This window comes from Alnus glutinosa, chromosome 2 (genome assembly GCF_958979055.1).
Source record: "Alnus glutinosa chromosome 2, dhAlnGlut1.1, whole genome shotgun sequence".
Taxonomy (NCBI): Eukaryota; Viridiplantae; Streptophyta; class Magnoliopsida; order Fagales; family Betulaceae; genus Alnus; species Alnus glutinosa.
This window is the reverse complement of record NC_084887.1, coordinates 26,538,475-26,826,832: the sequence shown is the minus strand read 5'-3', so window position 1 is coordinate 26,826,832 and position 288,358 is coordinate 26,538,475. Positions and strand designations below refer to the sequence as shown.

Below are 288,358 nucleotides of genomic sequence, written 5' to 3'. Positions count from 1 at the left end.
ATTTTGATCTTTTGTTCCAAAATAGGAACTGCAACTAAATCTCAACAACATTTTTCTATCATTCTGCAATGTGTTTTCAAGAATTTTGAAGTCCTAACCCAATGAAGGGGATAATTTTTTTTAAAAAAAGGCAGTAGGAAGAAGATGAACGAATGGTTATGAATTCGCTAGAATTCTTAGTTTGGTAACAAAGATAACAACCGAAAATTATATGCAAGAACACAACAAATAACAATTTTTTTTTTTTTTTTTTTTTTTAAAAAAAACAAATAATCTTATAATCTTAGAATACGTATGATCTTCACAATCTACAATCAGAGAAAACTAACAATCTACAAACAGAGAGAGAGAGTACCTTTTGATAGATCAGATGCTAAGATAGTAAGATGGCAATGGGAAGCAAACAATTTTTCATTGTGCAGAGTGATTTTGTAACTGCTAAGATAGAGTTTTAAACGAAAATTGCTCCTACCAGGGACGGAGGGAGGGGGGGCTGGCAGGGGCCATGGCCCCCCCCCAAATTTCCTAAAAAAAAAAATTTTAAGGTGAGAAAAAAAAAATAATCTAAAAAAATTAAAAAATTTAAGGTAAAAAAAAAATTTAGCTTACTTGGCCCCTACCCAAAAATTTTTTTTGGCCATTGGCCCCTGCCCATAAGAACTTCTGGCTCCGTCCCTGGCTCCTACTGATTCCTTTGCCTTTGCCTTCAAACGTTATTAAAAATAACCGCTTCAGTTTTTGAAACAGCCGTGAATTTTTTATTGGCAAAATAAATGTTTTAGTTGAACTCACCGTTTAACTTGAAATTGACATTTGGCTGCATTTTAATACGCCACTTGTCACAATATTATGCATTGTTCCTACTGATTCTTCTATTATATATATGATCTCAATTCAAATTGCCAGTAATTGATGGATTCAAAATTGCCATGGTAGTTTTTTTTCACTCTAGGCCGTTAGATGTATTAAATGGCCCAAAATAAGCCACATCAGTAATCCATGTCATCTACCCATTCTCCTAAATGTTTCCTCCTTATTCTCCTTTTTCTTTTTTCTTTTTTCTTCCCCATTCTCTTGACCCACACTCCATTATCTTGAGTTCCAGCCTCACCTCCACAAAGGAGATGGGGTCGACACTATCGACGATGGAAAAAGTTGCTTGATGCCATGGAGATAAGGTTTTAAAGCATTCTCAACAGCTTTTCAACCATTTTTCCTAAATATAGGAAACAAAACTACTTTTTACTTCCCTATCAAAAGACATCCTACAGCAATTTCCCTTCATTTTTTCCTATATCATTAATTTTTTTTTTTTTTTACTTTTACTTTAAATAAAAGTAGGAAAAAGATGATAAAGTAAGATAGAGATAATATATTTTGTGAGTAAACAATTGAATGAGAAGTGAATAGTGCTTCCCAATGCATTGGGAAGAACTATTCACTTCCTAGGAAATCGAAAATTTTAGGAAAGCTGCTGTGGAGGGGTTTTTGTAACTTTCTTGAAATTTTTCCTAAAATTTAGGGAACAAACCCCCTTTACGGAAGCTGCTGTGAATGCTTTTAGGCTGAAAATTTTGGGATGAGATCCTCCCCATCATCACCTGTACCTTTGCCGGCAATTTCCTCAGCCTTTTGGGACCGCGATTTTCTCGAGACTATGGAGCCCCCAGTTCCAGATCGGGACTCACCTAGAGCGGTGTGGTTGGGGGATATGAAGTGGCCAGATCTGGACTCGCCTAGATGTTCTTCTCTCCTCCAACTCAACCTCTTTCCATGGTTGCTTCCAGGGTTGGCAATTCGGGTTCACGGGTCGGGTTCGGGTCAACCCGACTGACCCGATTATATAAATGTGTCAACCCGACCCCGACCCGATTATTAATCGGGTTGTGACACGTGACCCGAACACGACCCGACAAACCCGACTAAAAAACGTGCCACCCGTTTACCGACCCGACCCGACCCGACATCAATTTCACTGTTTTCACATGTTTCAACCTTCAATTTTTTTTTTTAATCGGGTTATAATCGTATTGGCGGGTCAACCCACGTAATCGGGTTATAATCGTGTTGTCGGGTAATCGTGTTATCGGGTCATTATCGTGTTGACGGGTCAACCCGCCAAACATGATTATAATCGAGTCAACCCGATTATGACCCGAACCCGATTATAACAAACCCAAACCCGGTTTTTCGTGTCGTGTTCGTGTCGGGTTCGCGGGTCGTGTCAAAAATTGCCAACCCTAGTTGCTTCATCCTCTGCTCAACCAACCACAAACCCGTAGGTCTCTATTTTTTTTGTTCATTTTTATTTTGGTTATAGTTCATGGGTTGTTTGTCTGATTTGTGGGTTGTTATGAGTTTGCTTTTCTTCCGGAAAATGGAATGAAACTAGAAGATTTAAATTGTGGTTTCTCAGGGTTGTTCTTTAAAGATTTATGGGTTGTTATGGGTTTGCTTGTCTCATGGTTTGTAATCCTCTTGGTTTCTCTATTTGGTTGCTACCATATATATCTTAATTTCTCACGGAATTCTTTTTTTTATTCCATTGTTAACATATCATTTAAATTGTATTTTGTTAGGGCTGGCAAAAAATTGACTCCAAAAGTTTGCTGGTGCTAATTTTAGAATACTTACCAGAATAAAATATACACTGAAAGGGCTTCCATCTCTGAAGAAAATTGACTCCAAAATGACTTCTTACATGCTTAATTTTCTGCTTAAGATGAAAAGGCTTCAATCTTTGAAGAAAAGAAGCTAGCTTCAATGTCCAACAATGACAATGATGAATGTATGACAAGGTCGAATTTTGTAGCGTTATATATTCTTCTTTTTCTTTTTTCTTTTTTTTTTTTCCCTCCTTTTATATAGATTGTATACTTACTTCAAAGTCATCTCTTTGTAGTAAAGACATGTCAGTTACAGAGGCTTTGCACCTACAAATTGAAATTCAAAAGCAGCTCCATGAACAATTCAAGGTGCAGACATGTAGACCTGTGCCCAAGAAATTCAAGGGAGAATGCGTTTCTACAAAGTAGAAATTGCAAGAGTTTGCTGGTTTAGTGTTGTTGATGCCCTTTCAGATAATTGATTGTTTGTTTGGTTTAGTTTTGTTGTTGGTTTCTTCATTGTGAGTTGTATTTTGTTTAGCTAGAGGTAGCAAATTGTATTCTTTTTGGTGTTATTTTGGCTTGTTTGCCGATTTGTAGCCTTTTGGCATAAAATTCTCTAGTTTGGTTAATAAAATCCATTCATCCAAAAAATAGATCCCATGCATAAATATAACAAAATCAATTGTGATTAGTCTTTAATTCTCCTTTCGTTCTCAATCAAGAAATCTGTGTATATAATGCTATATGCATCCTCTGTATTTTTCAAGCTTTGCAATACAAACTTTGTTTCCTAAATTTTCATTTTGTTACGGAGCATTATGTTATTTGTACCCATTCATTCATTCAACAGGTATATGGTTTACCAATTGAGCAATACAAATTTATTCTTAATTCCTTCAACAACATGAACCAACCGAATCTACCAAAGCACCCAATCCTTACTTCTTAGCTGCTGAAAGAGAGCCAATAATTCCTTATATAGATAAGTTGAAGACATTTTAGTATATATAGAGGCCTCAAAGTTTATAAGCACATCTAAAACGACAAAATAATAATAAGAAAAGCCAAGAAAAAGGAGAAAGATACTAAAATTACACAAAATGATATTTCAAACTTGACAATATTAGGTCCTCCTCCAAACAACGCCAACCCACCAAAAATCATAATCAATGCCACAATTCAAACTCGCACCAACATAGCGGGCTTTAGAAATGTTTCCAAGTGACGATAAAAAAATCAATGTCCTAAACATATTTTCAAAATTAAAGTTAATTTTCAAATCAATAAGAAAGTGCTAAAAAATTTCTTCTTGTTCATAAGTTTGTTACTTACCAAAAAAATTCCTGAGATTCGTATATATATTTGTTGTATCAGCAAGAGGCGTTGTTGTAAAATTGAACCCATTAGTTACCTAAAAAAAAATATAACATTTAACTTGTAAACCCAATATGAGAAGTATTATTTGATTTAAGTATGAACACATGTATAGTATTATTATTCAAAAAAAGGATGCACAAATAGAGAATAAATAGGATTAAATTAATCTTAATGGATTAGATTCATAATTAATGACAATCCTACTAAAGAAAGGACTAGGATTTCTAATTTTAAAATTACTGGTCAGCATTGAGAAAATCCCAAAGGCTCATGTCAAAAGAAAAGTCAGCCAAGAAACTCAGATCATCCTCATCAAAAGTGTTCCAAACTTTTGCTTCTGGTGCTATTTTCTCCGCCGAAAGATCTCTGTCGGGCTCTTTATCTAACCCACTTACGGAGCATGTGGCTCTTCCTTCACCTTCCTTGTCATCTAACAAGCTTTCCCACCACTTAATCCTACTTTCCGACGCTGGAGATATGTTGCTCACATTGTCCTCTGGTTTAAAGCTTTCTGCAGTTGTAGGTTTCCCACTTAACCAAGTCAATTTTTTGGAGAAAGTCCAAGGTCGAGGTTTTATCACATTCACTTTCACAATGCCTTGTCCTTTTTCTTTCGTGTCTTTAATGCTAGAAACTCCCTTCTTGACTAGGTGTGTATTCCAAAAGTTCTTCACATCATTAGCAGTTCTTCCTGGAAGCCTACCAGCAATTAGTGACCATCTACACAAACAAAGAATAAATGTCACTAAAATGTTCAGTAAGTATTCAATTAACTATTAAACCTGTTTACAAAAGAAGACCACATTAGCATGCAAAAAAAATAAGGGGAAAAAAAAAAGAGAGCTATAGAGAAAGTAGAAGGGTCAGACTTCGTTAATTTGTTCTCGTTAACAAAATTATAAGAAATGTAATTAGAAAGAGCTTTAAGGATCGAAAGTTTGGGATTCTTTCCATTCTCATTAATTCACATTGAATAGAAGTTCTTCCTGCCAAACTCTAAAAGACTGTTTAAATTTAAACTGTTTCTCGAGCTTGCCCTCGAGCCTATATCTAGGTATTGTGCATACTCACAAGTCACAAGCCACGTTACTTGCTATATAGTCAAACGAGTTAATTTGAGCTCTATATGAAGGTCTACCCTCTCTCTCTCTCTCTCTCTCTCTCTCTCTCTATATATATATATATATGTAATTATTGTTTTAATATTAGTCAAAGCACAATTACAATTTATCCTACATATCCATTTCTAAATGACTAAAATAATTTTCTCGTTTTTGGATCTTTAAAACTAATAACACTACAATATATAGTAGATATATTTGATTGCTTAAAAACTATACATATGGTGTAGTGACAATGTACTTTGTGATTAGGTAAAAAAAAACTCTACTGTATACAGACTAAGCTACGTAACTCCAGCTGGATTTTTGTTTGATAAGTGTTTAGTTAAAATATATATATTAAGTCGAAAAAAAGGTAGGTTTTAAAAAAAATTCAAGACACACCTAAAATAGTCCCTAAGCACACATAAGCATCCCACCCCAAAAGGATTAGGGAATACACCAAATAATTAAGGAACCTCCTACATCCTCTAGGAAACCAATTAATACAAACAACTGGAGCTGAATGGATTTAATCAAAGAGAAATTCTACATATATATATACTCCCAAGTCGACACTCTTACGTGCACACTCACCGGCGTAGCAGTGAAAATTACCATTGGATTATGGATCCAATGGTGACTTTTCACCATCACGTCAATGAATATGTACTTAGAAGTATAAGCTTGGGAGAACATATGGCATTTCTCTTAGTCAAATGGGCCTCAAGGAATTGAAACAACTCCGGAAAAGAAAAAACATACATCCGGTATACATGCCTATAGCTACTCTGGAAGCTAACAATACCTAGATGATCCATGACCCTTTCTTCAAATTAGAAAGTACCCTCTAGCTAAGAGTTAGAGGGTACAATTCCCAATAATTAGCAGCGTTTGCGACCAACCATTTTGGACAAGATTTTCATGCTTTAGGGAGGAAGGCACGTCATAGCTAGCCTTATGGTGGTTAGGTTGCCCCTTTGTAGTTACCAAACCCTATACAGATAGGAGAATGAAGGATCTTTAGAGGGTTTGGTGTATTTCATAATTAATTTGTACTTGTTTAAAATTCGTTTGCTTCTAAGTAGTGTGTATTTTCGTGGAGGTGTGTGTTCGGTTGTTGCTAGAGAGTCTTTAGTTCGATTTATTATTGGTTTGATGGTGATTCTTGAGTTAGAAAGTTTGAGTTTTTGGATGACATCCATTATTTCATTTTCCTTACTGTTTAAGAATAGATCTTCTACTATTTAAGGTGATAACATGAATATCTTTATTTTTTGGAGTTGTTTAAGCGAAGCTTTATGTTCTTGGAATTAAGAAAAGTTAGATTTTTGGTAAAAAGATTTGGACTTTGGTGTTTTGTTTCTATTTAGTGCTTAGAGTAGTGGTAAAAAGTCTGCTTGGGCCTTGGAATGAGCTTGGTAGGATAAAGGTAGGACCTTTTGGAGTTTTAAAATTTCAATTCAAAGAAAGTTCAAATGGTCCAAGAACCGATTGAAAAGTCAAAACATTTGAATGGCCCCTATACTGATCGAATGGTAAGGGTGGTAGATATAATGTCTAAAAGTTAAATTTTAGGTTTTTAGTTGTGTTTTAGTCTACTCGTGCGAGTAATAGTAGGTAGAACCTTTTGCAAGAAACGGAGTTGGAAAGTTTGAGGACATGTAACAAGAGAATCCTTAAGAACAAGGTGAGTAAAACTCATGTGGAAACCTTTTTATCAATCTTTGTAGCATGAATACTTTATTATCAAACATGCATACTTTATACGTACTTACATGAAATGGTACTTTGTATAAATGGTGTGAAATCTTTTTTGTGTAAATGGAGTATTTGGAAAAAAAGAATGATTCATTGAGTGAGTTTTGCAAGTTCATGTGTGCAAAAGAAAATGATTGATAGCGTCATGACATTGCTATCATCGAAAATATCAAAATAACTTTAAAACTTAGACATAAAAAAAGAAAAAGAAAAATACATGACCGAAGACAAAAATAAAAAATAGAAATTAAATAACCCTCAAAACTTAATTGCACTCCTTAAGACGCATATCATGAGCATACTAGCTAGAGCTAGCCATGCATTAGAATACTAAGAATCTATTTGAATTTGCGATTTTAAAATTTACGATTTGAAAGTGCACGTTAGGAGATCGGACAGCTAAACAAAAATGCTTTCTCGGGTTCAAGGGTGTTCAAATGGACAAATGAAATGTCTGTACAGTTGGAGTTCCAGGAACATCCTGCTAGCAAGGGTGTTCGGATGGTATTGCAGATAGCGCAGATCTGGAATAGGCGCGTCTGGACAGAACAAATTTGAGTTTGGACAAGATAGTGGGTTAGGGTTACAAAACCCTAGCTTGCTGCGTCCATACACTCACTTATTGTGTCCAAAAGTCAACAAATTTCTATTTAAATGACTACTTTCCCTCATACACACAAAATTTTAGAAAATCGCTTAGAGAGTTTGTGAGATCTCGAGTCTAAGGGCTTTGTGCGATACTGCACAAGTCGCTTGAGAATGTACCCCAAGAAGATCATTGTGTTGATATCTTAAAGGTTTGAAGAAGCCAAACATGGTGCTGTGATTACAGATTTTGAAGAGACAACAAGTCTACAGTGGGAACTGGTAAGAATTCGGCTATTTGATTATACGACTATAGAAAAGTTTGAGTAGAGACGCGAGGAGCACGTCGTCTTACAAAAGTATATGGTAAAACTACCGGGAAGTAAGGTTTACGTATCTGTTAATTAGTAGATTTATAGTTCTTCAATGTATTAGTGGAATTTTTAGTTTGGTCGTTTAATTATTTGGTTGCGTGGTGAGTCTACATTTGGTGGACCGTTACAATCCCTAATATTGTACGTTGTACCGGACTTTTCGACACGCATAGCATGAACAAACTGGAGCTAGCTAGCGTTAGATTAGAATACTAAGATAAACGCATATACACAGAATATGTATGTTTTCATGCTTTGCTCGTATAAGAACAAGCTTGAGCACAAACCTTCTTTAATTTACTCAATCATTTGGCCACCAGTTCTCGATCGATCGGGAAAACGAAAAAAGAAAGAAGCATTGAGTTATTCATTTGATGGTTTTATATATTTTGCATCAGCTGCATGCATGTCTAACTACTGACCATCCTGTATTAATATTATGGTCAGTTGGTGCAATTGCGTTAACTGGACTTGCCTGTTGCCTAAGAGTTTACGGAGCCTGACAATTAGATCAACTTCATCTGCGGCAAAGGCTCCTCTCTTGATATTTGGCTTTAGGTAGTTCAACCACCTCATTCTACAGCTTTTCCGGCATCTATTTAACCCTGCAAATTGCATTATTGAAAAAACAGAACTTCCATTTTATTTCCTTGGATTAATGTTTAAGAGAGGAAAAAAAAACATCAAATAAAAGAATGGCAATTGCTCTCTCTCTCTCTCCCTGATCTCCACCCTGCATGTACTACCTGCTCTGAGAGGAATTTGATGCCAGTTTCCTTCTCCATAGTTCTCAACGCACTGCCTCAGAAGGATATCTTCCTCTTTAGTCCATGCTCCTTTCCGCACACCGAAAGAGCGTTCCATGGAGGGGCGCCTATGGAGGAGTGGTCCTTCACTAAAAGTGACTGAAAGTGCTAAAAAGTTCGTTTGGCTTTCACTTGTGTAGGCAAGAGTCCAAGACAATAATACCTTTACTTAGGTTGTACTAAGTATGCAAGAGTCGAAGACATCCTACATATAGCTAGACCATTTCCCAACTCCTGGATCTTATCTAAAAAAAGAAAACTCCTGGATGTCACAAAATCGACGTGTTTCAAACTTCACCACAAATTGTCAATTCCGTGGCGGAGATAGCCAACCAATTATTAAGCCCACGCACGTGACGCACCCCCCAAAAAGAAAAAGTAGGGGAAAAAATTTACGGCCCCCAAAACTTGGGAAAAATATATATTATTCCTAATAAGAGGAAAAAATAATAATGAACACCAATTTTTTTTTTTTTTTTTTTTTTAAAAAAAAAATTCCAGTTAAGAGGAAAAAAAATCTTATATTTGGGTCTTCATATGTTTCAAACAGTTAAAAGATACAGATTTAATGTCACGTGTCAGTGTTCAATTTTTTAAAATTTAAATTTAATTATAATTTAGTGTGCGAATTTTAAGACAAATAAAGTTGAAAAAAATATTTAAATTATTTGACTTTTTGAGATTAAATTTGATTTGTTTTTAAAAAACTCAAACACTGTAAAATATATAATCAAAATTCTTCTTGTTTCCAAACATAATTTGGTGCATATTAAGCCTAATTAATTTTAGAAAACTTCCTAAACCAGTGACTTCAAATAAGGTAATAGATTTTAATTTTAGAAGTCAAACCAAAAAAAAATCTATGAAAACAATTCTCTTTAGTTGTAGGCAACTGATCAACTCTTTTTATTATTTATTGTTATTATTATTTTTTAGCCTCTATTAGTGCTACAGCTACATGATAATATATATGATATAATCCATTTTCTTCAATGAATTTGTAATCTTTGAAATTTTTATTTTTTATTCCAATTTCAAGTTAGGGAAAAATATTGAAAAAGAAAAAGAAAAAGAACGATTCTTCTTAATTTTCAATATTGTCTGTTCATTTTTATTTTGTGATATTAATTATAATTTTCACTTGATATATACAATGTATAAGGACATATATGAATGTTACCTCTGGCTCCACTACCGATTGTGAAGGGTCTAAATACGTTTTACCATCACTGTTCTTAAAATCTGGATCAATATTCACTCTAATTAAACTATTACAAATATTTCAAGTCGTCAGATTTAGATAAAAGTTTAAAGAAAAATAATACACATATATTCACTTTACATCTTTATACAACTAAGTTTTAGATTCATCATTGAATTTATGAGGTGCAATATGAGTCTTATAAATTTAATGACAAATTTAAAAGTAAGATGTATAAAAAATTTATTTATATCATTTTTCAAACATACCGGCCATCATTGAGCTATTCAAGATGGATAGGGACCGAGCAATTGCCATGCTTTAAAATAGTCCTGCTTATTTTCTTCGCCCACCTTAAGGGTGTGTTTGGGATTGCGATTTCGTAGACAATAAGTGCGATTTTAAACCAAATCGCAGAACATAGATCGTTTGGGAACTGCGTTTTTAAAAATTGCGATTTGAAAACGCAGAAAATCTGCCTTTTCAAATCGCAGATAAGATGGTGCTTTTTTGAAAACGCAGAATTTTAAAAGGTAAATTCGCGATTTTAAAGGCTAAACTGTGATTTTGCCAAACGCTTAACTGCGTTTTTAAAAATCACTTTTTTCAAATCGCACATTTTAAAATCGTTATTTTAAATCGCACTTTTTGAAATCGCAAACCCAAACGGACCCTAAAAAGATAAAAGAAATAATTCATTTTCTTTTATTTATTTATTTATTTATTTATTTATTTTATTCTCTTCTTTTTCAAAATTATCATTAATTAGTTTTGTGAGATTTATGTTTGGGATCTTGTTGAATCTTGTCCACTCGATGCACGGAATCCCAATCCCTTCAGTTTTCAGCGTGGGCTACTATTGCAATTAAAAAAAACAAACAGTTTTTATATTTATCCTTCTAAATAAGAGTTCATAAATGTAAACAATGTCATGAAACCGCATAAATGTCAATGCCAATAATGTCATAAAGCCACATAGCATGTTATATATATGGCCTTGATTAAAAAAGGTAGAAAGGGGTGATACGGCGCCAAGTGATGCTACAAATGCAATTTCAATGTGTGCCCTGTTGGTTTTAGTTCAAATTTGGTCTGTAAAAGTTATTTATAAATCAGAATGTGTTATCTCCTAAATTTTTATAGGTATTCATCTAACGTAAAGCCATCTTTTGTTGTCTAGGTTATTTTTTAGCAACTATAGTTTGTTATACTCTAAGTCTGACTTTTAATGCATAAGTAGAGAAAACTCTATTTCCTGCCTCTGACTTAGTTTATTATGAGTTTTTGTAACCCTGAACATTAGACCGTTTGGTCTCCTTTATATATATTGGAATGGATCTTTTAATCACAAAAAAAAAAAAAAAAAAATGCAATTTCGGTATAATTTTCTAAATTTGACTCAGATATGGACTACCAAGAAATGGAAAAATTAAAAATCGGTGTATGTAATTTATTTGCTTTGTAATTAGTTTCTTGTGGTATCAAAATAAATTTGAAGGTTTTTATAGTCAAGTTATGTCCGCTGAATTAAGAAGTTTCGATAGTGTGGCACATTAGATCCAATAAAATTATAACACGTGTCTTATTTAAGTCAATGCCACAATAATAAATTCTGTTAAGTCAATAGGCAGAATTTGAATATTGAGAATAAATTATTATTTTGACGTACTTCAAAGATTTTTGAGTTTATTTTGACATCATCACATGATAAAGCTAGTTGCAAATAAAATAAATTACATAAATTTATTTTGCATTTTCCTTTTTTTTTAAAAATAAAAAATAAAAATTAATATCAATAATAAACATTGTAATAGTCATCGGTGGTCAAATACTGAAAAGCACAAAATGCACCGATCGATGTCGAATTGTCATTGTCAATGGTGTTTTCTTCAAAAGTTACAATTAACGAATGATGGACATATAGCTTAACATATTTTACAAGGACGAAGTAACAGCGACGGTTTTAGAATCTGACAATGGCCGTGACTCTCGACCATCTCATAAATGGTTGCGGTTTGGCGGACCACTTTCAAATTTTCAATGGCCTTGGCCCTTGAGTATTAAGAAAGTTATAATAAACAATTTCCACACTCAAGATTAAAAATTTACAATCAACACATCATTTTTAGAGAAAAATAAAAAGGATATTGGTATAATATTTAGAATAACTCATCAATATTATTATATATTTTGAACTTATATTTAGGAGTATATATACGGATACGGTTACAGTTATTTGTAATATCTGTATTTATAGTCGTAAAATTCAAATATCTCTTTTAGATAATTACTGCATTCGTGTAATTTTTTTTACTACATGCATATGCGCGGTTATTAAGTCCGGTATTATCCACTATCCGCAAATAGGTAATGAGCTTTTTTTGAACGCTTCTAAAAATAATTTTGTCCGATTTTTAGTCTTATGAACTTATTTTGAAAATATAATGAAACACCAAAAATATACAGAACCGAGAAAAAAAAAATGACGAATACGACCTCAAAATATTAATAGTAATAAATGCTCACAAGAAACACCCTTATGGTTTTTTATCGATAATTCAATAAGCATAAAAATCAAGCCAACAAACATAAAATACATAAATAAAAAATAAATTACAAATCCAATATAAAAATAAATAAATAAATAACATTACAAATTCATAACACAAAAAACATGAGTTGTTTAAATATAACACATTCCAATGTATATTGATGGCGTTGTGTTGTGTTTAATATATAAACTAATATATATATATATATATATATATATATATATATATATATATATAAAATGTATATATTATATATAAAGAGTATGCGGATACGATAAATAACAGCATTCACATATCCTAAAATAGATATCTGCATCCGCACATGCGGATAGTAGAAAAACTAACCGTATTTTGCATCTGCATATGCAGATAATAAATAACGAATGCGGATGGTTAATATCCACCTAAATACACACTCATAGGCCCTACCTATATAAAGAGAATTCTCATGGAATAAAATCCTATATAATATTTAGTTATAATTTGTCAAGTCTTGATAATGAATGGCCCAAAAGTTGCCACTTCATCAATCTAGGTTAAAAATTAAAAGCATCTTTCAAACTGCGAACCTCATACATGCATGCATGCATCTACCATCACCATCCCACTTTCTCCAAAATTCTCCTTCCTTCTCTTGCTTTCTCCATAATGGACCTGTTGGGGGGATACGAGAACACCTCTTCAATTCTTTGTCATCAATAGGCCTATACAACGGTTACGATTAGCGGTTATTAAAATTTATAGTTGATAATTTGATAACCGCTTTTTATATGTAAATTTTTGAACTTTTTGGGTCGATCGGTATTTGAACTAATTTTGAGCTTATTTTTTAAAATAATAATAATAATAACATTAACGCATATTATGTAAGGGCTTTTGCCGCTTCAACTTTATTAAGCCAACACAAAATTTATATACGTGTATTGCTTCAACATGCACGGAGCAAGTTGTGAATGGAGCGAATACTTACACCCTTGATTTTTAAATTGTGCTCGAAACACTTAAGTTAATCTTCCGCAACCCCCCTTGTCCGTAGTTCATAATTTTTCAGGTCTTATAATATCAATCACTTTATTTATTAGTCCAAAGGTATAATGGATTTGCAACCAATTATTTAACTCTTAAAACCGCTAACTACCCCACTCAAGGCAGTTAGCGGTTATTTATAACCGCCTTCAAAAGTGGTTAAGCAGTTGGTGATTATAAACGATTAACGATTAGGGGTTAGTTATATTTACACAGGCCTGGTCATCACCCTGCCATTTGCCGTCGAGGTGGGCTTAATTGGAGGAGTCGATCTCGATTGAAGAGATGTGGCTAAAAAGGATGTTGGCCATGGGGAATTCGTCCTCAAGCCTAGTCAACGATAGATGGAGTTAGGATTCACTACAAAAAACAGTGTAAATCGCCGCGTGTCTACAGTAACCGTTACTGTAGACACGCGGCCATTTGGCAGCGTGTGTGTAAGGCCATGTGGCAAGATGGGGCGTAGAAACAATTGGCCGCGTGTATAAATTACACGTGTCAAACAGAATGCCACGTCTATAAAAATACACGTGGCTAACTTATGTATTCCAGAAAATTATTTTTAGAATTCCTTTTTTTTTTTTTTAAAAAAAAAAAAAAACAATCAAATAGTATGTACATGATAATATTACTATGTACCCTATACCAAATTAGAGTTTATAAACTAATTAGTTTTGTACAGTACTTGTAGTTAAATATTTTTGAATTTATTTATATAAAAAATTCTTATTATATACCCCAACAATAAATTTGTGCTATATTTAGTATGTATTGTACTTATAGTTATGTTTTAGGGTTTACATGCAGGTTGAGTTTCTTGAATATGGTTTATGCGTTAGGACTTAATTTATTGTATGTGTAGTACATACTCTCAGGGTTAGGGTTCATAGAACATCCATTTGAATGTGTTCGCCTTGTGGTCCCGATCATTATAGCATACCTTACACAAGTATAAAATTGCATGCCTCTATCATTTGATCTAGTTCAATGTTCAAAACTTGGTCGAACTATCATTTGATCCTAGAGTTAGGGTTTATCACTATATATATAGTATATATATTTAGGGTTAGGGTTAGGGTTAGGGTTTATGGCTTATACATATAGTACATACACTTAATATTAGGGTTAAGGTTAGGGTTTATGGCTTACATATAGTACATACACTTAATATTAGGGTTAAGGTTAGGGTTTATGGCTTACATATATATGGTACATACACTTAAGATTATGGGTTTTAGGGTTCAATTTTATGGTCAGGGTTTAGTATAGTATATATATATATATATATATATATATATATATATATATACTTAGGGTTAGGATTTAGTTTTAATTTATAGTTTACGGTTTAGTTTTATGGCTTAGGGTTTAGCAATTTCTACAGTTCATACACTTAGGGTTTAACAATTTGTACAGTACATACACTTAGGGTTGCATGTGTTTGTGTTTGTATTTGTATTTGTATTTGTATTTGTATTTCAAATCTATCTTGTCATATTATGTATATACATATATATAATATATGCATGCATGCATGTAAACGGCGTGCCGAAACTATATACCTTTATAGTTACTTGTATATACCATAACATTGGTGTTTATGGCTATATATATATATATATATATAGTATACTTATATAGCTATATACAGTATAGCTATATATAGTATATATATACACTTAGGGTTAGGGTTTATAGATATATATAATAACGTTGTATATACACTCAGTGTTAAGGTTTATGTTTATATAGAGTACTAAATGCATAAATAACCCAAATTTGTGCTATATATATATGCATAATTATATGGCGAGGAACAAAAAAATAATATGCAACATAACAAAGTACATACACTTAAGGTTAGGGTTTATGACTATATATAGTATATAAACATAGGGTTAGGGATTATGGGCTACGTGCAATATGTTTATAGTATATTTACGTTTTACGTGTTGAGTACTTTACATATATATGGTATACTTATAAGTAAACCCTAACTCTAATTAGGATTTACGTTAATGGACTACTAATCTAATAAAACCCTAACCCTATATATATATAGGACCTATATATATATATGAAACTTAACAGAGACTTAGGGTTTAAGAATTAGTTTTAGGGTTATCGTTTAGGGTTTAGTTTTATGGGTTAGAGTCTACGTAAACGTTAACACTATATATATTACATACACTTAGGGTCGGATTAGGGTTTGTGTTTACAAATACAAATATATATATATATATATATATATATATATATATATATATATATATATATATATATATATATATATATATATATATATATATATATATAATTTTCGTTTTTTTTTTTTTTAAAAAAAAAAAATTAAAAAAACCGATAGAGACGTGTATTATTATACACGTCTCTAATTGGCCAGGTGACCTGCGCGGGACAATTCCCGCGCGCCACCTGGCCTCGTTTTCAATTAATTAAAAAAAAAAAAAAAAAAAAACAGGGTAGCTTCCAGAGGAAGCTACCCCATGCGATCCACAAATTAGTTTCTCTCCCTCACCTCTCTCTCTCTCACTCGGCTCTCTCTCTCTCTCTCTCTCCTTCTCCGTCCACCAACCACCGACCACTGCCCTCCAGTGTCTTCTCCGGCCAGCTCCCTCTCCGGTGCATGCTCTCTCTCTCTCTCTCTCTCTCTCTCTCTCTCTCTCTCTCTCTATCTCTCTCTCTCTCTCTAACCGAACCAGGTCCTATCTCTCTCTAGCTCTCTCTCTTTCTAGCTCTCTCTCTCTCTCTCTTTCTCTCTGTCTCTCTCTCTATCTCTCTGTCTCTCTCTAGCTCTCTCTCTCTCTAACCGAACCAGGTCCTATCTCTCTCTACATCTCCCTCTCTCTCTCTGTCTCTCTCTCTCTATCTATCTGTCTCTCTCTAGCTCTCTCTCTCTCTAGCTCTCTCTCTCTCTGTCTCTCTCTAGCTCTCTCTCTAGGTCTCTCTCTCTCTCTCTAACCGAACCAGATCCTATCTCTCTCTACATCTCCCTCTCTCTCTCTCTCTCTAACCGAACCACAGTAGGTCCGGACCTCTCTCTCTCTACACCCATCTCACTGACTCTCTCTCTCTCTCTCTCTGCCTTGTACGTGAATATTATTTTGGGACTAATATGTTTTAATGCAGGTACATTTTGGCTAAGGAGCATACAAATCACTCAAAAAAAAAATATTTGTGAGTAATTTTACCATTAATTTTTTTCTTTAATTTTGGCTATAATAAACTTGGTGCATTTAAATTAATTTGTTTCAAATCTGTTTCTAATTTTTTTAATAGTTTCATATAATAATTGTGGATTTAGCAATTAATAATGGTCTATGCAATGCTGTTAATTTTGTTGGGTTTGAATATCTATTGTTGTGTAATTTTATGTATTTTGATGTGGTTGGTCGTTATGCATGAAAAATATTCGTACAGTTGTGGTATTTTTTTTTTTTTTTTTTGTAATATGTTTTACTGTACTACGAATTGGTGTGTGGATTATTATTTGTGGTAATTATTTTATTAACTTCATCATAAAATCAATGATCCAAACCAATAAAATATAAATAACTATGCGGTACTATTTCAACAATTTTTGGGTTTTTTAAGAACAAAGAAAAAAAGTTGGACGGAGTTCATTCTCAGGTAATTTTTTTACAAAAAAAAAAAAAAAAACATTTCAAAGTAAACTCGCTATCATTTTATAAGAAAATGATCGTATCCAACGATTATTAGATAGATACAGAAAATTAAATTTGGCCACCGTTTACCATTTATAATAATTCTTTTTATTATTCAATTTATAACAAACGTGTAAACAATAAACCCTAAACCCTAAATCAAAACCAATATAAAAATCCCTATGATCAAATCTCAAAACCAAACCCCTAAGCTTTATACTCTAAAAAACAAGCAAAAACCATAAACCCTAAACCCTAGCCCAAAATACCGTTCACCCTAAAAACCCTAAACCCTACAAAAGAGTGAAATTTTTTTGTTACTTTTTTATTTTAGTTAAACCCTAAACCCTAACCTTAAAACCCTAACCCTAAAAACTAAACCCTAAAAACCTAAATCCTAACCTTAAAACCCTAAACCCTAAACTCTAACCTTAAAACCCTAACCCTAAAAACTAAACCATAAAAACGTAAACCCTAAAAACCTAAACCCTAACCTTAAAACCCTAAAACCTAAACCATAAACCCTAACCTTAAAACCCTAACCCTAAAAACCTAAACCCTAACCTTTTTAACCCTAACCCTAAAAACTACACCTTCAAAACCTAAACCCTAATCCTAAAAACTAAACCCTAACAACCTAAACCCTAAACCCTAAACCCTAAAACCTAAACCCTAACCTTAAAACCCTAACCCTAAAAACTAAACCTTCAAAACCTAAACCCTAACTTTTTAAACCCTAACCCTAAAAACTAAACCCTAACCTTTTTAACCCTAACCCTAAAAAAAGAAACCTTAAAACTCTAAACCATAAATAAAGAAAGACGAATATTAAAAAAGAAAAAATTAATAAAGGGAGAGATCTCTTTTTTTTTTTAATTACTTTTTATGGTGAGGTAAACCCAAACCCAAACCCTACAAACTAAACCCTAAACACCTAAAACCCTAAACCCTACAAATATATTTACCTAAACCCTAAACCCTAACCCTAAAAACTAAACCCTAAAAACCTAAACCCTAACCTTAAAAACTAAACCCTAAACCCTAAACCCTAAACCTAAACCCTAACCTTAAAAACTAAACCCTTAAAACCGAAACCCTAAAAACTAAACCCTTAAAACCTAAACCCTAACCTTTTTAACCCTAACCCTAAAAACTAAACCCTAACAACCTAAGCCCTAACCTTTAAACCCATACCCTAAAAACTAGAACCCTAAAAACCTAAACCCTAACCTTAAAAACTAAACCCTTAAAACCCTAAACCCTAAAACTAAACCCTTAAAACCTAAACCCTAACATTTTTAACCCTAACCCTAAAAACTAAACCCTAACAACCTAAACCCTAACCTTTAAACCCATACCCTGAAAACTAGAACCCTAAAAACCTAAACCCTAACCTTAAAAACTAAACCCTTAAAACCCTAACCCTAAAAACTAAACCCTTAAAACCTAAACTCTAACCTTTTTAACCCTAACCCTAAAAACTAAACCCTAACAACCTAAGCCCTAACCTTTAAACCCAAACCCTAAAAACTAAACCCTAAAAACCTAAAACCATAAACCCTAAAAATAAAAATAACAAAACCATAAACCCTAAAAAAAGAAAGAAGAATATTAAAAAATATAAAAGGAAAAGGTTCGAGATCTCTCTATTTTTTTTTTTTTTTTTTTACTATTTTATTTTAGTTAAACCCTAAACCCTAAAACCCTACACCCTAAAAAACCCTAAACCCTACAAATATATTTACCTAAACCCTAAACCCTAACCCTAAAAACTAAACCCTTAAAACCTAAACCCTAACCTTAAAAACTAAACCCTAAACCCTAAACCCTAAACCCTAAACCCTAAACCTAAACCCTAACCTTAAAAACTAAACCCTTAAAACCGAAACCCTAAAAACTAAACCCTAAACACCTAAACCCTAACCTTAAAAACTAAACCCTTAAAACCCTAACCCTAAAAACTAAACCCTTAAAACCTAAACTCTAACCTTTTTAACCCTAACCCTAAAAACTAAACCCTAACAACCTAAGCCCTAACCTTTAAACCCAAACCCTAAAAACTAAACCCTAAAAACCTAAAACCATAAACCCTAAAAATAAAAATAACAAAACCCTAAACCCTAAAAAAAGAAAGAAGAATATTAAAAAATATAAAAGAAAAAGGTTCGAGATCTCTCTATTTTTTTTTTTTTTTTTACTATTTTATTTTAGTTAAACCCTAAACCCTAAAACCCTACACCCTAAAAAACCCTAAACCCTACAAATATATTTACCTAAACCCTAAACCCTAACCCTAAAAACTAAACCCTTAAAACCTAAACCCTAACCTTAAAAACTAAACCCTAAACCCTAAACCCTAACCTTAAAAACTAAACCCTAAACCCTAAACCCTAAACCTAAACCCTAACCTTAAAAACTAAACCCTTAAAACCGAAACCCTAAAAACTAAACCCTAAACACCTAAACCCTAACCTTAAAAACTAAACCCTTAAAACCTTAACCCTAAAAACTAAACCCTTAAAACCTAAACTCTAACCTTTTTAACCCTAACCCTAAAAACTAAACCCTAACAACCTAAGCCCTAACCTTTAAACCCAAACCCTAAAAACTAAACCCTAAAAACCTAAAACCATAAACCCTAAAAATAAAAATAACAAAACCCTAAACCCTAAAAAAAGAAAGAAGAATATTAAAAAATATAAAAGAAAAAGGTTCGAGATCTCTCTATTTTTTTTTTTTTACTATTTTATTTTAGTAAAATAGGGACCGCACACGGGGGGGACCGGCCGAGGGCACGTCTCAGGATTGGGCTGCTCATAAAATTGCGGAGTTGGAGGGCATAGTGCAGGCCGAGAGAGAGCGGGCTGACAGCATGGAGCAGCGCATACGACAGTTTGATGCTATGGAGCAGCGCATGCGACATTTTGATGCTATGGAGCAGCGCATGCGACATTTTGAGGCCTTCATGTCCTCTACAGGATTATCGTTCGTATGCCCTGGTGCTCAGCAGTCTTCACCCGCACACGTAGGTAGTACGTCATCTGTTAGTAGTGCGCCTGCAGGTATGGTTCATATTATGTATACATTTAGGTTTATTTTTAATTTGTTCTCATTATTTGTTTAAATTTGCATATAATATTATGTAGGTTAATTATTTTTATTACTTGCAGGTAATGCGACAACGGTTGGTTCGTTGTCGCCTTCTGGACAATTGCTGAGCCAACAATCCCCTCTCGGGACTCCATCGCCCGTTACACCATCTCTTGCGGGACAATCGACAGTTGGCGAGGTCACGCCTGGGACTGCACCTCGTGATCCGCAGCGACGTCCTCCAGATTTGTAGATATTTTGTATATATATTTTTTTTGTTAGTCACGAATAACTTTATTAAATCAAGATTTAAAAATTTGTTGATATTGTTGTGTAAGTAGTTATTGTTAGTAATGAATATGTTTATTAGTACATGGTATTCGAATTTTTAAATATTGTTGTTTTGATTAATTAGTGCAATTTGATTTTGTGATATTTTTGGATGAAATAAATTTGGAGAATTTTAGTAAAAAAAAATATATATATAAAATAATATATAAAAAGAATATATAAATTATATATATATATATATATATATATATATATATATATATATATATATATATATATATATATAATATTTATATAAAATATATATAAATATATAATATTTTTTTTATAATATTTATACTGCGGCCAGTTGGCCGCGTGTACAATAATACACGCGGCCAACTGTTGGCCGCGTGTACATTAATACACGCGGCCAACTGTGCAGTTAGTGCCACATTGATCCGCCACGTATATTTACGTTGCCACTTGCACGTGGCAAACAGTTCGCCACGTGTATAGTGACTGTACACGTGGCGAACTGCAAGTGGCAAAAAACCATATTTTTTGTAGTGATTTTTGGTTAACTGTGGACAAGATTAAAAGATAAAATTGAAAAAATGAAATAAATAAATGTTTCAAACGAAACTGCAATTATATATTTCATATAACGTCAAATGATCTATAGGCAGATTCATTAAATTCACCACAGCACGAATTCGTTTAAAATTAACCAGGGCTTATAAAATTATTATTCTTCATAATTTCCGATAACTACAATTATATATTTTATACAGTTAAAATATATCTAAAAAAAATAAATATAAACATTTATGAGCACATAATTTAAAAGAACAATTTAAATATAAAAATTTCATAAATAATTTTATTATTAATGGTAAATTAGAAAATAAATCAATGTAAAGATTTGATCGCATACCTGAAACTTTCCATGAAAGAAAAAAATCTATTCACAGTTGCTAAAAACTATTTGCAATAATGCGGCACTTGTCATTTTTGTCATCACCTTGCAAATGGATGAGGCATAATCTCTTAAAATATGGAATTTTCAAGAAAAAAAAAAAACTATTAGCAAGCTTGCATACTTAAAATATTTTCACTCATTTTAGAATATTAATGAGCTATAATATGAAAGTCTCTTATATAATTTTCTTATTCTTGAAAGAAATTTGGAAAGTAAAATTAATACACATAAAAAAATAATGTTTTTTTTTTTTTGCAAAGAAATATCAGTTTGAGTGAAATTAAACAAGATATATATATAGTTTGCATATTTCCTATTTTTTGGATAAAGAACCAAACATACAAACAAGATACCAAGCCTCATACACCCAAATATGAATTTTCATCAAGTGGATAAACACAACAAAAGTAGCCTCCTAATAGTGCTTGTTAGCCGAATAAACACCAACATGGTTTGTTACACAAACCATTCGTTACACATTACAAAACTTATACAATTATCCAAATAAGAACCATACCATTTAGGGCGGCTCGATAAATTTTGAGGTTTAAGTCGATAAGTTTAAGTGAGGTTTTTTTTCTTATATTTAAATATTAATTACATTAAATTTATTTTAATATTTATAGGAAAAAATATAATTAATCCCTAAAGTTTGACCATTTTTTTAATTAATTTTGCTTCTAATGTTTAAAACTTTGTAATGTGCCCAATGAAATTTCTAAATTTATTAATCTGACCAATCTGTTAGTGATTTTCGTTTACTCTAACAAGAATGACCTCACGTGCTCCGTACATAATTTCTTCTATGCAAGCTTCTCCATTTTACCCTCAGTTAGACATTGCCAATTACCGAATTGAGGCCATCGAGATGGAAAGGGGGGCGAATTACACATGCATGGGGCGGAACTTCAGTGATTTGTGTATGAACGACGACTCACCAGCTTTTAGCGACTGTAACAGCGAAAGATTCGGTGAGTTTCAGACCGCTTCTTCGGAGAGCCAGCAACTCCTCATCTCCTGCGCGGCGGATAACTCGGACGAGCTGATCCGCCAACTCGTCTCGAACCTAGAGTTCTGTTCGATTGAGGAGCAAAAGTAAGCGGCCATGGAGATCAGACTCCTCGCCAAGAAAAGCCAGAAAATAGGCTTAAAATTGCCAAAGCGGGTGCGGTGAAGCCGTTGATTTTGTTGGTCTCTTCTGCTGATCCTCAGATCCAAGAAAACGGCGTCACAACGATTTTGAATCTCTCACTGTGCGACGAGGAACAAGGAGCACATAGCTGCGTCGGGAGCGATTAAGCCTCTAGTTCGAGCCCTCAAGAGAGGAACATGGACGGCCAAAGAAAACGCAATGAGTGAATGAGAACAAGATCAGGCCGGGTCGTCCGGCGCGAAATATTTGAAGGTCAATTCAGTAACTGGCCACGTCTAACCGAGAGTAAAATAGTAAAATGGAAAAGTTCATATGAAAAAAATTAACCTTTTCTGTCGGTGTAATCGAAAATCGCTAACGAATTGGCCACGTTAACAAATTTGAAAATTTTGTTAATGCACATTGTAAAGTTTTAAACATTGGAAGTAAAATAAAAAAAGTGATCAAACTTTTGAAGAATTAATTGTATTTTTCTCATATTTTTATTTAACATGTCAATTAGAGCACTTTTCTTCTATTTGTAAAATGTATTCTAAAACTTTTTTTTAATAACTTATTAGACATAGAATGACTTATCACTTGATTCAAAGACATAAAATAATAAGATTTAAAGAAAAATAAAGAGAAAAATAAAAATAAGTTATATAAAGATTGATGCATAATAGAACATAATGCGAAAAAAAAATTGTTGGACATTTGAAGACTCACTGAGGGTGTGTAATTCTATTTATTATGCACAACACAAACAATGAGAATTTATGCACTTTGAACACTTTTCATATTTTTTCTAAATATTCAATTCAAATAAACGTTGGAGACAAAATTATGCAACTTGGACTAATTTCATAAATGTAAAAATGGGGCTTTTAAAAATAGTAAATAAGTAAGACTTTTCAAGAATTTATAAATGTTTTTTCTTAACGTGAATAATAAGACTTTCAATTTATTATTACTTTTACAATGATTGAGAACCTTAGTTAGAAACTATTTATTAAATTGTTAACATATTAGAGTCTTAAAATTTGTCTTTTAGATAATTTTTATTGTATAATTATTAAGTGAATGCCTTAATTAAAGAGTATTTTATTAATTTTTTTTATCATATTAGAGCTTTAAAATATTTTTTTTTGAGCCATTATTTGTAAAAAGAAATAAAATAAATTTACTGTATAATTATTAATTAGTGGCCTTATTCATTTAGGTCATCTAATGGGGAGACACTTTTGAAAGGGCCTTTCATTGATGTAATCTAGATGCAGATGATAACAATAAAGCTGAACAAAGACTAGACAAAACAAGCATCGTACGAAGTGGGTCTTAATTAAAGAGTATTTTGTTAAATTTTTTATCAAATTAGAACCTTAAAATGTACTTTTAAGTCTTAAAAAAAAAATTATAAATTTACTATATAATTATTAATTGAAAGCCTCATTCAATTAGAAGCCTTACGCCTTTTTCAAAAAAAAAAAAAAAAAAAAAAAAAAAAAAAAAAAAAAAAAAAAAAAAAAAAAATTAGAAGCCTTACGCAACCACGTAAATCACCTAAGGCGGTCCATTGCCCTATCTTTTTGTATCCCCGGCCGTTTCTTGTAGTTAGATATATTACAATTCTTTTTTGTATTATTTTGTGCGTCTTATTCAAACATCCAGTGGTCACCTTGGACGTAATGAAATTTAGACTTAAACAAAAATGGCAGTTGATTCGTACAGATAGCAGTTTCTATGGCCCACAAGGCGACAGCTTTTTGATATTGATAATTCTAAAAGAGGAAATTCCTACCGACAGAATATGTGGCCTAAAGGATCTTTAGGAATCAGGACCACTTAACTCTTACGTCAGATTTCAATACGTAAGAAGATTTTCATGTTTAGGGCATCCCAACAATTTTTATTTTTTTATAGTCTTTAATTTTTTTTTTATTTTTACAGAAAAAAAACATTAAAATAAATACAAAAAATACACAAAGCAAATATTTTATCGGTTTTTTAAGTACTAAAAATGTTACAGTTCTACCTAATGTATAGAGAACTAAAAAAGCTTCCTTATCCATTATTTTAATACAAAATATTTTTATTTTATTTTTCATCTAACTTCTTTTTGCCTTATATCAAAAATTGTATTGAAATTTGATGAATAATGTAAGGATATCTAAAAATTTATATTTGTAAACAAATAATATTTGAAAATGACATAACACAAATAATTGGCTTGTAAAAGATTAAATAAGATTAAATAAGACTAATCTGATACTCAATAAGAAGAACGGTACAGTGCCTCCCTAGTCACTAGGACACTACGTTAAAGCATTTACAGCAGGTTTTTTTCTTTTAATTAAAAATTTAAAAAATAAGATTATTTTTTACTTCGTTTACAAAATACACTTTATAATATCTTCTTATATTTTTTTTATATCAATTAAATATTATTTCTTTACAAATATAAGTTTCTACATATCCTTACATTATTTACAAAATTTCAACGCAATTCTTAATATAAGGCAAAAGGATAATAGATAAGAAATGAAATAAAAATACTTTTTTTTTTTTATTTTTAAAATAACACATTGAAAAGCTCTTCTGGTTTTTACACATTAACTAGAACTTTAGTATTTTCAATGTTTAAAATATCGATAAAATATCTGTGCGTGATTTTTTATAATTTTTTTAATATTTTTTCTCTGTAAAAAAGAAAAAAGGCTATAAAAAAAATTGTTGGGATGCTCTAAACATTGAAACCTTCCAACGTAAGAGTTAAGTGGTCCTAATTCCTAAAGATCCTTCTAGGCCACGTCTTCTATTGGTTGGAATTTTCTCTTTAGAATTATCAATATCAAAAAGCTGTCGCCTTGTGGGCCATAGAAATTGCTAGGTTGCATGATTTTTTTTTTAATTTTTTTTTTATTTGCCAATGTTAAGCATTTTTAATAGCCTCACTAAATTTTATTAATTAAAATAGTTAAAAATTATTTTTCTCTATTCTGGTGAGCCGCTTTTTAAAAAATACCCCAACAACCTCACCGTTTTAACTACATCTACTTCTTTTTTGGTACAGTCTCCCCCAAGGGTGATTTCTGCAGATTCGGCTGTTTCAACTCTTATTGATTCCGATTTACGGCGGTGGAATACTAGCCTTATTAATGCTGTTTTTAGTTTGGAAGAGGCTAAGGTTATTGCTACTATTCCTTGGAGTCCTACTCTTCCATCGGATCGAATTGTGTGGCGAGGTACAAAGAATGAAGTTTTTTCAGTGCGAAGTGCATATCACTTGGGAATGGAAATTAATGATCGCAATTTGGGTGGTACATCACAGGAGGCGGGCGGACTGCAAGTCTGGTCTGTTATTTGGAATTTGAGAGTTCCAAACCCTGTAAAGCTTTTCATGTGGTGTGCGTGTAATGGTTTACTTCCCACTAAGAGCAATTTATTTAGGTGTAAAATTGTGGATTCTAATCTTTGCCCTTGTTGTAGTAGTGAATCTGAAATAGGTTTTCATGTCCTCTGAAAATGTCTAGTTGCTCAAGATGTCTGGGGTGGGAGTTTAGTGTCATTTCAGAAGTGTTCTTTCATGGGAGATAATTTTATGCAGCTTTTGGAGTACTGTATAGAGCGCTTCTCATCTGAAGATTTAGATCTTATGGCAGTGATCTCTAGAAGAATTTGGTTACGAAGAAATCTTTTTATCTTTGATAATATTTTCACTCTCCCTCAAACTATTTTCAAGGAATCAACGGAATCTCTTGATGATTTTCGCAGGTACAATAAAAAAGAGGAGGCTTTTTTGCATGCACTACTTAGAGACAGTTCTTGTCCCTAGATCCTTTTTTGAGGATTTGTTGTTTTTTATCAATGAAGAAGTTCCAACATTGTTCAAAGAATAATAAATAAAAAAAAACTATTACTATTACCATTCAATTTAAATAATATTTTTTCAGATTTCTTTATTATTTTTCTATTTAATCTTTTTTGAATATTTGTCTTTTCTTTAAATACTTGTTCTATTCTAACGGTCAACACAGAAATTGCAATTAAAAAAACTAGCACTAAAAATGATTAATGATACCTCATAACTCAGTAAAAGTCTAAAAGATTTGATTAAAAAAAAAAATAGTTTCCTTTTTCACCATCTCGAATCAATCTGCAAGATTTAGGACCAGAAAATCTATGAAGTATTTTTTTGAATTTTGAGACCGTGGATTTGAGTCGTATCTCTGCAAAATGGACAAAAATGGGAGGAACAAAAAAATAAAAAAATAAAAAAAGTGACAATTGAGAGAAGAAAAGAAAAAAAGTTTACTGTAATCATGTGAGATAAAAAGAAAAAAAACAAAATTGGTAAGAGTTAGTGAGTGAATAATAGTGAGACTGCTGAGAGTAATTTTTTAGTGTTTTCATTAAATTGACTCACCCAAATAACTATTTTAATGAGGCTACTAAAAATGCTTTAATATATAGCATAGGACCGTGATACATAATTTGAGGAGCAAATTTTGAAGAGAAAATTTTAAAAAATATAGCATTTGAGTTTATTTATTTATTTTACATGTTGTGCCTTGCAGATTTCTGTGACCAGGTTGTGATTGAGTTTTGGAGCTCTGTCTTGATCGCTCTTAGTTTTCTGGGTGTCTCTGATTTTTCGATGGGGTGGTTTACTCAGCTTTGGATGAAGAGAATTGAGAAACAAAAAGAAGCTTGAGGAGGAAACTCGAAAGCAGAAGTCTAAGATTAGGCGTACAATGCTTGTTTTGTCTGTCGTTATTCATCTCTATTGATATCATCTGCATCTCGATTAGATCAATGAGAGGGGCCATTCAAAATTGACCTTATATATATGTCTCAGGATGTGTATGCATGCATGGTCCTACCAATATTTCTTGAATTGCGTAAGAATCAGGTCGTACAAAAAACATTTTCAATGCTCTAAACAGGAAAATCTTCTTACGCACGTATAGATATCTTCCGACGTAAGAGTTAAGTGGTCCTAAACATTCTTCTTGGCCACATCTTCTGTCGGTTGGAATTTTCTCTTTAGAATTGCCAATATCAAAAAGTTGTCGCCTTGTAGACCATAGAAACTGCTAGTCAGTATGATTTTTTTTTTTTTTTTTTTTTTTTTTTTTTTTTTTCATGACTGTCAATGCTCTAATACGTGGTATGGGATTGTGACATATTATTTTTTAAAAAAATATTTGAAAAATATAAGATTTGGGTTATTTATTTATTTATTTTACATGTTGTGCCTCATGGTGGCTGGGTTGTGATTGAGTTTTGGAGCTCTATCTTGATCGCTCTTAGTTTCTGAGTGTCTCTGATTTTTCGATGGGGTGGCTGGGTTGTGATTTTACTCAACCTTGGATGATGAAAATTGAGAAACAAAGAGAAGCTTGAGGAGGAAATTCGAAAGCAGAAGTCTAAGATTAGCCGTACAATGCTTGTCTTGTCTATTCTTTGCCCAACTATAAAGTTGGACACGTGGGCAAAGACACATACAGAATAAAGTAGTGAGTAGTTAATTTTAAAATTAGTAAAAAGTGATGATGTGATATAAAATAAAATAAAAAATTTGTATAGAAAAGTGAAAAAAAAATGTATTGTAATAAATTTTTTTATTTGAATAGTAATAAAAAATTATTCATGTGATATAAAAAGTGAAAAAAATGATAATGTTTTGATATTGATTGGTATTAAAAAAAAGAAAAAAGAAAAAAGAAAAAAGAAAAAAAAGTACATGAACAGTAACCCGCATTACTGTGTTCTGCTCCGGTGTTTTACAAACAAGGCCGTTATCATCTGCATCTCAATTAGATCAATGAGAGGGCCCATTCAAAAGTACCGTCTCCCCCTTAGATAATGGTATTGTAAAGGCCAGTGGGCGGCTCGAGCTCTAGGTGATTTAGGCGGTTGCTTAAAACCTTCAATTGGATAAGACTCTCAATTAATAATTATACAAGAAGTTTAAATTTTTTTAAAAAATAAATAAATAAATAAAGGCTCAAAAAAGCATTTTAAGGCTCTAATATAGTAAAATTTTAATAAAATTCTTTAATTAATTCTCTCACTTAATAATTGTACAATGAATGTTATTTCCAAAATATATTAAGACTCTAATATGGTGAATATTTCATAAATAATTTCTAACTAAAGCCCTCAATTATGGTAAAAATAATTATAAATTGAAAGTCTCATTATTCACATTCAAAAAAAATATTTATAAATTTTTGAAAAGTCTTACTTATTTACTATTTTTAAAAGCCTCATTTTTACATTCATGAAACTAATCCAACTATATAATTTTTTCTCCAACGTTTAGTTGAATTGAATGTTTAGAAAAATATGAAAAGTTTTCTAAGTGCATAAATTGTCATTGTTTGCGTTATGTATAATAGATAGAATTACACCATCGGTGAATCTTCAATGTCCAACAATTTTTTCTGCATTATGCTCTATTACACATCAATCTTTATATAACTTATTTCCTTTTTTTACTCTTTACTTTTCTTTAAATCTTATTATTGCATGTCTTTGGATAAAGTGATAAGTCATTCTATATTTAATAAGTTATTAAAAAAAAGTTTTAAAATACATTTTTACAAATAGAAGAAAGTGTTCTAATTGACTGTTAAATATATATATATATATATATATATATATATATATATATATATTAAAATAAATTTATTTTAATTAATATTTAAATATAAGAAAAGAGCATCACTTAAACTTATCGACTTAAACCTTAAATTTTATCGAGATGACCCTAGGTAGGGCTGTAATCAAACCGAGCTGAGCTTTAAAATTTCAAGACTTGCTCGTTTATGAGTCGAGCTCGAACTCGAGCCGAGCTATGAACTCGTTTATGAGCCAAGCTCGGCTCGTTTAAAAACTCAGGCTAATTCAAGCTCGAACTCATTGAGAATATCATTCGAGCCGAGTTGGATTACTCGACAAGCTCAGCTCAATTAAAGCTCAAGCTAAGCTATTATATAACTAGAGAGTATAAAATATAGTATATGTATAATGTGAGCAAGTAATAAGTCTAATGTACTCTATAACTAAGTAACTATAATATAAATATAATATATAACTATTGTTAACCATGTGTGATAATAACTTAATATATATTGTTATATGTTGACTATTAATAATTTAATATGTTAGTTTAACATATTAAATACTATTATCAAAGTATTATAATTAATATGTTATACTATAATTACTTAACTAGTTAATATGTTATCTAATACATACACATATAACTAACTATTAAGGAACATATATAACATATATTACTTAATATTAATATACATGCTTAAATTTATATAACTCATTTTTGGTAATATATTAATATATTTTTGTGTGTGTGTGTGTGTGTATGTATACACTCATACGTACATACATACACGAACGAGCTAACGAGCCGGGCGAATGATCTGGTCGAGCTTTAAACGAGTTGAGTTCACGAGTCCCTATCAAGTTTTGTTAAGCGAGTTGGGTATCAAATTTTGTTAAGCGAGTTGGGTATATATCACTTATTAATCGAATGAGTCTCAACAGTAACGAGTGGGTTTCTACAGTATCAAGCTCGAGTTCAGATCAAGATAAACCAAGCAGGTATCAAGTAGGTTGTCGAACGGACTGGTTTATTTATAGCTTTGCAAGTAGAGATCTATAAAAGGAGAAAGATACAAGGAGAAGCATACATGAAAAAATATATGGACAAGGAAATAAAATGAAAAAGTTAGCTAGCTCTATATTTTGAGGATGATTAATGATTTTTAAGAAGATTCTTTCCTTATTAAGTGAAGAAAAAGACATCACAAAAAACTGTGAAAGAGAAGGTTGTATTTATGATTTAATTGAAAAATGTATAATATAATGACACCAGGAAAAAAAAGAAAAAGAAAAATGGGGTACAATAATTATAGAAATCACAAAATATTCCTAGCATATTTACAATAGCTAATACGGTAGCAAATATTACCATAATATGTGGATAATATTTCTATAATATATTGAGAATATTATGAAAATATTCCATCACAAATATGGCAATATGGTAATGTATAAGAATATTGGGTTAATTATAAAAAGGCCCCTCAAACTATCAGCCATTTTTAAAGTAGCACCATAAATTACCAAGTACATCACTCAAGTCCTACGAACTACCAAAGAGTATCAAAAATACTATTTTTGTTGAAATATTCCTATAATACTCTTGCTATGTGTCATATTTTCAATTAAAAAAAATAATAAAATTTAAAAATAAAATAAAAGTTTAAAATATTAGAAAAAAGAAAAAGAAAATGAAATATATGAAGGAGTGGCTTAGGGCAAAATGCCCCCCACCCCCAAATTTTGGCCAAAGGGTGGCCAAACAGGGGTTGGTTCAGCCACTCCACAAGGCCAAAGAGAGAGGAAAAAAAAAAAAGAAGAAGAAAGAAAGGGTGAGGGTTTGGTCATTTGAGGTGGTTCAGCGACATTACAAGGCCAGAGAGAGAGAGAGAGAGAGAGAGAGAGAGAAAAAGAAAAATTAAGAAAAAAAAAAGAATAAGAAAAAGCAAGAAATAAAGAAAGGATGAGGGTTTGGTCCTTGGGGGTGGTTCGGCCACCTTACAAGTCCAAAGAGAGAGAGAGAGAGAGGGAAAAAAGGGTTTCGCCCTTGGGCCATGTGGGTGGTAGGTGGCCGAAGATAAAAAATAAAATAAAATAAACAAATGAAAGGCTTGAAAGAAAATAAGTTAAGGCTTTGATATTTACCACTAATCATCTTCTTTCAAGTAAATAACTTGCACAATGCTACAAACTAGATTTAGATACTTAATGTTTGCCAACCTAAGGACATGATATCTACTCCTTAAGCTATTGATATTGATTTCCATAAACAAGTTATGTATGGTGTCTTCTCTAATTCTTTTTTTTCTCAAAGTATTTAGCATAGTATCTAGTAAGTTAATGCACTTCAAGAAAGCATAAAATAATGGAAACAAATACACGAAACCTTGAACATGATATCTATTTTGGTTTTTCATGTTGATTAATCCCAATAACCCATAATTAGTTCCTTTGTCACTTATTGTAGGCTCAAGACTCGGTCGTCTAAATTTACCTAGATGACAATCCCTATATAACACATGTATATGATGATCAAGATAACATATAAGCCATGTGAAGAAACATAACATAACATAACACATGTACATTTGCTTTACCTTCTTAAGACTAGGCCTTGAAACCTTATGTGATTTTATGACTCTTTGATTTGGTTTGTAATATTATGTTATGTTGATGACTGGTCTTTGACCGTAAAATTGTGAGAATTATCTATGTTATGATGTTTTAGTTGCTCTGGTTGATTTTGAGATTGTGGGTTTTTAAATTAGTAAGTTATTTCTATACGTAAGTGAAAAGTCTTAGGGGTAATTACCTTTTCCCCCCATGAACTACCAAAAAATGCGCGATGTCCCCATGAACTACCAACTCGACCAAAATAGAGCATTCAACTACCAAAGATAACCATTTTTTCCCCTTCTGTCAGTCACACGCCGTTTTACCTTCATTTTCTTCCTCTTTTCCTCCTATGAACTACCACCATCTTCCTCTTTTCCCCCCATGAACTACCATCATCTTCCAACATGCCCCCATATAAAACGGCACATGACCCGTTGACCGTTTGTTTTAACCCCTTTGACTGACGGAAGGGGGGAAAATGGTTGTCTTTGGTAGTTGAATGCTCTATTTTGGTCGAGTTGGTAGTTCATGGGGGCATTGCGCATTTTTTGGTAGTTCATGGGGGAAAAAGGTAATTACCCCAAAGTCTTATATTGCAGGCTTTCTTATGAGAGAGTGAGATCCCTGAATCTTGTTCTGTAGGAAATATGGCTGGAGACAAACCATTAAATTAATTAATTTCACTAGGGCATTTCAAAATACATAAATAGTCATGCTATGCGGGAAGAAAATAATAACAACTATCAGTGTTAGTTTTACTCACTTATATCGTAGGGTACTTCCATAAAATCCACTTGAGGCTTCACAACTTTAAAATATGAAAAAAAAACCAACCATTAGTTATAAATTCGAGCTAAAACAAGCCCTAAACTTTAATATGCTCAAAATAGGCTCACTGCTCAACCGTCGAACGTTCAAACATAAGAGGTTGGACGTTCGGTATTGACATCGAACGTTAACCCAAAGCAGGGTCGAACATTTGGTGCTTGGCAAAGACCTATTTCCGAACCAAAACGTTAGAAAACATATTCTAGGCAAGTCCTCAGGTTTTAACATGATCTATAACAAAGTCATAAGCCAAAATAATGAGCCCATGTAGAAAAAGATACATTCAACATCATTAATATGTTAATCCATCATTAAGCTAGTGTTACAGCCAACAACACCATTAAAAGGCTTAAACAATTAAACCTAAGAACTTATGCTATGAAAACAAACCAACAACATAAAACAACAAATCAAACAAGTTGGGATAGGAAAGTTATTTTCTTAAAAGCAGAAAGGGCCAAGAATACTACTTCTCCACCAAGGTACTCTCTCACATTACTTCTAGAAGAAAACTTATTGGAAGGGTGTGTAAATAAGCTAAAGTGGCAGAGGGGAGTGGTATTTACTGACCCAAACGTTTGAGAATAAGGATGAGCTGCTTTTACACAATTTTGCCACTTGTCAACCGTTTGGTCTACTTTTGTTGAATGTTTGGTGTGTACTGTTTATTCAATGGTCTTAGGGTTTTGAGCGAACATTCGGCTGTTTGATCGAATGTTTGGTGTATTCTGTGACACACGATCTGATCGTCTGGGATGTGCTACGGGACAACGGTCAAGTGTTTAGGCATCCAACACCGAACTTTCGACACTAGGGTTTGACTCGAACGTTCGACTATCCCACTTCAAATGTTCAACTGAAACTAAAGTCAAGATTTTTCTTTTCAAAAGAACTCTAACAATCCTTATTTAACCCATTTGCCGATCTAAAGTTCAGTTAACCCTAATTAATAATCGGGGTATTACATTCTTCTTTCTTTATAAAAAATTCAGAATCTAAGAGTGATAACCCAAGAAGGAATAGTAACATTTCATCAATATCTGTAGTCTCATAAGATCCGTACTCGTTAAATTATTGGGCAACCTCAATATGAAGTCCATTGCTTTTTCCTCAACGTCCGTAGTCTCATTAGAACTTGGTTGATCGAGCCCAATTCTCAGTTGACCAAGCACTGTAACTACTAGAGAAAGTTTATAAATAGAGTCGAGTTTCGGCTTGTTTCTCACACCAAAATCTCCTCTCTTTAGAATGTGTCCAATTTAAGTTTTTTGAGTGAGTGAGTGGGGCATATAACTAATTGTCCGATGTAATCTAATCTAATATGTTGTCCATGATCAATTGCTCAATATAATTTATGGTTCATGACAAAATTGCTCGGTATAATTCGGGATACATGACTGCATGCTAGTCAATTGCCCGATCTAGACTTGGGGTACATGGCCGCAAACTTGACCAATTACCCCACTTTAATATTCTTCAGGGTACATGGTCACATACTGATCAATTTCGCAATCGTTATGTGATTTGGAGTGCATGATCATTGATTATATATTGATAAATTGTCCAGTCATCATGTGTTTCGGGGTGCATCATCATATCCCGATCAATTGTCTTTATATATATATATATATATATATATATATATTACAACGTAACGGTTGTGCGCGTACGTATATATTTTTCAAATTACCGTAATCGGAAGACGACGTAGCGGTTGTGCGCGTACTACTATAAAACTGCTTTTTCCCTCCAAAATCTTCTCCATTCTTCTATTACCCATTTCCCAAATACCTAAAAGGCTAAAAACTCTCTCTCTCTCTCTCTCTCTCTCTCTCTCTCTCTCTCTCTCTCTCTCTCTCTCTCTCTCTCTCTCTGGAGCAATCATAAGGTTGGTTTGATCAAATTAAATAGAATCTTTCCCTTTCTCTCTCAGCTAAACCAATTTTGGTTCCAATTCGAAGAACAGAATTTTAGTCTGAATTGCATTTCTCTGTGAATTCGCAGATGGACGAGTACTTGCAGTACATGAAGACTCTGCGCTCTCAGATGAACGGTGCCTCCCTCTCTCTCTCTCTTAAAATCAGAAAAGTAATTAAATGAGTTCGAGAGTGTACAGCGATTTGTAACAATGACTGGAATGAATATTGAAAGATGTGGAGGATCAAGCGGCGAAGATTTCTGTCGAAGAGCAAATGCAGTTAACCACTATTCAAACCATGGAAAAAGATCTCAATTCTGGTCAGCGTGCTTAATTATCTTCTTCACATTGTTTTCCTACATGTATGTATGAATGCATGTTTATTTGTATACAGTTTCATTGTATGTGAATATGTTCTGTACTGATTTTTCTGAAAAATTCTAATGCATATTAAGCCAAACATTTTGTAGTATGTTGTCTGGTTAAAAGAATGAATAGTTTGTAAGGAATCTTAATAGATCTTGAAAAGTAAACATAAATTTGCCGGTGATATAGGGTTTTATATAACTTCCTTTGGCTTGTTTAATCTAGGGTATACGGAGAGATTTAATTTCTTAGGAACTATTAAAGGCCTTCTTGATTCTGTACTCTCTGTGTGCTATTTGCTTTTCCTTTTTGTTTTATTTATCAATGATTAAGGTTTTCAAGCATGATTATTTACAAAGTAGTTTGGAATGAGTACTATTTTTGGTTTTTTATAATTTTGCAGTTATTTTTGGATGCCTATTACTGTTATATTGTATTTATTGCTGTTGTTATTGCTATTATTATCATCATCAATATTATTGTTGTTATTCTGCAGTCCTCATTTCAGCATTCGAGTTAGATAAATTTATTGAATTCTGGAATGAAAAACATATGACATGCATCTCTTTCTTAAAGCTGTCTAATTTTTATCCTTGTTTGCTAACATTCTAAGCTTTTTATCATTATTTTTCAGCAAAATCTGAAACAAAGCAGCTCCAAGAAGATACTGACCTAATGATGAAGGCAAAGGGTCAAATATGTAAGATATTATCTCCATATATGGCCTATATGCCACATATACGGTGTTTATTATATTTATTATAAATATAATATACGGTATTTTGGTTATGGTAATTTCTATTAATTTAGATTACCGTAATGGAATCGTTTAATTGATTTAAAAATCAATTAATAATATTGTTTCCTTGATGGGAGGAACAATACGGTATTTACCATATTTGAGAGTCCCTGACCTAACCTATAAATAAACAGTCTGTGTACACCATCAGTACGGCAATTCAATCATAGGCATAGGTTAGAAGATTCCTCAAATAACTTTTCTTGTTCTTCAGAAGGATCGTGGAAATGCTTGAGCAAATATGGCTAAAGATAAGCCTAGATCCTTGTCATTTTATTTATTTTCGCTGCGCATGTTAGTATGATATAATATGTTTACATATTCTAACAAAATATGCTCCCAGATTTTGGAAAAACAGAGAAAGATTGCCTCTCTGGAGTCTGATTCATCCACACTTACGCAGGTGCCCCCGTCCCCTTTGTCTGCGTGCGCACACGTCTATGTTCAAGCCTCTAGTCGTAAATCCATGTGTTGCTCAAGATATCTCTGAAACATATACAAAGAAGTAATTAATATTTGAAAGAAGAGAGCCTCTTATTTTGTTATGACGTACTTTTCTCCATTCCTGGAAAAAGTGATGCTTAGCATTCTAGGGATGCTGTCCCTTTTTTCTGTCCACTAACTTGCTTAATATCTGTGCCATGCTTTTAAATGGAGAGCTAATACGTGTAGCAACATAGGCACCTGCTCACTAGCCACTCTTCCTTCAATGTACCAACTGTACAATAAGATGTACATAGATTGGTAGTCAGATATATGAAAGATGACAGAGTGATCTTATGTCATAATTATACTTCCTTTTTTACCTGGTATGGTTATGCGATTGTAATATTCTACTTCTTAATGTCATTATTTCTGTACTCACTACAAAAAAAAAAAATTATTTTTCGCCACTTGCAGTTCGCCATGTGTACAATCACTATACACATGACGAACTGTTGACCGCGTGCAAGTGACCACGTAAATACACGCGATAAATCTGGTTGAGACTAACTGCACAATTAGCCGCGTGTATTAAAATACATGTGGCCAACAGTTGGCCACGCGTATTAAAATACACGCGGCCAACTGTTGGCCGCGTGTATTATTATACACGTGGCAATATGTTTTTTTAAAAAAATTAAAAAATAATTTTTTATTTAATTTAAATCTGTATTTAATTATTTTTTAAAAAATTGATTGTATTTTTAATTTAATTCTTTATTTTTAGAGGAAAAAAATATAATAACTGAAAAAAAAAAAAGAAAAAGAAAGAAAGAAGAAAGATGAGGAAAACACACGTACGAACAAGTTCAGTAGAGAGAGAGAGAGATACAGAGAGAGAGAGAGCGAGAGACAGAGAGATACATAGAGAGAGAGAGATACAGAGAGAGAGAGAGAGAGAGAGAGACAGAGAGAGAGAGTGCGAGAGACAGAGAGAGAGAGGGAGAGCGAGAGACAGAGAGAGAGCGATACAAGAGAGAGAGAGAGAGAGAGAGAGAGAACACACCGTGAGAGAGAGAGAGAGAGCGAGAGATAGAGAGAGAGAGAGTGCGAGAGAGCGATACAGAGGAGAGAGAGAGAGAGAGAGAGAGAGAGAGGGAGAGCAAGAGACAGAGAGAGAGAGAGAGAACACACCGTGAGAGAGAGAGAGAGAGAGAGCGATACAGAGGAGAGAGAGAGCGATACAGAGAAAGAGAGAACATGTATATTTAACGTTTTTTTTTTTTTTTTTTTTCATTTGAAACTCATGTTCAGTGGCGCGCGGGAATTGACTGCTACGTACCTTCGCAAATTCTGGCCGCGTGGCCTCTATTATACGTGTATATATATATATATTATATTTGATAAAAACAATTAGCCACGTGTATTTAAAACAAGTGGCTACTTAGACGCGTGTAGAAAATACTCGCGGCCAACTGGCCGCGTGTAAAAAATACACGCGGCCAATTGGCCGCGTGTATAAATTACACGTGTCCAGTTGGCCGCGTGTAATTAATTACACGCGGCCAACTGTGATGCGCCCCCTTCTAGCCACGTGTACTGTATACACGTGGCTAATTGGACGCGTGTCTACAATAATAGGTATTGTAGACACGCGGCCAATTGTAGAGTTTTTTGTAGTGATTGGCTTCTTCTGTACATAGTTAGATTCTTCGTAGTACAAAGTTGTAGAGATTTTGGAATCTGTTTGTCTTATTATATGAAAAAGATTATGAATGGTGACGGTGAACAGGAAGATCTTACAGTTACAGGAGTTGCTGAAGAATTATCAATTAGCTGTTAATTGTATAATCAGAGCACAAAGGTTCATTTGAGTACCGTAGAACTTAACAATTGCACAAAAAGACAAAAAAGAAAGAAGGAAAAGAAGAGAGATACTTTAGTTTTGTACAAGAAGGACAACCCGCCACTCAAGGCATTCTAAATCCCAAATTTCCTGTTAAGTACGTGAATAATAAACATGTTTCATCGAAGGTTACTTTTATTACATTTCAGTGGACTACCTCGAGAGGGGTAAATAGGGGTGTTAAACAGGAGAAACTGATTTGAGAATCATGATCGTTAACAACTCAATAACCTTATTCTAGTCTTTGAAACGTAGAAATGGTTTGCATATAAGGGGTACCACATACAGTTTTTTATTTTTTTGACATATAAAGATGTATGTCACATGATTGATTAGTAACTGGACAAACAGTTTGGTACCGATGTGCTATTTTCTTGGTTTTAAGCTTGATTCATTAATAAACTGACATTGGAGCTTATTCGACAAGAAAGAGCCAACTTTTCGGCCAAAGTTATGGAGAAGAGGTAATTCAAAGCACAACCTGCAACAATTGAAGTGCATGAAATATTGTTTAACGATTATCAATGCAATTTGTACACAATAACAGCACTTACTACACCAAGGTTGCAGAGGATATGAATGCCAAATTACGGCAACAACAGGTTTGATTCTGATAGTACTCTTCTTGTAAGTTTTAATGTTCTATGTTCAACACTCCAACCTTCAATTCATGGTCGATCTTCTTAATTTTTTGTTAGGATTGGGTCAGGTCTCAAAAACTTAGCAGAGAACTGGAAGAGCGTGATTTAGTACTTTCCTCTACATCAGACTTTTTTCACTTCTTTTTCCCCCTTAATCTTTTATATCATACTTATGAGCCCAATTGGACTCAGCAGAGGGTAATAAAGAGCTGCAGTGTGTTTTTTGGAGCTCTTTCTAAATTGCTTTAGTAGCATATTGTACAGTGCCTCACTTTTTGATTTTTGGGAAAACTTAAATCGAAGAACAGGCTGAGGAATTATTTTCCAACATTGAAATAGTACACTGAACAGACATACTCTAGGTGATAACCGGGCTGACTCTGATGTGTACGTGTCTCTGTGCATGTGTAGTTGTATCCACAAGCCCACAAAATATTGTGATTGTGTATTTGCTGAATGCCTGTACTTGATTTCCCTGGTATCTTGTCCTAAACTCTTCCTTTTACTAGTCCTCTCTTGAATGCACTTTTGTGGAATATGGATATTGATTTTTGCTTAGATCTAGCATATCTCTCTCTCTCTCTCTCTCTCTCTCTCTCTCTCTATTGATTTGCTATATCGTTTTAGTTTAGACTTTAGGTTTTACATCATGTATTCTCAACTACATATATTTGAACTTGTTAGAATTTTAATTAAATTCACCATTTCTTATTAATTTGAGCTATTGGGACGGCTGATAATTTGACATGGTATCAGAGCAATGGTTTTGATTTTGAACTTTGTTTTTGTAGTAACTCTCAATTTCAATTAAATATTTCATGTGTTAAACCTCATTTATTGATTGAGTGTTTGGGCTCATACGTGATTAGAATATTAATTAAACAATTAAATTTACTTTTTCCTAAAGTCTAAACTTTTAAGACAACTGGTGATTTTAAAAAATTAAACTATGGTAAAATTATTGTAGAGGTCCATGGGGTTTAATCTTTTTTCAAATTGCTTCCTAGGGTTTAACATTTATCAAATTACTCCTCAAGGTAAGCTTCGTTGTAAAATCACTCTTTTTGTACACATGAAATAGGGTTTTTAACATAAAACAGTGACATGTAGGCTTGTGATCACGTCAAAGTTAGTAATTTATCAGCACGTGTACATATCGTTGAGTCAATAATAATTAGTTTCACCATACCATAAAATTGGCCTTTGAGGGTGGTTTGGCCATTTTCAAATGCCAGTTTCAAGGGTGGCTCAACAACCCTAAAGGCCATTAAAGTGTTAGGTTACCCCAAAACTAGCTTAAGGGGATGTCCTAACCACCCCCAAAGGTTTGAAAATGGTAGTTTAACCACCCCAAAGGCTTGAAGGGGTGGTTTAATTGACTGCCTCAAAAGAGGTGGTTGGACCACCCCTAAATACCAGTTTTGAGGAAGCTTGACCACCCGATATAGGCTTTGTCCAAATCGGCTCTAAAGACTTGAGGGGATAGTTTGGCCACACCCAAAGGCCAGACGGAGTTGTCTGGCCACCTCCAACCACCTTACTTTTCTTAACAAAGAACTTTTCTTTTTTCTTTTTTTTGTTTTGTCTTTTGTTTTTTTTATGTGACATTTTTTAAATGATGTAGCAAAGTCAATTGGTTTGTCCACCTCTTGGGGGTAGTTCAAACACCCCAAAGGCTAGAGAGCCACCCACCCACCAACCAACCTTTTTTTTTTTTTTTTTTTTTGTGAACCACCTCCAAAAGCTTAGAGGGGTAGTTCAACCACACTCAAAGGCTAGATGGGTGGTTTAGCCACCCCTAACCATGTCGGGTTTTTTGTTTTTTGGTCTTTTCTTTTTTTCCTTTCTGATGTGACATTTTTTTAAAAATATTATAGAGAAGTTAACTATTTCTGACTCAATAACGGGTATACATGTCAATAAATTACTTGCTTTGACGTGGCCACAAGCTTACTTGTCACACTTCTCTGTTAAAAACCCTAATAGCTTCATACGTACGTGGTGAGTGATTTGATAACGGCGTTTACCTTAAAGGAATGATTTAACAAATATTAAACCCTTGGGAGCAATTTGAAAAAGGTTAAATCCCATAGACCTCTAAAATAATTTTCCCTTAAACTACATGAAGTGTTGTTTGTTAATGATACTATTTTTTAGGATTTTTTGCTTTCTTCAATTATCTTTCTTGGATTTTCTTTCAGGAAAGAGTTTTTAAGTTCTATCAGATAACAAATCATAGTATAAACTACTAATTGGACTTTATACAGGTCAATGGAAGAATTGATGAGCAAACAGGTCAAACTGAAGGTATGGATCTTGGAATTTTTACTGTAGTTTAGGCTGTTGTGAACTTCTTACCTAAGCCCCGCCTTTATTTTATTTTGGCCTTTGAAGTTCTCCTCAAAGTAAAATGGTCATCGGGGATTGTATTCAGTTAGTTAAAATTGATCTCTTTAATTGGAACTCTTCTACAACATTAGTTGGTAATTATTTTTTATATATTGCACCTACATCAATGAAAATGCAAACCATTGATTTTTTCCTGAACTTAGGGAAGAGTAGAAGGAGCATCATTAACTTTTTCTTTTTCTTTTATATTTGATTGGTAAGTTACTCACACATCAATGGGTTATGGTAATTTAACCATTCAGTCTTGGAAGAAGTATCAAATATGAAAAACTCACACAGACCCCAAACAATACCTAGAGGGGGAGTGAATAGCTGTTTGTAATAATCACCACCAAATAAAAATTCCACAACCACAATCACTAAAATCAAATAAAGCATAAAATGAATTTGATATAGGAATTTTGCTGAAGAAGTGTAAACCTTTTGAAGAGCTCTTCAAAAGTACAACAACCCGAGGGGCAACCAACCCCAAAAAAAATATCCACTATAGAATAACTAATTACAATTGGTCTTATACTTACAAAACATTTGCAGTAAAGAACCTGACTTGTACCTAATAAACGACCCGTTTGTCTTCTACCGCAGTAGCTCCATAACTCTAGCCTTTCTTTTATAAAATTTCCTTTACAACCCTGAACTTTGATGGCTAAAAGCTTTTGTGTGGTTTAATGAGAATCAAGGAGAGGTTTGTGTTTCAATATAGGCTTAGGAAGGTTTAGTATCTTTCCATGAATATTAAACAAGTGCCTCCACACCTTATGAAAATCGTGGCTCAATGGTCTTATATAGAAGGGAAGAAAATTGATGTTTAATGAGTAAGTCAATTCAGGAATTAAACAAGCTACAGCTGTCTCGATCGAACGGGAATTAGTCTCGATTGGTCGAGCATTCGGGTTTCACAAAGATCGCATAAGGGCGATCGAACGATGGTCAAGGTTGCAATTGAGGGTCTCAGTTATGACTTATATGATCATCTTGATTGAATGAGGTTCAATCAAGACTACAATTAAGGCATTATGTGAAACACCATGGCTTAGCGTCGATCGAACAAGCTTTGATCGTGATTGCAATTGAGGCTTTCTATGAGACTTGTGAAACATCGAGATTCAGCTGCGTTCGAACGTGGTTCGATCGTCCTTGCAATTGGGGCATTCTAGAACTTGAATTTTGATTTCTTCATCACCTAAATCGAACCCTCTTCGAACATGATTGCGATTGAGGTATTCTGGAACTTGAACTTTAAAATGACTTCATGACCTCATTTGATCCCCCTTCGATCGTGCTTGGGATCAAGATGTTCTAATTGTCAAATTGAAACTTAAAAAACTATCTCGATCAAATGCAATATGATCGAGGTTGCGATCAAAGCTCTCGAATCTTCAATTTTAACAAAGTCTTGAACCACACTTTAAAACTGACTTAAACCCTAAACCTAAATCTTTAAACACGTTTTGACACTAAATTTGCCAATACTAAAACCTAACAAAATCAGTAGCAAAAAATGTTTGGCATTTAAATTTTTACCTCAAATAAATCTTTAGGTTACTGAAGTAGGGTTAAAGGATGCTAGATAATATGTTAATAGATCAGGAGAAGCATTTAAATTTAGAAAGGTGTGTGAAATAGGTTATGAAACAGCTGAAATATGATTTGGTACAACCTGGGAAGCTACCCTTTGTTCAAGATATTAAACTTGATCCACGGTGCAAAGAAAATCTGTCTATAGGTTGCAGTCATACGTTTTGAAATTAAGTTTCTGAAGGATATTTTTTTACCTAGAATATGACATCCTTATCTTCCTCTTATGTTGGGCTTCTCTTGCAGGGAAGGCTACTATTGACAGCGACCTCATTATGGACAATCTGGTACAACACTCCTTCCTCTGATCATAATATTTATGGGGATGCGGGTTATAACTTTATCTTTGGAGTAATAGGAGAATGGAGCAAAGAAGAACCTGATGCTGAAATTAGACTCTGCTAAAGCCAACCTCGATGAGATATCACGAATGAAATCCAAACTTGTTATGGAGAACAGCAAGGTTACCTGTTTATGTACTATAGTCTACCGTATTTTTAGATCTATTCTGGTTTTTTAATTTGGTGCAGCATATACTGACTGTATAACTTCACTAAGTATAGTAACTTCTATCGCACATGTAAATTTTTCATTAATTTCTGCTATAAGGGAATTAGCTATCTGTAAATCACATTATTGATTCAAGGTAATTTGAATTTTCTCGAATTTATTGTCTTTCTCACATGTGGGTTAACTGCTTGCCTAAAAGTAACTTTTTATATCTAACAATTCATCATTTCAAACATAGTTTTGTTTAAAAGAAAATTGATTCTCTATGTGGCAGACTTTAGATATATTCAATTAATCCTGGTGTGGCATTCAGGAGGTTTGAAGCCACTAACATAATTTGATTTGTATTTGTGATGAGTATCTTACGTGGTATTTCAATTTGAGTCGAAGTGGATTGGGATCACTTTTGGTAGTTCAACTATCTTCTGCTTTGAATATCTGAAGAGAAGGTAGAAGAGATTGCTTCTTTATGATTATTCAAAAAGTTGTGGCCATTTCTGATTCCCTAGTTTTAGTTTTAGTTATTTTCTTCAAATAGATTTTTTCAGAGCATGAGCATTTTATTTATTTTTTTTTCTAGTTGAATAAAAGATGTATAATTGCTGCAAATATATAGGATGTTTCTGTTTTTTATAGTGGAAGAAAAGATATATAATGTCTGCAAGATTTCCAGTCATATTTTAGCATTGTGCAGTCCCACCCCACAAAAAAAAAAAAAAAAAACACAAGAGAGAGAATAGCAGGAAGAATATTCCAAAGGGAAGCTGATATTTCCTATAGTAATCTTATTGACTAAAAGTCGATCATTTTGAATATTTGCACATGCATTCTTTTATGTTTCAGACGAAGCAGTTTCTTGAGCAAGTTAAGTGCAAGGCAAATGATTTTAAGGTCAGTTGTTTTCTCAGCAGCACAAACAGGGGTGCAACTGTGTGTGTCAGACTGCTTTTAGTTACATGGTAGTGCCGAAATATCTATATCCTCTTTTGTCCCAAGAGTGCAGAAATGTTTGTAGAATGTAACTATATGTTGCCTAAATGTCGGATCTCAGAAGATGCCACCATCTTGTTTCTGCACCAGCTTATAAGTTGTTTTGTGTTTTGGAGTAATTTGGAATGTTCAACACAAGGTTCTTTGAAACTTGATGAGCATTTGAACCTTTTAAGTAAAGTCAATTGAATGGTGGCACTTAATCCATCCTATATTCATATTTTCTTATACAAACACAAGTTCACAACTATGCCTTTCTCTTAATGTGTGGGTGACTACAGCCAGAGCTAAGAGAAATGGATATAAAGACCCTGGAAGAGGAACACAATGGCCTTTTATCAGATAAAGCTGGAGAAACTGAGTACTTGCAGTCTCTGCTAGACCAAATTGAAAAACTGAAGGTAAATAGAGTGATTAGCTTTGCCTTTTTCTTTTGCTGAAATTACGCAGTTCCTTAGAAACTATTTGATCATTTGGCAAAATGGCCCATAAAAGTTGCCAAAGCTGTGTCCAAAGATGGAAGGATTTTATGCTTGAACATGGGTAAAGATAAGACTCATCTAGCACATTATGCATTCTTGCATTTTCTGTGTACTTGGTTGCGCCTTTTTTTTTTTTTTTTACTTGAAAGTGTGTGCGCTTTCTTGGAAATGTCAAGGCTCTGAAGATTAATGATAATTTAAAAGAAGGGAATGTCAAGCTTGACTGTCAGATTAGTCACCATTACTTGGGTTTTTTTTTTGGATGAGTCATTTTTTGTGCAATTCATTGACTCAATTTGCATTTTCCATAAATAATTGTCCCCGTCATTCATGAAAGCCTCTGGTTGTTCCAGGGAATTTCTCTTCCTGTTAAATGTGCTTGCGGAGAAGAGTACAAGGTCTGTGTGGACCTATGTGTGCGACAGAACATGCAATAAGTGCTTGAACCTTGGAGAACTTGGAAGGCTTAGGAACGAAAGCAATAGTGGACTAGAATATGTGACTTTCTATACAGGTAATCCTACAAACAAAGAAGAATTGAATTGTTTTAAGACTAATATTGCAACATGAATTATTAAAGTTATTGAAGATTGAGTTTAAATAATCTTACCAATAAAACCAAAGTTTTAGTAATTTGAGTAGTTTCTTTGTGAAACTAAACAAGGGAATGCCTTTCTTTTAAGGTGTACGCATTGCTGGCCAATACAATTCAATAATTTCAACACATAAAAATGCTTTCATATTGTAAGGTGGTAAGTTTTTCCATACTGCTGGGAAGCGAAAAATGGGTTGTAATAAATATTTGATTCATCATTATGAAAAATTTCTTAACTATTTGATAAAACGCGGAAACATTGGTTCACATGCACACCAGCCACCGATCCATTCACCATAAGTAGACATTAGCTATCCTAAATTTATGACCCCAGATTATGAAAGAATATTATATGTGATACATCTTGCATTCAGTGCCCAAAATGGCCAACAAGCTGTACACACTAACCAAATCTAGGATGCATATAAATGTTGTAGATAGTATTTGATTTGCTGGTGACTTTGTCGTTACATCTACGAATCAAATTAAAGATCATGTCATATGCACAAGATGAATTTTTTGAAAAGCTTACATGTATATTCTTACAGAAGTTCAAACTTTTTTACACAATATTTAGATATATATTCCACTTGTATGTATATGTATTCACATTCTCACCTTTGAGTTATCTATATATATAAAAGACCCTAAAAAACAGTAGTAGTAATGATGATAGTGAAAACAAGATAAACAAAGGGAAAATTTATTCACTTGATCCCTAGAGCTTCTAGAGCTGCCGAGATATCATGGACTCCACATCACTCCTCTACAAAGCTGATGTGAGGGCTATCTTGTGGAACTACATCTTCTCTTTTAAAACTGTGTTCACTGCGAAGAAGCTTCTCACTGCCATATTCTACGGAGCCTTTTAGAATAAGGGTCTTGTGGAGGCCAGCAAGTAGTTGCTCGAAATCTGTATCCCCTCTTCCGCCCACAAACAGAACCACTTTGGAAAAATCAATTCCCCGTCTAACTGAATGGTACCTGCTTGACACAGACAAGCATGATGCGAAGTTCTCTTTTGATTTTTATTTTGGTACTGCAAAATTTTTGTTAAATGGATTTATCTATATTTTATGAGTAATGTTAGAAACCATATTTTTATTCTACTACTATTTCATAATGCTAACAAAAAAATAAATAAATTTCTAAAAGTTGGTTGAGACTGTACGTTACATCAACGTTGTGAGACAGTTGTTGGATAAAAATGTTATATATAGAATTACTCATATTTTTCACAAGGTCATTACTATGTATACACACTATATTTATAAGCGTTTTACATTATATAGTACAGTAACAGGGAGCTGACCTTAGTGCTTGTATTCTTGATGCAAACAATGGCACCACATTTATCCTCCATGCTGTGCGTATGCAGACAAGATTGCATCGGAAGCCTCTCATTCACAGCCTCTGGAAGAGGTCATCTGTCCTTCGAGTCTGCCATTTAAATACATTGGAATCATAGTTAGGAATTTTATGAGATAAGAAAACACTTAATTTGAGGTAATACCTTCCATTTATAAGGAAGTTTCCTACCATCAGATTTTTTCTCACCTTGGCTCCTGGTCTCACACTATAAGAGTATAGCACCTAGAGCTGCATGCATCCACATACTCCACGATGTCATCCTCAGCCTCACCTTCTATCCTGGCAAGCCTTGTCACCATCGAATTCACATTCTCACCAGGCCATCTATACTCCACGTGGGTTTCATTGTCCACATCAGCCACCATGTCTCTCCACGGGTAATACGTCTCACTTCCGCTTTTACACACCAATGCATCAAATTTTCTATGTTCACTTGGTAGCCTTTCAATGCCTCTATGGTCTCTTGTTAAGTCAAACTGGTTAACAATACAAATATACCTTTGTTCATCAGGTATGAATGTTTTAGGATGGTATTTACTACTATACTGGAGAGTAGGGAATATTCAAAAAGATAGCAGATGAGCACAAAAGTGCATGAATGATATTAAATGTGTTTAACCCACACGATTAAGTACTGATTGTATTACTTAACATACGTCTCCCATCATTTTTGATACATCCAAGATATTCTGATTCCTCTCTACATCATTTTCCATATTTTAATTCAGATCATGTATAACGAGCTATACCAACCACAATATGTTGCCGTAATAAAACAACTTAAAAAACATCATAAGATACGAATCTCAGACACACCCAGTGGGCCAGTTCCACCCGCATAACATCCTAGCTATCAAAGGTAGTTCCATGATTAATTGATTTGAGGTTGTTCATGTACAATGGCAGTAATTAAGATGATAAATCAGCAAAACTAGATGATAGTGGGTGAAATTTTAAAGCAAAAACAAGGGAGCCAGAAGTACCTATCGTGCAGCGCGAACAAAACCCCATCTGAGGAACGATAAACATCAATCTCAATGCAGTCTACATGAGAACGAAGTGCGATACGATATATTAGAAAACAGAGTATCTTGATGAAAGTATAATGTGCGGAAGAAGAGAGAAATATGGGAGAATTGGAAAACTGATTCTCATTAACTAAAAATGAATAGAATACAATGCTTGAGTATATTTATACATGTAAATGTAAGGAAAACTATCTAACTGATTACAAAACTGATCGACTAACTGAATTACAACTAATCAACACGTGAGCTGAATACCTGCCAGCTCATGTAACTAAGTATCCAGTTCATACAACACGTGGTATAAAACTATACAACACGTGTAATAAGATTAAACTCTGAAACCCCCCTTCAAGATGAAGCAAATATATTTAACAGGTTCATCTTGGACAAAATGTCTGAAAACAAAGTAAAACAAAGAGTTTTAGTAAACACATCCGCTAGCTGATTTTTGGAAGTAACATGCAAGGTATGAAGCAACCCTTTCTGAATTTGGTCTCGAACAAGATGACAATCAATTTCTATGTGCTTTGTCCTCTCATAAAAAACTGGATTTGCTGCTATATGTAAGGCAGCCTGACTGTCACAGTAGAGTAATGCAGGCTGAGAGTGAGTAACATGGAAATTTGGCAACAGGGAAGATAGCCACATCAGTTCATAGCATGTAGAAGCCATTGACCGATATTCAGCTTCAGCTGAGGAACGAGAAATGGTTTGTTGCTTCTTGGACTTCCATGAAATCAATGAATCTCCAAGAAATACACAAAAACCAGTGACCGATCTTCGAGTATCCGGACATGCAGCCCAATCCGAATCACAGAAAGCTTTCAAATGCAGCTCAGATTTAGAAGAATAAAACAATCCCTGTCCAGGATTAAGTTTGAGGTATCTAAGCACTCGGTGAGCAGCATCCATATGGGGTTGTCTAGGTTGATCCATGAATTGACTTAAGGTCTGTACAGAATAAGCCAAGTCAGGCCGAGTGATAGCGAGATACAAGAGACGTCCAACAAGTCTACGGTAGCTAGTAGGATCAGCCAGCAAAGGACCATCAAAACGAGAAAACTTTGCATTTGGTTCCATGGGATATTTGACTGGTTTAGCTGCTAATAAACCAGAATCCTCTAATATCTCCAATGCATATTTTCGTTGACAGAGTGAAATACCCTGAGGAGTCCTTGCAATTTCAAGACCAAGAAAATATTTGAGAGTTCCAAGATCCTTAAGCTTAAATTGAGCATTAAGAAGCTGGGTGAGTTCTGAGATAGCATTGGAATCATTGCTTGCCAACACAATGTCATCCACATACACCAATAGAACAATATATGAAGAACCAACTGTCCTTGTAAACAGAGAATAGTCTGATTTTGACTGAAGGAAACCGTGAGTGAGCAAGGCATTAGAAAATTTGGAGAACCATTGTCTAGATGCCTGCTTTAAACCATATAATGATTTCTTCAAATGACAGACTTGAGACCCCCCTTTGCTAGAATATCCGGGTGGCAAAGACATGTAGACTTCTTCATCCAAGTCCCCATGTAAAAAAGCATTATTAATGTCAAGCTGATGTAGAAACCAGCCCTTAACAGCAGCAATTGCTAGAAGACATCGAACGGTTGTAAGTTTGGCCACAGGGGAGAATGTCTCATAATAGTCAATCCCTTCGGATTGTGTGTATCCCTTAGCTACTAGACGTGCTTTATACCGTTCTATAGTCCCATCGGACTTGTGTTTGATTTTAAACACCCATTTGCAACCAATGGCATGTTTGTGTGGAGGTAAAGTGGTAAGTTCCCAAGTGTTATTCTGTTCAAGTGCTGAAATTTCAGCTTGCATGGCATCTCTCCAGAGAGGATCTTTAATGGCTTGGTGATAAAATTTGGGCTCAACATGAGATGATACATGTAAATTGAAATGCTTATGATTGGATGAGAGTTTATCATAGGATAAAGAAGAAGATAAAGGATAAAGAATACCTGCCGAATTATCTATCATTGGGATAGAATTGGATGGGAGAGAGGAGGTAGCCAACTGACAATGATACTCATTCAAATAACTTGGTTTGTTTCGAATTCGTGAAGATCTGCGAAGAGTAGCATTAGGGGAAACACTAGGAGACACGCTAGGAGAAGGAATGTCATGAGAAACATTAGGAGAAGTTATCTCATGAGACACATTAGGAGAGACACTAGGAGGATTCTGTGTTGAGGAAATAATATGAGGAATGTCATTAGAAATAGGAATGACAGAATGAGGCAAAACGATATTATCATTGGATATTGAAGATTGTATAGGAGTATGAGAAAAAGGAAAAGTGGTTTCATGAAATATGACATCTCGGGATACAAAAATAGATTTAGTTTGTAAATCATATAGTTTGTAACCTTTGATGCCATATGGATATCCAATGAAAATACATGCACGAGCTCTAGGATCAAATTTAGAGCGATGTCTAGTCATAGTAGAAGCATAGCACAAACATCCGAAGACACGAATATGAGTATAAGAAGGAGAAACAGAATATAATAGTTCATATGGAGTTTTATTGGAAAGAAGGGGAGTGGGAATGCGATTAATGAGATAGGCAGCTGTAAGAATGCATTCACCCCAGAATTTTAATGAAAGATGAGCTTGAAAACGAAGTGCTCTAGCAACATTCAATAAATGTTGATGTTTTCGTTCGACTATGGCATTCTGTTGTGGGGATTCTACACAACTTAATTGATGAATTATCCCTTTGGATGAAAAGAAATCAACCATATTGAACTCAGTCCCATTATCAGAACGAATACATTTGATTTTAGTATTGAATTGAGTAGAAATCAAGTCAACAAAAGCTTGAATAATAGGTCTGGTTTGAGACTTACTTTGCATCAAATACACCCATGTAAAACGTGTATAATCATCAACAAGAGTAAGAAAGTAAGAAGAATTATTAGTAGATTGAACAGAAAAAGGTCCCCATATATCACAATGAAGAAGATCAAAAAACTGCCTAGAAACAGAAGTGCTAACATGAAAAGGTAATCGATGTTGCTTAGCTAAAGGACAAATTGAGCAACACTTATTTGAAACAAGAGTACAATCAGGAAACAAAATTTTAAGTCTAACATCAGATAGATGACCTAAACGAAAGTGCCAAAGACTATCAGTAACAACTGAAAAAGCTTGAGAATCTTTATTGGAAAAAGAAGCAGAAGATTGCATATTATGCATTAGAAAAAAGAGGCCACCTTGTTCTCTACCCATGCCAATCGTCCTCCAACTTGATAGATGCTGGATAAAACCAAAACCAGCCAAAAAAATTAGACAGCAATGCAAAACTTTAATAAGTTTGCTTGCTGAAATCAAGTTAAAGGAAAACGAAGGAACACAAAAAACATCTGTAAGAATTAGATTTTCTGATATCTTGACAGTACCAATATGTGTGACAGAGGCATATTTGCCATTTGGTAATCGAACAAATTTAGAAACAATTGAGGTAATGGATGTTAGACAAGATAAAGAACAAACCATGTGATCGGTTGCTCCAGTGTCTATAATCCATGGGTTTTTTGGAGAAATTTTTGAAGCAACATCAAAAGATGTGGAAGAACAAAAAACCAAATGTTTAATGTCTAAAGAAAAGGAAGTAGATGAAAAAGAGTGATTACCTGCCATGTCAAAGAGGTGATCTTGAGTGATAACATTGTTAACAGATCCCGAAACTTCAGCTGGAGGTTGCTGCTTCAGCATAGAAACCAATTGTTCATACTGCTCATTAGTGATAGGTAGTTGAGGAACATCAGAATCTGACACCTGATTAGCAGATGAAGTGGATTTTCCTCTAGTGAACTTGAAACCAGGAGGATATCCATGAATTTTGTAACACTTGTCGACTGTGTGACGTAAAATGCCACAATGAGTGCATTTAGGTCTCTCCTTGCGAGTGAATCCTTGAGTGGATATCTTAGAACCTTGAGATTGATTCTGAGATGCAGTGGTCATCATAGCAGCAGTATTGTGATTCAGAGAACCAACAGGTGAGATGATCTGTCGTTGACGCTCCTCTTGAATAATAAGAGAAAACACTTTATTTATCGGAGGCAGAGGATCAATCAAAAGTATCTGGCCTCGAATGTGAGAGAATGTTTCATTTAATCCCATAAGGAACTGAAAGATACATTCTTCATCACGGTAATCAACGAGTTTCTTCATAGTTCCACATGAGCAAGATGGAAGAGGTCGGTAATTGTTAATCTCATCCCATAAACCTTTGAGATTAGTGGAATAACAACTCACCGAGAGATTCTCTTGAGTCAAAGCAGAGATTGCCTACTGTATTTGAAAAATCCTTGGTCCATTGCGCTGAGAAAAGCGATCTTTGAGATCGTTCCACATCTCCTCAGCTGTATCAATGTAAATGATACTAGCTGCGATTTCTTTCGAAACCGAGTTGATGATCCAAGAAAGCAGCATGTTGTTGCATCGAGACCATGCAAAACTATCATCAGAAGAAACTGTGGATTTAGGCAGCGTGCCGTCAATGAAACAGAGCTTGTTCTTTGCAATCAACGCCATTTTCATTGATCTGCTCCATGAATTGTAGTTATCTCCAACAAGTTGTTGAGAGACAAGAGTGGAGCTCGGGCTATCACCATTATGTAAGTAAAATGGATTAGAAGCATCTACAACTGAATTCGTAGATGAGGAATCCATGAATTACAAGAAATGAAGGTTTGATGAAGAAGAATTAAAAGAGAAGAAAAAAAAAATCTAGATCAGCTCTGATACCATATTAGAAAACAGAGTATCTTGATGAAAGTATAATGTGCGGAAGAAGAGAGAAATATGGGAGAATTGGAAAACTGATTCTCATTAACTAAAAATGAATAGAATACAATGCTTAAGTATATTTATACATGTAAATGTAAGGAAAACTATCTAACTGATTACAAAACTGATCGACTAACTGAATTACAACTAATCAACACGTGAGCTGAATACCTACCAGCTCATGTAACTAAGTATCCAGTTCATACAACACGTGGTATAAAACTATACAACACGTGTAATAAGATTAAACTCTGAAACGATACGCAGCCATCTGTGAAGAAGAAAAAGTAGGACAACATTAGTAGTGGGACTTAAAGGTGAGTTTGGTAACATGGGGGAAGGCCTTAGTTGAGTCACCTCCGTGAGCACATACAAGCGGAGGATCATTCAGCCAACCGCAATTTCTATGTTGCATCTGCGTGTGCAGACGTTGCAAAATGCAAATCACTCTGCGCGTCCCACTATATTAGGTGCTCAAAATTAAAATCAAAAGGAACAAGAATATTCATGCCCCCATTTTTTTTTAGATGAATCAAAAACTTTATACAAGCTCAAAACCATCTACACAGGCCAGTGAAAACTGGCTCAAGGTCACCTCAAACAGGGAAACACCAGGACAACAACTGCAACATCGGCAGAAACAAAACCAAACAACAATTACAACAGCTTATGTAAGTTCCACCGAATAGCAAGCATGAAATGCTTTTCAAGACTTTTAAAAGAACCCTTAGCAAGAATCCGAGTAGGCACTTCCCATTTGATTTGCTTTACAATAGCTTCTTCAGTTTTCGGATTATTAATATGCAGCAAAGCATTCCTCTGTTGCCATAAGTGATAAACACAAGCTCCTAATTAAACAGAGTTTGCCAAGGTTGGCCTGCAATCCCTTTCCTAGCCTGTTGGGTTAGAGATACTCCAAGTAACGACACTTTCCAAGTCAGTAGGAAAATCAGAAAAAGGAGCAATCAACCATAAGCCTTCTCCAAATCCTCCAATTGAAACTACATTGAAAGAAAAGATGTTCCTGGCTCTCATGACAACCATAACAGAACACACAAAGAGAGCTTCCTGCATACCCCCATCTGCACATTCGATGCTTAGTAACTAAGGCATCCTTAAAAACCAGCCATAGAATAAAAGAGTGCCGAGATGCCCCCGTTTATTTCGACAAATAGATCACCAACCTCAAACAGTCATATTTTCACTTTACTAACAAAAGTCAAGGCAATAGCAAAAGATGATCAAACCGTCAATCACCACTGTAGCAATATGCAAATACATGTGATCAGCAAGCTCAGCAAAAAGAGTCATGCTGATCAATGATTATTTCTCAACAGACGCATTTAAAGGGACAACTTCAAGAGGGCCTTTTGTTTTTTGCTTGCTTGCTTGCTGACATATAGAAATGTGTACCACAAGCATACAGGGTTCTTTCTCCCATTAAGTATATATTAAAAGGAATGAATGAGGGATTTATCAGTCTGTCTCTCATCTCTCTCTTATCTCTCTCGTTCACAAATGAACAAACAAACTATCCATCTTCCATTCTTAGAGCCCGTTCTGCCTTCTGTTCTTATTCTTATTGTGTCTCCTCATATCTTAGTTTTCTGCAAGATTTGGCATCTCAGTTTTGTTTTCAGCCTTTGGGTTATGTGCGAATTTTGATCCAAGCTTTGATCTTTTTATAAAAGGTTAAATGCTCCACAGATTTGGACAAGAATCAAATAGCTGCCTTGGTTTTAAAAAGTGTCAAGGATGGTATCTGTCTTTAATAAAATTATATTTTAGGCCATCAAATTACCATATGTTTACAACTAGCCCCACAAACTGCCAACACTCCGACTCCGGCCCCCCAAACTGCCAAAACCTTTGAAAATGACCCATTTGGCGAAATAGCCCCATATTATCACTGCCATGTGTCATTTTTCAATTAAAAATATTTAAAAAAAAAAAAAAAAAAACTAAAAACTAAAAAAATAAAATAAAAAAGGTAAACTAAAAAAACTTTAATTTTTTATTTATTTATCTTTTTAAAAATAAGGGAAATGGGGTGGCCGCGTGCCACCCCCTGCTCCCTAAAGCCACCCTGAAATCCATTTGGGGTGGCCCGAAAGCCACCCCAGGGCCACTGGGAGTGGCTCGCAAGCCACCCCTCTCCCCATGGGAGTGGTTGCCGATGAACACCCTCCTTTCTATTTTTTTTTATTTTTTTTTTAAAAAAATAATTAATTTTTAATTTTTAATTTTTTAATTAATTTTTAATTTTTAATTTTTTTATGATTTTTAATTGAAAAATGACACGTGGCAATGGTAATATGGAGATATTTCGCCAAATTGGGGATTTTTCAAAGGTTTTGGTAGTTTGGGGGGCCGGAGTCGGAGTGTTGGCAATTTGTGGGGCTAGTTGCAAAATGGATGATAATTTGGGGGGCTAAAATGTAATTTTTCCAAAAATTAAGTTGATACATCTGTTTGGATTCCGTCCATTTTTTTAACAACAGTCCACATCACCCCGCTTACAATGCTGACTCTTGTCTCAAATCCTACATGGCAGTGTATCACAGGTGATACTCATGCTTTTACTGCCATGTAGACGAAAATATTGTTAAAAAATTACATTTTTTCTTTAAAAAAAATATGAAAAAAAAAAAAAATTTAGAGGTAAATATTGGGGGTGGTTGGCCACCCCCATTTTGGCCAAGGGGTAGCTTGAGTTAGCCCCTATAGCCAGACAAAGGGTGGCCGAACCACCTCCAAGGCCAAAATGGGTGTGGCTGGCCACCCCATGCATGGCCAAACGGGGGTGGTCAAAACCACCCGCAAATATAGGGGTGGCCTAGCTACCTAGAACCGGTGGGTCTGGGGGTGCCTCGGTCACCCCCAAGGGTATATATATATATATATATATATATATATATATATATATATATATATATATATATATATATATATATATATATATATATATATATATTGCTTTGGCCTTTTTGAACCACCCCCAATATTTTTCTCTTAATTTTTTATTTTTTTTAATAAATGAAGTAATTTTTTAATAATTTTTTCGTCTAAGTGACAGTAAAAGTATGAGCATCACCTGTGATACACCGCCACATAAGATTTGAGACAGGTGTCAATATGTTAAGCGGGGTGACGTGGACTGCCATTAAAAAAATGGACGTACGGAATCCAAACGAAAATATCAACTGGGTTTTCTTATTAAAGATAGGTACCATTTGTGACTTTTTTTTGAAACCGAGACAACTATTTAATTCCGGTCCAAACCACAAATACATGTGAAGTATTTAACCCTTATAAATTTGGTGTGGGTTTTGGATCTTGTTATACGAGTTGTCTTTTTCAAGTTTTTTTAATTCTAGTTTGAGAAAGCCTACGGCTTTGTTATACAAATTTCCATCCAAATCGCCAGCAATTGATGCCCTTGATGCCTATGAGTGAGTGAGTGAGAGTGGACAACTCTATGTATCCCAGATAAAAATAAAAAATAAAAAAAATAAAAATATCCACCAATGGCTTGCTCAAGCTCTGACAGACCCAGTAAACAGTTCTTCATGTTTTACCAATATTAATTGTTTTTTTTTTCTTCCTCAAGTTCCTCGATCGAGTGACCCTTTTGCTTGTTTTTGCAGCCAAAGTTCAGGACCTGTACGTGTATGAAATGGGATGAGTTGGCATTCAGTTAGATCTAGCTCTAGAAGGGTAAGTTTATAAATAGAAGGAGTCAGAAGGTAGTGAGGTATGAAGAAGAATAACCAACAGTCCTAACTCGTATCTCTCTCATTTTGTTAATCACGTCTCTTTGTAGACTAGGAATGTGTTCATGCATGTCTTCATTTCGAGGTTATACATTTTCATTTTTTTTTTCTGAAAAAAATGTGAGAAAAACAGTGCCCACTTTCACTTTCACTTTCTCTTTTTCTTTTTAAAAATCAAATTTAGTCTATAAATTTTTAATTTTAACAATTACGTCCTTCAATGTCTTCTAATTTTAAATAGGTCCTTCCAAATTAGTGTCACCACTCTTTTAAGAAAAAAGTTGGTTTCATTGTTTTAATTAGGATGGATATATATATATATATATATATATATATATATATCGATCATTTAAAATAATTGTTTCACATGACATATGACGTGCCAAATGAAAGGAGTTAATTAATTGAAAAGTAAACTAAATTAAAATAATATAAAAAAGGGATGATTCCACAAGCATCGGCACGGAATCATAGACCTATTGAATAATATTAGGAAATAGATAAATAGCGAATCCCCTCTAGATATAATAGATATCTAGAATTAAAAATAATAATAACAATAGTAAAAAAATCTTATTCCGTCATTCTGAATCTAGTTCTAGGAAATGAAGAAAAGATGCTTCACTGTTTGATTGATTTTTACTGCATGGGGAAAGAGATCATGGCCGTCGGTCCCGCCAGGTGGCGACAATAGAGTGTCGGTGTCAAAGATTTCACTAGGGCGTGTCGCTCACAGGAGGGGTTCGGATTACTCGGCTTTCCTTAATCGATCTGGAGACGTGGTGGCTTGGGGTGGGCGTGTGGAGGTTGAATCCATGCAGCTGAAAAGTGTGCCCGTCTTGTGTCAATATGTACTACGTGTAACAGCAAACCAGAACCCTAGAAATTACAACTTTTTTTTTTTTTTTTTTTTTTTTAAAGTGTTTATTTATGCACCAAGTAATGCTATACGAATTCAAGGCCTTTTAAAATTGAAATAGTTTTTAAAATTATTATTGGATCAAAATTTAATACTGATTTATCACAAATATAATGGTAATTTTAAAAATCACATCAATTTTAAAATGATTCAAGGATAACACGAATTTTTGTAGCATTACTCGTTACTTTATGATGTGGCAGCGCCAGTCAATCATTTAACTTTTTAGTTATTTATTCTTTTTAAAATGTGATCTAAAGATTGATTAGCAGTACATCAGAATGATAAGATCGTAGTGAATTAAAAATTTGATTTCTAACATGTGATTATGTAAAAAGGTCTAATTATTATTAGTTGACATATTAAGTGTTGCTATATTAATTTGTAAAAAAATTATAATAAAAACTACAATTTACCTAACAACACTCATAAAGATTTGATGGGTAGGAGCCTTTCCTTCTCTTTTTTGCATGCTCTAGGGACTATGATGATTAAGCCATCTTTACAAATTGAATGTTCATCAATAATATGGGGACGGATATATGTGTGTGTGTGGATTTATCTTTATAAACTGAGTTATTCACCAATAACACATGGCATTGACATTTGGACCGAGTCTAATCACTGAGTTATTCACCAATAACACATGGCATTGGACATTTTGACCGAGTCTAATCACTGAGTTATTCGCAAAGAATGGGGAAGGCCTTAGTTGAGTCACCTCCGTGAGCACATACAAGCGGAGGATCATTCAGCCAACCGCACTTTCTTTGTTGCATCTGTGTGTGCAGAAGTTGCAAAATGCAAATCATTCGTTCATTCATTCTCGGTAATCAAAATTCTATTTAAGGAAAGAGTAACAAAGATGGAAATCTTGAAGGGTTTGAGTTGATGAAGGAACTGAGAGACCTGGTGGAAGCCCCTGAGTCGGAAGTGGAAGAAAATGGGAGGCACGGCAACGATGAAGGCTAGGCTTATGATAATCGTACGAAAGAGTCTTTGCGAGGAAAATCTAAATCTGATGCGATGGAGGAATCCACCACCGTGCCCACCGAATTGCCTCTGTAGGAATCGCTCCCCTTGTTGTCTCCTTCCCGGTCTCATTGGGATCGCCATTTTTGTGCTCCCTCTTTCTCCCTCCCTCCCTCCCCCGTCTCTCTCATACATACATACTTTCCATTTTATTTTTTTTCTCTGGGATACATAAAATACGATATTACACCAATTATTACCAAGGAAAAAAAATACAAAATCGTTTGTTTTTTGTGAGGGTTGGCAATTCGGGTTGGTGGTTTAGGTTTGGGTCAATTCGTTTGACTCTATTAGCCTGTTAAAGATCAATTTAAACAAGATTTATTTAATTAAACAAGTCAAACTCTTTAATCCTAACACAATCTACTTCACCAGTTTAATAAACAGGTCGATCTGTTTAGACTTAAAAGCAGCCTATTTAACCCGTTTGACTTAATCCTATATGACTCGTTTAACCTGTTTCGATCCAAACACGGCACACTTGACTTGTTTAACTCGTTTCAATATATATTAATTGAATAAAAATATATGTATGTATAATTTCATAAATGGGTCAATTCATTTGAACCATATGGAGGAGTGTCTCACCATATTAGGTCCTCAAAAATTAAAATTAAAAGGAACAAGAATATTCATGCCCCCATTTATTTCGACAAATAGATCACCAACCTCAAAGAGTCATATTTTCACTTTACTAACAAAAGTCAAGGCAACAGCAAAAGATGATCAAACTGTCGATCACCATTGTAGCAATATGCAAATACATGTGATCAGCAAGCTCACCAAAAAGAGTCATGCTGATCAATGATTGATTCTCAATAGGCGCATTTAAAGGGACAACTTCAAGAGGGTTGTTATGTGCATCTCAGACATAACCTAACGGGTACGTCTGAGAGAGAAGGCAATGGTTGCTAGAAGCTGCTAGGGTTGGAGAAGAGAAACAAAGGCTTGTAGATAGATGTTCCTGTAAAAGACGTGGCATCCTCTCATGCACTCAAGGAGGAAGTGAAATACAGCTGGTGAGCATTTCACTAGGAGGTGGATTACAGCTGGCGTGCATTGGAGGCTTGGATTACAGTTGGTGAAGCTAACCGGTGCGTTTTGGGGAAGGGGATATCACGCACGTTGCTGTTATACAAGAACGTGCGTGGGCCGGAAATTCATCCTGAATTTTAGGGCTAAATTTGTTACTTGTCTTTTTCATTTGGGCTTTAAGTAGTTTTACTGAGCCTTGTAATAATCCGTTGAAAGTTTTAGCCTGTTTGTTCTTTGTGACTTGGGAGATCCTGGGCTTCTCAAATTGGTCAGACCTATGTTCCTTTGATCCATTCAATATAGCTACGGTAGTTGTTCTATCCATTCCTATTCATACATCATTTCCTGATTACCATTATAAACAATCAACCATTCATATAACTACCTTTTCGTTACAGTAGAAATTACAGTAAAAGATATTAAGTTCTTTATAATTGGTATCAGATTCAGACAATCCTACAAATGGCAGACGTCACAAGGATGGCGTAGATGCAACGTGATCTTGATGCTATGCAGAAGCAGGTGGGCAATTTGGCTGAGATCAAGAAGCAAATGGAGACCTTGACAGCAACTATGAATGCCCTGTTGCATGAGAAATCAGTGAGGTTAGAGCATGAAGATAGAAGGCAATATCAAGATTACCATGAAGGGAACAGTTCGGGATGTGGGAGACCTTACCAACGTCGGTTCAACAGGATGGACTTTCCAAATTTTGATGGGCAAAATCCTGCTGCTCTACAAAGCTACTCAGTATTTTGATTTTAATCAAATCCAAGGTATGGACAGAATTCCCATTGCTTCTTTTCATATGGAGGGTGAAGGCTAATAAATACATGGGATACTTTTGATAAAGCTTGTTTAGTAACATTTGGACCGACTACCTATGATGACCCAATGGAGTCCCTAACCCGATTGAGACAAACCCATTCTGTGGCTGCTTATAAGGCCCAGTTTGAAGCCTTGTCCAATAGATTAAGGGGCTTAACTGAACCCTACAAACTTAGTTGTTTTTTGAGTGGTCTTAAGGATGATATAAGGTTGCCAGTTCGAATGTTGGCTCTTACAAGTCTTGGGCAAGCTTTTGGCTTAGGTAATATACAAGAAGAGTATGTGTTGAGTTCTAGAAGGGGGTTCAAGCAATCAGGTTCTTCTAGTTTTTCAGTATATGGAAAACAGACAACCTATGGTCAGTCTAGTAATTTTGGTGACCAGAATTTGGGTCCTAAGAGGGATGATAATTCAAACCCTTTTGTAAAAAAAGTTTCCCCTACTATGTCGATTCATAGGATATCTCCTGCCCAGATGAGGGAAAGGAGGGCTAAAGGTCTTTGTTACTCTTGCGATGAGAAGTGGCATTCTTCTCATATTTGCAAAACTCCTAAGCTGTATCTAATGACAAGAGTGGAAATTCAACATAGCGAGCCAGCTGAGGAAGTTTTCTTTGATTCTATGGATGAGATTAAGATGGTTAAGGAACAAAATTCTGTGGAGTGTGTAGAAACTCCAGAAATTTCTATTCATGCTATTTCAGGTTCTCCTAGCCCTAATACCATGTGGATTGTGAGAATTATTCAGCAGCAAATGGTATTTATTTTAGTGGATTCAAGAAGTACACACAACTTTTTGGATCCAGTTATTGTTTCTAAGGCATGTTTGCCTTAGTTGACATCTAAGGTAATTGGTGTGAAGGTTGCTAATGGTCAGCCCATGTCTAGTGAAGGCACATGTCCTGCAGTGTCTATACGGGTGCAAGGGAATACTTTTTGCACAGAATTTTACATTCTCACTTTGGGTGGTTGTGATTTAGTACACGGGACTTAATGGCTTTGAACCTTAGGTCCTATTATTTGGGACTTCTTGAAGTTAACTATGCTCTTTAGTCGGGAGGGAGAGCAGATTTTGTGGCAAGGCTTGACTCCCACTGAGATTTCAATAGCGGAAAGTTCTAAGTTTCTGCAGTCTTCTAATAAAGAGGTGCTGTTACAGTTGATGGGCGGCGAGGATCCTGCACCTACAGAAACTATTAATCCCTTGTTTGAGAAGTTGTTGACTAAATTGCAGGCTATTTTTTAAGAACCTAAAGGGCTACCTCTTATGAGGACCCATGACCACAGAATTTTGTTGAAGGAAAACACGAAGCCAGTGTGTGTTCGGCCCTATAGATACCTTTATTATCAAAAAACAGAAATTGAAAAAATTGCCTGGGACTTCTTAAAATCAGGGGTCATTCGAGCCAATCAAAGCCCATTTTCTTCACCCATTTTACTGGTTAGGAAGGCTGATAGGAGTTGGAGAATGTGTATGGATTATAGGGCTTTGAACCACGAAACTATAAAGTATAAATTTCCAATTCCAGTCATTGATGAGCTGCTGGATGAACTTTTTGGTGCTAGAATATTTTCGAAGTTGGATCTCAGATCGAGATACCTCAAATTATAGTAAAGGAGAAGGACATTCCTAAAACAGCATTTAGGACCCATGAGGGTCACTATGAATTTCTGGTTATGCCTTTTGGGCTAACCAATGCACCTTCTACGTTTCAAGGCTTAATGAATGAAGTTTTCAAGCCTTTCCTCAGAAAATTTGTCTTAGTTTTCTTTGATGACATTTTGGTGTATAGCAAGTCAGCTGAGGAACATGAGGGTCATTTGCGACAAGTGCTAAGTGTGTTGTACACTCATCAATGTATGCTAAGAAGTCCAAGTGCAGATTTGGGGTAGGGGTGATTGATTACTTGGGCCATTTTATTTCAGAATAGGGGGCGAGCACTAACCCTTCTAAAATTACAGCAATGTCTAATTGGCTAACACCTTCAACAATTAAGTCTCTACGAGGTTTTTTGGGACTTATCAGATATTATATAAAATTTATCCGAGGCTATGGGGTTATTGCTGCTTCTCTAACTACCTTACTCAAAAAAAATTCTTTTAAGTGGAGTGAAGATGCTACTAAGGCCTTCCAAGCACTTAAGCATGCAGTCACACACCCACTAGTTTTGAGGCTGCCAGATTTTACTAAGCCTTTTACGATTGAATGTGATGCTAGTGGGCTCGAAATAGGAGTAGTTTTGATGCAAGAAGGACAACCGATTGCTTTTATGAGTCAGGCTCTAAAAGGTAAAGCTCTTTCTTTTCTACATATGAGAAAGAGTTATTATCCTTAGTTTTAGCAGTTCAGAAGTGGAGACCATATCTCCTAGGTCAGTCTTTTATTATTAAAACTGACCAGCAATCTTTAAAGTTTCTATTAGAGCAGAAAGTGGATACAGTTACTCAGCAAAGGTGGATGTCTAAGCTGTTGGGCTATGACTTTGTTCTTGAGTATAAGAAAGGAAAGGAAAATAAGGTCATAGATGCCTTATCTTGAGTGTTTGAAGATCCGGGGTTGCAGGAATCTACTTGTTCTTTAATCTCCTTTCTTACACCTACTTGGTTACAGGAGTTGAAGCTCAGTTACTCTACAGACCCAGAGACCCAAAATCTGTTACAACAGTTGAAAGAAGGCTCTAATGCTCCTAAGGGTTTTACTTTACAGTAGGACTTAATATTGAAGAAGGGTAGAATTTATATAGTTAAGTCCTCCCCCTTTAAGGAGAAAATTCTGCATAACATTCATTCAAATCCCCAAGCTAGTCATTCGGGGTATCATAAAACAATTCAAAAAGCTAAAGTTGATTTCTATTGGCCTGGAATGAGGAAGGATATCCAAAAGTTGATCAGGAAATGTTCAGTATGTCAAGGTTCTAAGGTTGAGAATGTCCATCCTGTAGGGTTATTACAACCTTTACCCATTCCAAGTCAGAGTTGGTCTGATATTTCTATGGATTTTATAGATGGATTACCTCTCTCCCATGGTCACAGTGTGATCCTAGTTATTGTGGATTGCCTGACTAAGTATGGTCATTTCTTCTCCCTGTCCCATCCTTACACAGCAGTGACAGTGGCCAACTTATTCTTTATTCAAGCCTTTAAACTACATGGTCTACTCCAACTATAGTTTCTGATAGAGATGCTGTTTTTACTAGTTCCTTTTGGAAGGAACTGTTTCGGTTGCAAGGGACTAATTTGGCCTTTAGTTCAGCTTACCGTCCTCAGTCAGATGGTCAGACCGAAGCTTTAAATAAGTGTTTAGAAGGGTATCTCCAATGTTATGTTGGAATGAAGCCTACGGCTTGGACTCAATGGTTACCTAAGGTAGAATGGTGGTATAACACTAACCACCATTCTTCTACGGGGTTCACTCCATTTGAAGCTTTATATGGGTATCCTCCCCCTAGGCTGTTATCCTTTGTTTCAGGTACTACAGCCAATGCAGCAGTTGGCAGTCAATTAAAGAGCAGGCAACAAATTATTCAGCTATTGAAGGAAAATTTGCAGAAAGCACAAAGTAGGATGAAACTTTATGCTGACAAACTCAGAACAGAGAGGAGTTTTGAGATAGGGGACTGGGTTTACCTACGCCTTTAACCTTACCGTCAGAAATCAATGGCCCTGCGCAGAAATCTGAAGCTTCCACCAGGTTCTTTGGTCCCTATCAGATCATTCAGAAAAATAGGATCAGTAGCACACAAGCTTGATCTACCCCCAGAATCGAAAATACATCTTGTATTTCATGTTTCATGCTTAAAGAAGAAATTGGGGCAACAGGTCTTACCTTTCCCTACTCTGCCACCATTTGATTGGCATGGGGAGTTGCGACCCGAACCTGAGGCCATCTTGGAGCGTCAGATGTGGAAGATTGGCTGCCGGCCCGCAACTGAGGTGCTGGTCCAATGATGTGGCGCACTAAGAGAAGATAACACTTGGGAACTTTTGTACAAATTGCAAGACACCTACCCACACCTTGTAGGCAAGGTGTTTTAAAGAAGGGGCATTTGTTATGTGCATCTCAGACATAACCGAACGGTTATGTTTGAGAGAGGAGGCAACAACTGCTAGAAGTTGCTAGGGTTGGAGAAGAGAAACGAAGGCTTGTAGATAGATGTTTTTGGAAAACACGTGGCATCCTCTCGTGCACTCAACGAGGAAGTGAAATACAGCTGGTGAGCATTTCACTAGGAGGTGGATTACAGCTGACGTGGATTGGATGCTTGGATTACAGTTGGTGAAGCTAACCGGTGCGTTTTGGGGAAGGGGATATCACGCACGTTGCTATTATACAGGAACGTGCATGGGCCGAAAATTCAGCCTGAATTTTAGGGCTGGATTTGTTACTTGTCTTTTTGTTTGGGCTTTAAGTAGTTTTACTAAGCCATGTAATAATCCATTGAAAGTTTTAGCCTGTTTGTTCTTTGTGACTTGGAAGACCCTGGGCTTCTCGAATTGCTCAGACCTATGTTCCTTTGATCCATTCAATATAGCTACGGCAGTTGTTCTACCCATTCCTATTCATACATCATTTCCTAATTACCATTCTAAACAATCAACCATTCATATAACTACCTTTGCATTACAACATAAATTACAGTAAAAGATATTAAGTTCTTTACAAGGGCCTTTTGTTATTTGCTTGCTTGTTGACATATAGAAATGTGTACCACAAGAATACAAGGTTCTTTCTCCCATTAAGTATTAAAAGGAATGAATGAGGGATTTATCAGTCTGTCTCTCATCTCTCTTATCTGTCTTATTCACAAATGAACAAACAAAATATCCATCTTCCATTCTTATAGCCTGTTCTGCCTTCTGTTCTTATTGTTATTGTGTCTCCTTTCAAATCTTAGTTTTCTGCAAGATTTGGCATCTCAGTTTTGTTTTCAACCTCTGGGTTATGTGCGAATTTCGATCCAAGCTTTGATCTTTTTATAAAAGGTTAAATACTCCACAGATTTGGACTAGAATCAAATAGCCGGCTTCATTTTAAAAAGTGTCACAAATGGTACCTGTCTTTAATAAAAAATTAAGTTGATACTTTTGTCTGGATTCCATCCATTTTTTTAACGACAGTCCATGTCACCTCGCTTAAAATGCTGACACTTATCTTGAATCTTACATAGCGGTGTATCACAGGTGATACTAATGCTTTTACTGTCATGTAAACAAAAAAATTATTAAAAAATTATATTTTTTCTTAAAAAAAAATTAAGAGGTAAATACCGGGTGGCTCGAATCACCCCCTATAGGCTATTGCCAAACAATGGGTGGCCAAACCACCCCCAAGGCCAAAATGGGTGTGGCCAGCCACCCCATGGCCGAACGGGGGTGGCCGAAACCACCCGCAAATGCCTTGAGGGTGGCCTAGCTACCTAAGACCAATGGGTATGGGGGTGCTTCGGCCACCCCCAAGAGCCAATCCTCACAATATATATATATATATATATATATATATATATATATATATATATATATATATATTTCGCTTTGGCCTTTTGGGGGTGGTTTCGATCACCCCCATTTTGGCTATGGAGTGGTTGGCCACCCCCAATATTTTTCTCCTAATTTTTTTTTAATAAAAGAAGTAATTTTTTAATAATTTTTTTGTCTAAGTAATAGTAAAAGCATGGACATCACCTATGATACACCGTCACAAAGGATTTGAGACAAGTGTCAGTATTTTAAGCAGGGTGACGTAGACTGCCATTAAAAAAATGGACGTACAGAATCCAGACAGAAATTTCAACTAGGTTTTCTTATTAAAGATAGGTACCATCCATGACATTTTTTGAAACCGAGATAACTATTTAATTCCGGTCCAAACCACAAGTACCTGTGAAGCATTTAACCTTTTTCAATTTGGTGTGGGTTTTGGATCTTGTTATACGAGTTTGTCTTTTTCAAGTTTTATTAATTCTAGTTTGAGAAAGCCTACGGCTTCGTTATACAAATTTCTATCCAAATCACCAGTAATTGATGCCCTTGATGCCTATGAGTGAGTGAGAGTGGACAACTCTACCTAGACAAAAAATTTTAAATAAATAATTAATTATTTAGACAAAGGTCGAGAGGGGGTTTCCTTGCTGGCTCTGCCCCTGGATTTGGTGACTGTTGTGGCGCCATGTTACGTACTAGATGGGACAAAGGATGAGAACAAAAGAGCTAGCTCGATCACAAGCAGTCATGTGTATTTGTTATTTATTTGGTTATTATGTATCTTTGTTATTTAGTTATTATTTATCTATTTGAGCGTTAAGTAGGTAATAAAGGGATAGTATGTAATCCCTAAGCAGTTGTGTATTATCTTTATTAATAATTATTAATAATAGGATATTTATAGGATACATCTCTATGATCGAGAGTAGTTTATATTTATCACATTTCTTTGTAACTCTATATAAATCTATTGGGTTGACGAATAAATTAGCAAAAATTATTATTATTAAGCTCTTAAGTTGATTTAGGAGGTATTAAGGTTCTTCAAACTACCTTTATTTATCTATTACATGGTTAGGCACGTAACACGCCGCCCTTTCCTCTTTTTTATTGTGTGGGGGCTAACATCAACAACACCAACTACATACTTGCTAGTAACAATAATAATTTTTTACATGAATATAAAATGCTTATAACCATTATCGAACAAAAGTGTGATTCAAAAACTAAAATGTGAATATATATATATATATATATATATATATATATATAAAACACATAACCATTAATGAATTTTATCCTGATTTAGCAAAATTATCATTTCACTAGTATCAAGAAAAAATACACTAATCTTGAGCTTCTTTCTTTATAAAAGCTCAAACTAATTTTTACATACAATATAAAAGTTTATTGACATGGGCTTTAATTATAGGAAACGACATTCTTATAGCAATTAGCGGCTTATGAGACGTTGCATTCTATGCAAACGCGTCATTGGGGGAAAACAAGGTATGTTCCTATGAAACTAAATATGAGCAAGGCATATGACATGGTTGAATGGAGTTTTTCGGATGCGGTGATGAGGAGGATGGGGTTTGCACCAAAATGGAGGGAGTTAATCATGCAGTGTCTCAAATCAGTCCAGTTCTCCATACTCCTCAATGGGCAACAAACTAACCAATTCCAGCCTGCTAGAGGGATCCGTCAAGGAGATCAATTATCTTTCATCGTACCTGTTTATTATATGTGTTTAAGCCCTTAGCACAATGCTGTACAAATCCAAATAATCGGGTTGGCTCACAAGGCATCTGTCATCTCTTAAGGGACCTCATGTTTACATCATCTATTTTTTGCGGATGACAGCTTATTGTTTTGCAGGGCTACTTCAAGGGATTGGGAACGTTTGTCCCAACTTCTGGAGCAATATGCGAAGGCCTCTGAACAACAGCTGAATAAAGAAAAAACATCTATTTTCTTTAGCCGTAACACAAGTCAAGAGGCTTGTGATTGTGTTCTTTAGTTATCAGGTGTTCCCAGCACTCAGAGATATGACAAATATTTTGGGCTACCTGCTCTAGTAGGCAAATCTAGGATGAGTGAATTCAAGAGCATTAAGGACAGGATTTGAAAAGGACTACATGACTGGAAGAACAAATTTATGTCCCATGCTGGGTAAGGAGATTCTTCTTAAGGTGGTGATTCAGGCTATCCCGACTTACATAATGAGCGCCTTCCTTCTTCTTGTGGGGCTGAGTACGGAAATTAATTCTTTGATGGAACGATTTTTTTTGGGGGGGGGAGGGGGGGGGGGGTTTCTCAAAACCAAGGGAGGTATAGGTTTTCGTGATTTGAGGTGCTTTAACCGAGTGATGTTAGCTAAGCAGGGATAGCGGCTAATTCATAATCCCACTAGTTTGGCAAGGCAGATTTTAAAAGCAAAATATTATCCTAGGCGCTCTTTTTAGGAAGCTACAATAGGACGACGTCCTTCATTTGCATGGCGTAACATTTTATCCTCTCAAGAGCTTTTGAATGAGGGTCTGTTATGGTAGATTGGAAATGGGAACTCAGTGAAGATTTGGGGGGACAAGTAGTTACCTTCTCCAATGACGTATGCAGTCCAATCACCTCGGACGATGCTTCCTATGGATGCTACAGTGAGTGCTGTTATTGATCCTGATTCGAGGTGGTGGAATGTTCCTCTCATCTATTCCATGTTTAGTAAGGAGGAAGCCGATTGCATAACTGTTATTCATCTTAGTAGATATGGTCAACCGGATTTGCAAATATGGAGGGGGACATCAACAGGTGAGTTCAAGGTTCGAAGCGCTTATCATTTGGAGAAAGATAGTAAAGAGGTTGATCAGGGGGAAAGTTCTCACAATTCAAATTCCTATTCATTGTGGAAAACTATATGGGGAATGCATGTTCCAAATCCGGTCAAAATGTTTTTGTGGAGATCTTGTCACAATATTCTTCCCACAAAAGATAATCTGCAGAAGAAAGGTATTGTCTTAGATTCATCATGTATTTTTTGTAATTATGCACAGGAGACTGCTCAGCATGTCCTTTGGGACTGTCCCTCGGCTTCGGATGTGCGGGGAGATTGTGACTGTAAAATTCAGTAGAGTGTTGTGTCTAGGAATTCCTTTGTTGAGGTGATCGAACATCTGATTGAGAGCTGCACAAATGAGGAATTTGATAGGCATGCAGAAGTGGCACGCATAATTTGGTTTAGGCAAAACTCAGCTGTTCATGGTGGAGAGTTCAATCACCCTAACGAAATTATAATTTCAGCTACCAAATTCATAGAAGGTTATCGAGCAGCTATGGAAATCAAACGAGTTGTGGGGGCTCCAGTTGACAATTTGCTGGGCCCGCCTGACGTGGTCCGATGGAAACCACCTCCTCCTGGTACTCTTAAAACAAACTGGGATGCTGCTTTGAATTCAACATCTAGAAAGATGGGATGGGATTTATAGTACGAGATTCAAATGGAAGGGTCCATTCTACTAGTAGATTTTTTCTTGACACATGTATGGATCCAGTTGTGGCTGAATCTATTGCTGCTCTACGTGTTGTAAAGTATTGTCGCAACAGGGGTTTCTCAAATATTATTTTGGAAGGTGATTCGTTACAGGTGGTTCAATCCTTTTCTAAAACAGGATTTAATTGGACTCGGCATGGACAAATTGTGGAAGACATTAGAGAGATCATGTGGAGTTTTCAGGATTAGCGGATTGTTCACACCAAACGGGGCGGTGGCGAGGGGGTGGGGGGGTAACTTTGTTGCCCATATTCTTGCTCAAATGGATGTTCAATATGGTTCCACTAAAATATGGCTTGATTGTATTCCGGATTGTATCCAGGGGAGTCGGGGACTGTTTCTTCAAAGTCTAGGACTTTGTTTTTGTAGAGCGTTTTTTGCTATGTTAGTTTTTTGAATGAAATCAGATTTATTATTCAAAAAAAGATGCACAAATAGAGAATAAATAGGATTAAATCCTAATGGATTAGATTCATAATTAATGACAATCCTACTAAAGAAAGGACTAGGATTTCTAATTTTAAAATTACTAGTCAACATTGAGAAAATCCCAAAGGCTCATGTCAAAAGAGAAGTCAGCCAAGAAACTCGGATCATCCTCATCAAAAGTGTTCCAAACTTTTGCTTCTGGTTCTATTTTCTCGGCCGAAAGATCTCTGTCGGGCTCTTTATCTAACCCATTTACGGAGCATGTGGCTCTTTCATCATCTTCCTTGTCATCTAACAAGCTTTCCCACCACTTAATCCTACTTTCCGACGCTGGAGATATGTTGCTCACATTGTCCTCTGGTTTAAAGCTTTCTGTAGTTTTAGGTTTCCCACTTAACCAAGTCAATTTTTTGGAGAAAGTCCAAGGTCGAGGTTTTATCACATTCACTTTCACAATGCCTTGTCCTTTTTCTTTTGTGTCTTTGATGCTAGAAACTCCCTTCTTGCCTAGGTGTGTATTCCAAAAGTTCTTCACATCATTAGCAGTTCTTCCTGGAAGCCTACCAGCAATTAGTGACCATCTACACAAACAAAGAATATAAATGTCACCAAAATGTTCAATAAGTATATATTCAATTAACCCTTAAACCTGTCTACAAAAGAAGACCACATGCATTAGCATGCATAAAAAATAAGGGGAAAAAAAGAAAGAGAGCTAGAGAAAGTAGAAGGGTCAGACTTCGTTTGTTCTCATTAACAAAATTATATGTAATGTAATTAATTAGAATGAGCTTGAAGGAAAGTTTGGGATCCTTTCCATTCTCATTCACATTGAATAGAAGTTCTTCCTACCAAACTCTAATGCTCCGTTTGTTTCGGCGTAAAATGTTTTTTAGAAAATGATTTCGGCATTTTTCAGTGTTTAGAGAAGGCGAAAATAAATGATTTCCGTTTGACAAAAAATGCTTAGTAAATTTTGGAAAATGATTTATGCTTTTTAAAAGCGTAAATCATTTTCCTCAGATGACAGACGCATTCAACTCTTTTAAATGACGTAGTTGACCTTCATGCTCAAGCAGTTGACTATCGCCGGAAATTTGCTAGTGCTGGAATCCTACTATGTCCTGTCACTGTTGCCGGATTCTGGCCACCTTCGCCGGAATCCGACTAGCCCAGATACAAGCAAAACTAGCCAGAACGGTCGAATTTCGGCCAGCTAGCCAGAACGGCCAGATTTCAGCCAGTTGGTCGGGATCAGGCCATTACCTGGCCAGGACGACCAGATCCAGGTTAGCTGGTCGGGATTTGACCAGAACGACTGAATTCCTGCCAGATGGCCAGGATCCAGCCATTCCCTGGCCAGAATGGCTGAATCCCAACCATTTTGGCTAGATTCCTACAATTTTGGTCAGATTCCGACCATTTTGGCCCGAATTCGGCACAAATTGCTAGATTCCGGCCAACTTTGATTATGTCAAAATTGTCGAATTCCAGCATTTATTGTCAGAATCCGACAAAAGTAGCCGCAATCCGGTGAAACTGGCCGAAATCTTGCCGGTCAGTAACAGAATCTTGTCACCGGTGATTTTTCGCCGTTGATAATTTTTTCGTACGCACCAAACACTGAAAAATGTTTTCGATGGAAAATATTTTCCTGAAAAATAATTTTGTTAAAAATATTTTACGACGAAAATCATTTTACGTCAAAACAAACGGAACATAAAAGACTGTTTAAATTTAAACTGTTTCTCAGGCTTGCCCTCGAGCCTCTATCTAGGTATTGTGCATATATACTCACAAGTCACAAGTCACAAGCCACAAGCCACAAGCCACAAGCCACATTACTTAGCTATATAGTCAAACGAGTTTGAGCTCTATCTAAAGGTCTACTCAAACTATAATTTTTTTTTTTTATCTATTTATTATTTTTATATTAGTCAAAGCACAATTACAATTTATCCTACATATCCATTTCTAAATTACTAAAATAATTTTCTCGTCTTTGGATCTTTAAAACTAATAACACTAAAATAGTATATAAATTTGATTGCTTAAAAAACTATACATATGCATGGTGTAGTGACAGTGTACTTTGTGATTAGGTTAAAAAATAAAAAAAAAAAAAAAAAAAAAATTTAAAAAAAATAAAAAAAATAAAAAAAAAAAAAAAAACTAGCTCTACTGTAAGCAGACTGAGCTACATAACTCCAGCTGGATTTTTGTTTGATAAGTGTTTAGTTAAAAAGAAAGAAAAAAATAAGTCAGAAAAAAAGTAGGTTAAACAAAAAATTCAAGATACACCTAGAACAATCCCTAAGCACACCTAAACATCCCACCCCAAAAGGATTAGGGAATAAAACAAATAAGGAACCTCAGCTCCCACATCCTCTAGCTAGGAAACCAATAAATACAAACAACTGGAGCTGAATAGATTTAATCAAAGATAAATTCTACATGTACTCCCAAGTTGATACTCTTATGTGCATACTTGCTGGTGTAGCAATGAAAATTACCATTAGATTATGAATCCAATAGTGACTTTTTACTATTGACGAACGTCAATGAATATATACTTAAAAGTGTAGATTTGTGGAGTATGTATAGTATTTCTCTTGGTCAAATGGGCCTTAAGGGAACAACTCTGAAAAAGAAAAAACATACATTTGGTATACATGCCTATAGCTACTCTGGAAGCTAACAACACCTAGCTAGACGATCCATGCCCCTCTCTTCAAATAGAAAGTACCCTCTAGCTAAGAGTTAGAGGGTACAATATATTCCCAATAATTAACAGCATTTGCGACCAACCATTTTGGACAAAATTTTCATGCTTTAGGAAGGAAGGCACCTCGATCAAAGCTAGCCTTATGGTGGTTAGGTTAATTGCCCCTTTGCAGTTACCAAACCCTATAGAGATAGGAGAATGAAGGATCTTTAGAGGGTTTGGTACGGTGTGTTTCATAATTTGTACTTGTTTAAAATTTGTTTGCTTCTAAGTAGGGTGTATTTTCGTGGAGGTGTGTGTTCGGTTGTTGCTAGAGAGTCTTTAGTTTGATTTATTATTGGTTTGATGATGATTCTTGAGTTAGAAATTAAGTTTGAGTTTTTCGATGACATCCATTATTTCATTTTCCTTACCGTTTAAGAATAGATCTTCTACTATTTAAGGTGATAACATGAATATCTTTATTTTTTGGAGTAGTTTAAGAGAAGCTTTATGTTTTTGGAATTAAGAAAAGTTAGATTTTTGGTTACAAGATTTGGACTCTGGTGTTTTGTTTCTATTTGGTGCTTAGAGTAGTGGTAAAAAGTCTATTTGGGCCTTGGAACAAGCTTGGTAGGGTAATTAAAGGTAGAACCTTTTGGAGTTTTACGATTTCAATTCAGAGAACGTTCAAATGACCAAGAACCGAGCGATTAGTCAAAACATTTGAATGGCCCCTATACTGATCGAATGGTAAGTGTGGTAGATATAATGTCTAAAAGTTTATATTTTAGGATTTTAGTTGCGTTTTAGTTTAATCGTGCGACTAATAGTAGAACCTTTTGCAAGAAACAGAGTTAGAAAGTTTGAGGCCATGTAATAAGGGAATCTCTCCGAACAATGTGAGTAAAACTCATGTGAAAACCTTTTTATCAATCTTTGTAGCATGAATACTTTATTATCAAACATGCATACCTTATACTTACATGAAGTATAAATGGTGTGAAATCTATTTTGAGTAAATATATGCGGTATTTGGAAAAAAGAATGATTCGTCGAGTGAGTTTTGCAAGTTCATGCATGCAAAAGAAAATGATTGATGGCATCGTATGACATTGCTATCATCAGAAATATCAAAATAGCTACAAAACTTAGACATTAAAAAAAAATTAAAAAAAAAAAAAAAAAAAAAAAAAAAAAAAAAAAACAAAGAAGAAGAAGAAAAGAAAAGAAAAGAAGAAAAAGAAAAATACATGATCGAAGACCACAAAAAAAAACCTTCAAAACTTAATTGCAGTCCTAATTAAGACGCATATCATGAACATATTAGCTAGAGCTAGCCATGCATTAGAATACTAAAGATTCGTTTGGGTTTGCGATTTTAAAATGTACGATTTGAAAGTGTACGTTAAGAGATCGGACAGCTAAGCAAACAGGCTCTCTCGGGTTCAAGGGTGTCCAAATAGACAAATTAATGATATGTCCAGACAGTTGGAGTTCCAGGAACATCTTGTTAGCAAGGGTGTTCGGACGGTACTACCGATAGTGCAGATCTGGAATAGGTGCGTCCGGACGGAACAGATTTAAGTATGGACAAGATAGTCGGTTAGGGTTACGAAACCCTTGCTGCGTCCATGCACTCACTTATTGTATCCGAAAGTCAACAAATTTCCATTTAAATAACTACTTTCCCTCATACACAAAATTTTAGAAAATCTCCTAGAGAGTTTGTGAGAGATCAAGTCAAAGAGCTTTGTGTGATACTGCACAAGTCGCTTGAGAATGTACTCCAAGAAGATCTTTGTGTTGATATCTTAAAGTTTTAAAGAAGCCAACACGGTGCTGTGATTACACATTTTGAAGAGACAACAAGAAGTCTACAGTGGGAATTGGTAAGAATTCGGGACTATAAAAGAGTTTGAGTAGAGACATGTGAGGAGCGCGTCGTCTTACAACAGTAGTATATGGTAAAACTACCAGGAAGTAAGGTTTACGTATATGTTAATTAGTAGATATATAGTTCTTCAATATATTAGTGTAATTTTTAGTTTGGTTGTTTAATTATTTGGTTGCGTGTTGAGTCTACATTTGGTGGACGTACCGTTACAATATATCCCTATTGTTGTACCGGACTTTTCGACACGCATAGCATGAACAAACTGGAGCTAGCTAGCGTTGGATTAGAATACTAAGACAATCGCATATACACAGAATACTAAGAACAAGCTTGAGCACAAACCTAGCTTCTTTTCTCAAATCATTTGGCCACGCTCGGAACTGCCTTGGTTAAGATTAGTACTCTCTCTCTCTCTCTGATCTCATCCAGATATATAAAGATCGATATCAGTTCTCGATCGATCGGGAAAAGGAAAAAAGAAATTAGAAGCATCGAGTTATTCATTTGATGGTTTTATATATTTGCATCAGCTGCATGCATGTCTAACTACTGACCATCCATCCTGTATTAATATTATGATCAGTTGGAGTATTAATTGTGTTAACTGGACTTGCCTGTTGCCTAAGAGTTTATGGAGCCTGATAATTAGATCAACTTCATCTGCGGCGAAGCCTCCTCTCTTGATATTTGGCTTTAGGTAGTTCAACCACCTCATTCTACAGCTTTTCCGGCATCTATTTAACCCTGCAAATTGCATTATTGAAAACAGAACTTCCATTTTATTTCCTCGGATTAATGTTTAAGAGAGGAAAAAAAAAACATCAAATAAAAGAATGTTAAACAATTGCTCTCTCTCTCTCTCTCTCTCTCTCTCTCTCTCTCTCTCTCTCTCTCTCCCTGATCTCCATCCTGTACTACCTGCTCTGAGAGGAATTTGATGCCAGTTTCCTTCTCCATAGTTCTCAACGCACCGCCTCAGAAGGATATCTTCCTCTTCAGTCCATGCACCTTTTCGCACACTGAAAGAGCGCTCCATGGAGGGCCTATCGAAGAGTACTGGTCCTTCACTAAAAATGACTGAAAGTGCCAAAAAGCACGTTTGGCTTTCACTTACGTAGGCAAGAGTCCGAGACACTACCTTTATTTAGGTAGTACGCAAAAGGTAGGAGTCCAAGACTTCCAATATATAGACCATTTCCAATATCCACAAAATCCACGTGTTTCAAACCACACCACAAATTGTCCAAGGCTGAAGGCTTCCTATACATAGACCAACCAAGCCCACGCACCCCCCAAAAGAAAAAGTAGGGGAAATAATTTACGGCCCCCAAAAGTTGGGAAAAATATATATTATCCCTAATGAACACCCATTTTTTTAAAAAAAATAAAAAAAAAAAAAAAAAAAAAATCCTGTTAAGAGGAAAAATAATATGTTATTTGGGTCTTCCTATGTTTCAAAAAGTTAAAAGATACAGATTTAGATATCGGGCCTATTTCTCGCCTTTGGGCGTTAGATTTGTTACTAGTGCCCTGTTTGTAATGTTTTCTTCACTGGTTTGTACCCCTTTTGGGGAGTTGTTCTATCAGTTTGAATGGAAGAAGACAGCACTGTGTTCAAAAAAAAAAAAAAAAAAAAAATATGATATAATCCATTTTCTTCAATAAATTTATTGTCTTTGAAATTTTTATTTTCTTTTCCAATTTCAAGTTAGGAAAAAATATTGAAAAAGAAAAAGAAAGAAATATTCTCTTTAAACCTTTTTGGACCTTTTTCTTTTTGAGTGTAAATGTATTATAATCTATAAACCCAAGTAGATGATCACTACGGGATTCAATTCAAATTAAGTCTCTAATCTAACATACAAAATCAACACGTTAACTCAACTCTGATGATTTCTATTATTTTCTTCACATAGCTCAAGTATAATGTTTAAGAAAAAAGAAGAAGATAAAGTTATCTTTTAAACTCAACCTGAGAATTAAATGCTCTAAAGACATACCACAATTTAATAATTAAATTTAAAAATAAAGCCTTTGTGAAAAAAGAACACCGTACAAACTTCCTTGCGTAAAAAACACGGATTCAATTCAAAGTACATAATTTTTATTTTTTTGCTTTTCACATGGTCAAAGAATACTAGAATAGGTGACAATTTTACCAACGTGAAGGAAAACTTTGTCCAATGAATATTACTATATTCTAATATGTAAAATCAATTAGATGAAGAGATGGAAAAAATATTGAAAAAGAAAAAGAAAGAAATATTCTCTTGAAGTATGTCAAAAATATTTTACTCTCCACAGTTAAATTATGTCAACTACATTAAGAAGTTTCGATAGTATGACACATTATAGTCAATAAAATTATAACATGTGTCTTATTTAAGTCAATATCACTCTAAAAAAATCTATTAAATCAATAAATATAATTTAAATGTAGTAAGCAAATTTTTTTTTTTTTACATACCTCAGAAAATTTTGAGCTTATTTTGACACCACATGATGAAAGTAGTTGCAAATCAAATAAATTAGATAAACCTATTTTGCATTTTCTCCTTTTAAAAAAGAATAATGCTCCGTTTGTTTCGGCGTAAAATGATTTCGGCATTTTCCGGTGTTTGGTAGGGGCGAAAATAATAGTCAACTGGAAAATGATTTCTATTTGACCAAAAATGTTTAGTAAATTTAGGAAAATGATTTACGCTTTTTAAAAGCGTAAATCATTTTCTGAAGACCCCAGACGCATTCGACCCCTATTAAACGACATAGTCGACCTTCACTTCAAGCAGTCGACCATCAACAAAATCTTGCCGGTACCGAAATCCAACAGCATTCGGGCAATGTCGCCGGAATCCGACGACAGAATCCGACAATCGTCGCCGGAATCCGGTCAGCCCAGATTCCGGTCGACTGGCCGGATCTGCCAGAACATCCCGGCTGGCAGGATAGATCAAGCCAGAACAGCCGGCCGGTAGCATCTGGCTAGAAAATTCCGGCCAGAACGGCCGAATTCTGGCGATTCCGGCCAGTATGCCGGAATCCGACCAACCCAGATTCCGACGAAACTGTTCGGATTCCGGCATTTATCTTGGATTCTGGCTATAGTAGCCGGAATGGCGGAATTCGGTAAAAGTAGCTGAAATCCTGTCGGTCAGTGACGGAATCTTGTCTTCAGTAATTTTTATATTATTTTTCATTAATATTTATATGTTTTGAATAAAAATTGATTTTTATAGGTTAATATGATTGAACAAAAATATTTGTGATTTTCCGCACGCGCCAAACACCGAAAAATGCTTTCGGCAAAAAATATTTTTCAAAAAAATGACTTCTCTAAAATCATTTTACGACGAAAACTATTTTACGTCGAAACAAACGGAACATTAATATTGATTATAGTTTCCGTCGGAAGAAATGGAGCATTAATATTCGATTATGAACAATGTAATAATCATCGGTGGTCAAATGCTTGAAAGTACAAAATTTATCGACGTCAATGGTATTTTCTTCAAAAGTTGCAATTAATTAATGATGGATACCTTACATATTTTCTCACAATGGCCATGACTCTCGACCATCTCATAAAAGGTTGCGGTGTGCTGGACCACTTTCAATAGCCTTTGCCCTTGAGTATTAAGAAAGTTATAATAAAAAATTTCTACACTCGCACGAGGATTACAAATTTTCAATCAATACTATCATATATTTTGAACCTATATAAAAAAAATTAAAAATAAATAAATAAAATTGAAGCTATATTTAAGGGTGTACATGCGAATACGATTGCAGTTATTTGTAATATCCGTACCCACAATCGCAAAATTTGGATATCTCTTTTAGATAACTGCATCCGCGTAATTTCTGCCCGGTTATTAAGTGTGGTTATTATCCATTATCCGCAAATAGGTAATGAGCTTATTTTAAACGCTTTTAAAAATAATTTTGACTGATTTTTAATCTTTTGAACTTATTTTGAAAACATAATGTAAGACCGAAAATATGTAGGAAAAAAAAAAAAAAAAAACGCATGATGGATAAGGGATACGACCTCAAAATATTAATAGTAATAAATGCTTACAAGAAACACCCTTATATGTTTTTTTATCCATGATTTAATAAGCATAAAAATCAAGCCAACAAACATATAAAAAAAAAATTACAAATCCAACATAAAAAAATAAAAATAAAAATATTACAAATTTATAACACACAAAAAACATAAACTACCTAAATATAACACATTCCACTGGATGTTGATAGCATTGTATTGTGTTTAATATATTAACTATAATATATATAAAATGTATACATTAATTATATATAAAGGGTATGCGAAAGTGGTAAATAACCACATCCGCATATCTTAAAAATCTATCCAAATATACACCCCTACCTTTTATTTTAGAAAAAAATAAAAAATAAAAAAATTCGTTGATCAATAATCTTCCGCTTCAATATTGTACTTACTGAGCAAGATCTACGGTCTTGATTAATAAAGTCTTTCGAATTTTCTCAAAAAAAAAAAAAATAATAAAAAAAGGCCCAAAAGTTGTCCCTTTATCAATCCAGGTTAAAAATTAAAAGCATCTTTCAAACTACCAACCTCATACATGCATCGACCATCGATCACCACCCACTGCCACCAAAAATTCTCCTTCTTTCTCCATAATGGAGCTGTAGGAGGACAAGAAAACACCTCTTTAATTCTTTGTCATCACTAGGCCTATATAAGCGGTACGATTAATAGTTATTGGCTCTAACCATTAATCGCAACTGCCTAAGATAATTATTGAATTTTAATAACCGTAACCACTCTGTTTAGGCGGTTAGTGATGATTTTATAACCAGCAGTTAAATATTATTAAAATCTATAACCGATAGTTTGATAACCACTTTTTATATGTGAACTTTTGGACTTTTTGTATCAGTTTTTGAACTAATTTTGATCCTATTTTAAAAATAATAATTAATAAGAACAACAACAACAACACTTATTATGTAAGGGCTTTTGCCGCTTCAACTTAATTAAGCCAACACAAAATTTATATACGTGTATTGCTTCAACATGCGCACGAAGAAAGTTGTGAATGGTGCAAATACTTACACCTTGATTTTTAAATTGTGTTAGAAACACTTAAGTTAAGCTTCCCCAACTCTCCTTCCACGTAGTTCATTATTTTTCAAGTCCAGAGGCGTAGCTAGGTAGAGCCTCAGAGTTCATGGCCTCCTGAAGCCCCAAGCTTTTTTCAAAAAAAAAAAAAAAAATTTACCCATAATTTTTTTTTCTTTTATCTTTTTAGTTTTGGCCCTCCCAATTTTTTTTTTTCAATTTAACCCCCTCAAAGTCTAAAAGCTGGCTCCGCCCAATCAAATCGTATATCATTCACTTTATTTATAGTTGAATAATTGGTTACAAATCAATTGTACCTTTAGACCAATAAATGACTTTTTTCTGTAATCCTCAAAATATAGTTTATATATATTTTAATGTGTATATATAATTATAAAATGGTAAGCAGTTAGGGGTTATTAACCGCTAACTATCCCGTCCTAGGTGGTTAGCGGTAATTTATAATCGCATTTAAAATCAGTTATAAGGTTAACGGTTACGAAGCGATTATAACTGCCCCCATTTGTATAGGCCTAATCATCACCCTGCCATTTGCCGTTGAGGTGAACTCGGAGGAGTCGGTCTCGATTGAAGAGATGTGGCTAAAAAGGATGTTGGCCATGGGGATTTCATCCTCAAGCCGAGTCGACGATGGAGTTAGGATTTTTGGTTAACTGTTGACAAGATTAAAATATAAAATTGAAAGAACGAAATAAATAGACATTTCAAATAAAAGTGCAATTATATATTTCATATAACATCAAATGATCTATTGGCAGATTCATTAAATTCACCTTGGCGCGAATTCGTTTAAAATTAACTAGGCTCATAAAATTATTATTCTTCATAACTCCCGATAATTATAATTATGTATATTATACGGTTAGAATATATATAAAAAGTAAATATATACATTTCTGAACACATAATTTAAAAGAACAATCTACATATAAAAATTTCATAGATAATTTTATTACTTAATAGTAAATTAGAAAATAAACCAATGTAAATATTTAATGTAAAATAAGGCGGCACTTGTCATTTTTGTCATCATCTTGCAAATGGATGAGGCCTAATCTCTTAAAATATGGAATTTTCAAGAGAAAAAAAAAATAAACTATTAGCTAGCTTGCATACTTAAAACATATTTTCACTCACTTTAGAATATTAATGAGCTATATATATAATATGAAAAGTCTCTCATATATAATTTAATTTCTTATTCTTGAAAGAAATTTGGAAAGTAAAATACAGATAAGTAAATTATGTTTTTCTTTTCTTTTCTTTTTTTGCAAAGAGAATATCAGTTTGAGTGAAATTAAACAAGATATATATATAGTTAGCATATTTCCTTCTCTTTTTTTTGGATAAAGAACGAAACATACAAACAAGATAACAAGCCACGGACACCCAAATATTAATTTTTATCAAGTGGATAAACACAACAAAAGTAGCCTCCTAATAGTGATTGTTAGCCGAATAAAAACCAACATGGTTCGTTACACAAACCATTCGTTACGCATTACAAAACTTATACCATTATCTATATAAGAACCATGCCATTCAAGGCAGCTCCATAAATTTTGAAGCCAAAGTCAGTAAGTTTAAGTGAGCTCTTTTTTTATATTTAAATATTAATTAAATTTATTTTATTTTAATATTTTCAGGGAAAATAAAATAAACCCCCAGAAGTTTGATCACTTTTTCAATTTTGCCTCCAGTGTTTAAAACTCTGCAATGTGTCCCATTAAAGTTTTCAAATCTGTCAATGTGGCTAATCCGTTAGTGATTTTCGTCTACTTTAACGGAAAGAGTTTCACGTGTTTCACATGATTTTTTCCATGCGAGCTTCTTCATTTTACCCTCAGTTAGACCCAGTCAATTACTAAATTGACGCCATGGAGACGGGAAGGGGGGCGGGGGGCGAATTACACATATTTGGTGCGGAACTTCAATGATCTGAGTATCAACGGCGACTCCTCAGCTTTTAGGGACTGTAACAGCGACAGATCCAGTGAGTTTCAGACAGCTTCTTCGGAGAGCCGGCGACTCCTCATCTCCTATGTGGCGGATAACTCAGACAAGCTGATCCGCTAACCCTTCTCGAACCTAGAGTCCTATTCAATTGAGGAGCAAAAGCAAGCGGCCATGGAGATCAGACTCCTTGCCAAGCTAGAAAATAGGTTCAAAATTGCCAAAGTCAGTGTGGTGAAGTTGTTGATTTCGTTGGTCTCTTCCGCTGATCCTCATCTCCAAGAAAACGGCATCACGGCGATTTTGAATCTCTCACTGTGCGAAGAGAACAAGGAGCACATAGCTGCATCGGGAGCGATTAAGCCTTTGGTTCAAGCCCTCAAGACAAGGACATGGATGGTCAAAGAAAGAGCAGCGTGTGCTCTGCTCCAGCTCTCGCAATTAGAGGAGAACAAGATCGTAATCGGACAGTCGGGAGCGATTCCACTTCTGGTGAGCCTTCTATAGACCGAAGGTTTCGGCAAAAAAAAAAAGAAAAAGAGAAAAAGAGAAGGAGAACAAGATCAAGGTCATCCAACATAAAAAATTTGAAGGTCAGTTTGGTAATTGATCGTGTCTAACTAAGGGTAAAATGGAGAAGCTCGCATGAAAGAAATCACGTGCGAAGCATGTAAGCCCTTTACCATCAGAACAAATGGAAATCACTAATGGATTGGCCACATTGACAAATTTAGAAACTTCGTTGGAGCACATTGCAAAGTTTTAAACATTGGAAGCAAAATTGAAAAAGTAGTCAAACTTTTGGGGGGGGGGTTAATTGTATTTTTGCCATATTTATATAATATACTTTTACTTAACATGTCAATTAGAACATTTTCTTCTATTTGTAAAAGTGTATTTTAATTTTTTTTTTTTAATAACTTATTAGATATAGAATAACGTATCACTTGATTCAAAGACATGAAATAATAATATTTAAAGAAAACTAATTAGAAAAATGGAAATAAGTTATATAAAGATTGATGTGTAATAGAACATAATGCGGAAAAAAAAAAAAAAAAAAAAAAAAAAAAATTGTTGGACATTGAAGACGTCGAGAGTGTAATTCTATTTATTATGCATAATGCAAACAATGACAATTTATGCACTTTGAAGACTTCATATTTTTCTAAACATTCAATTCAAATAAACATTGAAGAAAAATTATGCACGTTGGACTAATTTCATGAATGTAAAAATGAGGCTTTTAAAAATAGTAAATAGGGATAATTGCACCGTTGGTCCCTGTAGTATGCCATAATTATTTTTTACTCCCTATGGTTTAAAAAGTGCATGGGAGGTCCCTGTGATATGCAGTAATTACAAATCGATCCCTACAGTCAAATTCGGTTAAAAATTTTAACAAATTCCGTCAAATGCCACGTCAGCGCCATATATCGCCATCTTATTGGCAACACGTGGCGCTGACATGTCCATTTTAATAAAATAATATAAATTTATTAAAAAATAAATAAAAATACTTATTTTTTTAAAAAAATAAATAAAAATACTTATTTTTTTAAAAAAATTCAAATTCAAAAAAAAAAAAAAAAAAGGAAAAAGGTGGCAAAGGGGTGGAGCCTGCCAGTTTTCTTTTTTTTTTTTCTTCTTTTTTTTTTTTGTTTTAAAAAAATAAATAAATTTATTTACTTATTAATAAATTTATATTTTTTATGAAGATGGACACGTGGCGACACATGGCGCTGACGTGTAGGGCTAACAGATTCCATCAAAATGGTGGACGGAAAATCGACCCAGAGAGTAAAACGTAATTATTGCATATCACAGGGACCTCCTATGCACTTTTTAAACCATAGGGAGTGAAAAATAATTATGACATACCACAGGGACCAACGGTGGAATTATCCCTTATAAATAAGCGGGATTTTTTAAGAATTTATGAATATTTTTTTCTGAATGTGAATAATGAGACTTTCAAATTGTAATTACTTTTACCATGATTGAGAGCCTAAGTTAGAAGCTATTTATTAAATTTGTACCATATTAAAGTCTTAAAATTTGTTCTAGAAATAACTTTTATTGTACAATTATTAAGTAGGGGCATTAATTAAAGACTATTTATTAAAATTTTATCATATTAGAGCCTTAAATGTTTTTTTGTGCCTTAATTTTTATTTTTATTTTCAAAAAATATATAAATTTGTTATATAATTATTAATTGGGATCTTATTCAATTGAATTGAAGGCCTTAAATGACCGTCTAAATCACCTAGAGTTTGAGCTGCCCACGCTTCTATTACAATGCCATTATCTAAGGGAGAGACACCTTTGAATGGGCCCTCTCATTGATCTGATCGAGATGCATATGATAACAAATTCAATAAAGATGAACAAAGGCCAGACAAAACAAGCATTGTACGGCTAATCCTAGACTTCTACTTTCGAATTTCCTCCTCAAGCGTCTTTTCGTTTCTCATCATCCAAACAAACAATTGAGATCAGAGACACGCAGAAAAGTAAGAGCGATCAAGACAGAGCTCCAAAACTCAATCACAATCCTGTTAGCATAATATAAATCAAATGCTAATTTAAATAAGCAGTAGAATAATTATAATTATTTTTAGTTATTGTTTTGTTCAAGCGAGATGAATAAACTTTTCTGCAACAACATGAATTCTAGAAAACTTAAAATTAGAGAAAAGATCTTTTGACCTATGTCTGTCAGTGCTAATAGATAGATACATATGGCTCTTTCTATAAGTAGGACAGGGACTCCTCATGTTCATTAGTTAGCTGATTTTCCTCATTACATTAGGGAATTAAATCATAAATAATAAATATAAAAACCGTTTTTCTCATGAAATATAATGTGGAATAATCATATTTAATACAAATATTAAATAATTATCGTTACAGTAATTATTTAACCGTTACCATTACAACAAATTAAATGTGTCATAGGGACACATATATAATTTCTTACAAACCCGGCCACCAGAAATCTGCCTGGCACAACATGTATAATAAATAAATAAATACATTAAAAAAAAAAAAAAAAAAAAAACCTAAATGCTATACTTTTAAAAATTCTCTCCAAAATTTGCTCCCTAAATGAGATTGTGACACAAATTTCAAAGTAATAAATTAAATAGGATTGTGATACATCATTTGAGAATCAGATTTTAGAGAAATTTTTTAGAAAGTGTAGCATTTTTCAAAAAAAAAAAAACACCCTTCAAGCATTCATCGGCTTTGAGACCTCTACTAAGAGCATTCCAGAAATATTATGAGTTTTAGCTAATAAAAAAACTTTGTTTTTTACTTTACCTATTACTTTTTCAATACAAAGTCTAACTAATTTTTTAATTTTCTTTGGCCTGGTTTGGGAAGGGCCTATTCCGTAAACTAAACGATGTCTTATTGTATAATTATTAAGTGTAGGCCTTAATTAAAGAATATGTTGTTAAATTTTTATAATATTGGAACTTTAAAATACTTTTTTGAACTTTAATTTTTTTTTTTTTAAAAAAATAATTTTATTATGTAATTATTGATTAAGACCTTATTTAATTAGTGGCATTCATTACACGAGCGTGTAAGCTCGAGCCGTCTTTGACACTATCTCTTTGACAGACAAGAATCCTTTCCATTTGAAATGGAAAAGATTCTCTCTATTTAGTTAATTAGTGAGGACATAGTTATTTTTTTATATTAACTATACACTACTTTCACACTAAATGAAGAGTAACCAAATTCATCTCTTTGTCCCACCATTTCTTGTAGTTAGACATATTACAATTAATCTTTTTTGTATTGTTGTGGGTCTTATTCAAACATCCAGGGTTCACCTTGGACTTATGACATTTTGACTTAAATAAAAAATGGCAGTCGATTCGTACAGGTGCGTCCAATAAATTCTAGGTAGGTAACCAAATAATAACTTTTGTTCTGTCATTGTGTTCTGTCATTTTCAATCGAATTACTCTTTTACAAGCCAGTTATTTCTGCTCTCCATTGCGACAAATTAATCATTTGTGTTCCGTCATTGTCAATCGAATTAATTTACGAGCAAATCAGACCGCAACGACCTTTCTTCCCAAAATAAATAAATAAATGCATTTTTAGTCTTTCTAGTTTAAATTTTTGATAAATAGTTCTTTTGGTTATAATAAATAATTTAATCACTTTTCAGGGTAAGAAAAAAAAATTGATTTTACCGTATTTATTTTTCTCATAAAATCATACTTAATTGGTACAACTTTCAAATACTCTAAATATTCATAAATCATTACTATATTAATTCTTGAAATTTAAGACCCAATTTGAGGTTGAGTTCACCTCCAAATAAGGCAAATCTAGTAAGGTAGGCGGATTAATGCTACATATTATTTTTGTATTTTTTTTTTTGTTCTCCTAAAATTAATGTGGCTTTTAAAATTACCATTAAATTTGTGATAGACCACTATTTAATTTTGATCCAATAGTAATTTTAAGGGATTTAAATTTCCTACAACCCACACATAAAAAGGACATGTGTCCTTTAAACATGTGAGAAACACATTATTTTTTATTAATGTTATTAAAAAAGTATGTAAGAAGCACGTGCTATTTAAATAACATGTGTTTCTCACATGCCAATGAGACATGTCAATTTTATATGTGAGTTGTAAGAAATTTCTGTCATTCCAACAATATTTATCAATACCAAAAAAATTCTGCCATCAACCTTACTCAATAAGAAGAACGGTACAGTTTCTCCCTAGTCGTAAGAAAATTCACAGTAGTTTCTTTTTTTTTTTTTAAAAAAAAAAAAAAATTTAAAAAATAAGACTACTTTTTACTTCTCTATTCAAATACGCTCCATAATAACTTCCTATATCTTTCCTTATATCAATTAAATATTATTTCTTTACATATATTATTTTCTAGATATCCTCACATTTTTCACAAAATTTCAACACAATCCTTAATATGAGACAAAAAGATGAGAGATGAGTCTTATCAATGTGTCTTACACAATCCAAGACACATTGATAAGACTCATCCATATGGGGTAAGTCTTATCAATATGTTTTGAATTGTGTACACATATGCATAGTCCTACCGATATATCTTAAATTGCATAAGAATCAAAGTAGTACAAAAATCATTTTCATGCACTAAACAGGAAAATCTTCTTACGTATAGAAATCTTCTGACGTAAGAGTTAAGTGGTCCTAAAGATCCTTCTTGGCCACATCTTCTGTCGGTTTGGAATTTTCTCGAATTATCAATGTCAAAAAGCTGTCGCCTTGTGGGCCATAGAAACTGCTAGTTTGCATGATTTTTTTTTTGTTTTTTTGCTGGTTTTTTGTTTGCATGACGGCCAATGCTCTAATATGTGGTATAGGATGGTGACAGATTATTTAAGGAGTAAATTTTAAAAAGAAAAGTTTAAAAGGTATAGGATGGTGACAGATTATTTAAGGAGTAAATTTTAAAAAGAAAAGTTTAAAAGGTTTAGCATTTGGGTTATTTATTTATTTATTTTACATGTTGTGCCTTGCCGACTTCTGGTGGCCAGGTTGTGATTGAGTTTTGGAGCTCTGTCTTGATCGCTCTTAGTTTTCTGGGTGTCTGTGATTTTTCGATGGGGTGGTTTAAGGTTTTCTCAACTTTGGATGATGAGAATTGAGAAACAAAAAGAAGCTTGAGGAGGAAATTCGAAAGCAGAAGTCTGAGATTAGCCGTACAATGCTTGTTTCGCCTAGTCTTTGTTCATCTCTATTTTTATCATCTGCATCTCCATTAGATCAATGAGAGGGCCCATTCAAAAGTACTGTCACCCCCTTAGACAGTGGTATTGTAATGGCACGTGGGCCGCTCGAGTTTTAGGTGATTTTGGTTGAATTGAATAAGGCTCTCAATTAATAATTATACAACAAGTTTATATATTTTTAAGAAAAAAAAAAATTAAGGCTCTAAAAAGCATTTTAAGGCTTTAATATGGTAAAAATTTAATAAAATATTCTTTAATTAATGCTACCACTTAATAATTGTACAATAAGGTTATTTCCAAAACATATTAAGACTTTAATATGGTGAATATTTAATAAATAGTTTCTAACGGTCATCAATTATGGTAAAAGTAATTACAAATTGAAAGTCTCATTATTCACATTCAGAAAAGAAAACATCCATATATTATTGAAAAGTTACACTTATTTACTATTTTTAAAAGCTCTATTTTTACATTCATGAAATTAGTCCAACATGAATAATTTTTTCTCCAATGTTTATTTGAATTGAATGTTTAGAAAAGTATGAAAAAGTCTTCAAAGTGAATAAATTGTCATTGTTTGCGTTATGCATAATAGAAAGAATTACACTCTTAGTGAGTCTTCAATGTCGAACAATTTTTTATGCATTATGCTCTATTACACGTCAATCTCTATATAACTTTTTTTTTTCTTTCTCTCTTTATTTTTCTTTAAATTTTATTATTTCATGTCTTTGAATAAAGTGATAAGTCATTCTATATCTAATAAATTATTAAAAAAAATTAAAATACATTTTTACAAATAGAAGAAAGTGCTCTAATTGACATGTTATATATATATATAAATTTATTTTAATTAATATTTAAATATAAGAAAAGATCATCACTTAAACTTATCGACTTAGGCCTATAAATTTATCGAGACGACCCTGGATATGGTTGTAATCAAGCCGAGCTGAACTTTAAGATTTCAAGACTCGCTCGTTTATGAGTCGAGCTCGAACTCGAGCCGAGCTATGAAATGTTTGTTCAAGCTTGGCTCTTTTAAAAACTTAGGCGAAATAAAGCTCAAACTCGTTGAAAATGTCATTCGAGCTAAGTCGGATTACTCGATAAGCTCGAACTAGGCTATTATATAACTAAAGAGTATAAAATATAGTATATGTATAATGTGAGCAAGTAGTAAGTCTAATATACTCTATATAACTAAGTAACTATAATATAAGTATAATATATAACTATTCTTAACCATGTGTGATGTGATATATGTGTATCCCAATGGTTTAGTAGGTGGCTTTAAGCCCTTTATATTTAGAGAACTCAAGTTCTAAACCCCATATGAGCCATTTTGCTTTTAATACTTGGTGGGTTACTGTATTGGGCTTTTGCATTAGCCCACTTAATGACCCAGTTTCCTTTTCCTTTTTATTTTTTTAGACTGAATCGGGTTGGGTCACTTTCCTTTCCTCATTAGGCTGGCCCATTCGAGCAGCCCATTTAGTGACCCATCCCTTTTCTTTTTTGAAAAGGTTGGATTGGGCTGATATTCTTTAATACCACATGTAGGCCTTTTGAGACCGTGTTAATATTCTTTAATTTATGTCTCTGTGAATCTCTATGTTAAAGACATAAGAGGTTTCACCCAAATCCTTCATTTCAAAGTTTTGTGAGGGAAACTTTATGTAGCAAACCTAAATCACTACTTGCAAAATAATTTTTACATATATGACTAGAAATGTTACTTTACTCTCACTGACCTTAAGGTATATATACTAATCTTGTAAAGATTTTGTATACCACCGACGGGAGACCTGTCTCAACCTATAAATAAATTTCTTTAATTTGCAAGCATTCTTACTGTTATCCATAAAACCTTTTGGCTGTCTCATATAAACCTCTTATTTAAGATCCATATTCATCAAAGTTATTTTCACATCTATTTGATGTAGCTCTATGTCAAAATGAGCTGCTAATATCATGATTATATTAAATGAATCATTCTTAGACATTGAAGAGAATGTTTCATGATAATATATCAATGCCTTCCTTATGAGTAAAACTATTGGCTTTAGCCATGAATTTATCTCTTCCTTCATGGCATTGAACCACAATGTGGAGTTATCTCCACTCATGACTTATGAAAACAATTTTGAATCATCTTTATGTACAATGTCAAAATCAAACTCTTGGAGGTATACAATATAATCACTAGAGATTGTTGGTCTACTTATCCTAGAGGATCTTTTTAATCCTACTCCCTCCGCATTTGGAGGAGGTTGGGTAGGTTCATTCTGAACATGTTCCTCATGAGTTGATTGTTCTGTATTTGATTGTGGTTCAAGGTAGTCAGTTTGGATTTCCTTGAGCATAATCAAATGTCATTTAGATATGGGAGCTTTAGTCAACTCTTGTGCTTCCTCTAATTCAATCTTTTGAAGATAAGCACTCCCACTATGTTTAGAATCCTCTAAAATTTTTCATTTATCAGCTCAACAATTATAGTACTATGAGAATGACAATATAACATAAAACCCCTTGGAGTTTACTGCATAGCCTATAAAAGATCCATTGGTTATCCTTGAATCTAATTTCCTTATGCGAGAATGGTAAATCATCACTTTAGCAGGACAACCCCAAATGTGTAAATGATTTAAACTTGGTTTCTATAAAAAAGTATCTTAAGGACGACCTTAGATGAAATCATGTTATATATGGGGGTGGTTCAACCAACCCACAAGGCCAAAGAGAGAGAGAGAGAGGAAAAAAAAAAAAAAAGAATGATTGAGGGTTTGGTCCTTGGGGGTGGTTCGACCACCCCACAAGGCCAGAGTGAGAGAGAAATAGAGAGAGGAAAAAAAAAGATGAGGGTTTGGCCCCTTGGGGGTGGCCGAACCACCCCCAAGGGCCATGAGGGTGGTTTGGCCACCCCACAAGGCCAAAGAAAAAAAAAAAAAAAAAAAAAAAAAAAAAAAAAAAAAAAGGTTAAGGCTTGAAAGAAAATAAGTTAAGACTTCGATATTCACCACTAATCATCTTCTTTCAAGCAAACAACTTGCACAATACTACAAACTATATTTAGATACTTAATGTTTGTCAACCAAAGGTTATGGTATTTACTCCTTAAGCTATTGATTTCCATAAACAACAAGTTAGGTATGGGTGTACTCTTAACTTTTTTCATCCTCAAAGTATTTAGCATGGTATCTTTTAATGCTCCGTTTGTTTCGGCAAGAAATGGTTTATGGAAAATGATTTCTTTTCAGTATTTGGTAGGGATGAAAATAATAGTCAGCCTGAAAATAATTTCCGTTTGACAAAAAATGCTTCGCAAATTTTGGAAAATGATTTATGCTTTTTCCTTAGACGGCAGACGACGACCTTTACGTTCAAGCAATTGACTATTGCTGGATTTCGACACCGGTCGGAATCCAGTCAGTGTTGGAATCTGAAAATTTATGCCGGAATCTGGCAACGTCTAGCAACCGTCACCAGATTCTAGCGGTACTATGCCAGATTCCGGCCTGAATGGCCGAATCTTGCCTGATCCGGCCGTTCTGGCCAGGAACCTGCTAGATCCGGCAGTTTTGTGTCAGATTCCGGCCTTCTTCGCCGAAATCCAACACAAATAGCCAGATTCCGACCACTTTTGCCTGAATCCGTATGCGCTAATATAAAATATTTTTATACAATTTTACATTAATCTTTTATATGTTGTGAATAAAAATTATTTTTTAATAAATTAATATGATTGAATGAAAATATAAAAATTTTTGTAATTTTTCGGACGCGCCAAACATCGAAAAATGTTTTCGGCGAAAAATATTTTCCTAAAAAATGACTTCCCTGAAAATATTTAACAACGAAAACCATTTTACACCGAAACAAATGGAGCATAAGTTGCACTTGAAGAAAACATAAAATAATGGAAACAAACACACAAAACCTTGAACATGGTATCTATTATGGTTTTTCATATTGATTAATCCTAATAACCCATAATTGGTTCCTTCGTCAATTATTGTAGGCTCAAGACTCAGTCGTCTAAATTTACATAGATGATAATCTCCATATAACACATGTATATGATGATCAAGATAACACATAAGCCATATGAAGAATGAAATAAAACCTGAAAGTAATCAATTAAGCATCACAAAAATAATTTGTAACAAAGCAAATCGAAATCCTTGAGAAAACATGACTAGGGCTTCAATCGAACCCTAACTAAAATATTTAGTTACACATAATTCTAATGAAAAATATCATCATCACAAAACAATAGATAAAAAAAAGAAAAGACAACTCCTCTATGATGATAATACTCAGATAACAAGAGCTCCCATGTGTGAAGACGGCCACCTTAGAAGAAAATCTAGTAGAAAAAAACATGTATTTATAGAGCCCTCAACAAAATCCTAGCAATTGAACGTGTGCCTCTTTTTATTTTCTAATTTTTTCCTATACTTATTTAGGCATTCAAATTTCTTTCCCAGCCATGCAAATTCCCAAAAAATCGAAATTTAATATCTCCTTCAAGTTTGTCACGTTGACATCACACCCAACCTAACCTTTGTCTACTAAAATTGCCATAACTTTCTCTAGAAAAATTATTTTTATGAGCCGTAAAATTTTCTAGAAAATAGACATCTGGATCTTTCCAAGAATATATCATTCATCCTTGTTGATTTCTAAATCAATACAGTTTAATCCACAAAGATGACTGATTTGTAAGGGCAATTCTGAGAATTTAGTGAGGCTCATTTTCACCCTTTGCTAGTGACAACATGACTTAGCAAAATGCTCAATTTATCTTTAACAGTCAAAAAATGATGAGTTTTGTTGCACTTCTCTTGAAAAACTTGAAAGCATGTAAAACACTACAAAAAATCAAATTATAACAAGGCTAAAGGATCAATGTATGCAAATTAGGGGCTTAAATGTGTAAAATTCTACGCTTATCAAAGTTCAAGACTTAGTAACTAATAATATATATGGTACACATGTTATCATATAGTGAACTTAGTTATTTATAAATCACATGCAGTAATGTTAGATAAGATTATCACTTTAAAGATCATATGACATGACGATGCAAAATCAATATAATACATGATAATTAATAGAAATGTGTCATAGGTTAACACCATATGGTCTATGTTAGTTTTTGATTGGCTGCATTCTGTTGACAAAATCACTATTATGTAATGTTGCTGCTTTCACAGGGATGCCGTATATTTCAGAGTCTTCAGATATTCAGAGTTTATTTCTCTGATGTAGAAAGATCCGTATTATGACAAGTTGCAAGTGTCACAAGCTTCATGGAGGCTATTTAAGTGTTCAAGGAAGATTATGTGCAGATTCCAACTCAGAGAAGTCGGATCCCAAGCAACCGTCCGGACGATGTGGTGTTCCCATCCAGACACTCATCAGTTAGCAACATCCGTCCGGACGCCCATCAGTGTCTAGAAACTTCGAATTGTCAAGTAGGCATCCGTCCGGACGTAATGGCAAATCGTTCGGCCGCTATTAAAAGTTTGAGAAGAATCCAGTGTTCAAGTGCATCCGTCCGGACGACGTGGCAATACCGTCCGGATGCCATTAAGTGTTCGACAAGAAATAGGGTTTTTGCCTCAAACACAATTATGGGAAGACAGCTGCAAACCGTCTGGACGATGTGGTGTTACCATCCGAACGCTATCCTTGGTAAGGCAAGTTATGTAGCAGAAGTGCAATCATTCGGACGCCCTGCAGTGTCTTACAGATAAACATTGAAGACGTCCAGACGTCAGAGCAACACCGTTTGGACGCTAGGTCAATCAATATTCAACAAGGAGTCTGTTTTCAGAAGTCGACACTGTTTGGGAAGTCTCTGCAAGCCGTTCGGACGACACGGCAACACGTCCAGACGATATGCAGTAGTTCAGAATATTCCAAAGTTCCGTTTGAACGCGAAAAAGATTTTAGCGAAGACCGTCCGGACGCTCAGTCAAGCCGTCTGGACGTGAATCTGATAAGGATAGAATTGCGTTGTTTCTGAAGGATACGCATAAATCCGTCCAGACGTGGCTAACTTCCGTTTAGACACTCGCCAGCCAGAGTCCGAATCTCAGCAGTTTTTTAGGTCTCTTGAAGCCTATAAATAGGGGGCTCTAGGCTAGTGTTTTGTATAGAATTCGGTGGTGAATTCCATAGTGCTTTGAGAGGGTGTTCAGGGAGAATCGAAGATCCGCTAGCTCTCAAGCCGTTGCCGGTGTGTGCTCAGTTATTCGTGTGAAGTCTATTTTAGGGGTCGGTCCTAGGGTAAATGAATCCATCAAAAACCCCTTCAGTTGGAAGATTTGGTTGAGAGGCGTTCGCGTTGGGTTACACGTTAGAGTTAAAGGTATGACTACTACATAAGGGTATATGAGTACGAGTGTTTTGTAACTAGCTTTGTTTTTGGATAGTGGATTTCCTGGGTTTGGCTGCCCCGAAGTGGTTTTTTCTCTTCATAGAGTTTCCACTTTATAACAAATATCTTGTCTCATTTAAATTCCGCATTTAAAATATTTGTTTGCACACAAACACACACACTTGGTTAAATTATAAGTCAATATTTTATTTTTAGTCTACCCGATATATTAACTCCTTCCCTGCAAGGTTGATGCTGTCTCGAGGGACCTGTATCACAATAACAATGCCCCAAATGTTGCAGCCTTTCATTCATTACTAGCAGTCCGATCGTGTCCAACCTCAGATGGCCTGATGAGTACCAAATATTGTATATTTGGACCCCTTGGTTTACATTAGTTAGACCTTTAGCCTTGTTATTTTCTGATGCTTTGGTTAGTTTTTGTGTTTTTATATTTTGTAGGTCAATAAGTGAGGAATAGCAAATTCATCTGGAATTGCTTGGAAAATTCGGAAGTTCTGAAGAACTCGATCGATCGAACTTAAATTCGATCGATCGAATTTTGCCCGAAGTCGATCGATAGAACTTTCCCAAAACTTACTTTTGCAGAAGCACGCCAGAACACCCAATCAGGAGCGTCTCCATGACAAAAAACAGTTCTCCCTCTGATTTTCGCAGTAGAACACGCTGGTTTCGTGACCTTGGTTGTCTCTCGCAAGAGAGTTACCTAGAGGGGGTTAGAGGAGTCATTTTACATGGGTTTTTAGCCCTAATTTCCTTCTATAAAGCCATAGCCATGCCTCCTTGTTGGGAGAGTTCAGAGAACAGTAGATAGGTTTAATTTCGTGCATTTTGTAGTTTATCTCAGTAGCTTTTGTCCTTAGATACTTTCTCTTTATAAAGCTTTTCTTTTTTCTCCATGTTTGTTCTTCATTTTCTTGTGGTATTCTTAGTCATGGAAGGCTAGTAACCTCAACTAAAGTTGAGGATGAAACCTTTCCATTGATGACACTCACATTCTTGTTATACTACTTGCACATTTAATGATATATCATATTTGTTGTTCAAGTTCCATTCATTTAAATGTTTTATCTTTTTGCAATGAATGTGGTTGGTGGTAGATATAGGACATTTAATGTGTTTCAACCGATGGATACATTGTTTTATCGGTTTGAATGATGATATCCATTGTGATTTGTTCACTAAATGGATACATTGGATGATTTGATTTCAAATGGGTACTCTTTGTGATTTATCTTTGAGTTGGATTCATTTAATGGTTCTAAGGATTTTGGTTGAGAAACTTGAACGACATCCAAAGTTTAATGTTCTTTGGGTGTTCAAGTGGAAACTAAGAGTGTGAGTTGTTGAATTTGGTTTGGTAGATTCCTTAACCTTAGTTCCTTTTAATTTGCATATTTCATTTCATCTCTTTTATTTAATCTTTTGTTCTTGAATCAAGCCTCAAACCTTTGGAACTAGGTTAAAATGAGGTTGATTAAACAAGACACCAATATTTGACCATTTCTCTGTGGATTCGACCTCGCACTTGCACACACTATATTGCAAACGATTCGTACGCTTGCGAGTACTCATTAAAACTCACAACATGGCCCACGCTGCTAATGACGTCTATATGTAGTGACCACTAATCAAACATGATTGTGCCGATCACAAACAAATATTGGATCCAAGGTCAAACAATAAAAATAAATATTTGACCATAGGGTTAACTTGTATAGTAAACGCATGGTCGTTATCCCGCACAAATTGGAGTACCATGTCATACAATGCACTTTCATTTAGTCTTTTACATGCATGCATTTACATATCGTCATTTTCATCATCTTATTTATTCATCACTCATTTTCATAGAATATAGTTCACAGTAATAAAAATGTACTTCATGTGAGTTGTAAATATGCAAATTTAATATGTGATACCCCAACTAATTAATTAGGGATAAGTAAGCCTTAATTAAAGTAATGGTAATGTTAGGATTCGTTAAAAAAATAATTTTTGATTTTTCTCCCAGTCGAACGTTCGAATAGGGAAGTTGAACGTTTGCTCTGCATAGTACACTAAACTTTCAATAGTACGTCACAAAAGTTCAATCTTATGATGTATAGCATTGTTCGAGCGATCAAACCTTGTTTCAAAAAGTACACCAACCGTTCGATGAAACCTTAAGACCGTTGGTTAAATAGTACACTAAACTTTGCCTTTTCAGCCTATTTCCACCCCCTTTCCAATCAATCTTGCCCTAGAGTGTGTGAGAGGGAGCGCTTTGGTGGAGAAAAGTGTTCATTAGTCCTCTTGCTTTTAAGGATGTAACTTCCTTAACCCAACTCGTTTCTTTAGATGTTGTTCTACCTTTTAGTTTTTATTTTCATGCCCTAACTTAATGGTTTCTATTTCTAACTAGTTTTTGGTTTTAATGCAAGATTAGTGTTTTAACAATTTAACGATGATGGATACATTTTTTTTTGTTGCATAGGCTCATTATTGAGGTTTGGGACTTTGTTAAAGATCATGTTAAGACATTAGGACTTGCCAACAAATAGTTTTGTGGCTTTTTGGTTCATAAATGAGTTTTTGCCCAGCACCGAACGTTTGATCCTTCACTGCACGAATGTTCGATGTCGAGACCAAACGTTTCTTTTGTTCGAACGTTCGACAGTCAGATGGTGAGCTTATTTTGAACTTATTAAGGTTTAGGGCTTGTTTAGCTCTGGTTTAGAACTAATGGTAAGTCTTTTATCAAATTTCAAGGTTCAAGAATCCCAACAGGATTTTGTGGAGGAGCCTTATGAAACAAGTGAGTAAAACTCACATGGATACATGTTATTATTATTCCCGCATAGCATGATTATTTTGTGTATCAAACATGCGTGCTTACAACTCACATAAATATATTTTTTATACTGTGAGCTATCTTTTGTGAAAATGAGTGATGAATAACAAGATAATGAAAATGATGAATTTATAAAAGCATGCATATAAAAGACAGTAAATATTAAATTGTATCGTATAACATGGTACACCGATACATGCGAAATAACGGCTATGGGCTTACTATTGTACATGTTAACCCTATTGTCAAGAGATTTACTCTTATGTTTGACCTTCGATCCAATGGTTCTTTATGATCAACGCACCATGTACAGATAGGGTCACCATTATGGCTTTGCTAGTAGCGTGGGCCACCCGAGGTCGGAATTAGTCGGGCTGGTAGTGTTAGACGGTATCTAGAGCATTGGTATTGTCTACAGTTCCCCCAAGATAGCATCAACTTTGCTGGGGAGGGGTTAATAGTTATGGGTAGACTATATGGGGTTGAACTTTGACATGATTCTCTTATTAGAACATATATTATATCTATATTACATTTGTGGTCATTTTGTCAAACAAGGAGCTATAAATTTACATTGTTGCATGTTATTTATATCTTAAACATATGAGTTCACCTTATGATAACATGTGTACCATGCACATTTATGCTCACTAAGTTGTGGACTTATGTTTGTATCTTTTCTACCTGTAAAACCTATGTTGTTTTATAGATAGTCTAGTAGATGACAGATCGCGAGGATGATGGTTCTTTTGGAGGATATAGTCAGGATCATTTTTTAGGAGCTAGATCCTGTGTGGTTGAAGGGCATGTAGGGTGATGATGGAGATACTTGTCGTGACATGGTGGAGATCTTACATTTGCTTTACCTTCTTAAGACTAGGCCTTGAAACCTTATGTGATTTTATGACTCTTAGATTTGGTTTGTAATATTATGTTATGTTGATGACTGGTCTTTAACCGTAAAATTGGGAGAATTATCTATGTTATGATGTTTTAGTTGCTTGGTTGATTTTGAGATTGTGGGTTTTTTAAATTAATAAGTTATCTTTGTATGTAAGAGAAAAATCTTATGTTGCAGGCTCTCTTACGAGAGAGTGAGATCCCTGAATCTTTTTCTGTAGGGAATATGGCTGGAGACGAACCACGAAATTAATTAATTTCGCTAGGGCGTTTCATAATACATAAAATAGTCATGCTATGCGGGAAGAAAATAATAACAACTATCAATGTTAGTTTTACTCACTTATGTCGTAGGGTTCCTCCATAAAATCCACTGGATCCACAACTTTGAAATATGAGAAAAAACCAACCCTTAGTTATAAAACCGAGCTAAAACAAACCCTAAACCTTAAAATGCTCAAAATAGGTTCACTGCTCAATCGTCGAACGTTCGCACAGAAGAGGTTGGACGTTCGGTATCAACATCGAACGTTCACCCAGAGCAGGGTCGAACGTTCGGTGCTTGGCAAAGACCTATTTTCGAACCAAAACGTCAGAAAACATATTCTAGGCAAGTCCTCAAGTCTTAACATAATCCATAACAAAGTCACAAACCACAATAATGAGTCCATGTAGAAAAAGATACATTCAACATCATTAATGCGTTAATCCATTGTTAAGCTAGCGTTAAGGCCAACAAAACCATTTAAAGGCTTGAACCTAAGAGCTTATGCTACGAAAATAAACCAACAACATAAAACAACAAATCAAACGAGTTGGGGTAGGAAAGTTACTTCCTTATAAGCACAAAGGACCAAGAACACCACTTCTCCACCAAGGTACTCTCTCACATTACTTCTAGAAGAAAAATAATTGGAAAGGGGTGTAAATAAGCTAAAGTGGCGAAGGGGAGTGGTATTTATAGACCCAAACATTTGAGGATAAGGATGAGCTACTTTTACACAATTTTGCCACTTGTCAAACGTTTGGTCTACTTTTGTTGAACGTTCGATGTACTATTTACCAACGGTCTTAGGGTTTTGAGCGAACATTCGGCTTTTTAATCGAATGTTTGGTGTATTTTGTGACACATGGTTTGATCGTCTGGTCTGTACTACAGGACATATGGTCGAACATTCGGCACTAGGGTTTGACTTGAACGTTCGACTTTCCCACTTCGAATGTTCAACTGAAACTAAAGTCAATATTTTTCTTTTCAAACGAATTCTAACAATCCTTATTACACCCATTAGCTACAAAGCTCACTTAACCCTAATTAATAATCGATGAATTATATTCCTCTTTCTTTATAAAAATTTCAGAATCTAAGAGTGGTAACCCAAGAAGGAATAGTAACATTTCATCAATATCTGTAGTCTCATAAGATCCGTACTCGTTAAATTATTGACCAACCTCAATATGAAGTCCATTGCTTTTTCCTCAATGTCTGTAGTCTCATTAGAGCTTGGTCAATCGAGCCCAATTATCAGTTGACCAAGCACTATAGCTTGTATAGAAAATCTATAAATAGAGTCGAGTTCCGGCTTGTTTCTCACACCAAAATCTCCTCTCTCTAGAATGTGTCCGATTTAAGTTTTTTGAGTGAGTGAGTGAGACATATAACTAATTGTCCGATGTAATCTAATCTAATATGTTGCACATAATCAATTGCTCAATTTAATCTATGGTACATGACAAATTGCCCGGTATAATTTGAAATGCATGACTGCATGCTAGTCAATTGCCCGATCTAGACTAGGGGTACATGGCCGCGAGCTTGACCAATTACCCCACTTTAATATTCTTCAGGGTACATGATCACATACTGATCAATTTCCCAATTGTTATGTGTTTGGAGTTCATGGTCATTGATCATATACTAATCAATTGTCTAGTCATCATGTGTTTTAGGGTGCATCATCATATCCCGATCAAGTGCCTAATTTTCGTGAGTCGTGGTATGGGTGTCCAGTGGTCCCAATTTGTGAGCTTCTAATTGTAGCATGATAATTACGCTCATGAGTTGCTAGCGATTGTACCATGATCTACTTTTTTACCGTAGTTCACATCCCTTTGCAACATTATGAGCGTTCGACGGTCTTTTGGCCTTTCAGTAGCATCAGGTTTCTAAATTTTTTCTAAATTTTAACTAAATAATCTACTTTTACTATTTTATCTATCACTTTTAAAAAGTTTTTTACATCAAACTCTCTAAATACTTATCTATTTTAACTAGATATTATTTTTTATTAGTTTTGAGAGCAACCACTTTAACTACCTATCATGAATATCAAAATTGCTCTAGAACAACATACTTTTTTTTTTTTTTTTTTGAAGAACAACATACTTAATAAAAGAGAAAAACAACCAAAACATAACAACATATTCACAAATCACCCCAGATTAAAAAAATACACCTTGGGTTTTCACAAAGCCTAGACAAATTTAGTGAAAACACAAGATGTGTTTCTCCATATCAAAAAAAGAAAAGAAAAGAAAAGCGTATTTCAGATTTTTCCTTTACTCTTAGAAAATCAACGAGAATAATGGGGGTTTTTCAAGCATTCCACGGTAACGTCATACCCAATTTGCAGAAGTGAAAAGAGACACGGAATCAAAACTTACAAATCATAAAAGAGTAAATTAACATCTGATTTTGAATTCTTACATATCATAAAAGGACAACAATTGCCCAAAAAAATACCAATCCCTTCACAAATGACAAACCCACCAAAAATATGCCCAAAACCTCCAAATTATCACCGACCCACCTTTAAGTTCCACAAATTAGCCCAAATCCCACCAGACCCACCAATTTTTTCCTAGTAAAATCCCCAATTTCCTTTCCACCAAGTCCCGATTCTTCCCAAAAATGAACACCCCTCAAACAAAACCACCCAAAACCACGAAACGCCCAATCGAAACTACTTCTTCACCGATTTTTTCTGCTGCTTTTAATTTTTCTTTCCTTCTTTTTTAGCAACCACCAATAGCAAGCGTAGCAGAAGAGCTCTTTCTCTCCACAACAATTTTGGAACCACAGAAAAACATGACGAGGTTAACAAGATCTACGAGTTGAATTGGCGAGTCACCACTCAGCAACAAAGTTGTTTCTAGGGTTTGGACTGAGAGCTAGAGGAACAGAGAGAGTAACTTTACCTTGTGATCTGACTCGGAGGTGAACGCGGAGGAGAGGAGGAGGAAGAGGAAGGTGAGGAGGGGGAGGGATCGGATGGTGGTTGGAGACCGCCGACGAACGTCCGGATCTATACAGTCCAGATCTAGATTTTCACAAGGTCCTGCCATACTTTCTTTGAGCAAATGGGGAGGAAGTGAAGTTGGAAGGCGCTAGAGAGAAATGGAAGTGAAGACGGAAGGCGAAGAAAAGTGCGAGAAGCGGAATAAAATGATATCTTTTATTGAATGGCGTAAGAATTGTAGATTTGTAGGGGTTAAATTTAGAGAGGTTTTCTGACATGAGGTAGTTTAGAGAAAATTTCAAATCGGAGAGCTTATACAGATGCTCTAACATTTCTTTTAGACTTTTAGTAACCCATATATTTGAGGGTGATCTTGGTGGGCCTCTTTTTCGGCTTGCCCGTAGTTGCAACCCCATGATTTAAGCTCTTCTTATTTTTTTGTCAAGGTGGGAGTCCTTTAACATTGGCCCTCAACAATATGCTAAATTTATAATTATGCGTTTAATTATATATTTGAGAAGGTCCTTTTTTTTTTTTTTTTGGTAATTTAATCTTTTTGGGAAAAATGTAAAACCAATCCCGGTAGTTTACATAATTACAAATAGCTCATTGTGGTTTCAAAATGGACTCAGAGAGGTATGTCGAAACAATAATTTATTCCCTATAGTCAAATGCCATCCACTGACTTAATAGATTTCGTTACTGTGACACTGACTCAAATAGGACACATGTTGTAATTTTATTGGCTTTAACATGTCACACTATCAGAATCTGTTAATTCAGTGGACGGAATTTAACTATAGGGAGTAAATTATATTTTTGGCATACGTCAGGAGCCTTTGAATTCATTTTAATACTACATGGAGCTAATTGGTGAAGACATGTTTGAGATTGCATTAAGAAGCTTAAAAAGTACTTTAATATATAGAAAGTTGTGCAAAACAAAAATGAGTCTGTTTAGTAAAAATGTCAAAACGCACTTTTAGGAAAAGCTTGAAAGTGAAGATTTTTCTCAAAAGTTCTTTTTAACTATAAACGTTTTATTTTTAAACACAATTTCAAACAGACCCTAAATCAGGTAAATTACATGGATGGAATTTACATTTTTCCATTAATCTTATACAATTTTTAGAGATTTAGAAGGACATTCATTCTGATTTGTCCGCTGGGTCGACATTTTATTTCAAATTACCGTAATCGGAAGACAACGTAGCGGTTGTGCGTGTACTACTATAAAACTGCTTTTTCCCTCCAAAATCTTCTCCATTCTTCTATTACCCATTTCCCAAATACCTAAAAGGCTAAAAACTCTCTCTCTCTCTCTCTCTCTCTCTCTGTGTGTGGAGCAATCATATAAGGTTGGTTTGATCAAATTAAATAGAATCTTTCCCTTTCTCTCTCAGTTAAACCAATTTTGGTTCCAATTCGAAGAACGGAATTTTAGTCTGAATTGCATTTCTCTGTGAATTCGCAGATGGAAGAGTACTTGCAGTACATGAAGACTCTGCGCTCTCAGATGAACGGTACCTCTCTCTCTCTCTCTCTCTCTCTCTTAAAATCAGGAAAGTAATTAAAAGAGTTCGAGAGTGCACAGCGATTTGTAACAATGACTGAAATGAATATTAACAGATGTGGAGGATCAAGCCGCGAAGATTTCTGTCGAAGAGCAAGTGCAGTTAACCGCTATTCAAACCATGGAAAACGATCTCAATTCTGGTTAGCCTGCTTAATTATCTTCTTCACTTTGTTTTCCTACGTGCATGTACGAATGCATGTTTATTTGTATATATTACAGTGTCAATGTATGTGAATATGTTTCATACTGATTTTTCTGAAAAATTCTGATGCATATTTAGCCAAACATTTTATAGTATGTCGTCTGGTTAAAAGAATGAACAGTTTGTAAGGAATCTTAATAGATCTTGAAAAGTACACATAAATTTGCCGGTGGCCTATATGGCTTCCTTTGGCTTGTTTAATCTAGGGTATACGGAGAGATTTAATTTCTTAGGACCTATTAAAGGCCTTCTTGATTCTGTACTCTCTGTGTGCTATTTGCTTTTCCTTTTTGTTTTATTTATCAATGATTAAGGTTTTCAAGCCATGATTATTTACAGAGTAGTTTGGAATGAGTACTATTTTTCGTTTTTATAATTTTGCAGTTATTTTTGGATGCCTATTACTGTTAATATTGTATTTATTGTTGTTGTTCTTGCTATTATTATCATCATCAATATTATTGTTGTTATTCTGCAGTCCTTATTTCAGCATTCGAGTTAGATAAATTTATTGAATTCTGGAATGAAAAACATATGAAATGCATCTCTTTGTTAAAGCTGTCTAATTATTATCCTTGTTTGCTAACATTCTAAGCTTTTTATCATTATTTTGCAGCAAAATCTGAAACAAAGAAACTCCAAGAAGATACTGACCTAATGATGAAGGCAAAGGGTCAAATATGCTCCCAGATTTTGGAAAAACAGAGAAAGATTGCCTCTCTGGAGTCTGATTCATCCACACTTACGCAGGTGCCCCCGTCCCCTTTGTCTGTGTGCGCGCACGTCTATGTTCAAGCCTCTAGTCGTAAATCCATGTGTTGCTCAAGATAGCTCAGAAACATATACAAAGAAGTAATTAATATTTGAAAGAAGAGAGCCTCTTATCTTGTTATGACGTACTTTTCTCCATTCCTAGAAAAAGTGATGCTTAGCATTCTAGGGATGCTGTCCATTTTTTGTGTCCACTAACTTGCTTAATATCTGTGCCATGCTTTTACATGGAGAGCTAATGCGTGTAGCAACATAGGCACCTGCTCACTAGCCACCCTTCCTTCAATGTACCAACTATACAATAAGATGTTCATAGATTGGTAGTCAGATGAAAAATGACAGAGTGATCTTATGTCATAATTATACTTCCTTTCTTATCTGGTATGGTTATGCGATTGTAATATTCTACATCTTAATGTCACTATTTCTGTACTGGCTTCTTCTGTACATAGTTAGATTCTTTGTCGTACAAAGTTGTAGAGATTTTGGAATCTGTTTGTCTTATTACATGAAAAAGATTATGAATGGTGACGGTGAAGAGGAAGATCTTACAGTTACAGGAGTTACTGAAGAGTTATCAATTAGCAGTTAATTGTATAATCAGAGCACAAAGGTTCATTTGAGTACCGTAGAACTTAACAATTGCACAAAAAGACAAAAAAGAAAGAAAGAAAAGAAGAGAGATCCTTTAATTTTGTACAAGAAGGACAACCCGCCACTCAAGGCATTCTAAATCCTAAATTAACTGTTAAGTATGTGAAAAATAAACATGTTTCATAGAAGGTTACTTTTATTACATTTCAGTGGACTACCTCGAGAGGGGTAGATAGGGGTGTTAAACAGGTGAAACTGATTTGATAATCATGATTGTTAACAACTCAATAACCTTATACTAGTCTTTGAAAGGTAGAAATGGTTTGCATATAAGGGGTACCGCATACAGTTTTTTATTTTTTTGAAAAATAAGGATGTATGTCACATGATTGATTAGTCACTGGACAAACAGTTTGGTACCTATGTGCTATTTTCTTGGTTTTAAGCTTGATTCATTAATAAACAGACGTTGGAGCTTATTCAACAAGAAAGAGCCAACTTTTCTGCCAAAGTTATGGAGAAGAGGTAATTCAAAGCACAACCTGCAACAATTGAAGTGCATGAAATATTGTTTAACGATTATCAATGCAATTTGTACACAATAACAGCACTTACTACTCCAAGGTTGCAGAGGATATGAATGCCAAATTACAGCAACAACAGGTTTGATTCTGATAGTACTCTTCTTGTAAGTTTTAATGTTCTATGTTCAACACTCCAACCTTCAATTGATGGTCTCCTTAATTTTTTGTTAGGATTGGGTCAGGTCTCAAAAACTTAGCAGAGAACTGGAAGAGCATGATTTGGTACTTTCCTCTACATCAGACTTTTTTCACTTCTTTTTCCCCCTTTTGCTTTTATATCATACTTGTGATAGCTTTCAGCTGGCCTTTATGAGCCCAATTGGACTCAGCAGAGGGTAATAAAGAGCTGAAGTGTGTTTGTTAGAGCTCTTTCTAAATTGCTTTAGTAGCATATTGTACAGTCTGCCTCACTTTTTGATTTTTGGGAAAGCTTAAATCAAAAAACAGGCTGAGGAATTATTTTCCACCATTGAAATAGTACTACTGAACAGGCATCCTTTAGGTGATAACCGGCTGAATCTGATGTGTGTCTCTGTGCATGTGTAGTTGTATCCACAAGCCCACAAAATATTGTGATTGTGTATTTGCTGAATGCCTGTACTTGATTTCCCTGGTATCTTCCTAAACTGTTCCTTTTACTAGTCCTCTCTTGAATGCACTTTTGTGGAATATGGATATTGATTTTTGCTTAGATCTAGCATCTCTCTCGCTCTCTCTCTCTCTCTCTCTCTATTGATTTGCTATATCGTTTTAGTTTAGGCTTTAGGTTTTACATCATGTATTCTCAACTACATATATTTGAACTTATTAGAATTTTAATTAAATTCACCATTTCTTATCAATTTAAGCTATTGGGACAACTGGTAATTTGACATGGTATCGGAGCAATGGTTTTGATTTTGAACTTTGTTTTTGTAGTAACTCCCAATTTCAATTAAATATTTTATGTGTTAAACTTCATTTATTGATTGGGAGTTTGGGCTCATACGTTATTAGAATATTAATTAAACAATTAAATTTACTTTTTCCTAAAGTCTAAACCTTTAAGACAACTGGTGATTTTAAAAAATTAAACTATGGGAAAATTATTGTAGAGGTCCATGGGGTTTAATCTTTTTTCAAATTGCTTCCTAGGGTTTAACATTTATCAAATCACTCCTTAAGGTAAGCTTTGTTGTAAAATCACTCTTTTTGTACACATGTCATTAGGGTTTCTAACAGAGAACAGTGACTGTAGGCTTGTGACCACGTCAAAGTTAGTAATTTATCGTCACGTGACTCACGTGTACATATCGTTGAGTCAATAATAATTAGTTTCACCATACCATAAAAAAATATCATGCTAAAAAAAAAAGGAAAAAAAAAATGAGGTTAGGAGTGGTTGAACAATCTCTTCAAGCTAGTGGTTGAGCTAACCCCCACCTCAAACCTTTGGGGGTGGTCAAGCACCCCCAAAATTGACCTTTGGGGGTGGTTTGGCCATCCTCAAATGCAAGTTTCAGGGGTGGTTCAACAACCCTAAAGGCCATAAAAGTGTTCGGTTACCCCAAAACTAGCTTAAGGGGTGTCCTAACCACCCCCAAAGGTTTGAAAAGGGTAGTTTAGACACCCCAAAGGCTTGAAGGGGTGGTTTGACTACCTCAAAGGTCAGAGGGGGTGGTTGGACCTCCCCTAAATGCCAGTTTTGGGGTAGCTCGACCACCCAATACGGGTTTTGTCCGAATTAGCTTCAAAGACTTGAGGGGGTAGTTTGGCCACCCCCAAAGGCTAGATGGGGTTGTCTGACCACCCCCAACCACCTTTTTTTTCTTAACAAAGAACTTTTTTTTCCACCTCTTTTTTTTTTTTTTTGAACCACCTCCAAAAGCTTGAAGGGGTAGTTAAACCACACTCAAAGGCTAGATGGGTGGTTTAGCCACCCCCAACCATGTCGTTTTTATTTTTTGGTCTTTTCTTTTCTTTCTTTCTTTTTTTTTTTTCCTTTCTAATGTGACATTTTCTTAAAATATTATAGAGAAGTTAACTAGTACTGACTCAACAATGTGTACACATGTCAATAAATTACTTGCTTTGACGTGGCCACAAGCTTACTTGTCATACTTCTCTGTTAAAAACCCTAATAGCATCATACGTAGTGAGTGATTTGATAATGGCGTTTACCTTAAAGGAATGATTTAACGAATATTAAACCCTTAGGAGCAATTTGAAAAAGGTTAAATCCCATAGACCTCTAAAATAATTTTCCCTTAAACTACATGAAGTGTTTGTTAATGATACTATTTTTTAGGATTTTTTGCTTTCTTCAATTATCTTTCTTGGATTTTCTTTCACAAAAGAGTTTTTAAAGTTCTATCAGATAACAAACCATATTATAGACTACTAATTGGACTTTATACAGGTCAATGTTAGAATTGATGAGCAAACAGGTCAAACTGAAGGTATGGATCTTGGAATTTTTAATTTAATTTAGGTAGTTGTGAACTTCTCACCTAAGCCCCGCCTTTATTTTGTTTTGGCCTTTGAAGTTCTCCTCAATGTAAAATGGTCATCGGGGATTGTAATCAGTTAGCTAAAATTGATCTCTTTAATTGGAACTCTTCTACAACATTAGTTGGTGATAATTGTTTATATATTGCACCTACATCAATGAAAATGCAAACCTTTGATTTTTTCCTGAACTTAGGGAAGAGTAGAAGGAGCATCATTAACTTTTTTCTTTTTCTTTTATATTTGATTGGTAAGTTTTTTTTGAAAAGTAAAGTACATTCAAACGGCGCAAAGGGGCGCAACCCATATTACACAGGACGTATACAAGAAGCCCATAATTCAAAGAAAAAAGAGAGCACCTATCTATAAATTTAAAATAAGAACACTCATGCATAAACTGAAATTTTCCTCTCCACATAAACATCGTTTGTAGCATCATTCTCTTCAAGTTCATCAAATCACTCTCACAATCTTCAAAACAGCGTGCATTTCGTTCCCTCCAAATACACCACATCAAACACAATGGAGTCATGCGCCAAATCGGAATCAAAGTCTGATTACCCTTTTGCTCCCTCCAACTCCCCAACATATCTTTCACCAACCGCGGCATTACCCACACCATCCCAAACATTTGCAGAATTGTCCTCCACAATTCGGTAGCCACCATACAATGTAGAAACAAATGGTCAATGGACTCTCCAGAAATCTTACACATAAAGCACCACTCCGTCACAATAATGTTTCTCTTTCGTAAATTATCCAACGTTAGAATTTTTCCTAATGTTGTCGTCCACACAAAGAAAGCCACTCTCCGGGGGACCTTAACTTTCCAAATACTTTTCCACAGAAAGGAAGACTGAATAGGACTAGATAAAACCTTATAGTAAGACTTTACCTCAAACGAATTCTTTCGCGCTGGAGTCCAACACATTTTATCCTCTCCCTCACTTCTAACTTTAAGAGTGTACAACATCTCAAAAAATCTACTAACCGCTTCGACCTCCCAATCATGAACTGGGCGAGAAAACAAAATATTTCACAGCATTGTGCCATTTTGTCTTTGCATATTCTCCTCCACCCACGCATCCTTGCCTCTAGCAATTAGAAACAATTCTGGAAAAAGAGTATTCAAAGGAATCTCCCCACACCACACATCATGCCAAAACAGCACTTTCGAACCATTCCCGATCTCATATCTCACATGAGCTGCAAAAGCATCCCATCCCCTCCTAATACTCTTCCAAACTCCAAACCCAAAAGATCCCCCAACCTCGTTAGAGCACCAACCACCCCTCATACTTCCATATTTGAAGTCCACCACCATTCTCCAAAGAGCATCCCTCTCCACAGCATATCTCCATAACCATTTACCCATCAAGGCTTTATTGAACATAACCATATTTCTCACTCCTAGCCCCCTTGAAAACTTAGAAGAACAAATCGTATGTCAATTAACCAAATGAAATTTAAATTCATTTCCAATACCGCCCCAAAGGAAATCTCTCTGAAGTTTTTCCAAACGATTTGCCACTCCCACAGGAATAGGGAAAAGAAAAAGAAAATACGTAGGTAAACTTGAAAGAGTGCTATTGATCAACGTTAACCTCCCACCTTTAGATAAACACAACCTCTTCCACCCCGCTAGTCTAGCTTCCATCTTCTCAATAATGCTATTCCACATATGAGCGTCTTTATACTTAGCACCCAAAGGAAGACCCAAATACTTTATCGGAAGGGAAGCCACACCACACCCAAGAATACTAGCCAATTCCTCCACATCCCCTACCTCACCTACCGGAACCATCTCAGATTTAGACAAATTAATTCTCAAGCCCGAAGCTACTTCAAAACAAAGCAGCAAACACCTCAAATCTCGAATTTGGTCAGCAATAGGATCACAGAAGATCAAAGTATCATCTGCAAATAATAAATGGGAAACTATCGTAGCATCTTGCGTACTCAATCCCACTGAGAACCCCGATAGGCGCCCACTATCCACCGTCGCAAATATCATCCGACTGAACGCCTCCATCACCAACACAAACAGAAGCGGAGACAAAGGATCCCCTTGTCGAAGACCCCGAGAACTACGGAAAAACCCTGAAGGCGACCCATTGATATTTATGGAAAAACAAACAGTAGAAATACAATGAGCAATCCAACCACGCCATCTCTCCCCAAAACCACATCTCTTCATAACATAAAGCAGAAACTCCCAACTTACATGATCATACGCCTTCTCCAAATCCAGCTTACAAATAATGCCCGGATTTCCAAATCGAATCCTGCTATCCACGCATTCATTGGCCACCAAAACAGAATCCAATATTTGCCTCCCCTTGATAAAAGATGTCTGAGAATGGGAAACAACCTTCTCCAATACTGCCTTCAACCTATTTGCCAGAACCTTTGAGATGATTTTGTACATTCCCCCTATTAAACTAATCGGTCGAAAATCCTTGATATCCACCGCTCCAGCCTTCTTTGGAATTAGCGACACAAAAGTAGCGTTAAGGCTCTTCTCGAACTTTCCACTAGTTTGAAACTCCTTTAACACCGCAATAATATCAGTCTTCAATATCTCCCAACACTTATGAAAAAATGCCATAGTGAAACCATCAGGCCCAAGAGCCTTATCTCCTTTGAAATTTTGTATAACCGCCCAAATTTCATCTTCCCCAAACTCCCGTTCCATCCATATTCTATCATCTTCATCAATGGAAAGAAAAGATAAATCATCTGCCCTTGGTCTCCACTGATATTGCTCACTATATAGCTTTTTATAGAACTCCACAATGTGATCTTGGATAACTGTCCTATCATCAATCAATTGTCCATCCACCACTAGAGCCTCAATCGTATTATATCTTCTATGTGAGTTAGCCAACCGGTGGAAAAATTTGGTATTACTGTCACCCTCTTTTAACCACAATGCCCTAGATTTCTGTCTCCAACTCACTTCTTCAAGAAAAACATGCCGCTCTAAATTTCTAGAAAACTCTTCTCTCTTTGACTTTTCTTCTTCGGATAACGTCCTCTCCTCTGCAATCACATCCAGCTCACACAGACCCTTCTCCATGTTCTTTTTGTTAACCCCTACATTCCCAAACGCCTCCTCATTCCAATGTTTAAGATCAGTTTTCAATGCTTTTAACTTTCTGGCGAACACAAAGCTAGGCGTACCTTCAAACATATACGATCCCCACCAACTCTTCACCTGCTCCTCAAATCCTTCCGCTTGCAACCACATATTCTCAAATTTAAATGACCCCCTACCTCGTCTCCCGACTCCACAATCCAACAGCAGTGGATAATGATCCGAAAGAATCCGAGGCAGGCGTCTTTGAGATACCTCTGGAAAATATTCCTCCCATTCTGTGGATAGCAAAAATCGATCAATTCTGGACCAAGAGCGGGAATTTGACCAAGTGGATCTCCCCCCAACCATAGGAATATCGATGAGACCCTGCTCAAAAATAAACTAAGAAAACTCAAACATAGCCTGGGATGATCTCTCTTCTCCCCCTCTTTCGCTCGGGTATCGAACAATGTTAAAATCCCCCCCCCCATACACCAAGGCATCTCCCAAATATTCCTCAAACCTGCCAATTCATCCCAAAGCCCTCTTCTATAACCATCATCATTTGGACCATAAACACCCGCAAATCCCCATTCAAAATTTACTGATACACTACGAAATGCACAAGCTACCACATACCTCCCCACATACTCTTCAATCTTCTCGACTACTCTTCTATCCCACATTAACAAAATACCTCCCGAAGCCCCTCTAGAACCCACATACACCCAATCCACGTAAACACATCAATAGGTTATGGTAATTTAACCATTCAGTCTTGGAAGAAGTGTCAAATATGAAAAACTCACAGAGACTCCAAACAATACCTAGAGGGGGAGTGAATAGGTGTTTGCAATAATCACAACCAAATAAAAATTCCACAACCACAATCACAATCACTAAAATCAAATAAAGCATAAAATAAATTTGATATAGGAATTTTGCTGACGAAGTGTAAACCTTTTGAAGAGCTCTTTAAAAGTACTACAACCCAAGGGGCAGCCAACCCCAAAAAAATTATCCACTATAGAAGAACAAATTACAATCGGTCTTATACTTACAAAACATTTGCAGTAAAGAACCTGACTTGTACCTAATAAACGACCCGTTTGTCTTCTACCGTAGTAGCTCCATAACTCTAGCCTTTCTTTTATAAAATTTCCTTTACAACCCCGAACTTTGGTGGCTAAAAGCTTTTGTGTGGTTTAATGAGAATCAAGGAGAGGTTTGTGTTTCAATATAGGCTTAGGAAGGTTTGGTATCTTTCCATGAATATTAAACAAGTGCCTCCACACCTTATGAAAATCGTGGCTCAATGGTCTTATATAGGTGCGAGGAAAACTGATGTTTAATGAGTAAGTCGGTTCAGGAATTAAACAAGCTACAGCTGTCTCGATCAAATGGGAATTAGTCTCGATTGATCGAGGATTTGGGTTTCACAAAGATCGCATAAGGGCGATTGAACGACGGTCGAGGTTGCAATCGAGGGTCTCAATTAAGACTGCAATTGAGGCATTCTGTGAAACACCATGGCTTAGCATTGATCGAACGAGCTTTGATCGTGATTGCGATTGAGGCTCAATGAGACTTGTGAAACACCGAGATTCAGCTGCGTTCGAACGAGGTTCGATCGTCCTTGCAATTGGGGCATTCTGGAACTTGAATTTTGATACCTTCATCACCTAGATCGAACCCCCTTCAATCATGATTGCGATTGAGGTATTCTGGAACTTGAACTTTAAAATGTCTTCACCCCTTCAATCGTGCTTGCGATCAAGACGTTCTAATTGTCAAATTGAAACTTAAAAAACTATCTCAATCGAATGCAATACGATCGAGGTTGCGATTGACAGCTTCGAATCTTCAATTTTAACCAAGTCTTACAACACATGTTTTGACACTGAATTTGCCAACACTAAAACCTAACAAAATCAGTAGCAAAAAATGTTTGGCATTTAAATTTTTACCTCAAATAAATCTTTAGATTACTGAAGTAGGGTTAAAGGATGCTAGATAATATGTTAATAGATCAGGAGAAGCATTTAATTTAGAAAGGTGTGTGAGATGGGTTATGAAACAGCTGAAATATGATTTGGTACAAGCTGGGAAGCTACCCTTTGTTCAAGATTTTAAACTTGATCCACGGTGCAAAGAAAATCTGTCTATAGGTTGCAGTCATACGTTTTGAAATTAAGTTTCTGAAGGATATTTTTTTACTTAGAATGTGACATCCTTATCTTCCTCTTATATTGGGCTTCTCTTGCAGGGAAGGCTACCATTGACAGCGACCTCATTATGGACAATCTGGTACAACACTCCTTCCTCTGATCATAATATTTATGGGGATGCAGGTTATAACTTTATCTTTGGAGTAATAGGAAAATGGAGCAAAGAAGAACCTGATGGTGAAATTAGACTCTGCTAAAGCCAACCTCGATGAGATATCACGAATGAAATCCAAACTTGTTATGGAGAACAGCAAGGTTACCTGTTTATATACTATAGTCTACCGTATTTAGATCTATTCTGATTTTTTAATTTGGTGCAGCATATACTGACTGTATAACTTCACTAAGTATAGTAACTTCTATCGCACATGTAATATTTCATTAATTTCTGCTATTAGGGAATGAGCTATCTGTAAATCACATTATTGATTCAAGGTGAATTGAATTTTCTCAAATTTATTGTCTTTCTCACATGTGGGTTAACTGCTTACCTAAAAGTAACTTTTTATATCTAACAATTCATCATTTAAAACATAGTTTTGTTTAAAAGAAAATTGATTCTCTATGTGGCAGACTTTAGATATATTCAATTAATCCTGGTGTGGCATTCAGGAGGTTTGAAGCCACTAAGTTAATTTGATTTGTATTTGTGATGAGTATCTTACGCGGTATTTCAATTTGAGTTGAAGTGGATTGGGATCACTTTTGGTAGTTCAACTATCTTCTGCTTTGAATATCTGAAGAGAAAGTAGAAGAGAATGCTTCTTTATGATTATTCAAAAAGTTGTGGCTATTTCTGATTCCCTAGTTTTAGTTTCAGTTATTTTCTTCAAATAGATTTTTTCAGAGCATGAGCTTTTTATTTATTTTTTTTCTAGTTGAATAGAAGATGCATAATAGCTGCAAATATATAGGATGTTTCTGTTTTTTATAGTGGAAGAAAAGATGTATAATGTCTGCAAGATTTCCAGTCATATTTTACCCCCCCCGCCCCCCACCCAAAAAAAAAAAAAAAACACGAGAGAGAGAATAGCAGGAAGAATATTCAAAGGGAAGCTGATATTTCCTATAGTAATCTTATTGACTAAAAGTCGATCATTTTGAATATTTGCACATGCATTCTTTTATGTTTCAGACGAAGCAGTTTCTTGAGCAAGTTAAGTGCAAGGCAAATGATTTTAAGGTCAGTTTTCTTCTCAGCATCACAAACAGGGGTGCAATTGTGTGTGTCAGACTGCTTTTAGTTACATGGTAGTGCTGAAATATCTATATCCCAGGAGTGCAGAAATGTTTGTAGAATGTAACTATTTGTTGCCTAAATGCCAGATCTCAGAAGATGCCACCACCGTTTTGTTTCTGCACCAGCTTATTAGTTGTTTTGTGTTTTGGAGTAATTTGGAATGTTCAACACAAGGTTCTTTGAAACTTGATGAGCATTTGAACCTTTTAAGTAAAGTCAATTGAATGGTGGCACTTAATCCATCCTATATTCATATTTTCTTATACAAACACAAGTTCACAACCATGCCTTTCTCTTAATATGTGGGTGACTACAGCCAGAGCTAAGAGGAATGGATATAAAGACCCTGGAAGAGGAACACAATGCCCTTTTATCAGATAAAGCTGGAGAAACTGAGTACTTGCAGTCTCTGCTAGACCAAATTGAAAAACTGAAGGTAAATAGAGTGATTAGCTTTGCCTTTTTCTTTTGCTGAAATTACGCAGTTCCTTAGAAACTATTTGATCATTTGGCAACATGGCCTATAAATGTTGCCAAAGCTGTGTCCAAAGATGGAAGGATTTTATGCTTGATCATGGGTAAAGATAAGACTCAGCTAGCACATTATGCATTCTTGCATTTTCTGTGTACTTGGTTGCGCCTTTTTTTTTTTTACTTAAAAGTATGTGCGCTTTCTTGGAAATGTCAAGGCTCTGAAGATTAATGATAATTTAAAAGAATGGAATGTCAAGCTTGACTGTCAGATTAGTCACCATTACTTGGGTTTTTTTTTGGATGAGTCATTTTTTGTGCAATTCATTGACTCAATTTGCATTTTCCATAAATAATTGTCCCTGTCATTCATGAAAGCCTCTGGTTGTTCCAGGGAATTTCTCTTCCTGTTAAATGTGCTTGCGGAGAAGAATACAAGGTCTGTGTGGACCTATGTGCGCGACAAAACATGCAATAAGTGCTTGAACCTCGGAGAACTTGGAAGGCTTAGGAACGAAAGCAATAGTGGACTAGAATATGTGACTTTCTATACAGGTAATCCTACAAACAAAGAAGAATTGAATTCTTTTAAGACTAATATTGCAACATGAATGTGATGAAACTATTAGAGTTGTTGAAGATTGAGTTTAAATAATCTTACCAATAAAAACAAAGTTTTAGTAATTTGAGTAGTTTCTTTGGGAAACTAAACAAGGGAATGCCTTTCTTATAAGGTGTACACATTGCTGGCCAATACAATTCAATAGTTTCAACACATAAAAATGCTTTCATATTGTAAGGTGGTAAGTTTTTCCATACAGCTGGGAAGCGAAAAATGGGTTGCAATAAATATACGATTCATCATTTTGAAAATTTCTTAACTCTTTGATAAAACGTGGAAACATTGGTTCACATGCACACCAGCCACTGATCCATTCACCATAAGTAGACATTAGCTATGCTAAATTTATGACCCCAGATTATGAAGAAGATTATATGTGCTACATCTTGCATTCAGGGCCCAAAATGGCCAACAAGCTGTACACACTAAAGCAAATCTAGAATGCATATAAATGTTGTGGATAGTATTTGATTTATGGTGACTTTGTCATTACATCTATGAATCGAATTAAAGATCATGTCATATGCACAAGATGAATTTTTTGAAAAGCTTACATGTATATTCTTACAGAAGTTGAAACTTTTTTACACAATATTTAGATATATATTCCCCTTGTATATGTATTCACATTCTCACCTTTGAGTTATCTATATAAAAGACCCTAAAAAATAATAGTAGTAATGATAATAGTGAAAACAAGATAAACAAAGGGAAAATTTATTCACTTGATCCCTAGAGCTTCTAGAGCTGCCGAGATATCATGGACTCCACAACACTCCTCTACAAAGCTGATGTGAGGGCTATCTTGTGGAACTATATCTTCTCTTTTAAAACTGTGTTCACTGCAAAGAAGCTTCTCACTTCCATATTCCACGGAGCCTTTTAGAATAAGGGTCTTGTGGAGGCCAGCAAGAAGGTGCTCGTAATCTGTATCCCCTCTTTCGCCCACAAACAGAACCACTTTGGAAAGATCAATTCCCCATCTAACTGAAAGGTACCTGCTTGACACACAAGCATGATGGGAAGTTCTCTTCTGATTTTTATTTTGGTACTGCAAACTTTTTGTTACGTGGATTTATCTATATTTGATGAGTAATGCTAGAAACCACATTTTTATTCCATTGTTATCCCACAATGCTGACCAAAAAAAAAATTCTAAGGGTTGGTTGAGATTGTCATGTCAACGTTGTGAGATAGTTGTGGGATAAAAATGTGGTATATTGAATTACTCATATTTTTGATGAGGCCATTACGATGTATACACGTATTTATAAGCGTTTTACATTATGTAGTACAGTAATGGGGAGCTGACCTTAGTGCTTGTATTCTTGATGCAAACAATGGCACCACATTTAACCTCGATGCTGTGCGTATGTAGACAAGATTGCATCGGAAGCCTCTCATTCGCAGCCTCTGGCGGAGGTCATCTGTCCTTCGAGTCTGCCATTTAAATACATAGGAATCATAGTTAGGAATTTTATGAGATAAAAAAAACACTTAATTTGAGGTAATACCTTCCATTTATAAGGAAGTTTCCTATACCATCAGAATTTTTCTCACCTTGGCTCCTGGTCTCACACTATAAGAGTAGCACCTAGAGCTGCATGCATCCACATACTCCACGATGTCATCCTCAGCCTCACCTTCTATCCTGGCAAGCCTTGTCACCATCGACTTCACATTCTCACCAGGCCATCTATACTCCACGTGGGTTTCATAGTCCACATCAGCCACCATGTCTCTCCACGGGTAATACATCTCACTTCCGCTTTTACACACCAATGCATCAAAATCTTCTATGTTCACTTGGCAGCCTTTCAATGCCTCTATGGTCTCTTGTAAAGTCAAACCGGTTAACAATACAAAGCCTATCCGACCCAAGCCTAGACCTGAGCGTGCAGCTTGCATGACATTCCTGATAATTGCCTGAAAGGTTTCAGTGCAATCTCCGGTGCTGTTATAACAATCAACGGCTATTACAAACAGCCACTGCCTTCTACCAGGGCAGTAACTGACACCAGGTTTACCATTGGAGGAAGCCATTCTGGTTATGGCTTCGATGAGTTGCTTTTGTCTGGTTGCTGCATCTGGCTCTCCATTGATCTTTAAGTCTCCATCTATGGAGAATCTCAAAGAAACATCTTCCACATCCTTTAGAGAGTCACTCATCGGTTCTTCGGGAATTGGCATGATCTGGAGACGAGTGGTGGGGTGGCGATTCCGACAGTGCTCAACGTGGGAGAGGTAGTTTCGACAGTGTTCTGGCCATGAAAAACGGTGGATATTCTTTAGGCCATTCTTTCGGCATTCATGCCAAAGATTTTTGTCTGCAACAAGCTTTAGCAGTGCATCTGCTACGGCTTTCTGGTCATGTGGGTCAACAAGGAGTCCATTGTTTAGTGCCTGGTAGAACAGAGACCTCCATTAGTTAGGTGAAATATACCATTCCATTATCAATATTATCGCAAAGAATCTTTAGTTTTTATTTTAACGCAGTTCCTGATGGTAGAATTGAGTATGAGGTGTCTGATTAATTAAGTAATAAATGAGGTCTTCTTAAAAAGTAGGATTTTATAAACGGCATTAAAAATATGGGATGGAAGGAGTATATGGTTTCGAGCTTTTGGGTGGAATATTGAAGGGTTTTAGGAAGCAAGTTTTTGAATAAGAAACACAGAGTATGTAGTTCCAGTAGGTTGGAGATGGGAATATGGTAGTTCATTACCTTCAGAATATCGACAGGCCCTCCGTTTTTGGTGGCAACGAAAGGTAAACCATAAGCAGTTGCCTGCAACATTTTGTATAGAAATAAACCATAAGCAATGTATATGTAAATAATATATGTTGCCGTTGATTAATGTCATTGAAATTAACTAATTAAGCCCACTAGAGCTTTGAGTTAATTAGCTGAGGCATACCTCAATGAGTGTGAGACCGAAAGGTTCCACGAGAGCTGGGTTGATGAAAACTCCCTTCAAGAGACAAAGCCGCCAAGTCTTACTGTTAGCAAATTTTAATGTTGCAAGGAGAAAAGGAGGTTAAGATGTGGCCTACTTTAAGACAATAGAGTTTGTCGAAGGTCCTTTTACCCATAAACATATATCAAAAGGAATAAGAGCCGACCATTCATCACAGCCAAGGTTTAAGACCATTCATGCATGCATATTATAGCAAAAATCCTTGGTCAGGACCATGCATCCCAGGTGATGATTAAATCTATCAATTCATAAAACAATGTACCTTTGTTTTTGCAGCCAGACGGTAAATGTCAGGAACTTCTGATTGCTTGTGATGTTTGGGATAGGCCACCTGTCCATACAAATCGTACTTGTCAATGAGCTTGAGCACTGTTGTGAGAACAACCGAGCTGCTATTAGGCATTTCTTCAATGTCATCTCTGTTGCCAAGTATTAGTATCTGCAATAGTAACACCCAATCACAAACAAATTAATTAGCTCAGCATTATGTTAATTGTGTACGTTGAGGAAATTGACTGAAATGCAAAATTACCAAGTTAGCTAGCTCCCGGAGATGTTGGCATTCCCCAAAAGCCTTCAGCAATGTGGTGACGTTTTTCTTGGGGTCAGGACGGGACAGTGCAAGTATCATGGGCTTGTGAGGGTTCGTGAAAAATCGCATTATCTGCATTGCAAAATCCAGTTAAACGACATGCATTGCATGACACGCCCACATCAAAATAAGTAAGAATAAGAGAAGAATTTCAACCTCAGACCATATCGGAGGCAGTTGCCTTTTGTTTTGAAACTTCTCTGAGCCAATCAATGACTTGAGATCGCCATCACCTTCCACAGTATCTTGTGCTGTGACATAGCTGAAGTCCATGCCCGGTGGTATAACCTAATGACGCATAGTAATTAGCAATAGCATGCATTAATTTGTGGGTTTTATGTTGCAACACATGCACCCTTTATTTAGCTTATGATAGGACTATAAATGACCAGATCGAAAATCAGAGTCATTCTTTCAGTTTGAAGGCAAATGTGCATACCACCATCCTTGGCATGTGTCGCCCGTAACAACTAACTCCACGCCGTCTCCTAACCCTAAGCTTCCTCTCCAGCTTCAGATCGAATCCGTCGTACAAACCCCACTGCTCTTCAATCTCTTGCCTTGTGCTAGTCACCACCATTTCAGCCGCATCCAGACTAAGTTCTTCGGCTTCGATCCTCCTCATTATTTTGTAGGTTGCATTTATGTCCTCCCTAGAAAGCCTCCCTTGCTTAAGCAGTTGCTCAAACTTGTTCCGGCCCAATGAGTGGCCTGTTAGCACCATCGGCACGTTCAAGGCCCCGGACAAATGTGCCGCCACCTCTCCGGCATCAGCGTAGTGGCCGTGAATCACATAAGGCCAAGTTGGCTGCCCCTCATTGGCTTGTTCACCCAGAGCTCTTGCCATGTTGACTATATGGTTTAGAGCCCCATCAACAAATTCAGGTATATGAGGCCAAAGTGACTCTTTTGGTATGTACCTGTGAAGGATTGTTTGTATTTATTAAACTCATTTTTCCTTTTCCAATAGGAATAGATCAATCTTATTTTAGGAGTAATGCTATTGTCATACAACTAAAATGACGTAACAGTAAAAATTAGCATCTAGGTCAACAAGAATTTGTAAAAAAAATAAAATAAAATAAAAAACTGATTTTCATTGTCACGCCATTCTAATCATATAGCGTAAGTTTAAGACTGGGAATGTAATTACTTATCGCGTGGCCCACAAGGCAGGCGGATAATGTAGGCTCCACAGCTACCACTTGCATCCGATGGGCATGACAGCATCTCAATGGGCTCACCATAGCTCCAGTCTACTTCTGGTGAGGCGATTTGTCTGGTTAGGAGATCAACACGATGGACACCTTTTGTGTTGGCCAGAGCTCGAGCAAGTTCGACAACATATTTCACCTGGACATGCATGTAAAAACATAGAGCAATATTAATTAAGATTGATTTGGTAGTTAGCAGCCAGCCGTACGTGGTTGGTTCAGTCAAGGCCTTTAGTGGGCCGAGAATTAGGCCCATAATTAAGCACAAGTAGGGGCTGTCTTGAAATAACCACCTGACCACCGGTATCAGAATCTCTTCCAAGTTCCATATTTTCTCCTCGCACCAACCCATGAATACTACAAGAACAAATATTATACTATGAAAACCGAAAGTTAATTCATGTCCATCAAAATTATACAAGTGTATCTGCCAATTTTTCGTGCTTTTTTCTTTTTCTTTTTTTTATTGATCATGGAAATAAGTTTGCACCAAACTGACCACGTGTACAAAGTACAACCCTTTATTTAGAATTCACAAAGCGATGACAATGCAAAAAAATACCTGATCAGGACAATATAAAGTCGCCTAGACTTATCATCATCTGACCAAATATGCATTTCTGAGTTGATCCTGGAGATCTCCTTTACGGGTTCTGAGAGGTTGGCATCGCCTTTCTCCTTCTCACCTTCTGAGAGCTCGGAAAGGTCATCGGCGGCATCATTACGGCCTTGTTCACGTTCTATACGCCGTTTAGCTAGTTTCTTTGCATCATCCCATGCTATCTGCAGATGTAAAATTATTGTATTAACTTCTGCTCCAAATTCAAGATTAATTATTTCTACCCCCAAAGTAGGGGCCGGGGGAAAAACAGAAGAAAAGGAAGGGAACGAATTAAGTTTGTCAAATTGCTTTATAAAGCCTGACTTGTGCCAAGTGCTCAGCATGGAAATTAAGATATTTTGTCTAGTTTGAAAATCTAGACAAAATGCCCAATTGCAATCCCATTGAAAGCCGTTCGAACAGGATTTGGACAGAATTATTCATTCTCAAACCTGTTCGAATGGCATTCAATTGCGACTATAGCAGACTGCTTTAACCTAGCCGACGTAACCTAAAAACTTCAATTTTATCAACTTTTATAAGAAAATTTGAAACACAAATCTTCTATAATAGACATCTTTGATATTGGCTGTCCCAAAGTATATAGTTTTATTTTTGAAGAGTTGTTCGAAAGGTTAATTTTCACTTGGTTACTAAAATGTCTGAGTTGATTTCTTTCATTCATACTTTGATTTTGTTATTGATAGATGTGCATATATGGTGCATGTTTGCTTTTAATTAAACTTGTTAATTAAGTTTATGAATCAGATTAATAACTTGGGGTCTAAATCTTAATTTTCAGTACTCTCTCACCTGCTTCTTTCTGCGAGCGAGATGCCAAATGCGCCAGCACATATTCTCGAGCCTGTTACTGCGTTCACGGGTATTCCTTGTTGCTATAACCTGTAACAGTCCTTCACCGTCAATCACAAGTTATCATTTTTCTACTTTTCTCGTAGCACAATATTGAAATATAAGAAAACACCCTTAATTAGATTATACATAAATAAAATGATAAATAAATAGGACGTTAAAGATTTTTCGTATTTTCACTTTTTTTTTTTTTTTTTTCAAAAGTTCAGCGGCCGGCCACTATGGTTCTTGAATCTGATCAAGAACTTTTTCTCCAACTTCTTTTACGCCATTCTGGAAATCACAAGTAGGGCATGTAAACTTTAGACCATCTATATGCTTCTTGCGTGGTTTCCGTGACAATATTACACTACAAAAAAGAAAACTTTAATGTCGATCACTTGAATAGTGTCATTTATGGTAAAAAAAAAAGAGACACTATTTAATTAGGGCGGTTTGAATAGGATAGAGAATCTAAGATAGTGTTGTTTATTGTTCAAATGGTACTAATTAGAACCGCTTGAGCTCAAACGACATTACAATATTGTTATTGTCGTTTGAATAGAAAGCGACACTATTCAATCAGTGTCGTTTAAACAATAAAACGACATTAACAGTGTAATGTCATTTACTATATAAGTAACTATAAAATGTCCAAACATTTTGGATTGTGAAATATATTAATGTTATTATAATGTGACTCAGAAAAAAAAAAAATCTAATAACTATAAAAATTGATATATTTAATCTTGTCACATCAATATGATAAGATATTTATGAAATATTAGTTATTGTTTTGGATTTACTGTAATTGGGCTTTTGGCAAGACAACCATAAAAATTGAGAAAAGAAAAATAGGCTAATATATATGAGCGTGTGGTCCCCAACTAATGTTCCAATTGCTTGTGGGGCCAACTAGAAGAACCAATGTTGGTGCAACAATTGCCACGCAAATTAACTTGTGATATATATACATGCATATATACTCACCTCATTTTCTTTCCTTTTGGAGCTACGTTCATTAAATTGTGTGATTACTATGATACTTACAATGGATGAGTATTTAAAAAGAGGACAGGAACCGATAAAAATAAAATAAATTAATTAATTAATTAATTAATATGATTGTAATAATATTCTTTGTATCTCAAGGCAAGAAGCTAGAAATGAAAAAATAAATAAATAAATAAAATTAAAGTTGCTTCGAGACTCATTTGAATTTGACATCAAGTAGGGGAAGAAAGAGTGTTAAAAATGCTTTACAGACAATTAGAACGCATAACCTGATCAGTTACGATGCATGAATATAGTTATAAAAAAAAAAAAAAACAAGATACGTAGAAAATGTAGGACTAGGTATTAGTAGAACAAATCCATGGCTTGCTAGAAACTAGAAAGTACGTAGCTAGGTTTACTCAGTGATTAAATTAGGAAATTAAAAATGCATTAATCCTAGCCTTTAATTCACAGTACTCTTCAGCAAAAGCTAAGGCTACGAACCTTGATCCAAGTCCTGTGGAGCTCGGACTCATCAAAGCTATTAACAACTTCATGCACGAAGTACTTTGTCGGACTGAATAACTTTTCCTCCTTTTCTTTCTCTTCAGACTTTGGAATAATACTCTGTTTCCCATCAAGCCTTTTCCTTGTGTTACTTCCCACGTCCAAAATCGCCTCCAAGTACCCATTAATCCATTCGTTTCTTGCCATCTCTTTGAGGAATTTGGAAGAGAAAGAGAGAGCAGTAAAAAGCTTCTGGGTGTGTCAGGGGGAAGAGAGAGATGAATGAATTTGCATCGGTTTAAGCTCCTAAAAGCATTGAGAAATGAGTGGAAAACTTTGAAGTTTGATGGGTTTTTTTTCTTTCCAAAATCCGTTTGTGAGTGAAGGAGGGAGAGAAGGTTTCGACTCGGGGACCTGGCACTTTGAAAACGAGTTGTACAAAGGGATCCAGGCCCTTAAAAAGACGTCGATCGAGTTTTCAAAAGAATAATAAATCAATCAATTCGATGATAATATGGATTGGGTGGCTTTGATTCTCTCTCGTTCTTTTACGAAGCATATTACCTAAACATCCTTATTCTTTTATTTATTATTCTTCACTGACACGTACCCAATATTTTTCTTTTTCTTTTTTTTGAGTCGTACCCAATATTTATTTTAATCCTACACGGACAATCCATTTTTAATATACAAACATTTCTCTTGTAACTTTTGTATTTTCCCATCCCAACTTTTTTATGATTATTGTTAGGTTAGTTTTCGGTAATGGGTGAATGGTGCATTTTTCAATGTTTTTCACGCTCTTTAAAAAAATACTGCAAAACAACTAAAATTAAGAGACCCTTTCGAAAGTTTCGCTTCAATACCTAAATTAGCTTTCAAAGAAAAGTATGTTCAATACATAAAATAATCAGTCTATCGTTTATACCTGAGGTACGAGCCTATTTATAGGTAAAGAGGTAGAGGTTAACCTAAATTAGGTTTCCTGCTCATTCTTAACTAGCTAGGAGTGCCGTCAGAGTTTTATTTGGACTTTAAATATTCCTTAGTAGAAGTAGGATATGGTCTGGATTTTCAGAGTGATCCTGGATCTTCGACTGGCTAGGAGTGCCATCAGAGTTTTATTTGAACTTTAATTCCTTAGTAGAAGTAGCATATGGTCCGAATTTTCAGAGTGATCCTGGATCTTCAGGGATTCCCAGGTCTTTAGGGATTAGATTTGAAGAGGGAGTCATATCCTAAATTGTGACTCTTACCTCAATTTAACTTGGAATAGGGTTCTAATCCGGATTTTATATGATGAGGTTGATACCTGAGTTTTTGGGACATGCTTGTCCCGGGCCTTAGCTTACTGATACCTGAGTTTTCGGGACAAGCATGTCCTGAGCCTTGGCTGAATCTGAGTTTCCGGGACATGCTTGTCCCGAACCTTGGCTGATTGAGACTTAAGTTTTCAGGACATGCTTGTCCCAAGCCTTGGCTGAATGAGTTGACCTATGGTCCCAAGATGTCTGCATTAATCTTGGGACTCAATTATGATGTATCTCCTGTTGCGTATTCTCGAGAATACCTTTTACAGGAATAACTACTTTGTGTCTATCTATCTTCCAAGGATAGGACTACTCGAGAATCTTCATGTCTCAGCTTTACGGCCACCAATTCTCTTTAGGCCGGTACTGACCTGAAGGCCCAAGACTCTTTAGATCGATGGTCTGAGTCGGATTATTCCCAACAATTATAATCTTTGATTCTTGGTCTATAGCATAATAATATTATGATTTTATTAGAAGAAAGAAAATGGTTATTTTAGCAATTATCAAGAATATTACTTATTGTTTTACATATTATTTGCACAATCCTGTGATTGATTGCATGATCAAAGAAAAAAAAGATCGAAAAAGAAATTGTTTGCGTGATGCTCGTAGAAACACTCTCATTAAGTACATATTGTCTTCATTCTCAAAACAGACAAACCTTTCCAATGTCAATATATAGGTCTGATTCCTTTACAGTCCTTGTCTCGATGTTCTTGTTGCATGCAATCACAGCTGTCGCCCCTCAAATGTGTCAAAGTTTACGTTTATTAAGAGCATTCTCGCAACAAAATAGTAACCAAAAAAAAAAAAAAAATAGTCCCATCTAATTATAATTTTTATTAAAAAAATACTAGTTATTACAATACGAAGCAAATTTGCAAATTAAGCACTATAGTTCAATATAATGGAGAAAAAAAAATTGATATAAAAATTAATTTTATTCTCGATCTCACATCTTTCGAAATAGTCAAAATTGATAAAGAAATAATATTGTAAATGTAATAGTAAGAGTGGATAGATAAAAGAGAGAGTAAGATGTAAGTATTTTAGATATTGGGTAGTTAAAATAAAATTTATATATATAAAAATTAAAGCTAAATTGTTAAAAAAAAAAAAAAAAAAAAAAAAAAAAAAAAAAAATTGCTAAGCAGGATGTGTGGATGTTTTAAAAGGACATCCAAATAATTGCACTTTCGTTTTCAACATGGTCTTTATTCATTAATTCATCACGACACGTCTCACTTGTGGAAAAAGAATGTAAGTCCAAGTATCTTAATTAATTGGAAAATCAAGGCCTTAAAACAACTTTAGGATGGCTAGCTGGGAAATAATACAAAGGGATCGAGAAAAAATCAATCAGTTTAATTTTCTCTTTCGTCGTCCACTAAAATTCTATAGGGTTTAATTATGGAAGATATGACAAAAAGCTTTCTTTTTATCTTTTAGTTTCTTCCTTGTAGCAGAAGGAAGGTATCTTTTTATATAATTAAAATGAGACTTTTATTATGAGAAAGCAAGTATATATATTAGAGATGAAGAAAATCGTAAAAAATTAATACAATAAATATATATAGGTCCCCCAGACGTGGCACTAGCTAGAAACCATGCATATTTTGGCTTGCTGGCAGTGGCTCCTCATTACAAATAATGATTCCTCAGTGAAGTTCCTTTCAAAGAATTCACCTTCACCAATTAATTATGCAATATTGCCCTGACTGAAAAAAAGAAAAAAGAAAAAAAAAAAAGAAAAAGAAAATCAAAGTGATTGCATGCTCTCTGGGTGCCATACACATGGTTGAACATGGGACTTTTTGAAGCACTTTTTTGGCTGCATCAGATACTTTAAGGACAAAAGCATATATATATATATAACGAGAACAATCCACTTAATTGGGTGACTGGGACAACAATGTGAACACTTACCAGACAGGCTTGTATTGTAAGAGAAACAAGTAAAGAATCTTATTAATTAAGAAAGAAAATAGGCAAATCTAGCTAATTCGATCTATATAATTATTACCAAAAAGAAAAGGAAATTATTAAATGAAAATCAAAGGCTATGGAAGAAGATGTATATATTTAGTGTATGGACAAGGGGGAGTTGGGAAGGTCACATCAGATCGATGCATAGAGCACAAATTAGAGATCAAGTGGGCAGCATATGTATGCATAAGACTGAGAGAAGCCTGTGGATATTTCAAGGAATATCCCAATTGGTTACGACTCTAGCTAAAACATTTGTGACCATTCGACTACTCCAGATCTTTTCCGATATATATATATCCCTCTTTTTCTTTTTTATCTTCCTTCCTCACCGCCAAACTTCCCATGAAATATATGCCACTCGCACTTTCTGCAATTATTATAGCCACTTAATTAATTAATTGGGTTTCAATTTCATCATATATATATATATTACTTATTTTAGTCATTTTCAATATGCTCGATCGACTTGTGCCCCACCATTGATGCCGCTATCTGGGCCACTCAAATGATGTAAAGTGTAAACTCCGTCCCATTTCAATGGTTACCTGTTAAAAAAAAAAAATCAGTTTTTGGAAATATATTTTCTTCATAGTGCTACAGTTACCCCTTGGGATTTCAATTTTTAATTGTTGGAGATTTGTGAGGACTGCTCAATCAATATTAAAAATAATTAAAGCAAATATATAAATAATTACTGGCATTAATATATAGTCATCATTATCTCTAAGTTCGTAGATCATGGTCACACCAGGCCGGCCAGGAATGAAAGTTAAATTCAAGGTCACAAGAATATCATTAATTAGGAGTTAAAACAATGTTGCTCTAGATCACAAGGATATTTCTAGGAATTAATAAAAGGACCATTATTAATTTGATGCGTACACTTGCAACACTTGCAAAAGGACTAATTTGATGTATCTCCAATACACATAAAGGGATGACACTTTTAGCGAATATAATTAAAGAAAAATTAAAGGAAAAAAAAATAATAATAAAGTAAGATGCCACCAAATAAATGTATATAAGTAATGCTATGAACTATTTTTTTTTTTATTTTAAAATTAATACGACTTTTAAAATTATCATTGGATCACAATCATAAATTCAATTATAATTTTAAAAGACACATTAACTTTGAAGAATAAAAGTATAATCTTTAGCATAACTTTTATATATATACATGCATGTGTGAAAAAAGTTATCGGGTCTTTGCTGCTGCATGTATATATGATGGAGAATGCTATCTTCACGCTGAAGATTACTTGCAATCACCCATTAATAACCGATAATCTTTGGTGTTGATCATCAAGCATGCATTATTCACGAAAAGTAATATTATGGACCATTTTTTAATCATTTTAAAGTTGATATGCCTTTTAAAATTATCATTTGATTAAAATTTAATAGTGATCCATTCCAAGTCCAATAATAATTTTAAGAGCCACATCAATTAGAAAGGAAAAAATAAAATAAAATAAAGTCTCTAATTACTTATCGGCTAATCTTCCTCGGCTTGTTCAAATAATGAAGCCCTAATATTCCTTAATTAATTAATTAGCTCATAATCAGTATATATATATATATATGAATCTCTAATCGATAAACATAATAAATATATGTAACACGTCGATATATATGCATGCACGGTTGGCAGGTTGCCCACAAAATGCAGAATTCTCATCAATCAGTGCTTTTAGGCCACTATAAGGTATAAGAATCTAAGTTCATGGGTCATGACCAGGCCTGTTATTCCTCTCAGATCTCCTTAAAATATATCCTTAAAATATAGGTTGGATCTGCACCTTTTTTCTTTTCTTTTGCATGTCTTAAAGCCCATATATTTTTAAAATATGTCTTAAAATATAGGCCAATGATTCTTAAACAACTTTTATACAATTTTTGCACAATTCTAACTAATTTTTTTTTTTTTTTTTATATTCAACCATTAGATTTGTTTTTTACATGTGAGCCCCAAATATTCAATGGTTATTTTTTTAAAAAAAAATTGTTAAAGTTGTGTAAGAATTGTGCAAGAGTTATACAATAAATATTACTATATATATATTTATTTCTCATTTCTGTCATTTTGTGTACAAACAACATACCAAGTGTACGAATGAGCTTATTTGGCAAAGATATGTACAGAACAGAGTAGTGGGTTGTTAATTTTGAAATTAGTAAAAAATGATGATGTAATATAAAATAAAAATAATTTGTATAAAAAAAATAAAAAAGTTTTGTATTGTAGTGAATTTTTTTATTTGAATAGTAATAAAAAATTATTGATGTGATATAAAAAGTGAAAAAAAAAATAAGAATATTTTGATGTTGATTAGTAGTGAAAAATATAATAAAAAAAAGTACGAATAAATAGTAATAACATTATATATTGTTGCTTAACAAACAAGCCCATTTCAAGCACCTGCACAACATATATGATGGGAGTGGCACTGTTCCTTAATTGCCTTCACTTTATTCAGGAAATTTCAACCCTTAATCAGCCTATACTATGGATGTGACACAACTGGTCAGTCAGACCCCTCATGTAGAGGAATGGCATTAATTATTATTGGGAGCATGTTACAATCACTGGAGAACATATTCCTTTATTGATCAGTTTTTTTTTTTTTTTTTAGAGAGAAATTGACAGCACTGACAAAATATAGAGGTAACAGTCCCATCGATCACATCATTGAGCACCACATGTCTGAAGTGCTTTGAAGCTATGAGGGTGTTTGGCAAGCAAAAATAAATAAATAAATAAAAAACACGGAGCATGTTTGGTAAACAATTCTCACTCTTCCTTTATTTTTTTCACTTTCTCTAAATAAAAGTAAAATAAAAAATATTCTCTCTTTTTGTCAATTTTTATATCATATCAATAATTTTTTATTATTATTCAAATAAAAAAATTCATTACAAGACAAAATTTTTTCATTTTTCTATAAACTACTTTCAAACTTTTTTATGCTTTATTTCACATCAATCACTTTTTACTATTATTCAAACAAATATTCCACAATTACAACTATTTGCCAAACAAGCTCGATCATTTTCATCTTTTATTTTCACCTTTTTAAAAAATAATCGATTTTAAAATATTTCAACTTTTTTTTTTATTTTAATAGTTTTTTTTATTATTCTAATTAAAAAAATTCACTACAATACAAATTTTTTTTTTTTTTTCATTTTTTTATACAAATTCTTTCTACTTTATATCACATAAATCACTTCTTACTACTATTAAAAAAAAATTTAACTTAATACTCTTTATCAACACAACCATTATTTTTGTTTGGGAACAAAATTAAACAAAAAAAAAAAAATGCTTTTAGAAACAGAAAACTACCAAAAATGACTTTTTTATTTTTATATTGCCCTTTGATATCAAAATAGTTAACATGATTTATTTAAAAAAAAAAAAAAAACAATTGAAACGGTTAACTTCATAATTAACTTTAAGTCGAATTATGTAGCTGATGTCCAATATTTTGTATTTTTGGTGTCTTCAAATATTTTTTGCAATATATGGTGCATTCACATGTTGGATCAAGATGATTGGTGCTTTCAAATACTGTCCCTTAAAAATATCCTTCAATATGGGCGCCTTCAAATAAATTTAATAATGTTGGTGCCTCCATAAATTTTCATTATATAACATCAATCAGAGCAAAAATAAAAAATTTTAAAAAAAAAAAAAAAAAAAAAAAAAAAAAAAAAATTGCCTAATGGACCTTTTTAAAGTACGATGTAGAAAACAAGCATATCTACTATCAACCCCTATTTGACACATGGCATTTAACTCTCGTTCCAACGAAGCTTTCCAATTCCTAATTATTTCCTAAATCTTAACTTATATAGACTTTCAACCCTAATTTCGTCTAACGCTTATGAGCCCCATTGCTTAATCTAATTAGGGTAATATTGCATTTAAGATACTAAATTGATATAACTTTTGCTATAAGTATCAAAATTGCATATATGACCTAAATTCGGAAATCTCTTTTCAGCATGTACATCGTGGCCACCTAATTACGTACGCTTAATGAGCGCTTTTTTTTTTTTTGGACACAAATCCACATTTTTTCTCCTCCAAACACTATTGTGTAAGTTAACTGTTTTGCTATTTTAATTTAGGAAATATTTGTTTCATTTCAATTTACCTTCAATCTTAAGCTCCAACTTATTATCATACGGCTTTTTTTATAAGACTTTATGAAGCTATTTAATAACCAAAATACATGATTTTGTAAGATGAGAGTTTTATAACCTAAAAATTACTTAAGTTTATGTTTACAAAATATGTTTCTCTTTTTGTATAAAATACTTATAAAAAAAAAAAATATATTGAAAACTTCATAATGACCCTTTAATAATGTTCTTCATGGAAATGACCAAGGATCTTATGCCAAAAGTCCAAAGTTGTATAATGACGTGAAAAGTGATTTTAAAAAAAGAGTAGTGAGTATGGATTTTAGATTAGGTCATAATCTTTTATAACCAAAAAGTCTTATAGTATGGTTCTTTTGTGTGATAAAATATTTTTAAACATTAACACTTAAAGTGATGTTAAAACTATTTTAAGAAAATATGTTATTTCTCATATGTGGCATCAAGAAAGACTTTGATTTAAATCTGAAAAAATAAAAAATAAAAATAATTATAATTATTTCCTTGGCATGTTTGAGGGGTGTTTGATCCAAAAACTTATTAAGTAAATAGTTTTATATGTGTTTTGGGCCAATGGGCCAAGTAGGCTAAATGAAGAGCATTAGTTTAGACCCATTTAGTGAGTTATGGGCTTTAGTACTTAACCTAGTTAAGAGGATGTCTAAATGGGCAACTCTTGACCCAAGCTCCCAAAAAAACAATTTTGAAATTCTTTTCAAATAAAAAGATTTATAAATTTTTTAAGTGAAATTTCAAAACTAACCCCACTTGGGTTCCTTTATTCAAACACAAAAATATTAATTAAATAAGTGAGATTAAAATGAAATATAGTTGTGAAAATAATAACTTAATTTTGGACCTAGTCAAAAAAAAAAAAAAAAAAAGAAAGAAAGAAAGAAGAAGAAGAATAAGAAAGGAAAATAAAATATTTTTTAATAAGAGGAAAGGTTAGGAAGGTTGTGTAAAGAATTGCGGACTCCTAATTAGGGTTTTTGAGTATCTAGTCCTGGACTAACCTAGATGAACCTTATTGTTCAGGTCTTAACATATCATCGCCTACCTTTACCATAATAGCGAGATAAGTGGTACTTCTTACCCATTCCAAATGTATTTCAATTCTAAGGATTATCACTTTCGTATTATACATGTTATGATAGATTACTTTGAAAGTTTAATTACCCTGTAAAGTAATGTTTCATTATTATCTTAAATATTTTAATGACATGTACCTGTTATAGCATTTATCACAATTTGTCAGTGCTTTATGTTTCATTTTTAAATGTCATCATATGATTTAAAAGCTCATGGCATTAGAATGACTTAAAGGCTCATGGCATCAGAATGATTTATAACTAAATTGTCACTCAAAAATGGATACAAATGTTCAGCATCCAAATGATGATTTCAAATGAATAAAGTTTTTATTTTAGTAATTTTTTCCAAATGAATAAAAGTTTTCAATTATGGATAATTTATAAATAAGAAAGGTTTTCATTTAAGGAAACTTTTTCAATGAATAAAGTTTTACGTAAAGAATTGGTACCCTTTTCACATGCTAATTTATATGATTATTGAAAGTTTAAAGAAGTAAAGAATAAGCATGTATAAGGTAGAATTGCATTTTATAAATGAAGGTTTTAAGACGTTTGGTCTAAGGAAAAGTTAATAGTATGATACCAGACTAGGATGGAGTACACCACACTGAAGCTACGGTTACATGAAGGGGTGACCATCATTAAGTTGCCATGTTGAGTGCACCAAGAAGTTAATCAGCTGGCTAGGGCATATCCGCGGGCACGGTGTTGCCTGGTCCTCGAAGGTTGGATTGCACAATCTCATGTATACGGTGCGTAATTGTATGCAAGGTCATACAGGTAAAACTACAAAGGATATGATGTTTAAATTATTAAGAAGTTTACATCTTATTTCAATGTTACATGTTTTTCTTATGACGACTACTTTTTACTTATGTTGCTATTTGTCTCCCTTCAACCAACCATTTTAATTCGGTTGAGAAATATTACTTACTGAGCCTTTCATTCACCCCTTACTTTCTCCCACTTTTCAGGTTGAGGCAGATGTGTAGATGGCCGGAATGCTTAGGCTTTTAGGGATCATCATATCATTCATTATGTTATTTTTATTGCATTTATATTATGTCAAACTATGTTTTATGTTAGTAAGTGCATAAAAAAAAAATATGATCACTTAATTTATTAAGTCGTGTTATTATGTACCCTTTATATCAAGAATTTATGCTTTTGGTTAAGGCATTTCATTTAATTTGCAGATACTTTCGTCATATGAGCCTAGATATTTGAGAAATGTAAATGACAAATAAAAGCAACTTTGGCACTTCAAGCGGGCCAATTTTGGCCACCTCTAGCTCACAGCTTTATACGCAAATACTTTGATATATCTCATTACAATACTACAAGCTTAAATACAATACTGAATGCTAAAAAAATAACTACCTACCTCCTACAACATAGGATAACTTATACGGTTGAGACCCACAAACACTTAACTTCCCCTAAGACAACTACCCACCAGCAATAATTACCCATAAACAAGCAACCTTAATTATGTAACTTATAACTACTAAAAACGTTAATTCTAAAACTACCAACTAAATACATTAATCATCATTAGGCCCATTACACGTGGGTCATGTGAAGGACAGTTCATTTATTCAGCAATGGGTAAGTAGAGTAAGTGTATCGCATATATGGTGTTAGCACGTGGTCTGGTGGTTACCATATATTTATGCCTTGGGGACCATATATGATTGATGTAATGGGTTATGGGTTGACCGTTATCATCACACTTTGTATTTTTTTTTTTTTTTTTGTAAGTACAATCAGAAACAACGAAAAAACAAAATCAAGGAACGAAGAAAGAAACAGAAGATTTCTTTCCTAAACATGGCGGAAAAGAAATCGGGAAACAGGATGGAGAGAGAATGCAGCTAGACGAGAATCTAGTTGCGGCCCAGGATGCCACATGATGGGCACAGAAGTTTGCAATTCGGTTGATATGACTAGCTGACCAGCTAGTCGAGGATGGGATGGTTGAGAAGAAATCCGAAATAACTGAAGAGATTCGCCAATCCTGTGTGATAGAAGGATTGTTAATGGCAAGAGTTACCATAAGAGAATCACCTTCAAAGATAACTGTTGGGAGCTTGAGGGACAGGGACAGTTGAGCTGCAAGAAGAGCCGCAGAGGCCTCACCATAAATAGCAGTACAAGGGGGGCTAACTTGAACCAAACAATGAATAATCGAGCCTTTTGAATCTCGACAAACGGCCGATTGAGTTGAAAAAGTATCCCTAATGGCAGTATCAAAATTAATCTTGAAAGAAGATGCCAATGGTCGTTTCCACCCAGGAAAAGGTGTGACCTGTAATTTCCAAGCCCCATAATGTTCATTGGAGAGACGATTGATCTTGACAGACAGAGCCATGGCATTGGGAATTAAATTCTCATGATGAGCTTTGTTCCTAGCAAACCAAATTTGGTCACAGGCAACAGCTGCAAAGATTTGGAAAAAGTGAGAATCAGATGCCGGAATACCAATTTTATGAGGATGAAGAATAAAATATAACCACTCAGCCATAGAAGAGATACGCAGAGCTAGAATATCCAATGGCCATAAAGAATTTCGCCAGACCACCCTAGCAATGGGGCAAGACAAAAACAGGTGAACCAGAGAATCTGTGGAAGAAGAACATAGGGAGCATGTTGAATCAGAGCTAGACTGAGTCCAAATAGCCGAAAAAATACGTTCCTTTGTGGGAAGAATATTCCAAACCATTTTCCAGAGAAAGAGGCGAAGCCTGTGATTTATTTTTAACTTCCAAAGAAGTTTCCAATTGACTTGAGATAAAGGGGAAACAACCGAAGTCCTTTGAGATGTATAGAATCGATGGGCTGACTTAGTAGAGAACACACCCGTCAAAGAAGGAGACCAAAGAATTGAATCATTATCAAACCGTATCCTGATCTTCAGAATCTCAGAAATAGAAGCCTGATAAAAAAGGAATTCCAACAAAGGCAAATTCCAAGTCCCTGTAGAAGAAGAAACTAAATCCAATATTGCAAGAGGAAAATTTGCTTGTAAACACTCAACCCGAGGGGTAGGCCGGAAATTAGGCAACGTGGGAATCCACGGGGCAAACCAAATAGCAAGTGAACTTAACGGATGAGGAATATAGCAAGCTCCAGATTTCAGAAAAGGAGCAATGGTTTTGATACCATTCCAAATAAAAGACCCCTGTGGAAGAGGGCTAGAAAGCAAATCCCCATATTTGAAATATTTATTCTTGAATAAAGAAACTCAAAGACAATCACTAATCAAAAGTAACTTCCAACCCAACTTGGAAATAAGAGAATTATTAACATCCTTCATAAGATGAAAGCCCAAGCCACCCTGATCTTTAGGTAAACAAATAGAATTCCAGGATTTGAGAGATAAATTATGGGATTTGTCTTTTGGAAAACCCCACCAGAAATTTTTAAAAGCCATGTCCAGACGATGACATAACTCATCTGGAATCAAAAAGGAGCTCATAGCATAGGAAGGGATAGAAGAAGCCACAACCTTAATGAGAACAGATTTCCCAGCTTGGGAGAGAGTCTTCGAACGCCAGCCCTCAATTTTCCCCTTAACTTTATCAAGGATATCGGAAAAAGCAGATTTCTTAGATCGACCAATAAGCATAGGAAGACCCAGATGCTAAGCTGAAACTGGTGTGATTGCAAAAAGAAGAAATCCCTGAATACCTGAGATAGTAGAAGCTGTAGTATTCTTACTAAAGAGAATATTAGACTTAGAAATATTGATATATTGTCCTGACCAAAGGCTATATTTATCCAAACAAACTTTAATCCTGGAAGCTTCAGAAGATGTTGCTGAGGTAAAAATAACCAAGTCATCAGCAAAGAGCAGATGATTAATGGCCAAATTGTCCCGAGAAACACTGAAACCCTTCAAACGGTGATGAAGTAAACGAGATAAAGCCTCAGTACCAATGATGAAAAGAAAAGGAGACAGAGGATCACCTTGACGCAAACCTCGAGAAGGTCTGAAATGGCCAAAAGGACTACCATTTAATAACACCAAGAAAGAAGTTGTTGTAATACAGAGACGAATCCAGTTGATCCATTTGTCATTGAAACCCAAAGTATGAAGAATAGAAAGAATGAAACTCCATTCCATTCGGTCAAATGCCTTTTCCATATCAATATTAACCACCATAAGACCACCATTACCCCTCTTTGATTTGAGAGTATGAAGCATTTCATGTGCCAAAATAGAATTATCCTGGATATGTCGCCCGGGAACAAAGGCTGTCTGAAAATGTGAAATAAATTTAGATAAAAGAGGCTTTAACCTATTAGCAAGCAATTTTGAAATGATCTTGTAGATAATATTGCATAAACTAATAGGCCGATAATGATGGACAGAGGATGCACCCAAACGTTTTGGAATCAAAGCTATAAACGTATGATTTTGTTCCCTCAACAAATGGTTATTTTGGAAAAAATTCCCAATAGCCAGAAGAACAGTGTTTTTGATATAATCCCAATATTTGACATAAAACAGAGCAGTAAAACCATCAGGACCAGGGGCTTTGGTACGCCCTAAACTCTTTAATGAAGCAAATATCTCAGATTCCGTAGGCAAAGAACCTAGGAGAAAATTATCCTCATCCGAGATAATCGGATCAAATAGACTCAATAACTCCTCATTGGGTGAAGGATGTGAGGAAGTAAAAAGTAATTTAAATTAGTAATAAAACAATCCCCTATAGCTGAACGGTCCGAAAGCCAACCTCCCTGAGGAGATTGCAAAAGACTAATAGAATTCCGTCTCCGCCGAATCAAAGTACTAGTATGAAAAAACCTGGTATTAAGATCTGTGGTAGTGAGCCATAATTCTCTAGATTTTTGCTTCCAGAGAGATTCCTCCTGTTGAAGATAAATATCTAGCAGATTCTGGAGATGAAGTTCCAAAGCAAGATTAGAATCAATAGGAGGGGCCTGTTGAGCAGTATCAAGGAGAGCAAGAGTATTATCCACCTTAGTTTTAATATCACCAAAATAAAGCTTATTCTATTGCTTAATAGCAGATTTGGTGAGTTTCAACTTTTTTGCCGAACAATAAGAGGGAGATCCTATAATAAGAGAAGACCAAGCCTCCTCAACCACAATACCACAAGTCAGATCACGAGTCCAAAATTCTTCAAACCTAAAAGGCCTAGGTAACGAAGGGAGAGGAATAGACGTGTCCAATAGCAAGGGGTTATGATCCGAATTATGGGCAGGCAGATGGGTAATAGAATAGTTTGGGAAAAAATGTATCCATTGATTATTAGCAATACTCCTATCCAGACGTTTCTTTATTAAATCAAAACCTTGTCGGTGATTAGACCAAGTAAAAGGATTGCCCGAGAAACCCAAATCCACCATACCAAAAGAATCCATAAATTCATTTATGGGATTAAATGAGAAATAGTCAAAAGGACGTCCACCCAATTTATCATCAGAAGATGAAATAGTATTAAAATCACCCATACAAATCCAAGGAACAGAATAAGTATTACCAAAATCTGCCAAAGCCATCCAAAAATCTAAGTCAGTTTTCTTATACGGGGGGCCATAGACAAAAGAGAACAAGCATTTCACAGTGGGATCAACAGAATAGTAACAAACAGAGATAATATTACTAGAAACACACACACTGACAAAGTTAATGTCATTCTTCCAAGCCAAAAGAAGACCGCCTTTAGAACCGGAAGGCGGAGCCTAGAGCATATTTACAAAACCCAGTTGATTCAAAATAGGGCTAGCTAAGTGAGAAGCTGTTTTTGTTTCTGTCAAAAAAATAACATCAGGATTATGCTTCCTGATAATAGCCCTTAGACTCCGAACTGTAGAGGACTGAGCTAAACCCCTACAGTTCCAAGAGATTGTAATCATGGTGCTGGAGGGGGCCTGGCAGAGCCAGCCGCCTCAAAAGATGCTAAAGATGATACAGCCACATGAGCATCAACATGGGAGACTTCATCCACAAGAACCAGCTGGGTAACACTGCGAGTTTTCCTAGCTGCCTTGTGAAACTGTTTTCCTGCTGAAGAGGACAGGAGCTCCAGAGAAGCAGCCAACAGGGGATCCTTCGAACCAGGAGAAGAAGCTGCAAGAGAGAGTTCCTGAGTAGTCCTTGGAATGACCGGAGCTGGTGGAGAATTCCGCAGTGAAGACAGGGACTGAGCAGCAAGTAACATACGGTCTCGAATACCAAGAGCAGAAGACTGCTTCTTGGAAGGAGGGGAAAATAAATCCGAGACCTCCGAGACAGCAACCCGCTTCTGACCCAGCATGGGACGCAACTCCGAAAGAGGAGTTGGATAGACCTCAGCCACCGGAGCTCTGCCCCTAACCACCGAGACTTGTGTTTTTGGCATATAAGGATGATGGCGAGCAGACTGACGAGGAAAGGGGGATGTCTTTGTAGGAGGTGGCTTGGTGGGGGAATAAACTGGAGGAGAATTGTATGAGGGAGGGCTGGAATGGACTTGAAATGGAGGAGGCGGTAAAGTGACAATTGGTTGAGTGTAGAGATGGGAAATATCTAGAAGAGAAGTTTGAGGATAAACAGGCATATAAGGGGGCACAGGGAATGGTAAAGAAAGAGGAAGAGATCTTACTTGGTGCTGAGAAGAGACTGAGACAGGCAGCGGGGAGCCAAATAGCATAAGATCCGTGGTGGCTGGAGGCAGACCAGAGTAGAAGTGAAGAGCTGAAGGGCCAAACACAGTTAAACCCGAAGAAGATTGGCTCAACACGCCTGTAATTTGCTGGGCAAGGTGAATATGCCCAGTGTTATGCTGATCATGTGGTCCATACACAGTAGGCCCAGAAGAGACGGGGCCCAAATCAAAGAGAGGATCAGACTGGCCCACAACCATCGGGTCAGAAGAGACCAAAGGGGGAGATATTTTTTCTTTCCCTTTGGACGACTGATAAGGTTGGGCGTACGACAACGTGGCAGCTCCCTATCCATAGAAGTAAGAAGAACGTGCAGAGGGATGAAGCCTGGTTACTGGAGGCAGAGGAACATCTGTCCCACGCCTCAATGGAACTGAAGACGAAGGGATGGTGGGAGGAGCAGCTGAGGCAGAAGCAGCACCATGTAAGTAAAGAACAGAACCCGAAGCCCCAGCTAGGGGTGGGCAAATTATCCGATTACCGACTACCGAAAATTCGCCGACCGCTACTGAACCGACTTTGACCGCCTACCGCCTACCGAAAAAAAAAAATCGAAAATCGAAATTAAATTTATTTCCGAATACATTATCGGTCGGTAATCGAAAAAAAAATAAAATTCCGTCGGTTACCGACCGACCGACAGTTCATATAAATGATATAATTGAACTAAATTTTTTTTCACTGCTGTTCTCTTTTAGTCTAAAACCCAGACGCCCAGTGCCCATTTCCCACGAGGCCACGACGTCATTTTTCTATATACTAAAACCCACTACCCAGTACCCACCACGACGTCGTTTTTCAAACTCTCACTAGTATATATTCATATTTTTGTGCAAAACCCTAGAATCTCATTTCTCAAGTCTCAAGTTCTCAACCCATCCCTTCTGCTGCCTCAAAAAAAAAAACCCTAGAATCACTCCCAGCCTCCTGTCTGCCCACGCCCACGCCTAGCCGCCACTCACGAGTCACGACTTACGCCCACCTGCTGCCCGCCTGCCCTGCTCATCTGGCCACGACCAACGCCCAGCCCGCCAGCCGCCCGTCTTTCTCTCTCTCTCGCCTCAGATGATGCAGTGGCCGATGAGGATCTAGAGCGTCTCTCTCACTCTCGTCTTCAACTGAATCGAGCCATTGGTTAAACCATTCCCACTCCTTTTTTCTTTGATTTATTCATTTTCGGCGGATTTGGGTTATTGAGTTTGTTCACTTTGTTGGAATTTTATGCTGTAAATCTGTAATCTTGTAACCTTGTTGAATGAATGGTGAATCTGTAATCTGTAATCTTTGTTCACTTTGTTGGAATTTTAGGCTGTAAATATGTAATCTTACCGATTTATCCGACTGCCCTTCACCGATTTTTTCGATTATTTCGAATTATTCGAAAATGTCGAAAAATTTCCTTCTCGGAATAAAGTCGGGTAATTCCCCGACTTTACCCGACTATTTCGGTCGGAAGTCGGTGAAGGGGTTTCCGACACCGACTTACCCGATACCCACCCCTAGCCCCAGCAGAAGATGGCAGAGGCAGAATGGAACATCCACTAGAAACCGAAGCAGGGGAAGTCGAAACCAATTTCCGAGACTTTGGGTACACATAACCACGAAGAGAAGTAGTGTAACGTTCAGGATCAACCAAATGAGGAGGAGCAGCACAATAAGTTTTACGGTGACCAATACAACCACATAACACGCAATAGTCACCCAATCTCTCATACAGAAGTTTAATCCAAAGTGCAGAAAGGCCACTGTGGGGAAGATAAAAACCCGGAACCAGAGGCAAAGAAACATCAATAACCAGGCGAAATCGAAGATGATGATGATTGATGATACCCGATCTATCACCATCTTCAACAGTCAGAACCTCAAGACCAAACAGTTTGCCAATCTTAATGGCGTTCACAGCCAGCATATTTTCAAGAGGAAGACCATGCACTTGCACCCAAAAAGCACAAGAAGAGAGATCAACCTCTTCAAAGGCAAGCTCAGGGGGCCATGGTTTAACAACAAGCAGAGCACCCTTAATATTATAAGGACCGTTATCCATTATTTCTTTAATCAAACGATGCTTAAAAGCTTTGAAAAGAAAACGATCTCCAGGATGTAAATCCACCTCAAAAGGCAAAGCAAAACGCCAAGAGACATTAAGAATATCACGAACCCAAACAAGAGAGGGGGGATTTGGAGAAACCAACCTGCCCAGTAAACGGAAAGAGTTATCAAAAGGGAGAGGCGCCGATTCCAAAGGACAAGGATCATCACAGTTGAGTGCTTGAGTTTCCTGAATAAGCGCCTGGAGATTGATCAATGGTTGGTCCATGTTGCGGGAAAAGAGCAATAAGTAGAAAAAGCCAAAGTGGGAGATAAGAGAAAGAGAGGAAAAAAGAAATGAAGCTAATAGAAACAAAGAAGGACAGATTCTGTGAAATTGACAGGTGAAAGTGGGATGGGAAACTGTGTAAGAACAGGTGTAAGAGCCAGATAGAGCAAAAAGGATGAGGAAACCTTTCCCTCGTTAGAGAGAAGGCAGAGTCTCTCTCTTTAGAGACATTTCGGTTCCTTACATCAGAAAAATCACACTTTGTATTTAAGTTCAGGCAAGACAGTTAGGAGATCTCATGCTGCCGTGTACTGAAGGAGGAGTTACTCTCAAAGTGCCCAAATTGTTACTTTTATTATTATTTCTTTACAAATCTCACCACGCCCATAATATCATCATGGTTTTGTTAAACGCAGTGGTAAGCACTGCCCCGACACCTGGGATTAATAGGGTTTGTGTTTAATGGGTCGACAAACTAAAATGTCTTGAGTACTCTTGACTAACCCAATATCCTCTAAGAAAAAGAAAAATTGTCCTTTTTAATAGTAGCCCGGAATCTCACTCTCTAGATTTCACATGCATTAGGTTCGAACATATTCACCGTCGGGTGGTCCTTGTCTGACCTGTCCGGCCAAAAGCTCTATAGAACCAATCCGTCAAGTCCAGTCTCAATATCGGGCCGCAGGAAATACTTGCAAATTTATGTGAAATCCGAACAACTTAATAATAGGAGATCCGGTCCGCTTTGGCTTTAGGGATAATTAATCTTACCCGACAGTTTTCAAGATAGTTTTAAGATTCAATCACCGTGATCCACACAAGTGAAGTGACAAGTCCCGATCAAAGCAAAACAAACACGCTCTATGTATATATATATCACTGTCAGGTTTAGCTTTGGTAGTAATCAAATTAGGAGAATTTGGGTTGTCTTTGAACGTCATCCAAGCATGGTGATAGGTGACAAGAGATGAGTCGACGGTGACAAGCACGTGAACGGCCTGCCTGAGCATGCGCAAAATATTATATGCTTTGGAGCTTAATTAGTTTTGAAATCAAGTGGTTAATCATTGAGCTTTAACTTTTGTATGTGCTCGTCTTGATCAAGGCCTAATTAACGAGGTCACCAAACCAACGTCACGGCTGATGCTTTCATTGGTCTTATCAAGTTGCATATTCTTAATTTGTTAAGCTAAAATAATTAATTAGTCTTAATCATGGTAAGAATTGTTGGGTCTAGGCTAATTTGTTTTGAACATTAATATATAACTTAAACCTATCAACATGCAACGAAAAAAAATTCTTAATCTTAAAGTTTTATATACCAAGTTGATCTTAATTAAAGTTGGGTTAACAATGGGTGGATCATACCAATGAATTGACGTTGACAACAAGAATTTTTTTTTTCCATCACCCTATCATGAATAGAGTTTATCTCCAAATTAGTAAGAACAAATTTATTCAATTCAGTTTATCAAATTGACATTAATATTTAAACATGTGATGCTCTATTAAAAAATAGAGCATAATAATCAAGACTTTTTAGAATATGCTTTTCACTTTCTGATGTGATGTTACATAAATGTAAAAGAGATTATTTTCAATTATTTGTTAATTTTTTTTGTTTTTTTTTTTTAAAGACATATTTTAATTTAATATACTGGGGTAGATGAAACTTCAATTTAGTTAGGATGAAAACTCTAATTCATTTTTAGTTCAATATGAGAGAAAAAAACGAATAAAAAAGCAAGGAGAGGAAAGAACAATAATAATTATATCCACTTGAATTTTTTAGGTGTACTTTTAAAAATAAACAAATTTTTCTTTTAAATTAGGTCGAAAAAAAAACTTTTAATTTTATTTATTAAATTAACATTTATTATTAAAACATGTAATTTTTAATAGAGCATATAATTTTTATATGTACTTTTAAGTTTAATAGACCGAAGTTGATGAATTTTCTCAATCTTCGATTTAGCGGAGGAAAACTTTATTCTTGAAAATTTCTCTTTAAGAAATAACAGAAAAACTAAAGTCCGGCGGTGATTGTAATTAAGATAGGCGGCTTTCTTTCTATGTGGTCCTTTCTAAATCTGGAAGTAATCTGAAAAAAATACGAAATAAATCCGAGTAATAAAAATATACAAGTTAGAGGGAAAAACAGGAACAAATAGAGGAGAGCGAAAAAGAAGAAGAAAAGAAAAGAAAAAAATAGAAATATTTTTTATACAGCTTATATATAAGATTAACATATATCCCTTCGTATGTGAGAAATACATACTGTTTTAATAACAAATACTTCTCACATGCTTTTTTAACAGTGGCGGATTTAGCCTTGTATATATGGGCGGGAGGAAAAATTAAAAAAATCAAAAAATTTATGGGTAAAATTTTTAATTTTTTTTTGAGAAAAATTTTGAGGTTAGAGGGGCGTGAGCGTAAGTCCACCCCTACTTTTTAATAGTATTAATAAAGAAAATATAGCATATGTTTAAAAGATACATATATAAAACATGCATATCACTCTTATACGTGTACGGAATTTTAAATGGACAAGTTTATACGAAATTTTTGGTTCAAAAGAAAATAAGCAATACAAACACAATGGTCTTATTTGGTAAGGGAAGGGGAATTTGTAGCGGGAGTTGGAAGTAATAAATATGATATAAAAAAAAAAAGAATTTGTATAAAAAAATAAAAAATTTTGTATCATTATGAATTATTTATTTATTTAAATAATAAAAAAATTATTAATATAATATAAAATTAAAATATTTTGAAGTTAGTTATTTTTGAAATAAATGGGGAGAAAATAGTATTGCCAAACAAGCCCAATATGCCAGCCAAACGCAAGGCGCATACAGCTTTCAAAAAAAAAAAAAAAAAAAAACGCAAGGCGCATACGCACACGCAGTCTTATTCATTTCCTTCACGAAAGCCTAATTTTGAGAGATTTCGTTTTTTGGTTGTGCCGCCACTATTCTATGCGCCTCCCTCCATCATCCGCTTCTGGGTCTTGGGGTCCTAGGGTTTTCAGAGCTCCTTCTCTCGTTTTCTAGGGTTTTCCGAGCTGGTTTCTCTCGCTTTCCTCAGGCGAATCTCTATGCGCCGCTGGTTCAGCGGCTTTGTTGATTAGCGTCGCTTCTCCCTCTCTCTATAGATATCTTTCTCTCTGAAATCTTCCCGATTGTAATTATCTCCAGGGGAGGGGCTAGGGTTTGATTGGTTCATTTCCGAATAGTACGGTCGTTCGAGTGGGGAAATCACCTGTTTGGCTGATTTGAGGGGGTCTGGGGGATTTGAATGGCATTGGGGCACTTGATGGCGTCTCGGTACTCGCAATCTTTAGTAGTGCACCTGGACGAGGTCGCTTCGAGCCACGAGGACGGGGATTTGTCCTCGCAGAGGAGGAAGTCGGAGACTGCTAGTAGTAGCCACGGAAATGCCACGGCTTCCACCACGACCAGCTTGGCGTACTTGCCCCAAAACAAGGTGCTGGGCGCCTTCGAGGGTTGCGCGCCCACTGGCCCCTCGGACAATGGTTTGGTCTCGAAATGGCGGCCTAAGGACCGCGTAAGCTCAGTCTCTCTTGCAGCTCCGGTTTTTTTTTTTAATCGTTGATGTGGTTGCGGTTGCTGTTATTTGCTCTAACCACAACCGGTTGCAGATTTGACCAAATGCCGAGTTATCCGGTTATTAACCGGATAACCGGTTTTTTGTTGATTTTTTTTTTTTTTAAAAAAAAAAATCCAATATTTGGTATTCAGCTACATCATTTTCTGTTCTTCCATTTTTTTATTTAAATCACTAACTAGATTTATCTCTCTAATTAGTGTACCAAAACAGCTAAAGTTAGCTGGGTAACCGTAAGTCTGTAAGCCTGCATTCCAGTTTCCATAACATGAAATTACCAATCATGAATCATCTAATGGGAAATTGGCAAAACAAAAAAATGTAAAACATTAAAATGGCATCCTGCCATCCTCACCAAAAAAAAAAAAAGCATTACAAATCCAAAACAAAAAACAAAAAAAAGTCTAAACATAAAACTGTTTCAAATTCAAAAGTAAATGAATGGCTGTTGATGGCAATGGATCTACGGCACACCATGAAGCATAGAAGCTAAATCAACACCCCTACAAGAACAAATTATAAAATCAAATAAATGTAAAATATAATGACAATTGTATTGTAATTAAAATATGATGAGAATTCAAAAAATTACGTAACCTTCATTACTTAAAAACTTGAGATGATACTTACAAAAAAAAAAACTTGAGATGATTCATTCCTTGAATTTGAAGGTTGAGTTTGAGGTTCATCTATAATAAATGAAAGCTTGAGTTAAATGAATAAATAAGTAATGAAAAGTAGGTTTCATCTAATTTATAAACATTTACCTTGCTCATCGTAGCTTTCCATAAAATCTTCCAAATCTTGAATGTCAATTGGGTTGTCCTTGATCCAATTTTGTGTGCAAATCATGGCCTCAATGGTAAGCGGATACAATGAACTACTAAAGGAATTCAATACACATCCCCCAATGCTAAAGGCGGATTCAGAGGCTACAATAGAAATTGGGACGGCCAATACATCACGGGCTATCTCTGCAGGATAGGGTATTTGGGTGTATTCACTTTCCACCAAATTAAAATATCAAACTCACTTGTTGCTGCTTCATACACATCCAACAAATACCTATCAACCTCCGATCTACACTCCAAACCATTTTCATTCACAGGGTGTTTAGAGAACCTTATATTAAATTCATCCTTCTTACTTTTTGAGGGATCATCCAACACAGAATCAACATTCAAGGAAGAATTAGCATTTGAAATTCCTGTAGCCCCATCAACTTGATGTTGAAAGTGGCAGAAAATGATCTCATTATTCATTTCAATAACGACAATATGATCAAAATTAAAACCTTTATCTGGGGAATCTTTTGTTAGGAAATATGGGCTAGGTTAGGTTTTAATTCTATTAACTGATAGAAGCTGCATTACTCAAATTCATTTCAAAAGTATTCGTTGATAGGTTGTGTAGCAATTAGGTAATTGGTTCTGTGGTCTGGAAGTTGAAGTTGGACTGTCTAATTTTTACTTGTTTTAGTTTTTATGTTCATTATTGGTCAAAGCATCGGTGTGATCTGTCCAATTCCAACGGATTGGGATTGTATCATGGGATGTATGCGACCATTTTGAGCATGAAACTCAGGAAAGAGCTTGCTGGTTGCCTAGATGTCCAGTGTCTGTCTTGTTCACACTTGACTTAAACTAAGTTAGTTGTTATATTTGTTACAATGTAATAAGCTACTAAAATTGATATCCATAATGCATCTTTAAAATGTGGAAAGTATAGTTTTAGTCGGTTGGTTGTGGTCTATAAGCAATAGGCAATATATGACGTGTTCAACATTGACTTCCTAGATTTGTGAGGATCAAAGTTTCGAATTTACTCAACTGAGTCCCGCAGTGGCACCAAAAACTAATGTGTTCATAATTCAGTTCAAGTCATCCAGCTTCATAATTCACTTGATAGACTACATGCAATTAGAGTTTATTCCTAGACTATCGGACCCATGTTGATCCATGAGTTGTGCTTTAGAGGATAAAAATATTTGCATGAACTGCACCAACATGACGGGAGAACTGGTTTGATGGTTGCTAGACTTAAATTCAACTTCAATAAAAAACTTTTTGCATGGTTGGGAAGTTTGTGATCTATGGATTTTAAATTTGTTCTCGGTCTATTGTTCCCATTAGTACAAATACTGACTTTTGACAGAATAGAGGATTTCCAAATTTGTTTTGCTAGGACAGTCATCTGTCTGATGCACCAAGGATGCATTAAATGATTAGGAGTTAGCAATAATTATAATTTTCTGATAATCATTAGAAAGGTTTTGGTTAAATACAAATCTTAGTCATATGAAGCATCTGTGCTTTCTAATGTCTGGGTGCCCAACCTTTTAAAGTATGCAATTGTACGTAACTGCATGCTTTCAGTATCCGGATTGTTGGAGTAAGATATATATATATATGTATTATTTCAAAATTTATCACACATTCTTACTGCTATGAATGACAACCCAACACTCACACTTACTAAGCATAAAAAACGCACTTAAAATTTAATCTAGGCCGTCTAATGATTTTACTATCAATCCTAACCGTTCCTTTTTGCATATTGGGATACAGCTGTAATGCATGACCTTCAATTGACATTATAGTGTGTTTTAAATTTAAATGAGCGCACTCTTATAGATATAATCAAATGACTTATATTAAATAGTGAATCGGTGATTAAAATTAATGATCAAGATCACATGCAACACCGATTTAGCTACAGACGAGCATATTATATAAAATTTCAAAAAGTTTTCTTTCTCAATTTTGAATGGCACATGTAGCATGCAATTAAGTGACAATTGCATACTTTAAAAGGTTGGGCACCGAGACATTAGAAAGTGCAGATGCTTCATATGACTAAGCTCTGTATTTAACCAAAACCTTTCTAATGATTATCAGAAAATCATAATCATTAGAAACTTATTAAGGCATTGGAAGGCTGATATTATTTGCTTGCAAGAAACTAAACTGGATTTTGTTTCCAATAGTTTAGTGAGAAGTCTGTGGGATTGTCACTTTGTTGATTGGTGCTACTTAGCTTCTCGCGAGGCCTCTGGTGGTATTTTAATTATGTGGGATAGAAGGATTGTAGAGAAGATTGATGTGTATGTGGGTGAGTTCGTTGTTGCCTGTTCTTTCAGAAGCGTTGCTGATAACTCCCCTTGGGCTTTTGCTGGGGTCTACGGTCCTAACTTTGACTCTCTTAAAAGTTCTCTCTGGGATGAGTTGGCTGGCCTTTCTTCTTGGTGGGAGCTGCCTTGGTGCATCGGGGGTGACTTCAATGACACGCTTTCCTGCTGAAAGATCTAGAGACGTCCGTCTTAATGCGGCTATGATGGAGTTTTCGGATTTTATTTTTGAGCAGGATCTTATGGATCTTCCTCTTGCAGGAGGGCCATTTACGTGGTCTAATAATCAGGAGATTCCCTCTTGGTCTCGTCTCGATAGATTTCTTGTTTCTCCAGATTGGGAAATCAAGTTTCCAGGTTCTCTTCAGAAAAGGCTTCCAAGACTGTGTTCTGATCATTTTCTTATTCTTCTTGATTGTGGTGGAGTTCATTGGGGTCCCAGACTGTTCAAGTTCGAGAATATGTGGTTAAAGGCTGAAGGGTTTGTGGATAGGGTGCGTCTTTGGTGGGAGTCTTATCGCTTTCAAGGCTCGCCCAGCTTCATCTTCTCTCAAAAGCTTAAGGCTCTGAAGATTGATCTCAAAAGATGGAACGATCAGGAGTTTGGTAATGTGGAGTTCCGCAAGAAAATGCATATGGAAGTATTGTGTGCTCTTGATAGTTTGGAGGAACAACGGGGTTTAACTCCCGAGGAAATGTGGGGTCATCAGAGATCTGGAGAATTCTATTTTACAGGAGGAGATTAGCTAGGGACAGAAGTCTAGGGCTCTTTGGCTTAAAGAGGGTGATAAATGCACTAAATTCTTTCATCGAGTAGCCAATTCGAATAGGAGATCCAATTCCATTGAGTCACTCTCTGTCAATGGCTCTATCTCTTCTGACCAGCAGGTTATTAGGGATCATGTTGCTCAATTTTATAAATCTCTTTTTGCAGAACCTTTCAGTTGGAGGCCTAGGATGGATAACCTTGTTTTTGACAATTTGGATGCGGGTGAAGCCGCTTCCTTAGAACTTCGTTTTGAGGAAAGGGAGGTCTTAGAGGTGGTTAAAGGTTTGAATCGTGGTAAGGCTCCAGGCCCTGATGGGTTCACTCTTGCGTTCTTCCAAGATTGTTGGGATATGATCAAGTCTGATCTCATGGGGGTTTTCCAGGACTTTCACTCTCATAGCAAGTTTGTCAAAAGCATTAATGCCACTTTTTTAGCCTTAATTCCGAAGAAGTTTGGGGCTGTGGATCTTAAAGATTTTCGGCCTATTAGCCTTGTAAGTGGTGTTTACAAGATCATTGCTAAAGTTCTTGCTAATAGACTCAGAAGGGTTGTGGAGAAGATTATCTCGAATCCCCAAAATGCTTTTGTGAAAGGAAGGCAAATTCTTGGTTCTGTCCTTATAGCTAATGAGTGTCTGGATAGTCGCATCAAATCAGGTGAACCAGGGTTACTTTGTAAATTGGATATTGAGAAGGCTTATGATCATGTCAACTGGGATTTCTTATTGTATATGTTGAGAAGATGTGGCTTCGGGGAGAGGTGGTGTTCTTGGATAGTGCATTGTATTTCATCGGTGCGTTTCTCGGTTTTGGTGAATGGCACCCCTTCTGGTTTTTTTAGCAGCCCTCGTGGTCTTAGACAGGGTGATCCTCTGTCGCCTCTCTTGTTTGTCATTGTGATGGAGGCCTTTAGTAAGTTGTTCTATATTACTGCGCAAAGGGGCTTTCTCTCTGGCTTCTCTGTGGGCTCTAGTAGCAATGGAGTGATTGACATTTCTCATCTGTTATTCGTAGACGATACTCTAGTTTTTTGCGGGGCCAGTCCTGATCATCTTCTCTATCTCCGTATGTTAGTCCTTTGAAGCTGTTTCAGGTTTGAAGATTAATTTGGATAAGTCAGTTTTGGTTCTTGTGGGTCTTGTGGATAATATGGATGATCTTGCTGACATTTTGGGCTGTGGAGTCTCTTCTCTTCCTTTGAAGTACCTTGGTCTTCCGTTGGGGGCCCCTTTTAAGGCCAAGTCTAGCTGGGATGAGGTAGTTGGTAAGATTGAGAGGCGGCTGGCTAGCTGGAAGCGGTTGTATTTGTCGAAGGGTGGCAGAGTAACCCTTATAAAAAACACTCTCTCTAATCTTCCTACGTACTTTCTTTGTCTACTCCCTATTCCTTCCAGTGTTGCTAATCGTATAGAGAAGCTGCATCGAGATTTCTTGTGGGGTGGCATAGGTGAAGAATTTAAATTTCATCTGGTTAATTGGTCTAAGGTCTATTCTCCTATTTCAAGTGGTGGTTTGGGTATTAGGAATTTGAGGATTTTCAACAAGGCTCTATTAGGGAAGTGGCTGTGGCGCTATGCTCATGAGAGAGAGGCTTGGTGGAAATCTGTTGTGGATGCAAAGTACGGTTCTACTTGGGGATGGTTGGTGTTCTTTAGACCCCCCTGGGTCTCATGGGGTGGGGCTTTGGAAGAATATTAGGAAGGGGTGGAGTTTGCTTTGCAACCATACCAGACTTATTCTGGGAAATGGATTTAGGATCCGTTTTTAGGATGATGTGTGGTGTGGTGAGGTGCCTCTTAAGGAAGCTTTCCCAGTTTTGTATGACATTGCGTGTGACAAGGATGCTCATGTTGCAGACCATTTGGTTGTGGTGAGCGGGTCCTATCAGTGGGATGTTAGCTTCTTCCAAGCGGCCCACGACTGGGAGGTGGATGTTTTGGCCTCTTTTTTCTCTTTGCTGTACTTAACCAGAGTGAATTGTGATGGGGAAGATCAGCTCTAGTGGTCTCCTTCTCACAAAGGGAAATTTGATGTTAGATCTTTCTATAAGGCTCTTGCTTGCAAAGAGGCTATTCATTCTTCCTGGACAAGTATTTGGCGGACCAAAGCTCCCTTGAAAGTGGCTTTCTTTGCTTGGACGGCAGCGCAAGGGAAGTTCCTCACCTTGGACAATATCAGAAAGAAGCGTGTCATTGTGATTGATAGATGTTGCATGTTCAAAATGAATGGGGAGTCGGTGGATCACCTTCTTCTCCATTGCGAGGTTGCACGCGCTCTATGGAACGCCATCTTTAGCCGCTTCAATCTGTCTTGGGTTATGCCTCTTCGGGTGGTAGAGTTATTCGCTTGTTGGTGGACGGGTGGTCGCTCTCGGAGTGAAGCCGTGTGGAAGATGGTCCCTTGTTGCCTTTTGTGGTGCTTGTGGAGGGAACGCAATGATAGGCAGTTTGAGGACAAAGAAAGAACCATTGAGGATCTCATTTCCTTTTTCTTTCATTCTTTGTACTCCTGGTCAGCTGCGTTCCTCGTACCTTTAGCGTTTAGTTTTAATGATTTCCTTGTATTGTTTTCTACTTCCTCTTAGATGCCTTTCTTGTATACTTCTTGTGTACTTGATTGCGCTTTGCACTTTTTAATGATGTTTCTCTTACTTATCAAAAAAAAAAAGAAAATCATAATTATTGCTAACTCCTAAACATTTAATGCATCCTTGGTGCCCGAATGAATTTAAAATCCATAGATCACAAACTTCCCAACCATGCAATTTTTTTTATTGAAGTTGAATTTAAGTCTATCAGCCGTGCAGTTCATGCAAATATTTTTATCCTCTAAAGCACAACTCATGGATCAACATGGGTCCGATAGTCTAGGAATAAACTCTAAGTGCATGTAGTCTATCAAGTGAATTATGAAGCTGGATGACTTGAACTGAATTATGAACACATTAGTTTTTGGTGCCATTGTGGGACTCAATTGAGTAAATTCGAAACTCTGGTCCTCACAAATCTAGGAAGTCAATGTTGAACACGTCATTTATTGCCTATTGCTTATGGACCACACAACCAACTGACTAAAACTATACTTTCCACATTTTAAAGATACATTACGGATATCAATTTTAGTAGCTTATTACATTGTAACAAATATAACGACCAACTTAGTTTAAGTCAAGTGTGCACAAGATAGCCACTTTGACATCTAGGCAACCAGCAAGCTCTTTCCTGAGTTTCATGCTTGAAATGGTCACATACATCCCATGATAAGGACTTGATTCAATCCCAATCTGTTGGAATTGGACAGATCACACCGATGCTTTGACCAATAATGAATGTAAAAACTAAAACAAGCAATGTGATGAACATTATAAACTAAAAACTTATCATTATGGCACTGCCTTTTTTTTTTCAATGAACAATACGAGAAATTAAGGCAATATATTTTCTCTCATTCTTCTCTTGCTTAGAATATTTTGGAAGATTTCTCTTTTGACACCTTAGTTTCATATAACCAAAGTGGAGTTTCTTCTCTCTCTCTCTCTCTCTTTTTATTTTTCAATTGCATCCTTGTTTTAGTCTATTCTGGTAAATGGATGTTGAAACAATTTTGTCTTCTATATGCATGTCTGTGTTGGATTAATTCCCAATTTTATGCAGAGGAAGACGGGATGTGTCGCTCTAGTTTTATGTTTAAATATTGGTGTGGATCCTCCTGATGTAATCAAGATATCTCCTTGTGCCATAATGGAGTGCTGGATAGGTGCATACTTCCAAATACTTCCTGCTATTTGCTATTAAATATTCATGTAATTAGTGAGCACTTCTTATCATATTGGAAAATGTTTTTCTTTCATTGTACTTTTTTTTATGGGATGTGCTGAAGAGGTAAATAGTTTTTCCAAGATGGTTGAAACAGTCTTTGCAATTTTTTTTAATTTTTAATTTTTTTTTATTATAATTATTTATTTGTTTACTTTTTTTTTTTGTTTCCTTAAAGCAACTAATTTCAAAGTTTGTTTAAACAGAATTAATTGTCAATGTGTTTGTCAAAGTAACTAATTGTAAAGCTGACATTAAAAATGCTTCACAGCTACCATCAAACCCGCGACCACTTCAAACCCAAGCCATGATTGCTACAAAACCTCCTGAGACCAATTATCACCCATCTCCAATCAACTTACAACACCCAAAAAAATCAAGATATTTGCAGGAAATGTGGTTCCCCGCAAAAAGCCTGATCCAGTAAAAATTTTATCCCTCTCAGACTCTGTCATTAGAGTAAGGCGACTTGTTCCCATCATCTTTTTTAATCTCCCATGTAGCAAATCAGGCCATTTTGCTGTTGTCTGGTTCTATATTTGCTGTAAAGGATTCAACTTCCTACATTATCTTGGAATGGGTTTTCCAAGAAGATGGTCGGCGGAATCCAAGGACTTTGAATTGCTGGTGGTGGGTGGCGAAACAGGGGTATGTGTTCGTGAGAGTTGTAAAGGTAGCATGAGGTCTATTCTCTTAGATAGGGACGAGTTAGCTTGGTTGGTGAGCATCTATGAGGATCTGGTGGTCATGGAAGATTCACGGGTGTTTTGGAATCAGTCTCAACTTGGGTTCCTCGGATTATTGCTCAACATTGCTTTAACAGACATGGTGGTTTTTTGGTGGTTGAGGAATTTATCGGTGATAGAAGAAGTGGGTCGGTGCTTATTCTAGAAGGTAGAACTGGTAAAGGCTAAGAGATTTTTGGCTCAGAGCTATGGTTGGCTCTTGAGCACTTCAAAGCGGGTTTCAGAGACGTAGTGATAGAAACAGGGGTCTAGGCGGGGAGGGATAGGAGGAGAAACTATGCAGAGGTTCTGGCGAAGATGATGCCACCGCTGGATGATTCTTTTGGTTTTGTTTCCAGGCTAGTAGCTAGGGTGCCTAGGTGGGTGAGAGAGAGCTTGGTGGGAGATTACCCGAACAAAGATGGATCAATTCCGGTATTAAATAAACAAAGGATTCCAGTTTCGGAGAAGATTTCCCATGTTTCGTCGTATGCAGCTAAGGCTCCGACGAAGCATACACAACCTTCAGCGAAGCCTATTGCTTTGTTCTACGGTCCTGTTGCTTCTGCAAAGCATACTGTGAAGGGGCGTGGGGCGTCTGACTCTAGCACCCATTTTGGTGTTAACCTCAAATTGGCAAGTCTTAGAGAGATGTTGGTGAAGCTTAAAGAAGTAGTCGTCGTCTGTTTGGAGAGGCTGGACTATGCTGAGTCAGTTGTGGTTGGTTTACTGGGAAGTGGGCCTAAGACAAAGGTAATGGATTCTAGACAAGTCCAGTGTTCAGGGTCGGGTCCCAAGTGTGTGCTGAAGAATCCTTTGGGCCCTTAGTTCAAGAGTGGAGTTTTATCCACATCCAAGGATTGGGGTGGTAAAGGGTTTGGTGAGCCTTTGAGGCCCATGGGTTGGTTCGAACCCAAGGCTAAGGTAGTTTTCAAACGGAAGTCTAAGATGGGCTTGGGCACGGATCAGGCTCTTTTTAAGTTCGACCCAAAAGGCAAGAACCATAACCATCATTCTCCTCATGCCTCTTCGAGTTCGACTCGTCCGTGGGTGAGATTGGATGCAGGTCAGGCTGGTGACCTAGGTGCGACGTCGTCTACTGGTGGAGTATACGCCATGCTGCGAACGCCGGTGTTCTTGGGTGATCCTATCGAGGTGGGAACTTTGGTGGAGTTCTCGGATAGTACTTCCCAGGTGGGTTTGTTGACTAGTGACTTTCCCGGTGAGTTTTCGAGGGTCGGCATTTCGTCAGAGAGGGCACATTTGGAGCAGATTCAGCCAGTGAGTCCGGCTGTGGACGCCGATCATGAAGTCCTACCTTGGATTTTGATGGAGGTTGAGGATATGCATCACTCAATGGTCAAAATTAGAGAGCAGGTGTAGTGGCCTCTTAGCCCCTGTTCAGAGAGTGTTGGAGGTGGGTCTTTTGCTTTGAGGGGGAAGTTAGTATTGGATTCGGATGTATTTGGGTTGGGGCTGCCGTTAAACTAGTCAACATGCTTCTTTTTTGCATGCAAGAGTTGATGTTGGGGCTTCCAACAGCTGATCTCCTGAGTGTTCTGATTTGGTTGTGTTCCAGGAGGGTGACTAGCTTATTAAAGGAGTAGGCAGTGGGGGGGAATTGTGTGTCACGGCTGAGAGGGAAGGAGAAGCTGGAATTGGTAGGATGCCTCCTCTCAATGCTTATTCTCCAATCTCGAGGGGTCTATCGGGGTACTCTGATTGGGTCATTCAGTGTGCAAATGAGATTTATCCCATTGTAGGGATTTCATACATGGGTCATAAGTTGCAATTGTTGGCCCTCTTAACTTTTCTTGAAGAGAACATCGTAATGAAGAGGTGGGAGCCCTGTCGAGTGGTGGCACCAAGGGAAAAAGGGAGGTCAAGAATTTGGAGAGTTCTATTAATTACAATGCTAGAGGTTCATGCTCAAGCCGTGGTAAAAGGAAGGCGAGGGGTCATCTAGTTGTGTCATGAAGCCAAGGATTCTATCCTGGAATGTGAGGGGGCCGAACAAGAGGAGCAAACGCCTAAGGACTAGTAACTTGCATAGAGATTGGAAGGTAGATATTATCTGCTTCTAAGAAACCAAGGTTCATGGTATGTCAAATAGTTTTGTGCGCAGCTTATGGGGTTGCAATCATGTGGATTGGTGCTGTTTAGACTCCAGTGGGGCCTCAGGGGGCATCTTGATCATCTGGGATAAAAGGGTAGTGGAGAAGGTAGATGTGTGTTGGGGGGAGTTCACTCTCGCAGTCTCCTTCAGGAATGTAGCGGATTGGTTCGTCTGGGCCTTTGCAGGTGTTTACGGTCCGAATTCTAGTATCAATATGAGATTGCTTTGGGATGAGTTGGCGAGGATTCTCGGTTGGTGGAACGTATAGGGGGTGATTTCAATGTAACTCGGTTCCCTAGTGAAAGATTTGGAGAGGGTAGTATGTCTGCTATGTGAGACTTTTTTGATTTTATCTTTGATCAGGGTCTCATGGATTTTCCTTTCGTGGGGGGCTCTTTTACTTGGTCGCTCACTCTTAATCCTTTCGTATGGCCTAGGATTGATCATTTTCTAGTCTCCTCAGATTGGGAAGCTCGGTTTCCTGTGGTTTCTCAGAAGAGACTTCCCCATCTCTATTCAGACCACTTTCTGATCCTTCTTGATTGTGGTGACATTTCTAGGGGGAGCAGGCCTTTCAAATTTGAGAACATGTGGCTTAAAGCAGATGGTTTTGTGGGGATGGTGAAATGGTGGGATTCTTTTTCGTTTTAAGGTACTCCTAGTTATGTCTTAGCTTGCAAACTCAAGGCCCTGAAACAGGATTTGAAGAAATGGAATGAAGAGGTTTTTGGTAATGTAGAGAGGAACAAGAGGAAGCTTTTTGAAGAACTTCAGGCTTTTGATGCTATTGAAGGTTGTGGGGCTTTAGTTGAGGAGGAGTTACTAAAGAAGACAGAGATTGTCAGTGAGATAGAGAGGTGTTCTCTTTTGGAGGAGGTGAGTTGGAGGCAGAAATTGAGGGTGATGTGGTTAAAGGAAGGGGATAAGTGTACTAAATTCTTTCATTCCATAGCCAACTCAAATAGAAGGTACAAATCAATGAACTCCTTATTGATTGGAGATACTCCTTCTAATCAGACAGAAATAGGCGAGCACGTGGTAAAGTTCTATCAAAAGCTCTTTTCTAAGCCGTGTAGGTGGAGGCCTATGGTGGATGGTATTTCCTTTGATTCTATTTTGGTGTTTGAAGCCAGTTGGTTGGAGAGAGCTTTCCAGGAGGAAGAGGTTAGGAAGGTAGTGTCAGCTATAAATGGTGAAAAGGCGCCTGGTCCTGATGGTTTCTCTATGGCTTTCTTCCAAGCGTGCTGGGATGTCTTGAGCTTGGACATTATGAAGGTATTTTATAACTTTCATGCTAGATGTTTGTTTGAGAAGAGCCTGAATGTTTTGTTCATTTTGCTTATTCCAAAGATTCCTGGTGCTAATTCCCTCAAAGACTTTCGGCCTATTAGTCTTGTGGGAGGAATTTACAAGATTATTGCTAAAGTTCCCTAGCAAACAGATTGAAGTCGGTTTTGGAGAAGGTCATATCCAAATCTCAGAGTGCTTTCATCGAAGGGAGGCAGATCATCGATTCGATCCTTATTGCAAATGAATACCTTGATAGTAGATTAAGATCAGGGGAGCCAGGTGTCATATGTAAAATGGATTTTGGAGAAAGCATACGATCATGTAAATTTGGATTTTCTTTTGTTTATGCTGAGGTGTGGCTTTGGGGGAAAATGGTGTTCGTGGATAACTCATTGTATTTCTTCTGTGCGATTTTCAGTGTTAGTCAATTGCTCTCCTAATGGTTTTTTCAGTAGTTTCCGATGATTGAGACAAGGGGATCCTCTGTTATCCCTATTGTTTGTGTTTGTGATGGAGGCTTTGAGCTGTATGATTTTTGCTGCGGTCAGTGGGGGTTTGCTGGAAGGTTTCAAAGTAGGTAATTCTACTTTTTCGCATCTTCTGTTTGCCGATGATACTCTGATTTTTTGTAGTGCTCATTCTTCTCAGTTGCGTTGTTTGCAGATTCTATTCCTTCTGTTTGAAGCTGTTTTGGGTTTGAAGGTTAATTTGGCACAGTCAAATTTAATTCATGTGGGGAATGTAGATCAAGTGGGAAGGTTAGCAAGCATACTAGGGTGTGGGGTTGCTTCCTTGTCGGTGAAGTATCTTGGTTTCCTTTGGGGGCTTCCTATAAGTCCACTCATATTTGGGACGGGGTTATCGAGAAGATAGAGCATCGACTGGTTAGTTGGAAAATGTTATACCTCTCCAAGGGTGGTAGAGTTACCCTTATTAAGAGTACCCTTGCCAATTTACCTACATATTATTTGTCTCTGTTCTCTATCCCGGGGAGTGTTGCTGCTCGCATTGAGAAGTTACAACGGGATTTTCTATGGGGTGGGATTGGTGAAGAGTTCAAATATCACTTGGTGAGTTAGTTGAAGGTTTGTACCCCAATTTCAGAAGGGGGCTTGGTATTAGAAACTTGTTGATGTTCAATCGCGCTTTGCTAGGTAGATGGTTATATGGCGGTTTGGAATTGAGAGAGATGCTTGGTGTAGAGTTGCGGTGGACTCCAAGTTTGGCAGTTTGTGGGGTGGGTGGTGCTCCCTTGAGCCTGCAGGTGCCTTTGGAGTGGGATTGTGGAAGAACATCAGGAAAGGATGGGAAACTTTCTCTGGTGTTGCTAGATTTGAGGTGGGGGATGGGTTTAGGACAAAATTTTGGCACGATCTGTGGTGCGGGGATACGGTTCTGAAGGAAGTTTTTCTTGATCTCTTGGTATTGCTTGGGTGAAGAATGCTTCAGTTGCGGATAATATGGAGGTTTTGGGCGGTTCTACTTAGTGGAACGTGAGCTTTGTTAAAGAGGCGCATGATTGGGAAGTAAGTATGTTTGCTTCCTTCTTCCATGTGTTGCACTTAGCCGTTGTGAGTAGAGATTGTGCAGATAGGCTCTGGTGGGTCTGTTCCAAGAAAGGATTGTTCAAGGTCAAGTCCTTCAGCTCCTTGGCTTGCTATGAAGGTAGACGCTTTCCTTGGAAGAATGTATGGCGGACTCAGGTTCCTTCAAGGGCTGCTTTTTTTGCGTGGTCGACAGCCCTAGGCAAGATCCTTATTGTGGACAATCTCAGGAAGAGGCATATCATCGTTGTGGACAGATGTTGCTTGTGTAAGAGAGATGGAGAATCTGTGGACCATCTTCTTCTTCATTGTGATGTGGCTTTCGCTCTGTGAAATAACATTTTTACTCGTTTTGGTATGTTTTGGGTTATGCCTAGAAGAGTTATCGATTTGTTTGCCTGTCGGTGAAAATATGGAAGGCCGAGGAGTGCTGCGATTTGGAAGATGGTGCCAATCTGCATTTTTTGGTGTGTTTAGAAAGAAAGAAACGTCAAGTGTTTTTATGATTTGGAGAGTTCTATGGAAGATATTTTAGCTTTATTTTTTCATACGTTGTATATTTGGACGATGGCTTTTTTGTTCCCACCGTTAATTAGCTTTGTTAATTTCTTTGTTCGTTTTTCTTTTCCTAGTTAGGTGTTTCCTTTTGTATACTTCCAGTGTACTTAGGGGCGCCTTACGCTTTCAATAAGACTAAATTTACTTATAAAAAAAAAAAAAGTGTTTAAAAGGGATTCAGTGTCCTTGTTCAGTTATGGTATTTTTCAATTCTAATTTTGTTCATGCTGGTTTGATTTTAAATTCTTTAATTATTCTTGTATTCTTTTGAAGAATCCTGTGCTGCGGTTATCTATACTGTTCATACTATTTATGTATCTTTCCCATTTCTGGTACTTGTGGTTTAGCATGTGCATTGTTTGATTGCCACAAAAGTGAAGAAAAATGCAATGATTTGGGAGTCCTTCTAACTACCATTAGAATTACAAACCAAGCAAGTTTGAGTCAGACTTGCTTTTCATGTCATTCATTTCCATGGCAATTAAACGATACATGATGGAGAACAGGTGGAATTTTTGTTTCAAAAGTTCTCATGGCTAGAAGTTGTTTTGCTTTCTTCAATTTATATATTCTCCCATGTTTGCAGATCCTTTTTCCATGGCACCTCAAAAAGCACTTGAGACAATTGGGAAAACCTTGAGTATTCAGTATACAAGGTGGCAGCCGAAGGTAAGAACATTTTTTGCATGTACCTGTGTGACATATTGCTTTATCTGTTCATTTTAACCTAATAATTTAACTTATTGAAACTTTAGCAGGCTCACTATAAGTATCAACTTGATCCTACTGTGGAGGAAGTGAAGAAACTTTGTAATACGTGTCGGAGAGCAGCCAAGTCTGAGAGAGTTCTGTTCCATTATAATGGACATGGTGTGCCAAAACCAACTGCTAATGGCGAAATTTGGCTCTTTAATAGGGTTTGTTACTACTTTCTAACATTCTGTTTTTTCAGATGTTCTATTGTCATTATTAATTAGATTGTCATGTTGCTCTGACTCGTGTTTTTGTTGCAGAGTTATACGCAGTATATCCCTTTGCCAATCCGTGACCTTGATTCCTGGTTGAAGACACCATCAATATATGTTTTTGACTGCTCTGCTGCTGGGATGATTATCAATGCCTTCAATGAGGTATTCAACTGTGTCTTTACTACAAATCTTTTATTTGGTAATTGGTGGTAGCCATAATGTAGGTCATGATTATTCTTTCTGTTAAGATTACTTTGTTGATTATTTCTTGATAGCTTAATGATTGGGGGGGTGCTTCTGGATCCTCAAGGGATTGCATTCTGCTTGCAGCCTGTAAAGCACATGAGACTCTTCCCCAGAGTGCTGATTTTCCTGCTGATGTGTTTACTTCTTGCCTCACAACTCCTATAAAGATGGCATTAACATGGTGAAATTATTTCCCTGTTGGTTGTTCAGTTTGACTATTTGTTGAAACCTTGATTTCCTTTTAGAAAATTTGTACTTTCTAACTTTTGGTATGGCTGCTACCTATCACTGTTGGGTTTCGATATAGATAATTTGTCTGTTGGGCCTGAGTTTTAAATATTATTTGTCTTCTTTATTCATGGATTTTCAGTTGTGCTCATTCCCTGACGAAACAAGATTATCCCTTTTGGGTTTATCTTTTTCGATTTTTTTTTTAATTTTTTAATTTTTTATGATGGGTAAGATCCATGTCATTGTGAATTATCTGTTGGTTTGCAATAACCTGGAACAGGTTGCATAAAATGAGCCATAGATGGCTATTATGATATTCTGCATGCTGACTATACTTGTGCCATGCCCTTGCTTCAACTAAGCCTCTCTCTCTCTCTCCATTTGGATTTTTTTTTTTGATGGATTTTTTCTCGTTGTATTTGCTTTAGTAACACTGTGATTTGTCCTTAATTTGTTGTAAATTCTTTTTTGTGTGCGTGGTTTGCTTATTTGTTTGTTATTTTCCTTTTTGGTGGCAGTTATTGAGAGAACTTTCTCTTTTGTTTTTCAATAAATAAATTTGCTAGAACTGTTGACACATAATGCTTGCGTTCAAATCATGATCCTCCTGGGTATTAATCCTTACATGCTTTGGATGTGAGGCACCCACCGCCACTTTCCTCCCCTCTTCTGTCTGTACATGGACCATTACTTGTCGGCAAGGATAATTCTTATAAGATATACTCCTGCTGAATTTATTGTTCCTTTGAGAGGGCATCATATTAAAGAAGAGTGCACTGAATACTCTCTCTCTCTCTCTTTTGATTTTCCAATTTTGTCCGAGATTGTATTTCACATTTGAAAAATAATTTATTTCTAACATCTAATCAGTACTTTCATGGGGGTATTATGCAAAATAGAGCATAAGTTATCTTTTGGCTTTTTAGCATGGACACTAATTATGGCTGGTCCCTTTTGGATTATTAGTTAGGGATGGGGGCATTAAGTATTAAAAAATTAGTGCATATTCTAATAATTTTTCCCCATTAACAGAAAGTTAAACTAAGAACTAAATGTTTGTTTGGTTTGGATGGTTGACTTGAGAGCATGTACGCATCGTGGAATAATAGTGGGCTGCATGTCCTAAAACCTATTAGAGACTTTAATTGTGAGCTTACATATTATCTTTCTGATTTAAAACTTAGCAAAACTTATCTACTTTGTTGCTCAGCATAAAATTTAGGTGAATATAGTGGACAGTTATGTGTATGTTTGGTAAATTTTTTGAAAAGTGTTTTGGGTTTTTTGTTTTAAAAAGGTGAAAATTGAGAAGTTTTCAGTGGGGGCCACATTTGAAAAGTGTTGTTTTTATAGTTCACAAGAAATTCGTTTGGCAACGTTTTTGAAAAGCAAAAGTTTGATAAGTATTTTCAATGAATTAAATAAACAAAACAAAACAAATGCAAAAATCAAGGGCGGCTGCGCGGCCAACCCTCTACTCTGTTGGGGGTGTTTTTTTTTTTATAAGCAATTGGAAAGGGGGTATTTTTTTTATAAGTAACAAATCAGCCTCTATACCTGAAAAAATAAGCACGTGTTTTCAAAATATTCCTATATGAAGATGTGGGAAGCTTTTTAAAAAGTTTTTTTTATGTTTTGTTTTATGAAAAGTTATTTTGTGGTTATTTTTGAAAAGTGTGTTAGTGGTGGTGGTCACATTTGATAGAAAATCGTTTGGTAACTATTTTGAAAGGTGTTTTTTATTGTTTGGACAGCCATATAATATAGTTATTTTTTTGGAGAAAGGTTTCTGGTACTATATTTAGAACAATTGAAATTTAATAATTTGAAGGAAGCCTTTTCAGATTTATATGGTATTGATTGCGCAAAGGATGCATCTGTAGCAGCCCACCTGGAGCTTTGTGGCAGCTCCAATAAGTAGAATGTTAGCTTTGCTAGAGCGGCTCATGATTGGGAGGTGGATATCTTTGCCTTGTTCTTTCAGCTGCTTGTATTCAGCTAGTGGGAGACGGGTAGACGAAGACAAGCTTTGGTGGACCTCCTCCAAAAAAGGGTTGTTCAATGTTAGATCTTTCTACATTGTCCTGGTTCGTGTTGATGAGTCTCCTTTCTCCTAGAAGAGTATTTGGCGGATTAAAGCTCCTTTGAGTGTGGTTTTCTTTGCTTGGTTGGCGGCCCTAGGAACGATTCTTACTATGGACAATCTTAGGAAGCAACATGTGATTTGTAATTGACACAGGTGTTGTATGTGTAAGAGGAATGAGGAGTCTGTGGCCCATCTTCTTCTTCATTGTGAAGTTGCTTTCCTTTTTTTTTTTCTTTTTTTTTTTTTCAAGCGCTTTGGGCTGTCTTAGGTTATGCCTAGTCAAGTAGTTGACTTGCTTTTTGGTGGTGCTGATAGAAATCAGAGTGCTGACATGTAAAAGATGGTGCCTCTTTGACTCTTGTGGTGCCTTTGGAGGGAAATGAATGATAAAATTTTGAGAACGTTGGAGGAGCTTGAGTCATTTTTCTTTTGACAACGACATTTATTTCTCTCTTGGTACTTAGTTATCATGATTTTCTTGTTTTTTTTTTCTCCTAGTTAGCTAGGTGTTTTCTCTTGTATACTTCCTATGAATCTGTGGGATGTTTCGATTACTTATCAAAAAATAATTTAGAGCAAATGTAGTTGTAACTTAGTGAGAAGGTGTGCACCAAATATGTATGGTAGGATTTGCTTTCTACCTCTTAACTTTGCTGTTAAGTAGGTCTGATATTAGCTTATATAGACTATTCTTACCACATTCGATGAGTTGAATGTTTTTTGTAACTGTTGATTATATCTTGTCAACCATCTTATTTATTATCTTTAGTTACCTGATTAACGGAGTGGTGTTGATCCTTCTATTCAATCAAGTGCTGCCTTGTAGCTCTTCCTGTTGTTTTCATCTACTTCTATGTCATGCGAGATTTAGGCTTGCTTTCCCTTACACCATTATGAAGCTTGATGTTGATATTATTTTGCATTTTTAATTTAAGAAGGTTATGATGTCTAACTATGAGAAATTACTATGTGGTAGTAGAACCATGGAGGATGTGCCAAAAAAAAAAAAAAAAAACCATTGAGGTGTCCTTCGGGACATCCGATAAAATTTGAACGATACAAAGAAGATTAGCATGGCCCCTGCGCAAGGATGACACGCATAAATCGATAAATGGTCCAAATTTTTTCTCTTTGGGCTTGATTGGTTGTTCCTGTATATACTTTTTGTGTACTTAGAGGCGCCTTACGCTTTTTTTTTTTTTTTTAAATAAAATTTTATTACTTATAAAACTAAAAAAGAAACCATGGAGGACACTACCTTTTTCCCTTCTGTATTAGTTAGGTGGCCAATTTTCCCTTGTGCAATGAATGATGGAGGCATCCTCATTTGTGTCCATCATCAGTAGAACTTCTCCAATATAGATGAGAGGATATTATCCATCTCTCAGAGTTTGATTGGTTAAAAGTTCTTACGGTTCATCTGTTGGTAACATAAAAGATACTCTATCATCTTTTAGGGTAGCAACTCTATCCTTGTATTGTTGGTGCCTATAAACAGATGCAACCATAGTTTCCCGGAGTTGCTGGGTTGGTTCTTATCAGATGATGTGATCATTTGAACTGTAAGCATAAGTGTACACATGTTGCACCTTTGCATCTTGTGGTGTTAGCCTTATCGGTTTGAATTTTGTTACCGGCTTGGTTTATGTGCATCAATTCATAACATAGATTTTGTTTGTTATGTTGTTTAGTAGTTTTTTAATTGGATTGGTTGTGGAGTTGTCTGTGCTGTATTTATAAACCCTTTTTTAAGTGCTTGCTGGCCTTCATTATGGCATGTGAGGTATCTGTTTTGAATTTGTACTTTAGTGCTCCAAGTTTTTTGTGTAGTCTTCGAGCTGTTTCTGTTTTTTTTTTTTTTTTTTGTGCAATATTCAAGCTTTAGTTGTTGAGTGGTTCTGATGATTTTCAATTTTGCTTATCTGTTTACTATCTATTTGTTAATAATCCATGTGTTAATAGGCTTATCTATGTATTTATTGTTACATTTTTTCTCCCAGGTTCTGCAAACGTTCCTTGCTTCGTGAATCCCTTGATTATTCGCTTATAGATAAAATTCCTGGACGGCAGAATGACCGGAAAACACTTCTCGGTGAATTGAACTGGATTTTTACAGCTGTGACGGACACAATTGCCTGGAATGTTCTTCCTCATGGTAATTTTTCACTTTATAGATTTGACGCACCATAGCATGGTTTTTAGCTTTTCATTTATGGTTCTTGTTAGTGGTACATGTTGCCTATACTTGTGGTTTTGTGCTGCAGATCTTTTTCAGAAACTTTTCAGGCAAGATTTGTTAGTTGCCAGTTTATTTCGAAATTTTTTACTTGCGGAGCGAATTATGCGTGCTGCTAATTGTTCCCCCATCTCTTATCCTATGTTGCCACCAACCCATCTGCATCATATGTGGTACGCAGAAGATACTTTTAACTTTTATTCAGCTTTGTGTTTATAAAATTCAATTGGCATACGCACTTATGCACAATGCAGGGATGCGTGGGACATGGCTGCTGAGATCTGCCTTTCTCAGCTTCCAGCACTGATTGAGGACCCTAATGCGGAGTTCCTGGTGTGTTCCTTGGGATTTGTTCTTGTTTGAATTTCTTACTATGGGCTTGCAAGATATGATGAATATTGCTTAAATATTAATTGCATTATGAAGAATGATGCTTTCATTAACCATAATTATACTATTTTCTTTTGGTTCTCTTAGTAGCATATGTTTATTTTGTTTCAGCCTAGTCCATTTTTCACTGAACAATTGACGGCTTTTGAGGTATGGCTCGACCATGGATCTGAACATAAGAAACCGCCAGAGCAATTGCCCATTGTCCTTCAGGTGTGGCACTTGTCTTGCTCCTTTTTGGGGCCATTATTTGGTCATCCTTCCTATTTCATGGTGTTATAATTTTCTAGGTTCTATGTGCACTGTCATGATTTTTTTTTCGAATCCCCTGCTGAGTCCTATTTTCTGCTTTGATGGAAATTTGAATTAGTATGTCTATTTGTTAGGAGCATAGTCTGTAATTACAGTGTTGTTATATTAAGAGTTTTATTAGAAAATTGTTTTACCAATGCTAATTCTGGAAGTAACTACGTAAAACGACCTGGAAAGCTTGGTTAGTGTTGGTTTACATTTTCTTACATTGGAGACAACCACAGATTTGAGCCTACTAGTATGCCTATCATGTCATGGTCATGTAAATTGCTTTGATTGGCAATCTTTTAACATGCTGCCTGCTCTCATGGAATGATTACTATATTTTTAAGATCAATTTTTTTTTCTTAATGCATTGCCTTCCCCAGCTCAATTCTTGCTTCTTCTTTTTTTCTCTGTGCAGAATGGAGTTTTGTTATTCATCTTTAAAAAAAAAAAGAAAAAAGAATGGAGTTTTTTTCTTCATTGGGTCAGTGTTTTGGTGTTTATACTATTCTTTGCTTATAATAACGAGTCTGCAAACTTACTTTCTTGCAGGTTTTGCTTAGTCAAGGCCATCGATTTCGGGCACTGTTTCTTCTTGGAAGATTCCTTGACATGGGACCCTGGGCCGTAGATCTGGTAGTTGTTGGTAACTTTGTTGTTGCTTCTCTCTTTCCTAGCTTAGTGGTTTTTAATATCATGATTAACTTAATGACTTTTCTGCTTTTTGTAGGCCTTGTCTGTTGGAATATTTCCATGTGTCCTGAAGCTGTTGCGAACGACGACACCAGAACTACGGCCAATTCTTGTTTTCATATGGACAAAGATTCTTGCACTTGATAAGGTATACCTAAGTCTGCTTCATATTATTTCAGCTAATTTAGTTTGGTTATCAAAAATTAAGTTGCTATTTTTTAAATAGAATTAAGTAATGATAAAATTATTTTCTCTTATATTTTTTGAGCATGGTAATGGCTGGAATTTTTTTTTTCGAGAATTATATTTTCTCCACTGAAATAAGTTCTATAAATATGAAAGGACTTTTACCCTTTCATACACATTCGTGTGAGAATCAACCACAATGACCTGAATCCCTATTTTAAGTATGCTTCGCATATGAACGAACACCAGGGTCTAATAATGTTCTTTTGGGTTTGAGAAACAGAATTTCAGTGTTAGTGACCAATGTTGGAACTTGTTTACTTTATTTAGTACAACTTGGATTTGAACTCGGTTATTTAAAATAACTTGAGTTTATAGTTTCATTCCAAGCCCAATAAAGCAAACATTATGAGTTACCTTTTTGAGTTCTTTAATTTATTTCCAAATATTATTAACGTTGGTTGTTTATGTTGCCACGGTTTTGGGTTGATGCTATGTTATTTGCTTGGTTTTTATGAACTAGCTAAAGCTCACTTTTTTTTAGAGATGTGGAAAACGACTTCTGGTAAAAAATCCATGATGCCGAGAGAGAATATTACTATGACCAGCCTCCATATCACACCATACATATGAGTTAGATATAAACACCTTTTCAATGTTTAGTAATCTTCATAGCAAATTATGTTTCCTTCACTTTGTCTGCTTGAGAGGATTATATTATTTCTACGGAAGGGAAAAAGATTGTGGTTCATTAAGATTAGTTCTGCTTTGAATTAATGTGAAACTGAACTTGACAATTTGCCAAAACTTTTCCTATCACTGTTGGCGGTTGTAAGACCTGTGAACGTAATATTGCAAGAGTGAAGTAGATTTCATGGTAGTAGTCTTCACAGTTTCAAGCTGGTCTTTGTGAGGAACGTGGTCTAACTAGTTCTTACAAGATTCTGGCATGTCTATATAAGTTCTGGTAATTGAGGTTATTCTTGTTCTAACTTCTATCACTATTTTGCTATTGATTTTTTAACAACCCCCCCCACACCCCCCCCCCCCCCCCCTTTTTTTGCAGCCACTTTTTGTTAAAGCTCTTTTTTTAACATATATTCACTATATATTTACAAAATGGTTCCTCTTACCAAGGTGTTTCTCCTGTATGCTCCCTATGTCCCTGATTATCGCTTTTCATTTTTAATGTTATTTCGTTACTTATATATATATATACAAAATGTTGATTATGTTCTGTCTTGTGGGATGATAGTCATGTCAGGTTGATCTAGTAAAGGATGGGGGGCATACATATTTCATTAGATTTCTTGATAGCATCGAGGCATATCCAGAACAGCGTGCAATGGCTGCATTTGTTTTGGCTGTGATTGTGGATGGGCACAGAAGGGGCCAGGAAGCTTGTATTGAAGCTGGTTTGATTCATGTCTGCTTGAAGCACCTTCAGGGTTCAACACCAAGCGATGCACAGGCTGATCCCTTATTTCTTCAGTGGCTTTGCCTCTGTATGGGAAAGCTGTGGGAGGATTTCACAAAGGCCCAAATAAAAGGTTTGCGGGCAGATGCCCCTGCTATATATGCTCCTCTATTGTCCGAGCCCCAGCCAGAGGTTTAACATCTTACTTTGAGAGCTATGTTTTTTCTCTAAGTGATCGGTGATTTTCATCTTGCAGTGAAATTGTAATGTTTAATTAATTGTATTATCCATCTTTTTATTTTTTTATTCTTTTCAGGTTCGGGCTTGCGCTGTTTTTGCGCTTGGCACCCTACTTGACATTGGGGGTGACTCATGTAGAGATGGTGCTGGAGTTGGAGGAGATGAAGAATGTGATGATGATGAAAAGATCAAGGCTGAGATTAGTATTGTTAGAAGCCTTTTTAGTGTTGTTTCAGATGGAAGCCCACTGGTTAGGGCAGAGGTTGCTGTGGGTATGTGAATGGTCATCCATTTTCTGTATTTGTCCAGTTTGGTTGTCTTCGGCATCTTGATTTATTTATTTTTTGTTAATTACGAACTTATTGTTATGATTGGATGAAAAGTGTGGAGTCTGGATTCTTCAAAATAATTTTAAGGGGATTTCTTTTTATAAACTTAGGCCAAGTTGGATTTGGTGATAAATTGAGAAACTGGTCACTTGCTCAATTGTCTTTTTAGCTGTCTAAAAAAAAAATTCAAACCATTATATGGTGATATTCCAATTAGTCCAAGATTCATTGAATTCCGAAAGCCTTCAGTAGATGACTTTTGGAAACTGCCAAAAGCAACATGTTTGACCAGTAATATCTTAAAACTTTATACGTCCCCTCTTTTCATGAGCAAATACTTGGATCTGGCCAATGTTGTACCTCACTCTTCATTTGCGTATACTCTTGACCATTGTATATTTGAGTATGGAGTATTCATAGTTTCTTTTTGCTTCTTCTTTTTTCTTCTATTAATAATAGTTATTATTATTGTTGTTACTATTATGATAGCTTAGAATTATAACTTCTGTTGATATAAACTTTGAAAAGTAACTAAGTCTATTTTTCATTCTTGACAGCTTTGTCTCGCTTTGCCTTTGGCCACAACAAGCATCTCAAGTCAATTGCTGCTGCATATTGGAAACCTCAGTCTAATTCTCTGATTAATTCCTTACCTTCTTTGGCTCATATAAACAGCAGCAGTAGTGGATATGGTAGCTCAAACCAGTACATGCGGCACGCAAATATTGTTTCATCCCAGATTGGTTCTCTGTTGAGAGTGAGCAATGACAATCCGTCAGTGGTTCGAGATGGAAGGGTCTCCACCAGCAGCCCTCTTGCTAACTCTGGCATTATGCATGGTTCTCCTGTGTCTGATGATTCATCTCAACATTCTGATTCTGGAATATTGAATGATTGTGTCAGCAATGGGGTTGTTAACCATTCAAGGTCAAAACCACTAGACAATGCAATGTATTCACAATGCGTGTTGGCTATGTGTACATTAGCCAAGGATCCATCTCCACACATAGCGAGTCTTGGTCGACGGGTACTGTCCATTATAGGGATTGAGCAAGTAGTGGCAAAACCTTTGAAGTCCAGTAGTGGTGTTCAGCATGGTGAACCAACAACAGCATCTCCAACTCTTCTTGCTGGATTAGCTCGTTCATCTTCATGGTTTGAGATGAATGGAGGTAAATTGTTGTTGTGAACAATATGAGATCTTTTACTAACATTTGTCCTATTTTTTACTTTTATGTCAATACTTTTTTTTTTTTTTTGGCTTTAAATCATGATTTACTTATGCCGTTGTTGCCAGGTCATTTGCCTTTAACCATCCGAACTCCTCCTGTCAGCCCTCCTCGACCTAGTTATTTAGCTGGAATGCGAAGAGTTTATTCTTTGGAGTTCAGGCCTCATGTGTTAAATTCTCCAGAGACAGGATTAGCTGACCCGCTTCTTGGTGCTGGCGGATCATCTGGGGCTTCGGAACACAGTTTGCTTCCGCAATCAACAATCTACAATTGGAGTTGTGGCTACTTCTCCAAGCCACTTTTTACTGCATCAGATAGTGACGAAATACTGGCTAGAAGAGAGGAGAGGAACGAATTTGCATTTTGAGCGCATAGCAAAATGGCAGCACTCATGTGGGTCTTTTTTCTTTTAATTCCTTTTATTATCTGTGTAGGCTTAGGAAAAAATTATGTTATAGTCTTTTGATTATGGAACCAATGTGATTTTTATTTCTCGGTCAGCTGTTAGCAGACTGGTTCCAAAACAATACTGCTTCAACCTTCTCTCCTATTGTTATTGCTGCAGATGAGAGTGAACGGATCAGGTATGCAGCTTTCATTTATAATTTTTACTTGAGCAAGGCTCTGAGCATGCTTAGTATGGCCCGATTACAGGAAATTGCATGCTCTGATGATTATAAAATTATAGGAGGTTCATATTTGAGCATTTCTTTTGATAAAATAATTCATTAATTGAAAAGCGCAGAAGGACGCAACCCTAATACAAAGGATGTATACAAAGAAAGGCCCCACTATAGGCGAAAAGAAGAACAAAACTCCACAAAATGAGAGAAATTAGAAAAAGAAGAAATATTAAAAGGCTCTGTCCAATGAAAGAGGGATTTGACCAAAATGTTTTTGAGCTCGTCCTTCAGACTTTTCATGATCTTCAAAATATCTTGCATTCCTCTCTCCATAAGGTCCACAAGCACAGGTTCATATTTGAGCATGAATAATCTATTGGAACCTGGCATTCTCTCTCTCTCTCTCTCTCTCTCTCTCTCTCTCTCTCTCACTTGTCTCTGCTACGGATTTGATAATATATTTTTTATTGTCATTTTACGCATCACATTACAAAACTTCAATTTCAATATTCTAAGAATAGGAAAAAGGAAAAATACTCAAAAAAATCTTGGACAAGTATGTAAATGGGTTGATTTTGTATCTTTCATAAATTCCATGTGATAGAAATGAGAATTTTTATCTGCTTGATTGTTTGTTAGTCAAATGACCCGAAAATTGTTTTTGTTTTTTTTTCTATTCGTTTTTATTTTGCATCTTGTACAATATGATTAGATGGGTTCCAACCAATTTGGTCGCTATTACCTTGGTGAATGAAGTTTCATGAGTCCTTTGTTCATTGTGTTGTGATATCCCAATCTGTGTCTTTCTGGGATATTAACATCTTTGTTTGTTTCTTAACAGGGTATGGAATTATGAGGAAGCTACCTTGCTCAACAGTTTTGATAATCATGATTTTCCTGGAAAAGGAATTAGTAAGCTCTGCCTTGTAAATGAGCTTGATGACAGCTTGCTTCTTGCTGCTTCATGTAATGTTCTTCACTTTTGTTTTAATTAGTTTCATGATAATTACAGAGGATTCTTTGTTGTAATGTCTGAAATTTTGACTCAATCTAACTTCTGATGTGTGCCTATAATGTAGCTGATGGAAATATCCGAATTTGGAAAGATTATAATCCGAAGAATAAACAAAAGCGTGTAACTGCATTCTCTTCATTTCAAGGCCATAAACCTGGCGTGCAAAGTTTGAATGCTGTTGTGGATTGGCAACAGCAGTCCGGATATCTGGTGCATATTTTCTTAAAAAATCTACTATTTCTTGACCTTCTTATTCTTATGTTTTGGGCTTATATTTTAAGGCTCAGTGTTGATAAAAAAATTTCAAAATTTTATCATTAGTATACTTCTGGCGAGATATCATCCATTATGCTATGGGATCTGGATAAAAAGCAGCTTGTTAATTCCATTGCTTCATCATCTGATTGCAGCATCTCAGCATTGGTGAGTTTTACCAGTTCCTCATACTTGTTTAGTCATGTTATGCGGTAGCTGGATCACTGAATTTATGTTTTATTAAGTTGAAATGGCTCAAACACTGCAGCATCTCAACGTTCTCTTATATACTTCCTGTGTACCCGGGGCACCTTACACTTCTAATGATATTTTGATTTCTTAAAAAAAAAAAAAAAAATGACTCAAACATTGTCTGTTTAACTGTAACTTACACTAGGCTCACTGAATAAGGTAAGAATTAATTGAAAGTTCAAATTTGGGAAACATACTGCATTTTCAGAAATGAATGTAGATACATTTTTTGTTTTTTCTTTCTCATCAAGATCTGTTGTAATTATTTAATATTCTTTTTTGTTTGGTTTGTGTTTTCTTATTTGCTATAGCCATTGGAAACATTGGCATGTTTTTGATAATTATTTTAATGCATGACATATCTAGGCTACTTCTCAAGTTCACGGGGGTCAATTTGCTGCTGGTTTTGTGGATGGTTCTGTCAGACTCTATGATATTCGAACACCTGAAATGTAAGCTTTCACATGGACTATTTTTATGGCTTAATGGAAATGTTTTACCTGGTTTGAGCCTTGACATTGTGCTATAGCGCAGCCTTTCCATAGTGTTATCAACTAAAACTCATATGCAAGATGGTAGTTTTCCTGGCACATGTACATTCACAAACACATCACAGTACACGGTCCAAACATATTGATCTTTTCTTTGTTCAATCTTCTTTTGAAAGTATTCTTTTGGTATGTCAATTACTCCCACAATAGATGAAAGTTGGTGAAATAAAATAAAAATAACTGTCTTTTGAAATCACAATACAATAACACAACGATTATTATGTTTATTTTGCTCCATTAAAATATGTGCCATTTGCAAACTTTCATACTGTAAGATAGAGTACATGTTATTTCCGTACTGCTGTAGTGGTAATGAAGTCTATCCTGAGTTTTTGATTATTTCTACAATTTTTTAGTCGTGGCAAGTGTGGTGGTGTAGGACCATGAATGGCTGTAGATTTTTTTCAGACCTGATAACTGCTAAAGTAGCTTTTTTGGGCATCTTGTATCCAAACTCTTAACACCTAGCCGGACACATGAAATGTCAGATTGTAGACTTCCTATATTGTCCTAAAACTTCGTTGCGACTTAACCGCTGTAAAATTAAAATCAGATGGGTCAAGATGTTTGGTTCTTTCCTTGTTCAAGATATTGTTGTAAGCCAATTTATTTTTTCCTTCTCTTCTTTTTTTTTTTTTTTTTTTTTTTTTTTTTTTAAATAATAATAATAATAATATAAAAAAAATAAAAAATTGGCAAGCATGATGGATATTAATGCGTATTGATTGTTGTCGAGACTTTTTTTCCCAGTGTTTTCATGTTTGATGGATATTGACTTGTATTTTAGTACATCCAATTCAAAATGTTGCTATCTGTAGTTTGTTCTTAATGCAGATTTTATTAATTGTTGTCGAGACTCTCTTGTTATATTGTCTGGCACTTTGTCTTATCATTTCTAAAGTTTTCAGTAATCCAAATAGCAATTTGAAATCAAGGTTAAAATTACGGAAAAGCAATTTATTGGCCACCATAGAAGCCAACCTAAGCAGTATGGATTACAAATTAGCAACTTCAGGTTGACTAGTATTCTGCTCTATCAAAAATTTGAATTATCACATTTTATATCACGATTTCTCCCTGTTATAAAGTTGGTATCAGAAAAACCTTAATATAACACAGCAGTTGGTATCTGTGAAGCTAGATATATAAACTGTTTCCTTCTCTTTGTATTACAGTTTGTGTAACAAGCTATTCGGTGACTTGTTATACGTGACATTCCCTCAAGAGTGAAGAAGGCAGAAGCTGCCAAGTCAAGAAGAGATAAGCTGGAGAGTTAATAACTAGATAGTCAGTCGGTTGTTCTTGTTGAACTGTAGTTCTTATGCTGTTATAACCATGTAGTCGATATGTTAGGAATAACTGTAAGAGTGAACTTGTATAAAAGGGAGGTAGAAGAAGAGAAAGGCAGGCATTGAATTGTATTGTTCATTTGTGAACTTTGGAGGCCCTTGGCTCCTTGAATTGCCAAGAACTTGGAGATTAGCCATCTTGAATTGGCCCTTTTAATAAAGTTCTCTCATTTCTCTTCGTTTCTTCTACCTCCATTCTCAATTTCTTTCTATTTTCTGCATTTAATTCTTAGGAGAGTAACTGGCGTGTTACAGTTTGTTTAGATGAAAAGTTCTTGCTGTGACAGACTTTTTCATCGGCTCCATGCATCCCAATGGACATCTTTATCGGAACTCAAATATAATGACTGTGTCTCTTCTGAATTAAGCATCTCTTCACTTTTAAATTCCTCTCTTCCTCGTGAATTAATTTTGCAAGAAATGTCTCCCATGGAATCAACATGATTGAAAATAATAATAAGAGCATCCCACAAATGCAATATTGCCATAGTGATGCGGGCCAGCCTGAAATGGGAATATATAACAAGGATGATTTAAAAGAAGTTCAAGCTTCAGCACAATTAAGTCTACTGGTTCAACAGAATGTAAAGGCTCAAATGAAAGAAATCCCGATGCAGTCTAGAGAGTTATAAAAATCATTGTGGCCGTCCAATTATCCATCATTTCCAAGACATTCCTAGGTCTAATTTTAAGTTCAGAATCTTATCTTTGCAACGAAAAAGGTTTCTGTCCATTTGAAGTTGCATGCCGAAAGTTAGATGCTTATCCTATGCTTAAAGGGTTGTTCTAAGCTTATATAATACTTGTAGGGTAGATTAGAGTTTTGTTTAAACATCAGTCTTTGGCTTGTGAGATGAGTGTTCTCTATGTATCTCTGTATCTCTTTGATGTGATCCTTAGAGTGGTGAGTTTTTAAAGTTCTGTATCTCTTGTTATAATCATTTGGGTGGTGATATTCTGTATCCCTTTGGTGTTATCTCTTGGGTGGTGAACGTTTATTTTTCATTTTGAGTGTGATTTTGTGTAGTGTTTATCTCTATTTCTGTTCGGTATCACATAGACACGAGAGTAAGATTAGTGTCACACTCGCATGCTCTTCAACAATTGCATGAACAGCTGCATCTGGTGCAATAGGCTTATCAACAATGGTTCGAGTACTGGATCCGAGGAAGAGAACCTTGTTCAAAATTAATTGCAACAGACAGACATTGAAGAATCAACACAATAATCAGTTAATTGAAAGAAAAAGACAGGGTTGTGAATTTTTGTTTGAAAGGTAAATTAGATAACTTTGCCAGCAAACTACAGAAGACCATAACAACCAAAATCAAAGCAATTTTAAGACAATGTCAATCCCAAATCGGGCCCAAAAATGCCTTCAATGGAATTTATTTAGTTAAGGTGGACAAAATATTCCATTGCAAATTGGCTACAGCGGAAATGGAAAAGGAAAATAAACTTAACAAGTTTCTATAGGCTGACTTGCTACGCCTATTTTGATTTGCTCCAACAGGTAACTGAGGAAATGTCGTAGTTCACATAATTGATGTACACCCAATTTGACACTACATAACAAATAATTTAAAATTTCATCTCAACAATCTCGAGCTCGTCCAAATTTTAAACGAGTCGAGCTTGAACACACATTTCATAGCTCGGCTCGAATTCGAACTCGACTATTAAAGCTCGACTCATAAATGAGTCAGTCTTGAAACTTAAAACTCGGCTCGGTTTAGCTTAATTACAACCCTAATTGTATATATGATAATAAATTGGATATAACTTTTGCTATAAGTACTAAAATTACGTATATGACCCAAACCCATAAAGCTATTTTCAGCGCGCAAGTCGCGGCCACCCAACTTCAATCAGTAGGCGCCTTTTTTGGGCCCCAAATCCACTCTTTGTTTTTTTTGTTCCTCCAAACACTACTGTTAACTTTTTTGCTATTTTAGGAAATATTTGTTTTATTTTAATTTACCTTCAATCTTAAGCTCCAACTTACTATCATATTTTGTCAAAACTTCCTTAGTTCTGCATGACATCAAAACATATACTTGATTTATTATTTTATTTCGTTATCTTCAAATTCTTAATTTACTTCGACTTTCATTTGCTCAGAACATTACAAATGCCTCTTTTGCTTGAAAGGTCGTAGTAAACTAAGATGAACTAGAGATTAAAATGTCGTCAAAGAATATTAAACAAACCAAATGGCATGACCATATACTCATAATATCCATTATGAGTCCAAAATGCAGTTTCGTGAATGTCATTCATATTTAGCCAGTTGAAAACCTATGCAGAGACCTAACTCTGTGAAAATTAAAATATTAATTAAATGACTAAATTTATCCTTTCACGAGCCATTTGTTAGGCCGAAACACACTGAGCCATTGCTACAGTAAATCCATCTGTTGGTGTCACTATCCGTGTGAGGATTTGAGAAGTTTAGTAATTTCTTGCAAAGCTTCTTCCATCTGCTGCATACGCTCTTCCGTAGAATTGGCTCTAATTGCCAATCAAAAAACTCTTTGTCCAACATCTTGCATGTCAGAATCTAGCTTCTCAATATGTTATTTATTAGTTGCCAATTCCCATACTTTGTGTGTGTGTGCGCGCGCGTGTGTGTGTGGGGCGGGAGGGGGGGGGAGGGGAGCAGTGACATGGCGCTGTTTTGGACCGTGATTTATGCAATGGGTTATGGGTTAACTGTTATCTCATCACACTTTGTATTAAGGCCTTGTTTGATAAAGACATGTACAGAACAGAACAGAACATAGTAGTGGATTGTTAGTTTTGAAATTAGTAAAAAGTGATGATGTGATATAAAATAAAAAGAATTTATATAAAAAAGTGAAAAAAATTTGTATTGTAATGAATTTTTTTATTTGAATAGTAATAAAAAATTATTTAAGTGATATAAAAAGTGAAAAAAGTGAGAATGTTTTGATGTTGATCGGTGGTGAAAAATATAAAAAAAATAATAATAATAAAAAAAAAAAAACGCATAAACAGTACCGAAGTTCTCGAAGTATCTGAATCAAAACCCGTGTGATTATAACCATATTCTAAAGAGGATTTTATTCTTTGAAATGCCAAAATGTTACTTTTATTATTATTTCATTACACATCCCACCACGCCCATGATATCATCCTGGTCAGCAATAAGCACTGCCCCGACACCCGGGATTAATGGGGGTCTCTGTTTAACGGTCGACAAACTAAAATGTCTCGACCATAACCCAACATCCTTAAAGAAAAATAAAGTTGTTTTCTCGCTTAATGCATGTCTGCTTCTTTATACTAAAAGAGTTCAGTCCATAATAATTCTTTTTTCCTTTGGTGGGCCTTCACATAAGATTATGTAGTTGATTTTTCAATACCAACCACGCGTGTTTGTCGGTTTGGTGCGTTTGGGTATCGAATATTTCGAATATGAATAATATTTTGAATCTGATCACGGATTTCAAGGCAATGAAAATGTGTTTGAATATTGAATATAATTTTAGATTCTTTTGAATATGTGTTTGGGTGTTGAATTTGAAAGATTGAAAAAAAGTGTTTTATAATAGTATAAAGTAATTGAAAATGATTGGATTGTATGAAAAGTTGTGTATAATGATTGGTATGGTAAAAAATAATAATAAAAAATATATGATGGGTTTTAAAAAAGTGTTTTATAATAGTATAAAATGATTGGAAATGATTGGATTGTATGAAAAGTTGTGTATAATGATTGGTATGGTAAAAAATAATAATAAAAAATATATGATGGGTTTTAAAAAAGTGTTTTATAATAGTATAAAATGATTGGAAATGATTGGATTGTATGAAAAGTTGTGTATAATGATTGGTATGGTAAAGAATAATAATAATAAATATATGATGGGTTTATTCAAACTATTCAAACTTTATTCAAGTGACCTATGGGTTTTATTCAACTTGGATCCGGGTATGAGTTTTTGAATAAAAACTCGGTTCGAATATTGAATAATGTTACGAACCAAACGCACCATATATAGTCATTTTTTCTTATCAGAAGAAAAGAACCCGAAAGTCATGCAACTGGCGGAACCAAAAAAAAGACAATTTACCAAATTAAGGTATTCGATTTTAAAAAAACGTGATTTAAAAATATTAATTTTAAAATACATAATTTGAAAAAGTGATTCTTAAAAACGTAATTGAACATTTTACAAAATTACATGATAGTTTTTTAAAATTTTGTGTTTTTAAAAAAACACTCAATTGTCTGCGATTTTAAAAAGTAGATTTCTACATTTTTAAATCATAAACTTTTAAAAACAGAATTATCATATAATTTATATTTTATAATTTAATTTAAAATAATACATTTTATTTATAAAATCGCAATCTCAAACACGCAAAGAGATATACACTCTGAATTACCCAACCCAAGTAGGAGGGAACTCCCCCTGATATGGATGGCTATTGACTATTGTCGTGTTTGATAGGATATGTTTCAAATTCTAATTTATTTAAATAATTCATTTATAAATGTGGGGAATTTTACATTGTTGTGCAGGTAGAGAGAAATCAGATGTTATTATACATATATAGAACGAGAATCTCAGATATTATATATATATATATATATATATATATATATATCCTCTTCCTCTTAAAAACGATTTAATATATAAAATAAATGCATATTTTATATTATGCAGCTCAGCTGCTCACAGCCTCACAAGTAACAGGGATAGTAGGCCACGCAAATTATAACGATGGAGTACCTGTACCTCATTTGCCCATTTGCTTTTGCATGAACTCCTTCACTTCCTCTAAAAACAAACAATATTCGGGCATCACGCCCATGCTCCAGAACCCGTGGATCGCATTCGGATAATCCACCAGGTATACCTCTTTTCCGGATCTTTTCAGCCCCTCGTAGTACCTCATGTCCCAATCCCGTAACGGATCACACCCTCCAATTATAACAATCGCAGCCGGGAACCTCGCGTCCGAGATTTCACCTGCATTAGGTCCGAACACATTCGCCGCCGGGTGGTCCCTGTCCGACCCGTCCGGCAAAAAAGCTCTCCAGAACCAGTCCGTCAAGTCCAGCCTCAATATCGGTCCGCGGGAAAATCGAATCTCGGACTCGACCCGCTCCTCCCCTCCGAAAAACGGTTGTACTGCTATGAGCCCGAGGAGGTTCACTCTCTTGAAGCTGTACTCGCCGGCTCTGAGAGCTACGTGGTGGGCCAGGTTCCCTCCGGCGCTCTCTCCGGCGAGAAAGCAACGGCTAAGATCAGCATTGGCCGGCAGATCGCGTCCGTCCATTTCGTCGATGAATCTCAGCGCGTCGAACCCGTCTTCGTACTGGCACGGGAACCGATGCTCCGGCGCCAGCCGATAGTTGACGGAGACGACGATGGCGTGGAGTTCTCGAGCGAGCTGGTGCACCGCGTTGTGTATCAGAATCGAGTTGGCGTGGCCGCCGACGAAGCCGCCGCCGTGGAAGAACACGATGACGGGCAAGCCGACGACGTCGTTTGGATCGCCGCCAGTGGGGGTTGGGGTTGGGTTGTAGAGGCGGAACCAGAGGTTGCGAGAAGGGTCGACGGTGGTGTCGGAGGAGGCAACGCCATCGGGAGGGACTTTGTAGTCGAAGAAGCTGAGGAGGCGACGATTGACGCTCACGTCGTGGCGGAATGAGGCGTCGAAGACCCAGGAAAAAGCTCCCATGAAGAGCTTCACCTTCCATGGCATGTTTGGTTTTGGGTTTGCGCTTTGTTCAGACATTTTTTTCGTCGCTACGGGATTATGGATATCTCTTTCCTTATTTATTAGGACTCGTAAGCCAATTAACGCATGCAGCTTCTGGTGGTATGGCTCTTTTTCTTATAGTTAAGTCGGGCGGCTGAGACTGAAACATCGGGTCATAAATATTGAATGCGAGTTTTAGATCCAGCTATAAAATAACAGCAGATGAAAATGGACGGCCAAGATCTAATGGCAAAAAAAAATAAAAGGACGACGTCATTTTAAAATTCTTTGCCACTTGAAATGATTCAATAACTCACCTACGTCCTGTAATAACACTCCTAAAAGTTTACTTTTGTGTAGTCTTTTTTACGAAAAATGATCCATACACTCATTTCTTACAATAATTCCACAACAAGTTGACGTGGCTGGTAATATTTTATTATTTTTTTATAAAAAGAAAACAAAACAAAACAAAACAAAAAAAATAATAAAATATTACCAGCCACGTCAGCTTGTTGTGAGACTGTTGTGAGAAATGAGTGTAAGGATTATTATTTTTTATTATTTTTTATTTTATTTTATTATTTTATTTTATTATTATTATTATTATTTTTTTTTTTTTGACTCTTCTCAATTCTCATCCCCAAGAGACTTTTGGTTACCCATCAAGGACAAGGACGGATATTGTTAAGGCGTCATCGGCGGGACTCGTCGACTCTTCTACCGACCCGGCTTACGAATGATGACCATTTTGTAATTTTGCAGCAGACATTTTTGAATTGGTTGGTTCTAGAAGTGGCAACGCTTCAAAGTTCAAACTAAAACCCCGCTTGAACCGCCGTAGACATATTTGCTTCTCATTTGCTTCTTTGTGACTAGTAATATTATTCATTATTGATATCTTTTGAGCCATCTCGATCTCTTCAGTCTTTCAACGAATCAACAGTACTAGTTGGATGATCATGACTCAAAAGCAGTGACAGAGCCTCAATTTTAGTTTAAAGGGTCAAGATTAAAAAATAAATTGATTAAAAATATTTTAAAAAAAATGTAATAAATTAACAATTTAATAAAATTAAATAGAATCATTGTTATTCTTCATAACCTCATATAACTACAATTATATATTTCATACAATTAAAATTTATAATAAAAACTTTAAAAAAAAATATAATAAAACGATATATATTCTTAAACAAGTAATTTAAAAGAATAGTGTAAATATAAAAGCTTAACCAATGGAAAAGTTCGATTAAATATCTAAAAAATTTCAAGGAAGAAAAATTGTAAAAGGAAAAAAAAAATTGCTCTTTTCTGAATAGTCGTTTGCTCTAAAAAAAAAATAGCTAAACAATTTATATAGTAATTATTAAATGGCTAGAAGAAGAAAAATTCGACCGCAGAAAAGAGTATAGTAATTGTTGCTTCAGACTTGAGAGTTTCGCAAAAACGCAACTCGATGTTTTAATATATATACTTTAGTTTTTTTTTTTAAAAAAAATTCTTTTGTAAGTTTTTTTTGTTGGCCATCAGGCCATGTTAAATTGTTAGTAGTCTTTTTTTCTTTTATATATATATATATATATATATATAATTTGGTGGTCATGTTAATAGTCAGTTTGGTGACTTTGATCTCTCAAGTCTCAATCAAAATCAAGTCTACAAGTCGTCGCGTGACGCATTTTTGAAAGAAAAAAAAGCTACTGCAACCGCCAGCTTTGAAAACCAACAAATTTGCATTTTGGGCAACAAACAAGAAAGCTTACTTGTACCATAGGATAGTTCGATTGGATCCTATCTCTTTTGTGTAGATATGTCAAAAAAAAAAAAAAAAAAAAAACTCTTATTTGTCTTCGGGCTCCTCAATTTAAATTGTCAGCGGAAAGAATCTACCCTCTTTTAGTTTCCTTTATTTTTTCTTAGTTTCCCTTTGTTCTTGTTTTCAGCTTCGGTTATGTTTTGGATTGTTTCCTATGTACTTTTTTTAAAAAAAAAAAAAAAAAAAACTCAACAACAAAGCTTATTTAAACGTTTCGTTTGGGAGAAATAATAAAAGGGTATCTATTCATCTTCTTCCTCTCTTCATCTGACCTGAAAGTAGGCTTAGCAATTCGGGTTCGTATCAACCCAACTAATCCGATTATACAAACGAGTTCAACACAAACCTGACCCGATTATTAATCGAGTCGAAACTCGTGACATTAACACGACCCGATTAATAATCGGGTAACCCGAATACGACCCGATAAACACGATTACTTAACGGGTCGTGTCAACCCGACACGACCCGATTTATTTGAAAGAATTTTTTGAATGCTATTTTATGATTTTTTGAAGCAATTCATTCTGTTCTGTAGATCTACACGTCCAGCAAGTACTATACTTAATAAAAGAAACACTGGATTTTTAAAAACAAAAAAAAAAACAAAAGAAACACTAAACCGTGTGGATCTAGTGGCCATGGGTCGACTCCGACGCCGTTCTCAGAGTCTCAGACAGGAAGGGCACTGCGTGAAGGCTGAAGACTTGCTTAGGCCGAGTGGATCTGGTGGCTGTGGGTCGACTCAGATGCTGTTCTCAGAGTCTCAGATGGGAAAGGCGCCGCGTGAAGGTTGAAGCCGGTGAGGCGTAGTGGCTACCGGCTGCGTGAACACCGAACGGTGAAGTGGTGAACGAGTGAAGCAGTGAAGGGCACTAATTCACTAAAGTCTAAAGATTGAAATTGAAGGCAGAAATGAGAGAGGCTGTAAGTCTGAAAGAAAAGTGACGAAAAGTTGAAAACTGAAAAGGGCGTGCGGCGAGGGTTCTCTTCTCCACTTCTATGTTCACTAATTCACTTTTTTTTTTTTTTAATTATTAAAGGAACCGTGTCATAATCGTGTTCACGGGTCAACCCGTGGATTGACCCACGAAACACGATTATAACCAGGTCATAATCAGGTTGGCCTAATTATGACCCAAACCTAATAATGTTAAACCCAAACTCAAACCCAAATTTGTTGTGTCGTGTTCGTGTCAAATTTGCGGGTCGTGTCAAAAATTGTCAAGCCTACTTAAAAGACGGCCTGAACTGAAACTGGGAAAGAAAAAATGTCAAGACTGGGCCAGGTGAGTCGTTTGCAGTTTGTCCTTGATGTCTGATGAGTGGGTGGCTAAGGATAATGTCAGTTGCCCCTGATGAGTGATTGAGGGGGAGCAATCAAGACATTCAAAATTTTTTACATAGGATAAGGAAAACTTTTGGAAGGTGAGGTGGGGCACTTGACCCCTCTCGGCCCCCCCTCCCTCCGCCTCTGCTCATGAGTGCAGGGCAGTACAGATTGGTCACCTTTTTTATTTTTCTTGGAAATATTTTTAGCCTCGTTTGGCAAGTGATTTAAGTTTGATGATTTTTTTTTTTTTATCAAATGTATTTTTCCCTTTCTTGATATATTGTTTAACGTTCAAATTTAACCTTCAATCTTAAGCTCGCTTTTACCATCTATCATACGTTGTTGCATGGCATCAAAACATATATTTAATTTATTATTTTATTTCATTATTATCTTCAAATTCCTAATTTATTTTTGGCGGCATTACAAATGCCTCTTTTGCTTGTTGGGTTCGTCCAAACTATCATTTTTTAAGTAATGTGTTACATGAATGCATATATAATAGATTTCGTAACCTCTCAACCGAAAAATAAGCTGCATGGAGCTTCTTATTTCTTCCTATTTTAATAGAGTGAGGGATCAACCCATGCCATGACCCATTCTCCTTTTTTACACGAATACAGGTGATGAAAAGGGATTGTTGCTTGCCCTCATGATTATCCCCGTGGACAGCATATCATCAATGACGACAAGTCCACTACTAAAAAAAAGTATATTCTAGACGGTTTCTTTTTAGACGGTTTTAAAAACCGTCTAGAAAAATAAAATTTACTGACGGTTTTTTGAAAACCGTCTGTAAAATCAAAAATTACGACGGTTTTACTTAAACCGTCCGTAAATTTTCAGACGGTTTTTCAAAACCGTCTATAAATTTAAATTTCCAGACGGTTTTAATAAAACCGTCTGTAAATTTACAGACGGTTTAAAAAAAACGTCTGAATTTTTTTCTTTGCTTTTTTTTTTTTCAGACGGTTTTGTGAAAACCGTCTGGAAATTTCCAGACGGTTTTAAGGAAAACCGTCACTAAATTTATAGACAGTTTAAAAAAAAACCGTTTGAATTTTTTTACTTTCATTTTTTCCGGACGGTTTTCCTAAAACCGTCTCTGAACTTCTTTTTTTTCTTCTGTTTTCTTTTTATTTTTTTCCTTTATTTTTTTTTCTTTTTTTTTCTTTTAAAATAAAGACCCAGATCCCTTCTTTTTTAATTAGTCCGACCCCTTCTCTCCCTCTCCCTCTCGTTCTTCTTCTTGTCTCTGCGGTCGGCGACTGAGACGGGCGATGGGAACGGGACGACGCGATCTGGACACGGCCGGAGTCGGTGACGTTGCTGAGGTCAGATCTGAAGCGGAAGGTCAAATATCCGGCCGGATCCGACCGATACCCGCGCCCGACCGAATCTCTGTTCGGATCAGAGACAGATCCGGCCGGAATACGTGGATTTCCGGCCGGTTCTCCCTTCATCTCTCTTTCTCTCCCCCCTTCCGGCCTCCTCGACACCACTTTCTCCAAGCCACCGGATGGATGTTTGATTTTTTTTGTTTTAGGTAAGTGAAATTCTTAGGTTAGATTTGCATTAATTTTGTGTTGTATTGAGTGTGGATTGTGATTCTTGGGTTTGGATTGTGAAGGATTGTTTGATTTGTGATGGATTTTTCCTCTGTTTTGGGTTTGGATTGTGAAAGATTGTTTGATTTGTGAAGGATTTTTCCTCTGTTTTGTGATTCTTGGGTTTGACCGATGGATTTCCGGCAGTGACTGGAGAAGCCGAAGAAGGACCGGTGGAATCCGAAGGAGACCGGCAGTGACCGAAGAAGGACCGGTGGAACGTCTCTCCGATGGATTTCCGGTAGAACCGGAGACGCCCACCGAACATAAAAATAAAAACAAGAACAATAATTATATTTAAAATAATAATTATAATTATAATTTTTAAAAAAAAAAAAAAAAAAGGAAGACAAATTCTGGACGGTTTTGGTTTAAACCGTCCAAAATTTTATGGACGGTTTTGCCCAAAACCGTCTAGAACCAGTTCTAGACGGTTTGGGTCAAACCGTCTAGAATTGCGGACGGTTTTGGATAAAACCGTCCCGAACCTTAATTAGCGACACATATTCCTAGACGGTTTTAAACCGTCTAGAAAAAACCGTCTGAAATCAATTTCAGACGGTTTTTTTTGCATTTCTAGACGGTTTTAAACCGTCTAGAATCTGCTTTTTTTTAGTAGTGGTCCCTCTTTTTCTTTTTTCTTCTTTCTTTTATACTCAATTTGTTTCGAAGTAAAATGTTTTCATCTTAAAATATTTTCAATGAAATCATTTTTTGAAAGGAATAATTATTTTAAAAATATTTTTCAGTGTTTAGCTCGTACGAAAAAATCACCAATAATGTAAAACAGAATCCTGCAACGTCCAACCGCCGTCGCTAGATTCCGGCCAATTTTGTAAGAATCTAGGCTACTTTGGTTGGAGTCTGGCATAAATTTCTAAATTCCAGCAAAACTGGCCAAAATCTAGACAATACGACAGGAATCCAGGAGTACTGGCCAAATTCCGACCGTATAGTTCAGATTTCGGCCAGTTTAGCCGGAATTCGGCAACATTGCCAGATTCCGGTGACCATCGCTGGAATTCGGCCAAAGCTGCTGGATTCCGGTACTCGAATACCAAAATTCAGGGATCTTCGGTGGTACAGTCGGGCTACTAACAAACTCCAATGCCCGGCGGTGGTAGATTTAAGGGTGTAAACCCGGAGCCAGTTTCCAGTTATTAGGTAATAACTGGGAACCGACTCCGGGGTCCCTGATTATTGAATTTCAATAATCAGCTCCTTAACTAGATACTCCGGTTAAGCGATTATCCGGCTTCGGAACCAGGTACCCCAGTTAACCGGCCATCCAGACTGGGTAGTATTTTGTTAAAAAAAATTACTTTTTTTTTTTTTTTTTTTTTTGCCTTTTTTAAGTATTGGGTCAACGTAGATTTTTTTTTTAAAAAAAAAGTTTGGCTCCCCTCTCTGCAGCCATATGATCTTGCCACATCAATTATCATCATAAATATCAAAAAATTTGATTGTGTGATAGGCTTTTCTCCACGATTTCCTTTTGATGTGAAAGAGGAATGTGTTGAGGTGTCTCAGTGCAATTTGATCTGCTCTCTTCTTGAATATTATAGATCATGCATTTCTTCTCTGTTGTTTTTCTTTGGCAAAATTGCAAACAATGCATAGGACTTATTGAGGGATACAAAAAGTTTTGATACCATGGAAAGCCTTCCACCACGGCGATTCAGATGGCTGAGCAGACTTTTAGACTTTCCAATGTTCATCTATCTTAGAGCTTGGAAGTCCATCTATATATAATTTGATATCGAGACTAGACGCATGGTCACCACTAGAACAGTATCTCTATCATTTTGCTGAAGGATACAAAGGAAAGCTATGGCTACAAATTTTCTTTCCCATATTGCAAATAATTTATTGACCATGAAATGATCACTTTTCAGATTATTCTGGTCGCACAAATTGATACATTATATACATATACATACATTAATAGATTCTGAATCAAAACTTTTGGTAATTTTTCTTGACCATGTAATTTTTTAATTTTTTTAATATATTATACACCTAGAGCCGCCGGTTACCCGGTTATAACCGGGTGTCTAAAAAACTAATACCCGACTCCGACTCCAGATACCCGGTTATTACCAAACCAGTTTCCCGATTTTTCGGTTATTCGGAGCCAGTTAGTGCTCGAAGCCGGTTTCCCGGTCGGTTATAGCCGGTCCGAAATTACACCCCTAGGCAGATTCTCACAAACGTGCGTGGAAGAATAAAGAGTTTAAATCCTCAAAAAAATTAAAGCGACTTCTACATTCAAACTAAAAATGATTTCCGTTGACCATTATTTCCTCCCCTACCAAACACTGGAAATTGGAAAAATGTCGAAAATATTTTTCAGAAAACAGTTTACACCGAAACAAATGGAGCATTAATCTATAAGAGCGCACGTTAACTAGGTAGATCAACTCCATCCTTCAATGGGATCTTGTGATCGAATCCCCTTGTAAAATTGGCATAATTGGCGTGGTGAGTACCATAGATTTGTAAAAAAAATTTGAAGATTAATAGACTCTCGATCTTTTGGTGGAATTAAGTAACCAATTACATCGACAATTAATAATCTCTCCACTCGATCTCCTAGTCGATCTTATTATAATTGAGTCCATAGTTGTTTCCACGTTGGAGCCAACTTAATTAGGCACACCGCACGCCATGTATGTCACGTAGGATTCCATTATATATAGTTGTTAATTATTCCTCTTATGGCAAAATATCGTGTTTGATCGAATGATATTATATATGTTTCAATTTTTAATTAATATTTTATTAATTTTGCTATGAATTATCGATCATTCATCATTCCACAAGCATATCTGAGAATATCATGTCCTCAATCTTGAAACGATTTAATTAAGATCGAAAATAAAGGCATATATTTACACAGAAATGAAATGGTGATAATGGAACAATATTTGGAAGATTATTTATTTATTTATTGCTCGATCGATCACAATTCACATGCATGCATGCAACAGCAAGAAAAGGTTGCAGGAGTACCGACTACCGATCGAGTACCTCAATATTCGGCCATTTGCTTTTGCATGAACTCCCTCACTTGTTCTAAAAACAAACAATATTCGGGCCTCACGCCCATGCTCCAGAACCCGTGGACCGCTTTCGGATAATCCACCAGGTATACCTCTTTTCCCGATCTTTTCAGCCCCTCGCAGTACCTCATGTCCCTATCCCGTAACAGGTCGCACCCTCCAACTATAACAAGCGCAGCCGGGAACTTCACGCCCGATATTTCACCCGCATTCGGTCCGAACACATTCGCCGCCGGGTGGTCCCTGTCCGACCCGTCCGGCAAAAAAGCTCTCCAATACCAGTCCGCCGAGTCCAGTCTCAGAGTCGGGCCCCAGGATAATCGGATCTCGGACTCGACCCGCTCCTCCCCTCCGAAAAACGGTTGTACTGCTATCAGCCCGAGGAGGTTTACCCTCTTGAAGCCGTACTCGCCGGCTCTGACCGCTACGTGGTGGGCCAGGTTCCCTCCTGCGCTCTCTCCGGCGAGAAAGCAACGGCTAAGATCAGCATTGGCCGGCAGATCGTCTCCGTCCATTTCGTCGATGAATCTCAGCGCGTCGAAACCGTCTTCGTACTGGCACGGGAACCGATGCTCTGGCGCCAGCCTGTAGTTGACGGAGACGACGATGGCGCGGAGTTTTCTGGCGAGCCGGCGCGCCGCTTTGTCCACCCAAATCGAGTTGGCCTTGCCGATGACAAAGCCGCCGCCGTGGAAGAACACGATGACGGGCATGCCGACGACGTGGTTTGGATCGCAGCCAGTGGGGGTGGGGGTGGGGGTTGGGTTGTAGAGGCGGAACCAGAGTTTGCGAGAAGGGTCAAAGGTGGTGTCAGAGGAGGCAACGCCATCGGGGGGATTGGGAGAGGGAGGGACTTTGAAGTCGAAGAAGTTGAAGAGGCGGCGGTTGACTCTCACGTTGGGGCGGAATGAGGCGTCGGAGATCCACGAAAATGCTCCCATGAGGAGCTTCACCTTCCATGGGAAGTTTGGCTTTGGGTTTGCACTTTGTTCGACATTTTTGTGGCTACGGGACATGTCTCTCTCTCTCTGTGTGTTGACAATTGCAGCTACAGATCGAGCCACCGGTGGTGGTGTTTTTTCGTGTAGTCAATGCGGATAAGCGTGTTCGAATAGTAAGTGAGGTTTTTTTTATGGAATCCATTTTGATTATTTGAGGGGCAAAATTATTCTTCCACATCCTTATCCTTTAGGGGACGACCGGATAATCGGTCCTATAATTGTGTTCATATGACTGGTAAGATAGAGATATTATATTTGCAAGGGAAAATATTAGATTTACAACATCAATACAACAACTGTACAACAATCCCTCACATGAGGGTGGGTCCTACATACTGGGGCTCACCCTCATGTGAGGGGTTGTTGTACAGTTGTTGTATTGGTGTTGTACAAGAATCAAATCCCATTTGCAAGTACATAACAATTGCAAAATAATATTGATGTATTCGATATTTTTAAAAAATAATTAAAATAAAAAATAAAAAATATTGAACACATCAACATTTTTGTATAATTATTGTGCAGCTAACATATCTCGGTAAACATTTCTATGTATATCAAAATAATGCAGTTGAAATATTTTGAATGTTTAATAATATAGTTGAAGTATTTTTCTTGATTGTTTAACGGCTAGTCGATAGCGTAATTGTAACGTCTCACTTAAATAAATGCTTCATTTCACATATAACTCTACATGGGTAATGTTTTTTATACACAAAGTGTACACAATGTGTCCTGCCAAATAGTTTTCATTTAACAAAAAAAAAATTGATGAACACACATTACAAAGTGTGTACACACCTTATGTGCAAGAAACATTACTCAACTCTATATGCTCAAAAAAACATGATTGATACTATGCAAAAGCGACCCCAAAATACACAACCTCTACCCAAAATCTATGGGTCAATGCCCTTGGGTACTTCTCCGTTTTATGAAGCTATAATTATAAAATCAAACAATTTTACAGGTGGAACTATGAATCTACGGCTCAATAAATAAATGTATCTAACCATTACTATGTGACACGAGCCTTTTTTTTCTTTAAAATTTCTCTCTTTATTTGATAGAAATCAATACAAACTGATTTCTTAAATCAAGGTAAAACTTTTGTAAAGGTATATGCATGGGTTTTGAAAAAACTCAATACGATAAAGCGCTTTGCGAGAACGTTACAGTAAAAATCTTATTCCGTGAAAACAAAACAAAGAGAGACACTTTCCTTCTCGCTTGAAATATCAAACTGAAATTCAGTACTAGCTTTGATACTTTCATAATCCCATATCATATTCAAACATGTAAATATGTACATAGATCGATTTATTTGGTTGGTAAAGTAATAATGAAACCACGTACTAAAAACAAATCATACCATACCACTACCATATATAAACATATAATTGGTACTGAAAACAGTGTTGAATTAGTTGTGTAATTTCTACCAGTCCCTTTCCCGGGACTAGTGTCAAATGAACTATCCTAGATTGACTTGGGCATGTTGACATACAACCTCGCTCAACGTAGGGCATCAAGCATACAACCCCGCTCAAAATAGGAATTTAAGTGTCAAATGAACAATTTTTATATTTTGTACCCCAACCAATTTAATTGCAAGCCATTAGTGCCCCAATAGCCGTCAATCAAATAGGTTGACGAGATTGTTGGGCTTTGACTCCCTCAACTTACAACGAACCCGAGTGCAATCCAAAAGTGCCCAACAGACGTGATACCTTTATGTTCTTATGAAAGAAAATATTTCGAAAGAAAGAAAAGCCCCTCTCACATTACCTTAAAGATAGGAGTTTAAGAGAGAAAAATTAAAGGGGGGATATGAAAAGGTGGACACCTTGCAAAATTATTTGGCCCGAGAGAAAAAAAGATTCACAACACATTACCAAAGTTCGGATAAAGCGCAATGCAACAAAAGACGTTGTCGTAAAGGTGTATAATCACCATGTTTGCCAAGCTGAATACACCCAGAAGTTAATCAGCTGACCAAAAGGCACATCAACGGCCACTGATTTTGCTATGATCGACCTTCGAAGTTTGGATTGCGCAACCCCATGCATACAATGGGTAACAATATGCTAAGACCACAGTATAAGAAGAAAGAGATTTTCATATGTTCAATTTTGCAAAGAAATATTTTAAGAATTTTCCTGTCATGCTGATTAAATGTTTTTGAAGAATAGTTTTTAAAGAAAATGTTTTTACCCAACCAGTTTCAAATTGATTGGGAATGTTGCTTGCTGAGCTTTGTCGGTTGTCCATTTTATTTTCTTTTCCAAGTCAGGAAGAGACGAATTAGGAGGCCAGATGCTTAATTAGTTGAGGAAAAGTTCATGTCATGTCATGTCATGTCATACTATGATTTATTTCATCTTATTTTCAACAAGTGCCTAGTTATGTTTTATGATCTTTCATTTCCCCATTTTAATTCAATGAAGTTTTTGAATTTATTATGCATGCTCAGCTAACAAAATAAGTTGCTACTCCTCATTAAGAGAACAAAACTATTAACATAATGAGATATGACTTAATGAAAATAAATTATAGAGCTTCAAAATGTGCTACCTCATAAACCCTAGGCATGACAGAAGTATTGCAAACTATGGTGCACAAAAGACGACCTTATACACCTCTTCCCTCTTCATTTTCCTCTCTACTCTGGTATTGCAGCAAGCGTAAAGAAAAACATAAAACATTTACTAGGCAGTGTCGGGCAATTTGATGCATATCCATAAAGTTCAATACCCCAATCACCACCTCACTTTTTCACCTGAAATAAAAATGTTAAAATTTTGAATAAATACATTTATCTTTCAAGAATGGTAATATACTGATGCCACAATAATGACTAAAGCAATTAAGAAACTTTGCATGTCAGGCAAAAAATTTGAACACACGATTAATAATTGGAAAAATGCACCACATGGTCATCAAATGCATCCCTGAAAGTAAGAGATGAATAAACCTTTTACATGAGTATAAACAGATATCAAATATCTTGGACACGCTTACCACATAAACAACAGACAGTTCATTGCACTACAAAACACCCAACCATGTCCACTAAATGTAAGGATGTAAGAATTAGATTCTAGCAAGCACATAGACACTTGTACAAAATCCCAGGAATCGCAATGAAACTAGCTTGGAAGAAAAGGCATAATCTTTTGTGTGTCAAACTACCAGCACAACCAATGCCGGTAAACAAAAGATATCCTACTAAGAGATTCTTACATTATTAGGCATACAAGGCTACCAGTATTTTACAATTAGACCTTTCTGCTGATGATGGTGCATATAAACAAAGGGTAATGACGATTTTGAGCAGAATCATTGATTTATAGCGATTGACAAATGCCTACTATAGAATTGAAGAACATATGCATAAATATAATAGATAGCATCATGCAGCACAGGAAGCCAAGATCAAGCCCGGCCGTCACCAAAGCATTCTGTTATGGAGAGAAATATATTGCAAAACAAGAAATCCATTTGATTATGTGCATGTAAACTTGGATGCTAACATAGAAAACTAACCATTTGCCTACATCTCATTTCCTGGTTTTATCAAGAACTTCAATGTATCTCTTTGGAATTCCATACTGTTCAATCAGATGTTTTGCGAGATCATCAATCACACCGCCTTGCACCAAAACCTCATGACCTTTCTTACCTGAATAGGGAGAAAATTTGTCAAAATTAAGGTCAACCAAAATATGTATTCATCTGCATGCATTTGCCACTTCAGATAAGAAGTCACAGAAACACATCTCTAATTCTTCCTGAGGTGAAACAAAAAAGATGAAGGCACTAAGACTGACAAATCAAATATCCGGAGACAACATTGATGAGCTACGTACAGTGACTTGATATAAAGAAAAATCAAGCCATTAATTTTGTACATACAAAGAAGTACGTCTTAATGACTCTTAATTCTTTCAAAGAGAAAAGAAAAGAAAGTGGAAGCACCATAAGGTTTAAAACAGATTTCCACAAAATTACAAGTTTATATAGTTCCTTAAAATGCTTTTTGCCTAATTCTGCCGCAAATGAACAAAAACACTTAAATAGAAAGTCGAACATGGAACATCTCACTGTCTACCAAGTGTTAACCACCACCAAACATGATATTCTCAATGTTATCAAGACTGACAAGATAAGATACCTGGTAATTCTGCAACTGATGTACTGCAGGCAAACTTTTTCTGAAGCGCCGACGCCAAGGCTTTCAGCATCCATCAAAAATGTTTCCATCCCTGAAAGTTTAGTCACCTTCTTGTTACCTTGCCGCCGTTCTGTCAGTATCTGAATTGCTTTCAGAGAACCTTTACGAACATTCGACTCACCTCCTCTTGTCACAACGTGGTGAGCTTGCATCCGGCTTATAAATGCTGACCCTATATATATCTTTTTTATGAATTTCCGTTGGGTAAGTTGATCCTTTTTTCATGGCCCCCTTAAACAGTGCATCACACAATATTGCATCCAGTACCACTACGGACTTGTTTGTGGGCTTTACCAGATTTTCTTGCTTAATGTATTTGAAGACAATTTCGGTGGCTTGGCACTAAAAAGCTTTCCCACATCAGCTCCTACAGAAGCAAAAATGGGATTGACATGTCCACTTGGTTTATAGATCTCTGTCACGTCAAGAGTTCTACTTGACCGGCTTTCATTAGCAGCATGATCACTGACCTGATCATTTTTCTCTACTTGCCGTTTCTCAGGCTTGAAGGATGAGTAATCCGAATGTTTACAGTTAATGGAAAATAGCATAACTTCCCTTTTTGTATTTATCTTCTTTTACTGAAATCTGACCGTGTAGAATCATCATAAAAACAGGGAAGTGTCAACCAGCGACTGAGTGAAGCCAAAGTCTAGGAGAGAGTCGGATAGGCGATTGAACCAAGCACGTGGTGCTTGCTTTAGACCATAAATGGCTTTGTGAAGCTTGCACATATGGGTGGGGAACTCACTAACTCAGGATGGACAAAGCCTTGGGGTTGAGTCATATAGACATCCTCTTGCAACGTGCCATGAAGGAATGCATTTGAGATATCCAATTGACGGATAGACCAGTTGAAGTGGACAGCAATGGCAAGTACAACCCGGGCCGTACGTGGCTGGCTTGATCACGGGGCTGAAGGTCTCTGTGTGATCGATGCCACTATGTTGATCAAATCCTTTTGCGACTAAACGCGCTTTATAGCGCTCAATGGATCCATCCGGCTTTTGCTTTAGCTTGTAGACCCACTTATTCCAAACAGCATGACGTCCAGCAGGTAGGGGGCGCAGAGACCATGTATTTTGAACTAGGAGGGCGTCAAACTCCTTGTTCATGGCGTCACGCCACGCTGGGGATTTGGAAGCTTCGGAGAAGCCAGATGGTTCAGCAATAAGTGGACTGTGCATATACTGATTGTTCCATGATTCACGATAGTCTTGATGAGTGCATCTCTTCATGTATGGAAGGTTCTCCATGATCTGTGGTGGCTTGATTGTCGGCATCTCTATATGGTAATGTTAGATGGTCTGTTGTGTGACTTGTAAGGATGAGCTGTAACATTCGTATCTGTAGGAGATTGGTTAACAATATTGCCATAGACACAAGAGAGTAAGATTAGTGTCACACTTACATGCTCTTCAACAATTGCATGAACAGCTCCATCTGGTACAATGGGCCTACCAACAATGGTCTGAGTACTGGATCCGGGGAAGAGAACCTTGTTCAAAATTAACTCCAACAGACAGACATTGAAGAATCAACACAATAATCAGTTAATTGAAAGAAAAAGACAGGGTTGTGAATTTTTGTTTGAAAGGTAAATTAGATAACTTTGCCAGCAAACTACAGAAGACCATAACAACTAAAATCAAAGCAATTTTAAGACGATGTCAATCCCAAATCGGCCCCAAAAATGCCTTCAATGGCATTTGTTTAGTTAAGGTGGACAAAATATTCCATTGCAAATTGGCTAGAGCGGAAATGAAAAAGGAAAATAAACTTAATAAGTTTCTATAGGCCGACTTGCTACGCCTATTTTGACTTGCTCCAACAGGTAAATGAGGACATGTAGTAGTTCACAGAATTGATGTACACCCAATTTGGCACTGCTTGCACGAGTTTTAAACGAGTCGAGCTTGAACATACATTTTATAGCTCGGCTCGAGTTCAAGCTCGACTATTAAAACTCGACTCATAAATGAGTCGGTCTTGAAATCTTAAAACTTGGTTCGGCATGCCTCAATTATAACCCTAATTTCATATATGATAGTAAATCGGATATAACTTTTGCTATGAGTATTAAAATTGCGTATATGACCCAAACCCAAAAAGCTCTTTTCGTCGCGGCCACTCAGCTACACTCGGTGGGAGCCTTTTTTGGGCCCCAAATCCACTCTCTTTTTTTCCCTCCAAACACTACTATAAGTTTAACTTTTTTGCTATTTTAGGAACTATTTGTTTTATTTCAATTTACCTTCAATCTTAAGCTCCAACTTACTATCATACGTTGTCAAAACTTCCTTAGTTCTATATGACATCAAAACATATAATTGATTTACTATTTTATTTCGTTATCTTCAAATTCCTAATTAACTTTAGCTTTCATTTGCCCCGAACATTACAAATGCCTCTTCTGCTTGAAAGGTTGTAGAAAACTAATATGAACTATAGATTAAAATGTTGTCAAAGAATATTAAACAAACCAAATGGCATGACCATATACTTATAATGTCCATTATGAGTCCAAAATGCAGTTTCGTGAATGTCATTCATATTTAGCCTAATCTGGTAATAACCTATGCTGAGACCTAATTTTGTGAAAATTAAAATATTAATTAAATGACTAAATTTATCCGGTCTTGAGCCATTTGTTAGGTCGTAACACACTAAGCCACTGCTACAATAAATCCATCCGTTGGTGTCACTATCCGTGTGATTGTGTGAGGATGTGAGTGTGCGAAGTTTTTAAATTTCTTGCAGAGCTTTTTCCATCTGCTGCATATGCTTTGCTGTAGAATTGGCTCCAATTGCCAATCGAAAAACCCTTTCTCCAACATCTTGCACATCAGAATCTAACTTCTCAATATGTTATTTATTGGTTGCCAATTGCCATGCTTTGATACCATTGGAAGGTCCCAATTAGAGTTGGCATTTAAGAACTTTTTTTTATTTTTTTTATTTTTTAATATATTAAAGGGTTAAATAGGATTTTGGTACATGTGGTTTAAAGTTTTTATTTTTTGCCTTCTATGGTTCAATTCGTATCACATATGGTAACTAAGTTTTTGAAAAAAACCAAATTGGTACCTCCGTTAGTTTTTCCGTTAAAAAAAACCAACGGGATGCTACATCAACGCCACTTAAAACCATTAAGAACGCGACACATGTCCCATATGCCACATAAATCACCACATCAACCACACCACACCTAACAATTTTCAATTTTATATTTTTAAAAATATATATATATATATATATATGTGACAGTCACGTGACGTTATTTTGGACCGTGATTTATATAATGAGTTACGGGTTAACCGTTATTTCATCACACTTTGTATATAAGTTCAGGCAAGACAGTAAAGGAGATCTCGAAGTATTTGAATCGAGACCCGTAAGATTGCAGCCGTGTACTTAAAAAATGACTTTAGTATTTGAAGTGCCATATTATTACTTTTATTATTATTTCATTACAAATCTCACCGCGCCCATAATATCACCGTGGTAAGCACTGCCCCGACACCCGGGATTAATGGGGGTCTGTGTTTTAATGGTCGACAAACCAACATCCTTAAAGAAAAATAAAGTTGTTTTCTCGCTTTATGCATGCCTGCTTCTTTATACTAAAAGAGTTCAGTCCATAATAATTCTTTTTTCCTTTGGTGGGCCGTCACATAAGATTATGTAGTTGATTTTTCAATACCAACTACGCGTCTGTCGGTTTATTTAGTTATTTTTTCTTACCAGAAGAAAAGAACCCGAAATTCATGCAACCGGCGGAAAAAAAAAAAAAAAAGACAATTTACCAAATTAAGGTCGGTCTTTTAAAATTTTAAAATATTAGTCTTTTAAAATTTTTAAAAATGTAGATTTAAAAATAGTAATTTTAAAAAAATTATTTTTAAAAACGCAATTAAATGTTCGACAAAATAGCATATTAGCATTTTAAAATTTTGTGTTTTAAAAGAAAACCAAATTGCCTACGATTTGAAAAGTGAGATTTCTATGTTTTTAAATCGTAATTTTTTAAAAATATAATTTTCAAACAATTTATTTTTTATAATTTGATTTAAAATTACATTTTTTATCAAAAATATCGCAATCCTAAACACATAATAAGATATATACGCGTAGAATTACTCCACCCAATTAAGTAGGAGGGAACTCCCCCTGATATGGATGGCTATTGACTATTGTCGTGTTTGATAGGATATGTTTCAAATTCTAATTTATTTAAATAATTCATTTATAAATGTGGGGAATTTTACATTGTTGTGCAGGTAGAGAGAAATCAGATGTTATTATACATATATAGAACGAGAATCTCAGATATTATATATATATATATATATATATATATATCCTCTTCCTCTTAAAAACGATTTAATATATAAAATAAATGCATATTTTATATTATGCAGCTCAGCTGCTCACAGCCTCACAAGTAACAGGGATAGTAGGCCACGCAAATTATAACGATGGAGTACCTGTACCTCATTTGCCCATTTGCTTTTGCATGAACTCCTTCACTTCCTCTAAAAACAAACAATATTCGGGCATCACGCCCATGCTCCAGAACCCGTGGATCGCATTCGGATAATCCACCAGGTATACCTCTTTTCCGGATCTTTTCAGCCCCTCGTAGTACCTCATGTCCCAATCCCGTAACGGATCACACCCTCCAATTATAACAATCGCAGCCGGGAACCTCGCGTCCGAGATTTCACCTGCATTAGGTCCGAACACATTCGCCGCCGGGTGGTCCCTGTCCGACCCGTCCGGCAAAAAAGCTCTCCAGAACCAGTCCGTCAAGTCCAGCCTCAATATCGGGCCGCGGGGAAATCGAATCTCGGACTCGACCCGCTCCTCTCCTCCGAAAAACGGTTGTACTGCTATGAGCCCGAGGAGGTTCACTCTCTTGAAGCTGTACTCGCCGGCTCTGAGCGCTACGTGGTGGGCCAGGTTCCCTCCAGCGCTCTCTCCCGCGAGAAAGCAACGGCTAAGATCAGCATTGGCCGGCAGATCCCGTCCGTCCATTTCGTCTATGAATCTCAGCGCGTCGAACCCGTCTTCGTACTGGCACGGGAACCGATGCTCCGGCGCCAGCCGATAGTTGACTGAGACGACGATGGCGTGGAGTTCTCGAGCGAGCTGGTGCACCGCGTTGTGTATCAGAATCGAGTTGGCCTGGCCGCCGACGAAGCCGCCGCCGTGGAAGAACACGATGACGGGCAAGCCGACGACGTCGTTTGGATCGCCGCCAGTGGGGGTTGGGGTTGGGTTGTAGAGGCGGAACCAGAGGTTGCGAGAAGGGTCGACGGTGGTGTCGGAGGAGGCAACGCCATCGGGAGGGACTTTGTAGTCGAAGAAGTTGAGGAGGCGACGATTGATGCTCCCGTCGTGGCGGAATGAGGAGTCGAAGACCCAGGAAAAAGCTCCTATGAAGAGCTTCACCTTCCATGGCATGTTTGGTTTTGGGTTTGCGCTTTGTTCAGACATTTTTTTTTGTCGCTACGCGCGGGATAATGGATATCTCTCTCCTTATTTAGGACTCGTAAGACAATTAACGCAGCTTCTGGTGGTGTTTTTTCTTATAGTTAAGTCGGGTGGCTGAGACTGAAACATCGGGTGAAACAGGAAAAAAGAACATTGTACAATTTGTGCAACACATGGCTGGATTCATGTGGTGAGTTCATCAGATGGATCCCGCCATGTGTTTTGTGTTATCCATTAAATGTATCATGTATGATTGTTGTGCGTCAACTACTTCTCAGTCAAAAATATTAAATGCGAGTTTTAGATCCAGCTATAAAATAACAGCAGATGAAAATGGACGGCCAAGATCTAATGGCAAAAAAATTAAAAAGACGACGTCATTTTAAAAGGCTCTGCCACTTGAAAATGATTTTTATAACTCCCCTACTGTAACTCCTATAAGTTTACTTTTGTCTAGTCTTTTTGACTCTTCTCATCCCCAAGAGGCCTTTTGATTACCCTTCAAGGACGGATACTGTAAAGGCTTCATTGGCGGGACTCGTCGATTCTTCTACCGACCCTGCTTATGAATGATGACCATTTTGAAATTTTGCTTGCAGACATATTTGAAATATTGGTTGGTACTAGAAGGGGCAACACTTCAAACTAAAACTCCGCTTGGACCACCATAGTCCATAGACATATTATTGCCTCTTATTTGCTTCTTTGTGACTAGTAATATTATTCATTATTGTTATCTTTTGAGCCATCTCTCTTCAGTCTTTCAATAGTACTAGTTGGATGATCATGACTCATGAGTGCAGGGTAGTACAGATTGATCCCCTTTTTTTTATTTTTCTTGGAAACACTTTTGGCCTCGTTTGGCAATTGATTTAAGTTTGATGTTTTTTTTTTTTTTTTTTTTTTTAATCAAATGTATTTTTCCCTTTCTTGATTGTTTAACGTTCAAATTTAACCTTCAATCTTAAGCTCTTACTTATTATCTATCATACGATGTTGCATGCAGTTACGGAGCCAAGATTTTTGGTCGGGGGTCTAGATTAAAAAAAATTGAAAAAAAGTTTCAAAGAATATAACTTTTCTTTATTTTTTTCAAATTTTAAACCCTACAATAACAAAAAAGTCTCTTCCTACTTTTGTTCAAAAAAATAAAAAGTCTCTTCCTACTTGATAACATGGCCCACTAAGCTAGTTTATGTCTGACCACTACCCATTATCTAGACTCATCTAGAATGCACCAACATAATGCTGTTAGGAATGTGTTATTTCTACATCACATTACCCTACATCAAGACACATTAGATGTGAGACCCATGTATATGGGCCCCACATGCATGGGTCTCACACCCTATGTGTCTCGATGTAGGATTGATATAGGATAATATAATGTAGAAAAATCATTTCTCATACAGTTAACCTACTCTTTTCCACGTTAGCACTAGCTGCTCTGCCACGTGTCCATCATGCATTGCATCGCACACCTCCCATTATCGTACTTCTCCCTTCATTTCCTCTTTAGCTTCTTTCATACGCTTCTAGGTCCTTCCCTTTCCTTCTCCTTCTTTTCAGCCTCCCTAACTCCGACCATATGCTCATAACAACGGTTTGCGTTCTATCGCTGCGTAGATCAGTGTGGTGTGGGGGAGAAGAATGAATGCGGCATGGAGGACCAATAGCTTATTGGCTCGTGGAGGGTGTCACGTGAGATTTTGTTGGAGGCGCATTTTTTTTTTTTTTTGGTAATTACCTTTTCCCCCCATTAACTACCAACCATTGTCAACATGTCCCATAAACTGACACTTCGACCAAAAGAAAATATCAAATTACCATCTTTACATACTTTGGCCCATTCCGTCAAGGAATCCAGTTAACTTGGATGGAATATGTCATTTTTTAGTATTAATTTTGTTTAAAAACCAAAATGCCCTCTAAAGTAATTAATAAAAATTATTAAAAATTTTTTTTTTTTTTTTTGAAAAAAAAACAAAAAAAAAAAAACCTAAGGGTGGCAGCTACCCTCTTTGGTGGAGGGGGTGGCTCACGGCCACCCTAGCTCTTTTCTAGGATGGCCGCGCGGCCACCCTAGAGATAAGCTAGGGTGGCCGCGCGGCCACCCCTGAGATAAGCTGGGGTGGCCACGCAACCACGCCTAAGATAAGCTGGGGTGGCCGCGCAACCACCCCTGTTTTCGGGGTAGCTCGTAGGCCACCAGGCTACCTCAGGGGGTGGCGGCACCATTTTCCTTTAATTTTTTATTTATTTATTTATTTTTGTTTAAGATAAAGGCATTTAGGTCATTTTCGAAATTAAGTTAGGGCATTTAAGTCTTTGCATGAATTAGACTAACGGAATGAGCCAAAATATGTAAAGAAGGTACTTTGGTACTCTCTTTTGGTCGATGTGTCAGTTCATGGGGGTATGTTGACAATAACTGATAATTGATAGGGGGAAAAGGTAATTACCCCTTTTTTATATATATAAGCATAGGCGTGTTATGTTAAACGGAGTGTTTAACATTCATTTTGGTCAAACACAAAGCTTAAAACGGTGCTTTTTTTAGAAAGTAAAAACATCATCTTCAACCTTAGTCTAACCAAATTTCAAAGAGCTTGAAGATCTGAAACAGTGACAAATCCATCGGCGTGAGTCATGCATCCCTATTCTCTTAAAGAATTTGCTACATGATGAACGAATGGTTGAAGGTGGGCAAATGTGAAATCCGGAAAAATTATACATGCAGAGGTAAGGGCAATTTTTAGGAGGTGAGAGAGGGCATTTGACCCCTCTCGACCCCCCCTTCCTCCGCCTCTGGTTGCATGGCATCAAACATATATTTAATTTATTATTTTATTCCATTATTATCTTCAATTCCTAATTTATTTTGGCGTTATTACAAATGCCTCTTTTGCTTGTTGGTTTCATCCAAACTTCCATTTTTTAAGTAATGTGTTACATGAATGCATAATAGGTTTCGTAACACACATCTCAACCAAAAAATAAGCTGGATGGAGCTTCTTATTTCGGCCTATTTTAATAGTGTGAAGGATCAACCCACACCATGACCCATCCTCCTTTTTGACACGAACAGGTGATGAAAAGCGACTGTTGTTTGCCCTGATTATCCCCGTTGACAGCATATCATCAATGACCACTACAAAAATGGTATGAAATAGCCACGTGCAGTTTGACACGTGTACAGTGTCGTACACGTGTCAAACATTTAGACACGTGTACTTTGACACGCGTATTACGCGTGTCAAATGTGCATGTTACAAACTGCACATTTTGACACGTGTATTCCGATACACGTGTCAAAATGTTTTTAATTAAAAAAAAAAAACTAAATTCAGTTTTTTATTTAATTAAAATTTTTATTTAATTATTTAATTGTATTTTTAATTAAATTAAAAATACAATTAAAAAATTAAATAAAAATTTTAATTAAATAAAAAACTGAATTTAGTTTTTTTTTAAAAAAAAATAAATTTTTTATTGTTTTATAAAATTTATTTGGGTTAATTAAATTTTTTTTTGAATTTTTCAAATTTTGTAATTTTCGACCACAAATAACGCAGCATTTATTTTACCCAAAACCAACACGAAATCATACTACACAAACAAATAATTAATAACATATTCGTTAACAAGCAAATATTTACGAACAAAAAATAATTACACAAAATATCTACAAATCTGAAAGGCGTCTCTGCGAATCACGAGGTACCGTCCCACGCGTGTTCTCGCCCACCGGCGATTGCTGCGCAATGAATGGTGTAGCGGGCGAAGGTGTAGCGACAGTGGAGTGCTGGCTCAGCTGTCGTCCAACAGGCGACAACGTACCAACCGTTGTCGAATTACCTGCAAATAATATAGACAATTAAAGTATATAATATTACTTGCAAAATTAAAGGGGTAATGAAAACAAATTGAAATTAATTTTGTCCTATACACAATATAAACCATACCTGCAGATGCACTACCAACGGACGACGTACTACCTACGTGTGCAGGAGAAGACTGATTACCAACACATGGTGCTGGTACTGCCATGGAGGACATGAAGACCTCCATCTCTCGCAAGCGCTGCTCTATGCCGTCGAACTGTTGCACGCGCTGCTCCAAACGGTCATTCCTCGCTCGCTCAGCATGTAGCTCCGCTTGCATCTCTTCCATCTTCCGAGACTGTTCGGCCCAATCCCGAGACGTCCCCTGAGATGGTCCCCCCTGTGACCGAGGCCTATATGAAAAACATGTCCCTCGAACAGGTGTGACGTTCGGGCCAACCTGCCGAACCCTCCCTGCATACTCAGGCCTCCCAATCGCCTGTTCGTAAGCGTCGTTCGGTGCCCAACGCACCGTGTCTGCGGAGACGCTTTGCGTGGCGGCTGGATCACTGGCTAAACTCTGCGTCATCCTCTCCTGTACGTCGTCAACATGAAAAAGTCATATATTGAATAATGACATATCACACATAATTTAAAAATATTAGTAAACTAAATCAGTAGCATACGCATAAGACCCGTGTACGGTCGTTCAGGAAAGTGCCGTCCTTCTTTGTGTGGGTCTTCACGAACGACGCGGCGCGAGTGGGGGGCGTGCCAGATGTACATGCCTGTCGTCATGCAGTTGACATATATAACAAACAGATAGCGATAAAAATAGTTTAAAGAAAAAGAAAAAGAAAAACAATTACCAACAAATATTAAAAACATAAACATATATATTTAATTACCTCCTCGTGATTAAATCTGGCATAACTTTTAGATCCCGCACAATGGGGTAGGTCATTCCGCTCCCGCAACCTCTTCATCCGTTCAGAGGTTGCCTACGCATTGAACATGAAAGTAAACATGTAACAATTGACACACTTAAATTAAAACTAAAATTAAATGAACTGTTATTAAAAAATAGTTGACAATTTTTTGGCCTACATACGATTTTATGCTCTCTGCACCAATCTCTCAGCAGGAATTCTACATCTTCTGCATCATACTGCTCAAAAAATTTCTCCGGCATTCTCGCACGGATACTCTCGGGCGTGTCACCGTCTCCAATTCCTAGTTGGGTTTTGAACCTCGACTTCCACGAGCGGTGCTTACGTCCAATATCATTCCACGCCTCCTGTTGTGCCCTGCGCATGTCAACTGATACAGGTAGATAGAACTCCTCCTGCACATTTCAATCAAAGCATTATAGGTTTAAAAACTTCAACCTAAACATTAAGCTCAAGTTTAATTCAAATAAATAATTAAATTATATTCATAAACATACCATCAGTGCGTTCCACATTGCCTGCTTAATCTGCCTATTTACCCTCGCCCATTCGTCCCGCATGTGTATGTAGGACCCACTCCTGATCATCTTGCCCACTTCCCGCCGAAAACGATTGCAGGCTCGTCCTACAGGTTGTATAGCAGCATTGTACTGCAATACAACCTTCTTCCCCCTCGGGAGCACCCAGTTTCTCGCTGGGTCGTCAATCACCTCATAATAAATGGTCCCGTCTGGGTTGTACCCTAATGAAAAAATATATTCAACATTAATTTAATTGGTTAACACTAAATAACACACACACACATATATAAACAAAATGTAATCAAATAGTTATTTTTTTCCAAACCAAAAAAAATATTTTGGTAACATAATATGAGTTTTAAGGATGTCTACATATGTACTTACCCATCAACCGAATCTGCCCAGTCCCTATGTGCTGCGTCGCTGGGTCGCCTGCAACCTCCTCGCCAACCTCTCCGGCTGGTGGAGGATGCTGATCATCATCTGAATCCATACCCTGGGGGCTACCGGGGGCCAACTGATCGGTACCCAACATCGCAACGTCCTCCTCATGGGTAGTCTGGCTCCCCCCCACATCTGGCATCTGACTCTCACCGGAAAGCGGCATCTGACTCTCACCGAAAAGCGGCATCTGGCTCTCACCAGGTAACGGCATCTGCCTCTCTACATGCCCCGGGCCCTGACTCGCCCCCGATGCTGGCATCTGTCTCGGCCCCAAAATCTGGCCCTGCATCACCGCCTGTGCCGGTATCTGTCCCAACCCCACAGCCGGCATCTGCATCTCCCCGGTCTGTGACAGTGGAAATCTACAATCCTGCGTCTCACTATCAGGGTTACACGTCATAGGTCGACTATACGTATACGGAAAGTACGGCGCATAACCCTGTGACCCCACCCCCTCTTGCACCCACCATCGATAGGCGTTACCCGGTTGGGTGAACCCTAACTGAGATAATGTCGGCAGCTCCGACAATGGAGAGCTGCCAACTCCAGCTGTGCTGGTCTGCCCGTGATCTGACGTGGGCACGGCCACCATACCCGGCAACAATGGTCTATAAGCCCCGTCTGGGTGGGGTGGCCACGCCGCAGTATATACTGGCGTCGAATCAGTGGGCGTGGTCATGGGGGGCACGGGTGGGCGAGGTGCCCGATATGCATAAGGATGGCGTCCCTGGTCCATCAATACCTGCGAATAAATGTAGACAAATTAATTAGAATATTTTTTGTAATATATTTTTAATGAATATGCAAATTATACAACGAAATTTATGCAAATAATAGAAACCCTTATTCAGTTCAAGCGAATTGTACAAACAATTTATATATCAGTCAAGTGTGTTGAGTTCAAGCTAATTATACTCACAAGAAATACATCAATCATTGTATCACAGGAGCTTCAATCGGATCAATGTCGGGCCTGTCGTACTCGAATTCATCATTCGTATCAGGTAGGTCATCAGTGGCTAGTACGAGCGGTACGCACTCATGGTAGGTTGTACCATCCTCATTACTCCCATCCCCCTGGCCAACGTCGTACACGTTGCGCGGTTTGGTCCTAACCGCACAAACCCAATTTGGGTTCCTTCCATCTTCGACGTAGAATACTTGATCCACCTGAGATGTAAGCACGTACGGCTCGTCCTGAATCAGTTCTCCCCTGTGGACGAGGTGATTGAAGTTGACAAACACTAGGCCATACTCGTCTATTGTGAATCCTCTTTCCATCGTGGGGTCTGCCCAATTGCACTTAAATAGGACGTACGTAGTCCTGTCATAGTACTCGACCTCAACTATATCGGTTAACTGCCCGTAGTACGTTTCGCCTTCAACGGTAGGAACACATACGCCGCTGTTCTGAGTCCTCCTTCCCACATCATGGGCAAGCGTGCGAAACAATTTCCCATTTACCACGTACCTGTTGTACTTGACCGCTGTCTCCTTCAGCCCTCTACAACGCATAACCAAGTTGTGGCCCAATTCCTCCCTACGTTGATCGTCAAGGCCATCGACCTATGTTATAATTACAAATATTAAACACGTGTATTGGGTAATTATATTGAACCCGCATAACTTTATCCAACTTAAAAATTACAACTATTTCCTTACATATGCAGGGTACCATTCGCAGAACTGCTCATGATGTTCTGCTTCAATAAGAGCCTCCGTAATGCGACCTCTAGTGCATGATCGCCTAAGCGCGTCTTTGTGCATCCTACATTCAGCGTATACAATTATGTAGTAAAATCAATTAGATGCGTTATTCGAATTCTGTTAAATATATAAACACTACTTACGTCCGCAAATTGTGAAACTCTTCAGAGTTGAACACAATATAACGATGAATCTGGTGCATTATCAACCGGTTCAGGGTAACACGCGTGCCCGCCCCCTTGGATCCATCAGGATTCCTCTGAGGTCTGTTGTGGAATGTTGGTGCGTTATTCAGATACCTTGAACAGAACGTTACCAGCTCGGTCGCTATGTACCCCTCCGCAATGCACCCCTCAGGAGCCGCTTTATTGCGCACAGTAGACTTGAAATGCCCCAGACTCCTGGTGTACACACATACACGACAATTTAATTGTCGTCAATTATGGTTACATTTAAATCAAATTATATATTTACATATTACGCTGAATTTTACCTCTCCGCCGGGTACATCCATCTATACTGCACGGGTCCGCCGAGTCTACACTCGCGCACAAGATGCACGACCAAGTGGACCATGCTCGTAAAAAACCCTGGAGGGAATATCTGTTCTAGTTTGCACAAAGTGATACAGACGTCACCCTGCAGTCGGTCCATATCTTCTTGTGATAGCTTTGTTGAGCATATGCCTCTAAAAAATGCCGAAATCTCCACAAGAGGTCTAACAACTTTATCAGGCAATGACTTACGCAGTGCAATTGGAAGAAGCTGTTGCATCAGTATGTGGCTATCGTGGCTCTTCAACCCGGAAATTGTACGGTCCTTCAGCCGAACACATCGTGAAATGTTCGAGGCGTATCCGTCCGGGACCCTCACATTTCGAAGAACCTTCAGAAAACTTTCTTTGTCCTCTCTAGTCATGGTGTGACAGGCAGCGGGAATATACGTTTTACCATTGGCGGCCGTGAACGGATGCAACTTAGGTCTCAACCCCATTTCCTGCAAGTCCAGCCGAGCTGCCAAGTTGTCCTTCGTTTTCCCTTTTATATCCAAAATAGTGCCAAGTATATTGTCCATGACATTTTTCTCTATGTGCATAACATCAAGATTGTGCCGAAGCAAATTGTCTTCCCAATACGGCAATCTGAAAAATATACTTTTCTTCTTCCATATAACATCGGAACTCCCTGCACCCTTCTTCCGCTTCTTCCGTTTCTTCTTCTTACCCGCGGTCTCATCCCCAAACGCAACTCCGTCCAACTGTTGGAGAACCTCGTATCCGCATGGCACAATCGGGGCGCTGTCAAATTCTTCAGTACCGTCAAATGTCCTCCTGTTAAGCCGCCACAGATGTTCAGGCGGCAGATATCTCCTGTGCCCCATATAGCAAAATTTGCATCCGTTCTTTAAGCGTATAGAACGCGTCGATTGCATACAGCAAGGACATGCCTTCGCACCCCTGTTAGGCCAACCAGATAAATCTGCATACGCTGGAAAGTCGTTTATCGTCCACATCAACTGAGATCGCATAATAAAATTTTCCTTCTTTGAAGCATCGAATGTTCGTACCCCTACATTCCACAGTTGCAGCAACTCATCAATCAATGGCTGAAGGTAAACATCAATATCCATACCTGGTGAGCTCGGTCCAGGGATAACCATGGAAAGGATGAAGGACGACTGTTTCATGCACATCCAAGGTGGCAAATTGTACGGCACAAGCATTACGGGCCATGTGCTGTGGGATGTGCTCATGTTCCCAAATGGATTAAATCCATCTGCTGTCAAACCAAGCCGGACGTTCCTACTCTCTGCCATAAAATCTGGGTGTAAAATGTCAAACGATCTCCATGCCTCACCGTCGGCCGGGTGCCTCAATACGCCATCCCTAGTGCGGCCTTCTGCATGCCATCTCATATGGGGCGCAGTATGCTCAGACATGAATAACCTCTGCAACCGTGGGATGAGTGGAAACCACCTCAAGATCTTCACCGGGCGTTTTTTCCTCGCTGATATGATCTCACCATCATCATCTACATGTGTATCAGCCCTCCACTTAGACTCTCCACATACGGTACATGAATCTAATTCTTTATTGTCTTTCCAGAATAACATACAGTCATTACGGCACGCCGGAATCTTCTCATACCCCAGACCCATGCCACTTAGGAACTTTTTCGCCTCATACGTGTTATCTGGCAATGCCTCATCGCAAGGAGGCAACAACTGATTGATGAATTCGAGAATGTCTGAAAATATCTTGTTACTAATACCTCCAACGCACTTCAAGTTGTACATGTGTACAGTAGCACTCAATTTACTGTGCTTCGTACCAGGGTGAAGGGGCTTCTCGGCAGTCTTTAACAGCTCTTGGTACTTCAATGCGTCCCCGCACGAGGTATCTTCATCAACTTGTTGCGGAAGAGTACTGACCCCTTCAGGAACATCGTGCACGCCGAAGGCGTCACGCAACATGGCGTGCATGTTATCATCCTGTTCCACGGCGACACCCTCCTGTTCTGTGACATGATCACCATGTTCAGTGCTACGGTCAGCGGCCTCTGTGCCACTGTGATGACTCGAACACTGACCAGGAATAGCGGAACCAGTCGTAGTCTCACCGTGCATATACCACAAATTGTATCCCGGATTCATCCCCCGACCTCCAGTCAGGTGGGCAAGAACGTACTCAGGAGTGTGACGCTGGTTATTTCGACAATACTTGCATGGGCAGTAAATTTTTCCATCGCCGGCCGTACAATTACTAACGGCAAATGCCACAAACGCCCTACACCCATCGTTATACCGTGTCGTACCCCTAGGTGTTGACATCCAAGACTTGTCCATGTTTATCTGTATAGGGTTAAGAGGACAAGACAAATCATACGGCTTACAGTATAAACGTGTACAAATATATTTCATTTTTTATTTTTAAGGGTTTAGGGTTAGGGTTATGGTTTGTTTTGAAAGTGTAGGATTATTTTATGTAGGGTTTTAGTTTTTTTTTAGAAAGTGTAAGTGTTTTTATTTTTTTTATTCTTTTAAAGGGTTTAGGGTTAGGGTTTGTTAGGGTTTAGGGTTAGGTTTTATTTGTTTCTTTAAAAGTGTAGGATTTTGTTTTTTTATTTTTAAGGGTTTAGTGTTAGGGTTTAAGGTTTAGGGTTAGGGTTTTTTTCCTAGAAAGTGTAGGAATTTTTTTTTTTTTTCGGTTTAGGGTTAGGGTATTTTTTTAGAAAGTGTATGTCAAAATGTTTTTAAGGTTTAGGGTTTAGGAGTTAGGGTTTAAGGTTTAGGGTTAGGATTTTTTTCCTAGAAAGTGTAGGATTTTTTTTTAGGGTTTAGGGTTAGGGTATTTTTTTTAGAAAGTGTAGGTTATTTTTTTTTTAGGGTTTAGGGTTTAGGATTTAGGGTTTGTTAGGGTTTAGGGTTTAGGGTTTAGGGTTTAGAGTTTACGGTTAGGGTTTGTTAGGGTCTAGGGTCTAGGGTTAGGGTTTAGGGTTTTAGGTTTTTTTTTTTTAAAGCGATTAGGGTTTAGGGTTGTAGGTAAAATTTTTTTTTTCAAGGGTTTAGGGTTTAGGATTTAGGGTTTTTTTTTTTTTAAGCGATTAGGGTTTAGGGTTTAGGGTTTTAGGGTTTATGGTTTAGGGTTTAGGGTTTGTTAGGGTCTAGGGTTTAGGGTTTTAGGTTTTTTTTTTTTTTTAGGGTTTAGGGTTTAGGGTTTGTTAGGGTCTAGGGTTTAGGGTTTAGGGTTTGTTAGGGTCTAGGGTTTAGGGTTTTAGGTTTTTTTTTTTTTTTAGGGTTTAGGGTTTAGGGTTTGTTAGGGTCTAGGGTCTAGGGTTAGGGTTTAGGGTTTTAGGTTTTTATTTTTTAAGGGTTTAGGGTTTAGGGTTTTAGGTAAAAAAATTTTTTTTTAAGGGTTTAGGGTTTACGATTTAGGGTTTTATTTTGGTTTAAAGCGATTAGGGTTTAGGGTTTAGGGTTTTAGGGTTTAGGGTTTGTTACGGTTTAGGGTTTAGGATTTAGGGTTTGTTAGGGTTTAGGGTTTAGGGTTTAGGGTTTAGAGTTTACGGTTAGGGTTTGTTAGGGTCTAGGGTCTAGGGTTAGGGTTTAGGGTTTTAGGTTTTTTTTTTTTTAAGCGATTAGGGTTTAGGGTTGTAGGTAAAAAAAAAATTTTCAAGGATTTAGGGTTTAGGATTTAGGGTTTTTTTTTTTTAAGCGATTAGGGTTTAGGGTTTAGGGTTTTAGGGTTTATGGTTTAGGGTTTAGGGTTTGTTAGGGTCTAGGGTTTAGGGTTTTAGGTTTTTTTTTTTTTTAGGGTTTAGGGTTTAGGGTTTGTTAGGGTCTAGGGTCTAGGGTTAGGGTTTAGGGTTTTAGGTTTTTATTTTTTAAGGGTTTAGGGTTTAGGGTTTTAGGTAAATTTTTTTTTTTTTAAGGGTTTAGGGTTTACGATTTAGGGTTTTATTTTGGTTTAAAGCGATTAGGGTTTAGGGTTTAGGGTTTTAGGGTTTAGGGTTTGTTACGGTTTAGGGTTTAGGGTTAAGAGTTTTTTTTAAGAAAGTGTAGGAATCTTTTTTTGTAAGGATTTAGGATTAGGGTTTAGGGTTTTCGTTGTTTTTTTCGAAAGTGTAGTAAGTTTTTATTTTTTTTAAAGGGTTTAGGGTTTTATTTTATTCTTTTTATAAGAGTTTAGGGTTTGTTAGGGTTTAGGGTTTAGCAGTTTAGGTTTTTTTTAGAAAGTGTAGGATTTTTTTGTAGGGCTTAGGGTTTAGGGTTTAGGGTAAGGGTTTTTTTTTTAGAACGTATAGGATTCAAAGTTTATTTAAGGGTTTATTATTGTGTTGGTTTTATGGTTATGATTTTAGGATATAAAGTTTATATATGCATATGAGAGAAATTTTAGTATTTTTTTTTTGAGTTTTTTTATCCGAAGATACCAAATTCTTCTTATAAATATGTAGTCTCTTCACATGAATAGTTAACGTTAAAAATGGAAGATAAAAAACAAATTCGTCGCAATTGATGATTTATGACGTTTGTTTTAAGGTTTTTTTTACGAATATGATTGTAAATGGTGGACAGTGGAATATTTGTTTTTTTGTTTTTTTTTTCCCGAAAATACCACAATTTATATATATTAGTAGCACAATTTATTTTCCCCACAATTTATATATATTCATAGCACAATATGTTGATTATAATTTTGTATTTTAATTTTACTTTGCCATTATTGCTCACGATCATATTTTTATAAAATTAAGATGATAGCGGATATTTTTTCTTTTTGCCACTTCATAAAAATACCAAAATTCACAATAGCACATTAAATCCATAGTAGCACACTAAAATATATCTCAAATATCCTCACATCAAGAGTTTTTTTTAAAAAAAAATTAAATATAATCACCAATAAATTCCATATTTCCATATTCCATATTTTCCATATTTCCACCAACTAGACAATGATTCAGTAATAAAAAATCAGTAATAAAAAATCTGCAAGTATATATTCCATATTTCCACAAACTAGACAATGAAAAAAATTATACAAATATCACAAAAAAAATTAATAAAATATACAAACTTATAGCAAAAAATTCAAAACAAAAATAAAAATAACTCACAGTGATTTTTGTAGTGCAAGCTTGTACGTGTACCTGGAATTTTTTACAGAAAAAAAAAAAAAAAAAAAAAAAAAAAAAAAAAAAAAAAAAAAATTAAAGCTCAAAATGTTAGATATGCACTGTAAACCGAGAGAGAGAGAGAGAGAGAGAGAGAGAGAGAGAGATTGAGAAGATGAGTGAGAGTGAGAGGCCGGAAGTGGAGGGAATACCTTGAACGGACGCGAGGGCTGTGCAGTGGCGGGGGACAGTGGCGAGAGCTGAGAGAGAGAGCTAGAGAGAGAGAGAGAGAGAGAGAGAGAGAGAGGGCCGGTACCGGACAGTACTGGCCGGCCGGAACGGGAGGTGAGAGAGCTAGGGAGAGCGAGAGAGAGGGAGGGTCGCCGGAATGGGCTGTCGTCGCCGGCCAGAGCTCGACGGAGAGAGAGAGAGAGAGAGAGAGAGAGAGAGAGAGAGAGAGAGAGAGAGAGAGAGAGAGAGAGAGAGAGACAGACAGAGTGAGAGAGAGAGAGAATTACGTAAGAAATGGGTAGCTTCCTCTGGAAGCTACCCATTTCTTTTATATAAATTAAATATAAAATTTTGAATTTAAAATATATTGAAAAAGTATATAATTTGAATAATATATAATTTAAATATAATTTATATCCTAAGATTGGCCAGGTGGCGCGCGGGAGAACTCCCGCGCAGTACCTGGCCAATCAATTGGACACGTGTACGTAGTACACGTGCCCAATTGGGGACGTGTATGTAAATACACGTCTCCAAATGTCATTTTTTTATTTTTTTTTAATATATTATATATATATATTTTATATAAACCCATGCAACCCATAACGTGTATGCACTGCATGTACTGCATGTACACATTGCTAAACCCTAATACCTAAAACTAAAACATAAACTATAAATTAAAACTAAATATAAACCCTAAATTTAAATCATGACACTAAGTATAAGTATATATACTATACTACCATAACCCTAAGTATATGTACTATATATTATTTTGTATTTAAATACACGTCCCGAAATGTATTTGCATGCATAAAAAAAAAAAAATATATATATATATATATATATAATTTAACCACATAAAAAAAAAATATAAACCCATGCAGCCTGAAATGTATATACCGTACATATAGCTAAATAAAAAATAAAAACTAAAACCTAACCATAAAATTAAACTCTAACCCTAAGTGCATAGACTATATATAGCTATAAACTACAATCCTAATTAATGGTACGTATTGTATATAGTCATAAACCCTAACCCTAATCCTCGTGATTTAATATATATATTTAAAAGTATACAATAATAACACATGAAAAATATATTGACATTATTATTCATAAAATGTAAAATCAATTAAATCATAACCCATAGCTTTAAGTGTATATATTATATATACCTATACAACATAAAACCCTAACCCTAAGTGTATATACTATATATAGCGATAAACATTAACCCTAAGTATATACTATATATAGCTATAAACCCTAACCCTAAGTGTATATACTATATATAGCGATAAACCCTAACCCTAAGTATGTATACTATATATAGCTATAAATCATAAGTTTAAGTGTATATACTATATATATCGGTTTTATTTAATTTTGAACTGCTCATGATTATATATATATTTAAAAGTGTACAATAATGAAACGTGAAAAATATATTGACATTATTATTCATTAAACGTAAAATCAATTAAATTATAATTCATAGCCCTAAGTGTATATATTATATATACCTATAAACCCTAAAACCCAAACCGTAAGTGTATATACTATATATATCGATAAACCATAATCCTAAGTATATATACTATATATAGGTATAAACCCTAGCCCTAAGTGTATATACTATATATAGCTATAAACCCTAACCCTAAGGGTATGTACTATATATAGCCATAAACCCTAAATGTATATATGTACTATATGAGGGACTAAACTATAAGTATTTAATTCATTATGTAGCGCAGAATTCTAAAAATAATTGCAATTACTATATATAGCCATAAATAAAAAGGTTACTGTATATAATTTCTAAACCGTTTACATGCATGCATATATATATATATAGTATTAATTATAGGTTTTTTAACTTTGTTATGTTTAAATTTTTTTTTTTTTGTTTCTACACGTAGATGGTGTACAAAACTGAACCCTAATTTGAACTATTTGGTTTAATTAGATATATAGCACCAAATTTGGTTAATTATGTATATAGTACAATATAGTATACTATATACATATAAATAAAGAACCTAAAAAGTATAAATTTCAAATATAAAATTTACATATAGCATATACTTTTCAAACTTAATTTTATGTGTATAAGTTATGTACACCGTATTTTCAAAGATTTGTATGATTAATAAGATAATGAGTTTAATTTTTTTTTTTAATTTTAAAAAATTAATACAACACTGATTTTTTTTTTAATGTTTATTTTGGCAAAAAATACCAATTTGCCACGTGTAAAAATACACGTGTGCAAGTGGACACGAGTATAAAATACTCGTGTCAAACTGGACACGTGTCTTAATACACGTGTGCAAGTGGACACGAGTATAAAATACTCGTGTCAAACTGGACACGTGTCTTATTACACGTGTCCAGTTCGACACGAGTATTTTATACTCGTGTCCACTTGCACACGTGTAATAAGACACGTGTCCAGTTTGACACGAGTATTTTATACTCGTGTCCACTTGCACACGCGTATAAAATACACGTGTCCAATTGGACACGTGTATTTCATACGCGTGTCCATTTTTGACGCTTGCACAATTTGACACGTGTCACTTGTGACACGTGTCAAATTTGACGCGTGTCTACAGTAACGGGTACTGTAGACACGTGTCAAACTGCAGCGATTTTTGTAGTGAATGCATGATCACGTTTCAGATTGTTCTAGTCACACAAATTGATACATTATATACATATATATACATACGTTAACCATGTAATTTTTTAATTTTTTTTTTAATATATTATACACCCAGAGCTGGTTATTCGGTTATGCAGATTCCCACAAATGTGCATGCAGGAATGAAAAGTTAAAATCCTCTAAAAATTAAAGAGACTTTTACGATCAAATTGAAAATGATTTTCATTGATCATTATTTTCTCCCTTACCAAACATAGAAAAATGTCGAGAATATTTTTCAAAAAACAGTTTACACTGAAACAAACGGAGCATTAATCTATAAGGGCGCACGTTAACTAGATCAACTCCATCCTTCAATGGGATCTATAGTGATCGAATCCCCTAGCAAAATTGGCGTAACTGGCGTGGCGAGTACCCTTTGTAAATATTTATGAAGATTAATAGGAACTCTTTTGGTGGAATTAAGTAACCAATTAACTACATCAACAATAATCTCTCCACTCTCCGATCCTTGTCTTATTATAATTTAGTCCATAATTGTTTACACGTTGGAGCCACCTTAAGCACACCATGTATATATGTCACGCAGGATTCCATTATATATATATAGAGTTGTTAATTATTCACGGAGGGAACTCGATCCTTCTATGGCAAAATATCGTTTTTGATCGAATGATATTATATATATATATATATGTTTCAATTTTTAATTAATATATTAATAATTTTGCTATGAATTATCATTCCACAAGCATATCTGATCGAAATCTGAGAATCTCATGTCCTCTTAAAACGATTTAAGAAAATAAATAAATGCATATATATTTACACAGAAATGAAATGATAATATAATATATATGGAACATTTGGAAAATTATTTATTTATTGCTCGATCATAATGCATGCATGCATGCAACAGCAAGCAAAGGTTGGAGTACGGAGTACGGAGTACCTCAATATTCGCCTATTCGGCCATTTGCTTTTGCATGAACTCCCTCACTTGTTCTAAAAACAAACAATATTCGGGCCTCACGCCCATGCTCCAGAACCCGTGGACCGCATTCGGATAATCCACCAGGCATACCTCTTTTCCCGATCTTTTCAGCCCCTCGCAATACCTCATGTCCCTATCCCGTAACAGGTCGCACCCTCCAATTATAACAATCGCAGCCGGGAACTTCACGCCCGATATTTCACCCGCATTCGGTCCGAACACATTCGCCGCCGGGTGGTCCCTGTCCGACCCGTCCGGCAAAAAAGCTCTCCAGAACCAGTCCGTCCAGTCCAGTCTCAGAGTCGGGCCCCAGGATAATCGGATCTCGGACTCGTCCCGCTCCTCCCCTCCGAAAAACGGTTGTATTGCTATCAGCCCGAGGAGGTTTACCCTCTTGAAGCCGTACCCGCCAGCTCTGACGGCCACGTTGTGGGCCAGGTTCCCTCCGGCGCTCTCTCCGGCGAGAAAGCAACGGCTAAGATCAGCATTGGCCGGCAGATCGTCTCCGTCCATTTCGTCTATGAATCTCAGCGCGTCGAAACCGTCTTCGTACTGGCACGGGAACCGATGCTCTGGCGCCAGCCGGTAGTTGACGGAGACGACGATGGCGCGGAGTTCTCGGGCGAGCTGGCGCGCCTCTTTGTCCACCCAAATCGAGTTGGCCTGGCCGATGACAAAGCCGCCCCCGTGGAAGAATACGATGACGGGCATGCCGACGACGTCGTTTGGATCGCCGCCAGTGGGGGTGGGGGTTGGGTTGTAGAGGCGGAACCAGAGGTTGCGAGAAGGGTCAAAGGTGGTGTCAGAGGAGGCAACGCCATCGGGGGGATTGGTAGAGGGAGGGACTTTGAAGTCGAAGAAGTTGAAGAGGCGGCGGTTGACTCTCACGTTGGGGCGGAATGAGGCGTCGGAGATCCACGAAAATGCTCCCATGAGGAGCTTCACCTTCCATGGGAAGTTTGGTTTTGGGTTTGTGCTTTGTTCGACATTTTTGTCGCTACGGGGCATCTCTCTCTCTCTCTGTTGACAACTGCAGCTACAGAGCTACCGGTGGTGGTGTTTTTTCGTGTTGTCAATGCGGGTAAGCGTGTTCGAATAGTGGGTGAGGTTTTTTTTATGGGATCCATTTTGAATTATTTATTGTTCTTTCACATCGTCATCCTTTACGGGGACAACTGATCATCGGTCCTATAATTGTGTTCATATGACAGGTAAGATAAAGATATTATATTTGCACCTACATAAAACAATTGAATAATAATGATGATGTGTCTGATATTTTTTTAAAAAAATTTTAAAAAAAAAAATATCGAATATATCAATATTATTTTGTAATTGTTGTGCAAGTAATACATCTCGGTAAACATTACTCTGAATATCAAAATAATGCAGTTGAAATATTTTGAATATTTAATAATATAGTTGAAGCATTTTTCTTGATTGTTTAACGATTAATTGATAGTGTAATTGTAACGTCTCACTTAAATAAATGCTTCATTTCACATATAACTCTACATGGGTAATATTTCTTACACACAAAGTGTACATATTGTGTCATGGCAAATAGTTTTCATTGAAAAAAAAAAAAAATCTGCTAAACACACATTACAAATTGCGTACACCTTATGTACAAGAAGCATTACTCAACTCTACATACTCAAAAAAGCATGATTAATCCTATGCAAAAGCGGCCCCAAAATACTCGGCCTCTACCCGAAATCCATGGGTCAATGTCCTTGGGTTCTTATTCGTTTTATGAAGTTATAACTATAAAATCAAACAATTTTATAGGTGGAACTATGAATCTACGGCTCAATAAATAAATGTATCCAACTATGACTATGTGACACGAGCCTCATTTTTCTTTAAAATTTCTCTCTTTTATTTGATAAAAATCAATACAACTGGTTTTCTTAAATCAAGGTAAAACTTTTGTAAAGGTGTATGTATGGGTTTTGAAAAAAATCAATACGATAAAGCACTTTGTGAAAGCGTTACAGTAAAAATCGTTTTCCGTAAAAATAAAACAAAGAGAGACTTTTCTTCTCGCTTAAAATATCAAACTAAAATTCAGTACTAGCTTTGATACTTTCATAATCCCATATCATATTCAAACATGTAAATATGTAAATAGATCGATTTATTTGCTTGGTAAAGTAATAATGAAACCACATACTGAAAACAAATCATACTATACCACTCTACCATATATAAACATATAATTGGTACCGAAAATGGTGTTGAATTAATTGTGTAATTTGTACTAATCCCTTTCCCAAGACTAGTGTCAAATGAACAATCCTCGTTCGACCTGAGCATGTCGACATACAACCCCACTCAAAATAGGAATTCAAGTGTCAAATGAACAATTTTGATATTTTGTACCCCAACGGATTTGATTACAAGCCATTAGTGCCCCAATTGCTGTCAATCAAATAGATTGACGAGACTGTTGGGCTTTGACTCCCTCAACTTGCAATGAACCCGAGTGCAATCCAAAAGTGCCCCAACACACGTGGTACCTTTATGTTCCTATGAAAGAAAATATTTCGAAAGAAAGAAAAGCCCCTCTCACATTGCCTTAAAAGATAAGAGTTTAAGAGAGAAAAATTAAAGGGGAGATATGAAGAGGTGGACGCTTTGCAAAATTATTTGGCCCAAGAGAAAAAAAAAAATTCACAACACATTACCAAAGTTCGGATAAAGCGCAACACACCGAAAGACGTTTACATAAAGGTGTATAATCACCATGTTTGCCAAGTTAAATGCACCCAGAAGTTAATCAGCTGACCAAAAGGCACATCAACGGCCACTGATGTTGCTATGACCTTCGAAAGTTAGATTACGCAAACCCATGCATGCAATGGTTAACAATATGCTAAGACCACAGTATAAGAAAGAGATTTTCTTATGTTCAATTTTGCAAAGAAATATTTTAAGAATTTTCCTGTCATGCTGAATAAATGTTTTTGAAGAATAGATTTTAAAGAAAATGTTTTTACCCAACCAGTTTCAAATTGATTGGGAATGTTGCTTGCTGAGCTTTGTCGATTGTCCATTTTATTTTCTTTTCCAAGTCAGGAAGAGACAAATTAGGAGGCCAGATGGTTACTTAGTTGAGGAAAAGTTCATGTCATGCTATGATTTATTTCATCTTATTTTGAGCAAGTGCCTATAAGAGCACAGGAGAGATTTTCAGAAACTCTTGTTATGTTTTGTGATCTTCCATTTCAGCATTTTAATTCAATAAAGTTTTTGAATTTATTATGCTCAGCTAACAATATAAGTTGCTACTCCTCACTAAGAGAACAAAACTATTAACATAATGAGATATGACTTGATTAAAACAAATTATAGAGCTTCAAAATGTGCTACCTCATAAACCCTAGGCATGACAGAAGTATTGCAAACTATGGTGCACAAAAGACGACCTTATACACCTCTTCCTCTTCATTTTCCTCTCTATTCTTGTATTGCAGCAAGCGTAAAGAAAAACATAAAACATTTACTAGGCAGTGTCGGGCACTTTGAAGCATATCCATAAAGTTCAATACCCCAATCACCACCTCACTTTTTCACCTGAAATAAAAATGTTAAAATTTTGAATCAATACATTTATCTTTCAAGAATGGTAATATACTGATGCCACAATAATGACTAAAGGAAACTTTGCATGTCAGGCAAAAAATTTTGAACACACGATTAATATTGGGAAAAACGCACCACATGGACATCAAATGTATCCCTGAAAGTAAGAGATGAATAAACCTTTTACATGAGTATTAACAGATATCAAATATCTTGGACACGCTTACCACATAAAACAACAGACAGTTCATTGCACTACAAAACACCCAACCATGTCACTAAATGTAAGGATGCAAGAATTAGATTCAAGCAAGCACATAGACACTTGTAAAAAATCCCAGGAATCGCAATGAAACTAGCTTGGAAGAAAAGGCATAATCTTTTGTGTGTCAAACTACCAGCACAACCAATGCCGGTAAACAAAAGATATCCTACTAAGAGATTCTTACATTACTAGGCATACAAGGCTACCAGTATTTTACAATTAGACCTTTCTACTGATGATGGTGCATATAAACAAAGGGTAATGACGATTTTGAGCAGAATCATTGATCTATAGCGATTGACAAATGCCAACTATAGAATTGAAGAACATATGCATAAATATAATAGATAGCATCATGCATGCAGCACAGGAACCCAAGATCAAGCCCGTCACCAAAGCATTCTGTTATGGAGAGAAATCTATTGCAACACAAGAAATCCATTTGATTATGTGCATGTAAACTTGGATGCTAACAGAGAAAACTAACCATTTGCCAACATCTCATTTCCTGGTTTTATCAAGAACTTCAATGTATCTCTTTGGAATTCCATACTGTTCAATCAGATGTTTTGCGAGATCATCAATCACACCGCCTTGCAGCAAAACCTCATGACCTTTCTTACCTGAATAGAGAGAAAATTTGTCAAAATTAAGGTCAACCAAAATATGTATTCATTTGCATGCATTTGCCACATAAGATAAGAAGTCACAGAAACACATCTCTAATTCTTCCTGAGGTGAAACAAAAAAGATGAAGGCACTAAGAATTACAGATCAACTATCCGGAGACAACATTGATGAGCTACAGTGACTTGATATAAAGAAAAATCCAGCCATTAATTTTGTACATACAAAGAAGTACGTCTTAATTCTTTCAAAGAGAAAAGAAAGTGGAAGCACCATAAGGTTTAAAACAGATTTCAACAAAATTACAAGTTTATATAGTTCCTTAAAATGCTTTTTAGCCGAATTCTGCCACAAACGAACAAAAACACTTAAATAGAAAATCGAAAATGGAACATCTCACTGTCTACGAAGTGTTAACCACCACCAAACATGATATTCTCAATGTTATTAAGACTGACAAGATAAGATACCTGGTAATTCTGCCACTGATGTACTGCAGGCAAACTTTTTCTGAAGCGCTGATGCCAAGGTTTCAGCATCCATCAAAAATGTTTCCATCCCTGAAAGTTTAGTCACCTTCTTGTTACCTTGCCGCCGTTCTGTCAGTATCTGAATTGCTTTCAGCGCACCTTTACGAACAATCGACTCACCTCCTCTTGTCACAACGTGGTGAGCTTGCATCCGGCTTATAAATGCTGACCCTATATCTTTTTTATGAATTTCCGTTGGGTAAGTTGATCCCTTTTTAATGGCCCCCTTAAACAGTGCATCACACAATATTGCATCCAGTACCACTATGGACTTGTTTGTGGGCTTTACCAGATTTTCTTGCTCAATGTATTTGAAGACAATTTCGGTGGCTTCTGAGGCACTAAAAAGTTTTCCCACATCAGCTCCTACAGAAGCAAAAATGGGATTGACATGTACACTTGGTTTATAGATCTCTGTCACTTCAAGAGTGTTACTTGACCGGCTTTCATTAGCAGCATGATCACTGACCTGATCATTTTTCTCTACTTGACGTTTCTCAGGCTTGAAGGATGAGTAATCCGAATGTTTACAGTTAATGGATAATAGCATAACTTCCTTTTTGTATTTATCTTCTTTTACTGAAATCTGCCCGTGTAGAATCATCATTAAGCAAGAAAGAGATAAGTAAACAGTTCACTATACGATTATTAGTGAGAATAACTATAAAGCATGACACACAACAGGCCCTAGAACATTAAAATATATAACCCTGTCTCTCTATTAGATTCACTTACTGTAAATTCACAAAACAAGGTCATCAACCACTTTTACCCCTAACTGAAGGCTTTTGAGATGAGAATAGATGAGTAGAGATGAGCATGGAGTTCATGTACAAACTCAAAAGAATCAGATCAAAAATATATATATATGGTCATATAGATCAGCATAGATATTTTATATTTATCTGAGCTCTATTTACCAAAATTCTGTTCCTCCTCAAATTTATTATTACTATCAAACCAACAAAATGTGGAAGAGATCTATCAAATTATTACAAAAATCTCAAACACAATTCTTCAAAAAGAAGAGTGAAAAGTTGAGGCTAACAATATATTTTTAACATTTTAACTTGGTTGTTTACACATGTTTCCAGTATCAAGTGAGATCTAGAGTCCACAACGTCATACCCTCTAAAAACTTCCTATTTGTGGTTGCATTGTTGTATACTAATGTTTCCAGTTCTCTCCTAAATAACTGTCATACACTCTGTAGCTTCCAAATCCCCATTCTCCCACATCCACTTCCCATTTTATCCTGATCACGTTATCCACTACATTTTTGTTATGTCTTTGAGCATGTTGTCCACATCACATAACACCTACAATTTTCCCCATCCAAGTAACCAACCCCCCCACCCCCCACCCCACCAAAAAAAATAATAATAACAAAAAAGAAAGTAAAAGAAGAAGAAAAAAAAATCCAGCTTCTCACCAAGTCATCATGCATGCATCATCACATGACAAAGAAGCAATGAACTTAGATGGGCCACACTTGCAAACATATCACTTATGTCATGCATAAATCTATACACTCACAACAGCAACAACAAAAATAGCTACAAACGCACAATATCTCAGAGTTCAAGGTAAAAGATAATATTACACAAGCTCCCCCACCTGTTAGTTTAAATTCTTACCATGTCGAACAAAATGCCCAAATAATTGGCGCCTGTACAAAATACATTATTAACTTCCAGAACAGTAAGAATGTACATTGTTTTTTTTATGAATAGTAAGCAGGTACATTGTGCAGATAGGACTTTGCAATCAAGAAGATTCTAATTCATGTTTCAGATATCATACCACTTTAGCAAAACCAAAATGACAAATTTGGAATATCATCCCAACCAAACACATCACATGACTCCACTGGCAAAATCATTGAACACCAACTATGAAGTTCCAAGTTTTATATAATTAAAAGTGCCTAAAAACATTCTGTTTCTAAGAGGAAATAGAAATAATAACTCAAGGGTATTAATGCAACTATAACACAAGACTCTCACTCCAAGTATGAGTCTTGTGCGGCACAATTCTATCAAAAAGTGGTTGATAAGAAGTCTATCTCATCCGGTCTCATCCAGACTCCTAGTTCTAAGCTAGAGTCCTAAGTCTAATTGTATGCTAAATAGATGAGAGTTAAATAGTCCTACCTTCACTATGTATAGGAGTCTTAATCTATTATTGATCAGCATGTATAGGAGTCCTAGTCTATTATGAACTCTTGTAATTCTCCTATAAATATTCAATGAATACTCAGCTATAGAGTAAGGTTTTACAGCCTAATATATTAGTTCTATCAAAGGGAAGCAGTAGGAGACACACCAGTCCCGTGGATGATTTAGCATGTAACCACTTCGACAATTTCTTGTAGGACGATTTCTTGATGTCTAGTGTGATTCCTGAAGGCCTACAAGGTAGTACATGGTTTGACCTACACCACAATAAAACAGCAGCAATTATTAGCAATTAAGGAGAGGTATACTACAAACAATGGCCTAATGAAGTAATAACTAAATGTGGAAATACTGCAACACTTTTGATCTTAAGAGCAAGAATGCATAAACAACATGCAAAGTGCCATATACCACTACCACATGAGGCAATAACCATATTTTAAGCCTGTTTTACTCCCAACCCCAAGTATTCTTTTTTATTCTTACCTCTATTCACCATCTTTTTTATTCTTACCCCACCCCGCGGCCGGCTTCCAACCAACAAAAACAAGCCCCAAAAAAACCCTAGAAAAAAGTTTAAAATTAAAGAGATATGCATCCTTCATTCCTTTATACCATAGTGTGCTTCCAGGCATGGGAAGGTCTTTAACTGTTGTATGCAACGCCTGCAAAAGGCATTTATCCAAAAGGCTGTCCACATCCTGAGTAGATAGAGTGTGTTGATCGTTTGATTCCTCAGACGAAACATTATTTTCTACCTTCAAATCACCAATGTCTGAAATTACTTCAGCAGTATCATTCTCGACATCAATCTGTGCTGATGAACTCGAAGGATGATTATGTTCAGACAGGATATCAGTTACATCAACAGGTTCACCCACTTCGTTGTTATCATTGCCATTCTGTTGACCATTAGAAGCATCAGTAGCACCTTCATACGACTCAGAAGTTTGACAAGACTGCAGTATAGCAGGATCCTCAAACACAACATCTTCGAAGAAGCCTGCATTCGGGACATAGTGGCCCTCAACTGATTCCCTGTAAAAGAGTCCACAAGAAGTCAATTGTAAAGTCGTTTATAATTTTAAATCGGTCTCAAATTCACGATTCCAGCTACACTTGCCAAAGTAAGTCATGATAATAGTGAGTGATTCTCAATGCCTTTCCACGCAAACCAGCTTTTAAGGCTTCAGTGCTGCTCATAGTGGTCGCCCCAACCTGCAGCAAGATAAATCATAAATAATGATAACTTAGTTTTCGAAAGAGTTTTCCGAATGCTGGTACAAAAGCATATTTTGTTAATTTCCCCCCAAAAAAATGAAAAGAGTCCAAAAATACTCACTGCAATTGGAGCTGGATTTCCAGGGACTTTTACTGCCCATGGTTCCCCAGCTAGAAATGAAGGTAAACCTTCTGCAGGTACACTAATACCAGGAAACATCAAATCTGCCCCTCCAATGAGAAATCGAGAAACCTCACCCCCTTTCAGCATGAAAGCAGGCAAGAGTTCAGGGACATTCCAGAGAGCAAAGACTGCATCCAGCAAAAACATCAATATTCAGCGGAATATTTCAAAAAGCATTTTACTCATTTTATCACTTTTACATCAAACACTTCTTCAAAAATTCATCAGTCCTGATTGGTAATTTTAGTGGGAGTCTATGTTTCCCAGTGTTCAAGTATTATTCTATTCAAGTAAAAAAATAATGCATCCTATTCTCTGGTGTAGCAGCAAAAATTTGTGGCCCAAGTTGCAGTTCATTCATAGTAAGCAACCACCACCATTATTCCTTGATGAATAGCTCTAGCCCATCTCATCCTTCACTTTGTAGTAGTTTATAAACGCAATTCACTTCTTACCATCTTTCTTCGGTGAAATTCATAACACTTTAAAAGTAGGACCATTTAACCTCGCTTTAGATGCACATATTTTCCGTATTCAATGAAGGTTCACAACAAAGGAGAAAACACACTACCTAAAAAGTCTATCCCTCATGTCTGTAGACAATAACTTCAACAACTTGATGCAATCCAAGAAAAACAGATGATATAAGAGCAATTATACTTTAAACTGCGTCATTAGTAAACTAATATTGGACAAGAAAAATGATCACTGATGAAATGTTAGATATTCGGAGAAACAAACAAAAAGAAAGAAAACAAAACCAGTTATTGAAACTGGTCAAATACCTGTGGGATATATTTCTTTGCCTCGCCCATCAATATCAAAAAACATAGGGAACCCTCCTTCTACACCATATACATGGACTCGATTTTGAAACTTTGAAACAGTTATCTCGGCCTGATATATTATTGTTAAATAAAAAGTACAGTTATTAGTACATAACTAATAGATTCTTTCAGTTCCTATAAAGAAAAGGGCACTGAAGGCATGAAAATACTATGCTGAAAAAAAAAATAATAATAATAATAATAATCTTGAACATTATCGTTTTCCTTCTACTCTTCATGAATAAAAATGTTGTTCTTGAGGCGACATGTTTTCAATCAAAAATTGGATCCACAACTACAAAATTGCAGGAAGAAAAATCAAATCATTACTACTTCGCTGAGATAGCATCGACCAGGACACTAATTATATAAACATTGTCCATCTAGATAGTAATACTCTTCAAAGAAGTTCTATAACTTCAGTTAGTGTCCATAGAAACCAAGACTATATCACCTTTTGAAGCGTCAAAAACCAAAAAAAAAAAAGACTACCAGGGTTAGCTCTAATGGTCACTCGTTTGGTGTAATACCACGTGGTCGTCTATTCGAGTCTCTTCACTTACCTGATACATGGTTTTTGTGGGCGGGTTCATGTATTCGAGGTTTTACCTGACAGGGATAGGTCCCAAAGAGACCTCCTCGCCATAAAATTTTTTTTTTTTAAAAAAAAAAAAAAAAAAAAAAAAAAAAAAAAAAAAAAAAAACCTAACATAAAGCAAAAAACAAAAACCTTTGTTAGACCTACTTGGTCATCCAATTATTTATATCGCATGCGTCACAAGTAAAAATGAACAATATTCCATGACTAGGTAAGATTTTTTTTATTTATTATTATTCTTTGAAATTGAAATAAAATTGATAATGGCTCTTGGCTCAACAAAACGGCACTTAATTCAAAAATATAGAAGACAACGCATGAGTCTTAGTACAAATGGTAATATCCCAATTACAATGGGCTTACTTGAAATGCACCAAAAAAATAATTCAAGACATAAAATTGCATATAACAACTATATATGTTAAGAGTTCATTAACCTATAATTATAAAACTCAAATGGCATACCCAAACATGCCTCGTTATCATTAAGGAATGCTCATGCCACAATTTTAATTTTTTTTTGACACATGCCATAACTTGAGCCAAACCCATTACACCACATACGGAAATGGTAACATCCTTAACAAAATGGATAAAGCTCCGACATACCCACGGGCATGGCACAAACAAACAACAATAACATGAATACCCAGAATCAAAATTATCGGATTTGCATACACTACTACTCAAAATCAAGTGGGCTAATTTTTTGGACATAGCATACCGTATAATAATAATAATATGAGTACTCAGAATCAGAAGAATCCCATTTTGCAGTCACGGTAATTGGCATTCAAATGCACAAACCTCAATACCAGAGGATATTCAAAATTGTAATCAATCACAGAAAAAAAGGAAAGAATAAAAATAGAGAAACCTTGGGTGGGAGCAAGATGTCGAGATCGGCATCGGAGGCTCTAGGAAAGCGGTCTTTGGCGGTTCGTTTAAGTTTCTTCCTGTCTGCCCCTGACAGTCTCTGGTGCGACTTCGCCTCCACTGCCTTCTTGAACATTCTCTCTCACTGTCTCTCTCTGTGTGCGTAGGGATGTTTGGGGATAGGAAAGTTCCGGAAAGAAGTATGGCGGTGTGTAAAATTAGAGTGAAAGAGAGAGAATTCCTTTCTTTTCACAAGGATGGTAAACTCTGTAACTGTTAAAAGCAATGGTAAATCGAGAGGACAAAGAGTATCCATCCGTCACCAAACACTGCGTTGTAATAATTTTTTTTTTTTTTAATCCCATAAATAATTACTTTTTCAGACGTAATTCACACTAAAATCATTCTTAAATAAAAAATTTAAAAAAAAAAAAAAAAAATCTTTTTTGAAAAACTCCTTTTAAAATCCAAATTGAAAATCAACCCAATTATTTTTTTTTTGTATTTTCTAAATTTATGTTTTGTCTGCAAGTGCGCCAAATCCACTTGTTTCATACTCCCATTAACACTGTCCAACATTTATCCAATAAGATTTATGTGATATTTTCATTAACTCTTTGATCAATTATTGTTAAATAAATAAATAAAAAGATTAAATGATTGAATTGGAATGTCACGTTAATATTGTTTGACAGTCGTATGATATAAATATAATGTATAACATTACTCAACAAAAAATGATGTATGGAGTTAGTGGAATTGGCTAAATATTGAAAAACAATTACTTGTATATGGGTATTAAAAAGAGAATTCCAAATTTCCAATGTGATTGTAGTATTGAAGAATACAAGACTAGACTAGTAGTGGCAAAAAGATTCACACAAAAACTTGGTATATATAGATTATGAAGAAAAATATTCTCCTGTCACTAAATTTACTTCAATTGAAATTATAATAATGTCTATTGTTGTTGCATTAGATTTGGAATTATATCAATTGGATGTAAAAACATTTTTTAAAAGAAAAAGAAAAAATGGAGCATAAATTAACCATATGCTAAAGCTGTTGATAGCATTATGTATGTCATGCTATGTACTAAACCTGACCTTAATTTTGTCGTATGCCTTGTAATTTGAAAGCAATCCAGTTGAGGTCCAATGGTGTAAAATAATTTTGAGATATATTAATGGAACAAAATGTCATTAGTTGACTTATAATAATAATGGCAAATATTTGAAAGTTATTGCATATTCTGATGCAGATGATGGAAGATGCACAACAAGTTATATATTGAGAAAAGACTCTTATATATTATTTATGGGAGGAGGAGTCACTTCCAAGTGCAGTAAAGTAAAAGACAAGATTGTGTGGCTAAAAGCATTATGGAAACTGAATATATTGAATGTAATTCTGCATTGACAAGTAGCTTATATTCTCTTGAGTATAGAGAGTAATACGAGAGTACCAGTAAAGTGGCTAGTTGGCGATACAAGGTATTTCGGAGTTTTTTATATCTATTCATAAAGTAGAGTTTTGTTATAAATATGTTATACTGTAACCCTAAATCATATTATTCAATATAGTCATATTCTTGTAGACGTAGGTACATTGCCGAATCTCGTAAATCTGTATCTTTACTTTCTCTTGCTCTCTCTCTCTCTTTCATTCCATATTATTTATCATTGTTGTGCATGGTTATCTCATGTATGGATTATGAATGAAAGGTTTTGAAAAAAATTTAAACATAAAAGAAATGCCACTTGAACCTATAAAATCGTGCTTGATAACCAAGCTATAATATGTACTTTCTCGGCTTTAAGGATGCATCTCTTTGGACCGGTACTAACCTGAAGGCTCATAATTCTTTAGACGGGCCGATCTAAGTGGAGTTATTTCCAACATGTACTATTAAAAACATGTCCACTCTGTGGGTATCACTAGTGTAATACTGCTTCAAGAAAGAGGGGCTGGGGTGGAGAGGAAAGAAGTACTCGCTAGGGGAGGAGGAGAGTCTTCTCACATAGGAGAGAAGAGAGAGAAAAAGGAGACCTCTTCCAACTCTAGTGTTTGCCAACTTAAAGCTTAATAATCTATATATGAAAAATAAAAAATAAAAAATTAATGCTTGATAGAGGAAATAAGCGTATCGTAAAGTTATCCTTGGACATTCATTACTGCGGGGATCATCATCATCGTCAGGTTTTAGAAAACACTAAAATCTGGTCCAATCCGGCCCGTGCCCACCCCTACTCCTCACACATGAATAGTACTTCCTTAACAAGGCGGTGAGCCACACCATTAAAATTATGTCTAATATGAATAACATGCTACTTATGCATACCATTAAAAAGTCCGTGAGTGTCATAAATGAAATGGCCGTAGTTGTTCGAATTTCTCCCATCTGTTTGCAGTGTCTGCATTATTTGGAAAGTTTCACTTTCTATAAATATCTTATCGAACCCCAATTCATGACTAAAAATGACTGCCCTTAATGTTGCCGTAGTTTCTGTAATATCAAGTGCAATGATGTAATCTTTTGGTTAAGACAATATGGCCATCACCTCACCCATGTAGTCTCTAATTATAACATCGATACCCATCTTCATTAAATTTTTATCCATATGTGCATCCCAATTGATCTTGACAAACCTAGCCATCGGGGCTTTCCAGGGAAGCTCCAAATATTCTCTACCACTTTAGCTGTATATTTTCTATAATTTGCATCACGAAATGCCATCAAGGAGTCATATGCACATATTTACCATTGTAGAAGAATGACTAACCGTTTTCCTAAAGACCACTTTAGTAATATTATCTTGAAAATACTCCATTAGCTTTTAATTAAATGAAGGGGTAATTACATTTTCCCCCCATCAACTACCAGCCATTGTCAACATGCCCCCATAAACTGACACATTGACCAAAAGAGAGCATCCAACTACCAAATTTACATATTTTGGCCCCCTCCATCAAGGAATCCCATTAACGTGGACGAAGTATTCAATTTTTGGGCGTCAATTTTGGTTTAAAGACCAAAATGCCCTCCAACAGTAATTAATAAAAAAAATATTAAAATTAATATGTTTAAAAAAGTTGAGGGCATTTATGTCATTTTTGAATTTGAGTTAGGGTATTTAAGTCTTTTCACGAATTAAACCGACGAAATGAGGCAAAGTATGTAAAGTTGGTAGTTGAATGCTCTCTTTTGGTCGAGGTGTCAGTTCATGGGGCCATGTTGACAATGGCTGGTAGTTGATGGGAGAAAAATGTAATTACCCCTTAAATGAATTTGTGCAGTTTATATTTTATTAATAAGATAGAAAAGATGAATAGTTTTAGTGGTAATCAAAAACAAAATTAATTCAAGAAAAATGTCTGCATGATCATAACAGTTCTTATTTTTCAGCATTTAATAAGCCACCACGTTGATACAATTAGGGGTGGGCAACACTCGCCCAAACCGACCCGCCCCGATTCGAACAAGCCAAATTTTAGGCTTAAAAATGCGAATCCAAGTTTAAAATTCAAGTATCCGTGCAAGGCGGGTCACATATTTTATTTTTTTAAAACCCAAGGTACCTAACCCGCCTGGCTAACCCTAAAAGACCTAAAAAATACCATAAACTACATTTTCGTTCTACCCCGTGCGCATTGGCACATCGCTCACCCCCTCTAAATCTCTGATTCTCTTAAATTTCCTATGATTTTCACCCAGACTCGGAAGTGCTCTCTATCAGGAAGAGAGACGGAAAGAGTCACAAAGATTGAATGTTGATATTGTTTAAGAAGAGCGTGACATGGAGGGCTAGTGAGGAGGATAAAGGAGTCCAAGCCCTTCTTCCTTGCCTTCTCCACCATATGCAGCGTCGTTCCGAGGGTGATTAGGTACGGCGTGATGCAGGTCACCAATAGACGCAACCCCAAGCTCGAAGCCCGTCTCAGCCAGAACGCCCGCCCTGAAACCCTCATACATATTTTTGTTTCTCTCAATCTTTCTTTCATTTCATTTGAAACCTTGGCCTGAATGTCTAAGGTAGGGTTGGCAATTTGGGTTGTCGTGTCGGGTTTGAGTCACTCCGCTTGACCCACCAACCCGATATATATATATATATATATATATATATATATATATATATATATATTATTTATTTTTTCTTTTCTTGGATGCTGAAGAATCATGGCTTTTGTTTTAAGATATTTACTTTTTTTTTTTTAAAGAGCATTTGTTGAGACAGTTTCCGGTCGGTGACGTGTCGATTAGTTGTAAGCTGGGATGAGCTATGTAAACGATCCTGCAAAATAAAACTGCGTCGGGGGGTTCCGACAACCCCGCTCCGATGCTTAAGTAAGTGTATGGTTCTGAGAATAAATGCGCAGAATAATGCTAAAAGACTGATTAGCATGTACCTTAACATCTGAAGTGGTTCTAGTATTTATAGAGGTTGAGGAGCAGTTTAATTAGCCTTTTAGTTCGTGTATGAGGCGGTTGGAGGAGACGTGGCCCCGGATGAACGGATACTTCGGGTTCCGCTTACCTCGGAGGCACCATCATGTTTTATAACGTGCGTCGTGTCCCTTAGATTCCGGGTATTGCTGAGATATACGCAGATGTGGATATCAACTAGCATTTGGGTCGCCTATACGGGCCAGTTGTGACATCTTGGGCTCAAGAGGCCTTAACGGGCCCGGGTGGATCATGCCCCTTTAATATTTGGGCCTGGTCGGGTGGATCAGAGTGGGCCTACTTCTCGGGTTGGGCCCTACATCCGAGAAGGTCAATATTTTTCCCCAACAGCATTTGTATTTTATTTATTATTTTTTAATAACCAAGTCTAGTAACTTTTGATTTATTTATTTTAATAAGTAATTGGTTGGCGAGTCAACCTGCGAATTGACGGGTGACCCGAAAATTAAACGAGTGGGTGGGTCAACCCGTTTATAATCGTATCAGTAAATGGGTCAACCCGCAAAATCATTTAACATAAACCATAACCCTATAATTTTGTGTCGTGTTCATGTCAAATTCGCGGGTCATATCAAAAATCATCAACCCTAGTATGAGGTGCACACAAAATACCTGCACAACTCACCCCCGCAAACCCCGGCCTACCGAACCCGCAACTCGGCGGCTACAATGAACAGTAGACGGGCCATAGGTAAGGTTTTTCAAAACCCGCATGTGCATGTCCGAGTGCCAAAATGGCCAAAACCTGGCCTGCCCAACATGTGCCCACCCCTAGATATAATGACCACACGCCTCCCGGTAAGAGCTATAAGAAAGTGAAAATGAGGTTAGAGACTCTAGTTCATTGAGCCAAACTGATAAATTATTTAACACAAAACCTAAAAAAAAAAAAAATTCAAAAAATTGAAAAACCTTGGTTTTTATTTTTGTTTATATATATATATAATCTTTAAAAAAAAAATTATAACTTTATGAAGGGTATTTTTGTCATTGAAGGGACATTGATATTGTTTAGTAGTTTAGAAGGGCATTGACACAATTAATAGTTTGAGGGATACATTGACAATTAAGTGGCAATTTAAAGAGGGTATGCATACTTTTTCCAAAAAATTAAATTTTGATTCTTTAACTATATATATATATAATCGTATGCAAGGCAATCTTGCCTATTAAATTTCACATTATACTATTCCATCCATGTCTTTTTCTTTTTCTTTTTTTTTTCTTTTTTTTTGTTGTTGTTGTTGTTGTTGTGAGTCATCCATGTCATTTTTAAATTACGAGGCATAACATATTGCCACTCAGTTTGCAAAAAGCCAAAAGCTACAAAATAGAGAATCAGATTGTGATGGTTATCTTTCTTTCTTCTTTTCTTTTTCTTTTTCTTCTTCTTCTTCTTTCTTTATTTATTTTTTTAATTTTTTATAGATTATTGGTTATCGATGATGAACAACTAAGTTTATATTTCCCTTGACAAAAAAATAAAATAAAATAAAATTGATGGAATTCGGCCTGAAAATATTCTGTTGATACGCTGACCATGAACCATTGACCATTCAAGGTAGCGTTTCCCATTTGGAAAGCCACCTTAAAGAATCGGTGATTGGCTTCCATTATTAGACTTTTACTCAGCATATATGACATTTCAAACTTAAAAATAGAAAATTGATTTTGTTTATGCTGTCCAATCTGCTGGGCCGCTGGCACAGTGATCTCTATCAATAAGAAATTGACTTTTGATCAAGCCTCTAACATAAATAGTTATTAACTTAATTGTTAAATATGTTGTGTATGGTATTTCATGTCATTCCAAGGCTTAAATATAGGTGATAAAAAATTGAATTTAGTAACTTGCAAAGAAAAAAAGGGATTTAGTTTATTCATCAGTTAGGTTATGGTCAAAGATGATGAAGAGTCAAATGTTTTAACTTGCATAATTATTTGAAGGACCCATTCTCCATGAAGCAACTAGGATTTATTATCTCATTGGTTTTCAAAATAAGAATTCCCAGTGATATTCGCCAACATTATCTCATATTCTTCTATATCTTTATCCATTTATGTCAACTCTCTAGAAGTTGTGCCTTTTTGAATTAGAATATAGCCAGATGGTACACACTTGGGAATCACAGAACAAGAACGTGCACTCAAACAAGAAGATAGTTTGATGGATCTTATCTCTAAGAGTTTTAAACCAAGAAAAAGACAATGAAGATGTTTTGTGGAAATAGAGTAATTTGAGAAAAAATAAAATGAAAAAGAGAACAAAATTGGGTAAGAACAAATTAAACTAAGCAAGCGAGTTTTCCCGGCACCACAATTCTGCAGTTCTTTTTCGTTTTCTTTTCTTTCTTTTTCTCTGCAAATAAATTTCCATGCCTAAAAGATTTGATAAAACTCAACATCTAAAATACAAAATCAAGCAAATTGATAAGCATATTCAATATAGTCTCTCAGCCTTGTAGCTTTGAACTGGCTAAAATTTCATTGAAGTCCATCTCATTACAGGCAACCAATTTAGACTCACTAAACCAGTAATCTAATGAGTAATGAAGCTGACACCAATTTTTTTTCCCCTGATGAACTTAGTACAACAATCCTGGGAAGCTGGAGGAGAAAGATAAAGAAATGGTTTTGAGGCTCTAAAGACAGATTTTACCCCCGACGACTGTGAATCCACCATAAAAGGTTGGAAAGGGAATTCCCATCATCATGTACCTTCAAATTCCTGATCTGGTTGAGAGCACTTGTGTAGTTGTAGATACCTTTCAAAGCATAGACAAAGTCCTTCCAGCTTTCTCCCACTCCACTCAAGCTCAAAGACGGGGATGCCCACTCAACAAGTTCTCTCACAAAACCAGCGTCAGGAAACAAAATCTCTGTGATTGGTGATATAGGGAGAACCTGAATTCCAAGCCTGCAAGCTTTCCACTCAGCCGGAGCAAACCATAGTTTGGTATCCCTCATGTTAGCCCACAAAATGCCCACCACCCTATTCTTCCTGGTAAATTCTTTCCCATACATATCGTCACCCTTTCTCACCTGCCACCAAGTTTGGGCAGACAGAATTTCCAAAGCAGCAAGTGTTGACCCAATGCCCTTAAGATTGTTGTCTTTATAGGCCAATCCCAACAACGCAGCAGAATAATATGCATTCACTGCTTCACTCGTGCTCTCTTGATTTCGGCCGTCCGAAAAATTAAACAGCCCTGCAGCCCAGGAGTGTAATTTCCACCGATCAAAACATCTAAGCTGAGGATAATACGAGTAGGAAGATGATCCCAGGCCTAAGTTCATGTAATCAGCCACGAGCGAATAAGCTTGTGGCTTATATTGCCTCCCCCATGCAGGGTCAATCTTTGCAAGCACTGCAATTGCATAAACAAAGTACCCCAAATGAAAATGATGATCATTATATATTCCAAACCCAAAATCCTCGGAGGAACTATTGGATCCTAGTTTAGTGACAAGACCGCCCCATTGTCTTTCGTACAAAAACCCATTGCCACCATAGTTTCCATCTAACCAAGGTTGAATTGCATTTCTCAAGAACTTTGCCACCAGCGGAATTGCCTTGGGAAACTTCACTTCCTCTGCAATCAATGCCAACCTCGCTGCTCTTGCAACTGATTTGCCATATAAATATGATGATGGTGTTGATATTGTTGTTGAATTCAGTGCATCAACATCTTCACGAAGCGCGGAAACAATTTCAGGAAAGTGTTCCCTCTTAATTCCTCCAATGGAGTGCCAAGTCACTGGAACTGGTTCTAGTTTCAACGCCCATGAATCTCCTATAACACCCACTAGATCACCATCAATGCTTTTGTACTTGAAACCCTCTAGGACAGTGTTCCTTGACAATAGTTGGCTATGGAGAGGGTGTGCAAGCAGCAGCAGCTTTCCTTTTCCCTTGCTCTTCCATTTGTACTCCAAACGAAAGGGCTCAGTGAATTCCACATGGCCTGAAATTGGATAACATGAGCTGTATTTATCGAGTATTTCCTCGTATTTTTCCTTGGAATCCGGCAAGATAGCAAACCGTATGACTCCAGAGAACTTGGAGGAAATGATCTGAGATATGCTATGAGTGAAATGTATAGGTGCCGAAGTATAGAAGAGCCATGTCTGGCTGTTGTTGAGCTTGACAGTGTATTTGGTGAGAGAATCATCGGAAGATAGGGAGAGGATGGCATGGATGGTTGAAATGGAAAGATGTGTAGTCCTGCGAGTGATAGTACTAGAGGTCAAGAAAGGACTTCCCCTAACGAGGAAGAATCGGAGATTATTGGAAGGAAGATCCAAAGTGGCACTGAGATCACTGTAAGAAGAGATTTTATGCCTTGTGTTTGGAATGGCTGATCGGCTGGTTTTGTTCAAGGAAGTGATGGTGAGGTCTGGGACAAAGACTTGGCTGATGAGGGAGGAGTTGGACAAGCGAGATGGGTAGGAAAGGGAAAGAGAGGAGGAGGCAGATTTGATGAGATATGGGTGGATGTATTCGGGTTCGTCACCTTTTCCGACGACGAGGTTTTGGAAAAACGAGTTGGTCGGAAGAGGAGCCGAGAGCAGATGGGGCGAGAAGAAACGCCGAGGATTTGGAACTACTGTTGATTTGGTTACAGGGAAGAGATATGGAGTGGCTGGCGGTCCATGAGATGTTGCTAATGCATTACAGCAGAAGAAGAGGGACAAGAAAAGAAAGAAACATATTGATAATGCCATGATTGGAAGTTGGTAACTAACTAATGGACGGCATATATATCGAGTTTGTGAGGTGTTGTTATCTTTAAGCTTCACTGGAAAGACAGAGAGGAATGTCAATGGTTAGACTGGTAACCTACCCCATCGCAGCCCTGTTATTCTTATTCAAAAGCCGCAAACCAAGTCGGCCACTTCATCAGTGGTTGACCCGATTGAGCTGGACATTTCGTCAAGCAGTTCGTCTACGTAACCGAAGCGACAGATAAAGCACAGAGCCTGTGAATGAGAGCGCAAGTAGGATGGATTGGGATTGGGATTGGGACGGTCAAATATGGGTGTTCCACGTTGCCGTTGGGGACCTTTGTGGCCATATGAAGGCTTGGACTTTTGGTTGAAGCTTTCGGCGCAGAGTGCGTTCTTTCACAAAAAAAGTGACGGTGTCTGACTGACTGACTGTCTCAACGGCGGGAGTGCGCTTTCTTAACGGTCGTGAGACGACATTGAAAACGGAGACGACAGCGTTTCGTTTTTCATACGATCCGTCGTTGGAAAAGGGAGACGACATGCGATTGTCGTTTAGAAAAGTGAGAAACACATTTTTTTTTCATTTTCATCTATATTTTTTAAAAGATTTATTATTGAATTTCAATGAGATCTAATGGTAAATTTAAAAAAGCATGAATAAGAGATAAATTGGAGATAAAGAAGTAGTACGCGCGTCTCTACTGAAGATGCTCGGAGTTTACCCATATATGTATCAGTGTAAATTAAATATAATTTCATGATTAGCTATGTATACGAAGTTTTTCTCATTTATTAAAAAAATAATTATCTCAATATTTGTTGTGAACAAATATCTCCTATTCATTTTTTTTTTCAAATTTATCATTAGAGATCATATAAATTCAATAATAATTTTTTTAAAAATATATAGATGAAAATGATTTTTCACCTCCTCTACAGGTTGGCAAGGGAACTTCAATTCCTGACTTTGTTTATGCTTACTTGTATAGTTGTGGGGGAGGTAGGACTTGAAGATTCCTTTTCATACCACATACAAGCAATGAACATATATACATAATACTAAAAATTAAGTACTTTTATTATTATTTAATGACTGTATGACAAATTAACTTAACCCCTCCCTACATAGGCTGTGACTGTGAGTCTAATTAAGACATTCCTGACTGATCATACAATTGTACAGGTCTTCAGAACCAAATGTCTAATTCTTATTGGAGCATTCCGAGTAGCAGGACCCCACGTGACTTTCCACCTCTTGCAAACCTGTCACATGAAGACCACAATTACTATGAGATTCTTATTTATTTAATTTTTTTTTTTAAGGAAAACTTTATTTAATCTCTCTAAACTTTTACTATATTTGTAATTATTTTTTTAAATTTCAAAAATTCTTAATTTCACAAAATCTTAATTTGAGGGGTGTCAAAATTTCAAAAACACCCTTCATATTTTTTTTTTAAAAAAAAAATCAAGAATTTAGGCATCGGTCAGGATTTAACAGAATTTACAAAAATACTCACGACTGAATCTTTGAAATATATAATATATAAAGATATTTTAAGAATTTTGACGGGATTTAATAGAAAATCTTAAGGGATTAGTGAAATTGAAAAAGAAAAAAAAAAGTTGAAATATTGATACACTAAATTAAGAGTTTTTTAAGTTTAATGAGATAATTAATTGCAAAAACGACAATAATTCAAAAAGGTAAAGTGAAGTTTAATTACCATATTTTCTAGCAAGGAATATTGAAGTATTGAACTATATGAGAGAGTGAGAAGAAGATGCTATGCATGCATGCATGGTAATGAAACTGATCTATCTTGTATGTATATATATATATATATATACCTGTAGGCATGTAATTGGCGATCCTTGAATGTGCACAATTCCGAGTACAAGTAGAGACAGCATTAGGTGGTAAAAACATACAATCTACCATGCATATATCGAAGCAGAGCATGTAGGTGATAAGGGTGAGTTTTAGTTTCAACGCACACTTTGCACCGCATTTCAAAATGCAACGATCACTATTTGCATTAATCTTATTCAAATGCAGTATCGACGAGGGAGAAGAAGGAGAAGGAGAAGGAGAAGGAGAAGGGTCAACAGCTTCCGCTACAACAACCAAAACCAATAACATCATCGCAACCACAACTCTATAATTTGCACCAATTCCTTCCATATCTGATATCTCGATCTCCTCTTTCTTATATATAATTTACTCCCACGTACTCTTGATCTAAACCTTAATTTCCCGGTTGTGGATCATCATGTACGAGAATACCACTATTTATACTGTAATTCTAATCCCTCTATATATGTCAACTAATTAGTGCATGTTATCACCCCATTTGTTATTATTTTTAATTATTTCATATATTTGGTAGCTTAATTTGCTTTCTTTTTTTGTTTATCAGTCGAAGTGCAATGAATTTGAACTTGTACACATGGTTATAAAGTGCAAGCTAATCATTTTGTTTCAAAAATAAAGGCCGTACCACGTTCACAATTATATATACAGATCGAATAGTACTTAATTACCTAATTAATTATGTCAGTATGTTTTTTATTTATGGAAATGGTTAATTACCTGATCATATGTTTCTCGATTATTTAATCAGCAATTATTACTACTCTTTAATCACAGGAACCCCCTGGAACATATCCTAATAATAACATTATTAATTAGTATGTAACATCACCTCATTAAGGTTACGTTTTTGTATGCACAATTAATGACTATTCCTGAACACTTAGAATAGTCACTCTCTTATGTACCATGAAAATTAATGGTTATTCTAACGTTATTTTTCATTCCACCATTTTTTCATTTTTAACAAATATATATATATATATATTCATTTTTCTAATGAAACAGTCTTGAGTAAAATGAGAAATGGTAAAAAGAAAAAAAAAATTACAGAATTTCAAGGTCGAATATGCTCTCCAGTCTCCTCCCATTTTTATTGAGAAATAAGATAGTGTTGATCGAAATGAATCTAAATTATTTTAAACCTTAAAAAGCACTCACAATAACCTCTTCATATCCATTCAAAAAAAAAATAGCCTCTTCATATTTAGTTTTTCTCTATATTATCAACAAAAACCACAACTATATATGCCCATATAACAGGCTCTTTAGCAAATGTTAAATTTAATATTTATCAAATTTTCTCCCTAGATTGAAAAGGCCAAAAAGATAATGTTATAATTTTTTTAATAATGTTTTTCGCAAATTGTGCCAACGTAGATAAAATAGTATTTATTTAAAGACAATGGTATTTATGCATGGTAGTTATTGTGAATGATAGAAAAAAAATAGTATTTATTTAAAGTAATAATCTTTTAGAAAATTTGTTGTTTAATGGTTTAAAAAAAGTAACTAACTAAAGTCCTTAAAATAAACTTTTAGAATTAAATTTAAAAAAATTATAAAGAGAACATTGTGAATATGCTCTACCACGATAAGACATTGTTAACGTTTATTTACCTAATATCACTCCTTAAATGGTAGTATCAATCAAAAATGAAAAAATATATACATTCCTTCGGGGTTGCCTTGATTGACAAGTCAGCATGCTTTCAACATTATTTTGTCAAGATTTGAATACTTGACTGACCTAGTACTTGGGTGTGTGACAGCTCAAGTGTGAGTTTACCCATGCATCAATAGATTCAATACGATATTGTAAAAAAAATAAAATAAAAAATAAAAAACAAACAAACAAAATATAGTTGCTCTAAAGTTATTTGGAAAACCCTAATATCAAATTAATTTTATTTTTTTAAAAATCTAATCCACCCTAAAAAAAATAAAATATAGGAAAGCCTATACTTAAACCCTAGCCACCTCTTGAAAATTAAGAAGGAATTATTCCTACATTACCTTTTATGAAAAATAGTTTGGTAGGAAATAATCATGTTCATTTTTACATATACATATGAAGATCCACTCATGATCTCCATACAGCTTTAAGACTTATTTTAACCATTCTAATATGATCCTAACTTATAAAAAATTATCCTATTATCACCTTTTTTTTTTTTAATATTCAAACTTTAGAAACTCATATTCATCAAAAAAAAAAAAAAAAAAAAAACTTTAAACACTCATAATTAAGATAAGAAAATTCTGAAATAGAAGTATACACCTATATTTTGCCCAATATTACCCACAAAAAGGCCCAGAAGGAACTCTACTGTTGTGGAACTAGCCCATCCTCCAAACCCATTTCTTATACTTTTAAGAATATTTTGTATTTGAATTATTTGTTAATATTTTTATTTTTAGAAGGAAAAACAAACCACCCATTTTTTTTTTCTACTTGTTAAGAGCGGGTCCCCTGGCCCTGTCAGTGTTGTCATTATGATTGGTTTGTCTTACTAAAATGTACAAATGTTGGCACGATTGTGGATGTTCTATATTCCTTTTAGATTTCAGTGACACTACTACTGAGATGCTGCAGTAGTTGATTGGTTTTTGTCCGCCGGTGTCTCCAAGATGCCATGCCACTGGCACTGGCTGTTAACGTGAATGATCACACGTGAGTCAACCACAGAAAGTCTTGCTATTAATTGCAGGGTCACATCTGCTGAAACTACTCCCACCTCCATGCATGAGGATCCTCTCCTGTTTCTTTCAACGGGAGAGGAACGGATCCTTTATACATAAGAGTATTCTCCCTGCTTCACGCCCAGCCACCCTCTTTGTTTCCCGTGACAGCAAATTCACCACCTGCCAATTACGGTCCAACTCAGTTCATGTTTCATGCGACAACTGTGCACTCTAGGATTTGGTGTCTCTATACTCTCTGTAAATCTCTTGTACAGAGCTTTGGTTATAAATAAGAATGACATTCATTTTGGCTATTGACTAAGAACACTAGTAGCATGTGTTCTATACGTGATTTCCTTTTATAAATATAGAAAAAATTTGAAAAAAGTAAAAAAAAACAATCCACATCAATTTTTCTAAATTTATGCTAAACCCTTTGGTAGCTACAGTGCTACCCAATACATTCGGTAGTACTGTAGCTACCCAATGCATTATTTTAATAATTAAAAAAAACACGGATGTCTCTCCAATTACGCCGCTCTATCTCTCCACTATTGCGCCTCGATCTCTCCAACACATTTCCAAGTCCAAGCTTGTTTTAGCAACGCCTCTCTCCACTGGCCGTCAAATTCCATCACCGGTAAGTCCAAGTCAAGAATTTGTTCAGATTTCAAGCAGTTCCAGATTTTCATCAATTCCATCACCTTAAAGTCTTAAGATTTGTACTCTCGTTCTACATGTTGTCATGGTGGTTTCAGAACACGACTTTTGTGGATAACATAAAGTACTCTTTGTTTTGGGTTGCGGTGATTACTAAGCTATTTTCTCCAGGGCAAACCCATGATCACTTCGACAAAAGCATTGTAGGATCTGAAGGACCTGCATTATGAATGGTATTTGATTTTCAAACATAGCAACAGATCAGCGGTTGGGTGAGTAATTCTAAATGTTATATAAATCAAAAAATGAGGTGGTTTTTAAAATTTGAGTGTCTGATTGATTAAATAGTAATTTTGATCAAATAATAATTTTAAAAGCCACCTTATTTTTTTATTTATTTTTTTGATGAATAAGCCACTTCATTTTTTATAAACACTTATATGACATTTAGAATTATTCGGCTGTTGTGGCTTCATGTTGTTCTGATTTACGTCGTGGACATTCAGATTTGGTAGTCAATCTATTCCTATTTTGATGGGGCAGCCGTGTAGTTATTTCAACACTTGGATGACATTCAACACTTGGATGACATTCAAAACATTGAACAATTGAGGTTGAGGTTCCAGTTATTTACAAGTGCCATTCAGGTCAATCTCATGCCGAAGGAGCAGCTGTTGAATGCAAGGAGGATGAGGAGTAGGTTTAAAGATGCCATCCTCCTGGCATGAGAGAGACGTAGATGTGAGAGAGAGAGAGAGAGATTGAGAGAGAAGACGAAGATGAGAGAAACACAGACGACTAGACGAGAGAGAGATTGAGAGTGAAAAGAAAATGTTTATGGAATAAAGAAAAAAAAGTAAAAGTAACAAATATTATTTTAATGATATATTAAAAAATTAAATGAATCTATTGTGGTATATATTTTGCCAAGAGAAGCAAAACGTAGCTTGATTATCTAAATACAGGAAAAATTGTTGGGTATTTGCTACTACTGTTATAAGTCAACCAAAACAAAGTTCTCAAATTCTTTCACAAATTTCATACAAAAATACTCCTTCAACTAAAATACTTGTAGAGGTTAATTAGCTGTGTAAGGCTAGCAGTGCCTTAAACATGGCTAGAGGTAAAAACCCGGTTATAATTACCTGTTATTAGCTAAAATTAGTAACCGTAACCGTAATCGGGGTAGCCGGTTGGCCAAAATTTACAACCCACTTAAGTAACTGGATAGCCAGTTAAACGGTTAGTCCGCACTAGTAACCGAATTTTAAAAACACCGGGTCTTTTGGTTGAGCCAATTTTTTGGGCTTCATATACACGTTTTTAGCACTTTTATAAAAAACATTTCCATGCATCTTTTTTGGCCAGAAAAGTTGGAACGAAAACTGAAAAGTAAAACCCTAGAGCTTATAATTTTATTATATATATATATATACACACCTGATTACCGGTTTAAATATTTTTTAAAATCGATAACCGTTCCGATAGGACTGATTACCAGTCATTTTCAACCGATAACAAAAGTGGTCAATCAATTTATTGGTTATCAATTAATACTCGGTTACCGACTACCGATAGACTAAACACCCCTAAGTTACATGGGGTCTATGTGAAAGAGACCCGCTTGGCTGAATGGGGCTTTGGTTTTTTAAGGGCAAATTCAAACTTTTCGAAAAACATTGGGTAAGCTATCCTTGACATCCACCCAACCTTTTATGGTAACCCGGCCCATGGCTAGGCCCTTTGTTTTTGTTTTTTTTTTTTAATTTTTATTTTTATTTTGATTAAAGGCCTTTTTTGAATGGAGGAGATGTCATTTTCCAACGATGTGGGACAACCACTTATTATTATTAATTATTATTAGCCAGTCTCCTCATTTTTCTACGCCGACCATATTCAAAGCCACAAATAAAAAAGAAATCATATTTATTGTTATTTAAATCACAGAGTCCAACACCGACCGCAACGTAACCTTTCTGCAATGTCTGGTCGTTCTGGATTCCTCTTGCAATTCGAATAGATTTACATTAACGCAATATTCCAGTAAAAATATCTCTCTAATTGTAAGAGGGATTCGATGATATATAGCAATTTGTTTTGTTGTATTTAATTTTGTATATAATGTTATATTTTATTTAAATTATTAAATAATGTGACAATATATTTATTATGCGTTAATGAATTTTAACTTCTCTGTGTTACTCTGATGTATTATTTTGTTCGATGGAGTGCTTAGAGCTTACGTGGATCGAAGAAATGTAGCTCTGACAATGGCCATTCATCATTCATGAATGTGACCATTATTATTATTATTATTACCCTCCAAAAAACACGATCGACTCTGGGACCATTTTATTTATTTATGTAACGTGCTTGTATTGATTGGTGCCTGAAAAGATCAAGTTAACACTTGTGACAATGAGCTTTCAATTTTTCATGAATTGTCTATAATAGAATTCATATCACAATCAAAATATGAGTCTATTTTTTTTAAAAAAAATAATAATAAAATATATATATATATATATATATATATATATATATATATATATATATATATATCTTAGGCAATAGTGGAGACAAGGGTCCCTAACCCAAAATTTCTGAAAAAGAACAAAAAAATAAAAAAAACAAAGGACTAAACTAATATTTTTAAAGAGTACGGTATGTATCACATTTTCATCTTACAACTATCTTATAATATTAATGGGATCGTTTCATATTAATAGGGTCAGTCATTTACTAAAAGGGGCTTCGACGGTCACTCTTTTCACTTGGTTATTCTTCTCCTTCTTTTTTTTTTTATTTATTTTTTTGTTGATTCCCCCATATTACTAGGCTTGGTAATTTTGACACGACCCACGAATCCGACACGAACACGACACGAATATATAGGGTTTGGGTTTATGCGTTTATGACCCGTTTATGATCCACCAACCTGTTTATGACACGTTTATGACCCATCAACCCGTTTATAACACATTTATGACGCGATAATTACATATTTTTTACCAAATTAGTTAAATGAGTTGACATGCTAATCCGATGGGTTCACACGCCAACTAAATGGGTTGACACGGCAACCCGAATTGCCAAGCCTACATAGTACCACGTAGTTTTGAATTTGAACTTAGTTATGAATTTTGGATCACGTAGTTGGCCCCTTAGAAAAAAATTATTGGATCCATCACTCATCTTAAGGTTCTAATCTACTATTACTATAAATTTAATTAGTATGAACAGCTTAATCAACTTTTTACTTTCCATAATATCATTGCTTGATTGGAGCAAATCATATTTCAATGATTTTGTTGCATTTTCAATTACTAAATCAATAAGAGATGTTGGGTATGCATTCTTATTCAATATTAATGCCATAATATTAACCTTTTTTAGGGGGGGGGGGGGGGGGATGGGGGGAACTTGTAGTATTTCGGGTGCATCACATTTGAAAAATGAGAAAAAATAAAATAAAAAATCATTAAGATTCCATTCGTAAAGCATCAATTGGGGGTCCTAGCCTCCTAGGGATGTAGGTATTGAGAGAGAGGACAATAACATATATGACGATTTTCAATGCAAGCCAGATCGCAGAAAAACATTGTCAGGGTCGTTTTAAGTTTTAACTTATAAAAGCCAAACAACATAATATCACTGATTTTTCCAAAAAAAAATTCTCAATTGATAGAAAATATGTTACACGAAGATAAACATATAAATTATCAAATAATGATAATGGAAATACAAGAATGAAAGCTTAAGGCTATTTAAGTGGTTTTTTTTAGCGAAATGCTTGGAGCAAATTTTATTTAGCTATTGTGTTAGTTTATTGGCTGCATTCTGTTGACAAAATCACTATACTGTAAGTGTGCTACTATAACATGGATGTCGTAATTATTCGGAGTCTTCAGAATATTCAGATATTATTTTTCCAACATGAAAAGCCTTAATATGACAAGTTTCAGTATTACCGGCTTCAGAAAGGCATTTTTCCGGTTGTCCGGAAGCTTATGCGCGTGGTACAGCTCAACAAATGCGATTTCCTTATTACTGCCCGGACGGCCTAGAGGAAGCGTATAGACGCCCTTCAGTGTTCGAGAAGTATCTAAACAACTAGTAGACATCAACCACAGTGAAGACAACATGTAACCGTCCGGACACTAAGATAACATCGTTCGGACGCGGAGACAGAAGATTAATGAAAAAATGTGTGATATTGCATGAAAGAAAGTCAATTGCTGTTTGCCGATCGGAAGCCCACTATCTTGATCCGGACGCCGCTCAGAGAACTTCGAATTAATATTGTATTAGGTCTTCTAAAGCCTATATATAGAGGTCTTTATGCATGTATTTTTTACAGAATTTGAGACTGAATTCCATTGTGCTAAGAGATGGTGTTTAGGTAGATATTTTTAGATTTGCTAGCTTTCTTATAGTTTTTATGTTGTGTGATTTGATCAATTGAAGTCTAGTTTAGAGATGAGTCCTAAGTTAAATGAGTACATTGAAGACCCTTTCAGACAAGAGGTCTGGTTGGGAGGCGTTCACATATAGGTACGTGTTATAGTTAGATGTAGGACTACTGCATCGGGTTATGTGAGTATTACTGTTTTGTAACTTGTTTTGTCTTCTGCTAGTGAATTTTCAGGTTTAGTTGCCCCATAGTAGTTTTTTTTTTCTCTTGATAAGAGTTTAAATTTTGTCAATAAAATATTTATCTATTTTAAATTTTACATTTAATATTTTGTTGCACAATTGATCACTCACACGTTAATTAAGAGTCTTTATTTTTCACCTTTTAATGGAGGGTTGAGTACTGATCCTTTGGGTCCATATCCAACCCTCATCGATGACTAAACTAATGGCCATCTGTAGCCATTTTTCTTATCGAACCAATTGCACTAGATTTTAATTTTACTCTAGAAGGCTTTCTATTATCACACACTCTCTTTCTATGCAATTCATATTCGTTGTCTCTTTTTATTTCTTACAGCTCATCATATTACTATGAAATTATAATAAATATTCGGCATTTTTTTGTACGAGCGGAAGTCGAAAAATGTTTTCCAAAATTTTTTTAAGGTTGCAAACAAACATAAAAAAATAACTAATTTTTTCAAAAAATAATTTTAGCTGATTTTTTTTAACAAAAAATATTTTACATGAAAACAACCGAAAGCCTTAATTGTCAAGAAAAGTTTTATTGATTTAAAAAAAAGAGAGATGTTTTTCTTATTTATAGATAAGCTTTAATACCTCTTGCTTAAAGAGTAAGGCTTTGAACTTGTTTGATATTGCTTTTTAAATGGTATCTTTATTTTTTGATTGCCATATGTCGTGACGGTGAAAATAATTTTAAATATTTTGTAACTATTTTATAGGTTCTATTGCTTGTTAGCGCTTTTATTTATTTTTTACTAAAAAGTAAAAAATATTCTTAAAAAATATTAGCAAGCATTAGGTCTGCTTTATTTTTATTTTTTTGGGTTGGCACTTGGCATGGAGTAGGGTCTTTTCGGAGGTTGATGTGGCCGCGAAATCACGCGCAGTACATGAGCGCAACTGTGAATTTTATTTTTCATTTCAATTTTATTTTTCTTTTCTCTCAACCTTTTTGCTCCAATCTTTATTTATTTTTTCCTGGATTACTATAGATTCAAATAAGGCAGTTTTGAATAATTAAAACACAATAAAAGTTTAACCGACGGATCCAGATCCAAACAAAAAAGAAAAAAAAAAAGAAAAAAAGAAGAAGAGAGAAAACAGCACGGTTCGGCAAAGAGATTTAAAATTGAAAAAAAGGGATCCCCGAGTTAAAACAAGATTCAAAATAAAATAGAGAGAGAAAGTGGAGAGAGAGAGAGAGTGGTTGCTCTCTGCGCATTTCTTCTCGTCATTTTTTTCCCTTTCGACTCGTTGAAATTCAAACCCTAAACACAGGCAGAGAGAGAGAGAGAGAGAGAGAGAGAAAGAGATCTAATTCCCTCAGATCTCTACGATTCCATTCCCGTCTCTTAGCGTTTCACTCCGATCGATCCGTCTCCACCTCCTTTCCTCACAGTATTTTTGGGTTTTATCATCTGAAGGGAACTTTTATTTAATTGTTGGGATCAGATCGGTGATCTTGGAAAGCGGTTTGGTGTCGATGGAGGCGATCGAAGAGTTGACTCAGCTGTCGGAGTCGATGCGGCAAGCCTCGGCTCTGCTTGCCGATGAAGATGTTGACGAAAGCTCAAGCTCCGGTTCTTCTAGAAGGGCCTCCACTTTCCTCAATGTCGTAGCTCTCGGCAATGTTGTAAGTCCACCCGGTCATCTCTCTTATTCTACTTCTCTTTTCATGTCTTTATGTATGCATGTATCAATGTCTAGGTAGATTAGATAATTTAGATTTGTGTTTAGGGAGAGGGATATCACTTTGATTTGTGTAAGCCTAAGTCTTTTTTTTCGATTTTGAATTCCATATGTAAAGGGAGAGAGATTTAATATTCGGCTGTCAGTATTTGATGTGACCCTATATGTATATGTCTTAATGGCTCTGTGTTTTGAGTGGTTACTGTGACTTAATTCTTGTAACGGATTTGTATAAACAGCTTTTACTCTTGAGGAACTATGATTCAATTACTCGAAAGTGTTATTGGGGCTTTTGATAACTATGGAGATAGAATTGGCTTTTGCTATTGATTAAATTGCGTTTAACTGTTTTTGATATCCTTTAGATAAATTTATTTTTAAATATTTACTCTAAATGAGGGCATGTTGAATTTCAAATTGGGGTAAGCTTATTTCATACTTTTTGCCTTGGTGGTGGCGGCTACCAAACTTTGTATTTGAAAAGTGGAGTTTCCAAATTTTGTGTTTAATTTATGCTTACAAGGTAGAAGAAACTGTTAGAAGATCAATTCAGACTTGGGCTGTTATTTGTTCTTATTGTAGCCATTCTTATGCTGTCCAATACTGTTTTCACTGTTTGGAGATCCTGATGTATTTGCTTTTTTTGTTACTTTTTTTTTTTTGCCGGTTTGCCACAAATTGGATAGGGTGCTGGTAAGTCTGCAGTTCTGAACAGTTTAATTGGGCATCCTGTTCTGGTAAGCTTGGATTTTAAGTCTTTGCTGTTTTCTTTTTGATTATTTCTTATATTTGGTAGAACCCAGTTAAGCTTAATCTTTATTCTTAAGCTTCCTTTCTCTTCTTCATTCAGCCAACTGGTGAAAATGGTGCCACTCGAGCTCCTATAAGCATTGATTTACAGAGGGATGGATCTTTGAGCAGCAAATCAATCATTTTGCAGATTGACAATAAATCTCAACAAGTTTCTGCAAGTTAGTACCAACAGTTTTTTGTCACTTATAGCCATAACTTCATGTTTACAACTGCTTTTGTTCAATACAACAAATATCAGAAGCTTCTTCTGAGGACTTCAGCAGTATAATGCCCTACCCTAGCAGTTCTAGAATGGCCAATAAAATCTTCCGAGGCAGTAACTTTGTGATGCCTGCATCACTTTCAATCCCTGTGTTACCAGGGTTTATGATAATGTAACAAATACTGGGGAATGTTTCAAATATCTATCCTTTGATCATTGTGCAAGAGTTCTTATTGGTTTGCTTTAACTGTTTAATGTGCCTTATTTGATTGTCGTGTTTTTCTGCAGGTGCTTTACGGCATTCTCTACAGGATAGATTGAGTAAGGGTTTATCAGGGAAGACTCGAGATGAAATATATTTGAAGCTACGCACAAGTACAGGTTGGTTCATAATAGTTCTTGCCTCTCTTCACTTTGCGCTTAAGATTCAACTAGAAATGTTTGTCTGCTGGATGACTTCCTAATTTGGGAAATGAGAAGTGAAATTCTTGCATTGATATTGCCAGAGGTTCAGGAGTACTTAAAATTTGTGGAGGCATTAAACAACATTTGGATGTTGAAAGGGATTAAGCTCCAGATTTTGTGGTGGCTAGTAGTACCGACAATATCTTGTGGTGCAAAGAAACTTTTAGGATTTTACTATTATCGTAGCTTTTCCTTTTCTCTCTCTGATAGTTGCATAGATTATTAGTAGCTGTGATGCTGACCAGCCATTTCACAATAGAAAAATGTAAACTATATATTTGGTTGTTCTCAGTAATATGTTCTGAGACTGTAAGTAATTTTGTATGCTCTGTTATCTTTTCTTCCTCTAGAATGCATGTTATGAATCTGATTAGAAAGAGATAACTCGCCTATTATATATATCAAGCAATTCCTTGAACTTCATGTTTCAGTTTGTGGGTACTTTAGCTCCTTGAAGCAAAATGCTTTAGTTTGCAAATTTTGTGTTTGAACTTTTATGATTGAAAAACAGGGATATCTATGATAGTTTGTCTCATCTGTCTTTTCAGTAGCTGGAATTAAGACATGCTGAGGGAAATATATATAGCCCATCTTACTTGGGCTTTATGTATTAAGTATGTTTCTCTGTACATGGAATTAAACTCATGCAAACTGTGGAAACATTTATATCAAAACTTTAGGTGCTTCTTTGCATGGTTATTACGTTTCAACTGTGGGATAACTCTCAAATGGTAACATAAGTAGATGCATATATTGAAATTTGGCAGCATTGATTAATATTATCTTTGGATGGTAATTATGAATGCTACTTTATAGAAATTCTGTATTTACATGCATCTGTATGCTATTCTTATGATCTGACATCAGAAGATATTGTTAAAGTTCTTAGACCGACATATGTCTTGGGGTTTGTACATGGTTCATTGCTTCCTTGATATCATGTATATTCTTTGATTCATTGGTTTCTTTGATGTTATTTCTTAAATTTTCATCTGACATGATTCTCCTCAGCACCTCCCCTGAAGTTGATTGATTTACCTGGGCTGGATCAACGGATAATGGACGAGTCGATGGTAAGTAGGGGGTACTACTTCCTTTGTTGTTTGATTCAAGGATTTATCTGACCTAGACCCTAGAGCTTGTCATTCTTGCATTAAGTTCTTTTTGATGTGTCTAATTTGCTTGGTTCATATTTTCTTTTTATCTACTTTCAACAAATAGGTTTGTGATGAATCGTCCTGTCATAGTTTTAGTGCGTTTGAGTGAGTAGTTGAAATGGAACTGTTTTGATTGATAATGTTTTAATGGTCCTTGCTTAGGTTAGTGAATATGCTGAGCTCAGCGATGCCATTCTGCTAGTTATAGTACCTGCCGCTCAGGCGCCTGAAATTGCTTCTTCTCGAGCCTTGAGAATCGTCAAGGAATTTGATGGAGATGGTAAATTTATTTTATGTTTGTAGCTTTTTTCCTGGGGAAAGGAGGTTAAATTTGACTTTATCCCTTCATATGAACTTGATTCTACTGCAATTAGTGCCTTATTGGTGCATATGGAGCCTTGCTGTCCTAAAGTTCATGCGCTTTTATTCCCCTTGGTGTCCAATGCATTCATCCTCTTCCTCCCCTCTCATGTTTCTCTTTGTTAATCATTTGATTTTGAAAGTAATTAAGTGGGAATTAAATGTTGATTACAGGTACCAGAACCATTGGTGTAATTAGTAAAATAGATCAAGCTGCATCAGACCAGAAATCTCTTGCTGCAGTTCAGGCTCTCCTGTTAAATCAGGGGCCATCAAGGACATCCGATATTCCATGGGTTGCTTTAATAGGTCAATCAGTTTCGATTGCCTCTGCACAATCTGGATCTATTGGCTCAGAGAGTTCCTTGGAAACTGCATGGAAAGCAGAGAGTGAAAGTCTTAAGTCCATACTAACTGGAGCCCCACAAAGTAAGCTTGGGAGAATAGCTTTGGTGGATGCCCTGGCACAGCAGATTCGCAAACGTATGAAAGTTCGGCTTCCGAATCTCCTTTCTGGGTGAGTGTTTTGCTGATACTATATGACATTCTGTTTTGACCTTTTTGTGTTTTCATGCATCCTCTAGATTAGTTTTTTTTTATAGTATTTTTTTTTCTTTTAATCCCTAATGTTTTTAGTACTGATAAATGTGACTTTGTTTCCTCTCTTTTGTTATCATTTATGAGAACTTTGGATTTTGGAGTTTAACTACATATGCAGGATAAGACCTAGCTGAAGAAGTTTTCAGATGCTAATTTTTTTTATTATAACTGATTCATTTAAATCTCTGCTAAACTTTTAGCTGTCTAAATTGGTTTTAGAGTTGAGACTTACAAGTAGTGCTGGCATGCAGGTTGCATTGAACCAATAAATCCAGTTTAGCAAGTGTTTTACACGTGAAAATATGGATGCCTACATATAATCATCAGATGGAATACCCTTTCCTGAAACAATTTCTTTTGAGTGGATGCATATAATCTTTCTTCTGCCAAGTATGATATTATTTTTCCAGTTAATTGGGTTTCTATCAATGCCTGTTTTACATTTATGCAGGTTACAGGGGAAGTCTCAAATAGTTCAGGATGAGCTGGTGAGGCTTGGTGAGCAGATGGTCCAAAGCTCTGAGGGCACCCGAGCTCTAGCTTTGGAACTTTGCCGTGAGTTTGAGGATAAGTTTCTCCTGCATGTTACATCTGGTGAGGTGAGGGTTTCTTTTTTTTGTTGTTTATATGTATAGTTATTGAATTTTTTAAAATAAGTCTCAAGCATAAAATTCTTCTGCCAATGACTAGATGAATTTTGTTGCAAATATCTTTCTAATTCCTTCAATTTATTGATAAAAGTGTTTCGGTATTTTGGCCAACAAGGTCTCTGGGCGATCAATCTTAGTGTATGTATTGCATGAGACAGAAATTAAGAGCATTATGGAGTTACAGATAAAAGACAAAGGAAAGCAATAAAAGAGAGAAAAAGAAACCCATCCCCTCCTCTGAGGTGGATATAATTGTGCGCTGAAATCTATCTATTATATATTCCTTCTCACAGTCAAGAAATTCTCCTCACCATTAGTCAAGAAGTTTGCTCTCACTTATTTTTTTTTTCCTAAAAGAAGGTGAGAGATGTCCAAAGTTGTGCAGGAGGTTTTAGTTGCTGCTCATCTTATTATAGCATAACAAGCACCCCCAATTATCTAATGAACCAACCTTATCAACTAGAAATGAGCTGATCTCCAAGGAGGAGCTTACCTTCCAAAAATGGAGGCAATCCCAATCTAGTGGATTCTCTAAAGCTGGCAGGTTTTGAAGGTGAATTTGAAAGAGAGATTTTTTAGAACTGCGAAAGAATTCTCTTACAAATAAAAGAACTGCAAAAGAGAACTTTAAATTTTAGTTGGGTGTTTTTCAAGCTGTGATTAACAAGCTCAGGGTCCTTATAAAACATTGAGTGTACTGAGTGAGTCAAGGATCTTTAGGTGCAGGTTTGCTTGAACTTTATTTCAAGAAGACCATGTATGTGGTATGAAGACAATTTTGTGGTACATAGGTGCGCTAATGTAAGATGGGTGGATCAAAATCGATTTTACTACCGTTTGATTTTCATCAATTCCTCTTCCACTTTTCCTGTATTTTTCCTCATGAAGCTCTGTGTAAGATATGTCATTTTGCTTCAAGTACTTTTGTTTTTGGTTAAAGTAATCCATTTGTCAATTTCATCTGGTTCTTTCACCAGCTTTGTTCACATGGTGACTCTGCTCTTAAAATTGGATAGCCTTTGGCAGTAACAATTGCCTCATTTTTTAGAGTTACTGAAACTAGTTGCAGCATTCAGCAGCTAATTATATTCTTATGATGATCATGAATATTATTATTCTTTTAATTGCCATTCAGTTTCTTGATTCATGAGTCCTAGCGGTTGCTGAAACTAATTTTTTTTGCAGGGTTCTGGTTGGAAAATTGTTGCCAGTTTCGAGGGGAACTTTCCAAATAGAATCAAGCAGCTTCCTTTGGACAGACATTTTGATATCAACAATGTCAAGAGGGTATACTTTGTCTTCTCTTTCTCCCAATTTCCTTACTGAAGAATATCTTGCCTTGGTTTCAAGGTTTCTTTTTGGGTCTTTCTATGACCTTTTCATTTTCAAATTTTGTATTAGATTGTGTTGGAAGCGGATGGTTATCAGCCATATCTCATATCCCCTGAAAAGGGTTTAAGATCCTTAATTAAAGGTGTCTTGGAGCTTGCAAAAGAACCATCACGGCTTTGTGTTGATGAGGTAAATCTAGGTGTTTAGTGCCTTTTGCTGTAGTATAATTTGAATTTCTTGTAGCTTCATTACTCTATTTGTTCATAAAGGTAGACCATCTAGATTCTAACTTATGATCTTTAGTGGGCTTTCCAAGTCTCGTTTTCTGCTATGTAATTACTGTTGAAGGCTTGATGACCGTAGAACACTACATGTCCTTGTTTATAACTACTGTTGAAGGCTGGAGGTGGGCCGTAGAACACTACATGTCCTTGTTTTATAAAAGACGCTAACATTTCTTGGGCTTTCCAATCTGCCTTCACGTAGTAGATGATGAATAAACTTTTGGAACAAGAAGTGTTTTTAGATATTTGATTTCAAATAGCTTGTCCTCAGTTAATACATGCATTCTATGCACTCCTGTATACTATTTATTTTTTATTATTGTAAACTCTGATCACTTCCTTATTAATTGATTGCTGACTGGTAAATTAGGTACACCGTGTTCTGGTAGATATAGTTTCTGCTGCGGCAAATGCTACACCAGGTCTTGGAAGATACCCTCCTTTCAAGAGAGAGGTATGGGGCGTTGGTTTCTTGTCAAAGTTTTCCTCTTTAACTTTTTCTTTTTTTATATTATTCTGTTTAATTTTATTACTACAAGTCTGTGGTTAAATTCACTTCTTTTTTATTTTTATTGTCTTGTGAAATTTACACAATCTTAATCTTGTACAAGGTTGTGACCATTGCAAGTGCTGCCTTAGATGCGTTTAAGAGTGAAGCAAAGAAAATGGTTGTTGCACTAGTTGATATGGAGCGAGCTTTTGTGCCCCCCCAACATTTTATCCGTTTGGTGCAAAGGAGGTAATGTTTGTTTTTTCCACCTGAAAATATGTTTTGTAGCATATGGTTTCAGATTTTAACATGTTATATAGCATTTGGTTTCAGATTATAACATGTTTAGCATTGGTTAATTGCTTGCAAATTTGTGTAAAATTGTTGTTAAAATCTAAAAATTTGCCAGGTGGCATGCCTATTTCTGTTTTGCATAATTTATTGAGGAAGATACTTTTACAGCTGTGTCATTGTTGCTTATGTATGAAATGATTTGTTATTCTTTTCCAATATTTACCTGCAGCTTATTTGGTTGATTTGTTAATTTATCCTGTAGGATGGAGAGACAGCGCCGAGAGGAGGAGCTAAAAACTCGATCCTCAAAAAAAGGACAAGAGGCAGAGCAAGGAATACTAAACAGGGTAGGAGATCCCTTTTCTCTGATATTAATTGGATATGAGTTGTACTTACCAAAAAAATTGGATACGTGTTTTAGAAGAACAAGTATATTGAGTGGATTTTGTTGCTCTTTCTTTCCTTAACTATATAGCTTGTTAATTCACTTATTTTTTTCCTTCTTAGTATGCTTTGCTCATTGTAATTTTTTTGTTTCCATGCCCCAGGCAACTAGTCCTCAAACAGGTGGTCAGCAAACTGGTGGAAGTTTGAAATCAATGAAGGAAAAACCTGGCCAGGCAGAGAAAGAAGTACAGGAGGGTTCGGGTTTAAAGACTGCAGGTTCTGAAGGAGAAATAACAGCAGGTTTGTTTGCAAATTACATACACATTATGCTACTAGGTTCTACTTACGAGAATCTGGATACTAGGGTTCCAAAATCCATCATTACTAGTCTTTGATACTCTTCCTAATTTCTTTGTTACAAAAAATAGTGGAAGAGCGTACACAGAATGAAAATCTCCATATTGATCCATGATAAAAGAATGGGAGGAAAATCCATGGGACAGTTGTCTTTGAAAATTAAAATCTTCTTATTGATCGATGATACAAGAATGAGAGGAAATCCATGGGACAATTATCTTTGGAGCATGTTCATTGATTCATGGTGTCATTGAGTTCTGGGATCTGGAAGCCATACCCCTTCCTCTCCTAATTTTAATATTAAAAAGGGGAAAACATGTTGGTTATGGAGATTGAAGCTGGTTTAGTCACATAACATTTATGACATTGGTCACATAACATTTATTACATTGTTAAAATGTTTCATGTTATGAAAATTACTTAAGCATTTAGCTAAATAATTTCTTCTGGGTAAAATGATGTTCTTATGCAGCGGTACTAGCTCTAGGTCCTTTTTATGGGGCATTTTTCTTTTGTGTGTAGGAAGTGCATTTTGTGCCGAAATAGAATTCTTGGGGCAATTACAATAGCTGTTTCTGGTGGTCATGTTGGCTTTTGGGGGCAACTATGACCATATAACTCGAGAACTTAATGACTTATTTGAGCCATAGCGCAACTTCGTTGGAAAGTGGCATTTGATTAACTGTGCATATCTTGTTTTATTTTCTGCAGGTTATATGTTAAAGAAAAGTGCAAAAACTAATGGATGGAGCCGGCGGTGGTTTGTTTTGAATGCGAAGACTGGAAAGGTTTGTAACGTTTGTTCCAAGCCTGCCAAATTCAAACTTACATGTACAAATTGGGGTTCTATTGTATCTAGACATGTGAACTCTTGTAATATAATACACTTAGTCATTGCTTATGCAGCTACTTCCATTATTGTAATTGTGATCTGTAGGATTTACTTTGACCTCTCCTTTATTCTACAGCTTGGTTACACTAAAAAGCTAGAACAACGAGATTTTCGCGGAGTTATCACTTTGGAGGTAAGGAAAACTGTTGATACTTGTGTAGTTTCAGATCTGAGATTAGTAAGTTTGTTTCCGAAATTATTGGGAATCCTTTTTACTGTTTAGAATTCTATCATCCTTGATAAAGCTGGGCAGGATGCATAAACGATTCTTGGGGTATTAAATTGTGGATTCAGACATGAGCACATAAATTCTGGTGTATGTGTTTAATTACGGGGAGGGTGTTGTGGCGAGAGCTTTCTCCCGATCTTTTAACTGGGCATATTCATTCTTTCCTTATGGTATGGGATTGTGGGGTTGAAGGTCTGCAACCAGTTTTGTCTAGGGTCCAAATTTCAGAAAATCTATTATGTACATGAAATACAAAATTTATTTGATGTAGTGAGCAGATATGGGGTTTCACTTAGCTAAAAAGCCATACCTGTATCGTTTATTATTGCTCTGCAATGTTGGGCATCTAAAATATTTAATATGTAAACCTCAGGTTATTAAACAAATTAATATAAAAGATTGTATCTTTCTAAATGCTCAATTCGCATTTGATAAGATGGCCATGACAAAAAAGTTCTAGGCAAAAATGTTCTTGTAAAAGTGAAAGTATCTTTTAAACACTTATTGTGGCTATTGAGTTTTGCTCATATAAACTGAAAGCAATTGGATTTTTTTAACATGGAAATACTAAGGGAAATTGATGCCTAGAACGGTTTGACTTTACTATGTTCATTGGGAATCCCAAGTTTGAGGTTGTTTTTTCATTTTTTAATCATAATAATGAGAGAAGTAAGTCAAATCTCCTGTTGACAATAACCCCAAGGGATAGCTCATGAAGTGGAAATCGCTAGTTCGAATCTCCCATTTCCTCCCTTTGAGGCCAATAACTTATCAGAAAAAAAATCTCATGTTGGCTATCTTCCATAGAGTAAAATTGTGGAACACATTGGGTCTCCTGATAATCTACTTCTATTTAAACGTCAAAGTTGTTTCTAGAAAATCAATTGCTCTTAGAAATACAAATGACATCGTAGATGGTATTGTAGTGTTACATTGCCAGTTATCTCAAAAGATTAAGCTATAATAGGAAACAATAAATTTAATTAATATATTAATACTTCCATTTAGTTGTGCGCTAAAATACCCCTTCAAGAAATGAGGCATAGTACACGAAATATTTAATTAAAAGGGGAGGTGAATTACGGATCTGCTCTGATACTATGTTAGTTCATCAATTATCAACTCTAAGCGGGTTGTTCAATCGGCTAAGGACCACGCCTCATAAAGAAGAGGTCACTAGTTCGAATCTCTCTTGCCATTTATAAAAAAATTTAAGTTGATAAGAAACGGTGAATTAAATTATTTAATTAGTATTCTAATAGTAGAATTGGACATATCTCATAAGCCTGCTCATCTTTTGGTTGGGTAGACAATGCCTATTAGCATTTTCATCTTGATTGATTTATGGATGAACTACATTTACACATACACACAGCTTATACATGCCTACCCACGCCCGTGAAGGGTAGTCTAAACTTCAAAAAATCATTTGTTATGGTACATCATACTAATAGCACGATGACCCAACTTATATAATTATTATGCAGGAATGTATTATTGAAGAGGCCTCAGATGAGGAAGAACCTCCACCAAAGAGTTCAAAGGATAAGAAGGCTAATGGACCAGATTCTGGAAAAGCACCCAGTCTTGTGTTCAAGATCACTAGCAAGGTTCCATACAAAACCGTTTTGAAAGGTATGCCATTTCCTTTGATCAATGTAGTTTCTTTGATGTGGACATTGCCTCACCCCCCATTTTTGTTATTTTGAGTTTGCAAGCCTATTTTCAATGCAATCTCCAATTATCTTGCAGCCCATAGCGCTGTTTTTTTGAAGGCTGAGAGTATGACCGATAAGATTGAATGGATGAATAAGATAAGAAGTGTTATTCAACCTTCTAAAGGAGGACAATTGAAGGGTGCATCCAATGAAGGTGGTATGCGACAAAGTCTTTCTGATGGTTCTCTGGTGAGTTACTAACTTATGGCTGCTATTATGCAAGTTCTTTCATGTAGCAACTGATGGCTGTTTGTATAACTTCTTTCTTTATTTTAACAATTTTTTTGGGTTTCTGCCATTTTCTTCAGTTTATTGGCATCAATGTCAAATTTGCACTCTACTTTTCTTGCTTCGGGATTTATTTTTGGCCATTGGAATTTCCTTAAATGTTAATTTCCCATTGTAATTTTGATGGAACCACCTGCTAACCTCTATTTTGCTTTAGCAATTCATAAATGTTATTGCACCAAATTGTTGTTTACTTAGTATTCTTTCTGTCCCTCCCCCACTCTTAAAGGATATGATGGCTCGAAAACCTGCTGATCCGGAAGAAGAGCTTCGGTGGATGTCTCAAGAAGTACGTGGTTATGTTGAAGCAGTTTTGAACAGTTTGGCTGCTAATGTCCCTAAAGTAAGCTTTTATTATCAACTTTGCATTTTTCATCCTCACAGTCAATTTGTGAAGTGATAGAATACATTTGGGATTAACTTGTTGAGCAGGCAGTTGTTCTTTGCCAAGTCGAGAAAGCCAAGGAAGACATGCTAAACCAGTTGTATAGCTCCATCAGGTTTAATGCTTCTCTATTTACTCCACATTTGTTGTTTATGTTCACTACTATGATTTTTTTTCAAGCTTGTGCTTGTCCAAGAAGAGCTGAGAGGTTGCCTTCTTGTTCTCTAACTCTGTCTGGTGAATGTGCTTCATACTCTCCTGCAGTATGTGGCTACTAATTGTACAGTCTTTTAGTTCATTTGAGAACAAAATTTTTTACTTGATCATGTTTATTATTGCTCATGGGCAGCGCACAAAGTACAGCAAGGATTGAAGAGCTGCTTCAAGAGGACCAGAATGTAAAGCGTAAGAGGGAGCGCTGCCAAAAACAATCTTCTCTCCTTTCAAAACTAACACGCCAACTCAGCATTCACGACAACCGAGCTTCTGCTGCCTCCAGCTGGTCTAATGGTGGCGGTGCAGGTATGTACTTAAAAAAAGTTCTTTCTCTCTCTCTCTCGCTGGTCTGAACGCAAAAGATTACTGGTTTATGCTGTTCACCATCTCAAAACACTTACAAATGTCTGCTTTTTATGAACAATGGCTAAATCAAATTCATTTACATTATACCATGAACTAAAACTGGAGTCAACTTTTTTTGTAACATAAATGTTTGTGGAGAAATCAATCTGGAGATGGAAACATAGGGTTGGTTTGGTAAGGTTTTGATAAGTGTTTTGGGTTTGAAAATAGTTGTATATGGGGTCCACAAAAGAAAATTCGTTTGGTACAATTTTTAGTATTTTTAAAAAACGAACTGAGAAGTGTTTCTACAAAAAAAGAAAAAAGAACAACAAAGCTTCTGAAATTAGTCTCCATGGTGTTGATCTGCGGGGCTGCCCGCCAGACAGATCTTCAGGGGCACAAGAGGCCTCTTGTGCGCAGCTTGAATTGAGGGTGTTTCAACTTGTTCCATATCCCCCTTTCACCAGTTGATCTGTAAGAGCAAGGTCTCGACATTGCGTAGGAGGATATAGAATTTTTATATTTGTGTTTAATTGTTTTTCCCCCCAATAGGGATGCTATTTGAAGTCTCTGCAGTCTCTTAATGTTGATCTTAATGTTATTTTTCTCCTGAATTGTTTTATGACATAAATTTCTGTTACCTATTTCAGAAAGCAGCCCTAGAACCAATGGTTCATCTGGTGATGACTGGAGATCTGCATTTGATGCAGCTGCTAATGGCTCTGTTGACTACAATTCATACGGTGATTATTCTAGGTCTGGATCCAACGGTCACAGTCGACATCACAGCGATCCAGCACAAAATGGGGATGTGAACTCTGGTTCAAACTCCGGCAGCCGGCGTACTCCTAATCGGATGCCGCCTCCACCACCACCGTCTGGTTCTTCTGGCTACAAGTATTAATAAATGGCTGATTTGATGTTGGTTGATGGCTCATATTTTCATTGCATTTTTGGTGGGCGAGACCACTTGGCACCAGTTCATGATTCGAGGATTTGGTCATCTTAAATTTCATAATCCTATTAGGTTATCGGTGGAGAGCGAGAGAGAGAGAGAGAGTGTGTACATAAAAGTCTACAGTTCCTCGGTATCAGGTTCTTCATGGCTTGCCCCAGTGTCACATAGATGGATTCAAGGTTCACTTGAAATCCATTTATTATATTCTATTCAATTTTTCTTCTTTCACATAATATTTTGTTCCTATTGCTCCGTTCATTTTTGGATGCTATAGATGTATTTGCTTGTATTGATTCTGATTTCATGTGTACTTACCCCCCATCTCTGATGGACTTGTAACATGTGGACTATCTTTTTCAAGTAAGGGGATATATTTAGTTTCCCATTACATTTATGCTCTCTTCGGAGTTTAGCCCTTTCCATCTTTCTTTGCTAGCAGTTTAACTGGTTTCATAGATTTTAACTTCAGATGCAATTCAATATTAGTCAATTCTTTTGGTATGTTGTGTATGTGTTTTTGCTCACGGCTTGGCGACTGCGTGTGGTAATGCGTCGTTATGTTGTCGACACGCTTGTTCGACCCATTAAGGCGGCTGGCTGACCTAATGGAGTTTGAGCATGTCGCAGTGGATGAACCTTTATTCTTTATGAATTTTTATTGGCCGAGTTCCATTAAGTTGTAATGTTTAACAAATTTAAGAAATTTGTTTGTATATCAGAACGTTGCCGTTCTTTCAAAGCAATGTTTTAGTAAGGGGAACGTCTATTTTTAAGGACAATTTTAAGTGTGGCTTGCTTTGAATCTGGGGAGAGAAACACAAAGCTTACATTCATGCAACCAACGAAAGCAGATAGAGTCGAAATGTAGGTTATTTGCCGAACCAGATGGACAAATAGCAGCAACTTCCTCCCTCATCTTTTTTGGGCCACTAACGAGAACTCCAATGCTTGATCATTACAATCGACTCTATTGGACATAAACCATCGCACGTGAGTTTCACTTGACACAAAGTCATATATACGCAATAAGATAAAATTACAATTTGCCCCCCAAATTATCATCCAACTTGTACTCACACTTCTAAACTTTGACTCACTGCAACTTGCCCCACGCATGAGACGTGTTTTCCATCCACATTTAACGGCTCAATAATTTGACCTACGTAGCACATCGGAACAAAATAGTAGTTCGTAGGGGCGAGTTGCAATTAGTCAAAATTTAAAGGTGCGAGTGCAAATTGGGTGGTAATTTGGGGGAGCGTAGTATAATTTATTTATTTTAATTAGTGTTACAAAAGAAGAGTGTTGTCGTCTCTTTAGGATACAGGCGAGTAGTATTATCTTTTGATCCAAAATTCATAGTGATCTATTGATTCATCCAAAATCTAATGATGATTTTTAGTGTTACGTTAAAGAGTTTGTGTAACATTTCTCATCTAAAAATCAATTGATTTAACAAACTGTTCATAATCCAGCTTCACCATCTAAAGATTATCATGTATATCACAATAAGCCCATCATGAGCTAGTGAGAAGACTCTTTACACACTCATAAAAGCGATTAGCAAACAATCGTGATGAACTTTTGCTAGTAAATTTATTTTCTTTCTTAAAAAATGAGAAAAATTAATTGAACAATATTTGCTTATATAGTTATATATATGCAATAACCTAAAGGCGGATGTTCAACCTCCTAAGCCAAATAGAGTGAACAGTCATGTGAAAGATATCGAATCTTTTTGGAGGCCCATTCACCACAAAATGCCTTTGCACCTGCTTCACCCTCCTCTGCAGCCTTTTGTACTGATTTGGAGAGATGCTCGTGAGTATCTTCTTCATGTTCGCAATGTCCTTCACCTTCACTCGGACGGAAAACGAATCCCAGTTCAGAACATCGCTGAACGGCGGAATATAGCCGTTGGAGATCAACACCGGCACACACTCCGCGTAGATTGCTTCCACAACTCTTGGGCTCGCTACTTCGTACCCGCTCGGGCATAAGCAGTACTTGCTCTTCTTCAGCATTGAGTTGTAGTCTTCTCGCTTGGGAAGATGTTCGTAGACCTTCACATCTTCGTCTTTCTCTTTCCAATGCTCCATAAGCACGTGTCTGATGTGGCCGTGAAGGCCGCCTGCAAAGAAGGCTAGAATGGGTCGGCCGGACGGCGACGGTCCGCCGAGAAGTCCCTGAACTTGCCCGGTTACGAGATGGATTTCTGGATATGAAACATCTTTCGACGGAATGAATCCTTCGGATGTATTTGCATTGCACAGTACTCTTATGGACATGTTGTATAAGTTGGGAACAAATGAAGATGCATAAGGCCCCTGTAAATTAGCAATCCATAAGCAAAGTTAGGATATCAATTATTCAACTATATACAATTCTGGTACGTAAGAGAAATGCTTCCACTTTCAAGTCTAAATTCTTTGACGTGGCCGGCAACGTGCCAGTGAAAATACTATTGAATAACTCTTTTGTGATAATAGTAGTTTTATATATCCTATTTCTTTAATCAAGAAAGAATAATGTTACTCTTCACACCTATTTTATACAGACTGACATATCAATTAGTTTTAAGTAGGTTTTCTTTTATCTTTTTTTTTTTATTATTATTATTATCTTTTATTTAAGTGGCTGATATCGAAAGTCACTTAAAATACATATCGTCAGCCGGTATAATAAATAGGTGTGAAGAATAGCATTGCTCAACAAGAAAAGTAACCAAGAAAAAGGAAAAGATTTTGTTAACTCTTTGACGTGGCATTGAAAATCATCATTCGATTTTGGATGGATCACCATTAGATTTTGAATTCAATGGTGATTTTCAATGCCACGTCAGTGAGAATGTACTTGAGAGTGCATGTAGCGTTTTTCTTTTTTTAATCAATAAAGAGTAGCTATTCTCACACCTATTTTACACTTTTAGACAACTTTTTTATTTTTTATTTTTTATTTTTTTTAGTGACTGACATAAAAAATTACTTAAAATATCTTGTGTCAATCTGTATGAAATGAGTGCGATAAATAGGTTTGAAGAACGTAAAAAAAAATTCAAGAAAAAGGAGAAAATATGGAGTGGACGGGGGATAATTTACGTACCCAATCATGGCAAGAGAGCATGACATGATCGGCACCAAGGCTTCGATTCCAAAAGGGATGTGTATTGGCAATGACGTTGACGTAGTCGGCGACGGTATTTCCGATGAGATTCATATCATTGGAATTGAGGAGGAAGAGGTATTGCACCATCTCCACCACACTAAATGGAAGGAAATAAACGTGCGCCTTACTTGGGTCTCTGCTTCTGTACATATTTCCGGCCGTTTCAATCTCATGAATGAAACTTCCCTCTGTGGAATATATACTCTTGCATGGACCATAGTGAAACAATGGTGCCTCTCCTTCTTCATATACGTATATCTTGAAAATCCTTTCCATCTCCAAATAACTCCTATATATATACGTGCATGCAGTTATTTTAGAATGAACCAAAATAATTATATAAAAAAAAAAAATCAAATGGTATATAAACATACCTATGAAATGCATTTGCATTCCTATATATTGGGCCCCGAGGAACATAGTCAGGGTCGTCATAGGTTGATGTTAGATTCTGGAGTGCTCGACCAGCTTCTTTAATGGCTAACCTGGCTCTACCCAAACTTGCTTCAATTCTTCCTAACCCTCTGTGTCTCTCTGGCTTTTCTTCCTATATATATATATATCAACACAGAAAATATATTTCAAACTTGAGAAGAGAATGTCGTTTGTTGATCAAAGAACAGGTTTATCCAAAAAATAACTTACAATTCCAGGGAGGGGGCAAGAGCCAACTCTCCATGCCCATAGAGAAGACAAAGGTACCAGAAACAATAAAACCAAACAAAAAGGAGATGGTCGGTGGGATGAACACAATGGCGGGTTGTCGGACGAGGGCATGTCTCTCTCTACAAAAATGGTCGATCAATTGGTGAATGAGTATCTTTTCTTTGCCTTTTGATGTGCTTGCCATATTAATGCAAAGCTTTCTCAAGAGAGTTGATCCCGAGTATGGATCTGTTTCCAAAATAACCCATGTTTCCTATTTCTTCTTACTGTTATTTTTCCTGTATTTTTTTACTCTATCTCCTTTTAAATATATATATAAAATTATGTAATATTTTGATCCTTTTTTGGTATATATATCATGTTCGAAATAAGAATATAAAGAAATGAACAAGCTAGGTTAATTATACAGAATTTTAAGGAGATTATTAAGGATATATTTAATTCTCCACCATCTTATATATACAACTGATCATGTTTATTAAACTTTACATATTTAAAACTGAGGCATGATCATCAACTAATTAAAAGAATACATTCAAGTATCCAAACAAGTTCCAAAGATGATGAAACGATAGGGAATAGGAGTTTGGGTGTATGCCTATATATATGGAAGGTCAAGACGTCATTGGAATTTATTATATATATATATATTAATTAAGATTGATCTAAAGGTGAATTGACAATGTCACGTCAACGAAGAATGATAGAAGTAGAACAAGAAAATATCAAGTAACATATCTCTACTTTAAAATAGCTAGTTAGCCTTAATTTCCTAGATTTATGAAATTTGAAATGATTCTTTATATAGAAAAACTTGTTATATCGAAGAGAAATAATTCATTTTCTCTTCCTGCCCTTCTCTTATCTTTTAATTTTCTCAAAACCACCATTAAATTTGTGGAGTCCATGAGCTGTATCCAATAGGTTTATATAGCCAATAAAATATGATAAAGATGATAACAAATCATAAACTTATTATGTATGGCTTGATTACAACTACCTATTGAATTAGTTCATACAGAGATACCATGATAAACATGGAAACAAATAAATTAATTTAGTTACTAATGTCTTTGTTTGTCGTTGGCTCAGCAGCGCAAATCATGCAATCTGGGATCAAATCTTCTAAATTTTCAATATTAATTCGTAGAGTTCTTAATATTCTAACTATTTTAAAACAAATTATTCAGATTTTATCTCCTTGGTATTTATTATCTTTATTACCTTCTATATGAGAGACGATGTGCTTTCAAAACCTTTAAAACCTTAATATTTTCCTTTTCTTTTAAAAGAGTATAATAGTTCAAAAAACAAATTGCAATATATATATATATATAATTTTTTTTTTTTCTCTTATACCAAACAAGGGAAGGTGGAAATCCATTTTTTCACCTTCCACTTTTTCGTCTGGACAGAAATTTCCTACAACCCACATATACGATTGACACGTGTCCTTTAAATATGTGAGAATCACATGTTTTTTTTATTAATGCTATTAAAAAAATATGTAAGAAGCATATGATATTTAAATAACATGTGCTTCTCACATACTAAGGGATACATGTCAATCTTATATGTGGGTTGTAGGAAATTTCTTACAAACCAGATTGTAGAAAATTTCTGTCCTTTCCGTTTGCCTTATGAAAACACTTGTGATGGAAAAGTTATTCTCTCTCTCATTTCCTAAATTCTTTATGGTCTTTTATTTATTGTCATAAATTTTAAATACTGAACTGGTCTTTTAAGTAAAAAATTGATAAATTTTAAAGGTTGAACCGGTTTTGTCATAAATTTAATAAATTTATTGTGCTTTAATAAAAATTTCATGGGCGTGCATATTTATGAGATCAAAATAAGAACTTTTTTTGCTCAGCATTAAGTGATGAGTTTTTTTTTTTTTTTTTTTTTCAATTTTCTTTTGAGCCACGGCCATGTTTTCTCCAAGATTTTATTTCAAACATTTTCCTTATATGAGAATTTATTAAGTTCAAAAATTTAATGTCTTAATTTATAACTACTCTCCAAAACTATAGAGACAAAATTTAAAATTAAAAACATACTATATTAACTACCCATAATCGACCATATATGAATTGCAAATATTAGTTCTAAAAAAAATTAGCCATATTAGTAATGCCTCAACGTATAACAAAATTAAATAGTGAAGAAAGAAATGGCACAAGTCGGCTAAAGCGTCATAATTCAAGTAGGCTAAAACGGTACAAGTCGGCTCTTATGGTTTTCTTGGATTTTTTTTTTTTTTTGGAAAGCAAAACAAGGCAAATATTTATCTTATTGTTGTGCATAAAAGGAACATAAATACTTTCAAAACACCAAAGAGACATTAAGCATTGAACATGATGTGAGGATATTTATTTGATTGCATTAAATGTTGAGTGAAAGATTTTGTTTTACCTTGAATTCATAAAAAAAAAGGTCTAATTTTTTTTTTTTTTTTTCTTTTTTTTTTTGTATTATTTCTTGAATGTTCAAAATTATGAGTTTTATTTGTATTGAAATATAATTTGTATCACACAAACATTATCACAAGTTTATGCTAATTTTTTTTATTAATGCTTTAATAATCAAAATTCACATTTTCTTGTTGCTATTTTTTTTTTCTTTATACTTCTTTTCGTTATAAAATATAAACTACACGTTTGAAAACAAAGATAACACGCTTTAATTTTTATGGATTGAAATAAAATTAAGAGTCTTATATGATAGTATTTCTTCTTCTTTTTTTTTTCTTTTTGTTGTTGTTGTTGTTGTTGTTGTTGTTGTTGTTGTTTTTTTTTTTTTTTTTTTTTTTTTTTTTTTTTTTGGTGATTTCATGCAATGTTTTGTGTGAGTTTGTCACTATATTTCGTAATGTACTAGTGTATAATCTTTAATGTCTTATTATTGGATGAGGTGTTATAATGTTTTCTTGGTATTTTTTTCGTTATACTTATTTTCATTTTAAACTACTCATATGAACCAAAGATTTAACATGTTTTAATTTATATGGATTAAACTAAAATTAAGGGTCTTTTCTTTTTAATTTATTTGAATGTTTTATAAAATATTATTTTTTCGTTTGTATGATTTACTTTATTTTCAACTATTTTTTGAAAGTATTTATTTGCTTTTGAAAGCAAAACAAGGCAAAACTTTATTTGATTGTTGTGCATAAAAGTAACACAACAATAATTAAGAATGAAGATGCGTTTGAATTTTGAAATTAAATTATAATGAAGAATCCCGCGCATAGCGGGGGTTATGAACTAGTTTCTTAATAATTTGAAAGACCTTGGCAAATGTTGTTAAGCACATCATCTTTGGCAGTCTGCTTTACAAACAGGCTAATCTACAAGAGACTTGTAATACAAAAATTCCCTAAAAGGAACATGGCTCGGGATCGGGATTGGACGATGTGCAGCCTGCCCGTGCAGAAAACGAGAGAGGGCACAGATAGAACCCACCTGCCCGGGCAGGTGACCTCCATTGAGACCTCTCTCAATTAGCTGTCCGAATTGGCAAGAGATCCCGGTCCATATGACATTATGCAAGCAACACTGAGCCGCAATAAGCATTCACTCTAAGAAGATATGTATTATATTGACAGTATGAGAATAATGGTACTACAGCTCAATAGTAAGAACAGCCAGGAAGAGTTCCTCCGACAAAATTTCCCGGACATATTTGTTCTATGAACACTCAATGCTTTATAAACACTCACCGCCAGATCTAGGAATAACCTCACAAGAGCCAAAACTGCAAATATTAAACATACCAAAAATACTAAGATACCCTTATTCTCCATAGACGTCTGATTCTCATGGATCTTATCAACTTGAGATCTGCAAATGAATGGCATTTATCAGCGCTTGCAAAAACAAATAGACAAAACCAAAATAATTTTTTTAGTTTACGTTGTTAAGCAATAAATAATACCATATATATATGCCAAAGTTCAGAATTGAACAACTACCGGAGGAATTGACAAATATGGAGAGGTAAAGATACAACTACGAAATGGATGCAACAAAAGCAAAGACCATGTATGAGTAATTGAGTATTCTCTTTCCTTTAAAGCTACCAACTTATTTGTTCCCTCGTTTCTCCCGCCCTCCATCTGAATTTTGACTTCAATCACCTCTCCTCTGCCAGAAATGCCGACGGACTCAAGGTGGATGTCATGTCTGATCCAGTGTTTAATCTTGGTCTCTTCCTTATAACTAATTAGTTAGGTGAAATTTGCATATAGGGGAACACCCCAGCTAGCGACAGAATTGACAAAAACATTAATGGTAAACAAGAAGCACCCTATTACACAATAATTTCCTTATCAAACTAAATTATATCCTTTGATCCTCAAAACCAGAAACAGAAAGAGATCATCAGATAGGGAGCTGTACAACTTGTATGCTTAAAGGTACTTCAAAAAATCATAATTCTAAATTAAAACAGCATTCATTATGAAAAAAAAAAATTGGGGAAGCATATGACCAAGAAATAAATTCTACCTGAGAACAGCATTGTCCCTGAGTAAATTATCCAACTGCCTGGAAACATCAGACCTCCAAGAAATAAGTTCACCAACATCTTTAGCCTGCAATGAAATAAACCATTACAAAATTAATCACGAGTATAATGATAATACTAGCACTGATCATGACATATATATCAACAACAGATAACAATAACCAAGATTCAGAAAGATAAGAATTTCACATACAATGATCTCCTGACTGTCAAGAAGATTCCTTGTGTCTTCTCTGATCTTCTCTAAAATTATGTCTTTCTCTCCTATATCTTTGTTGAGTTCTTTGAAAATATTTCCATAGCTGGAAATCAATTCCCCCAAATATCGCTCTAAAACAGATAAATTTAAATCCAGTGAACGTACTTTCTGCATCAATATCTTGAGAACCGTGTCCCCAGGCATCCTGCCAACTTGTGGGTAACGCATTTCCTCAACTGGATCGGGCACCCTAGTTTTTACAACTTCTTGTGCATAGTTAGATCCATTTTCTATAATGTTTTGATCAGGATTAACACTTTTAGTGGGCTCTGGCTGGGTGGGTATTTCTTTATGGTCACCAGTTACTTCCTCAGGTACAGACAATTTTTCATCTTGAGCAGATATCAAATCTTCCAGCATTCGTTCAACAGCATCCACACCATAAACTTCAACAAAACTCAGTGTACAGTAGAATTCCGAACCATAATGGCTCAGAAGATTCAACTTTAGGTATCTTGCCCATTTTGGCTCATGAAGAACAAACCTCTGAGCATGCTTCACATTTGGAGCAGTGAAATTCCCTAGCTTGACCCATTCATCTGTTGGATAAACCAAACTGCCATGCAGCTCAAAATCTTTTAAATTAGAAGAGTGGTGCTCAAAGTTAGCTAATTCGATTGTATCTACTAAGGTTTCTTCTGAAAGCTCTATAATAGCAAATTTCTCTTCCGCAGAACATGGATTTCGAAGATACTTGTCCTTATCTCTACCTAAGATATTAGAGGCACCCTTGGCTTCCTTGTTAAAAGCCAAAACCATTGCTCCCTTTGATGCTGAAGCATAATTGTACTCAGCACCTCCAGGCTCCACTCTGTGTATTATGCTTCCGGCCTGACCAGTTCCAGGTTTACTTATGGAACTGAAGGCTTTGCTCTTGAACTCATCAAGACCAACTGGAACAGTATGAGACAGCCGATCAGTCTTTGGAGCATCGTTTTCAGATTTCAGAGTAGAAATGGAGTTCTCCACCTCAGGTTGCTCTCGATCAGTTGAGAGATCATCCCTTCTCCCTTCAACTGAGATATCGTTTGTACTTTCTTCACCAGCAACTAATTTACTACCATAACCTCTGGTTTCAGCACCATTTGCGAACAAAGCCTCAGAAGAACAAAAAGAATCAGTTTCTTTCGGTTGATGATTTTGTACTGTATTTGAGTGTTCATTACGTCCCACCTCAGCTTCATCCCGAGTAGATATGCCAACTGGAAGTACTACAGATTCATCTAAGTCCAAAGAAAGAATAGAGAGCAACTAATCAGAACAAGTTATGAATACAGCAGAAATAAAAAACAAAATGCATTTTGGAAAACAAGACTAAAGATGAGTGCATCCTTAGCAATTACAATTTATATATATATATATATATATATAAGCAATTACAAATATTCAACTAGTTAAATGGAAATAACAGAAAGTGTTTAGCAAGGAAATAAGTGAACACTAAAATTCCACAAAGTATGGCTGCAAATTAAGGTTAGAGAAACATGCATTTTGAAATGTGTGGCATTTTTGACATTGTCAATAGCTATATATATACGTATATAGACTAATCTTCAGAACACAATACACAACAAACATAAGAAAATTGATATTAACACTAGAAAAAACTATGCAGCTGACTAGGATATAGTGCGGGTAACAGCAAATTTCAACCCCTAAATAAATCAGCAAACAAATAAAGGTTCTATAGAAGATTTCCAGGGAATACCAATAAAAGAATAGTGCCATCAGGCATACAAGACAAAATTGAGAACTAGGGTGAAATTAATCAACACAAAAACAAATAAATCAACAAATAATAAGACTAGTGGGGTATAAAGAAACAATGCTTGCAATTGAATGTCAGGATAATGAAAAGAAACAAGAAGTTGGTAAAATTACTCCGCCCAGCAATACATCGAGAGTTGAGGGATGAAAAATGGAAGAACGAGGAAAAAATTTAGTCATATTTCTTAAAATATGAAAGTCTCACTGCATCTGCACCATTTGAGTTATAAGTAGCCGTCAAAGAATCTTCCACTTTTTGCCTCTTATTTTCATTAAATTGCTTTTCTAAATTTTACGCTGCTTTTTTTTTTTCCCTGTTTCCGTAAGTCATGGCCATAATAGTCTTCTTCTTGACTAATACATAATCACTGTCATATTTGCCTTTTAGTTATTAATTTCTGAAGCTATTACGTGCTAAAGTTGATACCTAGCTGTCAATTTGCTTCATAGTGTCTGGTTTTCTGTTCACTTTAACTTGGATAATATAATTCAGAAATAATTTGTTCTTGTGTCCTCCCCAAACTGCCCCCATGCATTGATATGGACTCAAATTAAAAATTTCAGCCTGCTTAGTGCAAAAAAGCCCCAGCTTATTTGTTCCCGATTCGTAGAAACAGCCCCATAGGAAACAGCATTACACTTCCTACATGACTACATAAAGAAGTTGGTTAAAGGCTGCATGTGACAATCAAGCCAATGCTTCATGTAAAAGCAAGCAAGGGGAGGCTACTCAGTACAAAGGATGGATCATGGACATGCACAGAGCCAGAAAGAAAAGGTGTAGATTGCCAACTACAATAAATACACTTATGCTAAGAATAGGCTTGCCAATGTAACCGGAAAGTAGAAAGAAAAACAACTGAAACACCTCTCATATTACCTCTAACATGAGATCTCACATAATAATTATTCATTACAAGAATGTAAACCAGCTCAGCACCCTACAGATTCTTTAGAGCTCTCAACAACAATTTATAAGAAGATTCAGCAATAGTGTATAAGGAAAACTTAGTTAAAAGAGCTTACCTCTATAACCATCGCCAAGACTGATCCATAAGCTAAAAAGGAAGACAAGACCCCACAAAACAAAAACCAAAGAAAGAGAAATCTTGTAGAAGCAATTTCTTCTTCCGGTTATAGCCTTCTCCAAATCTCTTCTTTGCAGAAGAGCTCTGCGTGATCTCTGCATCGCTCATCAATCCGATCCAATGCTGACGGTTGAACAATTAAAGAAAACAGGAAATACCCTGCACCACACAATACATAAACCTTCTCTTACTCCTACATTCACAAATCATTTTTTATATACGAAAATAATAAATCAAAAAATACATAAATAATCTAATTTGCTTGTAAATGAAGATCTGATCCAAGTCTAATGGCTTAAAATCCTAAGGGTACCATTGATTTAACAAAAAGAGCATTTTGCTTGTAGATTCAGCTAAATAACTGTAACGATTCAAACACACAAATATCTTCATGTTTTTTTGGATCAATCCCACTTCCACATATTGAACAATACGATGATGATCATTCTTCTACGGTACACCATACTAAATATTTCTAAAATCAAGACTCTTGTGTAACAAAATCGACCCTCATATACTCACAGACACTTAGTGAATTGTAATGGGTATTCTTAAATAAGTACTCCATCGTAGCAGTCAAGCAAAATCACGCTTAGATCATAAGAAATACTGTGTCAACGAAACCGATGGTGACAACTGAAAAAGACAGCACCTAAGAAGTTTCCTTCACTAAATTCCAGCGCAAGTCACAAAGACTGAAATTCCGTTCTTTTCAAACCATTTTTGGTTGCAGAGAAACCCAAAGGGAATTAAAAGTACAGCAAAATATAATTCAAAAGTTTCGAATCTAACGTATCCTCCCACATAATACCAATTAGAAAAAAAAAAAAAAAAAATCTCCCAATTACGTAGCTTAAATGAGTTTCTCATTTAATGATTATCAGAAAACCAAAACACGAGAAAACGATACCAACAATCTTATAATTTTCTTTTCTTTTCCTCGACTTTCTGAGCATCCAAACGAAAAATAAGACATAAAACAATCCAAACATACATACATATATAGGAATATCATAACGGAAACCTAGAAAGAGAGAAATCAAAGAGAAAGGAGATCTCACTTCTCACTGGGTGATTAACAAAAAGCTACAATACAAAAATCAAACTACTTTTAGATCTAATACAAACATAATTTTTTTTAACCAAAATGATTAGATTACAGTAGAAATAGACAGATACGCACACAGAGATTCAAATTGAGAAATCACCTCACCTGGGTTTTTAACTTTTTTTTTTTTTTCTTCTTCTTTTCTTTTCTTTCGGGATTCGCAACAAACAACAACTACGATATCAATATTTTATTAGAGAATGTTGGAGATTAGAGAGAGCGAAATCGAAGTCATCATGGAACGCGAATCTACTCCGCGTTGCCGTTGACGTGTGGTTTGGGTGTCCTTGCCGTTTTCATAAGCTTTCTTGTCGCTTTCTTCAGTAACGGCCCCATTGCCTTCCACCCCATCCATACTCTCTCTTTGTTTCCAATGCTTTCTTAAAATCTGTTTCCGCGTGTGATTTTATAACGTGTAATTTTTTAAATTATAATGAAATATCTGGTAAAATTGTAATTTAATTTATAAAATTGTAGTTTAACCTTTAAGATTGTGATACTTAATTTTCTATATTTTTAAATCATAAATTTTAAATTTATTTTTATAATTTAATTTAAAATCGCATTTTAATTTTTTTTTTTTGTCAACAAAATCACAATGAAAACACTCTAATACTACTTATTTTTGTTATTATTATTATTATTTTAAATTCCTTTGGGCTCTATGACCATTTTTTCTGTATAGGTTAAAGCAATGTTTTGGTCTAGCTGGAATTGCTGTGTCTTTAAGATAGCAACTATGTGGGGTTTAGGAATCATGTATACAATTATTGAGGCTTTCATGTTTTGGGACGAGGGATTTTCTGAAAATTGGTGTTTGATGTGAATTTGAAGAAAAAAAAATAAAAATTGGAAATGAGTGAGAGATGAAAAAATAACATTTTTTGAAGAAGAAAAAGGTGTTTATTATGCTTAATTGGTTTGGAAGCAAACTCTAATGAATTTGTTTTTTATTTTGTTTTCAATACAAATTTAAGATTCGGTTACTTGAAAATACTCAAAGTTTGTTCGTTTGAGTATGCGATTTTTTGAAAAATTGCTAATACCAAAATAATTTGTTTTTTAAAAAATTATGTTTGAATTGTTTAGAAAACCTGAAATAAAATTAGAAAAAAGTTGAATAAAAGCTGAGTAAAATTTGAATTCTAAAAAATAGTATTTGAAAAGTAGATTTCACACTTAATACAAACTCCACAAATATATATATATATATATATATATATATATATATATATATATATATATATAAAATAATTGCATGAGATTTTTGAAATTTAGAATTCAGATTTGAATTGAGTGTATATACAAACAAGAATGTTTGGGGTATTAATAGAAGAAAAGAATTTTAATGCTGGTTAAGAAAGAACATAAACATTTCTTACTATGACAATTTACTGGGTGTTTTTGGCATGCAAGCTGTACTTGCCAACTACACACTTTCATTCTTCAACCAATTCTCACCTTTTGTTAAAAAAAAAAAATAAAAAAAAAAATCTAATATTTAAAAATTATATATATTATTTGAAAAAGAAATGCTGAAATGGCGCTGGACTTAAGCTCCGAAGTTTCGACTTGTCCGCTTGTGGGCATGATGAGAAATAATATTAAACAATATGTCTAATTAAAGCAAACAGGAGGTATTAGCTGTCAGTTGCTGCCGACTTGGACAAACAAAGAAATGCCACGGACAGGAGGTGACATCCCATTGGTCACTTGCACGCATGTTGCATCCTCACCTTTCGGGATGACCTGTAATTGCCGTTATTGGCGTGCACGTCAGAGCGCGACTTAAGTAATTAAAATTTCAAACTAAGCCTTGTTTGTTCAACGACAATGCAGAACAGCATCGTGCGGCTGGATCTTACTTTCATTGTTCCTAGTCAACATTTCAGTTTAAATTTCTTTCATCACATGGTGCGCTTCTTTTAATGTCTCCATGCAGTTTTGATGTAAGTTTTGTTCCTATTCTGCCCTCAAATCAAAACCGCTGCAGCAGTGGGGAGCTTGCATATCGCTGCTTTCTTCCTTTTCCTTCTGAAACACCCAGTCTCCTCCTCACGAGCCCCTGCAATTGATTCGGCCAAGGAAAATCTCAACCAGGAATGCAATCTACTCCGTACCTGGTAGATTTGACGGAGCTGTTGGAAGAACAGGACAGAGACGTTAATGCCCCACCGCCCAAAGGAAATTTATAGAAATTTCCTTACTTCATGCGGAGAAGACAACAGACAAAAAGAAGAACATTTTGGCCGGCATCAACCCGTGGGAGAGTCGGAGGAGGAGGCGGCAGGGTGCTTATGCCTCCCACAGTTTCTCCTACTAGAGCAACGGCACATATACAGGTACTGTGCTTCTATTTGAGATCCTAGATTTTGAGATGCAGATTTGGTTTCCTTGGGTCTATATAAATTCTCCCCGTAGTGCTCGTTCCGTATATGTGAAGTTTGTATTGCTTTGGTGGTGATGTGCTCTTGTTCGTAATTTTACTAACATTTGTATGAGTTTAAATGATAGCTCTAAACACTACATCAAGCATTAAATTTTACTACTCTTGCACACGCATTTTTTTAGATTTTCATGGATATGACCTACTTCTCTTATTTGATCTATCTCGATTGCAAGTACAACTAAGAAACTAAGAAAATCTAGATTAAAACGGCAATTTCTTATTAATTGGATCTATATAAATTAGTAATGACTCTTATGGTTTTAAGAGTGAAGCGTAAAACTCCCAACAACCAAGAAATTAATCCCTTGTGATCAGGCAGTGTGCCTTCTAAAAGCCACAAAAAGTAGAAAGTGAGTTGGGGTTGTTGAAAGTTTGTCATTACTATTACAGAGGAGCTATTGAAGGAATAGATTTTTAGATTTACATTTACACGGGCTATACCTTCAACTCTATCAAATTCGTAAATCATGTACGTAGTTAGAAACACCAACCCCCAGTTCTGAAGCTCCAGAGGAAACTAGCCCCTGTACATTACATCTGTTACCCTCGGCTCCGTATATGTATAACTAATATCACAAACTGAACTAATAAACATCCTATCTGAACCAAAGCTATCTGCTTGAAATCCACACCAAGCACTGAACAAAGCGAGTTCACGGTACAGAGTTGTTCCAGAATCTGCCTCAGGCGATCACTCTCTATATATATATATAATGATGTTATGTAGATTAACACACGGTTGAATCATCGAATAAGTTGGTAATAATTAACTCCAATCCCCTATCTATTCCACAAAGTAGTAAGTTTCACTCATCCGATTCACTGATAGGGACTCTACCTCTAAAATTTAGGACGCGTTTGATACATGGCGGGACTAGTTTAGTTAAGAAAAATAACTAGTTCTTATTGAAAAAAGGAAAAAAGTGGAATGAAATAATTATGGTAATGGCTATTCCAATTGGTAAGAGCTATTCTATTTTTATTTTTATTTTTCTATTTATAATAAAAGTTATTCATTTATTGCCAATGGAGTAGTAGCTCTTGAAGCAGAATCACAATTGAGATAAATCAACTTTCCAGACAAAATAGGAAGCTTATTACTTCATGTCCATTGGACCACACATATATCACACGGAAATTGGTGACACAATTAATGACAAATTGTCTTATGATGACATCTAACATTCATGGTTGGTAGCGTTCAGACCGATACTTAAAAAAATTTGATTTTGTTACTTAAAAAAAATTGATTTTGTACGTTCTAAAACTTGTGAATTTTAAATTTATAACTACCTGTAATATACATCACATACCAACAGTAAATGCTAATAAACATACTATATGCCAATTTGCCAGGAACGCAAATTGGAAGAAAGCAACGAAGATTGGCAAGTCAAAGAGGGCTATCCGACCAGGAACGCAATCCACCACAGAGGAAGATTGACAAGTCAAAGAGGGCTACCTCCCCAACACGAAGCCAGCCAGCAAGTAAACGTTCCGCAGAAGATGCCGCAGTTGTGGAGAAATGGACTAGCAAATTAGACTGGATGCGTGAGCATTTCGAGTCCTTCTACGTCCACTCATTAGGCGGCTCAAGCCGGAGCAACTCTGGTTCTAGTCATCCCCAGGTCCAGCAGATCCAACCTAGCTCCCCTCCAGTCGCACAGGACCCTTTAGCTGTGGCCATGCCAATTATTAATAAAATGAGGGATCAACTTGGATTGGACTCGGTCACATACGTAAAAGTGTGCAAATTCATTGTAGCCCAACCACTAATGGCTACCATGTTCATTCACATGGATGAAGACGGACAACGACAATGGCTACTTGAATTTAAGGACTTAGGGGATGCATGAGTTCCACTATTTCATCTTATTATGCAGTTATTATGTTGTATATTTATTATCTACATGGACATCATATCACTACTAACTGAACTTCTGAACTTCTTAGTTTATTTATCATTTTATCGAGAGAGTACTTGTTTTCCCTCGTATTCAAAACCGCGTACGTATAGAATTGTCTATAATTATGTTTCTAATATTGTGTGTATACCATTTAATGTACTATTTTCTCTTTTCGAACATGTTTGGTATAGTTCTTTTGCCAACGAGGGAATTAGGTGGACCATCAGGGGAAGATGATGAATGGGTACACTGGGCATATTAGAGTATATCTATACACCTGCAATGCCTTCCACACAGAGAGAGAGAGAGAGAGAGAGAGAGAGAGACCCTTCAGCTTCTGGGATGCGAATCTCGTGGTTTCGTGTGTGATGTGTTTCAGAAGAAAAAGGAAGAAAGCAGCGATATGCAAGCTCCCCACTGCTGCGGTTTTGATTTGAGGGCAGAATAGGAACAAAACTTACATCAAAACTGCAGGGAAACATTAAAAGAAGCGCACCACGTGATGGAAGAAATTTGAACTAAAATGCTGACCAGGAACAGTGAAGGTGGGACCCGGCCGCACGATGCTGTTCTGCATTGGCGTTGAACAAACAAGGCCTTAAAGCTCATCGAACACAAAAAAACGTAAATCATTTTTAATTTTACCCAAAATACCTATTTAACTTAAAAAAAAAAAAAAAGGTAAATGTATAATAAATCTTTGAGTTGACGTTCAATTTAAAAATAGTCCCTCACTTTTTAATTTTAAACATTTACTCTTTTAACTTTTTTGCATTTTTGAATTGAGTCATTTCGTCCATTTTCCATTCAATTTTATTAACTCCGTTTGGCCAAGTCACCGTTTGGCCATGTCAGCATCGACAACTAAGTCTAAAAAAGACGCTGTTTCAATATTTCCTTATTTTTTAAATAATTTTATTTAAAAATAATTAAAAAAATTGAAATAAAGGAAAAAAAGAAAAAGAAAAAAAGAAGGGGGGTGGCCGGCAACCCCATTTCGGCCAAGAGGGTTTCTTGGCTGGTCTAGGGTGGCCGAACCATCCTATGGAGTTGGTTTGTTCACCCCATGGCAAAAAAAAAAAAAAATTGGCCCTTGGAGGTGGCCGAACCACCCCCAAGCTACCCCTTCTTTTTTGTTTTCATTTTTTCATTTTTCATTTTTTATGATTTCTATTTTTTATTTTTAAATAAAATTATTAAAAAAATAAGGAAATATTAAAATGACGCCATTTTTAGGCTTAGTTATCGATGCTGACGTGGCCAAACGGAGTTAACAAAATTGGATGGAAAATGGACGGAATGACCCAATTCAAAATGCAAAAAAGTTAAAGAGTAAATGTTTAAAATTAAAAAGTAAGGGACTATTTTCAAATCGCGTGTCGACTCAAGAAATTATTATATATTTACCCTTTAAGAAATTATTGTATCATCAATACTTGTGGTTGGTCGAATATATAAATTGCTCCGATCCCTTCGATATCAAAGTGAATTCAGAGGTTCATATGATTGATTTAATTTACAAATCCCTCATTGAAGTCAAATTTTGTTAAAAAAATTGACAGATTTCGTTAGGTGCCACATCAGTGCCAATAACATAATGACAAGTGGCATTCTTAATAAAAAAAATAAAAAATATTAAAAACTAAAGAATTATTTTTTTAAAAATGGGTGATGGCTAGTTGGGCGTAAGATATTTTTTGATAAAAAAATATTTTAGATCGCAACAAAAGGAGCGTAAGATTTACATGACTTTTTTGAACTATAATTAACAGAAAAAGGAAAAAAAAATTATAATTTATTAATTTACAATTTATCATGTAAAATACAATAATCCTAACCTATTTTATTAAGGCTTTATAATTTTTCTAAAGTTTATCCGGCCCCATTCAGTATAAAAAATTTATAATTTATCATGCAAAATACAATAATCCTAACCTATTTTATTAAGGCTTTATAATTTTTCTAAAGTTTATCCGGCCCCATTCAGTATAAAAAATTTATAATTTATCATGCAAAATACAATAATCCTAACCTATTTTATTGAGGTTTTATAATATTTCTAAAGTTTATTCGGCCCCCATGCATTCAGTAATAAAATATACATATAAAGAAATCTATGTCAGGTCAATTATATAATTTTTTACATGATCGATGGCAATAAGAAAGATGACAGTAAGTAAGAAAGAAAATATATATCATTGTAATGGATCTAAAATTTGAGAGCTTCATGACTCATAACTGAGTTATTGTGTGATTGTCTGACATTAAAACTTTAATTTATAACATTTAAAGATTTGATTCGGCCCCATTCAGCCGATTTTCCTATACCATTTTTAATATTTCAACAATGCAGTGGCAGAGCCACGTGGAGATAAATGGGAATGACATAAGAAGTTTGGATACAATATTCAGGTTTAATACATTTTGAATATTGCTTGTTTTTACACCCAATTTCCCTTCTGATTTTTTTTAGAAAAACCGAACTCCCAAGGCGTGGGACCCACCTATGCGTTAATGATTTGACGCACGGAGAAAATGAATTGCATTTGCAAAAAAAAAAAGGTACAAGTTATCAATGATATGGCCGAAAATAATAATAATTTAAATTAAATAATAATTATTCATATCTATTTATATTAAATAATAATTATTTCAATCATTATTATACACTAATTTTCATAATTCCAATCATTCTACACAAATTTTCATACCGTTAATCATATGTTATTATGATTTTCTGTGAAAAAATAATCTCATACAATTCTCACCGAAACATAATTTCAAATATAATTTAAATTCTACTCAATATCGAAACATATTTTTTTCTTCAAAATTTACACACTAAATAATAATTAAATTCTGATTTCAAAATAACAAACACCTAACCTTCATGTTGTTCAAAACAGTACGACTCTTGGAATGTTGTTATGGATTTTTTTTTTGGTCAATGGATAATAGAGTAGTCATCACTCCTCAGAAACTGCGTATATAACCACTAATAGAGTATGGAAAATTTGTAGAAACCGACTACAAAAAATATCTCTATGGAAAATTCAACATTGGCAATTTTATAGAAAACAATTCTAGATATCTCATGATCAAGTGACTCATCCTACAGTTTACGCGTGAGCATAATATTGGTGAGTCAATTGATATCCTTTAATTAGGGCCAAACCATGCACCCTCCATTCGGTATCAATTATTGACGAAGATGTAATTAATACAATCCAATGAAAGATTGGTAAATTAAATCAAACAATGTGCGTACGTACGTAGCATGTCATTGTCATATGTGAAACTACGACGAATCGATAAGGTGGTCGTCTTTATTTATAATGCACTGAAAACTACGTACTATGATCTACTTGACTCTTCTCTGAATGACCTGGGCACGCACTGGATTCTTCATAACAACCAAGAACTCCTCCTTCTCCGAGAGATCAACATCATCCACTGCCTTCCACTCGAAATTCCATACCAAATTTGCAACAAAGTACTCAAGAATTAGCGACCCATATTTGTAACCGGGACACATCCTCCTTCCAGCACCGAATGGCAACATCTTAAACGACGTCACATCACCCACTTCTTCTCCACCGGTACCATTATCATTACTAGTACTAGTCATCATCCTTTCAGGCCTAAACTCCATTGGATTCTCCCACACTGTTGGATCCCGCCCTATTATTGCAGTCCCGATGAGCACCGTTGTATTTTTTGGGATATTGTACCCACTTATTTCCATATCTTCTGTGTTTGTGTGTGGAACCAAGGAGGTATTTGGAGGGTGAATTCTGAGACATTCTAGGATCACCGCTTTCAAATATGGAATCCTTTGCAAATCCTCCTCCTTAACCTCTTCCGCTCCTTGTTTCACAACTTGACTGATTTCAGCAAAAAGCTTGGCTTGAACACGTGGATACTTTACTAAATATGCCATGACCCACTGGAACATCGTTGCAGTTGTATCAGCGCCTGCGTTGATAAACTCCGAGCTCAAACTCAGTACATCGGCCTCCTCAAGCTTTCCGGCCCCCTCGGAAATTTCCAGATCCAGTAAGGTATCTGTGTATGTTACCAAGTCGACTACTTCTTTGCCGACCTTCTTCTCTTGCTTCAACTTTTGTCGGGCTCTAATATGAGGCATAAGGATGTCGTATTGACGCCTTAAGAATTCTGTGTACTTTTGCCAACGCTTTCTATACACAAGCTTCCCTAATCTCGGCCAGTTAGCGAACACGCTGAACTTCGCGTAACTGACAAGAAATGTATATTGTATGTGTTCGACTTCTCGAATTGCATCCTCGCCGATGTCTCCGTAAGTCATGAGAATGAACAAGGAAAACGCGGCTTGGTGGAGATGCTCAAAGAGACGTACGGCGCCGGCCTTGCCCTCTTGCTTGGAAGATTGCTGCTTGAAGCTATTAATCATTGTTTCCATGGATCGCTTGCGGGCGAAAGAGTAAGATTTCAACCCAGCAGGGTGGAGAGCTGCAGACACGAGGTTACGACGAAGGACACGCCAAGTAAGGCCATAGGGGGATCCCCCAATATCTTTGTGCTTGTTACTGAGAACATAGCTGACAGGGACGACTGGTGGACGATTTGCAAAGATGGCACTGTTTTTAACAAGGGCTTTGTGGGCGATGGGGTAGGAGGTGATGAAAACAAGGGGTTTAGAGCCGACGAGTAGGGTGAGAACAGGGCCATACTTTTGGGAGAGGTTAGAGAGGAGGGATCGAAGCTCAATGGTTGATTTGGGAAGTAAATGAAGGTGTCCTATGATGGGAAGAGGCGGGGGTCCTGGTGGGAAGAGGTGGCCTTTTGATTCATTCTTTTTGGAGGAGAAGAGAAGACTGAAGAGGAGTTTTATGAAAAAACATGCAGAGAGAGATACGAGAATGATCAACCAGGCCTCCATCGATCTCCAAGTAATATTGTGGGGTGGTGAGTAGTACTGGTGGATGAATGAATGTGTTAGCTTGAAGATGGATGCTGCCTAGCTAGCTCATTTATATGCAAGAAACCAACAACCATGGCCAACTCTTTAAGACCATGACCATGACCATGACCATGATGGGCGCAAGTAAACAAATATGGGTGAATTAAGAATTTCTGAGCCGCCTCGATCTGCCGCCCGCGCTCTCTTTGGAATTGCTGTTCTCTTTCTTTCTGTGTCTTTGACCACTATATATCCTCCACTTGAGTGTGTCCGGTCTTGCTTACTATACTTTTCTCCGCCTCCTGTCCAAGCTAGTCAGTGTAATATCTAGCTAGCTGATCTTATGCCTGCCTGCGCGCGTCTCAGTGATAAAACAAAATATTTGCTTATTTATATATATATAAAGAAAACAACAACAACAATAATGTCCGGCCATGCTGCGTTTTGAGAATTGCATGATGCGCATGCTTGGTACTTCTGGAGTCATGGTTCTGGAGACATGCATGCGAGAAAGTCATAATACAAATTATTTACTACACCTTTTCTAGATGAAGACGAAATTTAAAGACTAAATAAATTTCCAAAGAAATTGCCTGCATTTGGCATCGAGCGAGTGAATTATTAAGAGTTCGTCTGGATTTGTGATTTAAAAATAAAGATTTTTAAAATATGCGAATTGAAAACATACATAGTTAAGTATTTTGCTAAATTGCAGTTTGACCTTTAAAATTGCAATTTAACATTTAAAATTGTACGCTTTAAAAAAAAACAGATTTTATGTATTTTTGTTTACGAAATCACAATTAAACTTTATAAGTGATTATCAGGAGTTCTTATTGCAATTCGATAAATTTTTTTGGAGTGATAATGTAAATGTGATTAGCTATTTCCTAATGTCGTTATTGTTAAATCATTATTTATCTAAAAAATTTAAACAAATGAAAAATAATTAATTTAATTATTTTACCGTACTTGTATATTTGAATTTGCATCATCATCATATATATATATATATATATATATATAATATTACAGTCTACCATCGGTGTTGATATTACAGTCTACAATCGGTGTTGGATAGCGGGTCTATAAAGGCGTTCTTCATGCTGGCCTACAATCGAAATTGACTGTAGACTGTAATAGTATATTTACACTATTACAGTCTACAATTGGTGTTCAGTAGCGGGTCTATATAGGTGTTCTTCACAGGGCGGCTCAATGGATTTTGAGGCCTAAGGTAAAAAATTTAGGTGGAACCTTTTTTATATTTAAATATTTAATTTTTTCCGAATGACTTGTAAAATTTATTTTTGTTAGACGACATTTAATTTCAATAGATGTCATATTTTATGTTGAGTTACATATAATTATTTTTATCTATAATTTAATTTACTTCATTCTAAAAATTATTCTAATGGACAACTTAGTCTAACTTTTAAGTTCATGTAAAATTATGAGTTTAGTAATTGTTTTAGGGTAACAATTAATGTTACATTCCATTTTTCTTTATTTTCCTCCTTAATATCTTGAAATTCAATTTTTTGTATTTATTTTTTAAGTAATTGATGTCTTAATTAAAGAGCACTGACTAACTTTTTTGTCATAATATTATTTTTTACCATAATTGGAGCCTTAATTAAAGATGATTGACTAACATTTTTGCCATAGTATTATTTTTTACTATAATTGGGGCCTTAATTAAGGAGCATTGACTACCTTTCTTATCATAATTGAGGCTTTAATTTTTTTTATAAAAAGAAATTCAATTATATTATTACTATTTGGGGCCTTAGGCGATTGCCTAATTTGCCTATACATATGAGCCGGCCCCGTGAGATTTTTGCCATAGTATTATTTTTTTACCATAATTGGGGCCTTAATTAAGGAGCATTGACTAACTTTCTTATCATAATTGACGCTTTAATTTTTTTTATAAAAGGAAATTCAATTATATTATTACTATTTGGGGCCTTATTTAATTGGGGGCATTAAGCAATTGCCTAATTTGCCTATACATATGAGCCGGCCCTACTTCTTCATATATTATCTGTTTATAGAAGATGCTTTTCAAAACACGACCCTTGAAATGTTATCTGTTTGCAGAAACTTCCTTCATCTCTTCTGCATATATAAAACAACGTACTACAAAATATGGGCTTGTTTGTTAAGCTCTTGTACATTACAGGATAGTGCTGGTTACTATTCACATATTTTTTATTTTATTTTTATATTTTTTAATAATAATCAACATTAAAATATTCTCACTTTTTTTATTTTTTATGTCACATTAATAATTTTTTATTATTATTCAAATAAAAAAATTCACTACAATACAAAACTTTTTCATTTTTTTATACAAATTCTTTTTATTTTATAGCACATCATCACTTTTTATTAATTCCAAAACTAACAACCCACTACTGTGTTTTGTTCTGTTCTTTGCCAAACAAGCCCAATATCTCCACGGAAAATTCAACATTCCCACTTTTCTAGCTAGAAAACAACTCTATATATATATATATCTTGTATTCCCTTCAAATTAACATTTAGTTTAATTTGTAATGTCTAGGGTTGTAAATAAATAAGTTTGATCGACAACCCGTTTATTATAAACTCGACTCAATGAGCTAATCGTGAACACAAAATTAAGCTTGATTATTAAATTAGCAATACTCGTATAAACTCGACTCGACTTTACTCAACTCGTATAATTTCATTTTTTTTATAGTATTATTTTAATTTCGTAATTATAATATCTTTGGTAAAGAGGAAATGTTATTCTGATATAATAAGCATAGCATGAGTTATTGTTATTTTGAGTCACGATATAAATATATATGTGTGTTTGTGTGTACATGCATGGGTGTATTTATGTATATATATTATAAATATGTGTGCGCGCGTGTATATAATGAATTTATATACATACTATAAAACATGAATTCGGATTCTTTCCAGTTCAAATGAATTGGAGAGAAGTCAATTCCTTGTATTTGAGGAGCATTTTCGTCCAAAAAAATTAAAATAACAAAAATGCCTCTCAAATATAAAGAACTAGCTCCTGTCAAGTTCAAATAAGCTGGAGAGGATCCGGTTCCATAAAACGTATAGACTCGAGATTGAAATATTTAAAATTCAAGTTAATTTGTTTAATTAACTCAAATTATAAAATCGATTTTAACAATAAATAGTATGAATTTACGAGAAAAAAAAAATAATGATATTTATTTTATATAAGGAATAAATAAGATAACTGAGTGGCTCGTGAACAAGCTCGAATTCGCTCAAAAAATAAATGAGCCAAGCTAGCTTGAGTGACTTATATATAGTTTGATGATAAGCTTGAGCTTAGTTTGTGTTTGAAATAAAATTAAATGAATAGTGCTTAAACATTCAATACTCGCACGGCTCGATTACAGCCCTAGCAATGTCATTCCGAACTAGTGATTGCATTAATGTCCTCCCAAAACTACAAAAAATTTGCAATGTACCCTGGCCCTTTTGTCTTGCAAAAATACAAAAATGACCTTAACATTTTTTTAATAAGACAAAAATACTTCTATAAATTCGAAAATAAGAAAAATAAAAAAAATTTAAAACTAAAAACTATATATATATTTAAAAAAAAAAGGTAAAAGAGGCCGTCGGGTGGTTCAGCAGCCGTTTGACCCATTATTCGATAAACTAAAAAGAAAAATTTCAGATATATACTCAAAAACTAATCTATAAAACTAGCTAATACAGCATAATTCAAGTCCAATGTAATAACAAAGATAATAAAATCACCATATATAAAGTACTCATGCATATATACTGCAGCTTAATCCAAGTCTCCAACTTTTGAACTCGATCTAGCTACTCTATCTTGCGCTGTGTCTTCTGCTTTAACATGGGTTCTATCTCATGCTCCGCTCTGTGTATTGCATGTCTGGCGACCCTCTTTTTCAACTATTTTTGTGACTTCCAAGCTTAAGTTAGCTTCAAGCTTCCATGCACCTTTTGAGAAAAAAATTTAGAGTATTAGGGGAATATCATAGATATTGTAGGCCACCATTTTGTATAATATATAGTATTATCGGTTAGAATAAATATTACAATATACAACTGTCCTATTATTAGAATAACGTGACAATAAATATCAGCATTTGTATCAATAAGATCTTGTAAAAAAAAAAAAATTAATGACTGATTTTCTAAAAAACCACCGTCCACAATAGTTAATATATTTATCTTATTATATTTTCTACAATACTTGGACAATTTATGCATAAATATTGCTTGCAATAAATCCTATACATTCGCTACGGCCTCCTTATTAGCACCTATTTTTTAATGGACGTAATTTTTTTCTAAATTGTTTTCGAGGAATTTCTTCTAAACTCAGTGTGTTCCTTGAGCATAGGACTATAGGAGAGAGTCTTAGCTTTAGGGTTTTATTTTATTTTTTTTTAAAAAAATCTGATTTTAAAATAAATGGGTCACTCCGAGATAAAGCATAGTTGACCCGGAATAGACCCATTTATCAAGTCGATTTGGTAGTAATTTGAACTCAAACCGATTAATTTCATATCGGATTTACTAGTCGGGTCAACAATTCTTTGCCCTAATATGGTCACCATATGGTTGTTCGGTCATATTTAGGGCCAGCTGAATCACTCTCATGGGGGTGGCCAAACCTCCCCTGACCAAGGTTTTAGCCAACCCCATTTGTCAAAGGGGTGGCTCTTCCACTTTTCTTTTTTAATTTTTTTTTAATTAAGAATATTCTTGTTATTGGTGATACATTGCAAATTTTTGATAGCTTGGAACTTTGGAGGGAGATTGACGCGTTCTTTAGTTAGAGAGGGACTTGCAAATTGAATGGTAGTTTGAGAGGTGTATTTTTGTGTAATTTTTCCAAAATAAAATTAGATAGAAAAGAAAATAATATTCACTAACTTTATGATATCTCTTTCTCCGGATTGCTACTCGGCCTACTCCTATCAAACTACTACTCTGCTCTCTGCAATTCAGGTGCGATAACATATGCAAACTAAATCATACCTCTAGGTAGCCCCTTTTCCTTTTATCCTGTGTGTATGTGCCTCTAACATCTGTTTGGTGGCTGAGAAACTTTGGGAAAGAAAAGAAAACAAGAAATTGGAATATTTACTAATCACATGTCAATATTTTCAAACTATATATTTTTTTTTTTACTGTTTCTATTTTATTTATAGAAAAAACGAATAAAGTAAATTTTGAATGCGTATATGATGTGGGAGAAGCAAACATCGTACGCTTAATTGCGTTTGGGAACAATATGAGAATGAAGGACTTAAGGAAATGTAACCTAAACACAAACAGAACGATAAATTCTTTGCAAAGGAAATGTGGGGTTCAAATCTTACATTTAATCAAAATATACTGCCATAGATGAAAGCTTGATGGGAATGTAGTCCTTTTGGATAAGGCTCTGTACTTTGGTATGATGTGCTTGATGGTGTCCCTGTTGGGGTGAAGTCAAGCAGAAGGGTTGTAGACAAGGATTGAAGGGAAAAAATCAAATGCATGGTGCTTGAGATATTAAAGGCTATGTCATTTACAGTCTTGTGGTCTTCTTGATCGGAAGGACACAGGAAAAACACTGGGGGGTCGGAATTGTGATAGTAGAATGTGAAAATTTGTATTACTGTATAGTGCTCCAGTGTTACATAGTGTTACTAACCTTGCTGCGATACCATTTGTAATGACCTATTAAAAGTGTTAGCCACATCTGCGCTATCATTTCAAAATGACTAATCAAGTTATAATTGGAACTTGCTAGAATCACTTATAAAGCCTGGTCTCACATAATAAGGAACTATTGTAGGACTTAGCACCTATGACCACTTTAATTCACCCACACAATGTGGACAATTCATATTTTCGATGATGGACTAACTTTTTGGAGTGTCACAATACCAGAGTTGGTTTGGTGAATCAGGGAATGTAATGGTGACGAAGGTATTGGTGAGAAATTCATTTGTGCATTTCTGTCTGTTTCGGATATGTTGCTTAAGGATACTTTGATATGTGGTTCCTGTTGTCAGTATCTGTCCCCTGCTCATGCAAGACTTTTCCTTACAGTTGCTTCTCTCAATGTTTGGTAGAATGAGCCTTAACTGTCTATAATATTTTACCCTCCTAGCCTGCCAGAAGTTACAGTTGCACAGTTTTGGTGAAATTCTTCCATACAAATGGGGATTATTGGTTGATGTTCACCTAAATTTCTGCCTTGCTAAACAGGGAACTAATATTTTACATTCATTGGTTTAAAAAGTGTTAATGCTATTATGCATTACATGGTATAGATTCATTGTCTTTCAACTATATATGCTTCAAATTAACTGTATATTGGATGGTTGAATGACAAATTGGTTTCTGCTATGGTTGTAGGATCCAACAACAAGACATTCTCGTGGATTTGGCTAGGTCATGTTTAGCTATTCAGAAGATTCCGAGGTGTTGAGCTTTCTACATGAGTAAATTTAATCAAGGTGGACTTCGTGAGTTACTGGACCTTTCTTTCTAATTAAATTATCTGATATCATGCTGTGGCTCAACATACCCTTAATGGAAGGACACTTGAGGTTAAAGTTGCAGCCTCGAAGGCAAGCACTTTTTCTCCTAGCTTAAGTGAATTCTTTTCTTTTTGTGGATTACCCTCTTGATGGTAACTACTGTTGTGTGCTCCGAATCTTTGGTTTTACAGCTTTCTATTCCCATTGTCTTGCGATTTAAATTTGTAAAGGAAAAAAGGACAGCAATAGACTGGCTGTATATTTGGATAATTGGGCATGTCCTATCTACAGATGATGGATATGTTATCTCTCTTGTCTCCTCAGTCAGAAAAATGAGATCAATAGTATTCATCCAAAAAAAAATAAAATAGTATTTATATAAGTTTTTGCCCTGTTGAATCCAAATAAATATTGCATATTTCTTTGAATTCTTCCAAAATAGAGGTCGGCAACTAGACATATAGACAGAATACTTTGTAATTTGGCTGTTGATTCTAACAGGTTGTTGTATTTTTTTGAAATATGTTTGTTCCTTTCCACCACTAATTCCATGAGATGGCAGTAAGAATTTATGGGTTCGGCTAGCTGCTAAATGAGGAAGGAGACTTTTCATAGGACGTATTACAATTGAAGCTACTGTTGTTGATGTGCGGTTGCTTTCAGTCAGTTTGTCCTTGGCTTGGATGTGTATCTTCTCAAGGTAAAGGAGATATCTATGCTTACGCTTGTGTAGTAGATTTGTATACAGTTAAATTGAGAATGATGTGGATGGTTAGCAGATGAACATATTACTGTATCTTGTTTCTTGATAACTGTTCTCTAATTACTTAGACAAAGGGCATGCAGCATGTAAATAGATATGTTCTACACATTCGATCTGGGCTTGTTCAAGGTTTTAACTGGGGCTTGCTTGCAGAGTGATGATACCCCAAGACGTCAATATTAATTGTCCAAAACTTCAGGGAAATCAGATGCCGAAATATGTAACTGCAAGATGAAAAATGAACACATTGATGAAAACTTTAGAGGTTGCACCAATTGATAGACATGTGAGATTTTCTGCCAGATTCATCCAGCGAAGCAAATTGAAAATTAGAAACCGTAGTGAGGCTTTGTTTAGTACTATTGATTACATTCACGTTGCTATTTGCAAAACTTGGAAACGTACTGTTTTTATACTTTAATTGCATATGCTGCATATTACTGTTCTATGTTAGCATTTATCACATGCTTTTTGGGTTTTGCCCATGTGTTTTTGGCTTAATTAACCTAATATCATGATTCATTTTGCTTCAGGATGAAAGAAAAACTTCTCATAACATTTGCTTATGAACTTTCTGCCAAGTATGCTTCTCAGAAAGTACATATATAGGCTACTTGGGCAGAAGGTGTGTCACTACATATGATCGTGATATATGATTAGATTCTTATTGTCAAACACAATCTGGAACTTTAAGGTTGTACTCTAATACTGCTGGTGATTTCAGCAATGACTGCCACAATTTTCTTCTCCACCGTTACTCACTACAAAAAAAAAGGCATTTATAGACGGTTTTATTCTAAACGGTTTTAAAAACCGTCTAGAAAAAAAAATTTGCAGACGGTTTTTTTGAAACCGTCTGCAAAAAAAATTTTATGGACGGTTTGATTAAACCGTCCATAAAATTCCAGACGGTTTGAACTAAACCGTCTGGAAATTAAAATTTCCAGACGGTTTTGGATGAAACCGTCTAGAAATTTATAGACGGTTTCATCCAAACCGTTTATAAATATTATTTTTAGAGATAACATTTCAATTCCAGACGGTTTCAAATGAAACCGTCTGGAAATTTTTTTCCTCACCCATGTCATCGATCCGCATGTAACTCCCAAACTTCACCACATCCGTTTGATTTTGTTACCAGCCAAAATCACAACCATCCATTTCATTTGACAACCAAAACAAAATTGTACATAGATATTATAAACCCAGCTGCCCCGAAACTTCACAACCGGCCATCATCGATGCTCACCGGCCATCATCGATGCTCACGGATCTGCAGTAACATTTCAGGGTGAGAGTGAGATCGACCTGATTGGGAGTTGAGGGAGAGATCGACGGTGACGGCTCTGTCCCTCGATTCGGATCCACCGGCTACACGGCCCGCGGTCCACGCCGCAGTTCCCTAGCCCACTCTTCCCGGTCGTCCGCCGCAGTTCCCTAGCCCACTCTTCCCGGCCGTCCGCCGCATCTCCACCCTCCCCAACTCCCACCCCTCCAAGGTCGTTCGACCTCTGCGTCTTCTTCATCGACGGCGACGGCCCCTCCTGGCCCTACCCCAACAACGCCAACGACTGGATCTACCCTCCCTTCCTCGGCGCGTATCCCACCAGATCGGCAGATCGAGCGGTCCCGCTCAAACCCTAGCAAGCTCGAGGCGTCGGCCGGATTTGTTGTTTTGATTCGTTGTTTTGAGTCTTTTGACGCCTTGTTTACTTTTTTATTACATAATTAATTAATTAATTATATTAATATAAAGAAAACGGGAACTGAAAGCAGAAAAGAAAAAAAAAAAAAAAAAAAAAAAAAAAAAAAAAGGAGCAAATCTGGACGGTTTTGTGAAACCGTCTAGAATTCCGGACGGTTTTGTCCAAACCGTCCAGAAATTGATTTACCGACGCTATATCCTAGACGGTTTTAAACCGTCCATAAAAAACCGTCTGGAATCAATTCCAGACGGTTTTTTTGCATTTCTGGACGGTTTTAAACCGTCCAGAATTTGCTTTTTTTTTTGTAGTGACTTAATGATTTAAGGACTATATGATACAATTCAAGTCTTGAATCTTGTTTACAGCCTAGTAAAACTACATCCAACATTATTTATGAAATTGCCAATCTTTTGATGCTTTTAATTACTTGTATAGAGAATATACTCCTTTTTTGTTTGCTCTTTATAGCTGTTCGAGGTCAAAAGCTTGAGAATTT

The 288,358-nt window shown here is 35.9% G+C and overlaps 19 protein-coding genes, 3 long non-coding RNA genes, 1 other non-coding gene and 1 pseudogene across 31 annotated transcripts in view; 9 read left to right on the top strand and 15 right to left on the bottom strand.

Moving 5' to 3' along the window:
* Window positions 1–3,068, top strand: part of LOC133861386 (uncharacterized) — a 3,186-nt gene extending 118 nt beyond the window's left edge. The window contains exons 2-3 of the long non-coding RNA XR_009899006.1: window positions 2,723–2,798; window positions 2,908–3,068. This is a non-coding gene — a long non-coding RNA (uncharacterized LOC133861386). The remainder of the gene's footprint in view (window positions 1–2,722; window positions 2,799–2,907) is intronic.
* Window positions 3,069–4,222: 1,154 nt separating this feature from the next.
* Window positions 4,223–8,670, bottom strand: LOC133860427 (transcription factor MYB114-like). The gene is made up of 3 exons (XM_062296037.1): window positions 8,553–8,670; window positions 8,282–8,411; window positions 4,223–4,706 (listed from the first exon to the last, which is right to left on the bottom strand). Exons 1-3 carry the CDS (start codon window positions 8,668–8,670, stop codon window positions 4,223–4,225), a joined length of 732 nt encoding a protein of 243 aa, XP_062152021.1.
* An 11,241-nt stretch (window positions 8,671–19,911) lies between these two features.
* LOC133860426 (uncharacterized) lies at window positions 19,912–22,515 on the top strand. The gene is made up of 3 exons (XM_062296036.1): window positions 19,912–20,136; window positions 20,245–20,363; window positions 22,249–22,515. Exons 1-3 carry the CDS (start codon window positions 19,947–19,949, stop codon window positions 22,513–22,515), a joined length of 576 nt encoding a protein of 191 aa, XP_062152020.1. The 5' UTR covers window positions 19,912–19,946.
* A 12,034-nt stretch (window positions 22,516–34,549) lies between these two features.
* LOC133860424 (uncharacterized) lies at window positions 34,550–38,642 on the top strand. The gene is made up of 6 exons (XM_062296035.1): window positions 34,550–34,675; window positions 34,774–34,860; window positions 35,541–35,600; window positions 36,035–36,107; window positions 38,439–38,498; window positions 38,582–38,642. Exons 1-6 carry the CDS (start codon window positions 34,627–34,629, stop codon window positions 38,640–38,642), a joined length of 390 nt encoding a protein of 129 aa, XP_062152019.1. The 5' UTR covers window positions 34,550–34,626.
* Window positions 38,643–69,593: 30,951 nt separating this feature from the next.
* LOC133860423 (transcription factor MYB114-like) lies at window positions 69,594–75,130 on the bottom strand. The gene is made up of 3 exons (XM_062296034.1): window positions 75,013–75,130; window positions 74,709–74,838; window positions 69,594–70,074 (listed from the first exon to the last, which is right to left on the bottom strand). Exons 1-3 carry the CDS (start codon window positions 75,128–75,130, stop codon window positions 69,594–69,596), a joined length of 729 nt encoding a protein of 242 aa, XP_062152018.1.
* Window positions 75,131–77,207: 2,077 nt separating this feature from the next.
* Window positions 77,208–81,685, top strand: LOC133860422 (U-box domain-containing protein 12-like; annotated as a pseudogene).
* Window positions 81,686–101,545: 19,860 nt separating this feature from the next.
* On the top strand, window positions 101,546–120,561 carry LOC133862063 (uncharacterized). Of its 4 annotated transcripts, XM_062297919.1 has the most exons (14): window positions 101,546–101,678; window positions 101,795–101,843; window positions 101,950–102,036; window positions 102,715–102,848; window positions 103,930–103,988; window positions 104,072–104,126; window positions 104,219–104,269; window positions 106,446–106,485; window positions 111,880–111,920; window positions 111,992–112,096; window positions 112,977–113,024; window positions 113,398–113,517; window positions 113,947–114,107; window positions 120,362–120,561. In XM_062297919.1, exons 2-13 carry the CDS (start codon window positions 101,795–101,797, stop codon window positions 114,028–114,030), a joined length of 873 nt encoding a protein of 290 aa, XP_062153903.1. In that variant the 5' UTR covers window positions 101,546–101,678; the 3' UTR covers window positions 114,031–114,107; window positions 120,362–120,561. The 4 variants fall into 4 exon arrangements, with proteins under 4 accessions (XP_062153903.1, XP_062153905.1, XP_062153904.1 ...); XM_062297921.1 differs by lacking the exons at window positions 101,546–101,678; window positions 120,362–120,561 and adding an exon at window positions 113,168–113,255 and having other exon boundaries at window positions 101,699–101,843; window positions 113,947–114,085; XM_062297920.1 differs by lacking the exons at window positions 101,546–101,678; window positions 120,362–120,561 and adding an exon at window positions 113,168–113,291 and having other exon boundaries at window positions 101,699–101,843; window positions 113,947–114,085.
* On the bottom strand, window positions 114,671–122,346 carry LOC133862062 (sucrose-phosphate synthase 4). Its single transcript, XM_062297917.1, has 14 exons — window positions 121,912–122,346; window positions 120,373–120,462; window positions 119,521–119,741; window positions 119,252–119,315; window positions 118,898–119,097; window positions 118,184–118,664; window positions 117,901–118,032; window positions 117,685–117,816; window positions 117,415–117,591; window positions 117,093–117,146; window positions 116,900–116,962; window positions 115,735–116,577; window positions 115,487–115,614; window positions 114,671–115,172 (listed from the first exon to the last, which is right to left on the bottom strand). Exons 1-14 carry the CDS (start codon window positions 122,119–122,121, stop codon window positions 114,896–114,898), a joined length of 3,072 nt encoding a protein of 1,023 aa, XP_062153901.1. The 5' UTR covers window positions 122,122–122,346; the 3' UTR covers window positions 114,671–114,895.
* Window positions 122,347–142,360: 20,014 nt separating this feature from the next.
* LOC133862061 (regulatory-associated protein of TOR 1-like) lies at window positions 142,361–169,140 on the top strand. 2 transcript variants are annotated; one of them, XM_062297915.1, is made up of 18 exons: window positions 142,361–143,045; window positions 150,655–150,757; window positions 157,636–157,718; window positions 157,805–157,966; window positions 158,063–158,179; window positions 158,293–158,444; window positions 162,581–162,735; window positions 162,845–162,989; window positions 163,071–163,149; window positions 163,318–163,419; window positions 164,056–164,139; window positions 164,234–164,344; window positions 165,638–165,991; window positions 166,116–166,311; window positions 166,926–167,540; window positions 167,666–167,993; window positions 168,102–168,184; window positions 169,065–169,140. In XM_062297915.1, the coding sequence occupies exons 1-16, from the start codon at window positions 142,776–142,778 to the stop codon at window positions 167,965–167,967; spliced, it is 3,030 nt and encodes a 1,009-aa protein (XP_062153899.1). In that variant the 5' UTR covers window positions 142,361–142,775; the 3' UTR covers window positions 167,968–167,993; window positions 168,102–168,184; window positions 169,065–169,140. The 2 variants fall into 2 exon arrangements, with proteins under 2 accessions (XP_062153899.1, XP_062153900.1); XM_062297916.1 differs by having other exon boundaries at window positions 168,112–168,184; window positions 169,065–169,125.
* LOC133862094 (U6 spliceosomal RNA) lies at window positions 161,606–161,706 on the top strand. Its single transcript, XR_009899121.1, has one exon. It is a non-coding gene; the product is annotated as a U6 spliceosomal RNA (small nuclear RNA).
* A 7,150-nt stretch (window positions 169,141–176,290) lies between the features above and the next one.
* On the bottom strand, window positions 176,291–177,494 carry LOC133859362 (probable carboxylesterase 18). Its single transcript, XM_062294750.1, has one exon. It carries the CDS (start codon window positions 177,415–177,417, stop codon window positions 176,413–176,415), a length of 1,005 nt encoding a protein of 334 aa, XP_062150734.1. The 5' UTR covers window positions 177,418–177,494; the 3' UTR covers window positions 176,291–176,412.
* Window positions 177,495–185,066: 7,572 nt separating this feature from the next.
* LOC133859308 (probable carboxylesterase 18) lies at window positions 185,067–186,333 on the bottom strand. Its single transcript, XM_062294669.1, has one exon. It carries the CDS (start codon window positions 186,216–186,218, stop codon window positions 185,172–185,174), a length of 1,047 nt encoding a protein of 348 aa, XP_062150653.1. The 5' UTR covers window positions 186,219–186,333; the 3' UTR covers window positions 185,067–185,171.
* Window positions 186,334–188,719: 2,386 nt separating this feature from the next.
* Window positions 188,720–189,883, bottom strand: LOC133859460 (uncharacterized). Its single transcript, XR_009898754.1, has 2 exons — window positions 189,750–189,883; window positions 188,720–188,982 (listed from the first exon to the last, which is right to left on the bottom strand). It is a non-coding gene; the product is annotated as an uncharacterized LOC133859460 (long non-coding RNA).
* Window positions 189,884–194,809: 4,926 nt separating this feature from the next.
* On the bottom strand, window positions 194,810–196,058 carry LOC133859570 (probable carboxylesterase 18). Its single transcript, XM_062295002.1, has one exon. The coding sequence runs from the start codon at window positions 195,934–195,936 to the stop codon at window positions 194,932–194,934; it is 1,005 nt and encodes a 334-aa protein (XP_062150986.1). The 5' UTR covers window positions 195,937–196,058; the 3' UTR covers window positions 194,810–194,931.
* Window positions 196,059–199,603: 3,545 nt separating this feature from the next.
* On the bottom strand, window positions 199,604–201,842 carry LOC133862059 (uncharacterized). The gene is made up of 7 exons (XM_062297912.1): window positions 201,613–201,842; window positions 201,205–201,449; window positions 200,869–201,102; window positions 200,666–200,758; window positions 200,444–200,545; window positions 199,899–200,352; window positions 199,604–199,791 (listed from the first exon to the last, which is right to left on the bottom strand). The coding sequence occupies exons 1-7, from the start codon at window positions 201,833–201,835 to the stop codon at window positions 199,619–199,621; spliced, it is 1,524 nt and encodes a 507-aa protein (XP_062153896.1). The 5' UTR covers window positions 201,836–201,842; the 3' UTR covers window positions 199,604–199,618.
* A 102-nt stretch (window positions 201,843–201,944) lies between these two features.
* LOC133862058 (uncharacterized) lies at window positions 201,945–209,481 on the bottom strand. Of its 2 annotated transcripts, XM_062297911.1 has the most exons (7): window positions 209,207–209,481; window positions 208,998–209,030; window positions 203,873–206,229; window positions 203,523–203,780; window positions 203,335–203,440; window positions 202,592–203,238; window positions 201,945–202,414 (listed from the first exon to the last, which is right to left on the bottom strand). In XM_062297911.1, the coding sequence occupies exons 3-6, from the start codon at window positions 206,221–206,223 to the stop codon at window positions 202,606–202,608; spliced, it is 3,348 nt and encodes a 1,115-aa protein (XP_062153895.1). In that variant the 5' UTR covers window positions 206,224–206,229; window positions 208,998–209,030; window positions 209,207–209,481; the 3' UTR covers window positions 201,945–202,414; window positions 202,592–202,605. The 2 variants fall into 2 exon arrangements, with proteins under 2 accessions (XP_062153895.1, XP_062153894.1); XM_062297910.1 differs by lacking the exons at window positions 208,998–209,030; window positions 209,207–209,481 and having other exon boundaries at window positions 203,873–206,876.
* A 3,269-nt stretch (window positions 209,482–212,750) lies between these two features.
* Window positions 212,751–213,972, bottom strand: LOC133861328 (probable carboxylesterase 18). The gene has a single exon (XM_062297084.1). It carries the CDS (start codon window positions 213,902–213,904, stop codon window positions 212,867–212,869), a length of 1,038 nt encoding a protein of 345 aa, XP_062153068.1. The 5' UTR covers window positions 213,905–213,972; the 3' UTR covers window positions 212,751–212,866.
* A 2,241-nt stretch (window positions 213,973–216,213) lies between these two features.
* On the bottom strand, window positions 216,214–224,071 carry LOC133862056 (uncharacterized). 2 transcript variants are annotated; one of them, XM_062297908.1, is made up of 9 exons: window positions 223,791–224,071; window positions 222,274–222,385; window positions 221,426–221,616; window positions 221,207–221,301; window positions 220,699–221,121; window positions 220,232–220,340; window positions 217,847–218,492; window positions 217,237–217,372; window positions 216,214–216,475 (listed from the first exon to the last, which is right to left on the bottom strand). In XM_062297908.1, the coding sequence occupies exons 1-8, from the start codon at window positions 223,923–223,925 to the stop codon at window positions 217,251–217,253; spliced, it is 1,833 nt and encodes a 610-aa protein (XP_062153892.1). In that variant the 5' UTR covers window positions 223,926–224,071; the 3' UTR covers window positions 216,214–216,475; window positions 217,237–217,250. The 2 variants fall into 2 exon arrangements, with proteins under 2 accessions (XP_062153892.1, XP_062153893.1); XM_062297909.1 differs by lacking the exon at window positions 222,274–222,385 and having other exon boundaries at window positions 223,791–223,930.
* A 6,601-nt stretch (window positions 224,072–230,672) lies between these two features.
* On the bottom strand, window positions 230,673–233,406 carry LOC133862055 (glucan endo-1,3-beta-D-glucosidase 1-like). The gene has a single exon (XM_062297907.1). It carries the CDS (start codon window positions 232,977–232,979, stop codon window positions 230,910–230,912), a length of 2,070 nt encoding a protein of 689 aa, XP_062153891.1. The 5' UTR covers window positions 232,980–233,406; the 3' UTR covers window positions 230,673–230,909.
* A 10,611-nt stretch (window positions 233,407–244,017) lies between these two features.
* On the top strand, window positions 244,018–257,370 carry LOC133862054 (dynamin-2A-like). The gene is made up of 22 exons (XM_062297906.1): window positions 244,018–244,495; window positions 245,238–245,288; window positions 245,402–245,522; window positions 245,855–245,947; window positions 247,043–247,104; window positions 247,351–247,468; window positions 247,723–248,065; window positions 248,600–248,747; window positions 249,984–250,085; window positions 250,200–250,319; window positions 250,785–250,868; window positions 251,026–251,153; window positions 251,461–251,545; window positions 251,747–251,885; window positions 252,654–252,730; window positions 252,911–252,967; window positions 254,551–254,698; window positions 254,816–254,970; window positions 255,299–255,412; window positions 255,502–255,569; window positions 255,804–255,976; window positions 256,669–257,370. Exons 1-22 carry the CDS (start codon window positions 244,346–244,348, stop codon window positions 256,920–256,922), a joined length of 2,790 nt encoding a protein of 929 aa, XP_062153890.1. The 5' UTR covers window positions 244,018–244,345; the 3' UTR covers window positions 256,923–257,370.
* Window positions 257,371–258,646: 1,276 nt separating this feature from the next.
* On the bottom strand, window positions 258,647–260,918 carry LOC133860421 (probable glycosyltransferase At5g03795). Its single transcript, XM_062296033.1, has 4 exons — window positions 260,787–260,918; window positions 260,516–260,688; window positions 260,079–260,430; window positions 258,647–259,303 (listed from the first exon to the last, which is right to left on the bottom strand). Exons 1-4 carry the CDS (start codon window positions 260,916–260,918, stop codon window positions 258,647–258,649), a joined length of 1,314 nt encoding a protein of 437 aa, XP_062152017.1.
* Window positions 260,919–264,381: 3,463 nt separating this feature from the next.
* On the bottom strand, window positions 264,382–269,889 carry LOC133862052 (SUN domain-containing protein 4). 3 transcript variants are annotated; one of them, XM_062297902.1, is made up of 5 exons: window positions 269,662–269,889; window positions 268,387–268,607; window positions 265,528–266,816; window positions 265,316–265,401; window positions 264,382–264,649 (listed from the first exon to the last, which is right to left on the bottom strand). In XM_062297902.1, exons 2-5 carry the CDS (start codon window positions 268,547–268,549, stop codon window positions 264,403–264,405), a joined length of 1,785 nt encoding a protein of 594 aa, XP_062153886.1. In that variant the 5' UTR covers window positions 268,550–268,607; window positions 269,662–269,889; the 3' UTR covers window positions 264,382–264,402. The 3 variants fall into 3 exon arrangements, with proteins under 3 accessions (XP_062153886.1, XP_062153888.1, XP_062153887.1); XM_062297904.1 differs by lacking the exon at window positions 269,662–269,889 and adding an exon at window positions 269,510–269,532; XM_062297903.1 differs by lacking the exon at window positions 269,662–269,889 and adding an exon at window positions 268,762–269,259.
* Window positions 269,890–271,285: 1,396 nt separating this feature from the next.
* LOC133861260 (uncharacterized) lies at window positions 271,286–274,008 on the top strand. Its single transcript, XR_009898983.1, has 2 exons — window positions 271,286–271,898; window positions 273,362–274,008. It is a non-coding gene; the product is annotated as an uncharacterized LOC133861260 (long non-coding RNA).
* Window positions 274,009–276,959: 2,951 nt separating this feature from the next.
* LOC133862051 (cytochrome P450 89A2-like) lies at window positions 276,960–278,904 on the bottom strand. The gene has a single exon (XM_062297900.1). The coding sequence runs from the start codon at window positions 278,831–278,833 to the stop codon at window positions 277,274–277,276; it is 1,560 nt and encodes a 519-aa protein (XP_062153884.1). The 5' UTR covers window positions 278,834–278,904; the 3' UTR covers window positions 276,960–277,273.
* Window positions 278,905–288,358: the final 9,454 nt, after the last annotated feature.

Excerpts from the sequence above, each read along its gene's own strand:
- LOC133860427 (XM_062296037.1), bottom strand. The coding sequence starts at position 8,670 with ATGGAACGCTCTTTCGGTGTGCGGAAAGGAGCATGGACTAAAGAGGAA. Across the intron at positions 8,412-8,552 it reads TCAAATTCCTCTCAGAGCAG|GGTTAAATAGATGCCGGAAA; the intron begins GTAGTACATGCA and ends TGCAATTTGCAG. Across the intron at positions 4,707-8,281 it reads CGTAAACTCTTAGGCAACAG|ATGGTCACTAATTGCTGGTA; the intron begins GCAAGTCCAGTT and ends TTGTTTGTGTAG.
- LOC133860426 (XM_062296036.1), top strand. The coding sequence starts at position 19,947 with ATGGAGCAGCGCATACGACAGTTTGATGCTATGGAGCAGCGCATGCGA. Across the intron at positions 20,137-20,244 it reads TGTTAGTAGTGCGCCTGCAG|GTAATGCGACAACGGTTGGT; the intron begins GTATGGTTCATA and ends TATTACTTGCAG. Across the intron at positions 20,364-22,248 it reads GACAATCGACAGTTGGCGAG|TTAGACATTGCCAATTACCG; the intron begins GTCACGCCTGGG and ends TTTTACCCTCAG.
- LOC133860424 (XM_062296035.1), top strand. The coding sequence starts at position 34,627 with ATGGACGAGTACTTGCAGTACATGAAGACTCTGCGCTCTCAGATGAAC. Across the intron at positions 34,861-35,540 it reads GGAAAAAGATCTCAATTCTG|CAAAATCTGAAACAAAGCAG; the intron begins GTCAGCGTGCTT and ends ATTATTTTTCAG. Across the intron at positions 38,499-38,581 it reads GCCAAAGTTATGGAGAAGAG|CACTTACTACACCAAGGTTG; the intron begins GTAATTCAAAGC and ends ACACAATAACAG.
- LOC133860423 (XM_062296034.1), bottom strand. The coding sequence starts at position 75,130 with ATGGAGCGCTCTTTCAGTGTGCGAAAAGGTGCATGGACTGAAGAGGAA. Across the intron at positions 74,839-75,012 it reads TCAAATTCCTCTCAGAGCAG|GGTTAAATAGATGCCGGAAA; the intron begins GTAGTACAGGAT and ends TGCAATTTGCAG. Across the intron at positions 70,075-74,708 it reads CATAAACTCTTAGGCAACAG|ATGGTCACTAATTGCTGGTA; the intron begins GCAAGTCCAGTT and ends TTGTTTGTGTAG.
- LOC133862063 (XM_062297919.1), top strand. The coding sequence starts at position 101,795 with ATGGAAGAGTACTTGCAGTACATGAAGACTCTGCGCTCTCAGATGAAC. Across the intron at positions 113,025-113,397 it reads GCAAGGCAAATGATTTTAAG|CCAGAGCTAAGAGGAATGGA; the intron begins GTCAGTTTTCTT and ends GGGTGACTACAG. Across the intron at positions 113,518-113,946 it reads ACCAAATTGAAAAACTGAAG|GGAATTTCTCTTCCTGTTAA; the intron begins GTAAATAGAGTG and ends TGGTTGTTCCAG.
- LOC133862062 (XM_062297917.1), bottom strand. The coding sequence starts at position 122,121 with ATGGCAAGAAACGAATGGATTAATGGGTACTTGGAGGCGATTTTGGAC. Across the intron at positions 118,033-118,183 it reads GACACATGCCAAGGATGGTG|GTTATACCACCGGGCATGGA; the intron begins GTATGCACATTT and ends ATGCGTCATTAG. Across the intron at positions 115,615-115,734 it reads GTGTGAGACCAGGAGCCAAG|ACTCGAAGGACAGATGACCT; the intron begins GTGAGAAAAATT and ends TTTAAATGGCAG.
- LOC133862061 (XM_062297915.1), top strand. The coding sequence starts at position 142,776 with ATGGCATTGGGGCACTTGATGGCGTCTCGGTACTCGCAATCTTTAGTA. Across the intron at positions 163,150-163,317 it reads ACCCTAATGCGGAGTTCCTG|CCTAGTCCATTTTTCACTGA; the intron begins GTGTGTTCCTTG and ends ATTTTGTTTCAG. Across the intron at positions 167,541-167,665 it reads ATGGTTTGAGATGAATGGAG|GTCATTTGCCTTTAACCATC; the intron begins GTAAATTGTTGT and ends CGTTGTTGCCAG.
- LOC133859362 (XM_062294750.1), bottom strand. The coding sequence starts at position 177,417 with ATGTCTGAACAAAGCGCAAACCCAAAACCAAACATGCCATGGAAGGTG.
- LOC133859308 (XM_062294669.1), bottom strand. The coding sequence starts at position 186,218 with ATGTCCCGTAGCCACAAAAATGTCGAACAAAGTGCAAACCCAAAGCCA.
- LOC133859570 (XM_062295002.1), bottom strand. The coding sequence starts at position 195,936 with ATGTCTGAACAAAGCGCAAACCCAAAACCAAACATGCCATGGAAGGTG.
- LOC133862059 (XM_062297912.1), bottom strand. The coding sequence starts at position 201,835 with ATGCCGCTTTCCGGTGAGAGTCAGATGCCAGATGTGGGGGGGAGCCAG. Across the intron at positions 200,546-200,665 it reads CCAGATTTAATCACGAGGAG|GCATGTACATCTGGCACGCC; the intron begins GTAATTAAATAT and ends GCATGACGACAG. Across the intron at positions 200,353-200,443 it reads ACCGTACACGGGTCTTATGC|GAGAGGATGACGCAGAGTTT; the intron begins GTATGCTACTGA and ends GACGACGTACAG.
- LOC133862058 (XM_062297910.1), bottom strand. The coding sequence starts at position 206,298 with ATGAAATATATTTGTACACGTTTATACTGTAAGCCGTATGATTTGTCT. Across the intron at positions 203,781-203,872 it reads TGGATGTACCCGGCGGAGAG|GAGTCTGGGGCATTTCAAGT; the intron begins GTAAAATTCAGC and ends TGTGTACACCAG. Across the intron at positions 203,441-203,522 it reads GAGTTTCACAATTTGCGGAC|GATGCACAAAGACGCGCTTA; the intron begins GTAAGTAGTGTT and ends CGCTGAATGTAG.
- LOC133861328 (XM_062297084.1), bottom strand. The coding sequence starts at position 213,904 with ATGCCCCGTAGCGACAAAAATGTCGAACAAAGCACAAACCCAAAACCA.
- LOC133862056 (XM_062297908.1), bottom strand. The coding sequence starts at position 223,925 with ATGTTCAAGAAGGCAGTGGAGGCGAAGTCGCACCAGAGACTGTCAGGG. Across the intron at positions 221,122-221,206 it reads TATTATCATGACTTACTTTG|GGAATCAGTTGAGGGCCACT; the intron begins GCAAGTGTAGCT and ends ACTCTTTTACAG. Across the intron at positions 220,341-220,698 it reads ATGCCTGGAAGCACACTATG|GTCAAACCATGTACTACCTT; the intron begins GTATAAAGGAAT and ends ATTGTGGTGTAG.
- LOC133862055 (XM_062297907.1), bottom strand. The coding sequence starts at position 232,979 with ATGGCATTATCAATATGTTTCTTTCTTTTCTTGTCCCTCTTCTTCTGC.
- LOC133862054 (XM_062297906.1), top strand. The coding sequence starts at position 244,346 with ATGGAGGCGATCGAAGAGTTGACTCAGCTGTCGGAGTCGATGCGGCAA. Across the intron at positions 245,523-245,854 it reads ATCTCAACAAGTTTCTGCAA|GTGCTTTACGGCATTCTCTA; the intron begins GTTAGTACCAAC and ends GTTTTTCTGCAG. Across the intron at positions 251,546-251,746 it reads AGCAAGGAATACTAAACAGG|GCAACTAGTCCTCAAACAGG; the intron begins GTAGGAGATCCC and ends TCCATGCCCCAG.
- LOC133860421 (XM_062296033.1), bottom strand. The coding sequence starts at position 260,918 with ATGCCCTCGTCCGACAACCCGCCATTGTGTTCATCCCACCGACCATCT. Across the intron at positions 260,689-260,786 it reads CTTGCCCCCTCCCTGGAATT|GAAGAAAAGCCAGAGAGACA; the intron begins GTAAGTTATTTT and ends ATATATATATAG. Across the intron at positions 260,431-260,515 it reads AATGCAAATGCATTTCATAG|GAGTTATTTGGAGATGGAAA; the intron begins GTATGTTTATAT and ends GTATATATATAG.
- LOC133862052 (XM_062297902.1), bottom strand. The coding sequence starts at position 268,549 with ATGCAGAGATCACGCAGAGCTCTTCTGCAAAGAAGAGATTTGGAGAAG. Across the intron at positions 266,817-268,386 it reads TCTTGGCGATGGTTATAGAG|ATGAATCTGTAGTACTTCCA; the intron begins GTAAGCTCTTTT and ends CTTTGGACTTAG. Across the intron at positions 264,650-265,315 it reads AGGGACAATGCTGTTCTCAG|ATCTCAAGTTGATAAGATCC; the intron begins GTAGAATTTATT and ends ATTCATTTGCAG.
- LOC133862051 (XM_062297900.1), bottom strand. The coding sequence starts at position 278,833 with ATGGAGGCCTGGTTGATCATTCTCGTATCTCTCTCTGCATGTTTTTTC.